At 44.6% G+C, this 288,358-nt stretch overlaps 5 protein-coding genes across 9 annotated transcripts in view; 2 read left to right on the forward strand and 3 right to left on the reverse strand.

Annotated features, from left to right (window-relative positions):
• Positions 1-28,817: 28,817 nt before the first annotated feature.
• Positions 28,818-148,852, forward strand: uxs1 (UDP-glucuronate decarboxylase 1). 2 transcript variants are annotated; one of them, XM_055877625.1, is made up of 15 exons: positions 28,820-29,580; positions 40,656-40,683; positions 43,194-43,242; positions 44,328-44,371; positions 52,140-52,200; positions 60,712-60,892; positions 90,519-90,623; positions 92,470-92,529; positions 96,517-96,638; positions 117,544-117,663; positions 120,309-120,352; positions 145,292-145,352; positions 145,847-145,904; positions 146,087-146,190; positions 147,991-148,852. In XM_055877625.1, the coding sequence occupies exons 1-15, from the start codon at positions 29,490-29,492 to the stop codon at positions 148,123-148,125; spliced, it is 1,263 nt and encodes a 420-aa protein (XP_055733600.1). In that variant the 5' UTR covers positions 28,820-29,489; the 3' UTR covers positions 148,126-148,852. The 2 variants fall into 2 exon arrangements, with proteins under 2 accessions (XP_055733601.1, XP_055733600.1); XM_055877626.1 differs by lacking the exon at positions 90,519-90,623 and having other exon boundaries at positions 28,818-29,580.
• A 96-nt stretch (positions 148,853-148,948) lies between these two features.
• Positions 148,949-159,710, reverse strand: ecrg4a (ECRG4 augurin precursor a). Its single transcript, XM_055877628.1, has 4 exons — positions 159,416-159,710; positions 157,028-157,075; positions 156,762-156,931; positions 148,949-154,505 (listed from the first exon to the last, which is right to left on the reverse strand). Exons 1-4 carry the CDS (start codon positions 159,483-159,485, stop codon positions 154,356-154,358), a joined length of 438 nt encoding a protein of 145 aa, XP_055733603.1. The 5' UTR covers positions 159,486-159,710; the 3' UTR covers positions 148,949-154,355.
• A 20,866-nt stretch (positions 159,711-180,576) lies between these two features.
• Positions 180,577-184,120, reverse strand: LOC129821510 (otospiralin-like). 2 transcript variants are annotated; one of them, XM_055879183.1, is made up of 4 exons: positions 183,533-184,120; positions 181,483-181,596; positions 181,234-181,272; positions 180,577-180,936 (listed from the first exon to the last, which is right to left on the reverse strand). In XM_055879183.1, the coding sequence occupies exons 1-4, from the start codon at positions 183,735-183,737 to the stop codon at positions 180,734-180,736; spliced, it is 561 nt and encodes a 186-aa protein (XP_055735158.1). In that variant the 5' UTR covers positions 183,738-184,120; the 3' UTR covers positions 180,577-180,733. The 2 variants fall into 2 exon arrangements, with proteins under 2 accessions (XP_055735158.1, XP_055735159.1); XM_055879184.1 differs by having other exon boundaries at positions 181,483-181,583; positions 183,533-183,619.
• Positions 184,121-193,105: 8,985 nt separating this feature from the next.
• Positions 193,106-250,114, reverse strand: nck2a (NCK adaptor protein 2a). 2 transcript variants are annotated; one of them, XM_055877629.1, is made up of 4 exons: positions 249,884-250,114; positions 213,459-213,703; positions 195,228-196,015; positions 193,106-194,766 (listed from the first exon to the last, which is right to left on the reverse strand). In XM_055877629.1, exons 2-4 carry the CDS (start codon positions 213,685-213,687, stop codon positions 194,548-194,550), a joined length of 1,236 nt encoding a protein of 411 aa, XP_055733604.1. In that variant the 5' UTR covers positions 213,688-213,703; positions 249,884-250,114; the 3' UTR covers positions 193,106-194,547. The 2 variants fall into 2 exon arrangements, with proteins under 2 accessions (XP_055733604.1, XP_055733605.1); XM_055877630.1 differs by lacking the exon at positions 249,884-250,114 and adding an exon at positions 218,808-219,048.
• Positions 250,115-282,136: 32,022 nt separating this feature from the next.
• fhl2a (four and a half LIM domains 2a) overlaps positions 282,137-288,358 on the forward strand; it is a 12,210-nt gene continuing 5,988 nt past the window's right edge. The window contains exon 1 of one of the 2 annotated variants that reach the window (XM_055877632.1): positions 282,137-282,237. The gene's annotated coding sequence lies outside the window, so the exon portion shown is untranslated. Of the gene's footprint in view, positions 282,238-286,740; positions 287,228-288,358 lie in introns of those variants that run through there. The other variant, XM_055877633.1, reaches the window with a different exon arrangement.

Genomic DNA, 288,358 nt, shown 5'->3' on the forward strand with positions numbered 1-288,358 from the left:
TTTCACAAACACAAGCATTTCGCTACACCCGCAATTACATCTGCTAAACGTGTATATGTGACAAATACAATTTGATTTGATTGGATTTAAACAGTCCACCTTGCCAGATTAGCACTTTTCAAATACAAAAATACTGTATATTTCATTTTCGTACTTTTCTTTTTCGCTGGTTGTCTTGCATACACAAATGTGTTTTCCTAATTTAACTTTTTAGGGATAGGGGGCAGTATTCGGAATTTCGGATGAATGACGTGCCCAAAGTAAACTGCCTGTTACTCAGGCCCAGAGGCTAGGATATGCCTATAATTGATAGTAGTGGATGGAAAACACTCTGAAGTTTCAAAACTGTTAAAATAATGTCTGTGAGTATAACAGAACTGATATGGCGGGCGAAAACACGAGGAGAATCCATCCGGAAATTAATTTTTTGAGGTCACAGCCCATTCAAATGCTTGTTTATGGGAGATTCAAAGGAATACCTCCCAGATTGCAGTTCATATGGCTTCCACTAGATGTCAACAGACTTTAGAAAGGGTTTCAGGCTTGTTTTTTGAAAAATGACTTAGTAATTGGAGTTTTTCGGGGTGGCTCTCATTTTGGACTGTAGTCTTGTGGCGCCCGTGGATGAAACTTTTTTGGGAAGGACTTTATCGAACAAAACAACCATTGTTGTGTAGCTGGGACCCTTGGGAATGCAAACAGAGGAAGATATTCAAAGGTAAGTTATTTATTTTATTGCCAACATACTTTTGTGATGCCTCTGCTGGTTTGGAAAATGTTTTTAATGCTTTTGTGTGTGGGGCGCTGTCCTCAGATAATCGCAAGGTATGCTTTCGCCATAAAGACTTTTTGAAATCTGACAACGTGGTTGGATTAACAAGAAGTTACGCTTTTAAACGATGTAAGACACTTGTATGTTCATGAATGTTTAATATTATGATTTTTGTATTTAGAATTTTGAGCTCTGCAATTTCATCGGATGTTGTCGATCCCAAATAAGTAATTTAAGTGAATCATCTTCTAAATAACCATTTGCATCTTATATTGTGTACTGTACATTTTGGTCTCTGTTGAGAGGTCTGGAGCTTTATAGCACAGGGGGTAGTGCGCTTGCCTTGTAATTGGACAGTGGTTGGTTCAAGGTCCAATGCCAGCTGTTTGATTTGATAATAATTGTAATTGTAAATCTGTGCATGCTGTACATTTTCAATTCTAACTGTAATCAGTGTTCGGATATGCTCCTGGCCATACATTGGATTCCTTTCAATTAATGAAACCCTCTCTGTTCCATTATTCCTTCATATTTTATTGTGTTACATTCCACATCAAGTTTTCCATGAACGTATTGAAATTCCGGAGAAAGATAGACTATTCTCAAAAACCAACTCATTTGAGTGGTCTTCGTTGACATTTTATGGCGTCGATTGTTTTGCTTTCTTGGCCATATTTGGATATGTTCTGAGGAAATACTTGGCTTGGAAGCCTTTAGGGCATCTTTCTGGTTTCACAGTTGTCAGTGTGAGCTCTCAGATGTGAGAGGATAGGGAGCTGGTCTTGCCAGAGGCTATGGTGCCAGTGTTGCTGTGAATTCCATCCCCAGCTGTAAGCCTTACAGAGAGAGAGAGAGAGAACAATGAGGAATGACACTCACCTCATCATCATCCTCCCGTTTGCATCTAAAAGTCAAGCACGTCAAAAGGGATTTCAAAGAAAAGAGAAACCCGCACACTACTCTTGCTCGTATTTGATTAAAGCTTACACATCAGCCTCTTGGAAGGTCTCTGAAGAAGGCCAAGAGGCCAACATGTAAGGTTGAATAAAATGAGTGATACAAGCAAGAGCAATGTGCAGATTTCTCTTTTCTCTGAAGTTATCACATTATTCCCATGTACCAGCAATGAGAACTCAGATGTGTGAGTCCTTTTTGAATGTTAAGGTCAAGAGGGATTGACATGAAGAACCAAATAAAGAGAACGAGGGGTGGGGAGTTTGAGATGAAGTGTGTGTCTGTGCCACGGGGAGAGAGTGAGAGACAGATTTTATTTTATTTATTTATTGAACCTTTATTTAACTAGGAAAGTCATAGAGAGAGAGATATGAGGGAGAGAGACAGGAAGTTGTACTTTATCTTTGGTCCAATGTCAAATCAACACTTTGCCCCCATGTGGCACCTCTGGATTCCCATTCCAGGATATGAGACACCTGGATAGGTATTGACTCATCTCTAGCTTTGTGGCAGGCTGAGTGGATTCTCCACCATGTTGCTTATCCCTATCTATCCTGTCAGGTCTTACCTGCATGAGGTAAGAGCAGAGAGGTATAGGCGTAGTGGCTCAGTTTGACATATTCCAGCCAGGTCACTAGAGATCCAAGGCGATATTCAACGTTTGGCCAGGTCCCCAGGATGTCAGGAGATGCCTTCAAAACCGGTCACTAGGGGCAATGGTGAGTGGTATTACCATCAAGTAGGCTTGCGGCTTGCTAGGGTGCTGTGGATGGGGATGACGGATGGGTGTAAGCCGCGAGCACTGAGTGTCACATGTTCAATCCCATTTCGGTCGCGTGTTCAATCCCAGTACTATGCACTTGTTGTTGTATTTACATTTATAACCCCTATCCCAAACCTTAACCCTTACTTTAACCATTCGGGATGAATGCCTAAACTGTCGAAATTTGACGTTTATCCCCCCCCCCCCCCCCCCCCGGTTAGTTGAGGTACCGGTTAGTTGAGGTAATATGTACATGTAGGTAGAGTTATTAAATTGACTATGCATAGATGATAACAACAGAGAGTAGCAGCGGCATAAAAGGGGCATTGCAAATAGTCTGGGTAGCCATTTCATTAGATGTTCAGGAGTCTTATGGTGTCGTGTCTTTGGCTATGCCAGATTAATTGCTATGACATGCTATTCTATAAAATAATTTCTCTGTAATTAATATCACCTGATTGAACTAATCATGTAAATATAATTAACTAGAGAGGGACAGCACAAAATAATATTTATAGAGCTGTTATCTTTCGAATAAACTCTTAAAGATTTAGTAATAATTTACATCCATAGCAGTCACATTAATCGTCATTTTATTCAGTCTCATCTGAAAGTTGTAAATCCTTGGTTATCTGCAAGAATCCTGGCTAACAAGTTGAATCAGCAATACAAAATTGGGTTTAATTATTTATTTACTAAATACCTAACTAATCACACAGAATCACACATACACAATTAAATCATAACTTGATTACAAATTGCCGTCATAAAGGAAAACGTCCCTAGCGGGCGGAATAGATATGACAGCTTGTTACACAAAGGGAAGGGGCTGAGTTTTAGTGAAAGCGCGGGAGACTGGGACAGAGGCGAAGCTGTACTATCGTAAATACAGTATCTTATGCATTCTAAATTACCGCCTATTTTGAAAAGGAAAATGCAATAAATATTTACTCTGAGCTGCGCTTCAGTAGGTTGGTGGTAGATGGAAGACCGTATCGCCAACCCGAGTCCTCTGTCCTTTGAAGAATGTCTCTGGTGGTCACTGGATATGTGGTAACGTCGTTGTGGAGTAGACGGGATACTCTGACTGTCCTTCCTAACCTGCGTTTGTAGCAGCTGTTGCTAACTCAACGGCTAGGAGGTAGCACTTCTGTAGTGAATACGAGTTCAAAGTTCATACCATTCACAACCAAAGTCCATGCTGATGTTGGCTTAGTTCTGTAGTTATTATCTGAACCATTCTGACATCGGATCGTCATCCTAATGTACCCGGAACAGGAAGTTATATTTTAGTCAATGGCTTATATAGTGGAGGGAGAGGGGTGTGTCTGAAAAGTTTATAACCCATGTTTTTTCACAGGGGCGGGCCCCTGGTTGAGCAAAAGCCCAAACTTATGAAAACCCAAATCTCTCATTTGGAAGCTAAAATTACATTTCATCTCTTCGCAAATAATTTCATATTCAAACATTTGAATTAAACAACAATTCCATGTGAATCCGATACCTCTGACGTTTAGACTTTCCACAGTAGAGTTTATGTCATTCTATCATTGATGAGAATGTGTCAGAGGGCAACCGAACTGACATAATATACCTTAAGTACCACCGCATATGTTCAGTTGGTCGGATTACCAGAATATAGTTAATTTCCCCCCAACTACTGATGTTTCCAGAATCTCTATGTTAACCAAGGGGTTTTCTTATGTCACATCAGTTATAGTAGGGAGAGGGAAAAAGGGGGAAAGAGGTATTTATGACTGTCATAAACCTACCCCCAGGCCAACGTCATGACAATGGCTTGGGGGCAGAAGCTGTTTAGAAGCCTCTTGGACCTAGACTTGGCACTTTGGTCCCGCTTGCCTTTGCGGTAGAAGAGAGAACAGTCTATGACTAGGGTGGCTAGAGTATTTGACAATTTTTAGGGCCTTCCTCTGACATCGCCTGATGTAGAGGTCCTGGATGGCAGGAAGCTTGGCCCCAGTGATGTACTGGGCCGTACGCACTACCCTCTGTAGTGCCTTGTGGTCAGAGGCCGAGCAGTTGCCATACCAGGCAGGGATGCAACCAGTCAGGATGCTCTCAATGGTGTAGCTGTAGAACCTTTTGAGGATCTGAGGACCCAGCCAAATCTTTTTAGTCTCCTGAGGGGGAATAGATTTTGTTGTGCCCTCTTCACAACTGTCTTGGTGTGCTTGGACCATGTTAGTTTGTTGGTGATGTGGACACCAAGGAACTTGAATCTCTCAACCTGCTCCACTACAGCCCCGTCGATGAGAATGGGGGCGTGCTCGGTCCTCTTTTTCCTGTAGTCCACAATCATCTCCTTTGTCTTGATCACATTGAGGGAGAGGTTGTTGTCCTGGCACCACACGGCCAGGTCTCTGACCTCTTCCTTATAGTGTGTCTCGTTGTTGTCGGTGATCAGGCCTACCACTGTTGTGTCGTCAGCAAACTTAATGATGGTGTTGGAGTCGTGCTTGGCCGTGCAGTCATGAGTGAACAGGGAGTACAGGAGGGGACTGAGCACGCACCCCTGAGGGGCCCTTGTGCTGGGGATCAGCGTGGCGGATGTGTTGTTATCTACTCTAACCACCTGGGGGCGGCACATCAGGAATTCTAGGATCAAGTTGCAGAGGGAGGTGTTTAGTCACAGGGTCCTTAGCTTATTGATGAGCTTTGAGCGCACTATTATGTTGAACGCTGAGCTGTGAATAGCACCTTCACATAGGTGTTCCTTTTGTCCAGTTGGGAAAGGGCAGTGTAGAGTGCAATAGAGATTGCATCATCTGTGGATCTGTTGGGGCGGTATGCAAATTCACATCCGATGAGCGTCAGAGCCGGTGTAGTAAGATTCAATCTTAGTCCTGTATTGATGCTTTGCCTGTTTGATGGTTCGTCGGAGGGCATAGCGGGATTTCTTATAAGCTTCCGGGTTAGTGTCCCGCTCCTTGAAAGCGGCAGCTCTAGAATTTATCTCAGTGCGGATGTTGCCTGTAATCCCTGGCTTCTGGTTGGGGTATGTACGTACGGTCACTGTGGGGACGACGTCATCGATGCACTTATTGATGAAGCCGAAGACTGATGTGGTGTACTCCTCAATGCCATCGGAGGAATCCGGAACATATTCCAGCCTGTGCCAGCAAAACAGTCCTGTAGCTTAGCATCTGCTTCATCTGACCACTTTTTTATTGATCGAGTCACTGGTGCTTCGTGCTGTAATTTTTGCTTGTAAGCAGGAATCAGGAGGATTGAATTATGGTCAGATTTGCCAAATGGAGGGCGAGCAAGAACTTTGTATGCGTCTCCGTGTGTAGAGTAAAGGTGGTCCAGAGTTTTTCCCCTCTGGTTGCACATTTAACATGCTGATAGAAATTTGGTAAGACATACGTGTTTAAGTTTCCCTGCATTAAAGTCCCCGGCTACTAGGAGCGCTGCCTCTGGGTGAGCGTTTTCCTGTTTGCTTATGGCGGAATACAGCTCATTCAGTGCAGTCTTAGTGCCAGCATCAGTCTGTGGTGGTATGTAGACGGCTATTAAAAATACAGATGAAAACTCTCTATGTAGATAGTGTGGTCTACAGCTTATCAAGAGGTGCTCTACCTCAGGTGAACAAAACCTAGAGACTTCCTTAGATATCGTGCACCAGCTGTTATTTACAAAAATACATAGACCGCCGCCCCTTGTCTTACCAGACGCCGCTGTTCTCTCCTGCCGATAAAGCGTATAACCAACCAGCTGTGTGTTGATAATGTCGTCTTTCAGCCACGACTCCGTGAAGCATAAGATATTACAGTTTTGAATGTCCCGTTGGTATTTTAATCTTCTGCGTAGGTCATCGATTTTATTTTCCAAAGATTGCACGTTTGCTAGCAGAATGGAAGGAAGTGGGGGTTTATACGATCACCTATGAATTCTCAAAAGACAGCCTGCCCTCTGGACCCCTTTTCTCCTCCTTCACCTCACACAAATGACGGGGATCTGGGCATTTTTCCCGGGAAAACAGTATATTATTCACGTCGGGCTCATCAGACTCGTTAAAAGAAAGAAAGGGTTCTGCCAGTCCATGGCGAGTAATGCATATTCTGATGTCCAGAAGTTATTTCCGGTCATAAGAGACGGTAGCAGTAACATTATGTACAAAATAAGTTTAAAAAATAAGTTACAAACAATGTAAAGAAATGAACAAAAAAACACAATTGGTCAGGAATACGTAAAACGTCAGCCTTGTTCTCCGGCGCCATCTTTTATGGACAGACCAGTCAAAAGTTTGGACACACCTACTCATTCAAGGCTTTTTACTTAATTTTGACTATTTTCTACTTTGTAGAATAATACTTAAGATATCAAAACTATGAAATAACACATATGGAGTCATTTAGTAACCAATAAACAAATACAAATATATTATACTTTTCAAAGTAGCCACCCTTTTGCCTTGATGACAGCTTTGCACACTCTGACTTTCTCTCAACCAGATTAACCTGGAATGCTTTCCCAACAGTCTTGAAGGATTTCCAACATATGCTGAGCACTTGTTGGCTTTTTCGGTCCAACTCATCACAACCATCTCAATTGGGTTGAGGTCGGGGGATTGTGGAGGCCAGGTCATCTGATGCAGCACTCCATCACTCTCCTTCTTGGTCAAATAGCCCTTACACAGCCTGGAAGTGTGTTTTGGGTCATTGTCCTGTTGAACAATGATAGTCCCACTAAGCGCAAACCAGATGGGTTGGCGTATCGCTGCAGAATGCTGTGGTAGCCATGCTGGTTAAGTGTGCCTTGAATTCTAAATAAATCACAAACAGGGTCACCATCAAAGCACCAACACACCTCCTCCTTCATGCTTCACGGTGGGAACCACACATGCGGAGATCATCAGTTCACCCACTCTGCGTCTCGAAAAGACACTGTGGTTGGAACCAAACATCTCAGATTTTGACTCATCAGACCAAAGGACAAATTTCCATCGGTCTAATGTCCATTACTCATGTTTCTTGGCCCAAGCAAGTCTCTTCTTATTATTGGTGTTCTTTAGTAGTGTTTTTTTTGCAGCAATTAGACCATGAAGGCCTGATGTACACAGTCTCCTCTGAACAGTTGATGTTGAGATGTGTCTGTTACTTTAACTGTGTGAAGCATTTATTTGGGCTTGAATTTCTGAGGCTGGAAACACTAAGGAACTTATCCTCTGCAGCAGAGGTCTTCTTTTCCTGTGGCGGTCTTCATGAGAGACAGTTTCATGATATCGCTTGATAATTTTTGCAACTGCACTTGAATAAAACGTAAAAGTTTACCAAATAAGGCTATCTTCTCTATACCACCCCTACCATGTCACAACACAACTGATTGGCTCAGATGCGGCACACCTGTTAATTGAAATGCATTCCAGGTGACTATCTCATGAAGCTGGTTGAGAGAATGCCAAGAGTGTGCAAAGCTGTCATCAAGGTAAAGGGTGGCTACTTTGAAGAATCTCAAATATAAAATATATTTTGATTTGATTAACACTTTTTTGGTTACTACATGATTCCATATGTGTTATGTCATAGTTTTGATGTCTTCACTATTATTCTACAATGTAGAAAATGGTAAAAATAAAGAAAAATCCTGGAATGAGTAGGTATGTCCAAACTTTTGACTGGTACTGTAAGTCTCAATCCAATAATTAATTATCTTTTTCATAAGAGCCTTAGAAGAAACAGATATAAGCGATCACTAAATTATACAAAATGCACATTAGAATATCTGTGAGTAATCTGTGAGTTTTCATTCCATTTTCCTCAAAGCTGAGCCGCCTGCTTGTTAGTGCTCATTAGACATGCTCGTTTAGAATTGATTAGTTGTACGTTGCATTACATTGCAGGGAGCCTAAGGGTTAAGAGTGTTGGGCCAGCGATGTGGAAAACTGACGTTCTGCCCAAGAGCAATGCAGTTAACCCCGAACAACAACTGCTCCCCGGGTGCCGTGGACATCGATTAAGGTAGGCTCCTGCACTCCTCTGAATCAGTTAAATGCGTAAGACACATTTCAGTTGAATGCCTTCAGCTGTGCAACTGACTAGGTATCCGCCTTCCCCCAATTACAGTGGGGAAATGGCACAGTGTGTGACATAAATCCCTACACCTCTCCACTATTAATTCTTGCTGTTGTGATTGAGATGAATGTGAGAGTGAATGTGTTTTATATTCCACGTGGGAGTTGAAATGTTACATTAGTAGACCAGTGTTTGCTGGCGAGTCATGCTCCTATTGTACGATATGAAACATGTCATAAAGTGGCCTTCATGTGCTCTTACAGTGACAGGACAGTGTCAACATCCATTAGATTAGATCCGTTTATGATACCCAGAGATATAGTACACCTTTATGAGCATCATAAACTGACCTCAATGTGTTCTAATCGTATGTATCTATGATATTAGCTGACTGAACATGTCATTCACATCAAATCACACTTGTTAATAAAGCCAATTTTATATCAGCAGATGTCACAAAGTGTTTATACAGAAATCTAGCGAAAAAATCCCAAACAGCAAGCAATGCAGATGTAGAAGCACGGTGGCGAAGAAAAACTCCCTAGAAAAGCAGGAATCTAGGAAGAAACATAGAGATGAACCAGGGTCTGAGGGGTGGTCAGTTCTCTTCTGCCTGTGCCGGGTGGAGATTATAAAAGTACACGGCCAAGATGTTCAAACGTTCATAGATTACCAACAGGTCAGCACGCCAGGAATAAATGTAACTTGGCTTTTCATAGCCTGCCATTCAGAGGTCGAGACAACAGGTGCTGTAGAGAGAGAGAGGGGAGGGAGAGAGAGAGGGTTGAAAACAGTAGGTTCAGGACAAGGTAGCACTTCCGGTGAAAAGGTCAGTGTTCCATAACTGCAGGCAGAACAGTTGAAACTGGATCAGCAGCACGACCAGGTGGACTGGGGACAGCCAGGGGTCATCAGGCCAGGTAGTCAAGAAACATGTTCCTAGGGCTCAGGTCCTCAGAGAGAGAGAGAGAGAGAGAGAGAGATGGGAGAATTCTTAAGATCACACAAGACACCAGATAAGACAGGAGAATTTAACCAGATAGGACAGACTAACCCTAGCCCCCCGGCACATAGACTATTGCAGCATAGACACTAGGGTCGGGGACACTGTGGCCCTGTCAGACAATATCCCCGGACAGGGCCAACCAGACAGGGCCAGCCAGGCAGGATATACCACCACCCACTTTGCCAAAGCACAGTCCCCACACCACTAGAGTGATATTAACAGACCACCAACTTACTACCCTGAGACAAGGCTGAGTATAGCCCACAAAGATCTCCTCAACCGCAAAAACCTAGGGGGAGCAAAACCGGACAGGAAGATCACGTCAGTGACTCAACCCACTCAAGTGATGCACCACTCCTAGGGATGGCATTGAAGAGCACTAGTAAGCCAGTGACTCAGCCCCAGTAATAGAGTCAGAGGCAGAGAATCCCAGTGGAGAGAGAGGAGCCGGCCAGGCAGAGGCAGCAAGTACGGTTCATCACTCCAATGCCTTGCCGGTCGCATTCGCACCCCTGGGCCAGACTACACTCAATCATAGGACCTACTGAAGAGATGAGTCTTCAGTAAAGACTTAAAGGTCGAGACCGAGTCTGCATCTCTCACATGGATGGGCAGACCATTCCATGAAAATTGAGATCTACAGGAGAAAGCCCTGCCTCCAGCTGTTTGTTTAGAAATTCTAGGGGCAATAAGGAGGCCTAAGTCTTGTGACCGTAGCGTAAGTGTAGGTATGTACAGCAGGATCAAATCAGAGCGATAGGTAGGAGCAAGTCCATGCAATGCTTTGTAGGTAAGCAGTAAAACCTTCAAATCAGCCCGAGCCTTAACAGGAAGACAGTGTAGAGAGACTAGCAATGGTGTAATACAGTGCATTCGGAAAGTATTCAGACCCCTTCACTTTTTCTACAATGTAGAAAAGAGTAAAAATAAAGAAAAAACCTGGAATGAGTAGGTGTGTCCAAACCTTTGAATGGTACTGTATATATACTGAAAATATATATAAATGTAACATGAAAAGTGTTGGTCACATGTTTCCTGTTTTGAAATAAAACATCCCACAAATGTCTTTCAAATATTGTGCTCAAATCTGTTTACATCCCTGTTAGTGAACAGTTCTCCTTCGCCAAGATAATCATTCCACCTAATAGGCGAAGCGTATCAAGAAGTTGATTAAACACAGATGCACCTTGTGCTGGGGACAATAAAATGCCACTCTAAAATGTGCAGTTTTGTCACACAACACAATGCAACAGATGGCTGAATTTCAGAAAGAAAATGTAGACCTCCACAAGTCTGGTTCATCCTTGGGAGCAATTTCCAAATGCCTGAAGGTACCACGTTCATCTGTACAAACAATAGTACACAAGTATAAACACCATGGGACCACGCAGCCATCATACCGCTCAGGAAGGAGATGCGTTCTGTCTCCTAGAGATGAACGTACTTTGGTGCGAAAAGTGCAAATCAATCGCAGAACAACAGTAAAGGACCTTGTGAAGATGCTGGAGGAAACAGGTACAAAAGTATCTATATCCACAGTAAAACGAGTACTATATCGACATAACCTGAAAGGCCGCTCAGCAAGGAAGAAGCCACTGCTCCAAAACCGCCATAAAAAAGCCAGACTACGGTTTGCAACTGCACATGGGGACAAAGATTGTACTTTTGGAGAAATGTCCTCTGATGAAACAAAAATAGACTGTTTGGCCATAATGACCATCGTTATGTTTGGAGGAAAAAAGGGGACGGTTGCAAGCCGAGGGACACCATCCCAACCGTGAAGCACGGGGGTGGCAGCATTATGTTGTGGGGGTGCTTTGCTGCAGGAGGGACTGGTGCACTTCACAAAATAGATGGCATCATGAGGAAGGAACATTATGTGGATATTTTGAAGCAACATCTCAAGACATCAGTCAGGAAGTTAAAGCTTGGTCGCAAATGGGACTTCCAAGTGGACAATGACCCCAAGCATACTTCCAAAGTTGTGGCAAAATGGCTTAAGGACAACAAAGTCAAGGTATTGGAATGGCCATCACAAAGCCCTGCCCTCAATCCTATAGAACATTTGTGGGCAGAACTGAAAAGTGTGTGCGAGCAAGGAGCCCTACAAACCTGACTGATTTACAGCATCTCTGTCAGGAGGAATGGGACAAAATTCACCCAACTTATTGTGGGAAGCTTGTGGAAGGCTACCCAAAACGTTTGACCCAAGTTAAACAAGTTTAAGGCAATGCTATCAAATACTAATTGAGTGTATGTAAACTTCTGAACCACTGGGAATGTGATGAAAGAAATAAAATAAATATATCATTCTCTCTGCTATTATTCTGACGTTTCACATTTTTTAAATTAAGTGGTGATCCTAACTGACCTAGGACAGGGAATTTGTACTAGGATTAAATGTCAGGAATTGTGAAGAACTGAGTTTAAATGTATTTAAACTGAATAGTCACTTAACTATACATTCATGTACATACTACCTCAATTGGCCCGACCAACCAATGCCCCCGCACATTGGCTAACCGAGCTATCGGCATTGTGTCCCACCCACCATCAGCCACCCCCTCTTTTACGCTACTGCTACTCTCTGTTCATCATATATGCATAGTCACTTTAACCATATCTACGTGTACATACTACCTCAATCAGCCCGACTAACCGGTGCCTGTATATAGCCTCGCTACTGTTATAGCCTCGCTACTGTTATAGCCTCGCTACTGTTATAGCCTCGCTACTGTTATTTTTCACTGTTTTTTTACTGATGTTTTTATTTCCTTACTTATCTATTGTCCACCTAATACCTTTGCACTGTTGGTTAGAGCCTGTAAGTAAGCATTTCACTGTAAGGTCTACACTTGTTGTATTCGGCGCGCGTGACAAATAAACTTTGATTTGATTTGGCTAAGGTGTATGTAAACTTCCGACTTCAACTGTATATACACACGGTACAAATATTGAGTCGATGTGTAGGGGTACGAGGTAAATATGTACATATTGTTTTATTTATTTAACTTGGCAAGTTAGTTGAGAACAAATTATTATTTACAATGACGGCCTACCCCTGCCAAACCCGGTCGATGCTGGGCCAATTGTGGGCCGCCCTATGGGACTCCCGATTACGGCCAGATGTGATGCAGCCTGGATTCCAATCAGGCACTGCAGTGACGCCTCTTGCACTGAGATGCAGTGTCTTAGACCACTGCACCACTCTGAAGCCCCATATAGGTAGGGATAAAGTGACTAGGCAACAGGATAAATAATAAACAGTAGCAGCAGCGTGTGTGGAGTCAAGAGTGCATAAAGGGTAAATGCAGATAGTCCGGGTAGCTATTTGGTAACTATTTAATAAACTATATAGCAGTCTTATGGCTTGGGGTCAGAAGCTGTTCAGGGTCATGTTGGTTCCAGACTTGGTGCATATGTACCACCTGCCGTGTGGTAGCAGAAAGAACAGTCTATATCTTGGGTTGCTGGAGTCTTTGACCATTTTTAGGGCCTTCCTCTGACACCGCCTGGTATAGAGGTCCTGGATGGCAGGGCCCGACCCCAGTGATGTACTGGGCCACACACACTACCCTCTGTGTATAACCTGTTGTTCAGTGAAATATCCATTTATATATTTACTACATCAGGACTGGTATTTATTTTCTCATTTTCACAAATGTGCATCATTGCAATACACACACAATGAGATTTAAGGGGAAGAGGGATTTGGTTTGGGGAATGTAGAGCATAGAAGCCTCACTGTTCATCCAACAGACAATAGGAGGCCATTGCACACATGTTCTGCACACACACACACACACACACACACACACACACACACACACACACACACACACACACACACACACACAGACACACACACACACAGACACACAGACACAGACACAGACACAGACACACACACACACACACACACACACACACACACACACACACACACACACACACACACACACACACACACACACACACACACACACACACACACACACACACACACAGACACACACACACACAGACACACAGACACAGACACAGACACAGACACAGACACAGACACGCACACGCACACGCACACACAAGAGAAGGATAAAGAAGGGAAAATCAACAGGGACACAATGTTGAGTGCCCACTGCCCCCCACAGCTACACTGAAATGGTAAACCATTTGTACTTGTATTTATTATGGATCCCCATTAGCATCATTATGGGTGCTAATGCAGCAGCTACTATTCCTGTGGTCCAGCAACATTAAGGCCGACAACGAACAGTAAAGGCAATGAGTCAGTTTCACAATAGTCACAGTAGTCTACTAGCAGACCAATTCAAATCAAATCAAATTGTATTGGTCACATACACATGGTTAGCAGATGTTATTGTGAGTGTAGCGAAATGCTTGTGCTTCTAGGTCTGACAGTGCAGCAGTATCTAACAGGTCATATCTAACCATACCACAACAAAACCTGGATCTCTTTGGAAAGCAACTCTTGCCCTAATTTTGTTGACTTTGTTAACTAGGGACTGGACATTAGCGAGTAATATACTCAGAAGCGGTGGGTGGTGTGCGCGTGCGTGTAACAGTATAGCTTCCGTCCCTCTTCTCGCCCCTACCTGGGCTGGAACCAGGGACCCTCTGCACACATCGACAACAGCCACCCTCGAAGCATCGTTACCCATCACTCTACAAAAGCCGCGGCCCTTGCAGAGCAAGGGGAACAACCACTTCAAGGTCTCAGAGCGAGTGACGTCACCGATTGAAACGTTATTAGCACGCACCCCGCTAACTAGCTAGCCATTTCACATCGGTTACACGCGCATCCGAAGCCTCACTAGAAGACGAGACGACCGCTCCGGCACCCTTTCCGGCACCCCCCGGCACCCTCTCCTCCAACGGCGTTGTTTTGGGGTCGGCCTCTGGAATCAGGTCGTGACCATGATGATGATAATGCGGACAGTGGTATTATAATTGGTGTTGATGAGGCAGTCAGCCACAGTCCGTGTTCCCGGGGTGTACTCTAAGAGTACTGCTGGGATGACGTATGCTACAGTAATTATGCTAGATAAGGTGACTAGCTTTTAGCTTGTCAAATATAGTTTGTTATGGAACAGTTGCTGTTATAGTTATGGATGGTATGATGTGTTATAGAACAGTTGCTGTTATAGTTATGGATGGTATGATGTGTTATAGAACAGTTGCTGTTATAGTTATGGATGATATGATGTGTTATAGAACAGTTGCTCTTCTAGTTGTGGATGATATGATGTGTTATAGAACAGTTGCTGTTCTAGTTATGGATGATATGATGTGTTATAGAACAGTTGCTGTTCTAGTTATGGATGGTATGATGTGTTATAGAACAGTTGCTGTTATAGTTATGGATGGTATGATGTGTTGTGGAACAGCCGTCCAGTGACATGAGCCTACCAGACGAGCTAAATTACTTCTATGCTCACTTCGAGGCAAGTAACACTGAAAAATACGAGAGCATCAGCTGTTCCTGACGACTGTGTGATAAATCTCTCCGTAGACGATGTGAGTAAGACCGTTAAACAGTTTAACATTCACAAGGTCGCAGGGACAGAAGGATTACCAGGATGCCTACTCAGATTATGCGCTGACATGCTGGCAAGTGTTTTCACTGACATTTTTTACCTCTCCCTATCCCAGTCTGCAATACTTACGTTTCAAGCAGACTACCATAGTCTCTGTGCCAAGGTAACCTGCCTGAATGACTACCGGCCCGTAGCAGTTAGTGAAGCTCCATTTTGGTGTTATCCTACCATTAGCAGCTGTCTACTGGTTCATTACTAACCACACAAATAGACAGATGGGCCATTACAGATTTAACAGATCTGATTAATAAGCCCTCTCTCCAGCACTAATGGTAACATACCAGAAAGACGAACTAGCCGGAGAGAGAGAGAGACTAATGTTTTTATTTCCTTCCTCGTCCTTGGAATGTGTGCTTCCCCCCCTCACTCTGACTTTCAGTTCATTCCTGTCCTGTGATCTACTGAGGGACTCTGTGTTGAGAAGGATGTAGACATAACCCTTTAATGACAAATCCTAGATGACATTTTTATGGAATGGTCTGCCTACCCATGTGAGAGACGCAGACTCGGTCTCAACCTTTAAGTCTTTACTGAAGAATCATCTGTTCAGTGGGTCATATGATTGAGTGTAGTCTGGCCCAGGAGTGTGAAGGTGAACGGAAAGGCTCTGGAGCAACGAACCGCCCTTGCTGTCTCTGCCTGGCCGGTTCCCCTCTCTCCACTGGGATTCTCTGCCTCTAACCCTATTACAGGGGCTGAGTCACTGGCTTACTGGTGCTTTTCCATGCCGTCCCTAGGAGGGGTGTGTCACTTGAGTGGGTTGAGTCACTGACGTGAGGGTTGGCGCCTCCCCTTGGGTTGTGCCGTGGTGGAGTTCTTTGTGGGCTATACTCGGCCTTGTCTCAGGATGGTAAGTTGGTGGTTGAAGATATCCCTCTAGTGGTGTGGGGGCTGTGCTTTGGCAAAGTGGGTGGGGTTATATCCTTCCTGTTTGACCCTGTCCGGGGGTATCATCGGATGGGGCCCCAGTGTCTCCTGACCCCTCCTGTCTCAGCCTCCAGTATGTATGCTGCAGTAGTTTATGTGTCGGGGGGCTGGGTCAGTTTGTTATATCTGGAGTACTTCTCCTGTCTTATCCAGTGTCCTGTGTGAATTTAAGTATGCTCTCTCTCCTTCTCTCTTTCTCTCTTTCTTTCTCTCTTTCTTTCTTTCTCTCTCTCGGAGGACCTGAGCCCTAGGACCATGCCTCAGGACTACCTGGCATGATGACTCCTTGCTGTCCCCAGTCCACCTGGCCGTGCTGCTGCTCCAGTTTCAACTGTTCTGCCTGCGGCTATGGAACCCTGACCTGTTCACCGGACGTGCTACCTGTCCCAGACCTGCTGTTTTCAACTCTCTAGAGACAGCAGGAGCGGTAGAGATACTCTTAATGATCGGCTATGAAAATCCAACTGACATTTACTCCTGAGGTGCTGACTTGCTGCACCCTCGACAACTACTGTGATTATTATTATTTGACCATGCTGGTCATTTATGAACATTTGAACATCTTGGCCATGTTCTGTTATAATCTCCACCCGGCACAGCCAGAAGAGGACTGGCCACCCCTCATAGCCTGGTTCCTCTCTAGGTTTCTTCCTAGGTTTTGGCCTTTCTAGGGAGTTCTTCCTAGCCACCGTGCTTCTACACCTGCATTGCTTGCTGTTTGGGGTTTTAGGCTGGGTTTCTGTACAGCACTTTGAGATATCAGCTGATATAAGAAGGGCTATATAAATACATTTGATTTGATTTGACATTGCCTGCCATTGTGCCTTTGAGCAAGGCACTTAACCCCCCACAACAACAGCTACCCGGGCGCCCAGCAGTGGTGGAAAAAGTACAGTACCTAAAAGTAAAGATACCTTCATAGAAAATGAGAAAAGTGAAAGTCACCCAGTAAAATACTACTTGAGTAAAAGTCTAAAAGTATTTGGTTTTAAATATACTTAAGTATCAAAAGTAAATGTAATTGCTAAAATATACTTAAGTATCAAAAGTCAAAATTAGAAATAATTTTAAATCCTTATATTAGGCAAAAACAAAGGCACCATTATCTTTTGTTCTTTTTATTTAAGGATAGCCAGGGGCACACTCAGACATAATTTACAAACTAAGCATGTGTGTTTGGTGAGTCGGCCAGCGGCAGGGTGAATGACCAGGAATGTTCTCTTGATAAGTGCGTGAAATGGACCATTTTCCTGTCCTGCTAAGCATTTAATGGGTGTCAGGGAAAAGTACATTATTTTCTTTAGGAATGTAAGTGAAGTAAAAGTAAAAGTAGTCAAAATATAAAAAGTAAAGTACAGATACACCAAAAAAACTACTTAAGTAGTACTTTAAAGTATTTTTATTTAGGTACTTTCTACCACTGGTGCCCAGTGTGGCAGCCCCCCGCACCTCTCCAAAACCTGGAAATGTATGTATGTGTATGTGTGTCTTTCGGGGGGGGTTGGGTAATAAGTGGAGGTAACATTTTGGTTGTACAATTGACCAATAACGTTATATTACAATATTTAAATACACTACTGGTAAAACGTTGTAGAACACCGACTCATTCAAGGGTTTTTCTTTGTTTTTACTATTTTCTACATTGCAGAATAATAGTGAAGGCATTAAAACTATGATGTAAAACATAATTTTTTATTTTATTTAACCTATATTTAACTTTTTTTGGTTCAACTAAACCTTTATTGAACTAGGCAAGTCAGTTAAGAACGCATTTGTATTTACAATGACGGCCTAGGAACAGTGGGTTAACTGCCTTGTTCAGGGGCAGAATGACAGATTTATTCTGTGTAACACCCCCTACCTTGTCACAACACAACTGATTGGCTCAAATGCATCAAGAAGGAAAAACAAATCCATAAATGAACTTTTTAGAAGGCACACCTGTTAATTGAAATGCATTCCAGGTGGCAACCTCATGAAGCTGGTTGAGAGAATGCCAACAGTGTACAAAGCTGTCATCAAGGCAAAGGGTGGCTATTTGAAGAATCTCAAAAATAAAATATATTTTGATTTGTTTAACAGTTTTTTGGTTACTACATGACTCCATATTTGTTATTTCATAGTTTGGATGTCTTCACTTTTATTCTACAATGTAGAAAATAGTAAAAATAAAGAAAGCCCTTGAATGAGTAGGTGTTCTAAAACATTTGAGCGGTAGTGTAAGTTCTCAGACCCTTTACTCAGTATTTTGTTGAAGCACCTTTGGCAGATATATCTTGGGTATGGCGCTACAAGCTTGGCACACCTGTATTTGGGGAGTTTCTCCCATTCTTCTCTGTAGATCCTCTCAAGCTCTATCATGTTGGATGGGGAGCTTTGCTGCACAGCTATTTTCCGGTCTCTCCAGAGATGTTCGATTGTGATCAGGGCCACTCGAGGACATTCAGAGACTTGTCCTGAAGCCACTCCTGCGTTGTCTTGGCTGTGTGCTTCAGGTCGTTGTCCTGCTGGAAGCTGAATCTTCACCCCAATCTGAGTTCCTGAGCGCTCTGGAGCAGGTTTTCATCAAGGATCTCTCTGTACTTTGCTCTGTTCATCTTTGCCTTAATCCCAACTAATCTCCCAGTCCCTACCGCTGAAAAACATCTGCCCAGCATTATACTGCCTCCACCATTCTTCACTGTAGGGATGGTGACAGGTTTCCTCCAAACGTGACGCTTGGTATTCAGGCCAAAGAGTTCAATCTTGGTTTCATCAGACCAGAGAATCTTGTTTCTCATGGTCTGAGAGTCTTTAGGTGCCTTTTGGCAAACACCAAGCGGGCTGTCATGTGAGTTTTACTGAGGAGTGGCTTCCATAGGACCACTCTACCATAAAGGCCTGATTGGTGGAGTGCTGCAGAGATGGTTGTCCTTCTGGAAGGTTCTCCCATTTCCACAGAGGACTCTAGAGCTCTGTCAGAATGACCATCAGGTTCTTGGTCACCTCCCTGACCAAGGCCTTTCTCCCCCAATTGCTCAGTTTGGCTGGGTGGCCAGCTCTAGCTCTAGGAAGAGTCTTGGTGGTTCCAAACTTCTTCCATTTAAGAATAAAGGAGGCCACTGTGTTCTTTGCGACCTTCAATGCTGCAGAAATGTTTTCGTACCCCTCCCCAGATCTGTGCCTAGACACAATCCTGTCTCGGAGCTCTACGGACAATTCCTTCGACCTTGTGGCTTGGTTTTTGCTCTGACATGAACTGTCAACTGTGGGACCTTATTGAGACAGGTGTGTGCCTTTCCAAATCATGTCCAATCAAGTGAATTTACCAACTCCAATCAATTTGTAGAAACATCTCAAGGATGATCAATGGAAACAGGATGCACCTGAGCTCAATTTCGAGTCTCATAGACAAGGGTTTGAATACTTTTGTAAATAAGGTATTTCTGTTCTTTTAATACATTTGTAAAAATTTCAAAAAACTGTTTTAGCTTCGTTATTATAGGGTATTGTGTTTAGATTGCTGAGGAAATTGTTTCATTTAATCAACTATTTAATGAATTTTAGAATAAGACTGTAACATAACAAAATGTGGAAAAAGTGAAGGGGTCTGAATACTTTCCGAGGGCACTGTATGACCTATCCTCAGTAGAAGACTACAGCCCCTAACACTTGTGACGGTACTGTAGGTTTGCTTTCTGAGCTGAGGCATTGTTGTTATCATCCATTTGGTTTTTAAGTATATATATTGTTAAGCTATTTTCAAAGCTCTAAATTTCAGCTTCCTCTGCACACATGGCAGCTGTTGTAAGTAGGAACAGGTGGCCTTCGGACCTTACAGATGCATCGGTGACCTTTGGGCAATTCACTTGGTTGAGGACCTCTTTAGTGAGTAATTGGTTGTTTTCCATGACTGGGGTTTTGTGTTTTTCTTGGTATATTCCCTGTGCTCCTATGCTGCTAAAATTAGCTTCAGTCAGACGCACATTTCAGCTCAGGCTTCATCCATGTTACGAAGGGAGATATCTTCATTGATACAATGCCCTTAACATCAATCCATGGGCGAGTCAGTGCCACACATTTTTTTGCCGGAATCAAAATGGAAGATAAGTTAACCTGCAAATTGATCAGGCTGTGGTGTGAATTGGGCTATTAGAAGTGGAGTCTTTCTGACTCATATTCTTTCTTTAGTGTGCTTTCGTGTGCTTATCGATGCAATAATTGTATTGTACCCTTTACTAACTTGTGTTGTGTGATATGTATTTGAATATTACTAGTTTTAAAACACAAGAACATTTGATTAATAAAATGTGAAGGGAGAATGAAGGGATGACAACACACTCTTCACTCTACTTCTTCATTCTGTGCTCATAACCAAGTGCTAAGGCGGTATACGACTGGGGAAAATCCACTCGACCACCCCTCTAATTGTCCATTTCTAGTGGGAAACTCGTCTATCATCCCTGAACTCAAATGCAACAACAAAACATTATTCATAAAAAGCGGTCTAATAATATAGTTTTTGAACTCTATAATTTGTTTACAGTAGATTCGTAGTACACCACTCTGAACAAGGATCAAGAGAGACAGCGAAGTAAACATGTGTGTATGATGCCAGTACTTGTGCTCCAAACTGCAACTTGATGCTGTAATCCAACAGACAGCGTAAGTCAAAGTGCTAAGATATTTGGTTTTGGAATTGATTTGCACATGGTTTGGTTAGTGGAATGAAGATAGAAGAGATGGGAATGGGGTCCGGGGGGAATGGATGGGGGAGGATGTTGCCTGCAGTAAATACAATAGCTGGATAAGGTCATTCAACTGCAGGAAATCCCTTGGTCACATCAAACACACAGGATCTGCTCTTTTACAGGAAAAATCTGCACTCATCAAATCAAATCAAATGTATTTATATAGCCCTTCGTACATCAGCTGATATCTCAAAGTGCTATACAGAAACCCAGCCTAAAACCCCAAACAGCAAGCAATGCAGGTGTAGAAACACTCATGTAGGCTTTATATTTCTTTCTCTCTCCGTCGCGCCTGACCTTTTATTCTTTCTTTCTCTCTTTTTCTCTCTCTTCCTCCTTCCATCTATCTCTGTCTCTGGCTTTTCAGGATACGGCATGGATGAAAGGATGATTTTGTTGGTGGCCCTAACCTTCCTCTCGCCTTCACATCACCTATTTCAAAGGCCCTTAAAAAAACATTTTCCCCTTTCTGAGAGGTGGAAGTGGTCAGAGGTCAGAGGTTAAAGATAGATAATGTTCTTACTGGGGTACAACAAAATGGCAGATTGAAAACCCTTTGATCACAGAGGCCTATGTTCTTACAGAGACATCTGCCTTTTGATGTGTACAGGAATTATTACACTATGTAGTGCCAGTCATGTACGACCCATAACACCATTAATGTTAGCTAACGTCTAAATAACAACAGGTTCTAAGGTTTTGAACATGGCCTATGAATGGTAATTTTAAAGTTTTATGAATTTTATTTAAAAAATATGTATATTTTGTACTGTACTTTAATGTATTTAATTTAAATATACATTTATTTCAGTGTAAACCCAGATTTTAGATCACGTACTCTTGTCTTTCTCTTGTAATTCTATGAAAAACAAGTGAAATGTATGAAGTTGGATTTAATTTGGATGAATTATGCACAATCACTGCACTGCATATAGGAGAACATAGCTAAGTCAGTCTGTGTACAGCGTGTACTGGACCAAATACCCATCTTAAATTACAAGCCAACAGTTTTGCATCCTTAAAAGGCTAGGCATTCCACTAGCGGGACAACTTTTGGTGAAACTGGAGGGCACGCAATTCAAATAAATAATCATAAAAAGTATGGATATTAAACATTTAGGTACATACAAGTGTCTTATATCAGTTAAAAGCTTAAATTCTTGTTAATCTAACTGCACTGTCCGATTTACAGTCGGCTTTACAGCGAAAGCATGCCATGCGATTGTTTGAGGACGGCGCCCCAAATCAAATTCACAAATAGTGATTAAATATTCACTTACTTTTTGAAAATCTTCCTCTGATTTGTCATCCAAAGGGTCCCAGCTATAACATGTAGTGTCGTTTTGTTAGATAAAATCCTTCTTTATATCCCAAAAAGTCAGTTTAGTTGGAGCCATCGAGTTGAGTCCACACATTCAACATGCCAAGATAGGAATCCAAAAATGTACACCTAAACTTTATTTCAACAAGTCAAAATACATTTCTATTTAATCCTCAGATACCCTAAAATGTAATTAAACTATAATATTTAATTTCGGAAAGAAGTATGTTCAATAGGAAAGCGATATTAGCAGGTGCACGTCCTCTTCATTGCGCGCATACATGAATTTCAAGTCTGTGTCCCTGTAGTAAAACTCATATTTCCTACTCATTTTGAATGAAACAAGCCTGAAACATTAAACAAAGACTACTGACACCCAGTGGAAGCCATAGGAATTGCGTACTGGGAGCTAGATTTGATTATTTCCCATATGTTCCATTGGAAGACCATGGGCTCTCAAAAAAAAAAGATTCTGGTTGGTTTTTATTTGGATTTTCTCCTACCATATCTATTCTGTTACAGTCTCTTACATTATTTTAACATTTCTACAAACGTCAGAGTGTTGTCTTTCTAATGGTACCAATTATATGCATATCCTGGCTTCAGGGCCTGAGCAACAGGCAGTTAACTTTGGGCACATAAGTCAGGTGGAAATTGAGAAAAATAGACCCTAGAATGAAGACGTTTTTAACAACATTCCCCTAATGCTCTGGAGGGCTAATTAAACAGAGTATAAGTCCTAACCATGATCAATGCACATTTAAAACTCCTCATCCTTGTATTCAGACTGAATTCCATGAAGATGTTAAGACAAATTGCTTCCGCGCTTCACAGAATATTGTTCAACGTTTGAAGGTCTCACTTTATATTTCATTATTTTCTTTATTTTAAAGATGCTTTTAAGATGATTTTAAGTCCTGTGGAAAGATTATTTCAAAAATGGGATTCAAGCTGCTTAGCAGGAGAAATAGATTTCCAGGGGAAATGGATGTTTGAAGCGTTTGCCATGACAGCAAGAGAAACAGTATTTCACAGGATGATGATGATGATTGTCAGTCTAATGGAGGTTGATTGATGGAGGCTGTTTGGTGAAGGATGTTTGACATGACGGTGATGATGATGAAGATCATGATGATGAATGTCAATGTAATGGAAACTGCCCTGGTTATCGTCACCAATAACGTCCTCATGAATGCTGACTCTGGGCCTGCGGGCATCCTCAAACTGCTTGTCCTCAGTGCAGCATTCGACATGGTCAGCCATGCCATTCTGTCCTAGACTGTTTCAACACACACACACACACAACCACATACAGACGCACACACACACTCAACCATTACCATACATCGTTCCTCTTGTGCTACCATTCAACAGGTGGACAGGCATAAAAACGAGGCTCCTCATTTCTCTGATTTGTTTTCTGCTCTGTGACAAACTGTTGTCTTATTACCAATCAGATGGAGGATTTCCCATCAGGAGCGAGCAGGCGATGTTCTGAATCCTTATCATTCTCTGCCGCTCTGCTCCGGCATCAGATGGTATTCCACTCCCATCGTTCCTGCAGTAAAGGTGTTTTTCTGTAAACAACAACCACGATTGAGTTTCAGATCACATCTTTTGTTGGTGAGTGTGTGTTTTGGTCTAGTTATGATAAACACTGGTAGCTTGAGTTTCAGATCAAGTCTACTGTGGGTGTATGTGTGTTTACGTTTCTGTGTGTGGGTGTTTGTGTCTATGTGTGTATGATGTCTCAGAAGGCTAATTCCCTCTCATTCATATTTCACTGCACATCACCTAAAGAGCTTCCTGCTGTGTCATAATAACGAGAAAGACAGTTCAGATACAGATATGACTTGTGAATGCATGGTGTGATTTTGTTTGCAATGCATTGTCACACTGTTTACTTGTTAAAAAATCGGTCTAAACCCTCCCTTCTCTTGGACATATTAAAAACAGAAACTTTTGAGATAAACCCCTCTGCAACTTTGGCCTGTAATATGGTCTTTGGCCTGTAATATGGTCTTTGGCCTGTAATATGGTCTTTGGCCTGTAATATGGTCTTTGGCCTGTAATATGGTCTTTGGCCTGTAATATGGCATTTTTTTAGCATTTCAGTGGACAGAAAATGTAGCTATCTCTAGCTAGGTTTCCATACAATTGGCCTACAATTCCACCATACAATTCCACCAACAGCTCGCAGACACACTTCGGGTATAGCCTACACAATGAGATTATTAAGGACAAAAAGAGCGAGATTATTTTTATTTGTCAAACGGCAGCCAAGCATCAACCATCATGTCACATGATTAAGACCCTCAATATTTATTGGAAAGGAGCATCAAGCTCATCACCGTGTGTTGTTCATTATAAGTTCATTATAAACGATTTAATCTGTTGCCTAATAAATTGCATGCTTTCCACACACAATATCAATGCGTGACTCCAAGTTTACTTCGATACAATGGTTATTATATCAATATTTGCGCATAAAGGCGTTTCCACTGCCATTTCTCACATAATTAATTTAGGGTACAATTGTCACGCCCTGACCTTAGAGCTTTTTATGTCTCTATTTTGGGTTTGGTCAGGGTGTGATTTGGGTGGGCATTCTATGTTAATTTTTCTATGTTTTTGCATTTCTTTGTTTTGGCCGGGTATGGTTCTCAATCAGGGACAGGTGTCTATTGTTGTCTCTGATTGGGAACCATACTTATGTAGCCCTTTTCCCTCCTTTCTGTGTGGGAAGATAACTTTGTTTGTGGCACATAGCCCTTAAGCTTCACGGTTGTTTTGTATTGTTTATTGTTTTTGTCGGCGTCATTTCTAATAAAAAGGAATATGTACGCTCACCACGCTGCGCTTTGGTCCTTTCAATGGCCGTGACCACAATAGGTCCCTGCAAATCAAATGGAATAATTCAGGTTTATTGGAGGGGTGTAAACATTTAAACAGAGACAGGGGAATCTTCGTGAAAACAAATTAAATCAAACACCTGCCTCGCAGCGGGAAGCCAAACAGAAGCCGAAAATGAATGGGAGTAAATAGGCGTGTGTGTTCTGTTTGAGATTACATATGCAACATATGCATTTCACATCAATGCAAGTCAGTGTAGGTGACGTGTATATGTGTGTTTTTGAGCACCACCAGTCCAGTGATAACCTTACCACGTAATCCATGACTTTGAAAAGAGACTGACATAATTTGCTTCCCCTCCTGACCCTGCCAAAATTGTTACAACAAATGTCTGCAAATATGAAGGGTGTGTGATTACGATGGGCTGCTTGATTCATATATAGAAAAAGCCAGCTACCTAACTGATAATGCACTACCTCTCAATAAAGCAAACTGGATCATAATTTAGTGAATAGATTTTTAATCTCAGTGGTTTAGGGCATGTTCTGTACAAAGGCTCAACGTGTGTGGTTAGTAAATTACACATCTGAGAGAAATGCGACAGCAGCAGGTTGCTTATTACACCTGGGTTGGTGCAGGAGCAGTGCTTGACGTACCCACGCCTGAGACTTCTTCTCTTACAGTGGAATTTTTTCTATGATGTTGCATTAGAACATTTTTACATTAGAAAATATCACACTAGGAAACGCAGTGGGTGTAAGGTTTTCTTCCAGCCCGGCACAAACACACCTGATACAACTAAGATTAGGATGAGTTGATATGTTGAAGCAGAGTCGATGTTCTACATTTGTTAAGGGATTAAACAATGAACACTCTATAGTGAACACTCTATACTCAACACCCATTCCTACTCTGTCTCTTAATCCCCAGAGGGTAAACCCAGGACAGAGAGAGGGGTAGGTTAATGAGGTAGCAGTCAGAGCAGGGCTGAGACGGTCCTGAAATGGACTTCCCACTGCTGCCATAGGCAGGCAAAATCATGCATGTATAAAACCGCACTCAATATATTGGTCTACATAAGGCTAATGTGATAAGGCATTGCAAATGATACTAATGGACAAAAACATTTTCAAACATAGTTTATTTGACCTTCATCCTATCAGAGTGGAGTACCATTAAGACCAAGGTATATTTTACAAGGGAGCCCTGCACAAATAATGTTCTTCAGCAATGGGTTAAATCAAATTAAAGTTGAATATTCACGTACACAGAATTGAAGATCGCAAGTGTAGCGAAATGCTCATGTTTCTAGCGCCAACAGTGCAGTATATCTAGCAAATACAATAACAATGCACACATAATCCAAAAATGAAAAAACCTCCCAAGAAATGAAGAAATATCAGAGCGAGCAAGATCAGAGCAATGTTAGAGTCAGTCAGGAATAAAAACAAATATATACAGTGCCCTCGGAAAGTATTCAGACCCCTTGACTTTTTCCACATTTTGTTACGTTACAGCCTTATTCTAAAATGTATTAAATAAATAAAACATTTCAGCAATCTACATAAAATACACCATAACATATTTTTTGATTTTTTTGCAAATGTATTAAATAAAAAAAACAGAAATACCTTATTTACATAAGTATTCAGACCCTTTGCTATGAGACTTGAAAATGAGCTCAGGTGCATCCTGTTTCCATTGATCATCCTTGAGATGTTTCTACAACTTGATTGGAGACCACCTGTGGCAAATTCAATTGTTTGGACATGATTTGGACAGACACACACCTGTCTATATAAGGTCCCACAGTTGACAGTGCATGTCAGAGCAAAATCCAAGCCATGAGGTCGAAGGAATTGTCTGTAGAGATCCGAGACAGGATTGTGTCGAGGTAGAGATCTGGGGAAGGGTACCAAAACATTTCTGCAGCATTGAAGGTCCCCAGAACACAGTGGCCGCCATAATTCTTAAATGGAAGAAGTTTGGAACCACTAAGACGTTTCCTAGAGCTGGCTGCCTGGCCAAACTGAGCAATCGGGGGAGAAGGGCCTTGGTCAGGGGGGTGACAGAGAACCCGATGGTCACTCTGACAGAATCAAGAGTTTCTCTGTGGAGATAGGAGAACCTTCCAGAAAGACAACCATCTCTGCAGCACTCCATCAATTAGGCCTTTGTGGTAGTGGCCAGATGGAAGCCACTACTCAGTAAAAGGCACATGACAGCCCACTTGGAGTTTGCCAAAAGGCATCTAAAGACTCTCAGACCATGAGAAACAAGATTCTCTGGTCTGATGAAACCAAGATTGAACTCTTTGACCTGAATGTCAAGCGCCACGTCTGGAGGAAACCTGTTACCATCCCTACGGTGAAGCACGGTCGTGGCAGCATCATGCTATTAGGATGTTTTTCAGACTAGTCAGGATCTATGGAAATCGTTGGAAAGATGAATGGAGCAAAGAACAGAGATCCTTGATGAAAAACTGCTCTCAGGACCTCAGACTGGGGCGACGGTTCGCCTTCCAACAGGACAACGCCTTCCAACAGGACAACAACCCTAAGCACACAGCACACAGCCAAGACAATGCAGGAGTGGCTTCGGGACAAGTGACTGAATGTCCTTAAGTTGCCCAGCCAGAGCCTGGATTTGAAACCGATCGAACATCTCTGGAGAGACCTGAAATAGCTGTTCAGCAACGCTCGCCGTCCAACCTGACAGAGCTTGAGAGGATCTGCAGAGAAGAATGGGAGAAACTCCCCAAATACAGGTGTGCTAAGCTTGCAGCATAATACCTAAGAAGACTCAAGGCTGTAATTGCTGCCAAAGGTGCTTCAACAAAGCACTAAGTAAAGGGTCTGAATACTTATGTAGATGTAATATTTCTGTAAAAAATATATATAATTATACATTTGCACAAATTTCTAAAAACCTATTTTTGCTTTGTCATTATGAGGTATTGTGTGTAGACTGATGGGGAAAAAATATAATCAATTTTAGAATAAGGCTGTAATGTAACAAAATTTGGAAAAAGTGAAGGGATCTGAATACTTTCCAAATGCACTGTAACTATAACTTTGGAATTGAAAATATCACTGTAGGAAATAAAATGGCTTTAGTCATAGTCATGGATAGGTTTAATTATTAATCTGTTGAAATAATCTAACCACCGATCATTCATCAAGTGTTATTCTGCAAATATAAATGTACTAGATATGAAGGTTATATAAACACATGACTTCTCTCTGTGTAGAAGTGATATTCAGAAAACACTTAATCTCATTCTGCTTTGCTGAAGATCTATTCAATGTTTTGACTTCATAGCTAGTTCCTTTTCTTTTTATGTTCATTGCAATAGACCCAGTGTTAAAGCTGAATCACTTTCCCCAGAGAACACACATCCACATCACCACCAGACAGTATTGGCTCCTTTTAAAAAGCAGCCACCATGAACTAACGCAGTTGGTCCCAACCAGGGGTACTAGGACCAGTGTAAGACCCTTACCGGTATAGACAGGGGAAAGAAAGTATATTTTATAATAACGCATGGAACAGAGAAGCGCCTTGAATGGGTGTGGACAATTACTCAACTGTGCATAGGTTTATGAATGAGCCACTGTGCATGCGGTGAATGATTCTGTGATCGACATTTTCTGCGTGATTAACACCTAAGGTTAAAGTTCATTATACACTATCGCGATTTGTTTTTTAAATATAGCAGTTGTAACTTTTGGGTGGGAATATTGTACATGTATAATATAATTCTAAGATATTTATGTACGCAAATAAATGCAAAAAATGACACGTCTTCACTTACAAAAATCAGATGTTGAATATGTGCTATCGCGGCAGGCTGCTCAATCAAGGTCAGGAATACTCGATCACCCTGGACAGCTATCGGCCAAGTAGGGGAATAAACTCTGAATTTCGTACAATTTTATCCGGATAAGTTAAACATTAAGAAGATATTATATTTCTTCCTAACTTGTTTTGATTATAAGGTTGTTACGTTTTAGAAAACTATGCGAAAGTAATGGTAATGAAAGATAGCAGGTCTCGCTCATCAAGAAATTGCTAATCTTACGTGTGACCAGGCAGATAGCTAGCTAGCTAATATTCAGTGGTTGTACAGCAATCTACTGTGTGTATTAAGTACATTCTGAATTGAAAGCTGGCGAGGGTTTTCTGCACTGATAATGAAAGTCGTACCACGACCCAGAGAGATGAATAGCCACAAGTGGCAGTGAGTTTAACGTAGCATGCTAAGCTAACTAGCTAACAATTAGCTGTGCTTTTACAGGACAGGAGGTAGCCACGTATGAACCTCTGTCCAGTCGTAGGTGCCTAATTCCTGCTTGTAACATACTAGCTACAAAGTATTCCTTTAGCAGGATATATATTAGATATTCAAAACAAGTCGTAATCTAGAAGGAGCGCGCGTTTTGGTCCATAGTTCTGAAATGTTATAAACCGGAGCCTCGCGTGCTTCCGGGTTCGATGTTGCGTTGAGCAGATGATGAAGCGGATCATCTGGGTGATCTCAGGACTAAACAGAAGGATGATGAAGCTACTGGTCGCCCTCGCTTTGATCGCCTACATTGCCTGTGAGTACAGTATGTCTGCAATACTATTGTATAGGCCTACTGTGTTACAGTAGCTTAGTTCAATCAATACCTCTTGTGTCTGGTTCTCAGTCTCTCGAATCCAACAACAGGCTTTAATGGCAAGACTAACTTTTGTTTACATTGCCAAAATGGCCTGAACAGTAGGTGGTAGTATCCCACTTATACAATAATCAGGATGGTATACAATAATGCTGGTGATGGAGAGTTTTGATGATGATGATGATGGTGGTGACTGTAGTTATGGTGGTAATGATGATGAAGACAATTCAGGTCTAAATGTCTGAATATTGTCTTCCTGAGTGTCTATGCAATGGAGTATGTGTACAGTGAGTAGGCTAATATGGGTCTCATCTCAAGTCTCTACTGCTGGAAGGTCAATGGGCAGGGTCAGAGCACCCTCACATGAATAACTATATAGGTCTAGTCAATGACTGGGAGGGTTGTTTGGGGGTGTGAGCAGAGTACACTAGTCCATTCAGTGATAGAACTGCCAGGGACCTAAAGATGCGATATTATCACTATACTTAGGTGCCCGATATGTATTGACATTCTCACAATTCTTTAAACAGGTTAACATCCACAGACATTCCACTCTACGTTTAAAATCACCATTGGCCTCATAGCGAAATTCCTGAGCGGTTTCCTTCATCTCCGGCAACTGAGTTGCAACGTGTAATTAATAACTTCACCATGCTGAAAGGGATATTCAACGTCTGCTTTTTATTTTTACCCACCTACCAATATGTGCCCTTCTTCGTGAGTCATTGGAAAACCTCCCGCTGTTGAATCTGTGTTTGAAATTCACTGCTCGACTGAGGGACCTTACAATTATCTGTATGTGTGGGGTACAGAGATGAGGTTGTCATTCAAAAATCAAGTTAAACACTTATTGAACACAGAGTGAGTCCATGGAACATGTGTGACTTGTTAAGCAAATGTTTACTTTTGAACTTAATTAGGCTTGCCATAACAAAGGGGTTGAAATCTTATTGACGCAAGATATTTCAGCTTTAAATATTTAATTTAATTTGTTACAATTTCAAAAAACATAATTCCCTTTTTTTGTATTGTGTATAAACCGGTGACAAAACAATCTTAATTTAATCCATTTAAAAATGTGTCTGTAACACAACAAAATGTGGATAAAGTCAAGGGGTGTGAATACTTTCTGAAGGCACTGTATATGTACAGTTGAAGTCGGAAGTTTACATACACCTTAGCCAAGTACATTTAAACTCAGTTTTTCACAATTCCTGACATTTAATCCTAGTAAAAATTCCCTGTTGTAGGTCAGTTAGGATCACCACTATATTTTAAGAATGTGAAATGTCAGAATAATAGTAGAGAGAGTGATTTATTTCAGCTTTTATTTCTTTCATCACATTCCCAGTGGGTCAGAAGTTTACATACAAATCAAATCAACGTTTATTTGTCTTGTGCTCTAAATACAACAGGTGTAGACCTTACAGTGAAATGCTTACTTACAGGCTCTAACCAATAGTGCAAAAAAGGTATTAGGTGAACAATGGGTAAGTAAAGAAATAAAACAACAGTAAAAAGACAGGCTATAAAAGTAGCGAGGCTACTTACAGATACCGGTTAGTCAGGCTGATTTGAGTTAGTATGTACATGTAGATATGGTTCAAGTGACTATGCATTTATGATGAACAGAGAGTAGGAGTAGTGTAAAAGAGGGGGTGTTGGGTGGCGGGACACAATGCAGATAGCCCGGTGAGCCAATGTGCGGGAGCACTGGTTGGTCGGCCCAATTGAGGTAGTATGTACATGAATGTATAGTTAAAGTGACTATGCATATATGATAGGGTTAGGGTTAGAGAGTAGCAGCAGTGTAAGGGTTAGGGTTAGAGAGTAGCAGGGAGTAGCAGCAGTGTAAAAAGAGGTGTTGAAGGGCACACAATGCATATAGTCCGGGTAGCCATTTGATTACCTGTTCAGAAGTCTTATTTCTTGGGGGTAAAAACTGTTGAGAAGCCTTTTTGTCCTAGACTTGGCACTCTGGTACCGCTTGCCATGCGGTAGCGGAGAGAACACGTCTCCTTCCTGAGCGGTATGACGGCTGCGTGGTCCCATGGCGTTTATACTTGCGTACTATTGTTTGTATAGATGGACGTGGTACCTTCAGGCGTTTGGAAATTGTTCCCAAGAATGAACAAGACTTGTGGCGGTCTACATTTTTTTTTCTGAGGTCTTGGCTGATTTCTTTTCCCATGATGTCAAGCAAAGAGGCACAGAGTTCGAAGGTAGGCCTTGAAATGCAGCAACAGTAGAGGTCGACCGATTAATCGGAATGGCCGATTAATCGGGGCCGATTTCAAGTTTTCATAACAATCGTAAATCGGTATTTTTGGGCACCGATTTGGCGGTTTATTTATTTAAAACACTTTTTTTTTTTTTTTTTTTACACTTTTATTTAATCTTTATTTAACTAGGCAAGTCAGTTAAGAACACATTCTTATTTTCAATGACGGCCTAGGAACGTTCTGCCTCAGAACGACAGAACGACAGATTTTTAACCTTGTCAGCTCGGGGGATCCAATCTTGCAACCTTACAGTTAACTAGTCCAATTCTCTAACACTGATTACATTGCACTCCAAGGAGCCTGCCTGTGCCGCGAATGCAGTAAGCTAAGGTAAATTGCTAGCTAGCATTAAACTTATCTTATAAAAAACTATCAATCAATGACTGTCATTGCTCCAATATGTACTTAACCATAAACATCAATGCCTTTCTTAAAATCAATACACAGGTATATATTTTTAACCTGCATATTTAGCTTAAAGATATCCAGGTTAGCATTCAATATTAACCAGGTGAAATTGTGTTATTTCTCTTGCGTTCATTGCACGCAGAGTCAGGGTATATGCAACAGTTTGGGCCGCCTGGCTCTTTGTGAACTAATTTGCCAGAATTTTACGTAATTATGACAACATTGAAGGTTGTGCAATGTAACAGGAATATTTAGACTCATGGATGCCACCCGTTAGATAAAATACGGAACGGAATAAACGTTTTGTTTTCGAGGTGATAGTTTCCGGATTAGTCAAAGGTATATGGTTTAGAGAGAAATAGTTGACGCGTTATAATTCCTGTAATAACTTGCGGCTGAACTTGACAGGGGTTCCTTTGTTATTTTACCGTTCATTTTTTCCATAGAGAATGTCTTGATCTACTTCAAATGAGGTCTGTGTTTCGTGCAGGCTTAAACCGCCTCGACGTTTTGATACCCGTGTAAATCTCACTAGGATAAGGTAACGTTTGTCAACATATTTTCATAAATCCACTCTACAAAAAAATGATCTTTGCTTATATTTAGCCAATATTGATCAGAGTTACCTTGTCCTATGGATATCTACACAGTTATAAAATTGGCAAGGTGGTGTAAGCCTACACGAAACACAGACCTTATTTTAAGTGAATCTAAAAATATCCTATGGAATAAATGAGGGAACCACTTTCAGATTTTGCTAGAAGGTGTCATGGGAATTATGACTCGCACTTTGGTCGTCAATTCTTACCATGCCCATTATTAAAATAGGATTTCCTGCATATAGAAATGACAGTTTTTGTTTTCAACATTCATCACAGGTAACTTAAACTCTATTTTTATTCAAACAGTTGAGAGTATTTGTCTCCGAAGCAGACTCTTCAGTATCATTGTCACTTCAGAGCTGTGTGTGTGTGTGCATTTATGTATTATATTAAGTTAAAATAAAAGTGTTCATTGTTCATTCAGTATTGTTGCAGTTGTCATTATTACAAAAATGTGTGTGTGTGATATATATAAAACAGTTTATTTTTATTTTTATAAATCGGCCGATTTAATCAGTATCGGCTTTTTTTGTCCTCCAATAATCGGTATCGCGTTGAAAAATTATAATCGGTCGACCTCTAATCCACAGGTACACCTCCAATTGACTCAAATGATGTCAATCAGCCTATCAGAAGCTTCTAAAGCCATGACATCATTTTCTGGAATTCTCCAAACTTAGTGCATGTAAACTACTGGAATTATGATATAGTGAGTTATAAGTGAAATAATCAGTGTGTTAACAAATGTTGGATTAATTACTTGTGTCATGCACAAAGCAGATGTCCTAACAGACTTGTCAAAACTATAGTTTGTGAACAAGAAATTTGTGGAGTGGTTGAATGGGGATGTAAAGCTAGTTATAGTTTTTCACATATTTTTTGAGATTTGTTTAGGAGTTGGCCTTGGAAGCGTAGGGATTCATATTTTGCCTAATATAAAAAGTGTGGCAGTATCTGGGTGTTAATTAGGCTTGTTGTTGTTACACTTGTTTTGTTTTTGCCTCTAGGCCTAATGCACTGCTTTGTTCTCCACAGCTCATGTAAAAAACAACACCTCTGAATTAACAGAACATTGGAACCCATCTCATTATAATCACATACCCTGGCATTTTAAATGGATAGAATTGAAAAAACACAGTCACATTCACAGAACAAGATTCATTCAATTATTTTCTTTGAGAATTTATTTTCCAATTAGCCACTGTGTGTGGCCTTTGGCAAGCTGCCAGGGTTTTGGAGGGAGAGTAAAGCCCCAGCTGCTTTTAGGACTAGGGCTGGGCAATCCCTTACAAAAAAATATTGCAGTTTTGAAACTGCAGTAAAGGTGCAGTAACGGCAGTTGAGTCGACTGGTATTTTGGATACAGTAATTTTGCAGAATAACTGCAGTTACACTGCAAAATTACTGCAGTAAAAAAACTGTGTTATTTTGGACGCAGTATTTGCCGCATACTGCAGTTACACTGCACTCTTACTGCAAACTATTTCCTAAGGGTCATTAGATTAATTTGGCGCAATGAACCAATTGCCTGTATCAAAAGAATCAGATGATACTCATAGGACTTCATGTTACACAATATATGTATGTTTTGTTCCATTAAGTTCATGTTTATATACAGAAATCTGAGTTTACATAGGCGCGTTACGTTCAGTAGTTCTAAAACATCCAGTGATTTTGCAGAGAGCCACATCAATGAAATACTCATAATAAACACTGATAAAAGATACAACTATTATGCATGGAATCATAGATCCACTTCTCCTTAATGCAACCGCTGTGTCAGATTTCAAAAAAGCTTTACCAAAAAAGGACGCCATGCAATAATCTGAGTACAGTGCTCAGACAACAAATCAAGCCATACAGATATCCAGCAAGTTGTGGAGTCAACAAAGTCAGAAATAGTATTATAAATATTCACTTACCTTTGATGATATTCATCAGAATGCACTCACATCCCAGTTCCACAATAAATGTTTGATTTGTTCGATAAAGTCCATCATTTATTTCCAAATACCTCCTTTTTGTTCGAGTTTAGCCCAGTAATCAAAATTCATGAGGCGTGATCACTAGGTGCAGACGAAAAGTCAAAAAGTTCCATTACAGTCCGCAGAAACATGTCAAACGATGTATAGAATCAATCTTTAGGATGTTTTTATCATAAATCTTCAATAATGTTCCAACCGGAGAATTATTTTGTCTTCAGAAATGCAATGGAACGCAAGCTAACTATCACGTGAACAGCTCATGGCACTCTGCCAGACCCCTGACTCAAAGAGCCCTCATTTCCCCCTCTTTCACAGCAGAAGCATCAAACAAGGTTCTAAAGAATGTTGACAGCTAGTGGAAGCATTAGGAAGTGCAATATGACCAATATCCCACTGTATATTCGATAGGCGATGAGTTGAAAAACTACAAACCTCAGATTTCCCACTTCCTGGTTTGATTTTTTTCTCAGGTTTTTGCCTGCCATATGAGTTCTGTTATACTCACAGACATCATTCAAACAGTTTTAGAAACTTCAAAGTGTTTTCTATCCAAATATACTGATAATATGCATATCCTAGCTTCTGGGACTGAGTAGCAGGCTGTTTACTCTGGGCACCTTATTCATCCGAGCTACTCAATACTGCCCCCGGCCATAAGAAGTTAAGACATTATTTTACTGTAGTAGAGGAGAAGTTAACTTGTCTAACAGTACCCTTTTTATGTCTCAACTCCTAAAATTTAGAACAGGGCTGATCCTACTAAAGCGGGAGTGTCAATAACCATGATTGTGGAAAATTAAGCCTCAGTTTCTGTCGCGCACGGTACCATGTACTAAAGGTCTGCACTACAATGTACTTACTGCTTGCAGCATTTTAGCCACAGACTTATGTGCTAGCTGTCTAGTCTGTGTTATATAAATGTGCAATGAGCATAAAAATACGCTTTCATATGAGGAATTAGCTACTCGTTTTTGTTCAGAGAATTAAGCAGCTTCTTATCCAGGTAGGTCACATGATTTCAACATCTATACAAAGTGAACAGGCCGTGTTGTTCAAACAGTTGAAGACGGACAGGAGGGTGTATTCATAACAGTTAGACTGTTCTACCTTGTTAGCAAGCAAATAGATCCCCAAAAAAGAAATGAAGAAATATCAGAATGAGCAATGTCAGAGATTGGAATATAAATATATATACATGTATATAAAAAACACTGACTGTACAAAACATTAGGAACACCTAATGTTGGTATGAGCATAATAACTCCATATCATAGTACCCCCCCCCCCCCTCCAAGAGCCCTCGCCTCCTCCCTGTAGGCTGTCTCATCGTTGTTGGTAATCAAGCCTACTACTGTTGTGTTGTCTGCAATCATGATGATTGAGTTGGAGTCGTGCATGCCACGCAGTCATGGGTGAACAGGGAGTACAGGAGGGGGCTGAGCATGCACCCTTGTGGGGCCCCAGTGTTGAGGATCAGCGAAGTGGAGATGTTGTTTCCTACCTTCACCACCTCAGGGCGGCCCGTCAGGAAGTCCAGGACCCAATTGCACAGGGCGGGTTGAGACCCAGGGCTTCAAGCTTAATGAAGAACTTGGAGGCTACTATGGTGTTGAATGCTGAGCTGTAGTCATTGAACAGCATTCTACATAGGTATTCCTCTTGTCCAGATGGGATAGGGCAGTGTGATGGCGATCGCATAGTATATTGGTGCTGATTGGTGCTCTATTGGGGCTGTAAGCAAATTGAAGTGGGTCTAGGGTGACAGGTAAGTTGGAGGTGATATGAACCTTGACTAGTCTCTCAAAGCACTTCATGATGACAGAAGTGAGTGCTACAGGGCAATAGTCATTTAGTTCAGTTAATTTAGTTCTTGGATACAGGAACAATGGTGGCCATCTTGAAGCATGTGGGGACAACAGACTAGGATAGGGAGAGATTGAATATGTTCGTAAACACACCAGCCAGCTGGTCTGCGCATGCTCTGAGGACCTGGCTAGGGATGCCGTCTGGGCTGGCAGCCTTGCGAGGGTTAACACGTTTAAATGTCTTACGTCGGCCACGAGAGAAGGAGAGCCCACAGTCCTTTGGTAGCGGGCCGCGTCGGTGGCACTGTATTATCCTCAAAGCGGGCAAAGAAGGTGTTTAGTTTGTCTGGAAGCAAGATGTCGGTGTCCGTGACGTGGCTGGTTTTCCTTTTGTAGTCCGTGATTGTCTGAAGGCCCTGCCACATACTTCTCGTGTCTGAGCCGTTGACTTGCGACTCCACTTTGTCTCTATACTCACGTTTTGCTTGTTTTATTGCCTTGCGGAGGTTTATATTGTTTGTATTCGGCCATATTGCCATTTGCCTTTCCATGGTTAAATGCGGTGGTACGCACTTTCAGTTTTGTGCATCTATCCACAGTTTCTGGTTAAGGTAGGTTTTAATAGTCAAAGTGGGTATAACATCTCCTATACACTTCCTTATAAACTCACTCACCGAATTAGCATATACGTCAATATTATTCTCTGAGGCTATCCGGAACATATCCCTGTCTGCGTGATCAAAACAATCTTGAAGTGTGGATTCCGATTCGTCAGACCAGCATTGAATAGTCCTTAGCTCGGGTACTTCCTATTTGAGTTTCTGCCTATAGGAGCGGAGGAGCTAAATAGAGTCGTGGTCAGATTTGCCAAAAGGAGGGCGGGGGAGGGCCTTGTATTCATCGCGGAAGTTAGAGTAACAGTGGTACAACGTTTTTCATGCGCGAGTGCTACAGACGATATGCTGATAGAATTTAGGTAGTCTTGTTGAAGTCCCCAGCTACAGTAAATGCAGCCTCAGCATATATGGTTTCCAGTTTGCATAGAGTCCAGTGAAGTTCCTTGAGGGCCGTCGTGGTATCGGCCTGAGGGGGGTTATACACGCCTGTGATAATAACGGAAGAGAATTCTCTTGGGAGATAATACGGTCGGCATTTGATTGTGAGGAATTCTAAGTCAGTTGAACAAAAGGACTTGAGTTCCTGTATGTTGTTACAATTACACCATGAGTCGTTTAATCATAAAACATACACCCCCGCTAGCACTTTCAGCATTACTCACTCCAACAGCCACCCACCCACCCAGTCAGTCAGTGTTCATGTGAGACAGCTTCTTACTGCCCTTGGGAGTCTCATTCAACAACCCATCGCAAAGGATTTAGCCTCTTTCAATTAAAGACATTGTATGCTTCAATCAATATTTGCTTGCACACGTACTGGTTGAATGGGTTGTGAATGTGTGACATCGATCACAATTGAGGGTGTTCCTAAGCCACTTTGATCCAGTTGGCACTACATTGGAAGTGCTTTGTCTTTTATTGTTTTGCATTCTCTCATGCACACACACACACACACACACACACACACACACACACACACACACACACACACACACACACACACACACACACACACACACACACACACACACACACACACACACACACACACACACACACACACACACACACACACACACACACACACCGCTAAGACTTAGGCTAGTCAACGCGTATGTTGTTTGTCACCAAGTCACAGGGTACAAAGTGTGGATTTCCCTTCCATATCATCTCTTGCTCTCTCACCTACCTCTCCATGTCTCTGCCTTTCCTTTTGAGGCTCTAGTCCATTCGCGTGGAGATCCTGAAGGCCAACTGCTGCTTGTACACTAAGTGGCTGGCTGCGACAACACATATAGCATAAGCTAGGTTAGCCGCTGGCCATGGTAGAGACTAGAGATGGAGTTAGATCAAGTTCAGGGCTAGCCACTCTACTCCAAGTAGGCCAGATAGATAAGCCCCAGTTGGATGGCAGGTAGGGGGAAGAGACACACTTGCCCTGGGTTGTTTATGACTGGAGAGAGAGATGGATAGATGGGTATGGCAGATACGTATAAGTGACAGTTATTGCTACAGTTTCCTTATTACAGTTTGGCTATTTGTAACAGTCTCTCATGTTCCCCTGTGCCCTGTTTCCCTCGCTCCGTCTCTCTCCTCTCTCCCTGCCTGCCTGCCTCAGGCATGCCCTGGCACCAAGACTGGACTAGACTGTGTCTCCTGGTTTTGTGAGGCAGAGAAGCACAAGAGAAGGCTAGAATCGGAAACAGGAGGAGAGTGAACTGCAGGCGAGCTGAATACAGAGTATCCCTGTTTATACGAACAAGGCTATCAAACTGTCACATGCCACTAGCAAGTCATACTGTTGTGTGTGTGTACCTATAAGATACACTCAGAAATACACAAACCAGAGAGAGATTTGGGGGAGATTTCTCCTTTTCCCTAGGCATATTGATTTATTTACAGAGGTTTGACACCCACCATCTCAGATTGTTATGAAGTTGTTTCTGTATTTAGAAACAGATTAGCATTTCTGAAACATTATTTTGATTAAATATATTTGATCTGAGATATTGAGCTAATTGATTGCACCCAAATTGGCAATTTTAATTAATTGGATTCATATAATCGCAAATAAATATACTACTTAACATCTGATTTGGACCATAATTATTCCTAATAATGAGTAAGACATGATGAGTCCAATTACAGTGGGTATCAGAAGTATTCACCCCCCTCTGATTTTTTACACATTTTGTTTTGCGTTACAAAGTGTGATGTAATTACGTTTTTTTCTATTTTTACAAAATAATACAAATTAAGTAACAAATATAGTCGTTGCATAAGTATTCACGCCCTTTGTTTAGACAAGCCTATTTTAGTTCTGGAGTAAGATTTGCCTAAACAAATCACATAAGTTCCATGGACTAATAATAGGGGTTAACGTGACTTTTTAATGACTGCCTCTTCCTCTTTCCCCCATATATACAACAGCTGTGTAATGTTCCTCAGTGAAGTAGTGGATTTCAAGCACAGATTTGACTACAAAGACCAGGGAGCTTTTCGAAAGCCTCATAAAGAAGGGGAGTGATTGGTAGATGGGTAACAATAACAAGTTAGACATTGAATATCTCTTTTAAGCATGGTCAAGTTAATAATGTTGCTGTGGAGGATGTATTAAACCACTCAGTTGTCCTTCTGAACTGAGCTCAGGACAGGAAGGAAATTGCTCAGAGATGTCCATGATGATGATTGGCGATTTTAAAACGGCTACAGAGTTCAGAGGCTGGGATGGGAGAAAACAGGATGGATTAACAACATTCTAGTGACTCCACAATAATCACACAAATATGCAAAATCCTTTATGCAACAAGGCACTAAAGTAATACTGCAGGGGGGGAAAAGCACGGCAAAGGAATACACTTTTTGCCCTAAATGCAAATTATTTTTTTTTTCTTTAACCTTTATTTAACTAGGTAAGTCAGGAAAGGACATGCAAACAAAGCCTTATTTTTGGGGCATGCTTGACATTGGCAAAGAACGGGGAGTTGTTCATGTTAAAAAGAAACGGGATGGAGCTAAGCACAGGCAAAATCCTAGAGGAAAACCTGCTTCAGTCTGCTTTACACCAGACACTGGGAGAGGAATTCACCTTTCAACAGGACAGTCATTTACAACATAAGGCCAAATCTACACTGGAGTTGCTTACCACCAAAGTTACAGTTTTGACTTATATCTGCTTTAAATATATATTGCAAGACTTGAAAACTGCTGTCTAGCCATGATCCCCAACAGTAGAGAGATAGAGAGAGAGAATGAATATTTTGAAAAGCACCTTTTAGTTAATGTTTTCTTCCCCTTCTCTCATCCTTCATTGTAGCTGTCTGGGGAACCTACACCAATATGAGGTACAGTATGCTTTAATGACTATTTCCTTTCTTCATAAAACAAATGCATGGATACCATGAAATTACTACACTGTCAGTCCCCTCTTTCATGCCGTTCCTGTTTTATATTTCATGCTATTTTCTATCCATTCTGTTGCAATCCATTTGACTTTTTTTTCTATCCACTTTACTCCCTTCACCCTTAATTACATTGAATAAACTCAAAACACACTCAACAACTCAGGACTGTTAGGGAGTTATACTCAGTCTCAACAATCTTAGTTACGTTAGAAGGAATGCACCAAAAGCACTTTCAATTATTTTTATCCTGGATGCTAGTGTTCATGTTTTGATTCTTATAGCTTGTAATTGGGGTTGGATTCAGACTGTAAACAGCACATGAGTTGGTTTAGCTAGCCAGTTAACCATGTTACATCACTGAGTTGGTTGTTGATGTGATCAACCAGGTGTGCTACTGTTTGATATATACATGGACAATGGAGAGAGAAGAGCAACCATGTAGGACCAGCAGTGCAGATTATATAACCAGGGGTGTAGAAAGCACATGTGTGCATGCACTCTGGATTTCCCTGTTTTTCTGTCTTCTTATGTTATCTTTCTCTCTATCTCTGTCTCACTGTGGGTCTCTCACTCTTTCTCTCAGTCTCTGTCTCCTTCTCCTGATCCATGTGCGTTCATAGCCTTTGTGTGTGTGTGTATTATGTGTGTCTGATTCTTAGGTGTGTCTGTGGGTCGGTCCGAAGTCAGGGATGGAAAGATGCACTGTTATGCTGAGGGGAGGGTGATGTGGGTCTTTCACTGTGATTTTATTGACATGGAGGGGGCTGTTGTGGTGATCATCTTACCGCCACCCTGGCAGTCAAGATTCGTGACCGCAGTACAATTCCACGTGACCGTTGAGTCACGGTAATCTCCTCTTATGCACTCTGGACATGCATTGGTAGCACCCAACTTGCTAACGACCGTCAGGTCGCTAATTGCCTGGTACTCAGGACTCTATTGTCCCTCTAACCACTCTGAAATCAATGGAAAATCACATCAAACACTTATCATCAAAAAAGTATAATTCTTTGAAAACCCTCACTGTGATGATCAATTTGAAGAGGTTGAAACATAGTTATTGTCGATGTTGTTTCAAAGCCTAACACAGCAAATAGACAGCTCTTTCAAAAGTGATGGCTAATTCAAACACCCATATGCATGTTAGAGCTTCTGCATAGGCTTATACGCTGTGTTTACAAAAGGAATTGTCTGAAGAGCTCCGTTCTCCAGATCTGTGCCTCGACACAATACTGTCTCGGAGTTCTACGGACAATTCCTTCGACCTCATGGCTTGGTTTTTCCTCTGACATGCACTGTCAACTGTAGGGCCTTATATAGACAGGTGTGTGTCTGTCCAAATCATGTCCAATCAATTGAATTTACCACAGGTGGACTCCAATCAAGTTGTAGTAACATCTCAAGGATGATCAATGGATACAAGATGCACCTGAGCTCAAGTTCGAGTCTCATGGCAAAGGGTCTGAATACTTACAGTGCCTTGCAAAAGTATTCACCCCTTGGCTTTTTCCCTATTTTTTTGCATTACAACCTGTAATTTAAGTGGATTTTAATTTGGATTTCATGTAATGGATATACACAAAATAGTCCAAACATTTAAATGTCTTGGAATGGCCTACTCAATCCAATTGAGAATCTGTGGTATGACTTAAAGATTGCTGTACACCAGCGGAACCCATCCAACGTGAAGGAGCTGGAGCAGTTCTGTCTTGATGAATAGGCAAAAATCCCAGTGTCTAGATGTGCCAGGCTTATAGAGACATACCCCAAGAGACTTGCAGCTGTAATTGCTGCAAAAGGTGTCTCTACAAAGCATTGGCTTTGGGGGTCAGTTGTTATGCACGCTCAAGTGTTCAGTTTTTTTTGTCTCATTTCTTGTTTGTTTCACAATAAAACATATTTTGCGTCTTCGAAGTGGTAGGCATGTTGTGTAAATGAAATGATACAAACCCCCCCCAAAAATCAATTTTAATTCCAGGTTGTAAGGCAACAAAATAGGAAAAATGCCAAGGGGGGTGGAATACTTTCGCAAGCCATTGTATGTAAATAAGGTATCTTTTTATTTTGAGAACATCGCTTTGTCATTATGGGGGTATAGTGTATAGATTGATGATTTTTTATTTCATCCATTTTAGAATGTGGCTGTAACGTAACAAAATGTGCAAGAAAGGAGAGGAAGGGAGAGAAAGAGGGAGATTGGAGGAGAGAGAGGGGGATTGGAGGGAGAGAGAGGGGGATTGGAGGGAGAGAGAGGGGGATTGGAGGGAGAGAAAGAGGTTGATTGGAGGGAGAGGAGACAGACGGGGGAGAGGAGGTGGAGGAGTGGGGGACAGATAGACATACGGAGGCAGCGTGGGTACCTAAAAGCGAGCTTTGTGTGGTAAGCTATTGACTCTGGGCTGAAGAGATTAGAGTTTCATTCGCGCCTCACTGTATGTCTATCTCTCTAGATCCATACAGGAACATGGAGAGATGAAGATTGAGGAAAGGATTGACGAGGTGAGTTCTCTCTTCCTCACTGTTTTTCCCATCATGCAATGTATGATCAATATGAATAATATAATGTCCCCAGCACAAAATCCTCCGTCCAACACACACACACACACAGTGTACACACACTGACATGTCGCTGTGTGTGAAGGCATTTTAATTCATACTCCCAGTCAGAGCCCTGACACCTGAGGTGTTCAAACATCTCGCCGCTTTTCTCGTTGTGCTGCGAAGTTCAGTTTTTATCCTCGTCATCTGTCTCTTTGTTATATTTATCCTGAAGGCCCAAACACCCGCTGAGGGAGAGCTGTAAATGATGCCGATATAGACAGACTGACAATGGGAGGCATTACTAATGATGATTTAGAGCAGGAATGGATGTCTAGAGCCTCCTCCTCCTGGCGGGCCGCACTGTGCTTCTGTTTCAGCTCAGCACTAAACACACCTGATTCTAGTTGTCCTGTATACTGGACATTGTGTCACCCTGGGATGTGTTTAGCATTGTGGACGGTTTGTTACTACAAGGTAGTGAATATGGATTGGCTATCACTGTGCGAGAGAGAGAGAATTATCAGTCTGTTACTGAATCAAAATGGCGTCTTTATCTCTGTCAATTTCCTCATTAGAATAGGGCTCTTTTGTATCTGGCTGACCTTACGGTTCAAAGTGGCTCTGAAGACTCATTTCTGGGTGTCTGCGCAGGCTTTTATCCAGGGTGACATTTCTCCCCAGACTGATCTCTGATTAGACGTCTCACACCAATGGGGGTGAAGGTGTTGTCTAGAAACAAGCACAACTGTGTGTGTGTGTGTGTGTGTACAATGCAAGCTTAAGGGAATACAACAAACAACATTATTTTTGTGTCACTTAGTCTTGTCATCGGGTGCGTTTGTAAACCCGGCAGGCAAAACAGTTCCACATGAAATCACACACTCCTCAGCAGATGAGCAGCCCAAACCAAACTGCTCTGAATGACTATTTAGCATTACCTTTACACTGTGTGTGTCCTTACAGCAGGATAATCCCATGGTAACACATTATCCCTGCAGGATCAGTCTAATCTGTCTTTATATTCTTCTCTCTCTTTCTCACAGGCAGTTGCTCCCCTCAGAGAGAAGATCCGGGATCTGGAGCTGAGGTATGTCTGCTTCATCACACACCTGCAAGCAAACACACACACGTACACACAAACGCACGTAAATACACACACGCACACACACGCACGCACGTACATACGTATGCACAAACACATTAAATCAAATGTTATTGGTCACATACACTTATTTAGCAGATGTTATTGCAGGTGTAGCGAAATGCTTGTGTTCCTAGCTCCAACAGTGCAATAATATCTAACAATTCACAACAATGCACAAATCTAAAGGTAAAAAAATGGGTTAAAGAAATATAGAAATATTAGAACGAGCAACGTCAGGACGGCATTGACTAGAATACAGAAGAATACAGTATATTCATGCACACACACACATGCAGTGGCATGTTTATTCATAACTGTGGTCTACTGTGCTGCAGATGCTCCATATCGTAAACGGGCAATCTGCAGGTCAAACAATAATAATGCGGGCCACCCCGCCTCAGTTTTGGTAAACAGCTATTATAATATTTCATATATAATAATACATAAATGCTATGGGTGTCTCTGAGAGGGACTGTGTCTCTGAGAGGGACTGTGTCTCTGAGAGGGACTGTGTGTGTGTGTGTGAGAGGGTGTGTGTGTGTCTGAGAGGGTGTGTCTGAGAAACTGGAGGTGGCAGAATGAAGTGGTTGAGGTGTAGGGTTTGAGCATAGCCTGAAGGTACTGAAGGTAGGGAGGGTCAGTTTCTCTTGCACCATGGTCTTGTTGTGGATGTGAGCTTGAACTGGTAGCCAGTGGAGTGTGCAGAGTGACATGGGGTTACTTTGGAAGGTTGAACACCAGGCAGGCTGTGGCGTTCTGGATAAGTTGCAGAGGTTTGATGGCACAAGGTAGCTCAGGGAGCCCAGCCAACAGAGAGCTGCAATAGTTTAGACGGGAGTTGACAAAAGCCTTGATTGTAATCTGCGCCGCTTCCTGAGTGAGGTAGGGTCATACTCTGCGGCTGTTGGAGATCATGAACCCGCAGGGGCAAGTCACAGCTTTGATGTTTGCAGAGAATGACTGGGTGTTGCATTTCGCTACACTCGCAATAACATCTGCAAACCATGTATGTGAACAATGAAATTTGATTTGTTGTCCAGAGCCCAATGTTCTGTTTCTCTAGAGAGAACTCGGATCATTCACGAGAGAACTCGGATCATTCAGGAGAGAACTCGGATCATTCACGAGAGAACTCGGATCATTCACGAGAGAACTCGGATCATTCAGGAGAGAACTCGGATCATTCACGAGAGAACTCGGATCATTCACGAGAGAACTCGGATCATTCAGGAGAGAACTCGGATCATTCAGGAGAGAACTCGGATCATTCAGGAGAGAACTCGGATCATTCAGGAGAGAACTCGGATCATTCAGGAGAGAACTCGGATCATTCAGGAGAGAACTCGGATCAAGAACTATGTAAGATGCTGGGCTGAAGAGAGTTGTAGTTTTCATTAAGCAAAATATTCAATCTAGCTCTTTGCAGAAACGTGGTAATTAACTACAATGACCATAATCCATTGCGCCTGTTCTTTCAGGCTCGGACAGAGATGGATACACTTTTACACCTGCAACGTTAGGTTAGATACACACAGACCGTATGAGAGAGGAACGTGCACAACACAACAACGAGAGGGAGGGATAGATAGAGTTTGTGAAAGTATGCCTTTTCTTCTTTGAAAAACGAATAAAATTAATTTGTCAGACAGCTCTGCAGCATACTTAGGCAGGCTAGCTAAATATGATGACTAAAGACAGTACAGTATGGGGAGCACGGAGGTAACCCTAGATGGATGGATGGCTGGTTGCTACTGCCTGAGCAGAGATGGGATAATGACTTTAAGGAATGAAAAATAATAAAGTAATCAAATAAAAACTATGTTCTGCCCCTGAACAAGGCAGTTAACCCACTGTTCCTAGGCCGTCATTGTAAATAAGATTGTTTTCTTAACTGACTTGCCTAGGTAAATAAAGGTAAAATAAAACATATATTTTTTTAAATTACAAAATTAAAAATTAAAGGGGAATTACAACAAAAAAACAACAACAAAAAATAAACCATTTGTTCGGTTATTTCCAGACCTAGAAAATATCAAATTTTTGTTGTTTCTTTATGAATAATTGGTATATTCAGAGCAAAAATCCAAAACCACGAAAATTACAACTAAGAAAACAGAATTTGAGAAAATACAAAATAAAAGTTATGGGGCCTGTCATGCCAAATACTGTTTATTAACCATTATATTACCAGGTATAATGACAGAAAACACATATATTGTACACCAAGGACCTGGGGAAGAGATGAACAGAAGAGAAGAATGAGTAGCTCGCATTTCTTTTTTAAGTAGCTAAAAAATGTTTGGAAACCCCTGTCCTAGATCTATCCGCAGATAGGGCTGGGCGTCTCTGCACATTCTTGCATTGCATCCTACCTGGCATGTCGCTCCATGGAGAAGATCTGTGTCTGCACCACATATTCTCACTACTGGTGTCCCCCAAGGCTCGGTTCTAGGCCCTCGCCTCTTCTCTCTATACACCAAGTAACTCGGCTCCATCATTGCTTTCCGGATAACACAAGTACTTTTCTCCTTCCCCACTACTGACGCCCAGGTGGTAGTGCTGAGCGATTAGTGTTTTTTGAGGTTGGTTCAGTTCGGGTTAAATGAATTATGAAATAATGACAGTAAAAATATTTTTAGGTGGAAATTACAAAACCCAAAATAGTGAACATTCAATTGCCCAAAACTTTGAAAATATTCCATTGTCTCTGATGTTACCTTGAAGCTTGAGTTTAGAACCTGTGTCAAACTCATTCCACAGAGGGCTGAGTGTCTGCGGTCTTCTCTCCTCCTTGTACTTTTTTTGATTAAATAAGGTCACTAATTATTACTTAACTCCCCTCACCTGGTTGTCTGTCTTAATTGAAAGGAAATACCAAAAATCCGCGGACACCAGGCCCTCCATGGAATGAGTTTGACACCCCTGTTTTAAAAGAAGCTATCCACTTAGATATCTAACTATCTACTAAATTAGCATACCAAATGCACAACTGCAGAGCATTCATCACATTTTAGACGGTTAACTTAACAGTTATAAGATATCTAGCTGGCAAACATTTTGTTGTGAACTCTATACTGTAACTAGATCACATGCCGAGTGCTGCACAACAGTGAGTGACTCACAAAGCTCTGGCCTCTCATTGTTGTGTGCTTGTAAACAAACACTATGTGACTGGAGACTACCGGTAAGCTTCATTATGAAAAATGATGTGACAGGTGACATGAAGAATGCAATCTCATAATGTGTTGCACAAGTTGACTGCAGGTATTTACTAAAAAGGTAGCTACAAATATTCACATTTCATAAAAAATGTAAAAAAAACTTCTAAGACAAGATACAGAACAAAAAGATAAATTCAACATGCAACAATTTCAAAGATTTTACTGAGTTACAGTTCATATAAGGAATAAATAAATTAGGCCCCAATCTATGGATTTCACATGACTGGGAATACAGATATGCATCTGTTGGTCACAGATACCTTAAAAAAAAGGTAGGGGCGTGGATCAGAAAACCAGTCAGTATCTGATGTGACCAACATTTGCCTCATGCAGCGCCACACATCTCCTTCACATAGAGTTCATCAGTCTGTTGATTGTGCCCTGTGGAATATTGTCCCACTTCTCTTCAATGGCTGTGTGCAGTAGCTGGATATTGGCGGGAACTGGAACACGCTTGTCGTGTAAGTCGATCCAGAGCATGCTCAATGGGTGACATGTCTGGTGAGTGTGCAGGTCATGGAAGAACTGGGACATTTTCAGCTTCCAGGAGTTGTGTTCAGATCCTTGCGACATGGGGCCGTGCATTATCATGCAGAAACATGAGGTGATGGTGGGGGATGACTGGCACAACAATGGGCCTCAGGATCTCGTCACGATAAAATGCAATTGTGTTCGTTGTTCGTAGCTTGTGCCTGCTCATACCATAACCCCACTGCCACCATGGAGCACTCTGTTCACGCGGCGCCATACACGTGAGGTGGGTTGGAGATACAGCCAAATTTTCTAAAATGATGGTAGAGAAATTAACATAAAACTCTCTGGCAACAGCTCTGGTAGACATTCCAGCAGTCAGCATGCCAATTGCACACACTCTCAATTTGAGACCTCTGTGGCATTGTGTTGTGTGACAAAACTGCACATTTTAAAGTGGCCTTTTGTTGTCCCCAGCACAAGGTGCACCTGTGTAAAACAGCATGATCATTAATCAGCTTCTTGATATGCCACATTTGTCAGTTGGATGGATTATCCTAAAGGAGAAATGCTCACTAACAAGGAAGTAAACACATTAGTGAAACATGGGACCAACACTACATGTTGTGTTTATATTTTGGTTCAGTGTAGTTTCAACAGTATTGACTATTTACAAATACCCTAGTATACGGTATACCGCCTAACTCTCTCTCTCTCTCACACACACACACACACACACCCACACACCACACACCACACACCACACACCACACACCACACACCACGCACCACGCACACACACACACGGTCATCAGAAGGTCCCCAGGCATGATTAATCATGGAACTAAATCCCATATCACTGCCTCTCTGAGCACCTGTCTGCCCCACTTTAAGTTCACCCAGCTTCCTGGGTACACCTCTTAAAGACTCTCACCATGCCGTCTCGACCAAACATGGCCAAATTGGATGGAAATCTAATTTCGCCCTAACGGCACATTTTTCAGAGATAAGTAGTGAGGGTGACAAATCAGTAGGGAGCGAGAAGGACTGAGAACAGTTTTTTTCCTGCCTTGTAGTGGTGTGCTGAATAGCAGGCGCTGCCCAGATTCGATCCTGCCTCTTTTTTCTGGAAAAACTATCAGTGCTGTGTTGAGGTGTGTGGACCTCACTGGCTACTGTAGGACCCAACAAAGACTGCTCACTCGCCCACACACATACATACATACATACATACATACATACATACATACATACATACATACATACATACATACATACATACCAATGCATACATACATACATACCAATGCATACATACATACATACATACATACATACCAATGCATACATACATGCATACAGTTGAAGTTTACATACACTTAGGTTGGAGTCATTAAAACTCGTTTTTCAACCACTCCACAAATTTCTTGTCAACAAACTATAGTTTTGGCAAGTTGGTTAGGACATCTACTTTGTGCATGACACAAGTCATTTTTCCAACAATTGTTTACAGACAGATTATTTCACTTATAAATCACTGTATTGCAATTCCAGTGGGTCAGAAGTTTACATACACTAAGTTGACTGTGCCTTTAAACAGCTTGGACAACTCCAGAAAATGATGTCATGGCTTTAGAAGCTTCTGATAGGCTAATTGACATAATTTTAGTCAATTGGAGGTGTACCTGTGGATGTATTTCAAGGCCTACCTTCAAACTCAGTGCCTCTTTGCTTGACATCATGGGAAAATCAAAAGAAATTAGCCAAGACCTCAGAAAAATAATGTAGACCTCCACAAGTCTGGTTCATCCTTGGGAGCAATTTCCAAACGCCTGAAGGTACCACATTCATCTGTACCAAAAATAGTATGCAAGTATAAACACCATTGGACCACGCAGCCGTCATACCGCTCAGGAAGGAGATGCGTTCTGTCTCCTAGAGATGAACGTACTTTGGTGTGAGAAGTGCAAATCAATCCCAGAACAACAGCAAAGGACTTTGTGAAGATGCTGGAGGAAACAGGTACAAAAGTATCTATATCCACAGTAAAACGAGTCCTATATCAACATAACCCGAAAGGCCGCTCAGCAAGGAAGAAGTCACTCCTCCAAAACCGCCATAAAAAAACAGACTGCGGTTTACAACTGCACATGGGGACAAAGATCGTACTTTTTGGAGAAATGATCTCTGGTCCGATGAAACAAAAATAGAACTGTTTGGGCATAATGACCATCATTATGTTTGGAGGAAAAAGGGGGAGGCTTGCTGCAGGAGGGACTGGTGCACTTCACAAATATATATTTGGATATATTGAAGCAACATCTCAAGACATCAGTCAGGAAGTTAAAGCTTGATCACAAACAGGTCTTCCAAATGGACAATGACCCCAAGCATACTTCCAAAGTTGTTGGCTTAAGGGCAACAACTTAATGGCTTACTTAATGGCAACAACTTCCAAACTTAATGGCTTAAGGGCAACAAAGTCAAGGTATTGCAGTGGCCATCACATTGCCCTGACCTCAATCAGTCCTTGGAGGGGGGAATGACTCCTGTTCTGTTAGGTAACATATCGGCCCCACAATGGCCTTGAATGGGCTGTGTGATTAGGGTGAAATAGTGAACATGTCTCCTTCTTTTCTGAAAGGTTTAGGGGTTAAATAGTTTGCAACTCCCCAAAGAAAAGAGTGTGTTGTCACGCTGGTTATGTGGTTTTTCCATCTCCCGGCCCAGTCTTCCCTGGGGCCCTGTCTTCCCTGGGGCCCAATCTTCCCTGGGGGGGATATGGAGGGCCACGATACACACTTCTCCCTGCCACGACACACACTTCTCCCTGCCACGACACACACTTCTCCCTGCCACGACACACACTTCTCCCTGCCACGACACACACTTCTCCCTGCCACGACACACACTTCTCCCTGCCACGACACACACTTCTCCCTGCCACGACACACACTTCTCCCTGCCACGACACACACTTCTCCCTGCCACGACACACACTGCTCCCTGCCACGACACACACTTCTCCCTGCCACGACACACACTTCTCCCTGCCACGACACACACTGCTCCCTGCCACGACCCACACGGCTCCATGCCACGACGCACACGGCTCCCTGCCACGACCCACACGGCTCCCCGCCACGACCCACACGGCTCCCCGCCACGACCCACACGGCACCCCGCCTAGACCCACACGGCTCCCCGCCTCGACCCACACGGCTCCCCGCCTCGACCCACACGGCTCCCCGCCACGACCCACACGGCTCCCCGCCACGACCCACACGGCTCCCCCGCCACGACCCACACGGCTCCCCCGCCACGACCCACACGGCTCCCCCGCCACGACCCACACGGCTCCCCCGCCACGACCCACACGGCTCCCCCGCCACGACCCACACGGCTCCCCCGCCTAGACCCACACGGCTCCCCGCCTCGACCCACACGGCTCCCCGCCACGACCCACACGGCTCCCCGCCACGACCCACACGGCTCCCCGCCACGACCCACACGGCTCCCCGCCACGACCCACACGGCTCCCCGCCACGACCCACACGGCTCCCCGCCACGACCCACACGGCTCCCCGCCACGACCCACACGGCTCCCCGCCACGACCCACACGGCTCCCCGCCACGACCCACACGGCTCCCCGCCACGACCCACACGGCTCCCCGCCACGACCCACACGGCTCCCCGCCACGACCCACACGGCTCCCCGCCACGATCCACACGGCTCCCTGCCACAACACACACTGCTCCCTGCCACAATCAGTATTAACCCACAGGCCAGTGGGGCCAAGCCTAATTATAAGCCCAGATGATGTCCCTAAAGAAGTCCTCTACTGTCTGTTCTGGGCTGTTACTCATCTCTCAGCATGATAGACCCAGTAGCCTTACATCTCTCATCAACATGATGCTCACACATGACTTACAGATGGATTTCATGGCTTTGATTTGTATTAATGTACTTTCCTCCTATCAAAGGTTTAATTTCTGGAATGTTTATCCTGATTTCCAGTTTCTCTCAGAAATACCCCCCTGTGAAGTTCCTCTCGGAGAAGGATCGGAAAAGGATTTTGGTGAGTGTTTCAAAATGCATGCACCCCACACAGAATCACACACGTTCCTCTCTTACCTCTGAGATCACAACCCTGGACTTAAAGCATTCATCTGTTCCACGGTGCCATCTCCACCTCTTCTACCCATCCTCCTTTCCTGCTGCCCTCAGTCAGTCAGCCCTCTTAGATGTCCAATTACTTTTCAATTAAATGTGTTCTCTCTGGTTGTCATTCTTCCCTGGCTTGACACTCTTTTTAAATGAAAAAATATATATATATCTGAGGTAGACATATATTGCGCTGTGGAGAATCATACTTTTTGATTAGATCTCTGCTCTGGACCATGTCAGGGAACGTGTGTGACGTGACGTGTGTGACGTGTGACGTGTGTGTGTGTGTGTGTGACGTGTGTGTGTGACGTGACGTGTGTGTGTGTGTGTGTGACGTGTGTGTGTGTGAGACGTGTGTGTAAGTTACTGTACGCCTGTGGCAGTAACTTCAGTGCCTGTAGTGCTGCTCTGAGGCTGAGAGCTCCAACAGGGTCATGATTTCCTGGGCTTGCGTAAGCCACCACTCACTGGACACTTGAGTCGACTCCCCACTGAGTTGTCTGGCTGGCAAACCCCATCCAGAGTTCCATACTAAACACATCCTCTCTTATACATCTGATCATTTCCCACTAGGGATTAAACTTTAGGACAGGTCTGTTGTGTCTGTCTAGCTGGCTGGCTGCTAGACCCTTATCCAAACATATTAAACTTGCTCTTTAATGGACAACCAACTGCAACTAGCTTGAAGGCACACTAGGGATTAGGCCTATGCTGCAGGGCAGGTCTGTCTGACTGAAATGGTGCTTACCCAATCTCAATATAAACAGCTTTCTATTAACCTCAGCCTATACTATTATTATCTTTCTCCCCCATGTTATGCTCCCCCAAGTTAGATGTCCCAAGTTGTCTCTTGTATCGGAAGTTAAGATTTTACCAGAATTCGGACACACTGAAAGTTTGCTCTCTCTCCCTTCTTCCCTCTGTCATGGTTATCCTGAATTAGATCCATGTTACTCTGTCATGGTTATGCTGAATTAGATCCATGTTACTCTGTCATGGTTATCTTGAACTAGATCCATGTTACTCTGTCATGGTTATCCTGAACTAGATCCATGTTACTCTGTCATGGTTATCCTGAATTAGATCCATGTTACTCTGTCATGGTTATCCTGAATTAGATCCATGTTACTCTGTCATGGTTATCCTGAAATAGATCCATGTTACTCTGTCATGGTTATCCTGAATTAGATCCATGCTACTCTGTCATGGTTATCCTGAACTAGATCCATGTTACTCTGTCATGGTTATCCTGAATTAGATCCATGTTACTCTGTCATGGTTATCTTGAACTAAATCCATGTTACTCTGTCATGGTTATCCTGAACTAGATCCATGTTACTCTGTCATGGTTATCCTGAATTAGATCCATGTTACTCTGTTATGGTTATCCTGAACTAGATCCATGTTACTCTGTTATGGTTATCCTGAACTAAATCCATGTTACTCTGTCATGGTTATCCTGAACTAGATCCATGTTACTCTGTCATGGTTATCCTGAACTAGATCCATGTTACTCTGTCATGGTTATCCTGAATTAGATCCATGTTACTCTGTCATGGTTATCCTGAATTAGATCCATGTTACTCTGTTATGGTTATCCTGAATTAGATCCATGTTACTCTGTTATGGTTATCCTGAATTAGATCCATGTTACTCTGTCATGGTTATCCTGAATTAGATCCATATTACTCTGTCATGGTTATCCTGAATTAGATCCATGTTACTCTGTCATGGTTATCTTGAACTAGATCCATGTTACTCTGTCATGGTAATCCTGAACTAGATCCATGTTACTCTGTCATGGTTATCCTGAATTAGATCCATGTTACTCTGTTATGGTTATCCTGAACTAGATCCATGTTACTCTGTTATGGTTAACCTGAACTAGATCCATGTTACTCTGTCATGGTTATCCTGAATTAGATCCATGTTACTCTGTTATGGTTATCCTGAACTAGATCCATGTTACTCTGTTTTGGTTATCCTGAACTAGATCCATGTTACTCTGTTATGGTTATCCTGAACTAGATCCATGTTACTCTGTCATGGTTATCCTGAACTAGATCCATGTTACTCTGTCATGGTTATCCTGAACTAGATCCATGTTACTCTGTCATGGTTATCCTGAATTAGATCCATGTTACTCTGTTATGGTTATCCTGAACTAGATCCATGTTACTCTGTTATGGTTATCCTGAACTAGATCCATGTTACTCTGTTATGGTTATCCTGAACTAGATCCATGTTACTCTGTCATGGTTATCCTGAATTAGATCCATGTTACTCTGTTATGGTTATCCTGAATTAGATCCATGTTACTCTGTCGTGGTTATCCTGAACTAGATCCATGTTTCTCTATTATGGTTATCCTGAATTAGATCCATGTTACTCTGTCATGGTTATCCTGAATTAGATCCATGTTACTCTGTCATGGTTATCCTGAACTAGATCCATGTTACTATGTCATGGTTATCCTGAATTAGATCCATGTTACTCTGTCATGGTTATCCTGAATTAGATCCATGTTACTCTGTCATGGTTATCCTGAATTAGATCCATGTTACTCTGTCATGGTTATCCTGAACTAGATCCATGTTACTCTGTCATGGTTATCCTGAACTAGATCCATGTTACTCTGTCATGGTTATCCTGAATTAGATCCATGTTACTCTGTCATGGTTATCCTGAATTAGATCCATGTTACTCTGTCATGGTTATCCTGAATTAGATTCATGTTACTCTGTCATGGTTATCCTGAACTAGATCCATGTTACTCTGTCATGGTTATCCTGAATTAGATCCATGTTACTCTGTCATGGTTATCCTGAATTAGATTCATGTTACTCTGTCATGGTTATCCTGAATTAGATCCATGTTACTCTGTCATGGTTATCCTGAATTAGATCCATGTTACTCTGTCATGGTTATCCTGAACTAGATCCATGTTACTCTGTCATGGTTATCCTGAACTAGATCCATGTTACTCTGTCATGGTTATCCTGAATTAGATCCATGTTACTCTGTTATGGTTATCCTGATTTAGATCCATGTTACTCTGTCATGGCTATCCTGAATTAGATCCATGTTACTCTGTCATGGTTATCCTGAATTAGATCCATGTTACTCTGTCATGGTTATCCTGAACTAGATCCATGTTACTCTGTCATGGTTATCCTGAATTAGATCCATGTTACTCTGTCATGGTTATCCTGAATTAGATCCATGTTACTCTGTCATGGTTATCCTGAATTAGATCCTTGTTACTCTGTCATGGTTATCCTGAACTAGATCCATGTTACTCTATTATGGTTATCCTGAAGTAGATCCATGTTACTCTGTCATGGTTATCCTGAAGTAGATCCATGTTACTCTTTCATGGTTATCCTGAAGTAGATCCATGTTACTCTGTCATGGTTATCCTGAAGTAGATCCATGTTACTCTGTCATGGTTATCCTGAATTAGATCCATGTTACTCTGTCATGGTTATCCTGAATTAGATCCATGTTACTCTGTCATGGTTATCCTGAATTAGATCCATGTTACTCTGTCATGGTTATCCTGAATTAGATCCATGTTACTCTGTCATGGTTATCCTGAATTAGATCCATGTTACTCTGTCATGGTTATCCTGAACTAGATCCATGTTACTCTGTCATGGTTATCCTGAACTAGATCCATGTTACTCTCATGGTTATCCTGAACTAGGTCCATGTTACTCTCATGGTTATCCTGAATTAGATCCATGTTACTCTGTCATGGTTATCCTGAACTAGATCCATGTTACTCTGTCATGGTTATCCTGAACTAGATCCATGTTACTCTGTCATGGTTATCCTGAACTAGATCCATGTTTACTCTGTCATGGTTATCCTGAATTAGATCCATGCTACTCTGTCATGGTTATCCTGAACTAGATCCATGTTACTCTGTCATGGTTATCCTGAATTAGATCCATGTTACTCTGTCATGGTTATCTTGAACTAAATCCATGTTACTCTGTCATGGTTATCCTGAACTAGATCCATGTTACTCTGTCATGGTTATCCTGAATTAGATCCATGTTACTCTGTCATGGTTATCCTGAACTAGATCCATGTTACTCTGTCATGGTTATCCTGAACTAGATCCATGTTACTCTGTCATGGTTATCCTGAATTAGATCCATGTTACTCTGTTATGGTTATCCTGAACTAGATCCATGTTACTCTGTCATGGTTATCCTGAACTAGATCCATGTTACTCTGTCATGGTTATCCTGAATTAGATCCATGTTACTCTGTCATGGTTATCCTGAATTAGATCCATGTTACTCTGTCATGGTTATCCTGAATTAGATCCATGTTACTCTGTTATGGTTATCCTGAACTAGATCCATGTTACTCTGTCATGGTTAACCTGAACTAGATCCATGTTACTCTGTCATGGTTATCCTGAATTAGATCCATGTTACTCTGTTATGGTTATCCTGAATTAGATCCATGTTACTCTGTTATGGTTATCCTGAACTAGATCCATGTTACTCTGTCATGGTTATCTTGAATTAGATCCATGTTACTCTGTCATGGTTATCCTGAACTAGATCCATGTTACTCTGTCATGGTTATCCTGAACTAGATCCATGTTACTCTGTCATGGTTATCCTGAATTAGATCCATGTTACTCTGTTATGGTTATCCTGAACTAGATCCATGTTACTCTGTCATGGTTATCCTGAACTAGATCCATGTTACTCTGTTATGGTTATCCTGAACTAGATCCATGTTACTCTGTCATGGTTATCCTGAACTAGATCCATGTTACTCTGTCATGGTTATCCTGAACTAGATCCATGTTACTCTGTCATGGTTATCTTGAATTAGATCCATGTTACTCTGTCATGGTTATCCTGAACTAGATCCATGTTACTCTGTCATGGTTATCTTGAATTAGATCCATGTTACTCTGTCATGGTTATCCTGAACTAGATCCATGTTACTCTGTCATGGTTATCCTGAACTAGATCCATGTTACTCTGTTATGGTTATCCTGAACTAGATCCATGTTACTCTGTTATGGTTATCCTGAACTAGATCCATGTTACTCTGTCATGGTTATCCTGAACTAGATCCATGTTACTCTGTCATGGTTATCCTGAACTAGATCCATGTTACTCTGTCATGGTTATCCTGAACTAGATCCATGTTACTCTGTCATGGTTATCCTGAATTAGATCCATGTTACTCTGTCATGGTTATCCTGAACTAGATCCATGTTACTCTGTCATGGTTATCCTGAACTAGATCCATGTTACTCTGTCATGGTTATCCTGAATTAGATCCATGTTACTCTGTCATGGTTATCCTGAATTAGATCCATGTTACTCTGTCATGGTTATCCTGAACTAGATCCATGTTACTCTGTCATGGTTATCCTGAATTAGATTCATGTTACTCTGTCATGGTTATCCTGAATTAGATCCATGTTACTCTGTCATGGTTATCCTGAACTAGATCCATCTTACTCTGTCATGGATATCCTGAACTAGATCCATGTTACTCTGTCATGGTTATCCTGAATTAGATCCATGTTACTCTGTTATGGTTATCCTGATTTAGATCCATGTTACTCTGTCATGGCTATCCTGAATTAGATCCATGTTACTCTGTCATGGTTATCCTGAATTAGATCCATGTTACTCTGTCATGGTTATCCTGAACTAGATCCATGTTACTCTGTCATGGTTATCCTGAATTAGATCCATGTTACTCTGTCATGGTTATCCTGAATTAGATCCATGTTACTCTGTCATGGTTATCCTGAATTAGATCCTTGTTACTCTGTCATGGTTATCCTGAACTAGATCCATGTTACTCTATTATGGTTATCCTGAAGTAGATCCATGTTACTCTGTCATGGTTATCCTGAACTAGATCCATGTTTCTCTATTATGGTTATCCTGAATTAGATCCATGTTACTCTGTCATGGTTATCCTGAATTAGATCCATGTTACTCTGTCATGGTTATCCTGAACTAGATCCATGTTACTATGTCATGGTTATCCTGAATTAGATCCATGTTACTCTGTCATGGTTATCCTGAATTAGATCCATGTTACTCTGTCATGGTTATCCTGAATTAGATCCATGTTACTCTGTCATGGTTATCCTGAACTAGATCCATGTTACTCTGTCATGGTTATCCTGAACTAGATCCATGTTACTCTGTCATGGTTATCCTGAATTAGATCCATGTTACTCTGTCATGGTTATCCTGAATTAGATCCATGTTACTCTGTCATGGTTATCCTGAACTAGATCCATGTTACTCTGTCATGGTTATCCTGAATTAGATCCATGTTACTCTGTCATGGTTATCCTGAATTAGATTCATGTTACTCTGTCATGGTTATCCTGAATTAGATCCATGTTACTCTGTCATGGTTATCCTGAACTAGATCCATGTTACTCTGTCATGGTTATCCTGAACTAGATCCATGTTACTCTGTCATGGTTATCCTGAATTTGATCCATGTTACTCTGTTATGGTTATCCTGATTTAGATCCATGTTACTCTGTCATGGCTATCCTGAATTAGATCCATGTTACTCTGTCATGGTTATCCTGAATTAGATCCATGTTACTCTGTCATGGTTATCCTGAACTAGATCCATGTTACTCTGTCATGGTTATCCTGAATTAGATCCATGTTACTCTGTCATGGTTATCCTGAATTAGATCCATGTTACTCTGTCATGGTTATCCTGAATTTGATCCTTGTTACTCTGTCATGGTTATCCTGAACTAGATCCATGTTACTCTATTATGGTTATCCTGAATTAGATCCATGTTACTCTGTCATGGTTATCCTGAATTAGATCCATGTTACTCTGTCATGGTTATCCTGAATTAGATCCATGTTACTCTGTCATGGTTATCCTGAACTAGATCCATGTTACTCTGTCATGGTTATCCTGAATTAGATCCATGTTACTCTGTTATGGTTATCCTGAACTAGATCCATGTTACTCTGTCATGGTTATCCTGAACTAGATCCATGTTACTCTGTTATGGTTATCCTGAACTAGATCCATGTTACTCTGTTATGGTTATCCTGAACTAGATCCATGTTACTCTGTCATGGTTATCCTGAACTAGATCCATGTTACTCTGTCATGGTTATCCTGAATTAGATCCATGTTACTCTGTCATGGTTATCCTGAATTAGATCCATGTTACTCTGTCATGGTTATCCTGAACTAGATCCATGTTACTCTGTTATGGTTATCCTGAACTAGATCCATGTTACTCTGTCATGGTTATCCTGAATTAGATCCATGTTACTCTGTTATGGTTATCCTGAATTAGATCCATGTTACTCTGTCATGGTTATCCTGAACTAGATCCATGTTTCTCTATTATGGTTATCCTGAATTATATCCATGTTACTCTGTCATGGTTATCCTGAATTAGATCCATGTTACTCTGTCATGGTTATCCTGAATTAGATCCATGTTACTCTGTCATGGCTATCCTGAATTAGATCCATGTTACTCTGTCATGGTTATCCTGAACTAGATCCATGTTACTCTGTCATGGTTATCCTGAATTAGATCCATGTTACTCTGTCATGGTTATCCTGAATTAGATCCATGTTACTCTGTCATGGTTATCCTGAATTAGATCCATGTTACTCTGTTATGGTTATCCTGAATTAGATCCATGTTACTCTGTCATGGTTATCCTGAACTAGATCCATGTTACTCTGTCATGGTTATCCTGAACTAGATCCATGTTACTCTGTCATGGTTATCCTGAATTAGATCCATGTTACTCTGTCATGGTTATCCTGAATTAGATCCATGTTACTCTGTCATGGTTATCCTGAATTAGATCCATGTTACTCTGTCATGGTTATCCTGAATTAGATCCATGTTACTCTGTCATGGTTATCCTGAATTAGATCCATGTTACTCTGCCATGGTTATCCTGAATTAGATCCATGTTACTCTGCCATGGTTATCCTGAATTAGATCCATGTTACTCTGTCATGGTTATCCTGAACTAGATCCATGTTACTCTGTCATGGTTATCCTGAATTTGATCCATGTTACTCTGTCATGGTTATCCTGAACTAGATCCATGTTACTCTGTCATGGTTATCCTGAACTAGATCCATGTTACTCTGTCATGGTTATCCTGAACTAGATCCATGTTACTCTGTCATGGTTATCCTGAACTAGATCCATGTTACTCTGCCATGGTTATCCTGAATTAGATCCATGTTACTCTGTCTAGATGGTTTTTGTGCCCTCTATCTCCCCCCTCCCCCTCTCGTGGTGTGGTCCTCTATCCCCTGGTCTAGATCATAGGCAGGGTGGTCTTCTTGGGGTCTCTTTCTGTCTTTCTCCCTACCCCCTCATGATGTAACCCTGTATCCCCTAGATAACGGGCGGCGCAGGCTTCGTGGGCTCCCATCTGACTGATAAGCTGATGATGGACGGCCATGAGGTGACGGTGGTGGACAACTTCTTCACGGGCCGCAAGAGGAACGTGGAGCACTGGATCGGCCACGAGAACTTTGAGCTCATCAACCACGACGTGGTGGAGCCGCTCTACATCGAGGGTGAGTGAAGACGCACACAGACACAGATACACACGCACAGAAACACACACACGTACAATCACATATAGTGCCACATATAATAGGGACACTGAATAGACACGGTATAGACACTGATTGCCACACAGTACTGTAATCTCCTGCTTCGCTTAACTTATGTTAGAAGACCAGGTGTGAGAATGTACCACTAGATAGACTGAAACCTCTCTCTCCTCCCCCCTGTAACATTTGATCAATATTTGATCAGTCAGTCTGTCCAACAGAATTCTGGGCTGTTCCACCAATTCGGTGACTTTCGAGATGTGTAACTTGGTGAAAAAATAAGTTTGATTTCATCTAGTTTTAACATTCTGTCATAAAGAGCAAATGTTCAAGGTTTTCCCATCAAGAGGTTCAATAAATGACTATAGTAACGGCTTATTCAGTGCCAAATTAATAGGGCCTCCTGAGTGGTGTAGAGGTCTAAGGCATCGCGGTGCTAGGGGTGTCACTACAGATCCGGGTTCAATCCCGGGCTGTGTCACAGGCGGCAGCGACCGGGAGACCCATGAGGCAGCGCACAATTGGCCCAGCGTTGTCCGGGTTAGGGAGGGTTTGGCCGGCTGGGATGTCCTTGTCCGATCGCACTCTAGCGACTCATTGTGGCGGCCGGGCGCATGCAAACTGACTTCGGTCATAAGTGGAACCACCAAGACTCTTCCTAGAGCTGGCCGCCAGGCCATACTGACCAATCGGGGGAGAAGGGCCTTAGTCAGGAAGGTGACAGAGAATCCGATGGTCACTCTGACAGTGCTCCAGAGTTTCTCTGTGAAGATGGGAGAACCTTCTAGAAGGAAAACTCCACAAATCAGACCTTTATGGTAGAGTGGCCAGACGGAAGCCACTCCTCAGTAAATGGCACATGACAGCCCGCTTGGAGTTTGCCAAAAGGCACTTAAAGCAGACTCAGACCATGAGAAACAAGATTTTCTGGTCTGATGAAACCAAGATTGAACATTTTGGCTTGAATGCCAAGCGTCACATCTGGAGGAAATTTGGCACCCTCCCTACGGTGAAGCATGGGGGTGGCAGCATCTTGCTGTGGGGATGTTTTTCAGTGGCAGGGACTGGGAGACTATTCAGAATCGAGGGAAAGATGAACAGAGCAAAGTATAGACATCCTTTATGGAAACCTGCTCCAGAGCGCTCAGGACCTCAGACTGGGGCGAAAGTTCACCTTCCAACAGGACAACGACCTTAAGCACACAGCCAAGACATCGCTCAAGTGGCTTCGGGACAAGTCTCAATGTCCTTGAGTGGCCCAGCCAGAGCCCGGAATTTAACCTGACCGAACATCTCTGGAGAGACCTGAAAATAGCTGTGCATCAATGCTCCCTTCCATCCTGACAGAGCTTGAGAGTATTTGCAGAGAAGAATGGGAAAAGCTACCCAAATACAGGTGTGCCAAGCTTGTAGCATCATACCCAAGAAGACAAGGCTGTAATCGCTGCCAAAGGTGCTTCAACAAAGTACTGAGTAAAGGGTCTGAATACTTATGTGTGCGCAATGATTGTTGACAGGACCGGTGGTTAGACCAGCGACGTCGAGCGCTGGTGAGGGGGAGTAGACATGACAGAAAGTATTGGAATCACTGCCTTTGAGGTGGTTGTACAATTGAACAGATATTTTCTGGATTTTAATAATTACCGTGTATCCCCCTAATTCTGCTCTGCGTGCATTATTTGGTGTTTTACATTGTACACAGGATATTTTTGCCAAATTCAGCATGCAGAGTCTCAATTTGTTGTTTGTACCATTTAGGGGAATTCTTGGTTGGTGAGCGGATCCCAGACCTCACAACCATGAAGGGCAAGGTGTTCTACAACTGATTCAAGTATTTTTTGTCATATCCTAATTGTTATGTTGAATTTTATGTTCCTTTTGATGGCGTAGGATGCCCCTCTTGTTTTGTCTCTCAGATCGTTCACAGCTTTGTGGAAGTTACCTGTGGTGCCGAGGTACAAGTCGGAAGTTTACATACACTTTAGCCAAATACATTTAAACTCAGTTTTTCACAATTCCTGACATTTAATCCTAGTAAAAATGCCCTGTCTTAGGTCATTTATGATCACCACTTTTTATTTTAAGAATGGGAAATGTTGGAATAATAGTAGAGTGATTTATTGCAGCTTTTATTTCTTTCATCACATTCCCAGTGGGTCAGAAGTTTACATACACTCAATTAGTATTTGGTAGCATTGCCATTAAATTGTTTAACTTGAGTCAAACGTTTCGGGTTGCCTTCCACAAGCTTCCCACAATATGTTGGGTGAATTGTGTCTCATTCCTCCTGACAGAGCTGGTGTAACGGAGCCTGCCCACAAATTTTCTATAGGATTGAGGTCAGGGCTTTGTGATGGTCACTCCAATACCTTAACTTTGTTGTCCTTAGGCCATTTTGCCACAACTTTGCAGGTATGCTTGGGGTCATTGTCCATTTGGAAGACCTATTTGCGACCAAGCTTTAACTTCCTGACTGATGTCTTGAGATGTTGCTTCAATATATCCACATCATTTTCCTACCTCATGATGCTATCTATTTTGTGAAGTGCACCAGTCCCTCCTGCAGCAAAGCACCCCCACAACATGATGCTGCCACCCCCGTGCTTCATGGTTGGGATGGTGTTCTTCGGCTTGCAAGCCTCCCCCTTTTTCCTCCAAACATAACGATGGCCATTATGGCCAAACAGTTCAATTTTTGTTTCATCAGACCAGAGGACATTTCTCCAAAAAGTACGATCTTTGTCCCCATGTGCAGTTGCAAACCGTAGTCTGGCTTTTTTTATGGCGGTTTTGGAGCAGTTGCTTCTTCCTTGCTGAGTGGACTTTCAAGTTATGTCGATATAGGACTTGTTTTACTGTGGATATAGATACTTTTGTACCTGTTTCGTCCAGCATCTTCACAAGGTCCTTTGCTGCTGTTCTGCGATTGATTTGCACTTTTCGCAACAAAGTAAGTTAATCTCTAGGAGACAGAACGAGTGTCCTTCCTGAGCGGTATGACGGCTGCGTGGTCCCATGGTGTTTATACGTGCGTACTATTGTTTGTACAGATGAACTTGGTACCTTCAGGCCTTTTGAAATTGCTCCCAAGGATGAACCAGACTTTTTGACGTCTACATTTTTGTAGGTCTTGGCTGATTTCTTTTGATTTTCCCATGATGTCAAGCAAAGAGGCATTGAGTTTGAAGGTAGGCCTTAAAATACATCCACAGGTACACCTCCAATTGACTCAAATGATGTTAATTAGACTATCAGTAGCTTCTAAAGCCATGACATCATTTGCTGGAGTTGTCCAGGCTGTTTAAAGGCACAGTCAACTTAGTGTATGTAAACTTCTGACCCACTGGAATTGTGATACAGTGAAATAGTCTGTCTGTAAACAACAACAAAATTGTCTTCATCTGGTTGTAGTCTGACCAGATAACAACCAAAATATGACATAATCCCCATAGCATCTTGATCCGGTCATGAAAAAGACATAAGGGGGCCACATTGTGCCCACTGACACAGAGCTTTCAGGTCACAGTGGTCTGCTGGGAAAAGCTGATTGTTAGATGACTTGTGTCCCTGAGATAATACGTTGAGGTGAATCTATTTTCCCCTGACAGAAGGCCTTAAAAGAAGCCTAAAACCTGATCCACTTCTCCACTCATTGACCTTGGTGAGCGGGATAGAAGGAGCGTTGATAACAGAGCCTACCCTGCTGTGTCTTCAAGTCTTATCAGGAACACGTCACTACACACCCATCTCCCCTACAGAGCCAGCCGCGCTCTACTCATAACCATCAAAGCACTACAATTACAACTTTAATGCTTCTTTTTACCTCCGTAGTTCCTTCTTTTTACCTCCGTAGTTCCTTCTCTCTTTATCCTCTCTCTCTCTCTCCCTCTCTCCAGGTCTCATTCTCTCACACTCTTTGCTTCACTCTCTCTCTTTCTCTCTCTCTCTATTTCCCCTCTCTTTCTCTCCCTCTCTATTACCCCTCTCTATCTCTCCCTCTCTATTTCCCCTCTCCCTCTCTCCCTCTACCTGGGGCAGCAGGTAGCCTAGTGGTTAGAGCCTCTGAACTCTGCCTCTGAACAAGGCAGTTAACCCACTGTTCCTAGGCAGTCATTGAAAATAAGAATTTGTTCTTAACTGACTTGCCTAGTTAAATAATGGTAAAATAAATAAAACATTTCCCCTCTCTTTCTCTAGAGGGCTGTTTAAAGAGAGGCAGAATGTGGAGTAAAACAGAGAGACCAAAAGACAGGGTAAATAGAAAGGGGATTGATACCGTTTTACTCTGTTAGGATCTATTCATTTATGCCTTTCGCTTTAGGCGTACACATTATGCACACAGCCACAGACAGCCAGACAGCCACAGACAGCCAGCCAGCCACAGACAGCCAGCCAGCCACAGACAGCCAGACAGCCACATTCAGCCAGCCAGCCACATTCAGCCAGCCAGCCACAGCCAGCCACAGACAGCCACAGACAGCCACAGACAGCCACAGACAGCCACAGACAGCCACAGACAGCCACAGGCAGCCACAGGCAGCCACAGGCAGCCACAGGCAGCCACAGGCAGCCACAGACAGCCACAGACAGCCACAGACAGCCACAGACAGCCACAGACAGCCACAGACAGCCACAGACAGCCACAGGCAGCCACAGGCAGCCACAGGCAGCCACAGGCAGCCACAGACAGCCACAGACAGCCACAGGCAGCCACAGGCAGCCACAGGCAGCCACAGGCAGCCACACGCAGCCAGACACAGCCAGACACAGACAGACAGACAGACAGACAGACAGACAGCCACAGACAGACAGACAGCCACAGACAGACAGCCACAGACAGACAGCCACAGACAGACAGCCACAGACAGACAGCCACAGACAGACAGCCACAGACAGACAGCCACAGACAGACAGCCACAGACAGACAGCCAGCCACAGACAGCCACAGACAGACAGCCAGCCACAGACAGCCACAGACAGCCAGCCACAGCCAGACACAGCCAGCCACAGACAGACACAGCCAGCCACAGACAGACACAGCCAGCCACAGACAGACACAGCCAGCCACAGACAGACACAGCCAGCCACAGACAGACACAGCCAGCCACAGACAGACAGACAGACAGCCACAGACAGACAGACAGACAGCCACAGACAGACAGCCACAGACAGACAGCCACAGACAGACAGACAGCCACAGACAGACACAGACAGACACAGCCAGCCACAGACAGACACAGCCAGCCACAGACAGACACAGCCAGCCACAGACAGACACAGCCAGCCACAGACAGACACAGCCAGCCACAGACAGACAGACAGCCAGCCACAGACAGACAGCCAGCCACAGACAGACAGACAGCCAGCCACAGACAGACAGCCAGCCACAGACAGACAGACAGCCAGCCAGCCACAGACAGACAGACAGCCAGCCACAGACAGACAGACAGCCAGCCACAGACAGCCAGCCAGCCACAGACAGACAGCCAGCCACAGACAGACAGCCAGCCACAGACAGACAGACAGCCAGCCACAGACAGACAGACAGCCAGCCACAGACAGACAGAAAGCCACAGACAGACAGACAGCCACAGACAGCCAGCCAGCCACAGACAGACAGACAGCCAGCCACAGACAGCCAGCCACAGACAGACAGACAGCCAGCCACAGACAGACAGCCACAGACAGACAGACAGCCACAGACAGACAGACAGACAGCCACAGACAGACAGATAGACAGCCAGCCACAGACAGATAGACAGCCAGCCACAGACAGACAGCCAGCCACAGACAGACAGCCAGCCACAGACAGACAGCCAGCCACAGACAGACAGCCAGCCACAGACAGACAGCCAGCCACAGACAGACAGACAGACAGCCAGCCACAGACAGACAGACAGCCAGCCACAGACAGACAGCCAGCCACAGACAGACAGACAGACAGCCACAGACAGACAGACAGACAGCCACAGACAGACAGACAGACAGCCACAGACAGACAGACAGACAGCCACAGACAGACAGACAGACAGCCACAGACAGACAGACAGACAGCCACAGACAGACAGACAGACAGCCACAGACAGACAGACAGACAGCCACAGACAGACAGACAGCCAGCCACAGACAGACAGACAGCCACAGACAGACAGACAGCCACAGACAGACAGACAGCCACAGACAGACAGACAGCCACAGACAGACAGCCAGCCACAGACAGACAGCCAGCCACAGACAGACAGCCAGCCACAGACAGCCAGCCACAGACAGCCAGCCACAGACAGCCAGCCACAGACAGCCAGCCACAGACAGACAGACAGCCAGCCACAGACACAGACAGACAGCCACAGACAGACAGATAGACAGCCAGCCACAGACAGATAGACAGCCAGCCACAGACAGATAGACAGCCAGCCACAGACAGATAGACAGCCAGCCACAGACAGACAGATAGACAGCCAGCCACAGACAGATAGACAGCCAGCCACAGACAGATAGACAGCCAGCCACAGACAGATAGACAGCCAGCCACAGACAGATAGACAGCCAGCCACAGACAGACAGACAGCCAGCCACAGACAGACAGACAGACAGCCACAGACCGACAGACAGACAGCCACAGACCGACAGACAGACAGCCACAGACAGACAGACAGACAGCCACAGACAGACAGACAGCCAGCCACAGACAGACAGACAGCCAGCCACAGACAGACAGACAGCCAGCCACAGACAGACAGACAGACAGCCACAGACAGACAGACAGACAGCCACAGACAGACAGACAGACAGCCACAGACAGACAGACAGCCAGCCACAGACAGACAGACAGCCAGCCACAGACAGACAGACAGCCAGCCACAGACAGACAGACAGCCAGCCACAGACAGACAGCCAGCCACAGACAGACAGCCAGCCACAGACAGACAGCCAGCCACAGACAGACAGCCAGCCACAGACAGACAGCCAGCCACAGACAGACAGCCAGCCACAGACAGACAGCCAGCCACAGACAGACAGCCAGCCACAGACAGACAGCCAGCCACAGACAGACAGCCAGCCACAGACAGACAGCCAGCCACAGACAGACAGCCACAGACAGACAGCCACAGACAGACAGCCACAGACAGACAGCCACAGACAGACAGCCAGCCACACAGACAGCCAGCCACACAGACAGCCAGCCACACAGACAGCCAGCCACACAGACAGCCAGCCACACAGACAGCCAGCCACACAGACAGCCAGCCACAGACAGACAGACAGCCACAGACAGACAGACAGCCACAGACAGACAGACAGCCACAGACAGACAGCCACAGACAGACAGCCACAGACAGACAGACACAGACAGACAGACACAGACAGACAGACAGACACAGACAGACAGACAGACACAGACAGACAGACAGACACAGACAGACAGACAGACACAGACAGCCACAGACACAGACAGACAGACAGCCACAGACACAGACAGACAGACAGCCACAGACAGACAGACAGCCACAGACAGACAGACAGCCACAGACAGACAGACAGCCACAGACAGACAGACAGCCACAGACAGACAGCCACAGACAGACAGCCACAGACACATACAGACAGCCACAGACAGACAGACAGCCAGCCACAGACAGACAGCCAGCCACAGACAGACAGACAGCCAGCCACAGACAGACAGACAGCCAGCCACAGACAGACAGACAGCCAGCCACAGACAGACAGACAGACAGCCACAGACAGACAGCCAGCCACAGACAGACAGCCAGCCACAGACAGACAGCCAGCCACAGACAGACAGACAGCCAGCCACAGACAGCCAGCCACAGACAGACAGCCACAGACAGACAGCCACAGACAGACAGCCACAGACAGACAGCCACAGACAGACAGCCACAGACAGACAGCCACAGACAGACAGCCAGCCACACAGACAGCCAGCCACACAGACAGCCAGCCACACAGACAGCCAGCCACACAGACAGCCAGCCACACAGACAGCCAGCCACACAGACAGCCAGCCACAGACAGACAGCCACAGACAGACAGACAGCCACAGACAGACAGACAGCCACAGACAGACAGCCACAGACAGACAGCCACAGACAGACAGCCACAGACAGACAGACACAGACAGACAGACAGACACAGACAGACAGACAGACACAGACAGACAGACAGACACAGACAGACAGACAGACACAGACAGACAGACAGACACAGACAGACAGACAGACACAGACAGACAGACAGACACAGACAGACAGACAGACACAGACAGACAGACAGACACAGACAGACAGACAGCCACAGACACAGACAGACAGACAGCCACAGACAGACAGACAGCCACAGACAGACAGACAGCCACAGACAGACAGACAGCCACAGACAGACAGACAGCCACAGACAGACAGCCACAGACAGACAGCCACAGACACATACAGACAGACAGCCACAGACAGACAGACAGCCAGCCACAGACAGACAGACAGCCAGCCACAGACAGACAGACAGACAGCCACAGACAGACAGACAGCCAGCCACAGACAGACAGACAGCCAGCCACAGACAGACAGACAGCCAGCCACAGACAGACAGACAGCCAGCCACAGACAGACAGACAGCCAGCCACAGACAGACAGACAGCCACAGACAGACAGACAGCCAGCCACAGACAGACAGACAGCCAGCCACAGACAGACAGACAGCCAGCCACAGACAGACAGACAGCCAGCCACAGACAGACAGCCAGCCACAGACAGACAGCCAGCCACAGACAGACAGACAGCCACAGACACAGACAGACAGACAGCCAGCCACAGACAGACAGCCAGCCACAGACAGACAGCCAGCCACAGACAGACAGCCAGCCACAGACAGACAGCCAGCCACAGACAGACAGCCAGCCACAGACAGACAGCCAGCCACAGACAGACAGCCAGCCAGCCACAGCCAGCCAGCCACAGACAGACAGTCACAGACAGTCACAGACAGACAGACAGCCAGCCACAGACAGACAGACAGCCAGCCACAGACAGACAGACAGACAGCCAGCGACAGACAGACAGCCAGCGACAGACAGACAGACAGCCAGCGACAGACAGACAGACAGCACAGACAGCCACAGACAGCCACAGACAGCCACAGACAGCCACAGACAGCCACAGACAGACAGCCAGCCACAGACAGACAGCCACAGACAGACAGCCAGCCACAGACAGACAGCCAGCCACAGACAGACAGCCAGCCACAGACAGACAGCCAGCCACAGACAGACAGCCAGCCACAGACAGACAGCCAGCCACAGACAGACAGCCAGCCACAGACAGACAGCCACAGACAGACAGCCACAGACAGACAGACACAGACAGACAGCCACAGACAGACAGCCACAGACAGACAGACAGACAGCCACAGACAGACAGACAGACAGACAGACAGCCACAGACAGACAGACAGACAGCCACAGACAGACAGACAGCCACAGACAGACAGCCAGCCACAGACAGACAGCCAGCCACAGACAGACAGACAGCCAGCCACAGACAGACAGACAGACAGCCAGCCACAGACAGACAGACAGCCAGCCACAGACAGACAGCCAGCCACAGACAGACAGACAGCCAGCCACAGCCAGCCACAGACAGACAGACAGACAGACAGCCACAGACAGACAGCCACAGACAGACAGCCACAGACAGACAGCCACAGACAGACAGCCACAGACAGACAGCCGCAGCCACAGACAGACAGCCACAGACAGACAGCCACAGACAGACAGCCACAGACAGACAGCCACAGACAGACAGCCACAGACAGACAGCGACAGACACAGACAGCCACAGACAGACAGCCACAGACAGACAGCCACAGACAGACAGCCACAGACAGACAGCCACAGACAGACAGCCACAGACAGCCACAGACAGACAGACAGCCACAGACAGACACAGACAGCCACAGACAGACAGCCACAGACAGCCACAGACAGCCACAGACAGACAGACAGCCACAGACAGACAGCCACAGACAGACAGCCACAGACAGACAGCCACAGACAGACAGCGACAGACAGACAGCCACAGACAGACAGCCACAGACAGACAGACAGACAGACAGACACAGACAGACAGACAGACACAGACAGACAGACAGACACAGACAGCCACAGACAGACACAGACAGACACAGACAGACACAGACAGACACAGACAGACACAGACAGACACAGACAGACACAGACAGACAGCCACAGACAGCCACAGACAGACAGCCAGCCACAGACAGACGGACGGCCAGCCACAGACAGACGGACGGCCAGCCACAGACAGACGGACGGCCAGCCACAGACAGACGGACGGCCAGCCACAGACAGACGGACAGCCAGCCACAGACAGACAGACAGCCAGCCACAGACAGACAGACAGCCAGCCACAGACAGACAGACAGACAGACAGCCACAGACAGACAGCCAGCCACAGACAGACAGACAGACAGCCAGCCACAGACAGACAGACAGACAGCCAGCCACAGACAGACAGACAGCCACAGACAGACAGCCAGCCACAGACAGACAGACAGCCAGCCACAGACAGACAGACAGCCAGCCACAGACAGACAGACAGCCAGCCACAGACAGACAGACAGCCAGCCACAGACAGACAGACAGCCAGCCACAGACAGACAGACAGCCAGCCACAGACAGACAGACAGCCAGCCACAGACAGACAGACAGCCAGCCACAGACAGACAGACAGCCAGCCACAGACAGCCACAGACAGACAGCCACAGACAGACAGCCACATACAGACAGCCAGCGACAGACAGCCAGCGACAGACAGCCAGACAGCCAGCCACAGACAGACAGACAGCCAGCCACAGACAGCCAGCCACAGACAGACAGACAGCCAGCCACAGACAGCCAGACAGCCACAGCCAGACAGCCACAGCCAGACAGCCACAGCCAGACAGCCACAGACAGACAGCCACAGACAGACAGCCACAGACAGACAGCCACAGACAGACAGCCACAGACAGACAGCCAGCCACAGACAGACAGCCAGCCACAGACAGACAGACAGCCAGCCACAGACAGACAGACAGCCAGCCACAGACAGCCAGCCACAGACAGCCAGCCACAGACAGACAGCCACAGACAGACAGCCACAGACAGACAGCCACAGACAGACAGCCACAGACAGACAGCCACAGACAGCCAGACAGCCACAGCCAGACAGCCACAGCCAGACAGCCACAGACAGACAGCCACAGACAGACAGCCACAGACAGACAGCCACAGACAGACAGCCACAGACAGCCAGCCACAGACAGACAGACAGCCAGCCACAGACAGACAGACAGCCAGCCACAGACAGACAGACAGCCAGCCACAGACAGACAGACAGCCAGCCACAGACAGACAGACAGACAGCCACAGACAGCCACAGACAGACAGACAGACAGCCACAGACAGACAGCCACAGACAGACAGCCACAGACAGACAGCCAGCGACAGACAGCCAGCGACAGACAGCCAGCGACAGACAGCCAGCGACAGACAGCCAGCCACAGACAGCCAGCGACAGACAGACAGCCACAGACAGACAGACAGACAGCCACAGACAGACAGACAGACAGCCACAGACAGACAGACAGCCACAGACAGACAGACAGCCACAGACAGACAGCCACAGACAGACAGCCACAGACAGACAGCCACAGACAGACAGCCACAGACAGACAGACAGCCACAGACAGACAGACAGCCACAGACAGACAGACAGCCACAGACAGACAGACAGCCACAGACAGACAGACAGCCACAGACAGACAGACAGACAGACAGACAGCCACAGGCAGGCAGGCAGACAGGCAGGCAGACAGACAGACAGACAGACAGGCAGACAGACAGGCAGACAGACTGCCACAGCCAGACAGCCACAGACAAGACAGACAAGACAGACACAGACAGCCAGCCAAATCAAATTTATTTATATAGCCCTTCGTACATCAGCTAATATCTCAAAGTGCTGTACAGAAACCCAGCCTAAAACCCCAAAAAGCAAGCAATGCAGGTGTAGAAGCACGGTGGCTAGGAAAAACTCCCTAGAAAGGCCAAAACCTAGGAAGAAACCTATAGAGGAACCAGACTATGAGGGGTGGCCAGTCTCTGGCTGAGATTATAACAGAACATGGCCAAGATGTTCAAATGTTCATAAATGACCAGCATGGTCAAATAATAATAATCACAGTAGTTATTGAGGGTGCAGCAAGTCAGCACCTCAGGAGTAAATGTCAGTTGGCTTTTCAAAGCCAATCATTAAAAGTATCTCTACCGCTCCTGCGGTCTCTAGAGAGTTGAAAACAGCAGGTCTGGGACAGGTAGCACGTCCGGTGAACAGTTCAGGGTTCCATAGCCGCAGGCAGAACAGTTGAAACTGGGGCAGCAGCACAGCCAGGTGGACTGGGGACTGCAAGGAGTCATCAGGGCAGGTAGTCCTGAGGCATGGTCCTAGGGCTCAGGTCCTCAGAGAGAGAGAGAGAGAGAATTAGAGAGAGCATACTTCGAGAGAGCCAGCCAGCCACAGCCAGCCAGCCACAGCCAGCCAGCCAGCCACAGACAGCCAGCCAGCCACAGACAGCCAGCCAGCCACAGACAGACAGACAGCCACAGACAGACAGCCACAGACAGACAGCCACAGACAGACAGCCAGACAGCCACAGACCGACAGCCAGCCAGCCAGCCACAGCCAGCCAGACACAGACAGCCAGCCAGCCAGCCACAGACAGCCAGCCAGCCAGACACAGACAGACAGACAGCCAGCCACAGCCAGCCAGCCACAGCCAGCCACAGACAGCCAGCCAGCCAGCCACAGACAGCCAGCCAGCCAGCCACATACAGACAGCCAGCCAGCCAGCCAGCCACAGCCAGCCAGCCAGCCATAGCCAGCCACAGACAGACAGACAGACAGCCAGCCACAGACAGACAGCCAGCCACAGACAGACAGCCAGCCACAGACAGACAGCCAGCCACATACAGACAGCCAGCCACATACAGACAGCCAGCCACAGACAGACAGCCAGCCAGCCACAGACAGACAGACAGCCACAGACAGACAGACAGACAGCCACAGACAGACAGACAGCCACAGACAGACAGACAGACAGCCACAGACAGACAGACAGACAGCCAGCCACAGACAGCCAGCCACAGACAGCCAGCCACAGACAGACAGCCAGCCAGACACAGACAGACAGCCACAGACAGCCACAGACAGCCACAGACAGCCACAGACAGACAGACAGACACAGACAGACAGACAGACAGCCACAGACAGACAGACAGCCACAGACAGACAGACAGACAGCCACAGACAGACAGACAGACAGCCACAGACAGACAGACAGCCACAGACAGACAGACAGCCAGCCACAGACAGACAGACAGCCAGCCACAGACAGACAGACAGCCAGCCACAGACAGACAGACAGACAGACAGCCACAGACAGCCAGCCAGCCACAGACAGACAGACAGCCAGCCACAGACAGACAGACAGCCAGCCACAGACAGACAGCCAGCCACAGACAGACAGCCAGCCACAGACAGACAGCCAGCCAGCCACAGCCAGCCAGCCAGCCACAGACAGCCAGCCAGCCACAGACAGCCAGCCAGCCACAGACAGACAGCCAGCCAGCCAGCCACAGACAGACAGCCAGCCACAGACAGACAGCCAGCCACAGACAGACAGCCAGCCAGCCACAGACAGTCAGCCAGCCACAGACAGCCAGCCAGCCCCAGCCAGCCACAGACAGCCAGCCAGCCCCAGCCAGCCACAGCCAGCCAGCCCCAGCCAGCCACAGCCAGCCAGCCAGCCCCAGCCAGCCACAGACAGCCAGCCAGCCAGCCACAGACAGCCAGCCAGCCACAGACAGCCAGCCAGCCACAGCCAGCCACAGACAGCCAGCCAGCCACAGACAGCCAGTCAGCCACAGACAGACAGCCAGCCAGCCACAGACAGCCAGCCAGCCACAGACAGCCAGCCAGCCACAGACAGCCAGCCAGCCACAGCCAGCCAGCCAGCCACAGACAGCCAGCCAGCCACAGCCAGCCACAGACAGACAGCCAGCCACAGACAGACAGCCAGCCACAGACAGACAGCCAGCCACAGACAGACAGCCAGCCACAGACAGACAGCCAGCCACAGACAGACAGACAGCCAGCCACAGACAGACAGCCAGCCACAGACAGCCAGCCAGCCACAGACAGACAGCCAGCCACAGACAGACAGCCAGCCACAGACAGACAGCCACAGCCAGCCAGACAGCCACAGACAGCCAGCCAGCCACAGACAGCCAGCCAGCCACAGACAGCCAGCCAGCCACAGACAGCCAGCCAGCCACAGACAGCCAGCCTGCCTGCCAGCCAGCCACAGACAGACAGCCAGCCACAGACAGACAGCCAGCCACAGACAGCCATCCAGCCACAGACAGACAGCCAGCCACAGACAGCCAGCCACAGACAGACAGACAGCCAGCCAGCCACAGACAGCCAGCCACATACAGACAGCCAGCCACAGACAGACAGCCACAGACAGCCAGACAGCCACAGCCAGCCAGCCACAGACAGCCAGCCAGCCACAGACAGACAGCCAGCCACAGACAGACAGCCAGCCAGCCACAGACAGCCAGCCAGCCACAGACAGCCAGCCAGCCACAGACAGCCAGCCTGCCAGCCAGCCACAGCCAGCCAGCCACAGCCAGCCAGCCACAGCCAGCCAGCCACAGCCAGCCAGCCAGCCAGCCACAGACACAGACAGCCAGCCACAGACACAGACAGCCAGCCACAGCCAGCCAGCCACAGCCACAGCCAGCCAGCCACAGACAGCCAGCCACAGACAGACAGACAGCCAGCCACAGACAGCCAGCCAGCCACAGACAGACAGACAGCCAGCCACAGATAGACAGACAGACAGCCAGCCACAGACAGACAGACAGACAGACAGACAGCCACAGACAGACAGACAGCCACAGACAGACAGACAGACAGCCACAGACAGACAGACAGACAGCCACAGACAGACAGACAGCCACAGACAGACAGACAGCCGCAGACAGACAGACAGCCGCAGACAGACAGCCGCAGACAGACAGACAGACAGCCACAGACAGACAGACAGCCACAGACAGACAGCCACAGACAGACAGCCACAGACAGACAGCCACAGACAGACAGCCAGCCACAGACAGACAGCCAGCCACAGACAGACAGCCAGCCACAGACAGCCAGCCAGCCACAGACAGACATCCAGCCAGCCAGCCACAGCCAGCCAGCCACAGCCAGCCAGCCACAGACAGCCAGCCACAGCCAGCCAGCCACAGACACAGCCACAGCCAGCCAGCCACAGACACAGCCACAGACAGACAGCCACAGACAGACAGCCACAGACAGACAGCCACAGACAGACAGCCACAGACAGACAGCCACAGACAGACAGACAGACAGCCACAGACAGACAGCCACAGACAGACAGACAGCCAGCCAGCCACAGCCAGCCACAGACAGACAGACAGCCAGCCACAGCCAGCCACAGACAGACATCCAGCCAGCCAGCCAGCCACAGCCAGCCAGCCACAGCCAGCCAGCCACAGACAGCCAGCCACAGCCAGCCAGCCAGCCAGCCACAGACACAGACAGCCAGCCAGCCACAGCCAGCCACAGCCAGCCAGCCACAGCCAGCCAGCCACAGACAGACATACAGCCAGCCAGCCACAGACAGCCAGCCAGCCACAGACAGCCAGCCAGCCACAGCCAGCCAGCCACAGACAGCCAGCCAGCCACAGACAGCCAGCCACAGACAGCCAGCCACAGACAGCCAGCCACAGACAGCCAGCCACAGACAGCCAGCCACAGACAGCCAGCCACAGACAGCCACAGACAGACAGACAGACAGCCAGCCACAGACAGACAGACAGCCAGCCACAGACAGACAGCCAGCCACAGACAGACAGCCAGCCACAGACAGACAGCCAGCCACAGACAGACAGCCAGCCACAGACAGACAGCCAGCCACAGACAGACAGCCAGCCACAGACAGACAGCCAGCCACAGACAGACAGCCAGCCACAGACAGACAGCCAGCCACAGACAGACAGCCAGCCACAGACAGACAGCCAGCCACAGACAGCCAGCCACAGACAGACAGCCACAGACAGACAGCCACAGACAGACAGCCACAGACAGACAGCCACAGACAGACAGCCAGCCACACAGACAGCCAGCCACACAGACAGCCAGCCACACAGACAGCCAGCCACACAGACAGCCAGCCACACAGACAGCCAGCCACAGACAGACAGCCAGCCACAGACAGACAGACAGCCACAGACAGACAGCCACAGACAGACAGCCACAGACAGACAGCCACAGACAGACAGACACAGACAGACAGACAGACACAGACAGACAGACAGACACAGACAGACAGACAGACACAGACAGACAGACACAGACAGACAGACAGACACAGACAGACAGACAGACACAGACAGACAGACAGCCACAGACACAGACAGACAGACAGCCACAGACACAGACAGACAGACAGCCACAGACAGACAGACAGCCACAGACAGACAGACAGCCACAGACAGACAGACAGCCACAGACAGACAGACAGCCACAGACAGACAGCCACAGACAGACAGCCACAGACACATACAGACAGACAGCCACAGACACATACAGACAGACAGCCACAGACAGACAGACAGCCAGCCACAGACAGACAGACAGACAGCCACAGACAGACAGCCAGCCACAGACAGACAGCCAGCCAGCCACAGACAGACAGCCAGCCACAGACAGACAGCCAGCCACAGACAGACAGCCAGCCACAGACAGACAGCCAGCCACAGACAGCCAGCCACAGACAGACAGCCACAGACAGACAGCCACAGACAGACAGCCACAGACAGACAGCCACAGACAGACAGCCACAGACAGACAGCCACAGACAGACAGCCAGCCACACAGACAGCCAGCCACACAGACAGCCAGCCACACAGACAGCCAGCCACACAGACAGCCAGCCACACAGACAGCCAGCCACACAGACAGCCAGCCACAGACAGACAGACAGCCACAGACAGACAGACAGCCACAGACAGACAGCCACAGACAGACAGCCACAGACAGACAGCCACAGACAGACAGCCACAGACAGACAGACACAGACAGACAGACAGACACAGACAGACAGACAGACACAGACAGACAGACAGACACAGACAGACAGACAGACACAGACAGACAGACAGCCACAGACACAGACAGACAGACAGCCACAGACACAGACAGACAGACAGCCACAGACAGACAGACAGCCACAGACAGACAGACAGCCACAGACAGACAGACAGCCACAGACAGACAGACAGCCACAGACGGACAGACAGCCACAGACAGACAGACAGCCACAGACAGACAGCCACAGACAGACAGCCACAGACACATACAGACAGACAGCCACAGACAGACAGACAGCCAGCCACAGACAGACAGACAGACAGCCACAGACAGACAGACAGACAGCCACAGACAGACAGACAGCCAGCCACAGACAGACAGCCAGCCACAGACAGACAGACAGCCAGCCACAGACAGACAGACAGCCAGCCACAGACAGACAGACAGCCAGCCACAGACAGACAGACAGCCACAGACAGACAGACAGCCAGCCACAGACAGACAGACAGCCAGCCACAGACAGACAGACAGCCAGCCACAGACAGACAGACAGCCAGCCACAGACAGACAGCCAGCCACAGACAGACAGCCAGCCACAGACAGACAGACAGCCACAGACACAGACAGACAGACAGCCAGCCACAGACAGACAGCCAGCCACAGACAGACAGCCAGCCACAGGCAGACAGCCAGCCACAGACAGACAGCCAGCCACAGACAGACAGCCAGCCACAGACAGACAGCCAGCCACAGACAGACAGCCAGCCACAGACAGACAGCCAGCCAGCCACAGCCAGCCAGCCACAGACAGACAGTCACAGACAGTCACAGACAGACAGACAGCCAGCCACAGACAGACAGACAGCCAGCCACAGACAGACAGACAGACAGCCAGCGACAGACAGACAGACAGACAGCCAGCGACAGACAGACAGACAGACAGCCAGACAGCCACAGACAGCACAGACAGCCACAGACAGCCACAGACAGCCACAGACAGCCACAGACAGCCACAGACAGCCACAGACAGACAGCCAGCCACAGACAGACAGCCAGCCACAGACAGACAGCCAGCCACAGACAGACAGCCAGCCACAGACAGACAGCCAGCCACAGACAGACAGCCAGCCACAGACAGACAGCCAGCCACAGACAGCCAGCCACAGACAGACAGCCACAGACAGACAGACACAGACAGACAGCCACAGACAGACAGCCACAGACAGACAGACAGACAGCCACAGACAGACAGACAGACAGACAGCCACAGACAGACAGACAGACAGCCACAGACAGACAGCCAGCCACAGACAGACAGCCAGCCACAGACAGACAGACAGCCAGCCACAGACAGACAGACAGACAGCCAGCCACAGACAGACAGACAGCCAGCCACAGACAGACAGCCAGCCACAGACAGACAGACAGCCAGCCACAGACAGACAGACAGCCAGCCAGCCACAGACAGACAGACAGACAGACAGCCACAGACAGACAGCCACAGACAGACAGCCACAGACAGACAGACAGCCACAGACAGACAGCCACAGACAGACAGCCACAGACAGACAGCCACAGACAGACAGCCACAGACAGACAGCCACAGACAGACAGCCACAGACACAGACAGCCACAGACAGACAGCCACAGACAGACAGCCACAGACAGACAGCCACAGACAGACAGCCACAGACAGACAGCCACAGACAGCCACAGACAGACAGACAGCCACAGACAGACACAGACAGCCACAGACAGACAGCCACAGACAGCCACAGACAGCCACAGACAGCCACAGACAGACAGACAGCCACAGACAGACAGCCACAGACAGACAGCCACAGACAGACAGCCACAGACAGACAGCGACAGACAGACAGCCACAGACAGACAGCCACAGACAGACAGACAGACAGACAGACACAGACAGACAGACAGACACAGACAGACAGACAGACACAGACAGCCACAGACAGACACAGACAGACACAGACAGACACAGACAGACACAGACAGACACAGACAGACACAGACAGACACAGACAGACAGCCACAGACAGCCACAGACAGACGGCCAGCCACAGACAGACGGACGGCCAGCCACAGACAGACGGACGGCCAGCCACAGACAGACGGACGGCCAGCCACAGACAGACGGACGGCCAGCCACAGACAGACGGACAGCCAGCCACAGACAGACAGACAGCCAGCCACAGACAGACAGACAGCCAGCCACAGACAGACAGACAGACAGACAGCCACAGACAGACAGCCAGCCACAGACAGACAGACAGACAGCCAGCCACAGACAGACAGACAGACAGCCAGCCACAGACAGACAGACAGCCACAGACAGACAGCCAGCCACAGACAGACAGACAGCCAGCCACAGACAGACAGACAGCCAGCCACAGACAGACAGACAGCCAGCCACAGACAGACAGACAGCCAGCCACAGACAGACAGACAGCCAGCCACAGACAGACAGACAGCCAGCCACAGACAGACAGACAGCCAGCCACAGACAGACAGACAGCCAGCCACAGACAGACAGACAGCCAGCCACAGACAGCCACAGACAGACAGCCACAGACAGACAGCCACATACAGACAGCCAGCGACAGACAGCCAGCGACAGACAGCCAGACAGCCAGCCACAGACAGACAGACAGCCAGCCACAGACAGCCAGACAGCCACAGCCAGACAGCCACAGCCAGACAGCCACAGACAGACAGCCACAGACAGACAGCCACAGACAGACAGCCACAGACAGACAGCCACAGACAGACAGCCAGCCACAGACAGACAGACAGCCAGCCACAGACAGACAGACAGCCAGCCACAGACAGACAGACAGCCAGCCACAGACAGCCAGCCACAGACAGCCAGCCACAGACAGACAGCCACAGACAGACAGCCACAGACAGACAGCCACAGACAGACAGCCACAGACAGACAGCCACAGACAGACAGCCACAGACAGCCAGACAGCCACAGCCAGACAGCCACAGCCAGACAGCCACAGACAGACAGCCACAGACAGACAGCCACAGACAGACAGCCACAGACAGACAGACAGCCAGCCACAGACAGACAGACAGCCAGCCACAGACAGACAGACAGCCAGCCACAGACAGACAGACAGCCAGCCACAGACAGACAGACAGCCAGCCACAGACAGACAGACAGACAGCCAGACAGCCACAGACAGACAGCCACAGACAGACAGCCACAGACAGACAGCCAGCGACAGACAGCCAGCGACAGACAGCCAGCGACAGACAGCCAGCCACAGACAGCCAGCGACAGACAGACAGCCACAGACAGACAGACAGACAGCCACAGACAGACAGACAGACAGCCACAGACAGACAGACAGCCACAGACAGACAGACAGCCACAGACAGACAGACAGCCACAGACAGACAGCCACAGACAGACAGCCACAGACAGACAGACAGCCACAGACAGACAGACAGCCACAGACAGACAGACAGCCACAGACAGACAGACAGCCACAGACAGACAGACAGCCACAGACAGACAGACAGACAGACAGACAGCCACAGGCAGGCAGGCAGACAGGCAGGCAGACAGACAGACAGACAGACAGGCAGACAGACAGGCAGACAGACTGCCACAGCCAGACAGCCACAGACAAGACAGACAAGACAGACACAGACAGCCAGCCAAATCAAATTTATTTATATAGCCCTTCGTACATCAGCTAATATCTCAAAGTGCTGTACAGAAACCCAGCCTAAAACCCCAAAAAGCAAGCAATGCAGGTGTAGAAGCACGGTGGCTAGGAAAAACTCCCTAGAAAGGCCAAAACCTAGGAAGAAACCTATAGAGGAACCAGACTATGAGGGGTGGCCAGTCTCTGGCTGAGATTATAACAGAACATGGCCAAGATGTTCAAATGTTCATAAATGACCAGCATGGTCAAATAATAATAATCACAGTAGTTATTGAGGGTGCAGCAAGTCAGCACCTCAGGAGTAAATGTCAGTTGGCTTTTCAAAGCCAATCATTAAAAGTATCTCTACCGCTCCTGCGGTCTCTAGAGAGTTGAAAACAGCAGGTCTGGGACAGGTAGCACGTCCGGTGAACAGTTCAGGGTTCCATAGCCGCAGGCAGAACAGTTGAAACTGGGGCAGCAGCACAGCCAGGTGGACTGGGGACTGCAAGGAGTCATCAGGGCAGGTAGTCCTGAGGCATGGTCCTAGGGCTCAGGTCCTCAGAGAGAGAGAGAGAGAGAATTAGAGAGAGCATACTTCGAGAGAGCCAGCCAGCCACAGCCAGCCAGCCACAGCCAGCCAGCCAGCCACAGCCAGCCAGCCAGCCACAGACAGCCAGCCAGCCACAGACAGCCAGCCAGCCACAGACAGCCAGCCAGCCACAGACAGACAGACAGCCACAGACAGACAGCCACAGACAGACAGCCACAGACAGACAGCCAGACAGCCACAGACCGACAGCCAGCCAGCCAGCCACAGCCAGCCAGACACAGACAGCCAGCCAGCCAGACACAGACAGCCAGCCAGCCAGACACAGACAGACAGACAGCCAGCCACAGCCAGCCAGCCACAGCCAGCCACAGACAGCCAGCCAGCCAGCCACAGACAGCCAGCCAGCCAGCCACATACAGACAGCCAGCCAGCCAGCCAGCCACAGCCAGCCAGCCAGCCATAGCCAGCCACAGACAGACAGACAGACAGCCAGCCACAGACAGACAGCCAGCCACAGACAGACAGCCAGCCACAGACAGACAGCCAGCCACATACAGACAGCCAGCCACATACAGACAGCCAGCCACAGACAGACAGCCAGCCACAGACAGACAGCCAGCCAGCCACAGACAGACAGACAGCCACAGACAGACAGACAGACAGCCACAGACAGACAGACAGACAGCCACAGACAGACAGACAGACAGCCACAGACAGACAGACAGACAGCCAGCCACAGACAGCCAGCCACAGACAGCCAGCCACAGACAGACAGCCAGCCAGACACAGACAGACAGCCACAGACAGCCACAGACAGCCACAGACAGCCACAGACAGACAGACAGACACAGACAGACAGACAGACAGCCACAGACAGACAGACAGCCACAGACAGACAGACAGACAGCCACAGACAGACAGACAGACAGCCACAGACAGACAGACAGACAGCCACAGACAGACAGACAGCCACAGACAGACAGACAGCCAGCCACAGACAGACAGACAGCCAGCCACAGACAGACAGACAGCCAGCCACAGACAGACAGACAGACAGACAGCCACAGACAGCCAGCCAGCCACAGACAGACAGACAGCCAGCCACAGACAGACAGACAGCCAGCCACAGACAGACAGCCAGCCACAGACAGACAGCCAGCCACAGACAGACAGCCAGCCACAGACAGACAGCCAGCCAGCCACAGACAGCCAGCCAGCCACAGACAGCCAGCCAGCCACAGACAGCCAGCCAGCCACAGACAGACAGCCAGCCAGCCAGCCACAGACAGACAGCCAGCCACAGACAGACAGCCAGCCACAGACAGACAGCCAGCCAGCCACAGACAGTCAGCCAGCCACAGACAGCCAGCCAGCCCCAGCCAGCCACAGACAGCCAGCCAGCCCCAGCCAGCCACAGCCAGCCAGCCCCAGCCAGCCACAGCCAGCCAGCCAGCCCCAGCCAGCCACAGACAGCCAGCCAGCCACAGACAGCCAGCCAGCCACAGACAGCCAGCCAGCCACAGCCAGCCACAGACAGCCAGCCAGCCACAGACAGCCAGTCAGCCACAGACAGACAGCCAGCCAGCCACAGACAGCCAGCCAGCCACAGACAGCCAGCCAGCCACAGACAGCCAGCCAGCCACAGCCAGCCAGCCAGCCACAGACAGCCAGCCAGCCACAGCCAGCCACAGACAGACAGCCAGCCACAGACAGACAGCCAGCCACAGACAGACAGCCAGCCACAGACAGACAGCCAGCCACAGACAGACAGCCAGCCACAGACAGACAGACAGCCAGCCACAGACAGACAGCCAGCCACAGACAGCCAGCCAGCCACAGACAGACAGCCAGCCACAGACAGACAGCCAGCCACAGACAGACAGCCACAGCCAGCCAGACAGCCACAGACAGACAGCCAGCCAGCCACAGACAGCCAGCCAGCCACAGACAGCCAGCCAGCCACAGACAGCCAGCCAGCCACAGACAGACAGCCAGCCACAGACAGCCAGCCACAGACAGACAGACAGCCAGCCACAGACAGACAGCCAGCCACAGACAGACAGCCAGCCAGCCACAGACAGACAGCCAGCCAGCCACAGACAGACAGCCAGCCACAGACAGACAGCCAGCCACAGACAGACAGACAGCCACAGACAGACAGCCAGCCACAGACAGACAGCCACAGACAGCCAGCCACAGACAGCCAGCCACAGACAGCCAGCCAGCCAGCCACAGACAGCCAGCCACAGACAGCCAGCCACGGACGGACAGCCAGCCACGGACGGACAGCCAGCCACGGACGGACAGCCAGCCGCGGACGGACAGACAGCCGCGGACGGGCAGACAGCCACAGACAGACAGCCACAGACAGACAGCCACAGACAGCCAGCCACAGACAGACAGCCAGCCACAGACAGCCAGCCACAGACAGCCAGCCACGGACGGACAGCCAGCCACGGACGGACAGCCAGCCACGGACGGACAGACAGCCGCGGACGGGCAGCCAGCCGCGGACGGGCGGACAGCCGCGGACGGGCGGACAGCCGCGGACGGGCGGACAGCCGCGGACGGGCGGACAGCCGCGGACGGGCGGACAGCCGCGGACGGGCGGACGGGCGGACAGCCGCGGACGGACGGACAGCCGCGGACGGACGGACAGCCGCGGACGGACGGACAGCCGCGGACGGACGGACAGCCGCGGACGGACGGACAGCCGCGGACGGACAGCCGCGGACGGACAGCCGCGGACGGGCGGACGGACAGCCGCGGACGGGCGGACGGACAGCCGCGGACGGGCGGACGGACAGCCGCGGACGGGCGGACGGACAGCCGCGGACGGGCGGACGGACGGACAGCCGCGGACGGGCGGACGGACAGCCGCGGACGGGCGGACGGACGGACAGCCGCGGACGGGCGGACGGACAGCCGCGGACGGGCGGACGGACAGCCGCGGACGGGCGGACGGACAGCCGCGGACGGACGGACGGACAGCCGCGGACGGACGGACGGACAGCCGCGGACGGACGGACGGCCGCGGACGGACGGACGGACGGCCGCGGACGGACGGACGGACGGCCGCGGACGGACGGACGGCCGCGGACGGACGGACGGACGGACAGCCGCGGACGGACGGACGGACGGACAGCCGCGGACGGACGGACGGACAGCCGCGGACGGACGGACGGACGGACGGACAGCCGCGGACGGACGGACGGACGGACGGACAGCCGCGGACGGACGGACGGACGGACGGACAGCCGCGGACGGACGGACGGACGGACAGCCGCGGACGGACAGCCGCGGACGGACGGACGGACAGCCGCGGACGGACGGACGGACAGCCGCGGACAGTTGAACAGACTGGTAACAGGGATTGCAACAATGGCGGCGGATAATTTTAGAAAGAGAGGGTCCAGATTGTCTAGCCCAGTTGATTTGTACGGGTCCAGATTTTGCTGCTCTTTCAGAATTTCTGCGATCTGCATTTGGGTAAAGGAGAAGCTGGGGAGGCTCAGGCAAGTAGCTACGAGGGGTGCAAAGCTGCTGGCCGGGGTTGGGGTAGCCAGGAGGAAAGCATGGCCAGCCGTAGAAAAATGCTTACTTAAATTTTTGATTATTATGGATTTATCGATGGTGACCGTGTCGCCTAGCCTCAGTGCAGTGGGCAGCTGGGAGGAGGTGCTCTTGTTCTCCATGGACTTTACAGTGTCCCAAAACGTTTTGGAGTTAGAGCTAAAGGATGCAAATGTCTGTTTGAAAAAGCTAGCCTTTGCTTTCCTGACTGACTGTGTGTATTGGTTCCTGACTTCCCTGAACAGTTTCATATCGCAGGGACTATTCGATGCTATTGCAGTCTGCCACATGATGTTTTTGTGCTGGTCAAGAGCAGTCAGGTCTGGAGTGAACCAAGGGCTATATCTGTTCTTAGTTCTATTTTTTTTTGAAAGGGGCATGCTTATTTAAGATGGTAAGGAAATGACTTTTAAAGAACGACCAGGCATCCTCGACTGACGGGATGAGGTCAATATCCTTCCAGGAAACCTGGGCCAGGTCGATTAGAAAGGCCTCCTCGCAGAAGTGTTTTAGGGAGCGTTTGACAGTAATGAGGGGTGGTCGTTTGACCGCGGATGCAGGCAATGAGGCAGTGATCGCTGAGATCCTGATTGAAAACAGCAGAGGTGTATTTGGAGGGAAAGTTGGTCAGGATAATATCTATGAGGGTGCCCATGTTTACGGATTTAGGGTTGTACCTGGTGGTTTCCTTGATCATTTGTTTGAGATTGAGGGCATCTAGCTTAGATTGTAGGACTGCTGGGGTGTTAAGCATATCCCAGTTTAGGTCACCTAACAGAACAAACTCTGAAGATGGATGGGGGGCAATCAATTCACATATGGTGCCAGGACACAGCTGGGAGCTGAGGGGGGTCTATAACAGGCGGCAACAGTGAGAGACTTATTTCTGGAGAGATTCATTTTTAAGAAGCTCATAGACCTGGAAAGTATGACAGAACGTTGCAAGCTATCTCTGTAGTAGATTGCAACTCCTCCCCCTTTGGCAGTTCTATCTTGACGGAAAATGTTGTAGTTGGGTATGGAAATCTCAGAATTTTGATTGGTGGCTTGGTGGCTTTCCTAAGTCAAGACACGGCAAGGACATCAGGGTTGGCGGAGTGTGCTAAAGCAGTGAGTAAAACAAACTTAGGGAGGAGGCTTCTGATATTAACATGCATGAAACCAATGCTTTTTCGATTACAGAAGTCAGGATGGCAGGAAGCTTGGCATTTGCCATACCAGGCAGTGATGCAACCAGTCAGGATGCTCTCGATGGTGCAGTTGTAGAACCTTTTGAGGATCTGAGGACCCATGACAAATCTTTTCAGAATCCTGAGGGGGAATAGGTTTTGTCGTGCCCTCTTCACTACTGTCTTGGTGTGCTTGGACCATGTTAGTTTGTTGGTAATGTGGACACCAAGGAACTTGAAGCTCTCAACCTGCTCCACTGCAGCCCCGTCGATGAGAATGGGGGCGTGCTTGGTCCTCTTTTTTTTCTGTAGTCCACAATCATCTCCTTTGTCTTGATCACATTGAGGGAGAGGTTGTTGTCCTGGCACCACATGGCCAGGTCTCTGACCTCCTCCCTATAGACTGTCTCGTCGTCAGTGATCAGGCCTACCACTGTTGTGTCATCTGCAAACTTGATGATGGTGTTGGAGTCGTGCCTGGCCGTGCAGTCATTAACAGGGAGTACAGGAGGGGACTGAGCACGCATACCTCAGGGGCCCCTGTGTTGAGGATCAGCGTGGGGGATGTGTTGTTACCTACCCTTACCACCCGGGGGCGGCCGTCAGGAAGATCCAGTTGCAGCGGGAGGTGTTTAGTCCCAGGGTCCTTAGCTTATTGATGAGCTTTGAGGACACTATGGTGTTGAATGCTGAGCTGTAGTCATTGAATAACATTCTCACATAGGTGTTCCTTTTGTCCAGGTTGGAAAGGGCACAGTGGAGTGCAATAGAGATTGCATCATCTGTGGATCTGTTAGGGCGGTATGCGATTTGGAGTGGGTCTAGGGTTTCTGGGATAATGGTGAGTCATGACCAGCCTTTCAAAGCACTTCATGGCTACAGACGTGAGTGCTACGGGTCGGTAGTCATTTAGACAGGTTACCTTAGTGTTATTGGGCACAGAGACTATGGTGTTCTGCTTAAAACATGTTGGTATTAGAGGCTCGGATTGGGAGAGGTTGAAAAAGTCAGTGAAGACATTTGCCAGTTGGTCCGCTCATGCTCTGAGTACGAATCCTGGTAACCCCTGCGGCCTTGTGAATGTTGACCTGTTTAAAGGTCTTACTCACATCGTCTGCGGAGAGCGTGATCACACAGTCTTCCGGAACCGCTGGTGCTCTCATGCATGTTTCAGTGTTAATAAAGCAGGAAGCACCAGTGACTCAATCAATAAAAAAGTGGTCAGATGAAGCAGATGCTAAGCTCACATCGGCTTAGCATCCTTCCAGTGCAGTAGCAGCTGATCATACCATCCTTCTGGTGCAGTAGCAGCTGATCATACCATCCTTCTGGTGCAGTAGCAGCTGATCATACCATCCTTCTGGTGCAGTAGCAGCTGATCATAACATCCTTCTAGTGCAGTAGCAGCTGATCATACCATCCTTCTGGTGCAGTAGCAGCTGATCATACCATCCTTCTGGTGCAGTAGCAGCTGATCATAACATCCTTCTGGTGCAGTAGCAGCTGATCATAACATCCTTCTAGTGCAGTAGCAGCTGATCATAACATCCTTCTAGTGCAGTAGCAGCTGATCATAACATCCTTCTAATGCAGTAGCAGCTGATCTTACCATCCTTCTAGTGCAGTAGCAGCTGATCACAACATCCTTCTAGTGCAGTAGCAGCTGATCACAACATCCTTCTAGTGCAGTAGCAGCTGATCACAACATCCTTCTAGTGCAGTAGCAGCTGATCACAACATCCTTCTAGTGCAGTAGCAGCTGATCATAACATCCTTCTAGTGCAGTAGCAGCTGATCACAACATCCTTCTAGTGCAGTAGCAGCTGATCACAACATCCTTCTAGTGCAGTAGCAGCTGATCACAACATCCTTCTAGTGCAGTAGCAGCTGATCACAACATCCTTCTAGTGCAGTAGCAGCTGATCACAACATCCTTCTAGTGCAGTAGCAGCTGATCACAACATCCTTCTAGTGCAGTAGCAGCTGATCACAACATCCTTCTAGTGCAGTAGCAGCTGATCATAACATCCTTCTAGTGCAGTAGCAGCTGATCATACCATCCTTCTAGTGCAGTAGCAGCTGATCATACCATCCTTCTAATGCAGTAGCAGCTGATCATACCATCCTTCTAATGCAGTAGCAGCTGATCATAACATCCTTCTAGTGCAGTACCAGCTGATCACAACATCCTTCTAGTGCAGTAGCAGCTGATCACAACATCCTTCTAGTGCAGTAGCAGCTGATCACAACATCCTTCTAGTGCAGTAGCAGCTGATCACAACATCCTTCTAGTGCAGTAGCAGCTGATCACAACATCCTTCTAGTGCAGTAGCAGCTGATCACAACATCCTTCTAGTGCAGTAGCAGCTGATCATACCATCCTTCTGGTGCAGTAGCAGCTGATCACAACATCCTTCTGGTGCAGTAGCAGCTGATCATACCATCCTTCTGGTGCAGTAGCAGCCGATCATAACATCCTTCTAGTGCAGTAGCAGCCGATCATACCATCCTTCTAGTGCAGTAGCAGCCGATCTTACCATCATTCTAGTGCAGTAGCAGCTGATCATACCATCCTTCTAGTGCAGTAGCAGCTGATCATACCATCCTTCTGGTGCAGTAGCAGCTGATCATACCATCCTTCTAGTGCAGTAGCAGCCGATCATAACATCCTTCTAGTGCAGTAGCAGCCGATCATACCATCCTTCTAGTGCAGTAGCAGCTGATCTTACCATCCTTCTAGTGCAGTAGCAGCTGATCTTACCATCCTTCTAGTGCAGTAGCAGCTGATCATACCATCCTTCTAGTGCAGTAGCAGCTGATCATAACATCCTTCTGGTGCAGTAGCAGCTGATCATACCATCCTTCTAGTGCAGTAGCAGCTGATCTTACCATCCTTCTAGTGCAGTAGCAGCTGATCTTACCATCCTTCTAGTGCAGTAGCAGCTGATCATACCATCCTTCTAGTGCAGTAGCAGCCGATCATACCATCCTTCTAGTGCAGTAGCAGCTGATCTTACCATCCTTCTAGTGCAGTAGCAGCTGATCTTACCATCCTTCTAGTGCAGTAGCAGCTGATCATAACATCCTTCTGGTGCAGTAGCAGCTGATCATAACATCCTTCAGTATGGTATTCTACCAGACACCAACCACTGTTATTCATTGTGCCTTTACAGTACCATGTCATTAACTTATTCTTTCTGCAGGTGTGCAAATAATTACATTCATCTCTCTCCCCCCTATTTTCTCTTTCCACCCTTCCTCTCTCTCTCTCGCTCTTTCTCTCTCTCTCGTGCACTTTCTCTCTCTCTCTCTCTCGCTCGCTTTCTCTCTCTCTCTCACACTTTCTCCTCCCCCCTATAGTGGACCAGATCTATCACCTGGCCTCTCCTGCTTCTCCTCCCAACTACATGTACAATCCCATCAAGACCCTGAAGACTAACACTATAGGAACCCTCAACATGCTGGGTGAGTCAAGAATTACACAGACTGGGTTAACAGCAGTGCAGTCCTCTATTTTAGTCTAGTTTGGATGGATCAGTAAGGACTTTTCTTTGCATAGTTTTTGTTTTGTGGTTTTGTAATTTCTACAGATTGAATGGTAGAATCTGAACTATCTCCAAAACGATGGTGACAACCATCTTCATGGAAACTCCCTTGCCACTGTTTGACAGGCAGATATGATAGGCTGATGATTATAATTAATGGACTGGTGACGAGGCAGGTTTCTCTGACAGTCAGTCGTCAAGGGGTAAGGAACACGAGGGAGGAAAATTAACAAATAACACGGAAGACTGGTCCCTCTAATTACCTTCTCTCTCCCTCCACCTACCTTTCCATTCACCTCTCTCCCTCCACCTCTGCCAATAATCTCTACACCTTTCCCTCCCTCTCTCCATCCCTCTCCCCCCTCCCTCTCCGTTCCTCTCTCTTCTTGGCCCCCTCCTCCCCAGATTGCAGCTGATCCTCCTCCTCTGTCTAGTGTGTGATAGTGGTTGTATTAAGCTCACATCCCTCCATCACATAGCAGAGTAAATGCATGAGATCAGCTCAAGGCCACCAGTTAGCTTACAGTCCACATACCTTCCACAGTGAAGACTGAGCAGGCTTGTAGATCTCTTACTCTCTCCGCCATGACACATATAGACGCGCACACTGACTCATGAGAAGAGCATGTTTAGCTGCATTCTGGTGTGTGTGTGTGAGTTACCGCCATATATTGACCAATCGCTTTTCACCTAATCTGCTTCAAGAACAAGATGATATGTTTTGGATCTGTTAGTGCTGGTATGGAACAAAACCCTGCAGACCCTACAGTACCATTGCTGACAGACAGACCGGACGCGCATACACACATCTTTATGATCCACACTGGTAATAAAGAGACTGCAAGAGCCATCTCTTCGTGAGAGTGTGTAGTAATTTCACATGCGATTGCCATGTTGAGAGTGAAGAGGCATTCGATGTGTTGTCTGCACTGTGTGGCACCTTCATGTGCATTTACAGGTGTCATTCATCCTTGGACAATTACTGACCACAACTGTCTGGTAATTATCTTAGTAGAAACATTTATGGCACAGAAAACTATGAAATGCATTGCGTGTGAGAGGTTGGAGGCGCCGGGATGTATTTGTCATCAGCATGGCATTTTTATCACATGCATTTTCACTTTGAACATCTCATGCCATCGCCCCTACACCAATTTACTGTACATTCAGGGTTTTAGAGTGGCAGCGGAGGTTGTTGGGTAATTGGGGTGTGATATACAGCAGGTTAGTAGGACATACGAGGGGCCTAGATTCCTCTCTCCACAGACTTGGAAGTCTTCCTTGCCAAGTGAAAGCCTGGTCCCAGATCTGGGCTGGGAAGTGTTTTGCCAACATGTATAGTCAGAGGAGTTGGCTTAAACACATACAGATCTGGGACCAGGCTGGCGAAGTTGAACTCTTTGATTAGATACACTATGCTGGATTGTCCTTTTCCCGCTTGTCTGTAAGTGTATCTGGTTCCAGTCCCGCTGCTTTGGTTGGATTACCCCTCCCAGATTCTCCTTCTATACTCATCCTGCTCTGATCTCTCTGCTCTGTCCCGCTGCTGGATCCACTCTGAGTTGGATTGATCTTGTCTGCCTCTCCACAGGTGTGACGCCTGGCTTTATTACTCTTGCCTGACTCTCTCCCCAGGCTCCACTCTGGCTTTGATTGATCTAGTCTGTGGCTCTCCCCAGGACAGGCTCTGGATTTGATTGATCTGGTCTGCCTCTCCAAGGTTTTTTGGCTCTGGGTCTTATTGCTCTTGTCTTGTATGTCTCCAGGGTTGGCGAAGCGTGTTGGAGCTCGTCTGCTGCTGGCGTCTACGTCTGAGGTGTACGGAGGTAACACACACACACACACACACACACACACACACACACACACACACACACACACACACACACACACACACACACACACACACACACACACACACACACACACACACACACACACCGTTTACCCAGCGTGGACATTTTATTATGACATCATCTTTCTCTCCCTGACTGACAACTGGTGTTCTGTGTACAGACAACTGGTGAGACAGTGTCTACTGTTGTTGTGGCTAATTGAGGTTCAGCCACAGGTCAGCGGGATGTCTCTGGGGGAGGGAGGATAAAGCGTCTGGTCTGGGCTGCTGTCCACTCCTAGCCGGAGCGAGGTCCTCAGGGTCTCCAAGCTACCGGCTATCTCCATAAACACCCTGAATTCATACGCATGTACGCACCAATGAGCATACAGTACACACACACACACAAAAACAATGATCGATTTAGTCAATCTTCCGATGCACTCTCTTTCTCACTCTATTTCCTTCTCCCTCTGTCTACCACCCGAAGTCGACTACGCGAGTGGCTGACATGAGCCCATTGCCTAGAGAGTTCACCGCTAATTGCCAGAGCCTTCCGCCGGCCCCCTTTATTGATCTCTAGGCTTAGGTACGCTGCCCGACCCCTTTATTAACTTCTTGACGCACGGATCCCTTTATTTTCATCAACAACCGCTAAATTGAAAAGCGCCAAATAAATAAAAAAATGCAAAAAATAATTATATTCATGAAATCACAAGTGCAATATAGCAAAACACAGATTAGCTTGTTGTTAATCCACCTGTCATGTCAGATTTTGAAAATATGCTTTACAGCAAAAGCATTTGTGTGAGTTTATTGATCACTAGGCAAAACATTAAGAACACCTAGCAGCATTGTAGATTGGTCACGAAAGCCAGAAAAGCAATAAAATGAATCGCTTACCTTTGATGATCTTCGGATATTTGCACTCACGAGACTCCCAGTTACACAATAAATGTTCCTTTTGTTCGATAAAGATTATTTTTATATTCAAAAACCTCCATTTGTTTGGCGCGTTATGTTCAGTATTCCACAGCCTTCGACAGGTCATCAAGGCTTGACGAAAATTCCAAAGAGTATCCGTAAAGTTCTTAGAAACATGTCAAACGTTTTTAATAATCAAACCTCAGGTTGTTTTTAACATCAATAAAAGATAATATCTCAACCGGACTGTAAACTATTCAATACTGGAGAGAAAGAAAATATTGAGCAAACAGTGTCGAGCGCATCAACTAATGGAGGGACATCCGTGTATCCACTGATGCGTTTTTGATAAATCTCGCTCATTTTTCAAAATAAAAGCTTGAAACTATGTCTAAAGACTGTTCACACGCTGAGGAAGCCACAGGAAAATCTGGTTGATATCCCTTTAAATGGAGGATAGGCAGGCAATGGAACAGGGATTTTTCAAAATAGAAGTCACTTCCGGGTTGGATTTTCTCAGGTTTTCGCCTGCAAAATCAGTTCTGTTATACTCACAGACAATATTTTGACAGTTTTGGAAACTTTAGAGTGTTTTCTATCCTACTCTGTCAATTATATGCATATTCTAGCATCTGGACCTGAGAAATAGGCAGCTTACAATGGGAACATTATTTTTCCAAACATAAAAATTCTGCCCCCTACCTTCAAGAGGTTAATGATTTATGTGAAGCTAGCGATGTAGGCTACGCTACGAGACAAACATTTATCGCACCACCACTACAGTAGCCTCCTCCACTGGTGCCAACTGTTGACAGAAAGCGCTAACATTAACAGCAATGCTCGGCCTGGAGGACTGGGTGTTTCATAGAGTTATGACTGTGAAACCCCTCAAACCTTAGTTAAAGCTTGCCAATATGTCTCTTTCTTATGCAAATTAACATTGTATTGTTTTCCTAGAGTTCAGTAACTTTAGCCACAGCAGTAAACGGAAAGAAGAAGCTGTTGCGGCTGTTATTGTTTGTTAGCGCGGTATTCCTTTGTAACTGTCCTCAACTCCGCTCACCACGTCTCTGGATAAAGACAACAGTGCTCTGAGGAACCAATAACCGCATTGCACGCGTGCATGCGTTCGTGTGAGCCTTCCCTGGGGTACCAGAGTTATAATATGGAATTGTGATATCTAGCTGGCAAACATTAGGTTGTGAACTCTTTACTGTAACTAGATCACATGCCAACTGTTGCACAACAGTGAGTGACTAGCAAGGCTCCGGTCTCTCGTTGTTGTGTTCCTTGTAAACAAATACTATGTGACTGGAGACTACCGGCAAGCTTCATTATGAACATTTACGTGACAGGTGAAATGAAAAACGCAATCTTCTTTGTCTCCTAACATATTGCACAGTTGACTGCAGGTATTTACTTGAAAGGTGGCTACAAATATTCACATCTCTAAAATAGTTCCAATGGTATTGATGGTATTGAAAAACCTTCCCGTGGCTATTTCCAGATACCCCAGTATATGGTAAAAATGGTGTGTTGGGTTTTGTTGTAGTGAGAAAGGTCAGCTGTGTACAGCACATGCTCCCCACAGTGTTGAACTAATGAACCGGCCTGCTGTTGCGCTGCTGTCAAAGCCAGAGAACACAACACACTCGACTACACCCACTTAACTTTGTGTATGTACAGTTGAAGTCGGAAGTTTACATACACTTAGGTTGGAGTCATTAAAACTAGTTTTTCAACCACTCCACAAATGTCTTGTTAACAAACTATAGTTTTGGCAAGTCGGTTAGGACATCTACTTTGTATATGACACAAGTCATTTTTCCAATAATTGTTTACAGACAGATTTATTTCACTTATAATTCACTGTATCACAATTCCAGTGGGTCAGAAATGTACATACACTAAGTTGACTGTGCATTTAAACAGCTTGGAAAATTCAAAAAAAAATATGTCATGGCTTTAGAAGCTTCTGATAGGCTAATTGACATAATTTGAGTCAATTGGAGGTGTACCTGTGGATGTATTTCAAGGCCTACCTTCAAACTCTGTGCCTCCATCCCAACCATGAAGCACGGGGGTGGCAGCATCATGTTTTGGCGGTGCTTTGCTGCACGAGGGACTGGTGCACTTCACAAAATAGATGGCATCATGAGGCAGGGAAATTATGTGGATATATTGAAGCAACATCTCAAGACATCAGTCAGGAAGTTAAAGCTTGGTCGCAAATGGGTCTTCCAAATGGACAACGATCCCAAGTATATTTCCAAAGTTGTGGCAAAATGGCTTAAGGACAACAAAGTCAAGGTATTGGAGTGGCCATCACAAGCCAAGACCTCAAATCTATAGAAAATATGTGGGCAGAACTGAAAAAGCCTGTGCGTGCAAGGAGGCCTACAAACCTGACTCAGTTACACCAGCTCTGTCAGGAGGAATGGGCCAAAATTCACCCAACTTATTGTGGGAAGCTTGTGGAAGGCTACCCGAAACGTTTGACCGAATTTAAACAATTTTAAACAAGTTATACAAAGGCAATGCTACCAAATACTAATTGAGTGTATGTATACTTCTGCCCCACTGGGAATGTGATGAAAGAAATAAAAGCTGAAAGATATTGTTCTCTCTACTATTATTCTGACATTTCACATTCTTAAAATAAAGTGGTGATCCTAACTGACCTAAGACAGGGAATTTTCATCAGGGTTAAATGTCAGGAATTGTGAAACTGATTTTAAATGTATTTGGCTAAGGTGTATGTAAACTTCCGACTTCAACTGTATGCATGCTTGCGTACGTGTGAGTGTGTGTAACTTCTCACAAAATTACTTTTCCCTAAGCGTGTCCTTCAATCATATAGATCTTGTTTACTGTTTATGCGGGATACATTTCAGCTTGTTGCAAGAATTATTTTTTTATTTTTCATCCTGAACAATGACTACTAATGGGAGGATTGTGTTTCAGTGGATTTGACACCATACATAAGAGGTGACTGTATTCCTGGTGACTTACACCTGTATTTCTGTCTGCCCCCCCCCCCCCCCCCCCCCCTCAGACCCAGAAGTGCACCCCCAGAATGAGGAGTACTGGGGTCATGTGAACCCTATCGGCCCCCGGGCCTGCTACGACGAGGGCAAACGCGTCGCTGAGACAATGTGCTACGCCTACATGAAGCAGGTATGGGAGACACTCCCACTTCTGAGTATGATCTGTGTGCTATAAGAAATATATGTAGTGCAGAACTACGAGAAGGTAGACTGGCACTGGTAGCTAAGTATAATAGGTTGTGTGTGTAATAGAAGACTAGATCTATGAAAATAGCCTTGTGTAATATTCCATCACTTTGCTGCGAGTGATGAATTGAACTGATATACTTTTCATAACAGTTCCATAACAGTTACTCTCTTTTCCTCGCTCTCTTTTTTTTCTCTGGAAATTGTATCCCTGTTCTAATTGATGTGTTATCCTACGGCTGGTATGACTGTAGTGTTCTAATTGATGTTATCCTACGGCTGGTATGACTGTAGTGTTCTAATTGATGTTATCCTACGGCTGGTATGACTGTAGTGTTCTAATTGATGTGTTATCCTACGGCTGGTATGACTGTAGTGTTCTAATTGATGTTATCCTACGGCTGGTATGACTGTAGTGTTCTAATTGATGTGATATCCTACGTCTGGTATGACTGTAGTGTTCTAATTGATGTGTTATCCTACGGCTGGTATGACTGTAGTGTTCTAATTGATTTGTTATCCTACGACTGGTATGACTGTAGTGTTCTAATTGATGTGTTATCCTACGGCTGGTATGACTGTAGTGTTCTAATTGATGTTATCCTACGTCTGGTATGACTGTAGTGTTCTAATTGATGTGTTATCCTACGGCTGGTATGACTGTAGTGTTCTAATTGATGTGTTATCCTACGGCTGGTATGACTGTAGTGTTCTAATTGATGTGTTATCCTACGGCTGGTATTACTGTAGTGTTCTAATTGATGTGTTATCCTACGGCTGGTATGACTGTAGTGTTCTAATTGATGTGTTATCCTACGGCTGGTATGACTGTAGTGTTCTAATTGATGTTATCCTACGGCTGGTATGACTGTAGTGTTCTAATTGATGTGTTGTCCTACGGCTGGTATGACTGTAGTGTTCTAATTGATGTGTTATCCTACGGCTGGTATGACTGTAGTGTTCTAATTGATGTGTTATCCTACGGCTGGTATGACTGTAGTGTTCTAATTGATGTTATCCTACGGCTGGTATGACTGTAGTGTTCTAATTGATGTTATCCTACGGCTGGTATGACTGTAGTGTTCTAATTGATGTGTTATCCTACGGCTGGTATGACTGTAGTGTTCTAATTGATGTTATCCTACGGCTGGTATGACTGTAGTGTTCTAATTGATGTGATATCCTACGTCTGGTATGACTGTAGTGTTCTAATTGATGTGTTATCCTACGGCTGGTATGACTGTAGTGTTCTAATTGATTTGTTATCCTACGACTGGTATGACTGTAGTGTTCTAATTGATGTGTTATCCTACGGCTGGTATGACTGTAGTGTTCTAATTGATGTTATCCTACGTCTGGTATGACTGTAGTGTTCTAATTGATGTGTTATCCTACGGCTGGTATGACTGTAGTGTTCTAATTGATGTGTTATCCTACGGCTGGTATGACTGTAGTGTTCTAATTGATGTGTTATCCTACGGCTGGTATTACTGTAGTGTTCTAATTGATGTGTTATCCTACGGCTGGTATGACTGTAGTGTTCTAATTGATGTGTTATCCTACGGCTGGTATGACTGTAGTGTTCTAATTGATGTTATCCTACGGCTGGTATGACTGTAGTGTTCTAATTGATGTGTTGTCCTACGGCTGGTATGACTGTAGTGTTCTAATTGATGTGTTATCCTACGGCTGGTATGACTGTAGTGTTCTAATTGATGTGTTATCCTACGGCTGGTATGACTGTAGTGTTCTAATTGATGTGTTATCCTACGGCTGGTATGACTGTAGTGTTCTAATTGATGTGTTATCCTACGGCTGGTATGACTGTAGTGTTCTAATTGATGTGTTATCCTACGGCTGGTATGACTGTAGTGTTCTAATTGATGTGTTATCCTACGGCTGGTATGACTGTAGTGTTCTAATTGATGTGTTATCCTACGGCTGGTATGACTGTAGTGTTCTAATTGATGTGTTATCCTACGGCTGGTATGACTGTAGTGTTCTAATTGATGTGTTATCCTACGGCTGGTATGACTGTAGTGTTCTAATTGATGTGTTATCCTACGGCTGGTATGACTGTAGTGTTCTAATTGATGTGTTATCCTACGGCTGGTATGACTGTAGTGTTCTAATTGATGTGTTATCCTACGGCTGGTATGACTGTAGTGTTCTAATTGATGTGTTATCCTACGGCTGGTATGACTGTAGTGTTCTAATTGATGTGTTATCCTACCGCTGGTATGACTGTAGTGTTCTAATTGATGTGTTATCCTACGGCTGGTATGACTGTAGTGTTCTAATTGATGTGTTATCCTACGGCTGGTATGACTGTAGTGTTCTAATTGATGTGTTATCCTACGGCTGGTATGACTGTAGTGTTCTAATTGATGTGTTATCCTACGGCTGGTATGACTGTAGTGTTCTAATTGATGTGTTATCCTACGGCTGGTATGACTGTAGTGTTCTAATTGATGTGTTATTCTACGGCTGGTATGACTGTAGTGTTCTAATTGATGTTATCCTACGGCTGGTATTACTGTAGTGTTCTAATTGATGTGTTATCCTACGGCTGGTATGACTGTAGTGTTCTAATTGATGTGTTATCCTACGGCTGGTATGACTGTAGTGTTCTAATTGATGTGTTATCCTACGGCTGGTATGACTGTAGTGTTCTAATTGATGTGTTATCCTACGGCTGGTATGACTGTAGAGTTCTAATTGATGTGTTATCCTACGGCTGGTATTACTGTAGTGTTCTAATTGATGTGTTATCCTACGGCCGGTATGACTGTAGTGTTCTAATTGATGTGTTATCCTACGGCCGGTATGACTGTAGTGTTCTAATTGATGTGTTATCCTACGGCCGGTATGACTGTAGTGTTCTAATTGATGTGTTACCTACGGCCGGTATGACTGTAGTGTTCTAATTGATGTGTTATCCTACGGCTGGTATGACTGTAGTGTTCTAATTGATGTGTTATCCTACGGCTGGTATGACTGTAGTGGTCTAATTGATGTGTTATCCTACGGCTGGTATGACTGTAGTGTTCTAATTGATGTTATCCTACGGCTGGTATGACTGTAGTGTTCTAATTGATGTGTTATCCTACGGCTGGTATGACTGTAGTGTTCTAATTGATGTGTTATCCTACGGCTGGTATGACTGTAGTGTTCTAATTGATGTGTTATCCTACGGCTGGTATGACTGTAGTGTTCTAATTGATGTGTTATCCTACGGCTGGTATGACTGTAGTGTTCTAATTGATGTGTTATCCTACGGCTGGTATGACTGTAGTGTTCTAATTGATGTGTTATCCTACGGCTGGTATGACTGTAGTGTTCTAATTGATGTGTTATCCTACGGCTGGTATGACTGTAGTGTTCTAATTGATGTGTTATCCTACGGCTGGTATGACTGTAGTGTTCTAATTGATGTTATCCTACGGCTGGTATGACTGTAGTGTTCTAATTGATGTGTTATCCTACGGCTGGTATGACTGTAGTGTTCTAATTGATGTGTTATCCTACGGCTGGTATGACTGTAGTGTTCTAATTGATGTGTTATCCTACGGCTGGTATGACTGTAGTGTTCTAATTGATGTGTTATCCTACGGCTGGTATGACTGTAGTGTTCTAATTGATGTGTTATCCTACGGCTGGTATGACTGTAGTGTTCTAATTGATGTGTTATCCTACGGCTGGTATGACTGTAGTGTTCTAATTGATGTGTTATCCTACGGCTGGTATGACTGTAGTGTTCTAATTGATGTGTTATCCTACGGCTGGTATGACTGTAGTGTTCTAATTGATGTGTTATTCTACGGCTGGTATGACTGTAGTGTTCTAATTGATGTGTTATCCTACGGCTGGTATGACTGTAGTGTTCTAATTGATGTGTTATCCTACGGCTGGTATGACTGTAGTGTTCTAATTGATGTGTTATCCTACGGCTGGTATTACTGCACAGAGGAGAATATATCAAACCTGTAACACCTCTGTCATTGTGCCTGGGTATGACCCCCCCCACACAAACACGCACGCACATACACATACGTACATATACAAACACACATACTTACATACACACACATGTTCACATGCACGCATGTGGACACACACAAACCTACACTGAACAACTGCTGTCCAGACTTCTACTGTGGTTTCTCATGACATAGAGTGGGCAGTAAACCCAGGTACGTCTAGAGAAGATAACATCCACCCAGGCTATGAAATTGGTATTTCTATGTTTATTACCCAAACTGAAATGTCTGGATATTTGTATGTGCATTTTAATGACCCTTCCGAGCACTCGGCTATGATTGAATTGTGATTGGAGTGTATTATTGTACTGTACATTGAGCTGACAAACTGGCAGAAGGCAATCCTTTTCTGTTATTTCCTTTTCCCCCCAGACAAAGTTCTGTCTTTGTATGACCATTACATTTCTGATTTATATGAGTAGTTTGCTTCACAGGGTATGATTTGATTTGGATGTCCCTGCAGAGCTCAAGTGTGGCATAGAGCACTGTATCTGAAGAGCTGGACAAATCAAATAAGGAGAAAAATATTTATAAAGCCAATCAAATTGATTTATAAAGCCCTTTTTACATCAGCAGATGTCACAAAGTGCTATACAGAAACCCAGCCTGAAACCCCAAACAGAGGGCAATGCAGATGTAGAAGCTGTATTGTTGTAGAAACACTGTAGGAACTATACTGTAGGATGAGAAGGCTGTAATGCCATCGTCGTCCTCTACACTCCTCTGAATGCTTCTGCTCTCTTCCATTTCCTAGTCCTCCCCCTCTTCCTCCTCCCCCTCTTCCTCCTCCCTCTCTGATTGTCAGATCTGTGATTGACAGATCTCTTGGTCTCATCTCTCTGTCTCAACTTTTTGGACCCGTGAGCATCTCAAGCCTGAATCAAAGATAAATCAGAAATGTCTCAAATGTTGCAATAAACAGTAAGGGAATGGAATGATTACACATACTGCTGAAGTATAATATGGGATATGGATTTATCAAAAATCATTTTTAACTTGCAAAAATGTTCAATGTGGAAACAAAGCACTCTCAACTGGCGAGGGAGCGTACGCGTGGAGAGACGTGCCAGTACGTCTTCGCCACAGTGTGGGATTGTGTGAGATGTATGCTGACTGTGGTCAGTTGCTCAGTTCTGTCTTGGTGACTTGACACAAACGCAGTGTTTCCCCTATATGCATTTAGCAGCGGCTCAAACATTTTCAATGTAAACTTACACGACTTAAACCAGATATAAAGTATGTAGAAAAGATAATGGAGTATTTCAAATAGCATATAAGATCACCTTTAAGAAATAACAATCACCAAAATAAAAACTAGACAGTCAAGGAGAATCAAACATTTCCAAAAATGTCATGTTTGATTCTAGACAGATAGATGGATTATTGTCACGCCGAGCTCAATGTTACATTTAAATCTCCCTACCATCATATCTAAGCCAATACATTCGGAAAGTATTCAGACCCCTTGACTTTTTCCATATTTCGTTACATTTACAGCCTTATTCTAAAATGGATTAAATAAAACATTTTCGGCCTCCTGAGTGGCGCAGTGGTCTAACGCACTGCATTGCAGTGCTAGCTGTGCCGCTAGAGATTCTGGGTTCGAGTCCAGGCTCTGTCGCAGTGGTCTAACGCACTGCATTGCAGTGCTAGCTGTGCCACTAGAGATTCTGGGTTCGAGTCCAGACTGCCAATTGTGCAAGTTCTCCCACTTTAAAAAGATGAGAGAGGCCTGTAATTTTCATCATAGGTACACTTCAACTATGACAGACAAAATGAGGGGGAAAAAATCCAGAAAATCACATTGTAGGATTTTTAATGAATTTATTTGCAAATTATGGTGGAAAATAAGTATTTGGTCAATAACAAAAGTGTATCTCAATACTTTGTTATATACCCTTTGTTTGCAATGACAGAGGTCAAACGTTTTCTGTAAGTCTTCACAAGGTTTTCACACACTGTTGCTGGTATTTTGGCCCATTCCTCCATGCAGATCTCCTCTAGAGCAGTGATGTTTTGGGGCTGTTGCTGGGCAACACAGACTTTCAACTCCCTCCAAAGATTTTCTATGGGGTTGAGATCTGGAGCCTGGCTAGGCCACTCCAGTGCATCAACGATGTCTTCCCCACGGTTAACCGTATGTAGATATTTGTTTCAGGATGACTGTGTGATCATGCACTCTGTAGCTCATGTGAGTAAGACCGCTAAATAGTTTAACATTCACAAGGCCACAGGGCCAGACAGATTACCAGGACGTGTACTCAGAGCATACGCTGACCAGCTGGCAAGTGTTTTCTAGACCTCTTTACGAATCATGTGACGAATACAATTGTATTTGATGGCTGAGTTATACGGCCTTCAAAAGTAAATTGCTTAAAGCAATTTTCTTTTACTTTGCTTTCAATGGGAATTTCAAACTCTATGCGTACACACAGTTTCTAGTGGTTTAAGTATTGCATTGCAACCAGGCAAGTAGTCTAGTATTTTGTGCAGATGGGGGTTAAGATGAACACGTTTGTTCATAACAAATAACAGGTTAATAACGAAATGCAATAATTTGCCATAGTGAGAAGAGAGAACATCAGTTTATTTTCTTTGGATTCTAAAATAATTAGAAATGGGCATCTATTTCCTAGGCTATGTTATTTAAGTTCCATCATTGCAGAATCATTTTTCACATGAGGCAACCTATAGGCCTTCAACAAGTTAAGATACCATTCTTCCCATCTGTCGTTTAATTGTACCCACTTCACAGTAGTAAATAGTTACGTTTTTCAAGCATTTTGCTCTAGGCCATCCGATCTGGAGCGCAGTTTATTAACGATAGAACAGATGATTGTAGACTGTTTCTTTCTGTATGTCAGAATACTGTAATTTCACATTTTTCGAGTAGACAATATTTCATTTGTAGACATAATACATATTTTCATAACCTTTGCAGAATAAATTCCTAATATTTTCTGGCATATTCCCAATGTATACTACAACAAATTACCAGACACATGTATCATTTAATTGGGCCTATTAGATTAAAGTATTTATTTCAAGTATTTTTCTCTATAAATAAGATAGGTAGCGTGGTTTATAACAGAGTTGAATTTTACAGGTGAACAGACAGTTGATATTTTGCATTGAAGTGTGCAGGCTACCACTGTAAGTAGACAATGTTTCAGAATTCGTGGGCAGTGTGCAGCATATATGTTTGAGAAAAAGTAAATGTGAAACATTATGCCCTTACAAACGATCAAACCGTCTGTTCACAGGTCCACAGCAATTGTTTTTGTTTTCCAGATGGTTTTTGGTCTGTCAGATAACATAGGCCAACCGCAAATGTCACTGCAAAAGTTTAACATTCTGCCATCAAACCTCCAAAGACATTTGATCAAGTTCGCCATTGCTATTTCTTTTAGAAACTGCCTCGGCCTATTTCCAATGCTTTCAAAGTATATAGCAAATAAGGGTGTGATTGTCATGATAAATGGGGAATGATGTGGAGTTATAATGATTGTTCACACATGCACAGTTTCAGGGCGGATCTGATTTTTAATTGGAAACATGCGTATGTATGGCATGCGACAAGTTTTTATAAATCTCAGTATTTTTGCGCAGTGTTTTTCAGAAATGCGCGCGCAGATATTTATTGGGAAATTTACACAACAGTTATAAATGGGGCCCCAGACCTTTTGACAGAGGCCGAAGTAAAGGTTACAATAGCACTGCCAATGACAGACTTTTGGATGCTAAAACAAAGTCAGCCTACGCATGTGGAGATGTTGTATAATGCACCTTTCAACAGAAAATCACAGTCCGGTGTAAAAACCATGGACATTTAAAATTAAAATAAACACAGTTTTAAGTGAGAAGAGGGCATTGGTCTGAAGCCAAAAAACAATGTGTATGCAGGTTGCTTAGGATTCAAACTTTCTTAAACATAGCATAGACCAGCGTTTCCCAAACTCAGTCCTCAGGACACCAAGGGGTGCACCTATTTTTTTTTTTGCCCTAGCACTACCCAGCTGATTCAAATTTCCAAAGCTTGATGATTAGTTAATTATCTGAATCATTTGTGTAATACAAAACCAAAAACGTTCACCCCTTTGGGACCCCAGGACCGAGTTTGGGAAACGCCTGACATAGACCAACAAAGCTACTGTAAGTCAAAGCAGTGTGCTAAAAACAAACCTTGAAAGAGCATGGATGGAGTAGGCATTGTGGTGCTCGTGAATTTCCTTTCTTTTTTGGCTTCAGACCAATGCCTACTTCTCACTTAAAGTTTTTAGTTTTTGGTAGATAGATGGACGGATGTATTGATAGATGGATAGATGGACCCTCACTCTTCCTCTGCTATTAGCACACCATCCTTTGGACATATTTATGAATATTTCCCCTCTCTCTTTCCCTCCTGATTGACACCAGCCTTTGACAATCTTATTCCATTGATGCTGCTGGCCTTTCGTGTGGGCCAGGTGATATTTCTTTATCTCGTCCCTGCATCCCTCTCCTCATCCCTCTCCTCATCCCTGGCCTCCCATTATGTTGTCTTCCTTCTCGGAGGCAGGTGGAATTTGAATATGCCAAATTACATCTGTCAGCCGGCCCCCTTTTAATTGAAACGCGTTGACATTTTAGACGAGATGAGTATAGGTTGGGAAGAGGCAGGGAGGCATGTTTCTCTACCTCCGTGGACAGAAGGTTATCAGTGATAATATATACCCGTTTAGCAGATGCTTTTATCCAAAGCGACTTACCGCGTGCTTACCCAGGATCCTTGGCGTTGCAAGCGCCATGTTCTACCAACTGAGTGGTAGTGGTAGAGGATGATTGGACAGACGTGTCGCCGAGTGGTCTCTTTTTGGTTATATGGTAGATGGTGGTTAGTTAGACTCTGACCAGACCAGACATTGACCAGGGGTGTGGACTTTTATTGGTTGGACCCCCAGGGTTTCAAAACCTCACTTCTCAGTCACCTCTGTAATTGGCTCTAATAGATAGCATAAGATGAAAGCATTAGTGTCAGGTTGGTGTAATGTAAATATTATGTAATGTGTGATATTACAGGGGAGTATGCGTTAGGCTTGGGCGATATACCGTATACTGATGAAGTATTTTGACCGGTATGATTTTCAATCCCGAAAAAAAATATATACAATGTTGTAGGTGCGTGTTACGCCACTGCTTATACAGTGCCTTCGGAAAGTATTCAGAACCTTGATGTTTTCCACATTTTGTTATGTAACAGCCTTATTCTAAAATGGATTAAATAAAAATATCCTCATGAATCTTTACACAATACACCATAATCACAAAGTGAAAAAAGCTTTTTATAATTTTTTGCAAATGTATTAAAAATAAAAAACTGAAATACCGTATTTATGTAAGTATTCAGACCCTTTGCTATGAGACTCGAAATTGAGCTCAGTGCATCCTGTTGGCATTGATCATCCTTGAGATGTTTCTACAACTTGATTGGAGTCCAATTGATTGGATATGATTTGGAAAGGCACACACCTAAAGGACCTAAAGGACTCTCAGACCATGAGAAAAAAGATTCTCTGATCTGAGGAAACCAAGATTGAACTCTTTGGTCTGAATGCCAAGCGGCACGTCTGGAGGAAACCTGGCACCATCCCTACGGTGAAGCATGGTGGTGGCAGCATCATGCTGTGGGAATGTTTTTCAGCGGCAGGGACTGGGAGACCAGTCAGGATCGAGGGAAAGATGAGCCAATGACAGAGATCCTAGATGAAAACCTGCTCCAGAGCGCTCAGGACCTCAGACTGGGGCAGAGGTTCACCTTCCAACAGGACAACAACCCTAAGCACACAGCCTAAACAATGTAGGAATCGCTTCGGGACTTCTCTGAATGTTCTTGAGTAGTCTGGCCAGAGCCCGTACTTGAAGACAATCGAACATCTTTGGAGAGACCTGAAAATAGCTGTGCAGCAACGCTTCCCATCCAACCTGACAGAGCTTGAGAGGATTTGCAGAGAAGAGTGGGAGAAACTCCCTAAATACAGAAGACTCGAGGCTGAAATCGCTGTTACAGGTGCTTCAACAAAGGGCTGAATAAAGGGTCTGAATACTTATGTAAATGTCATATTTCTGTTATTATGATTTTTTTTTTACAATTTCAAAAATGCTGTTTTTCATTATGGGGTGTTGTGTGTAGATTGATGAGGGGAAAAACGATTTAATCAATTTTAGAATAAGGCTGTATGTGAAAAAGTCATGGTGTCTGAATACTTTACATATAAAATGTGTAAAACAGTATGTAAGCGTTATTAAAGTGACCAGTGTTCAATGACTCTATGTACATTGGGCAAAGCAATTGCTAATGTGCATGGTAGATCACCAGGTGGTAGCCGGCTAGTAACAGTGATTAAGGTTCAGGGCAGGGAACTGGGTGGAGGCTGGCTAGCGGTGACTGTTTCACAGTCTAATGCCCTGGAGGTAGAAGCTGTTTATTAGTCTCTCGGTCCCAGCTTTGATGTACCTGTACTGTCACCTCCTCCTACTTGTCTTCTCCTCCTGTCTCCACTGTCCATCAGACCTTCCAGAATTCCTGGATGGTCTAGCCTCTTCGGTGAGACGCCTGGGAGTCCTACCGGAGAGTTTACCTTCCAAGATTTCTCAGGGATTATCGCCACTGCTGTGTACATCACTCCCCAAGCTGAAACCAAAAATGCTCTCAAACATCTTCATTGGACCCTGAACAAACTAGAGACTACGTACCCGGAGGCAGCGTTAATTGTCTCTGGGGACTTTAACAAAAGTAATTTGAGGACTGTGCTCCTCAATTACTATCAATATATTGACTATCCAACTTGCGGACACTCCACGCTTGACCTCTGCTACATGTCTTTTCTACACAGGTATAAGGCCCTCTTCCGTCCTCCTTTCGACAAACCGGACCACAACTCCATTTTGCTCCTTCCCGGCTACAAACAAATACTCAAGGGATGTTCTGGCGTCTGTACACCGCTGGTCTGACCAATCAGAATCCATGCTTCAATACTGTTATCATCATGTGGACTGGACCGTGTTCCGGGTCGCTCCTGGGGATAACATCAATGAATACGCCGACTCGGTCATCGGATTCATTTAAAAAAAGCATTGTTATGATACCAATGGTGTCTTTCAAAACTTACCCAAATCAAAAACCGTGGATTGATGGCAGCCTTGTCGGGAAGCTGTAGGAGAGAGATGCTGCTTATAAACACAACTTGTCAACTTGCCGTATGTTTAAACAGCACCAATACGACCTACGCATATCGATCAAGGGTGGCGAGACACAAGTATAGCTAGAACAGTTCAATTCAGCAGGTCAGACACAAGGCGTATGTGGTAGAGACTTCCAGCGATCACGGATTACAAAAAGAAAGCCAGTCACGTCACGGACACCAATAACGGCCTACCGGATGAGCTAAACACCTTTTTTCTCACGCTTCAAACATAACGACTCTGAGCTACCGAGGAGAGACTTTGAGGACCACGTGAGCTATGTGCTTACCGGCTCCACAGAGGACATAGGTATCCCCATTATCTTTCCTTACTTATGTAAGTCATTCAAACGTGCCAACCCTCGCAATGCTGCCAGCCAAGACGGTATCCTCAGAGCAGACCACCTAGCTGTTGTGTTTTCTGACACTTTCCATCTCTCTCTAGCTCAAGCCGTTATCAAGATATTTGCTATCATCCCCGTACCCAAGAAAGGGAAAAGAACTGAACTGAATGACTACCAATCTGTATCACTCACTTCCGTCATCATGAAGTGCTTTGAGAGACTAGTCAAAGACCACAACACCACCTCCCTCCCCGACATACTCCACCTTCCAATTTGCCTACTGCCCCAACAGATCCATGGATGACGTAATCACCATTGCGCTGCACACTGCCCTCACCCTCCTGGACAACAGGAATGTAAGGACAGAGAGGTTATTTATTTACCTGGCACCACTCCACCAGAGCCCTCACCTCCTCCCTGTATACTGTCTCGTCAGCAGCTCTACCACTGTTGTGTCGTCAGCAAACTTGATGATTGATTTGGAGACGTGTGTTGCCACGCAGTCATAGGTGAACAGGGAGTATAGGAGTTGGCTGGGCACGCACTCCTGCGGAGCCCCAGTGTTGAGGATCAGCGTGGCGGGGGTGTTGTTGCCTACCCTCACCACTTAGGGTCAGCTTGTCAGGAAGTCCAGGACCTAGTTGCACAGTGAGGGGTTCAGACCCAGGCCCCTGAGCCTAGTGATGAGCTTGGAGGCCACTATGATGTTGAAGGCTGAGCTGAAGTTGATGAACAGCATTCTTACATAGGTATTTCTCTTGTCCAGGTGGGATAGGGCAGTGTTCAGTTCAATGGCTATTACACTGCACACTGGATCTAGGTTGTCAGGTAAGGTAGAGTTGATATGATCCTTAACTAGCCTCTCAAAGCACTTCATGAGGAAGTGAGTTCTACGGGGTGATAGTCATTTAGTTCAGTTACGCTTTCTTGCGTATAGAAACAATGGTGAACATCTTGAAGCAAGTGGTGACAACAGACTGGGATATGGAGAGATTTAATATGTCCAGCTGGTCTGCACATGCTCTGAAGACGTTGCTTGGGATGCCGTCTGGGCCGGCAGCCTTGTGAGGGTTAACACGCTTAAATGACTTACTCATGTCGGCCATGGAGAACGAGAGTGCATAATCCTCGTGAGTGGAGGGGGCCTTGGTCGGCGGCTCAATGTTTTCCTCAAAGCGGGCGACTTAGCTTTTGCGTGGTGGTTAATGACAGATTGTACTCTTATTGTTCTCTTATCGTTGTTCTATTAATGTTCCCTCAGTGTCGTCCCCTTCAGTTCCATTCCTCAGGTGTAAGTGCCGGTACTTTAGGATTGGTGTGTGTTTTGGAGGATGGTATTAAAACACTGCAGTTACCTCAGACCTTATTGCTGTTATTACGGTGACAGGGTTTTGCCAGTGTGTGTACACTGCACCACATCAGAGTGCAGGGTCTAAAAGCTGGGCGGAACAAAACTTGAGCAGAAGTGAAAAGAAAGTATGTTTTGCAATGTCCTGACTCTATTCTCTGTCTCTCTGAGAGAATGAGATTTTCTCTCCTCCCCGCAGAGAAACAGCTTATCTCTCCCTGCGTTGTGATAGGAAACCCAGTGCAGAGTTGCAATGCCAGACAGGTATGATATTCAGAGATACTGGGGAAGGCAGGCTTTTAGGTCTTAGGCCACAGCATGACAGGCACCTACCTCATTATCAGTTTGGTTCTACAAGACAATATTTCCATTTGTTTGGGTACTCTGTGTTCTTTCTTGCCTTTAAATGATCAGTTGCTAGCCCTTTTCCTCTCTAGATGAGTCAAAGGTGATTGTGCGGCACCTTTTAGCTGGATTTGTACACTGTAATTACCCAGAGTAGAGAGAGCAGCTAGCAATCACACATCACAATGGTACAGAGGGGTACACATGGGTAGAGTGGAAGTAGAAGAGTGTCTAAAAATCCAATACAGGAGCAATACAACAAAAAGACAGCAGGAGCAACTACAATTGAAAGTGAATAGTGTCGATTTTATTAGCACATAAAACCCAACTCTACCCAACAATTTTACAAATGCAGGAGGGGGGAAACACTCTATATAACGTGGAATGTATAGCAACGCCCCACCACTGTTGTGCTAAGAAGCTGAGGGATGGAGATATAGAAATGTAACCACTCTAAAATGAATAGACTGCACTATTTATGCCAGCGCTGACTGTCCAAGATATCAAAATTATAGTTTTAACCATGTTTTGTGGCTATACGGTGTTGATTAAAATGTTCTTTGTTTACAGAGTAAAACAAGCTTATATTTTGTGTGACAGTTAAACTAAAACTTAGGCATTTATAAGTTATTTTCTTCAAGAATCAGTGCATACAGTACATAATTAATTTAGAAGTCCAAAAGTTCCTGTAGCAACTGCCAATTGCCCAGCTTTGTAGATTCTTAGCAGTTAGCTCAGGTGAGAGGGAGACTTTTTTTCCACCATGGTGTCTTGACCATCTCCGACTGCCTGAGCACTTTTCCTTTGTATCCGGCTTGAAGAATTGCTGTCTAGCAGTGATCAGCTGCCAACTTGACAGAGCTTGAAGAATCCCCCCCCCCCCCCAAAAAGGAATGTGTGTAAAGCTGAAACTTACACAGAAAGACTCAGAGCTGTAATCGCTGCCAAAGGTGATTCTAACATGTATTGACTCATGTTTTCACTTTGTCATTATGGGGCATTGTGTATAGATGGGTGAAACAATCATGTATTAATCCATTTTGAATTCAGGCTGTAACACAACAAAATGTGGAATGAGTCAACGGTATAACTACTTTCTGAAGGCACTGTATGTACCACAGAAAATAAAGTTTATTTCAATGTCATGCAATAACTTGTTGATGAATTTCCCTATTCCCTTTCCCTCCCAAACTAATGTTTGTAAGTATTGAATTACAATGGTACAAACCGCAACACCCAGATTCTTGGTGGGTTATGGGTTGGCAATCCCCTTCAACAGTATATTCTCATAAACCTCACTACAGGGCTCCAGATATACAAAAGCTTGTCAGGTTTCCCCTGAAGGACGTAAGTCAGTGTTTCCAGAGGAAAGATCCACAACAGGTTTCTGAGCCACCAGGATGTATTTGGTTTCGTTTCATCTATTCATGATTTTAACCATTTATCTACCAGCAAATCACATTCAAGCTACCATTTTTTTTTAAATGACATTTCAGTGCAGAGTTAGCTGAGAGTAGACCCAGAACACAATGGAGAGGCTGTAAACCAACTGTAGAGCCCAAAATATTTGAAATGTCCCCTTCCATCTCTTTCCAGAAGTCTTTATCAATTGGACAGTACCAGATGAGATGTGCAGAAGTATCTTATGCTGCTTACATTTTGGACATTCCCCCGAACAGGCGGGGTCAAAATGACTTCCTACAACAGGTGTAGTTTGTAACTGATGTATAATGTTAAACGGTAGCTCGTACTTCAAGGCCTCATTTTTTTACCCAACTTATTGTATTGTTTTCTTCTCCAGGAAGTCTGCTCAATCGTACTCCTTATTTTGTCTTTGTTTACCATATATATTACCAGCCTTTTAGCATGCCCTACATTTTCAATGTAGCCTGTTATATAAGGTCTTCATGTTTTTATTCATGTTTTGACGCTAAAAATAGAACTCGTAGGTGTCGTAGCTTTGGAGATGAAGAGGGGTGACTATCCTTGTTATAAAGGTGGTGTAACGAGATAGGCTACAGATCATCAATTATATGTGGGTTTTTTGTTGTGTGTGTGTTGTCTGCTTGTATTTGAATGGTTTATATAAAGTGTGTGTGTGTGTGGTGGTGATGACAGTGTGTGTGGATCTCTGGTTTTCTCTATAGATCCCTCTCTTGAATGAGGAGTTATCTCCTTTCCATATAGAATACGTTAAGTGCACAGCTTTAGTTCCTTCTATTCTTCCCATCTAGTCTGTACTATCCAGAAGATATTTTCATACAAGCTTTTGAGGCCAAACACCTGGTTAAGGTCATCAATTCGCTGGAGGCCAAACACCTAGGTAGCCCTTTCCACTCACAGCCCGTCTTTCCGTATACGGGTTGAAAATGGTAGATTTTGTCTTTGATAAGTGCCTTAATTATTGGAACACAGTGACTGTGCAGTAACATGCTGTACAGTACATGACGTCAGAGATCAAGCTCTGTATGTTTTTGTATTTATTTTTTATTTAACCTTTATATAACTAGGCAAGTCAGTTAAGAACAAATTATTATTTACAATCACGGCCTACCCCTGCCAAACCCGGACAACACTGGGCCAACTGTGTACCGCTCTATGGGACTCCCAATGACGGCCTACCCCTGCCAAACCCGGACAACACTGGGCCAACTGTGTACCGCCCTATGGGACTCCCAACCACGGCCGGATGGGATACAGCCTGGTTTTGACTGACAGCTGTTCTGAACTTTAGAACCGCATGTAACAAGAAGTTGCCCACATCCCTCCCGCTAATTGGGCAACTTTTACACATTTTTTGTTGCCTGAGTGAGGGAAATGTTGTAAATTAATGTATGGGCAAATTGTGCACCGCCCTATGGGACTCCCGGTCACAGCCGGTTGTGACACAGCCTGGGATCGAACCCCCGGGCTGTCTGGAAGCCGCAACACTGCGATGCAGTGCCTTAGACCGCTGTGCCACTCGGGAGGCTTTATTATTTAACTAGTCATGTTGGCAATAAAACAAGCTTTCGAATTATGCCCACATGACCCAGATTGCGATTTATAATGCATCGTTTGTGGCTTGCGCAAACAATATCAGTAATTGTGTGATGACGGTAATGCAGGGCTGTGTTCCAAACAAAACGACAGCAGGTGTGCTTGCTCTACTTCCTCAACGACACAGCTAGGAGAGAGAAAAAAAAAAGTACATTTTATAGTTGAAGACTCTTTGAATCATAAATGTGCATTCAGATTACTTAGCACTTTGGAGAGGGGTGTGGCCACTTGGAGAAACCAGTTAAACCTATCTCTGACGACTGAATCTAAACATGACATTTTATGTGCATTTTACATTTACTGTACTTTTCACTACATTTGATGATGACTAAATCTGAAAATACTCCGGATATATGATAAGAACATGATACGAACATGATAAGAATATTATTGGAAAATGTTTTGTTGTCTTTTTTGTCTTTTGTTGCACCTAACCCGAATTTTCCTAGAATATTCTTATGTTCGTATCATGTTCGTATCATGTATCCGGAGTATTTTCAGATTTAGTCATCAAGTGTAGTGAAAAGTACAGTAAATGTAATGTTTGGGTCCAGTCTTGTCAGGTGAACTGTTGTGTCCTCACCTTTAGTCTAGAAAATGTTCCATAATCTCCAAACTGTTCCCTTTTCATTTCTACCATGGTTATGAATATGCCCTCCATATTTCTTCTGTAAGAAACTTTTCAATATATCCCTATCCCTACAGGCCAATTCCCACGAGTGTAAAAGGTTCAATGTATTCATCTTTTTTTAAATTTTATTTTACACAATACAGTTTTCCCATCAAGAGAATAAATGTTCTGTAGCCTTATTATGTATTTAAGTGTTTGTATTATAAACTTAGCAAAATAAGAAACGTCCTCTCACTGTCAACTGCATTTATTTCAGCAAACTTAAAATCTGTAAATGTTTGTATGAACATGAACAAGATTCAACAATTGAGACATAAACTGAACAAGTTCCACAGACATGTGACTAACAGAACTTGAATAATGTGTTCCTGAACAAGGGGGGGGGGGGTCAATTATCAGAAGTAACAGTCAGTATCTGGTGTGGCCACCAGCTGCATTAACTACTGCAGTGCATCTCCTCTGCACCAGATTTGCCAGTTCTTGCACCAAGGCACCTGCAAGTTCCCAGACATTTTTGGGGGAGATGGCCCTAGCCCCCACCCTCTGATCCAACAGGTCCCAGACGTGCTCAATGGAATTGAGATCCGGGCTCTTCGCTGGCCATGGCAGAACACTGACATTCCTGTCTTGAATGAAATCCCTCACAGAACGAGCAGTATGGCTGGTGGCATTGTCATGCTGGAGGGTCATGTCAGGATGAGCCTGTAGGAAAGGTACCACATGAGGGAGGAGGATGTCTTCCCTGTAACACATGATGCTGTGACACAGCGCCCCAGACCATGACGGACCCTCCACCTCCAAATTGATCCCGCTCCAGAGTACAGGCCTCGGTGTAACGCTCATTCCTTCGATGATAAACGCGAATCCGACCATCACCCCTGGTGAGACAAAACCGCGACTCGTCAGTGAAGAGCACTTTTTGCCAGTCCTGTCTGGTCCAGCGACGGTGTTGCCGGTGATGTCTTGTGAAGACCTGTCTTACAACAGGCCTACAAGCCCTCAGTCCAGCCTCTCTCAGCCTATTGGGCACAGTCTGAGCACTGATGGAGGGATTGTGTGTTCCTGGTGTAACTCGGGCAGTTGTTGTTGCCATTCTGTACCTGTCCTGCAGGTGTGATGTTTGGATGTACTGATCCTGTGCAGGTGTTGTTACACGTGATCTGCCACTGTGCGGATGATCAGCTGTCCGTCCTGTCTCCCTGTAGCGCTGTCTTAGGCGTCTCACAGTACGAACATTGCAATTTATTACCCTGGCCACATCTGCAGTCCTCATGCCTCCTTGCAGCATGCCTAAAGCACGTTCACGCAGGGACCATGGGCATCTTTCTTTTAGTGTGTTTCAGAGTCAGTAGAAAGGCCTCTTTAGTGTCCTAAGTTTTCATAACTGTGACCTTAATTACCTATCGTCTGTAAGCTGTTAGTGTCTTAACGACCGTTCCACAGGTGCATGTTCGTTAATTGTTTATGGTTCATTGAACAGGCATGGGAAACAGTGTTTAAATTAAGCCCTTTGCAATGAAGATCTGTGAAGTTATTTGGATTTTTACGAATTATCTTTGAAGGACAGGGTCCTGAAAAAGGGCAGAGTTTGTTTTCCAATAGTGTTATCTATTCTAAGTGTTTTCTCGTGCTATTTTGTATGCCATGTTTGATTGTGTGAATTATGTAAATGTCTTTAGTTTGTGTAAACTGTGAGGAAGAAATAATAAAGCCAAAGTCAGTCGCTCTTTTTCACTATTTATAAAATATGAACATGACCTAAAAATAAAATGACAAAATCCTTCGTAATTGAAAAACGAAATATTGATTGTAGCCTAATGGCAGCCATGAAATAAGCTACAAGTAGACCTAAAAATATTATAAAATGTAATAATTGAACATGAAGTAGCCTAGTCTAGGCCTAGGCTACAAGTTAATTGACGTTGCCATAGACCTAATGTGTTTACCTTTAGGTTATTGGTTGAGCTACAGTGAAATGTGTGAGCTGTTAGATAATAGTAGCCTACTGGTCTAATCAATATATTGAAGCGGCTCCAGTGTAACCTAATAGCTTAAAACTAGATGGGTCTATCGATTGCACATACATGAAAGTGATGTCAATATGTAGCCTAATCTAGCTGTCATATAATTTGGTTACCTCGGTTTTATTTGTTTATAACATTGTAAACTATTTAGGCTATTGATATTCAACTATGACTTTTTCGGCAGTCACAGAGAGACAGATAAACATCTTCATTCTATGTTTAGCGATGAACTTAGACTTAAGATGCTTTTGAGAAACTGGCCCTGATTTAATGTCATGGATACGCTAGAGGCCAAACACCTGGCTAATGTCATGGATACGCTAGAGGCCAAACACCTGGCTAATGTCATGGATACGCTAGAGGCCAAACACCTGGCTAATGTCATGGATACGCTAGAGGCCAAACACCTGGCTAATGTAATGGATACGCTAGAGGCCAAACACCTGGCTAATGTCATGGATACGCTAGAGGCCAAACACCTGGCTAATGTCATGGATACGCTAGAGGCCAAACACCTGGCTAATGTCATGGATACGCTAGAGGCTGAACACCTGGCTAATGTCATGGATACGCTAGAGGCTGAACACCTGGTAAATGTCATGGATTTGCTGGAGTTAAAACACCTGGTTAATGAGAACAGAGGACCTCAGTTGATATCCCACATAGGGCGCTGGTCAGAAGTAATGCGCCTTATATAAGGAATAGGGTTCCATTTCAACCATGCTTAGGATGGGCCAAAAGAGGCCAAACAGAGTTTTTAAAAGCTATCAGATCAATATGTACTCACTCTGAGTGTGACCTGGGTTGTGGGATTGATTGGTTATCACTTAGGTGCAACTGTCTATCCATCAGGTTAGGTCAGGATTTTCCATGCAGGGATAGTATGAGATTGTGGGCCGGGAGTGGCCAGTGCCGGTCCTGAAGAGCTACTGAGTTTTGTTCCTCCCCAACACTAGTGTGTTGGGCTGGAGCAAAGGCACGTACTTCCAGTAGGCCAAACTTTCCAAACCTGTCTGAGAAATCATCCAGCACACAGAACTAACAATTCTTGTGTGTATTTTTGTTTGTGTGAGATTTTTGTAATCGTTTTGTTTGTTTGTCACCTGGTGGACCAAGGAGCTGTGTATGTGTACCAGCGATAAAGCTTGCCCAGTCGATGGGGCTTTGTGTGTAAATGTTGCTAATCCCTCCACACACAGCACCTCCTCAGAATATAATGTGCTCTGCTTCTGCTTACATACATTCATCTGGTGTACAGATCGCAACAAAACATTTTGCGTTATACAGACCGACCCGAGAGGAGAAGAGATCCCGCGAAAACATTATTATTTTCTATTGACTTTAAAAACTGCCAAATGACGCAAGCGTGTTAGAATCAGCTTTTCGAGTAGAATTTAGCATAACTAGCGCAACAGATGGATTGTTGTTTTCTTAATGTAATGATCGGGTTGTGTTTATCCATCTTTGATGTTCTGCGTACAGGTTTAAAAAGGGTACCAATGTTGTGCATGGTGATTTTAAGCCCCCAAAGATATGGATTTGCCCGTGAAACATTTGTCATTTTACTAGTCTGAAGCCTGTAAATCATAGAGCCAGGAGCAACTCAAATCTGACTTTTTTGGTTATGTTGGTTTACTTTATGGTTCCCTCTTCACCTTGTATTAGAAATAACACTAAATGGTAATTACATGCTAATAACTCATGAATTACATAATGTCCTCGACCTATGAGGTTGTTTCATCATTGCGTTAGGGTAGGTCTTTGACACAAACCATAACCCCCTTCTTTTGTCCTGTGCCACGTTAGGATTTGTGTACTTTTCTACTCACCCCTCTATTTCCTCTTCCTGTGTCCACAGGAAGGAGTGGAGGTGAGGGTGGCACGCATCTTTAACACCTTTGGGTCCCGGATGCACATGAACGACGGTCGTGTGGTCAGCAACTTCATACTGCAGGCTCTACAGGGAGAGCCTCTCACCGTACGTCCACTATAATTACCACTCTTACTACAGTTACTACTGTTACTACTACCACTGTTACTACTTCCACTGTTACCACTGTTATTACTACCGCTGTTACTGCTGTAGCCACTGTTACTGCTAACAATGTTACTATTACTATTACCAATGTTACTACTACTTTTGCTACTACAACTGTTACCGCTGTTACTACTGCCACTGTTACTACTACAACTGTTACTACTACCACTGTTACTACTGTTACTACTGTCACTGTTACTACTACCACTGTTACTACTGCCACTGTTACTACTGTTACTACTACCACTGTTACTACTGCCACTGTTACTACTGTTACTACTACCACTGTTACTACTGCCACTGTTACTACTACCACTGTTACTACTACCACTGTTACTACTGCCACTGTTACCACTGTTACTACTACTACCACTGTTACTCTGTTGCCATATGTTACTGTTACCACTCTTACAACTATTAATGCTGCCACTGTTACTACTGTTTCTAATACCACTGTTACTACTGTCATTACTACCACTGTTTCTTCTGCCGCTGTTACTACTTTTACCGCTGTTACAACTGTTACTACTACCACTTACTACTCCTGCTGTTTCTACTCCCACTGTTACTACTGCCACTGTTACTACTGTTACCGGTGTTACTACTGTTACTACTGCCACTGTTACCACTGTTACCGCTGTTACTACTACAACTGTTACTACTACCACTTACTACTCCTGCTGTTTCTACTCCCACTGTTACAACTGTTACCGCTGTTACTACTGCCACTGTTACTACTACCACGGTTACTACTACCACTGTTACTACTGTTACTACTACCACTTACTACTGCCACTGTTACTACTACAACTGTTACTACTGTTACTACTACCACTGTTACTACTGCCACTGTTACTACTACAACTGTTACTACTGTTACTACTACCACTGTTACTACTGCCACTGTTACTACTACCACTGTTACTACTGTTACTACTACCACTGTTACTACTGCCACTGTTACTACTACAACTGTTACTACTGTTACTACTACCACTGTTACTACTGCCACTGTTACTACTACCACTGTTACTACTGTTACTACTACCACTGTTACTAATACCACTGTTACTACTACCACTGTTACTACTACCACTGTTACTACTACCACTGTTACTACTGCCACTGTTACCACTCTTACAACTAATGCAGCCACTGTTACTACTGTTTCTAATACCACTGTTACTACTGTCATTACTACCACTGTTTCTACTCCCACTATTAGTACTGTTACCGCTGTTACAACTGTTACTACTACCACTTACTACTCCTGCTGTTACTACTCCCACTGTTACTACTGCCACTGTTACTACTGTTACCGGTGTTACTACTGTTACTACTGCCACTGTTGCCATCTGTTACTACACTGTTACTTTGTTGCCATCTGTTACTGTTACCACTCTACCACTCACTACAACTATTAATGCTGCCACTGTTACTACTGTTTTTAATACCACTGTTACTACTGTCATTACTACCACTGTTTCTACTACCACTGTTACTTCTGCTGCTGTTACTACTGTTACCGCTGTTACTACTACTGCTGTTACTACTACCGCTGTTACTACTACCGCTGTTAGTACTGCCACAGTTACTACTACCACTGTTACTGCTACCACTGTTACTGCTACCACTGTTACTACTACCGATGTTACTAATACCACTGTTACTACTACCGATGTTACTACTACCGATGTTACAACTACCACTGTTACTGTTACCGCTGTTACTATTGTTACCGCTGTTACAACTGTTACTACTGTTACTACTGTTACTACTACCGCTGTTACTACTACTGCTGTTACTACTACCACTGTTACTACTACCACTGTTACTACTACCACTGTTACTACTACCACTGTTACTACTACCACTGTTACTACTACCACTGTTACCACTGTTACTTCTACCCCTGTTAATACTACCGCTGTTACTACTGCCACTGTTACTACTGTTACTGCTCCTTCCACTCCTACCACTGTTACTACGCCTACCACTGTTAAACTTTTGCCATATGTTACTGCTACCACTGTTACTACTGTTAATACTGCTACTGTTACTACTACCACTGTTACTACTGCCGCTGTTATCACTGTTACTACTACTACACTGTTACTACTGTTACTACTACCACTGTTACTACTGTTACTTCTACTACACTGTTACTACTCCTGCACTGTTACCACTGTTACTACTGGTACTACTACCACTGTTACCACTGTTACTGCTGCCACTTACTACGGTTACTGCTGCCACTGTTACTTCTGTTACCAGTGTTATGACTTATTACTGCCACTGTTACTACTTTCTCTGTCACTCTCACTCTAAATCACCATTTCTCTCTGTCACTCTCACTCCATCACTCTCTACCACTCTCACTGTCTCCTCACCCATACGTTTGCTCTCAATCTCACACACTCTACCAGTTGTAGTATTACCATCACTCATTCACTCAGTCAGACAGATGGACAGACAGACAGACTTGTCTCTCTGATCCGTCATGTAGCACCTACCTGTCTTTCTCTGAATATGTCAAGAATCTGATTCTGATTGTTTCATATCACCTTGTTTGTATGTTTGTATAGGTGTATGGTAGTGGATCCCAGACGAGGGCCTTCCAGTATGTGAGGTAAGCCTGACCAAACACATCTAACCCACTGTTCACAGAAGCTTACATTTTTATCTTGCTCTCCATTTGTTGATGTCTGTGTATCTCTGCATGCTGTTTCTGTAAATGTGTCCGACAGATTGGATTAGAATTGTGTGTTCTGTATTCTGTGGATACGGGCAGAAGACCGACAGCCCGCTGGGTAGCTTAAATGTCGCTCTCTCTTGAAGACACGATGTCGCTCATGGAAAGGGGAAGAAAAAATACATGACCGAGCAATATGGTTATCATCACTTTGTGTGTCTATGAGTGTGTGCGCAGATATGGGTGTGTGTGCATGCAGGTGTCTGTCTCTAAGCAGAACATTGTGGTGGTATGTGGTAGCGTTAATATTCTATGGGCTCTGAAGGCCCAGACCCTTAAGCATGTATGTTCTCTCTTCTAAGGGAGGGATGGATAACCAGGGAGGGAATCTTCCCAAAGATCACTAATTCTTTCTAGTAATTGAATTCAAGGAACAGTATTTCAAAGGTGGAAATGGCTTTGTTCATTTGAAAGGCGGCAGTGTTTGCTTTTCACACAGACTGATAGTTGGGCTCGGTTGGAGGGGCGTAGGGGTCTGCATATATCAACTTTGTAACACTCGCAGGAATCTGGAGGCAATGGACAGGCGGCTGGCTGGACATGGGAACTCCGGCCACAAGTTTTTTTAGGGGAGAGAAAGGTAATATTTGCTTTAGATTACAAAGGTGGTGGGATAAAATATTAACACCCCTCTCTCTCTTTTCATCGCGTACACACACACTCCGCCTCATCCACATCCTCAGATTTCAAAGGTTTTGGAGATTGCTGTGTGTCTGTGTGTGTGTGTGCGCATGTCTGTGTGTGTGTTTGAATGATCTTTGGAGAATAATTTAATCAGCCCTGCTTTCATCGACTGCAGTCTGATCTCGCAACACAACACACACACACACACACACACACACACACACACACACACACACACACACACACACTGCAATTTAGAAGGAGCGAGATCAGAGGAGGGTGGGTATTTGAAGCTCTCCTATCATCCTTTGAGCAGCCATTTACCTGGAACGTGAATGTCTTTAATTAGGCTTGTATACACAGTGGGAGAGCTTGATGCAACCCCTCTACCAAGTTTTCTCCTCTCTCAACCAGGTCCTATGACAGCCTGACTTTGCTTAAGGACTTCCATAGTCTGTGAATCAGTGGATTTGGTGGACTTACTTAATTTCCCTACCCACGGCGTTACATTGCCAAGCCAAGACTCTGGGCGACATTTTATTCTTCTGAAAGAACACGGGCAGAGCACTAAGTAGCTGTGAAATGTTAAAAAGAGCATCGCTGCAATTATACAAAAATACCTCTTCAATGAAATGTTACCCTCAAAGTAAAAGTCATGTTCAAACTTTTGATAACGTCTAAGACCAGCATAGCATGCTATTGTAACCCACCATTATTACACATATGACTGTCGGCCCTCAGTCTTACCTCACAGACCTCCCTCACAGACCTACCTCACAGACTTATTGTGCCTCGTAGACTTGCCTCTGTCTAGCACGAATTCAAGACGGCAAACCTTTCGTCACTTCCCACGATGCATTTCACCTACGCGGCTGAGGCCTCGGAGAGCAAGAGGGAGACCATGTTGACTCTGATACTTTAGCACCTGACAACGCTGATTTGGGCGCGGTGTCACTTGGAATTGTGGGAGATATTTGGACCTTTTTATATGATGGTGGCAGGTGGAATAAGAACTGTTTTTATCACAGCACTTTTGAATTAGTTTGTTAGCGCTGTCTTTGTCTCTCCTTTCTCTGGTCTGCTACTAGATGTGAGTACTGTCTTGTTGCTTTAAGACCATTATTTATTTTAGGTGGTGCCGTAAACTAAAGCATTAGTTTATAATCCATGAATGTTGTCTTGCCCTGTAGCCCTGCAAACTAAATCTACAGAGGAGTTTTTTCATCTATACAGATCCTTACAGCATTGTCTCTGTATTTCATCAATGAACCCGGAGGTATTTATCTGTTGTAGCAGTTTCTGGTTTCATCCCACCAACGTAGATTTGTTATTGTGTTATTATTTATAGGGGCTTAGTCTTTCTGAGTTCATTAGAACTGGTGCTCAGAAAACACTTTGCATAATATCACAGGAGCGTTTTGTGAATGATTTTTACGTCATTAGTTGTTTTATTTAAAAAATATTTTCTTTAGTCAATTTAACATGAATAAAACATGTAGAGGAAAAGGAGGTCTATATTGATGGATGGCTGATGAGCAGGTAGCCAGTTTGAGCCTGTTCCCAGTAGGAGCATAGTGTTGTTAATGTAATCAGACCAGTTTGAGCCTGTTCCCAGTGGGAGCATAGTGTTGTTAATGTAATCAGACCAGTTTGAGCCTGTTCCCAGTAGGAGCATAGTGTTGTTAATGTAATCAGACCAGTTTGAGCCTGTTCCCAGTGGGAGCATAGTGTTGTTAATGTAATCAGACCAGTTTGAGCCTGTTCCCAGTAGGAGCATAGTGTTGTTAATGTAATCAGACCAGTTTGAGCCTGTTCCCAGTAGGAGCATAGTGTTGTTAATGTAATCAGACCAGTTTGAGCCTGTTCCCAGTAGGAGCATAGTGTTGTTAATGTAATCAGACCAGTTTGAGCCTGTTCCCAGTGGGAGCATAGTGTTGTTAATGTAATCAGACCAGTTTGAGCCTGTTCCCAGTAGGAGCATAGTGTTGTTAATGTAATCAGACCAGTTTGAGCCTGTTCCCAGTGGGAGCATAGTGTTGTTAATGTAATCAGACCAGTTTGAGCCTGTTCCCAGTAGGAGCATAGTGTTGTTAATGTAATCAGACCAGTTTGAGCCTGTTCCCAGTGGGAGCATAGTGTTGTTAATGTAATCAGACCAGTTTGAGCCTGTTCCCAGTAGGAGCATAGTGTTGTTAATGTAATCAGACCAGTTTGAGCCTGTTCCCAGTAGGAGCATAGTGTTGTTAATGTAATCAGACCAGTTTGAGCCTGTTCCCAGTAGGAGCATAGTGTTGTTAATGTAATCAGACCAGTTTGAGCCTGTTCCCAGTAGGAGCATAGTGTTGTTAATGTAATCAGACCAGTTTGAGCCTGTTTCCAGTAGGAGCATAGTGGTTGTTAGTGTTATCAGACCAGTTTGAGCCTGTTCCCAGTAGGAGCATAGTGGTTGTTAATGTGATCAGACCAGTTTGAGCCTGTTCCCAGTGGGAGCATAGTGGTCGTTAATGTGATCAGACCAGTTTGAGCCTGTTCCCAGTAGGAGCATAGTGGTTGTTAGTGTTATCAGACCAGTTTGAGCCTGTTCCCAGTAGGAGCATAGTGGTTGTTAATGTGATCAGACCAGTTTGAGCCTGTTCCCAGTGGGAGCATAGTGTTGTTAATGTGATCAGACCAGTTTGAGCCTGTTCCCAGTGGGAGCATAGTGTTGTTAATGTAATCAGACCAGTTTGAGCCTGTTCCCAGTAGGAGCATAGTGTTGTTAATGTGATCAAACATACAGCCTGGTAAACTTCAGTGGCTTTTTAAAGGCCACTACATTCCTTTCCATGCAGCAAGCCACGGGGACCTACCGCCGCTAATTATGCTACAGTGGCTGAGACACACATACAGTACCAGTCAAAAGTTTGGACACACCTACTCATTCCAGGATTTGTCTTTATATTTACTATTTTCTACGTTGTAGAATAATAGTGAAAACATCAAAACTATGAAATAACACATATGGAATCATGTAGTAACCAAAAAAGTGTTAAACAAATCTAAATATATTTTAGATTTTAGATTCTTCAAAGTAGCCATCCTTCTGCAGAGTTCAAGTAACAGACCTATCTCAACATCAACTTTTCAGAGGAGACTGCGTGTATTAGGCCTTCATGGTCGAATTTCTGCATAGAAACCACTACTAAAGGACACCAATAAGAAGAAGAGACTTGCTTGGGCCACAAGCAATAGACATTAGACCGGTGGAAATCTGTCCTTTGGTCTGATGAATCCAAATTTGAGATTTTCGGTTCCAACCGCCGTGTCTTTGTGAGACGCAGAGTAGGTGAACGGATGATCTCCGCATGCGTTTCCCCCCGTGAAGCATGGAGGAAGAGGTGTGATGGTGTGGGGGTGCTTTGCTGGTGACACTGTCCGTGATTTATTTAGAATTCAAGGCACTCTTAACCAGCATAACTACAACAGCATTCTGCAGCGATACACCATCCCATCTGGTTTGCGCTTAGTGGGACTATCATTTGTTTTTCAACAGGATAATGACTCAACACACCTCCAGGCTGTGTAAAGGCTATTTGACCAAGAATGAGTGTGATTGGGTGCTGCATCAGATGATCTGGCCTCCACAATCACCCGACCTCAAGCCAGTTGAGATAGTTTGAGATAAATTGAACCGCAGAGTGAAGGAAAAGTAGCCAACAAGTGCTCAGCATATGTGGGAACTCCTTCAAGACGGTTGGAAAAGCTTTCCAGGTGCTGGTTGAGAGAATGTCAAGAGTGTGCAAAGCTGTCATCAAGGCAAAGACTGGCCACTTTGAAGTAATATATTTTGTTCTGTTTTACACTTTTTTTGTTACTGTTATTTTGTAGTGTTGATGTCTTGACTATTATTCTACAATGTAGAAAATAGTAAAAATAAATAAAACCCCTTGATTGAGTAGATGTGTCCAAACGTTTGATTGGAACTGTATGTGTTGAGCAGACACGCACGCGTGCACAGGCGCACCCACACACTCACTCACAGGCACATGCACATACTGTACAGTGGTTCTTCCTTTAAAAGTTGCGTCATACTGCAGCGCAGCTTGCAGGGTGCTGCGGTATGGGATGGCACAAAGTCATAGTATTTTTCTGTCAGCCATTGTTGCCGTTTAATACTAGTTTGACCACCAGAGGGCATCTTTGAGAAGTTAAGTTATTGAAATAACATGGAGCTGTAGACCTAAGAGTCCTGTTTACTGTAGCTGTTTTAGTGTAACTTACTTATTGTCATAAAGGCCTACATCAATATACAGTATATCAATCAACCATTCATTAATTTGTGCATGTCATCACACAGCATTCAAGTCATCCATGTCTTTAAATACAGTCAAGCATTTTAGTTATAAAACAAAATAACAAATGGAGCCTTGAATAATTAAACATTGAATAAGCCGCAACATGTCGGCTAAAGCGATTGAATTTATGAATGCATTTGACTGTTTTTAATATTGGCTGTAATAGAGACTTTAAGACTTTTTTTGTAAGAACAGACTATATGGGATTGATTATAATTAGTTTGTAAATGATTATTGTATTTGTTGTGCTGGTTATACGATTAGAAATATAGCTTCATTAAATTGAATAATATTATGGTGTTTCTATTCCAAGAAAAACTAAATTTTTACAGTAGCCTATGTAGGCCTCAGCGTTTCCCTTGGGAAAGAATGGCGCTGCACAACGAGACCGGTCGGGAGTAGGCCTAGGCTACTAAGCAACTCCGAGTGAAGCGCAAAATAAACCAAACATTTCCACACCCTAATTGTAGGCTAACCTATACCCAAATGGAGGTTCAGTGACAATAAAAATCTGATTTGATTTATCAAGACCACTCCCCATGCTGGTCTCAGAGCAGCGCGAAACGGTGCTGAAATAGTTGACCACACGTGGGTAGGCTATTGCTTCAAATCCTGTTAGAACAATTGGATGACTTTTGGGTTTTTCAGTAAGAAACCATTTGTTGTCTTCAATTGCATTAGCCTACTTTACTCCAGTATTTCTGTAATTCCGTGATATTTTTTCCCATAGTAATTTATTATGGATCCATTCAGATAGGGTTAGAAAACATGTGGTGCATGTGGTGGGCTATGCAAAGAGATGGGTGAAGTGACATGCCTCGCAAACATCCATTAATACACTTAAAGTCCCTAAACACGGCAAGTCTTATGTCTTGCTGATAGCCCATCAAGTGTGAATGGCTTCTTTTGTATTCCAGTGTGTTGGTAAGGCTGCTAAACCACTTCCACCAGGCCCAAGGCATTGTTGTGTCCTTACAGTGCACTTTCACTCTACTCTCTACCAATGCCACCAGATTATTCTTTCTATTGTTGTTATCTATTCGGTAACATTCCACAAGTAAATGTAATAAATAAAACACCTACATTAAATAGCTCAGGTCTGGAATATTGGTCCAAGTTGGTCCAGGTGGCTTAGCAGTTCAGACGTCTTTTCCGTATTGTCTTGTCGTGTCCTGTATATATATATATATTTACACCTTTTCTTCACATATCTTTTATTTATTTTATTATCCAAGAACTCAACTACAAAAGCTTTCCTGCAAAAGCTTTCCTGCAACCCGCTTCACCAATTACATTAAGTATTATTTACCTCAATCTGAAAATCCATCGTGGAAGATAGCCAGGGGCTAATTCAGAAGCTAGCCTGATAGCTAACCAGAAGCTACTCCGATAGCTAGCCAAAAGCTAATCTGTAGCTGCCCCGAAATTAGCCGGTTTGCTAGCTAGCGTTGGTGTTTCAGCTGCCCACGTTTTGCGGTCATCAGCTATTCCTTTAGCTCGATAATCTACCGGCACTTTTGTGCAACGCGACTCGGACCGGAGCATTCCGGGACTTTTTTTCTCTCAGTTTCCCCGAATTCCAACCGCAGGCTCTGGACACTTGCACCTTGATTTCGCAGCTAGCTAGCTGCATACCGTGTGACTATTGGCTTACGTCGACCCCGGAGCAAACTCAAATCATGCTGGAGCTAGCCAGCTGAGGAGTTCCATCACCATCCGGACCCGTTTCTTTTGTTGCTGCTGCAGATACGGAACCCCACCGGGCCTTCACGACTGACTGCCGACGTTATCTGCCCGAGGGATTTATCCAACCGGCAAATCCGTCCCGACGTTACCTGAACGCTCACCTGAGGCCCGCTAATCGTTAGCTGTCCTGTTTTGCGGTCATCAGCTATTCCTTTAGCTCGATAATCTACCGGCACTTTTGTGCAACGCGACTCGGACCGGAGCATTCCGGGACTTTTTTTCTCTCAGTTTCCCCGAATTCCAACCGCAGGCTCTGGACACTTGCACCTTGATTTCGCAGCTAGCTAGCTGCATACCGTGTGACTATTGGCTTACGTCGACCCCGGAGCAAACTCAAATCATGCTGGAGCTAGCCAGCTGAGGAGTTCCATCACCATCCGGACCCGTTTCTTTTGTTGCTGCTGCAGATACGGAACCCCACCGGGCCTTCACGACTGACTGCCGACGTTATCTGCCCGAGGGATTTCTCCAACCGGCAAATCCGTCCCGACGTTACCTGAACGCTCACCTGAGGCCCGCTAATCGTTAGCTGTCCTATCGGCTGCTATCTGAACAAAACCCCACTACACGGAACCTACCGACGGAAACGCACGAGGTATCTACAAACAGACCTCCATCCTATGCTGCTACCGATAGCCATATACCCGGCCAGCTGTCTGGATCGCCACGACCCCAACCAACCTCTACTCACTGGACCCTTACTGATCACTCGATTAAGCATGCCTCTCCTTAATGTAAATATGCCTTGTCCATTGCTGTTCTGGTTAGTGTTTATTGGCTTATTTCACTGTAGAGATTCTAGCCCTGCTCTCTATACCATATCCAACCTATCAGTTCCACCACCCACATATGCGATGACATCACCTGGTTTCAATGATGTTTCTAGAGACAAGATCTCTCTCATCATCACTCAATACCTAGGTTTACCTCCACTGTATTCACATCCTACCATACCTTTGTCTGTACATTATTCCTTTAAACTATTTTATCGCCCCCAGAAACTTCCTTTTACTCTCTGCTCTAGTAGCTCTAGGCGACCAATTCTCATAGCTTTTAGCCGTACCATTATCCTACTTCTCCTCTGTTCCTCTGGTGATGTAGAGGTGAATCCAGGCCCTGCAGTACCTGGCTCCACTCCTATTCCCCAGGCGCTCTCTTTTGATGACTTCTGTAACCGTAATAGCCTTGGCTTCATGCATGTTAACATTAGAAGCCTCCTCCCTAAGTTTGTTTTGTTCACTGCTTTAGCACACTCTACCAACCCGGATGTTTTAGCCGTGTCTGAATCCTGGCTTAGAAAGACCACCAAAAATTCAGACATTTTTATCCCCAATTACAATATTTTCAGACAAGATAGAACGGCCAAAGGGGGCGGTGTTGCAATCTACTGCAAAGACTGCCTGCAGAGTTCTGTTATACTATCCAGGTCTGTTCCCAAACAATTTGAACTCCTACTTTTAAAAATCCACCTCTCTAAAAACAAGTCTCTCACCGTTGCCGCCTGCTATAGACCACCCTCTGCCCCCAGCTGTGCTCTGGACACTATATGTGAACTGATTGCCCCCCATCTATCTTCAGAGCTCGTGCTGCTAGGCGACCTAAATTTGAACATGCTCAGCACCCCAGCCACCCTACAATCTAAGCTTGATGCCCTCAATCTCACACAAATTATCAATGAACCTACCAGGTACCACCCCAATTCCGTAAACACGGGTACCCTCATAGATATCATCCTAACAAACTTGCCCTCCAAATACACCTCTGCTGTTTTCAACCAAGATCTCAGCGATCACTGCCTCATTGCCTGCATCCGTAATGGGTCAGCGGTCAAACGACCTCCACTCATCACTGTCAAACGCTCCCTGAAACACTTCAGCGAGCAGGCCTTCCTAATCGACCTGGCCGGGATATCCTGGAAGGATATTGATCTCATCCCGTCAGTAGAGGATGCCTGGTCATTTTTTTAAAATGCCTTCCTCACCATCTTGAATAAGCATGCCCCATTCAAGAAATTTAGAACCAGGAACAGATATAGCCCTTGGTTCTCTCCTGACCTGACTGCCCTTAACCATCAGAAAAACATCCTATGGCGTTCTGCATTAGCATCGAACAGCCCCCGTGATATGCAACTTTTCAGGGAAGCCAGAAACCAATATACACAGGCAGTTAGAACAGCCAAGGCTAGCTTTTTCAAGCAGAAATTTGCTTCCTGCAACACAAATTCAAAAAAGTTCTGGGACACCGTAAAGTCCATGGAGAATAAGAACACCTCCTCCCAGCTTCCAACCGCTCTGAAGATAGGAAACACTGTCACCACCGACAAATCCACTATAATTGAGAATTTCAATAAGCATTTTTCTACGGCTGGCCATGCTTTCCACCTGGCTACCCCTACCCCGGACAACAGCACTGCCCTCCCCTCTGCTACTCGCCCAAGCCTTCCCCATTTCTCTTTCTCCCAAATACAGTCAGCTGATGTTCTTAATGAGCTGCAAAATCTGGACCCTTACAAATCAGCCGGGCTAGATAATCTGGACCCTTTCTTTCTAAAACTATCTGCTGAAATTGTTGCCACCCCTATTACTAGCCTCTTCAACCTCTTTCGTGTCGTCTGAGATCCCCAAAGATTGGAAAGCAGCTGCGGTTATCCCCCTCTTCAAAGGGGGGGACACCCTTGACCCTAACTGCTACAGACCTATATCTATCCTACCCTGCCTTTCTAAGGTCTTCGAAAGCCAAGTCAACAAACAGATTACCGACCATTTCGAATCACACCACACCTTCTCCGCTATGCAATCTGGTTTCAGAGCTGGTCATGGGTGCACCTCAGGCACGCTCAAGGTCATAAACGATATCGTAACCGCCATCGATAGGAAACAATACTGTGCAGCCGTATTCATTGACCTGGCCAAGGCTTTTGACTCTGTCAATCACCACATCCTCATTGGCAGACTCGACAGCCTTGGTTTCTCTAATGATTGCCTCGCCTGGTTCACCAACTACTTCTCTGATAGAGTTCAGTGTGTCAAATCGGAGGGTCTGTTGTCCGGGCCTCTGGCAGTCTCTATGGGGGTGCCACAGGGTTCAATTCTTGGACCGACTCTCTTCTCTGTTTACATCAATGATGTCGCTCTTGCTGCTGGTGATTCTCTGATCCACCTCTACGCAGACGACACTATTCTGTATACTTCTGGCCCTTCTTTTGACACTGTGTTAACAACCCTCCAGGCGAGCTTCAATGCCATACAACTCTCCTTCCGTGGCCTCCAACTGCTCTTAAATACAAGTAAAACCAAATGCATGCTCTTCAACCGATCGCTGCCTGCTCCTGCCCGCCTGTCCAACATCACTACTTTGGACGGCTCTGACTTAGAATATGTGGACAACTACAAATACCTAGGTGTCTGGTTAGACTGTAAACTCTCCTTCCAGACCCACATCAAACATCTCCAATCCAAAGTCAAATCTAGAATTGGCTTCCTATTCCGCAACAAAGCATCCTTTACTCATGCTGCCAAACATACCCTTGTAAAACTGACCATCCTACCAATCCTCGACTTCGGTGATGTCATTTACAAAATAGCCTCCAAAACCCTACTCAATAAATTGGATGCAGTCTATCACAGTGCCATCCGTTTTGTCACCAAAGCCCCATATACTACCCACCACTGCGACCTGTACACTCTCGTTGGCTGGCCCTCGCTTCATACTCGTCGCCAAACCCACTGGTTCCAGGTCATCTACAAGACCCTGCTAGGTAAAGTCCCCCCTTATCTCAGCTCGCTGGTCACCATAGCAGCACCTACCTGTAGCACGCGCTCCAGCAGGTATATCTCTCTAGTCACCCCCAAAACCAATTCTTCCTTTGGACGCCTCTCCTTCCAGTTCTCTGCTGCCAATGACTGGAACGAACTACAAAAATCTCTGAAACTGGAAACACCTATCTCCCTCGCTAGCTTTAAGCACCAGCTGTCAGAGCAGCTCATAGATTACTGCACCTGTACATAACCCATCTACAATTTAGCCCAAACAACTACCTCTTTACCTACTGTATTTATTTATTAATTTATTTTGCTCCTTTGCACCCCATTATTTCTGTCTCTACTTTGCACTTTCTTCCAATGCAAACCAACCATTCCAGTGTTTTTTAGTTTTTATTTTACTTGCTGTGTTGTACTCACTTCGCCTCCATGGCCTTTTTATATTTTATTTATTTATACATATATCTGTTTGCCTTCACCTCCCTTATCTCACCTCACTTGCTCACATTGTATATAGACTTATTTTTTTTCACTGTATTATTGACTATATGTTTGTTTTTACTCCATGTGTAACTATGTGTTGTTGTATGTGTCGAACTGCTTTGCTTTATCTTGGCCAGGTCGCAATTGTAAATGAGAACGTGTTCTCAATTTGCCTACCTGGTTAAATAAAGGTTAAATAAAAAAATAAAAATATATGTGAAACCTTTATTATTATTTTTTTAATCTGTGCTTAGAATCAAATCAAGGTATATTTTTTCACGTGCGCCAAATACAACAGGTGTAGACCTTACAGTGAAACGCTTACTTACAGGCCCTAATCAACAGTGCAATTTTTAAGTGAAAAATAGGTATTAGGTGAACAATAGATAAGTAAAGAAATAAAAACAACAGTAAAAAGACAGTGAAAATAACAGAAGCGAGTGTCACGTTCCTGACCTATTTATGTTAGTTGTTATGTGTGTTAGTTGGTCAGGACGTGAGGTTGGGTGGGCATTCTATGTTTTCTGTTTCTGTGTTGGTTTTGGGTTACCTGGTATGGCTCTTAATTAGAGGCAGGTGTTTGGCGTTCCTCTAATTAAGAGTCATATTTAGGTAGGCGTTGTCACAGTGTTCGTTGTGGGTGATTGTCTCCTGTGTCCGTATGTATGTTGTACCACATGGGACTGTAGCGTTTGTTTGTTTCGTTTCGTTTCGATGTCGTCTGTTTCCTGTACGTAAGTTTATGTTTAGTTATATAAGTTTATGTTCAGGTTTCGTCAACGTCGTTTTCTTGTTTTGTAGTTTTTGAAATTGTTTTGTTTCGTTTCGTGTTGCCATCGTGTTTATAATAAAGATGGCTTATTTCCCACAAGCTGCGTTTTGGTCTGAAGATCCTTCTCTCCTCACCTCATCCGAGGATGAGGAGAGCGACAGCCGTTACAGCGAGGCTATATACAAGCACCAGTTAGTCGGGCTAATTTGAGGTAATATGTACATGAATGTATAGTTAAGTGACTATGCATAGATGATGAAAAGAGAGTAGCAGCAGCGTAAAAGAGGGGTGGCGGGATACAATGCAAATAGTCCGGGTAGCCATTTGATTACCTGTTCAGGAGTCTTATGGCTTGGGGGTAAAAGCTGTTGAAGCCTTTTGGTCCTAGACTTGGCGCTCTGGTACCGCTTGCCTTGCAGTAGCAGAGAGAACAGTCTATGACTGGTGTGGCTGAGGTCTTTGACAATTTTTAGGGCCTCCCTCTGACAGTGATGTACTGTGCCAAACGCATTACCCTGTAGTGCCTTCCGTACCAGGCAGGGATGCAACCAGTCAGGATGCTCTCGATGTTGCAGCTGTAGAACCTTTTGAGGATCTCAGGACCCATGCCATATCTTTTTAGTTTCCTGAGGGGGAATTGTCTTTGTCGTGCCCTCTTCACGTCTTGGTGTGTTTGGACCATTCTAGTTTGTTGTTGATGTGGACATCAAGGAACTTGAAGTTCTCAACCTGCTCCACTACAGCCCTGTCGATGAGAATGGGGATGTTCTCGGTCCTCCTTTTCCTGTAGTCCACAATCATCTCCTTTGTCTTGATTACGTTGAGGGATAGGTCTTTATTCTGGCACCACACGGCCAAGTCTCTGACCTCCTCCCTATAGGCTGTCTCGTCATTGTTGGTGATCAGGCCTACCACTGTTGTGACATCTGCAAATGTAATGATGGTGTTGGAGTCGTGCCTGGCCACGCAGTCGTGGGTGAACAGGGAGTACAGGAGGGGACTGAGCACGCACCCCTGAGGGGCTCCAGTGTTGAGGATCAGCATGGCGGATGTGTTGCTACCTACCCTCACCACCTGGGGGCGGCCCGTCAGGAAGTCCACAATCCAGTTGCAGAGGGAGGTGTTTAGTCCCAGAATCCTTAGCTTAGTGATGAGCTTTGAGGGCGCTAGGGTGTTGAACGCTGAGCTGTAGTCAATTAATAGTATTCTCACGTAGGTGTTCCTTTTGTCCAGGTGGGAAAGGGTAGTGTGGAGTGCAATATAGATTGCATCATCTGTGGATCTGTTGGGTCGGTATGCAAATTGGAGTGGGTCTAGGTAGCTGAGGCTTTATGGCTTTGCCATCAACTTGTTAATTTAGCAGACATCACTTGTGTACACATTTTAAGAATATAATGGAATATACAGACCATTTTCGTTTGTCTTAGAATAAAAACCTTACAGTGTAACAACAGTTTTAGTAAGTAATAAGCTACGGTCCAGTTACAGCGTCTTCTGACAAAGTAGAAACGCGGGACCGAGGAAGAACAATTCTTACACTATTGTTCTAAATTCAATCACTCTCTTCTTCATCCTCAGCATTCAGTTCATTCAAATTCAATTGTAATACATTTTATCCTATTCAACAACTCCTAATCACTGTCGTATGTGCTCCAAAGGGATAACTTGATATAAGTTCATTAAATAATCAAATGGAAATGTTTCATTATTCATTAGCCTAGTGGATGTATTTTAGGCATATATCATGTGAATTAGGCCTCATGTAAAATCATTGTCAAAAGCGCAAGAGATACTGTTACATAACAAACTGTTAAATGATATTGTAATCTATCTGCCAGTTTGGAACAGTGTAAACAATACTAAATACAGTACAAGTAATACCAGAGAGTCTGTTCTAATGAAAAACATTGTAAAGCCTTAAATACAGCATAGCAAAGTTTAAAACCAGCTGGATTTGTGAAATGGTTTTATCCACCATTTTACTGTTGCATGAGGCTTGGTGATCACAGAATCCACAGGATGTGAAACAAACACTCAGATAGGCTGCCGAGGCAGGGACAGCATAGGGCTGAGTGACTCACTCATTCCTGGCTTTCATTCAAAATAAGTTACATTATAATGCAGGGTTAAAGACAACTTCTTTGTGATTATCTTTAGCATGCAGTCTCTCGCTACAGCTAATTTTGTTTGAATTATTATGTGGATTATAATAAATTAATATATTTGTAGGGGTTGATGCATTTTTCATTAGGGAAAATATATATGGAATGTGATATTGAGATAGAAATGTGAAACTTTAGAGGTCTTAAGCATCGAATACATTGAAAGTTTTCCCTTTCTTGTCCATTAGGCAACACTTTACAATAGGACTCAACTCTGACTGACCACAGCATCTATCGGTAGTTAAAACTGCAGCTCAAAACTGCAGATAACATAAAGCCAGCTATTGTGAAAGAAAGCTTGTGGATCTTGTTGATTTCCTCTACTGGTTCAAGACGCCTACTGTCCACCTGGTAACTGTGTGATTCTAAAGGACAAGGCGTCCCCTACAGATGGATGTGTGGTTTAACTGTGATTCTAAAGGACAAGGCGTCCCCTACAGATGGATGTGTGGTTTAACTGTGATTCTAAAGGACAAGGCGTCCCCTACAGATGGATGTGTGGTTTAACTGTGATTCTAAAGGACAAGGCGTCCCCTACAGATGGATGTGGGGTTTAACTCTGATTCTAAAGGACAAGGCGTCCCCTACAGATGGATGTGTGGTTTAACTGTGATTCTAAAGGACAAGGCGTCCCCTACAGATGGATGTGGGGTTTAACTGTGATTCTAAAGGACAAGGCGTCCCCTACAGATGGATGTGTGGTTTAACTGTGATTCTAAAGGACAAGGCGTCCCCTACAGATGGATGTGGGGTTTAACTGTGATTCTAAAGGACAAGGCGTCCCCTACAGATGGATGTGTGGTTTAACTGTGATTCTAAAGGACAAGGCGTCCCCTACAGATGGATGTGGGGTTTAACTGTGATTCTAAAGGACAAGGCGTCCCCTACAGATGGATGTGTGGTTTCAGAGAAACGCCAGGATTTATTTATTTTGCATTCATTGTAACCATAATGTCACAAATAATTGAACACACACAGCATAAGCAGGTTAACTTGTTCAAAACATTCCTTTATTAAAGCCTATCAGAAAGAATGTTGGTACATACTCATTTGTGGCTTTGGATCAAAATAAATACAGTGAGTCACTCAACTTTATGCTTACAAATACTGTATAGCTTAATGCTGCAAAATAGCCTACTAAATAGGCCAAGCCTAAACACGCACACATACACACACTAAAGAAGACAAACACACACGCTATCATCGGAGGTTAGCTGTCTGGGTCTGGAGAGGCAGAGAGATAGAGACACAATCATCAGTGTCAATATGCCGAAACAGCATCACAGCTCCCCTAGGCTGCCGCTGTCAACTGTGTCACACTATGACAAACTGCACCTGAAGCAGGAGAGGAAGTCACCTAATGAATAAAGGAGTGATGGAGGGGAAGTGAGGGGTCACCATCATCTGCTCTATCCATATGCAAACCAGTGTCCTTAACGAGCTGCGCCTAATGCGTTCATCAGTCTTAATTACTCTGAGACGTGTGTTAAACTTGCGTTGGTTTCCACTTCTATCTCCCCGATGTGTCAGTTACTTCGTCATCACCAGTCTGTTCAGGATAATCGTCACACACACACGCGAACACACACACAACGTGATGGAATGGAAAGCAGTTATTCTGAGTCTCCATGGTTGTAGTAATCAATATGTGTGATCCACGGAAAGAGGCGGGGCTGTCCAGGCCCCAGGGAAAGAGGCGGAGCTGTCCAGGCCCCAGGGAAAGAGGCGGAGCTGTCCAGGCCCCAGGGAAAGAGGCGGGGCTGTCCAGGCCCCAGGGAAAGAGGCGGAGCTGTCCAGGCCCCAGGGAAAGAGGCGGGGCTGTCCAGGCCCCAGGGAAAGAGGCGGGGCTGTCCAGGCCCCAGGGAAAGAGGCGGAGCTGTCCAGGCCCCAGGGAAAGAGGCGGGGCTGTCCAGGCCCCAGGGAAAGAGGCAGGGCTATGATGAACTCTCTGTTCATCATATATGCAGAGTCACTTTAACCATATCTACATGTACATACTACCTCAATCAGCCTGACTAACCGGTGTCTGTATGTAGCCTCGCTACTTTTATGGCCTCACTACTGTATATAGCCTGTCTTTTTACTGTTGTTTTATTTCTTTACTTACCTATTTTTCACCTAATACCTTTTTTGCACTATTGGTTAGAGCCTGTAAGTAATCATTTCACTGTAAGGTCTACACCTGTTGTATTCGGCGCACGGGACAAATAAACTTTGATTTGATTTGATCCCCAAGGTGTTATAGCAAATTGTCTGTTGTTGGTTTTTCCTCCAGCTCCAAGGTGTTATGGTATATTGTCTGGTGTTGGTTTTTCCTCCTGCTCCAAGGTGTTATGGTATATTGTCTGGTGTTGGTTCTTCGTCCTGCTCCAAGGTGTTATGGTATATTGTCTGGTGTTGGTTCTTCCTCCAGCTCCAAGGTGTTATGGTATATTGTCTGGTGTTGGTTCTTCGTCCTGCTCCAAGGTGTTATGGTATATTGTCTGGTGTTGGTTCTTCCTCCAGCTCCAAGGTGTTATGGTATATTGTCTGGTGTTGGTTCTTCCTCCAGCTCCAAGGTGTTATGGTATATTGTCTGGTGTTGGTTCTTCGTCCTGCTCCAAGGTGTTATGGTATATTGTCTGGTGTTGGTTCTTCGTCCAGCTCCAAGGTGTTATGGTATATTGTCTGGTGTTGGTTCTTCGTCCAGCTCCAAGGTGTTATGGTATATTGTCTGGTGTTGGTTCTTCCTCCAGCTCCAAGGTGTTATGGTATATTGTCTGTTGTTGGTTCTTCCTCCTGCTCCAAGGTGTTATGGTATATTGTCTGGTGTTGGTTCTTCGTCCAGCTCCAAGGTGTTATGGTATATTGTCTGGTGTTGGTTCTTCCTCCAGCTCCAAGGTGTTATGGTATATTGTCTGGTGTTGGTTCTTCGTCCTGCTCCAAGGTGTTATGGTATATTGTCTGGTGTTGGTTCTTCCTCCAGCTCCAAGGTGTTATGGTATATTGTCTGGTGTTGGTTCTTCCCACAGCTCCAAGGTGTTATGGTATATTGTCTGGTGTTGGTTCTTCCTCCAGCTCCAAGGTGTTATGGTATATTGTCTGGTGTTGGTTCTTCCTCCAGCTCCAAGGTGTTATGGTATATTGTCTGGTGTTGGTTCTTCCTCCAGCTGCAAGGTGTTATGGTATATTGTCTGGTGTTGGTTCTTCCTCCAGCTGCAAGGTGTTATGGTATATTGTCTGGTGTTGGTTCTTCCTCCAGCTCCAAGGTGTTATGGTATATTGTCTGGTGTTGGTTCTTCCTCCAGCTCCAAGGTGTTGTAGCATATTGTGAGCTTTGTCTCCAGACAGTACTTTTCTTGCCCTGGGATCAAGAAGCAGACAAAAGGTAAATGTTGTCTAGATTGTGTGTTGCCGGGTGTGTTTTCATCTCCCGTCGACAGTGTGTGTTCCCTGAGTTCTAATTCCACCCAAAGCCTCTTGGTGCTTTAGGGTCTGTCTGCCACCTGGGTGTTCTATCTCACTGACACAACACCATGTGTTTGGCCACGTGTGATAACTGAAGCAGGCCTTGGGCTCTTATATAAACACACACACAATCACACACACAAACAGTGACATCACACTCAATCACATCAAACACATTCTCACACATAAACACAACCACGCACACAAGCATTTATAGATCCACACACACTTCTCATCTCCATGGTCCTTTGGTACTTTTGGCTGTGTGTGTTTGTGTTGGATCTCTGTGATGGATGTGTTTGTGTTGGATCTCTGTGATGAACGTGTCTGTTTATTATCTCTGTATTTTGTTAACTTCTCTGGTCCATCCTGTTTTATATCTCTCAGTAGATTTTAATAAATCAGACTAATAAATCTGGCTTTAGTGATAGACATTTGTATTCAAAACTGTCCCCTCAGAGGATTCCACATTTTTCCCCATCTGTTGGAATCGAGGCTTTGATTGTGTGGGTGTTTGATTGTGTGGGTGTTTGATTGTGTGGGTGTTTGATTGTGTGGGTGTTTGATTGTGTGTGTGTTTGATTGTGTGTGTGTTTGATTTGTATTTGATTTGTGTTTTTATTTGTGTTTTGTGTGTGTGTGTGTGTGTGTGTGTGTGTGTGTGTGTGTGTGTGTGTGTGTGTGTGTGTGTGTGTGTGTGTGTGTGTGTGTGTGTGTGTGTGTGTGTGTGTGTGTGTGTGTGTGTGTGTGTGCAAGTTTTATTAATTTATCACATGCACAAGTACAGTGAAATGCTTAACTTGCGTGCCCTCTGATTATGACTGTGATATGTGGTTGTCCCACCTAGCTATCTATTGATGAATACACTAACTGTAAGTCTCTGGATAAGAGCGTCTGCTAAATGACTAACGTGTGTGTGCATTGTGAACTTGTGTGTTAGCACATGCTTGCACTTGTGTGGGTCACTGTGTCTGTGTGTGTTCTAGAATGGTGTAAGTGTTTACTAAATTAAGAGAGTGTGTTATAGAGTGCAGTAATAAGCCTGAGTTGCTTCCCCCTGATGCACTCAGCTCATCTCATGACTCTTCTGGCATAACAGCCAGTGGACTGCTATGTTGTTGGACCACTGAAGTCCCAGATACCAGACCCAGATACCTGAGCCAGACCTAGACAGGCTCTCTGACCCGTGAGAGCTGAGAGGAGGAGAAGACGGAAGCAGCTTAGTTTAAAGAGAATCACATGACTCCTGTGGACGGACACACACACACACACACACACACACACTAAAAAACACACTATCATTGGAGGTTAGCTGTCTGGGTCTGGAGAGGCAGAGAGATAATCATCAGTGTCAATATGCCGAAACAGCATCACAGCTCCCCTAGGCCGCCTCTGTCACCGCTGTCAACGGTGTCACACTATGACAAACTGCACCTGGAGCAGGAGAGGAAGTCACCTAATGAATAAAGGAGTGATGGAGGGGAAGTGAGGGGTCACCATCATCTGCTCTATCCATATGCAAACCAGTGTCCTTAACGAGCTGTGCCTAATGCGTTCATCAATCTTAATTACTCTGAGACGTGTGTTAAACTCGCGTTGGTTTCCACTTCCGTCTCCTCGACATGTCAGTTACCTCGTCATCACCAGTCTGCTCAGGATAATCGTACACACACACGCGATGGAATGGAAAGCAGTTATTCTGAATCGCCATGGTTGTAGTAATCAATATGTGTGGTCCACGCAAAGAGGGAGGACTATCCAGGCCTCAGGGAAAGAGGCTGGGCTGTCCAGGCCTCAGGGAAAGAGGCGGGGCTGTCCAGGCCTCAGGGAAAGAGGCGGGGCTGTCCAGGCCTCAGGGAAAGAGGCGGGGCTGTCCAGGCCTCAGGGAAAGAGGCGGGGCTGTCCAGGCCTCAGGGAAAGAGGCTGGGCTGTCCAGGCCTCAGGGAAAGAGGCGGGGCTGTCCAGGCCTCAGGGAAAGAGGCGGGGCTGTCCAGGCCTCAGGGAAAGAGGCGGGGCTGTCCAGGCCTCAGGGAAAGAGGCGGGGCTGTCCAGGCCTCAGGGAAAGAGGCGGGGCTGTCCAGGCCTCAGGGAAAGAGGCTGGGCTGTCCAGGCCTCAGGGAAAGAGGCGGGGCTGTCCAGGCCTCAGGGAAAGAGGCGGGGCTGTCCAGGCCTCAGGGAAAGAGTTAAAGGGATAATCCACCCCAAACCACAAATTCCTATGATTGACAGGAGTCCGCCTGTGGTAAATTGAATTGATTGGACATGATTTGGAAAGGCACACACCTGTCCGAGCAAACACCAAGCCATGAGGTCGAAGGAATTGTCCGTAGAGCTCCGCGACAGGATTGTGTCGAGGCACAGATCTGGAGAAGGATACCAAAAAATGTATGCAACATTGAAGGTAAGAACACAGTGGCCTCCATCATTCTTAAATGGAAGATGTTTGGAACCACCAAGACTGTTCCTAGGGCTGGCAGCCTGGCCAAACTGAGCAATCGGGGGAGAAGAGCCTTGGTCAGGGAGGTGATCAGATGGTCACTCTGAAAGAGCTCTAGAGTTCCTCTGTGGAGATGGGAGAACCTTCCAGAAGGACAACCATTTCTGCACCACTCCACCAATCAGGCCTTTACGGTAGTGGCCAGGCGGAAGCCACTCCTCAGTAAAAACTCAGGGCAATATGCATTGGGGCATGTAGCGTTCTCCTAGCATTCACCAAACCCACCTTTGTCCGTCGGACTGCCACATGGTGAAGCGTGATTCATCACTCCAGAGAATGCGTTTCCACTTCTCCAGAGTCCAATGCCGGCGAGATTTACACCACTCCCGCCGACGCTTGGCATTGTACATGGTGATCTTAGGCTTATGTGCGGCTGCTTGGCCATGGAAACCCATTTCATAAATCCCGACGTTGCTTCCAGAGGCAGTTTGGAAGTGAGTGTTGCAACCGAGGACAGACGATTTTTACATTGTACGAGCTTCAGCACTTGGCGGTCCCATTCCGTGAGCTTGTGTGGCCTATCACTTCGTGGCTGAGCCGTTGTTGCTCTTAGATGTTTCCATGTCACAATAACAGCACTTACAGTTGACCTGGGCAGCTCTTGCAGGGCAGAAATCTGACCAACTGACTTGTTGGAAAGGTGGCATCCTATGACGGTGCCACGTTGAAAGTTACGGAGCTTTTCGGTAAGGCCATTCTACTGCCAGTGTTTGTCTATGGAGATCGCATGGCTGTGTGCTCGATTGTATATGCCTGTCGGCAACAAGTTTAGCTGAAATAGCCAAATCCACTAATTTGAAGGGATGTCCACATACTTTTGTATATATTGTGTATCTTTGGCACCAACGTGAAAATCATTGTGGAAATCTGTTGCAGCTCAAGTCGACTGCAAAACTCACAATGCAATGCTTTCTCTCTGGGCTGGCTGGTCTAGCTAGTTACACACAATAATACCAAGGTCAATATCAGCATCTAAAGTAGCTAGTTAGTGCAATTTGTTCAGGCGGTTTTACAGCTATCAATTTAGGAGTCTATCTCACAGAGTTCAGCTTGCAGGTCCTCTCTGCCCAGAGCCAGTGCAGACTATATTGCTATGGCAACAATGGCCCTTTTCCACACTTGGCGCATTGCAAGATGGTACCTGTAGGAGAAACTGAATTGAATAATTCGGTAACACTGTTGAGATTGAGCACATCTGAACAAAATATATACTTTGTCACAATGATATAAACTGATTTGATGTGTTCTGGACAAGTATGCCCATACCATCTATTGGCTGATTTGGCAATATGGAGTGCAGGTAATTGTTTTAAAAGCGTTATGAAATGTGATAGGGGATAATACACGATCTCCAGTAATGAAAACAATGTAGCTATGACGCATTCCTACACAATTTCCTGATTTCACAGATGGACCACTTAGAAGTTAAATCATGGGGAAACATTTTATTTTACCCACTGATAGAACATGGGCTTTCACAAAATTGACAGGAGTTTCTGATTTTAGAGGGTGGATTATCCCTTTAAGGGTAAGGAGCAGCTCAGGGTGAAAATGGAACCAGACTAATGACTGGCATAAATCAATACAGTGTGTCTTGTCTCTTGGCTCCTCCTGACATACTGTACCACTGCACTGTCCTTGACAACACACACACTCTTTCTCACAGTCTATTTCCTGTCTGTCTTTCTTTGTGCTTTTCTGCTATTCTCTCATCTCTACTGTGGACAAAGCACAGAGATGGAGTGTGAGGATTTTCTATAGCATCTTCCTTTGTCCTTCACCGGCACAGGAAGAGGGAGGTGCAAGGGGTGAGGTGAGAGAACGGAGAGGGGTGAGGGGCTATTCTTCAGACTGGACAATGTAGTAAGACGCAAAAATGTCTAAAAACATGTTTGCACTTTGTCATTATGGGGTATTTTTTTGTAGATAGTACATTCTGAACTCAGGCTGTAACACAACAACACGTGGAATAAGTCAAGGGGTGTGAATATTTCTGAAGGCACTGTGTATCATTAGGACCTCATTGAAAGCACAGTCCAGTCAAAATTGTTTTGTATCATTTTGTACAACAGATGATGAAACTAACACTGTAAAAGTGTAAAAAATGTTGATCCGTGTTAATTCCTGATAGTTGCTGGTTGAAAATACAATCTACACAGAACCTTCTAATCAGCAGGTTTGTATGGGCGGGAGTTTCGGCTTTTTATGGTGACATCATGGGGGTTAATAGACCAATAACAAAGAGAGTTCCAAACCTCTGCCAATAACCGCTAGTTTTCAGTTTTCCCCTCCCCACTCAGACCACTCCCAGATAGTCCAAAAGTCTTGCTTGAGAAAGTATTTTATTTTTACCCATTTGAATGGAAATGTATTACAGCGAGGTACTTAATTGTTACCCAAAAATGGTTTAATATTGATGTAAAAAATGACAGGCATTTTAATGTAGTGTTTTGATATGAATGGTTGAATGTACTGTGTGCTATCTACATACCTGCTAATGTCTGAATGTACTGTGTGCTATCTACATACCTGCTAATGTCTGAATGTACTGTGTGCTATCTACATACCTGCTAATGTCTGAATGTACTGTGTGCTATCTACATACCTGCTAATGTCTGAATGTACTGTGTGCTATCTACATACCTGCTAATGGCTGAATGTACTGTGTGCTATCTACATACCTGCTAATGTCTGAATGTACTGTGTGCTATCTACATACCTGCTAATGGCTGAATGTACTGTGTGCTATCTACATACCTGCTAATGGCTGAATGTACTGTGTGCTATCTACATACCTGCTAATGGCTGAATGTACTGTGTGCTATCTACATACCTGCTAATGTCTGAATGTACTGTGTGCTATCTACATACCTGCTAATGGCTGAATGTACTGTGTGCTATCTACATACCTGCTAATGGCTGAATGTACTGTGTGCTATCTACATACCTGCTAATGTCTGAATGTACTGTGTGCTATCTACATACCTGCTAATGTCTGAATGTACTGTGTGCTATCTACATACCTGCTAATGGCTGAATGTACTGTGTGCTATCTACATACCTGCTAATGGCTGAATGTACTGTGTGCTATCTACATACCTGCTAATGGCTGAATGTACTGTGTGCTATCTACATACCTGCTAATGTCTGAATGTACTGTGTGCTATCTACATACCTGCTAATGGCTGAATGTACTGTGTGCTATCTACATACCTGCTAATGGCTGAATGTACTGTGTGCTATCTACATACCTGCTAATGTCTGAATGTACTGTGTGCTATCTACATACCTGCTAATGGCTGAATGTACTGTGTGCTATCTACATACCTGCTAATGGCTGAATGTACTGTGTGCTATCTACATACCTGCTAATGTCTGAATGTACTGTGTGCTATCTACATACCTGCTAATGTCTGAATGTACTGTGTGCTATCTACATACCTGCTAATGTCTGAATGTACTGTGTGCTATCTACATACCTGCTAATGGCTGAATGTACTGTGTGCTATCTACATACCTGCTAATGGCTGAATGTACTGTGTGCTATCTACATACCTGCTAATGGCTGAATGTACTGTGTGCTATCTACATACCTGCTAATGGCTGAATGTACTGTGTGCTATCTACATACCTGCTAATGGCGGAATGTTTTATCTGGAGATAATAACAAGCTTTTACCGGCCTTGACAGATTCTTTCTGGTCAAAGCGAAGCCAATGCCGTTTAGGAGCGTTGAAACAGTGAATGGGTATTCATCTTAGCACCATGGCAGTTGATGTAACAGTGTACTGAGTGTGATCTCTGTTTTCAAACCACAGCCTATTCATCTTTCTGTCACACCTCTCACTTCTCGCTCTCTCTCTCTCAATTCAATTTAACGTGCTTTATTGGCATGGGAAACTTATGCTTACATTGCCAAAGACAGTGAAATAGATAAACATTAAAACATTTACAGTAAACATTACACTTACAAAAGAATAAAGACATTTGAAAATGTCATTATACAGTGTTGTAATGATGTGTAAATGGTTAAAGTGCAAAAGGGAAAATAAGTAAACATAAATATGGGTTGAATTTACATTGGCGTTTGTTCTTCACTGGTTGCCCTTTTCTTGTGGCAACAGGTCACAAATGTTGCTGCTCTAATTCGACACTGTGGTATTTCCCCCAATAGATATGGGAGTTTATCCAAATTGAATTTGTTTCGAATTCTGTGTGTGGCCTGTGTAATTTGAGGGAAATATGTGTCTCTAATATGGTCATACATTGGGCAGGAGGTTAGGAAGTGCAGCTCAGTTTCCACCTCATTTTGTGGGCAGTGTGCACATAGCCTGTCTTCTCTTGAGAGCCATGTCTGCCTACGGCGGCCTTTCTCAATAGCAAGGCTATGCTCACTGAGTCTGTACATAGTCAAATATTTCCTTAATATTGGGTCAGTCACTGTGGTCAGGTATTCTGCCACTGTGTACTCTCTGTTTAGGGCCAAATAGCATTCTAGTTTGCTCTGTATATTTGGTAATTCTTTCCAATGTGTCAAGTAATTCTCTTTTTGTTTTCTCATGATTTGGTTGGGTCTAATTTTGTTGCTGTCTTGGGGCTCTGTGGGGTCTGTTTGTGAACAGAGCCCCAGAACCAGCTTGCATAGGGACTCTTCTCCAGGTCCTTTTAGGTGGTTGTAGAATTGAATGGCTCTTTTTTTCTGGATTTTGATCATTAGCGGGTATCGGCCTAATTCTTCTCTGCATGCATTATTTGGTGTTTTATGTTTTACACAGAGGATGTTTTGGAGAAATCGGCATGCAGAGTCTCACTTTGGTGTTTGTCCCATTTTTTGAATTCTTGGTTGGTGAGTGGACCCCAGACCTCACAACCATAAAGGGCAATGGGTTCTATAACTGATTATTTCTCTCTCTCGCCTCCCCCCCCTCTCTCGCTCTCTCCCCCGCTCCCTCTCCTCCCCCCCTCTCTCGCTCTCTCCCCCCTCTCTCTAGTGATCTAGTGAATGGTCTGGTGTCGTTGATGAACAGTAACATCAGCAGCCCAGTCAACCTGGTAAATCCAACCTACCGGTTTCCTCTATGTCATTACATGTATTTTAAATTGTCAAAAAGTACTGATACATGTCGGATGATTGGCTAAAAAAAACAATACCATATTAGAGTCCTACTTTTATCCATTTTTTGATATTGACTACATTTATATGGTAACCTAAGACCTCTCCACACACAGAACTAGCTAGGCCAGAGTAGAATAGTTGATGTTTTTCAGTCATGCTGTAGCAGTACAACCAAGCAGTTTTCTGTATTACCTGTCTGGAAATGGAATGGATGGAGATGTCAGAGTAGTAGGAGAGGTCTTGTAGAGAGGCTGACTGACGTACATTACTGATACACACTGTGGCTCTGATCCACCTAATTGTCCTGCTTTCACACACGTTTTTTGTTTTTTGCAACACTCAGCTAAATTGCTTCTGAAAGTGTGTGTGTGTACTTTCGTCTTCCTGTGTGTGTTGATCTTCTGTGTTGGTTCATGTAATCTGCCTGTAGGGGAACCCGGAAGAACACACCATATTGGAGTTTGCTGAGCTCATCAGGAGTCTGGTCGGTGAGTGTCAGATCAACAGACCACTCATCCACTTCTTCCTTTGCTTTCTTACTCTTTCTTTCACTCTTTCTTCCCCTTTCTCTTCAAATATACCAGATCGCTGCTGTTCTCTGTCTGGATTGTACCTAACTGTACCCTTTTCTACCTCCCTTCTTCCTCCCGCCACACACACACACACTTAGTGAGCCGCAGTCAGATCCAGTTCCTTCCAGAGGCGCAGGACGACCCTCGGAGACGCCGCCCCGACATTCGCAAAGCCAAGATGATGCTGGGCTGGGAACCTGTGGTCAGTACAAACACACACACACTGGATGCACACACTAGACACAAACGTGCGTACATACACAACTTCATATATACAGTTGAAGTCGGAAGTTTACATACACTTAGGTTGGAGTCATTAAAACTCGTTTTTCAACCACTCCACAAATTTCTTGTTAACAAACTATAGTTTTGGCAAATCGGTTAGGACATCTACTTTGTGCATGACACAAGTAATTTTTCTAACAATTGTTTACAGATTATTTCACTTATAATTCACTGTATCACAATTCCAGTGGGTCAGAAGTTTACATACACTAAGTTGACTGTGCCTTTAAACAGCTTGGAAAATTATGTCATGGCTTTAGGAGCTTCTGATAGGCTAATTGACATCATTTGAGTCAATTGGAGGTGTACCTGTGGATGTATTTCAAGGCCTACCTTCAAACTCAGTGCCTCTTTGCTTGACATCATGGGAAGATCAAAGGAAATCGGCCAAGACTTCAGAAAACAATTGTAGACCTCCACTAGTCTGGTTCATCCTTAGGAGCAATTTTCAAATGCCTGAAGGTATCACGTTCATCTGTACAAACAATAGTACGCAAGTATAAACACCATGGGACCACGCAGCCGTCATACCGCTCAGGAAGGAGAAGCATTCTGTTTCCTAGAGATGAACGTACTTTGGTGCGAAAAGTACAAATCAATCCCAGAACAACAGCAAAGGACCTTGTGAAGATGCTGGAGGAAACAGGTACAAACGTATCTATATCCACAGTAAAACGAGTCCTACATCAACATAATCTGAAAGGCCGCTCAGCAAGGACGTCTACAGCTCCAAAACCGCCATAAAAAGGCAGACTACAGTTTGCAACTGCACATGGGGACAAAGATCGTACTTTTTGGAGAAATGTCCTCTGGTTTGATGAAACAAAAATAGAACTGTTTGGCCATAATGATCATCGTTATGTTTGGAGGAAAAAGAGGGAGGCTTGCATGCCGAAGAACACCATCCCAACCGTGAAGAACGGGAGTGGCAGCATCATGTTATGGGGGTGCTTTGCTGCAGGAGGGATTGGTGCACTTCACAAAATAGATGGCATCATGTGGAAGGGAAATTATGTTGATATATTGAAGCAACATCAAGACATCAGTCAGGAAGTTAAAGCTTGGTCGCAAATGGGTCTTCCAAATGGACAATGATCCGAAGCATACTTCCAAAGTTGTGACAAAATGGCCTAAGGACAACAAAGTCAAGGTATTGGAGTGGCCATCACAAAGCCCTGACCTCAATCCCATAGAACATTTGTGGGCAGAACTGAAAAAGCATGTGCGAGCAAGGAGGCCTACAAACCTGACTCAGTTACACCAGCTCTGTCAGGAGGAATGGGTCAAAATTCACCCAACTTTCTGTGGGAAGCTTTTCGAAGGCTACCCGAAACGTTTGACCCAATTTAAAGGCAATGCTACCAAATTTAGTGTATGCAAACTTCTGACCCACTGGGAATGTGATGAAAGGAATAATTCACTCTACTATTATTCTGACATTTCACATTCTTAAAATAAAGTGGTGATCCTAACTGACCTAAGACAGGGAATTTTTGCTAGGATTAAATGTCAGGAATTGTGAAACTGAGTTTAAATGTATTTGGCTAAGGCGTATGTAAACTTCTGACTTCAAATATATATATGTATGAAGTTTACATGCGCCTTAGCCAAATACACACATGCGGCGAGACAGACACACACTCTCAATGCATTTAATCATACATCTACTATACATACGATGATGTTCTGTAAGACGTGTGTGTTGTTGTGTTGCCAGGTGCCGTTAGAGGAGGGCCTGAACAAGACCATCCAGTACTTCAGCCGGGAGCTGGAGCACCAGGCTAACAACCAGTACATCCCCAAACCCAAGGCAGCCCGCCAGAAGAAAGGACGACCAAGACAACACAATTGAGCTCAAGGGGTCAAGGGTCACGCCATCCCCAAAGGCTGCTGGGACACCGGAGGACCCGGGACCCTCAGAGAACTCTCTTGAGTTTGACGCGAAGAAGAAATGTTCCTGTGTCTGCTGTGGTTTTTACACTCCCGCGGGGCGATGCTTTTCAGTCAAACGTGCCTGAAAGCAAGAGTAGAATCACAAACAGATAATAAAAAAAACTGACAACGATCAGAACCCAGTCTTGCACTCTGGTTTGTTTTTGTCAATACAGGCTGTTATTTAAGATCAGGCTTGAGAGAAGTGTTTTGTTGCGTTGTTTACACTGTGCAGTTTGTGTCGTTTGTTTTGTTCGGTTGCCGTGATCTATTTTATTACCTGCATTGATTCCTGGCTCTTACGTAAGACTGCTTTGTATTCCAACCATTGCAACATTGGCGGAGAGGAGAAGCGAGGAGAGGTGAAGGAGAGTGAGTTCGTTTGTTCAAAGCCTCAGGTGGGTGTGCTAGGCCCCGCCCCCTTCTAAACTTGCTCTGGTGCTGTGCAGTGAGCTGTAAGCCTGGACACACACACGCCACTCAAGAGTGTGTTTCTGTGTCACTGTGTGAGTGTGTGTCTTGTGGTTCTGAGTAACTTTTGGGATAACCTTTGTGAAAGCTCTACTGTCAAATCGGAAATCCAGAAATCTTATATAATCAATTTTAGGTGAAAATGCTATTTTAATAAAATATTTCCAATAAATGTCTCCCGTGTGTGTGTCTCACTTCTAAAACCTTGATGTTACTATTCTGGTAGTTCCAATCTGGAGGTGGGAAGGTTAGTCAATAATGTGAGGCTGAGCAATGAGTCAGTCTTTATTTATACTGATCCTCTAGAGATCCTAGACAAACAAACAATACAAACAGAACTCAACAGCTGGTGTAAAGAGATAGGAAGAGAAAAGCCAGATCTGGAGCAGGAGCCGGGGGCCATTAGATTAGGCTGGGGAGAAGTGTGAGAGAGGAGACAGTTTAGTTGAATTTATTTGAACCAAATAAACAAGTGATAGAGAACAATACAAAAAGTATAAACGGTGTGCAGGTGTTGGAAGCCCAAGGGTTTATTTGAAAACCACACCCCCCACATTTTGTTTTACAATACATAAGTACAAAAATAAAAATGGTTAAAACAAAACCTACTAATTATAAATGATTTGTGCAGTAATCACACACAAAAAAGTGTGTTGTTTAAATTTGTGTGAGTTAGCCTATATGGAGATTACTGTGTAGTTTGGTTCATCAGGCTGACCCCCAGTCTTCACTTGAAGTTATTGAGAGATGGTAATGTAAAAATAAAAGTTTCAGAGTATGGTACCTCTGTATCTGACAGAGAATTGACTATGTGAGGTGGGGCAGTGGAGGGGGTAAAGGTTATCGCAGTTTCTTGTGTTATATACAGTCAGGTCCATAAATATTTGGACATTGACCAAGTTATTATTTTAGCTGTCTACCATAAACATATTGGAGTTGAAATTAAATAATGAATATGAGCTGAAAGTGCAGACTTTCAGCTTTAATTTGAGGGTGAACAGTGTAGGAATTACAGCACTGCACATATGTGCCCCCCTTTTAAAGGGACCAAAAGTAATTGGACAATTGTCTGCTCAGCTGTTCCATGGCCGGGTGTGTGTTATTCCCTCGTTAGTTAATTTACAGGTAAGCAGACAAAAGGTCTGGAGTTGATTTCAGGTGTGCATTTGGAATCTGTTGCTGTTAACCCTCGATATGAAGTACAAAGAGCTGTCACTGCCAGTGAAACAAGCCATCATTAGGCTGAAAAATCAAAACAAACCCAACAGAGAGATAGCAAAAACATTAGGTGTGGCCGAATCAACTATTTGGTACATTCTGAAACAGAAAGAACACACTGGTGAGCTCCAGAACACCAAAAGGCCCGGAAGACCACAGAAAACAACTGTGGTGGATGACAGAAGAATTCTTTCCCTGGTGAAGAAAAACCCCTTCACAACAGTTGACCAGATGAAGAACACCCTCCAGGAGGTAGGTGTCTCTGTGTCAAAGTCAACAATCAAGAGAAGACTTCACCAGAGTAAATACAGAGAGTTTCCCACAAGATGTAAACCATTGGTAAGCCTCAAAAACAGCAAGACCAGATTAGAGTTTGCCAAAAAACATCTAAAACACCTGTACAGTTCTGGAACAACATCCTATGGACAGACGAGACAAAGATCAACTTGTACCAGAATGATGGGAAGAGAAGAGTGTGGAGAAGGGAGGGAACTGCTCATGATCCAAAGCATACCACCTCATCTGTGAAGCATGGTGGAGGTAGTGTTATTGCATTGGCATGTATGGCTGCCAATGGAACTTGTTCCCTTGTATTTATTGATGATGTGACTGCTGACAAAAGCAGCAGGATGAATTCTGAATTGTTAAGGGCTATATTATCTGCTCAGATTCAGCCAAATGCTTCAAAACTCATTGGACGGTGCTTCACAGTCCAGATGGACAATGACCCGAAGCGTACTGCGAAAGCAACCCAATACTTTTTTAAGGCAAAGAAGTGGAATGTTCTGCAAGTCAATCACCTGACCTGGATCCAATTGAGCATTCATTTCACTTGCTGAAGGCAAAACGCCCCAAGAACAAGCAGGAAGTGAAGACAGCTGTAGTAAAGGCCTGGCAGAGCATCACCAGGGAAGAAACCCAGCATCTGGTGATGTCTGTGGGTTCCAGACTTCAGGCAGTCATTGACTGCAAAGGATTTGGAACCAAGTATTAAAACTCACAATTTATTTGATGATTATGTTAATATGTTCAATTACTGTTGAGCCCATAAAATTGGGGGCTATGTATGAAAAAAATGTAATTCCTACACAGTTCATACAATCATTTTGACAAAACCCTTAAATTACAGATGAAAGTCTACACTTAAAGCACATATTGACTGTTTCCTTTCAAATCCATTGTGGTGGTGTACACAGCCAAAATGATGCAAATACTTATGGACCTGACTATAGATGGATTTCAGTAATTAACCTGGAAGAATCCATTGAAGGGTTTAGATAAACTGTCCGAGCGGTATTCCTTCCAAAAATGTTAGAAAAAGCTGTTGCGCAGCAACTCACTGCCTTCCTGAAGGTACAATGTATACAAAATGCTTCAGTTTGGTTTTAGACCCCATCATTGCACTGAGACTACACTCGTGAAGGTGCAGGTGCGGTAGTAGTTGTGGAATTGTTAGGTTAGATTACTCGTTGGTTATTACTGCATTGTCAGAACTAGAAGCACAAGCATTTCGCTACTCGCATTAACATCTGCTAACCATGTGTATGTGACACATAACATTTGATTTGATTAAATTTAAATTACCTTTTAATGGCGTCAGACCAAGGCTCTACATCTGTCCTCGTGCTCCTAGACCTTAGTGCTACTTTTGACACCATCGATCATGAAATTCTTTTGGAGAGATTGGAAACCCAAATTGCTCTACATGGACAAGTTCTGTCCTGGTTTAGATCTTAACTGTCGGAAAGATATCAGTTTGTCTCTGTGGATGGTTTGTCCTCTGACAAATCAACTGTAAGTTCTGGTGTTCCTCAAGGTTCCGATTTAGGACCACTGTTCTTTTCACATTATATTTTACCTCTTGGTGATGTCATTCGGAAACATAATGTTAACTTTTTCTGCTATGCGGACGATACACAGCTGTGCATTTCGATGAAACATGGTGAAGCCCCAAAATTGCCCTCCCTGGAAGCCAGTGTTTCAGATATAAGGAAGTGGATGGCGACAAAACAGAGATGCTTGTTCTAGGTCCCAAGAAACTAAGAGATCTTACGGTTGGATCTGACAATTAATCTTGATGGTTGTAAAGTCGTCTCAAATAAAACCGTGAAGGACCTCGGCGTTACTCTAGACCCTGATCTCTCTTTTGACGAACGTATCAAGACTATATCAAGGACAGTTTTTTTCCATCTTCGTAACATTGCAAAAATCAGAAACTTTGTCAAAAAATGATGCAGAAAGTTCATCCATGCTTTTGTCACTTCTAGATTAGACTACTGCAATGCTCTACTTTCTGGATACACGGATAAAGCACAAAATAAACTTCAGTTAGTGCTAAACACGGCTGCTAGAATCATGACTAGAACCAAAAAAAGGTATCATATTACTCCAGTGCTAGCCTGAGTGTAGTCTGGCACAGGGGTGTGAAGGTGAACGGAAAGCACTGGAGCAACGAACTGCCCTTGCTGTCTCTGCCTGGCCGGTGCCCTAATCTCCACCAGGATTCTCTGCCTCTAACCCTATTACGGGGGTTAAGTCCCTGGCTTACTGGTGCTCTTCCATCCCGTCCCTAGGAGGGGTGTGTCTCTTGAGTGGGTTGAGTCACTGACGTGATCTTCCTGTCCGGGTTTGGCGCCCTCCTTGGGTTTGTGCCGTGGGAGAGATCTTTGTGGGCTATACTCAGCCTTGTCTCAGGGTAGTGAGTTGGTGGTTTGAAGATATCCCTCTAGTGTTGTGGGGGCTGTGCTTTGGCAAAGTGGGTGGGGTTATATCCTGCCTGGTTGGCCCTGTCCGGGGGTATCATCGGACGGGGCCACAGTGTTTCCCAACCCCTCCTGAACCACCCTCCAGTATTTATGGTGCAATAGTTTGTGTCAGGGGGCTAGGATCAGTCTGTTATGTCTGGAGTATTTCTTATCCGGTGTCTTGTGTGAATTTAAGTATGCTCCCCATAATTCTCTCTCTCTCCCTCTACCTCCCGTCCCGGAGGACCTGAGCCCTAGGACCATGCCTCAGGACTACCTGGCCTGATGACTCCTTGCTGACCCAGTCCACCTGGTCGTGCTGCTGCTCCAGTTTCAACTGTTCTGCCTGCAGCTATGGAACCCTGACCTGTTCACTGGACGTGTTACCTGTCCCAGACCTGCTGTTTTAAACTCTCTAGAGACAGCAGGTGCGGTAGAAATACTCTGAATGATCGGCTATGAAAAGCCAACTGACATTTACTCCTGAGATGCTGACCTGTTGCACCCTCTACAACCACTGTGATTATTATTATTATTTGACCCTGCTGGTCATCTATGAACATTTGAACATCTTGACCATGTTCTGTTATAATCTCCACCCGGCACAGCTAGAAGAGGACTGGCCACCCCTCAGAGCCTGGTTCCTCTCTAGGTTTCTTCCTAGGTTCCTGCCTTTCTAAGGAGTTTTTCCTAGCCACTGTGCTTCTACATCTGAATTGCTTGCTATTTGGGGTTTTAGGCTGAGTTTCTGTATAGCACTTTGTGACATCGGCTGATATAAAAAGGGCTTTATAAATACATTTGATTGAATTTGATTTAGAATTTGTAGATGAAAGTGCATGTTTTGCGTACGTTAATGTTGTAAATAGACAGGTTCTTGAGTTTCTTAAACAAAGGTGCAGATGGAGCCAGGTAATTAGAGGAGGCTAGTCTTGCAAATGTATTTTGTATGATGAGTAATTTGTGTGGATAGGAGGCATATGTGCTGGCCCAGACAATATTACAGTAAATGAGATATGGTAAATTAAGCTACAGTATAGAGTTAGGAAGTAAGCCTGATGAACCAAACCACTAATCTTTCTGATGATACCAACAGATTTCATCAACTGAATATGATCTTTCCAGGACAACTGTTCATCAATTAAAACTACAAGGATCTAGTGGATGTGACTTTTTCCATTTCATTCCCACCAATTGAGATTCTGGCTCTTTTTTTTAACCATATTTCTTATTTTTACTAGTGAACAAAATAAAGTTAGATTTTTTTACATTTAAAGATCATTTGTTTATCTGGAACCATTCAGAAAATCTGTCCATGCCTGAGTTGGCTTCGTTAATTAGTGAATAAAAATTATTGTGTGATAAAATCTAATTGGTATCCTCAGCAAAGAGAATGGGAGGTACGGTAGAAGACACAGCAGCAAGGTCATTGATAAAGATTAGGAATAACAAAGGTCCCGTTATCCAACCCTGTGCCACGCCACAGGATGTCTTGGCCCTAAGGGATGGGTTAGAAACGAGTGAAAAGCATGAGCTGATGCACACCCAAAAATGTTTGTCGAGGTGTTGATTAACGGAAAGTAAACTGTATACAAAGAAAGAAAGGAAGTTGCACACTATATGAGGGGGAAATAGAGAGGGGGCTGGGGTTAGAAGTAGTGAAGGAAGAGAGAGGTTAATCTACGCTATGAGAGAGAGAGTGAGACAGCATGTGGAGTTAGTAGTAGTCGTAGTTGACGTCGGCTCCGTGACGGTGTGCTCCTCTGTCTCTGGGTCCAATGGGAGAGTTCTCGTCATAATGGTGCTGGCGACCCTGATCGTTGGACCGCGCGTGGTCCATCCAGTAGGACAGGTCTGTCTCCAGTCTCTGGGGAGGGGAAAAATACGACCACAACCCCAACTCAAAAGATCTGAAATGTTGGAAATGTGCAAGAAATATTGTAACATTTCCACTCCGCTCATTAGAGAGCAGGGTTATGCAATCAACTTGTTGCTCATACCCATCAGATCCTATCAGATCTACTGGATTGCTTAGCGGGTAAAGGAGAGGAGCTAGGGGGTAAGGGGGTAGGAGCTAGGGGGTAAGGGAGTAGGAGCTAGGGGTTAAGGGAGTAGGAGCTAGGGAGTAAGGGGGTAGGAGCTAGGGGGTAAGGGACTAGGAGCTAGGGGGTAAGGAGTTAGGGATAAGGGTTTAGGAGCTAGGGGGTAAGGAGATAAGGGGTAAGGGGCTATGGGGTTGATTTGCTAGTCAGCAGATGTTTTGGAGATGATTTGAACAGGACAGCTGGTATGCATAGAGTATAGACCAACATGGTTTAAAATGCAGAGGCTGTCGGATCCAACAGCAAGAGAGGCAGGTTCAGGCAACAGGAAATGACACATACCCAGGAAGTCATTAAAGCAATCCTACTGATTGACCTACAGGAGCTGTCAGCTGTCTACAGGAGCTGTCAGCTGTCTACAAAACTGAGGAGCAAACAACTTTCTCCTTCCTTTACTTTATTCATAACCTCTACTTCTCAATACTTCTCTCTCTCGGTCTGTCTCTCAGTTTCGTCTCCCCCACTCTCTGTCATTCTTTCTGATTTGTTTTTGCCAAAGATTTTCTCCCTGGTCCTGGTGTTTCTAAAGATCTCCATTGGAATCATTGATCTGGAAGAAACATAACTAGAGAGGAAAAAAAGCTTGAAAGTGTGTGTGTGTATTCAAGGTGTGTCAGGCACAGTGATGTCCATAGTGGTGGAGAATAATTCTCTTCTTTGAATAGAGTCTCTAGGTCCTGCTGTGGCAGAAACATCCATCTGCTTTTATCTAGTCTGATAACGACAACAAATTAGCCTGGGCATTATCCCTCCTACCCTTTTTATGTTTTGTATAGCGTGTCACGTCTGCTCCCGCTCTTCCCTCCCCCTGGCGCTTGGTTGCCCTGCATCGCGCACTCCTGCCATCCATCACGCACACCTGCCATTCCTCGTCACGCGCATCAGCGTTATTGGACTCACCTGGACTCACTTATCACCTGTTCATTTCCTCCCCTATATTTGTCAGTTCCCCAGCTCTGTTCCCCGCTGCTGCATTGTATCGTTTTTGTCTTTAGTATTAGTTTACTGACGCTGCTCCTGTCTCGTTCCACGTCCGTCTTTATTAAATGTTTTACTCCCGTACCTGCTTCGCCTCTCCAGCGTCATCTCATGTTAGTTGCCTAGTTGTTGAAAGTGTTCCATTGCACAGGTCGGTCATCGTATGGATGCATACGTAGTGTATGCTCTAGCGCCTATGACTGGCCAGTATGGCTTTACTGCACAGACCTGTACCTTAGAGACAATTTGCACCTTAGAGACTACCTAGACCTTACAAATGATTTGCACTGACTAACCACACATCCAACCCTCTTGCTCACTCTCTCTCACACACACACACACACACACACACACACACACACACACACACACACACACACACACACACACACACACACACACACACACACACACACACACACACACACACAGAGATCAATATAATACAATTGAACAGCACTGTTGACTGTGTGTGTAAGTACAGTCCATTACTACTATGCTACCTCTTCTACTACTTATTATTGATTAATATACTGCATTCTTGAGGGAGCTAGCATATAGGCATTTCACTGGAACTGTATATGAGATGAATAGATTTGATTTGACTTTGTACACTGGCATTTTGCCATAATATTCATTTTTCTCACATAGGTGCTTTAGATCTTAGTGCTTTGTATAATGGCTGTTCTCCCCCATGTAGCTGTGGATTGTTTCTCGTAGGCCTATACTTCTACGGATCGTAGTACTGTTTACCCTATCCCATATCTGGGGCCAGGAGTTTTTACAACCTTGTGACCTAATCATATAACATATGCAATACTATGATAATGGCCCATAGTAGGGTTAGGTCACAGTGTCAGATTAAACTCAAGACCCTACCCCATTCCGTGACCCCTCTCTTCACTGTTTCAGGGGGAGTTGGAAAATGCACAAAAAAACACATTCCCATTTCACACAATTACACACATGTACATGTGTGAAATACGGCAAATATAAGCACCTGACAAATTATGATTATTATTCAACCCTCTTGGCCCACTCACCGTCTCATCGAAGCCCATGTACATGAACTGCATGATCCACTGCTGCACATCTGGCCTGCTGCGGTCCCAGATGTTCCTCTTGGGCCGCCGTAGCTTGGCCAGGAACTCTTTGGCCTTGGCGGGAGCAACAGCCACCCTGTACTTAGAGGAAGCGCTACCGTCACCCACCACTGGGGGGAGGCAGAGAGGAGACTTGTAATGGCAGGATTATGTAAAGTAAGTGCAGTGTTTAATGTGTGTATGTAAAAGCCATCTGTCAATATTACCATCTCTTTTCTTCAGGATCTTGTGAAGGCTGCTCTCACTGGAAACATCTGATAAAGAGAGTCAATAGGACACTTAGTGGGGTTAATGTGGGTTAATGTATAGCCTAGAATCCCTTTAGCAAGGGAGAGGAGACTACTGTAGTGTAAATCCATTGTGATTATAAAGTTAGATTGTGGTGTGATAAATCCCAGCTCATTCAGTAGAGGCTTAGCACACACACGCACACACACACAAACAGCCAGAAGTGGAGCACATGAATGAGGTTATAGGAAATGGTTTGCAGGAGTCTAAGTTGCAAATTATCAATTTCCCCGCTAAACTTTTTTTTTTCCGCCTACAGTAGCAGTCTGTCTAGAGAGGAGGAGGGGTGTTTGCTATTTGCTGCCTCACATTTACATGAATGATGAATGAGACTTTCCACTGAGAGATCTGCCTGGTCTGCTTTCTGTCCCTACCTCGCTCTCCCTCTTTCTCTCTTCTTCCCTGTCTAGGCAACCCTTCTCGCTCATCAAAATTGTGGTAAAGAGACAGCTAGAAAAGCCTTTTGAGGTGAAAGGGATTAATGGAATTTCCATGGCCAGCTAGTTTTCAGTGACACATTAAGTCCATTGTGGCTTGTCTCCTGTTTTAGAATATACAGTGTCTTCAGAAAGTATTCACACACTAACTTTTTCCATATTTTGTTGTGTTACAGCCTGAATTTAAAATTGATGAAATTTAGATTTTGTTCCATTGATCTACACATAATGCCCCACAATGCCAAAGTGGAATTGAGTTTTTAGACATTTTTAGAAATGAATACAAAATGTAAAGCTGAACTGTCTTGAGTCAATAAGTATTCAACTCCTTTATAATGGCGAGCCTTAATACAGTCAGGAGTAAAAATGTGCTTAACCAGTCACATAAGTTGCATGGACTTGCTCTGTGTGCAATAATTGTGGTTAACATGATTTTTAAATGACTATCCCATCTCAGTACCCCATACATGTGTAAGGTCCCTCAGTCGAGCTGTGAATGAAGACCAGGGAGGTTTTCAATACCTCGCAAAGAAGGGCACCTATTGGTAGATAACAAAAAAAGCAGACACTGAATATCCCTTCGAGCATGGTGAAGTTATTATTACGCTTTGGATGGTGTATCAATACACCCAGTCACTACAAAGATACAGACGTCCATCCTAATTCAGTTCCGGGAGAGGAAGGAAACTGCTCAGGGATTTCACCATGAGGCCAATGTTGATTTTAAAACAGTTACAGAGTTTGATGGCTGTGATGGGAGAAAACTGAGGATGGATCAACATTATAGTTACTCCACGATACTAACTTAAATGACAGAGTGAAAAGAAGGAAGTCTATACAGAATAAAAATATTCAAAAACATGCATCCTGTTTGCAACAAGACACTGAAGTAATACTGCAAAGAATTTAACTTTTTATCCTGAATACAAAGCATTATGTTTTGGGCAAATCCAACACAGCACATTACTGAGTACCACTCTTCATATTTTCAAGCATGGCGGTGGCTGCATCATGTTATGGATATGCTCCTCATCGGCAAGGACAAGTTAGTTTGTTTAAGATAAAAAATATATGGAATAGAGCCAAGCACAGGCAAAATCCTAGAGGAAGACCTGGTTCAGTCTGCTTTCCAACAGACACTGGGAGACAAATTCACCTTTCAGCGGGAAAGTTTATTCCCCACTGGGTCAAACAGCTGCAAAGACAGAGAAATGTTTACACAAGCACCTATATTTATACCCTCCTACTAAGAGGAGTCAACTCCTTGCACATCTAGACAGCCAATCCATCTCTGCTGCTAAGTCAGGAAATTAATTGGTTCCTCTCAGTGGTGTAGTCATGGCCCTGCCTCCTATATGTGTGTCATAGGACTGTTCCTTCTAACTTCATCTGACCTGATCTGACCCCCCCCCCCCCTCCCCCCAGGAGCCATGAGATTTAACAATACCATGTATTAACATGTAAACTAGTTCTAGTATAGTAACATGAATAAGTATTTATTTAAAGCTAGATTCCACAACCACACAAGAGAAAGAAATGTGTTACGCATTCATGCATTATGCAAAAATAACTCAGCACTCACCTTAGATAATTCAAATACCCGATAAAACTTCATAAAACATACCATCAATCTTCAAACTTGAAGTTCTTACATAACTATATGAATTAACACTTCAGTGTATCAGATGTTGCTTCAGAAGCTTTGTTAATCTAAGTTTGGTTCCATATGGGTGAAATCAAATTATCTAGCATAGTAGGAGGTTTGGGGGGACAGAATGATAGATGGGAGGAGATGGAGACAGAAAGATCGTTGAAAGAAAGGAGCTAGAGAGAGAGGTAGACAGGAAGAGAAAGCGAGAGTTACCTCACCTGCGAGGGCCAACAATGTGAGCAGAGCGGTGAGCCCTACCAACCTCAGATAAAGCCGTTGAGAAGCCATGGTGTCCCCTTCGCTCTCGCGTTCTGACTCGTCTAATGGCAACACACACCACAAACACACAGATACAGGGGGCGCCGTTGGGGCCGCGAGCCAAACGTTCGGATCGGAAACTGGCCCGTAGTGGCTTAATGTCGTTTATCCCAAAATCCAACCCACAGAAACAGGCCTGACTGAAGTAGTGTTTTTTCTTCTAATGGAATGTTCATGTGTGCCTGGGGTTCTTTTCCATCCAGTAAGTACAGCAGCAGCAGTGAGAGAGGAAGAGAGAGGAGTTTTAACCGTATAGCTGCTGTTCTCCCTATACAGTGCATACCAAAGTTGAACTTGCAAACTTCAGCCAACGATAAACCTCTGAATTATTACCACCCAATTAAGTCGACTGAATTAACGTTGCTGAGAAAGTGTCAAAATGGAGGCTGTAGTGGTGGAATGAGTAAGGGAACCCAGTGTGGAAAGAGAGAGAGAGAGAGAAAGAGAGAAAGAGAGAAAGAGAGAAAGAGAGAGAGAAAGAGAGAGAGAAAGAGAGAGAGAAAGAGAGAGAGAGAGAGAATAACAGCACAAAGAACTAGCTATGCAAAATGGAGATCTATGGATAAACCACTTCTCCAACCTTTTTGGACAAGAGCAAAAGCATATACATGATAGATTGTGCAAAGCTGTTATCAAGGCAAATGGTGGCTATTTGAAGAATCTCAAATATAAAATATATTTTGATTTGTTTAACACTTTTTTGGTTACTACATGATTCTGTATGTGTTATTTCATAGTTTTGATGTCTTCACTATTATTCTACAATCTAGAAAATAGTCAAAATAAAGAAAAACCCTTGAATGAGTAGGTGTTTTAAAACATTTGAACGGTAGTGTACATGATCAATAACACATCTTAGAATCAGCTATTAAAGACTACCAGAAACCATTGGATTCTCCAATTACATTGACTGAACGACAGGACAAAATACAAACTGTCCAACCCAAAAAGCCCTGTGGTGTTGATGGTATCCTACATGAAATGAAAAAAATGTACAGACCACAATTTCAACTTGGATATACCCAAACTCTTGAATATTATCCTCAGCTCTGGCATCTTGCTCAATATTTGGATCACCCCAATCCAGAAAAGTCGAGACAAATTTGACCCCAATAATTACCGCAGGATCTGTGTCAAATGTAACCTCGGCAAAATCCCCTACAGTATCAAAAATTAAAAATGTTGATCATATTACTCCAGTGCTAGCCTCCCTACACTGGCTTCCTGTTAAGGCAAGGGCTGATTTCAAGGTTTTACTGTTAACCTACAAAGCGTTACATGGGCTTGCTCCTACCTCTCTTTCCGATTTGGTCCTGCAGTACATACCTACACGTACGCTACGGTCACAAGACGCAGGCCTCCTAATTGTCCCTAGATTTTCTAAGCAAACAGCTGGAGGCAGGGCTTTCTCCTATAGAGCTCCATTTTTATGGAATGGTCTGCCTACCCATGTGAGAGACGCAGACTCGTTATCAACCTTTAAGTCTTTACTGAAGACTCGTCTGTTCAGTGGGTCATATGATTGAGTGTAGTCTGGCCCAGGAGTGTGAAGGTGAACGGAAAGGCTCTGGAGCAACGAACCGCTCTTGCTGTCTCTGCCTGGCCGGTTCCCCTCTCTCCACTGGGATTCTCTGCCTCTAACCCTATTACAGGGGCTGAGTCACTGGCTTACTGGTGCTCTTTCATGCCGTCCCTAGGAGGGGTGCGACACTTGAGTGGGTTGAGTCACTGACGTGATCTTCCTGTCTGGGTTGGCGCCCCCCTCTTGGGTTGTGCCGTGGCGGAGATCTGTGTGGGCTATACTCGGCCTTGTCTCAGGATGGTAAGTTGGTGGTTGAAGATATCCCTCTAGTGGTGTGGGGGCTGTGCATTGGCAAAGTGGGTGGGGTTATATCCTTCCTGTTTGGCCCTGTCCGGGGGTATCATCAGGTGGGGCCACAGTGTCTCCCGACCCCTCCTGTCTCAGCCTCCAGTATTTATGCTGCAGTAGTTTATGTGTCGGGGGGCTAGTGTCAGTTTGTTATATCTGGAGTACTTCTCCTGTCTTATCCGGTGTCCTGTGTGAATTTAAGTATGCTCTCTCTAATTCTCTCTTTCTCTCTTTCTTTCTTTCGGAGGACCTGAGCCCTAGGACCTGAGCCCTAGGACCATGCCTCAGGACTACCTGGCATGATGACTCCTTGCTGTCCCCAGTCCACCTGGCCGTGCTGCAGCTCCCGTTTCAACTGTTCTGCCTGCGGCTATGGAACCCTGACCTGTTCACCGGACGTGCTACCTGTCCCAGACCTGCTGTTTTCAACTCTCTAGAGACAGCAGGAGCGGTAGAGATACTCTGAATGATCGGCTATGAAAAGCCAACTGACATTTACTCCTGAGATGCTGACTTGCTGCACCATCGATAACTACTGTGATAATTATTATTTGACCATGCTGGTCATTTATGAACATTTGAACATCTTGGCCATGTTCTGTTATAATCTCACCCGGCACAGCCAGAAGAGGACTGGCCACCCCTCATAGCCTGGTTCCTCTCTAGGTTTCTTCCTAGGTTTTGGCCTTTCTAGGGAGTTTTTCCTAGCCACCGTGCTTCTACACCTGCATTGCTTGCTGTTTGGGGTTTTAGGCTGGGTTTCTGTACAGCACTTTGAGATATCAGCTGATTTAAGGGCTATATAAATACATTTGATTTGATTTGATATCATCAACAGCAGACTCCAACATTTCCTCAGTGAAAACAATGTCCTGAGCAAATGTCAAATTGTCTTCTTACTAAAATACCGTACAACAGACCACGTATTCACCTTGCAGACTCTAACTGACAAACCAAAACCAAAGCAAAGTCTTCTCATGCTTTATTGATTTCAAAAAGGTATTTGACTCAATTTTGCAGAGGGCCTGCTGCATAAACTGATGGAAAGCGGTGTTGGGGAGAAAACCTACGATATTATGAAATCTAAACAAACAATACATGTGCAATCAGAATTGGCAATAAACACACAGATTTCTTCCCAAAGAGATGTGGGGTTCTACAGGAGTGCATCTTGAACCCCACCCTATTCAACATTTATATCAATGATTTGGCGAGAGCACTAGAACATTCTCCAGCACCCGGCCTCACCCTGCTAGCCTGAAATCAAATATCTACTGTTTGCAGATGATCTGGTGCTTCTGTCACCAACCAAGGAGGGCCTACAGCAGCACCCAGATCTTCTTCACAGATTCTATCAGACCTGGGCTCTGACAGTAAATCTCAGTCAAACAATATAATGGTGTTCCAAAAAAGTTCCAGTTGCCAGGACAACAAATACAAATTCTCTCTAGACACCGATGCCCTAGAGCACACAAATAATTATACCTACCTTGGCCTAAACATCAACACCACAGTCACGTCTACTCCCGCTCCCTGGCGCTCGACGTCACCGGTCTACTAAGCACCAGTCCTGGCAACCCATCTTTACGGACACCTGCGTCTCATCATCAGTCACACCTGGACTTCATTAATTCCTGATTACTTACCCTTTATATAGCACTATTTTGTTATCAGTTATCAGGTACAGTTGAAGTGGTAAGTTTACTTACATCTTAGCCAAATACATTTAAACTCAGTTTTTCACAATTCCTGACATTTAATCCAAGTAAAAATTCCTTGTCTTAGGTCAGTTAGGATCACCACTTTATTTTAAGAATGTAAAATGTCAGAATAATAGTAGAGAGAATGATTTATTTCAGCTTTTATTTATTTCATCACATTCCCAGTGGGTCAGAAGTTTACATACACTCAATTAGTATTTGGTAGTATTGCCTTAAAATTGTTTAAAAAGATGAGAGAGGCCTGTAATTTTCATCATAGGTACACTTCAACTATGACAGACAAAATGAGAAAAAAAATCCAGAAAATCACATTGTAGGATTTTTAATGAATTTATTTGCAAATTATGGTGGAAAATAAGTATTTGGTCACCTACAAACAAGCAAGATTTCTGGCTCTCACTGACCTGTAACTTCTTCTTTAAGAGGCTCCTCTGTCCTCCACTCGTTACCTGTATTAATGGCACCTGTTTGAACTTGTTATCAGTATGAAAGACACCTGTCCACAACCTCAAACAGTCACACTCCAAACTCCACTATGGCCAAGACCAAAGAGCTGTCAAAGGACACCAGAAACAAAATTATAGACCTGCACCAGGCTGGGAAGACTGAATCTGCAATAGGTAAGCAGCTTGGTTTGAATAAATCAACTGTGGGAGCAATTATTAGGAAATGGAAGACATACAAGACCACTGATAATCTCCCTCGATCTGGGGCTCCACGCAAGATCTCACCCCGTGGGGTCAAAATGATCACAAGAACGGTGAGCAAAAATCCCAGAACCACACGGGGGGACCTAGTGAATGACCTGCAGAGAGCTGGGACCAAAGTAACAAAGCCTACCATCAGTAACACACTACGCCGCCAGGGACTCAAATCCTGCAGTGCCAGACGTGTCCCCCTGCTTAAGCCAGTACATGTCCAGGCCCGTCTGAAGTTTGCTAGAGAGCATTTGGATGATCCAGAAGAAGATTGGGAGAATGTCATATGGTCAGATGAAACCAAAATAGAACTTTTTGGTAAAAACTCAACTCGTCGTGTTTGGAGGACAAAGAATGCTGAGTTGCATCCAAAGAACACCATACCTACTGTGAAGCATGGGGGTGGAAACGTCATGCTTTGGGGCTGTTTTTCTGCAAAGGGACCAGGACGACTGATCCGTGTAAAGGAAAGAATGAATGGGGCCATGTATCGTGAGATTTTGAGTGAAAACCTCTTTCCATCAGCAAGGGCATTGAAGATGAAACGTGGCTGGGTCTTTCAGCATGACTATGATCCCAAACACACCACCCGGGCAACGAAGGAGTGGCTTCATAAGAAGCATTGCAAGGTCCTGGAGTGGCCTAGTCAGTCTCCAGATCTCAACCCCATAGAAAATCTTTGAAGGGAGTTGAAAGTCTGTGTTGCCCAGCAACAGCCCCAAAACATCACTGCTCTAGAGGAGATCTGCATGGAGGAATGGGCCAAAATACCAGCAACAGTGTGTGAACCTTGTGAAGACTTACAGAAAACGTTTGACCTCTGTCATTGCAAACAAAGGGTATATAACAAAGTATTGAGAAACTTTTGTTATTGACCAAATACTTATTTTCCACCATAATTTGCAAATAAATTCATTAAAAATCCTACAATGTGATTTTTCTGGATTTTTTCCCCTCATTTTGTCTGTCATAGGTGAAGTGTACCTATGATGAAAATTACAGGCCTCTCATCTTTTTAAGTGGGAGAACTTGCACAATTGGTGGCTGACTAAATACTTTTTTGCCCCACTGTATACTCAAAGTACAATGCAAAATCACAAATAACTCATGCAGAGCAGAATTAGGACTATACCCAGTAATTATAAAATCCAGAAAAGAGCCTTTAAACTCTACAACCACCATAAGGAGAGCGATGCCGAAACCTTCCATCACAAAGCCTTAACCTGCAAATAGATTAACCGAGTCAAGAGTCCCCTCAGCCAGCTGGTTCTGGGGCTCTGTTTACAAATACACCTGACCACTCTGACTGACCCACAACTAAGAAAAGCCTGGACTATGTACAGACTCGGTGAGCATAGCCGTGTTATTGAGAGAAGTCGCCATAGGCAGACCTGGCTCTCAAGAGATAACAGGATACGTGGCTACTGGCTACAAAATTAGGTGGAAACCGAGCTTCGCTTTCTAACCTCCTGCCAAATGTACGACTATATAAGAGACACACATTTCCCTCAAATTACACAAACCCACAGAATTCAAACACACATCTAATTTTGACAAACTCCCATGTCTGTTAGGTGAAATACCGCAGTGTATTTGTATTTATTAGGGATCCCCATTAGCCCGTCATTGTAAATAAGAATTTGTTCTTAACAGACTTGCCTAGTTAACTAAAGGTTTGGGCTCCAAACATATTAAAGTACTTACATCAGATTTAAAACAAAAGATAAAACAGTACATCATATAACATTATGACACCACTACATATCTACAAAACTAAAAATGTAATACCACCATACAGCAATATCACAATGTATGCATGTGTTTGTACCTTTGTGTGTCTCTTCACGGTCTCCGTTGTTCCATAAGGTGTATTTTTACCTGTTTTTTAAATCTGATTCTACTGTTTGCATCTGTTACCTGATGTGGAATAGAGTTCCATGTAGTCATGGCTCTATGTAGTACTGTGCCACTCCAATAGTTTGTTCTGGACTTGGGGAGAGTGAAGAGACCTCTGGTGGCATATCTTGTGGGGTATGCATATGGGTGTCTGAGCTGTGTGCTAGTATTTTAAACAGACAGCTCGGTACATTCAGCTTGTCAACACTTCTTACAAAAACAAGTAGTGATGAAGTCAATCTCACTTCCACTTTGAGCCATGAGAGATTGACATGCATGTCATTAATATTAGCTCTCCATGTAGTGTTAAGGGCCAGCCGTGCTGCCCTGTTCTGAGCCAACTGCAATTTTCCTAAGTCCCTATTTGTGGCACCTGACCACTACTGAACAGTAGTCTAGGTGCGACAAAACTAGGGCCTGTAGGACCTGCCTCGTTGATAGTATTGTTAAGAAGGCAGAGTAGTGCTTTATTATGGACAGACTTCTCCCCATCTTAGCTACTGTGGCATCAACATGTTTTGACCATGACAGTTTATAATCCAGGGATACTCCAAGCAGTTTAGTCACCTCAACTTGCTCAATTTCAACATTATTCATTAAGATATGTAGTTGAGGTTTAGGGTTTAGTGAATGATTTGTCCCAAATACAATGCTTTTAGTTTTGGAAATATTTAGGACTAACTTATTCCTTGCTACCCATTCCGAAACTATCTGCAGCTCTTTGTTAAGTGTTTCAGTCATTTCAGTTGCTGTAGTAGCTGACGTGTATAGTGTTGAGTCATCCACATACATAGACACACTTTACTCAAAGCTTTACTCAAAGCCAGTGGCATGTCATTGGTAAAGATTTAAAAAAGTAAGGGGCCTAAGCAGCTACCCTGGGGTATTCCTGACTCTACCTGGATTATGTTGGAGAGGCTTCCATTAAAGAACACCCTCTGTGTTCTATTAGACAAGTAACTCTTTATCCACATTATAGCAGGGGGTGTAAAGCCACGACACATACATTTTTCCAGCAGCAGACTATGATCAATAATGTCAAAAGCTGCACTAGTCTAACAAGACTACCCCCACAATAATTGTATCATCAATTTCTCTCAGCCAATCATCAGTCATTTGTTTAAGTGCTGTGCTTGTTATGTGTCCTTCCTTATAAGCGTGCTGAAAGTCTGTTGTCAATTTGTTTAGTGTGAAATAGCATTGAATCTGGTCATACACTATTTTTTCCAGAAGTTTACCAAGGGTTGGTTACAGGCTGATTGGTCGGGTGTTTGAGCCAGTGAAGGGGGCTTTACAGTTCTTGGGTAGAGGAATTACATTAGCTTGAGGGCACACACTTTCTAGTGGGCTTAAATTGAAGATGTGGCAAATAGGCGTGGACATATCGTCCGCTATTATCCTCAGTAATTTTCCATCCAGATTGTTGGACCTTGGTGGCTTGTCATTGTTGATAGACAACAATATTTTTTTCACCTCTGACTTTACGGAATTCAAAAGTACAATTCTTGTCTTTCATATTTTGGTCAGATATACTTGGATGTGTAAAGTTGCATTTGTTGCATATCATACCTAAATTTGCTTATCTTGCCAATGAAAAAGTAATTAAAATAGTTGCCAATATCAGTGGGTATTGTAATGAATGAGCCATCTGATCCCCTTGCCTTTTTTCCCAAAATGTAATTTAAGGTGCTCCAAAGCTTTTTACTATCATTCTTTATATAATTAATTTTTGTTTCATAGTGTAGTTTATTTTTATTTAGTCTAGTCACATTCTTTGCAGTACGTTTTCCAATCAGTTGGGCTTCTCAACCATACAATTCCTCATCAATCCAAGGGGATTTAACAGTATTTACAGTCATTTTGTTAATGGATGCATACTTATTAGTAACCGGAATAAGCAATTTCATAAATGTGTCAAGTGCAGCGTCTTGTTACTCCTCATTACACACCACAGACCAGAAAATATTCTTTATATCATCAACATATGAATCAGTACAAAACTTCTTGTATGACCTCTTATACACTATACAGTCGTGGCCAAAAGTTTTGAGAATGACACAAATATTAATTTCCACAAAGTTTGCTGCTTCAGTGTCTTTTTATATTTTTGTCAGATGTTACTATGGAATACTGAAGTTTAATTACAAGCATTTCATAAGTGTCAAGGCTTTTATTGACAATTACATGAAGTTGATGCAAAGAGTCAATATTTGCAGTGTTGACCCTTCTTTTTCAAGACCTCTGCTGGGCTCCCTGGCATGCTGTCAATTAACTTCTGGGCCACATCCTGTCTGATGGCAGCCCATTCTTGCATAATCAATGCTTGGAGTTTGTCAGAATTTGTGGGTTTTTGTTTGTCCACCCGCTTCTTGAGGATTGACCACAAGTTCTCAATGGGATTAAGGTCTGGAGTTTCCTGGCCATGGACCCAAAATATCAATGTTTTGTTCCCCGAGCCACTTAGTTATCACTTTTGCCTTATGGCAAGGTGCTCCATCACGCTGGAAAAGGCATTGTTCGTCACCAAACTGTTCCTGGATGGTTGGGAGAAGTTGCTCTCCGAGGATGTGTTGGTACCATTCTTTATTCATGGCTGCGTTCTTAGGCAAAATTGTGAGTGAACCCACTCCCTTGGCTGAGAAGCAACCCCACACATGAATGGTCTCAGTATGCTTTACTGTTGGCATGACACAGAACTGATGGTAGCGCTCACCTAGTCTTCGTCGGACAAGATTTTCCTGGATGCCCCAAACAATCGGAAAGGGGATTCATCAGAGAAAATGACTTTACCCCAGTCCTCAGCAGTCCAATCCCTGTACCTTTTGCAGAATATCAGCCTGTCCCTGATGTTTTTCCTGGAGAGAAGTGGCTTCTTTGCTGCCCTTCTTGACACCAGGCCATCCTCCAAAAGTCTTCGCCTCACTGTGCGTGCAGATGCACTCACACCTTACCTGCCTGCTGCCATTCTTGAGCAAGCTCTGTACTGGTGGTGCCCCGATCCCGCAGCTGAATCAACTTTAGAAGACGGAAGTGGAAGAGGCAAGTAGAAGGGGAAAAAAGTAAGGAACTTGTATGTCGGCCCTGTATTAAAGAACAAAAATGGTTAAAGAAAAGTGTGATAAATAAAAACATATACCAATTTCATTTAAGGACCAAAAAACTAACAGCTGTGCCATACAAATTGCAAAATAGTTGGGAAGAGATTTTCGATGTACCCATTCCATGGCACATGGTTTATGAATTGATACGCAAAACAACGCCGGATTCAAAACTTCGAATTTTTCAATATAAATTACTGTACAAAATTCTTGCAACTAATAGAATGTTATATATATGGGGTATACAATCTTCCCAGCTCTGCAGATTCTGTTGTGAGGAGGCAGAGTCATTAGATCATTTATTTTGGTATTGTCCATATGTAGCTCGTTTTTGGTCACAGGTCCAGGAATGGCTGAAGAATTGCAACATTTGCCTAAAACTAACGCTACAGATAGCAATACTGGGGGATTTGAAAAGCCATAGTCAATCAATCAATAATATAATAATTATTTTGGCAAAGATGTTTATTTTTAATTTACAATCTGTAGAAGCTATGAGAATAGGAAGGTTCAGGTCTTTTGTGAAGCATCACAGCACAGTTGAGAAATGTATGGCAAATAGAAATCCGAAATGGATGATGTTGGAAGATAGATGGGAGGGGTTGGGTGGAGCTGAAGGGTGGGACTAATAACAAGATAAACAATATAGGGCATACGGGATCTGTGAAATGTGTATAGGTGCGGAGCTTTTGTGAAATAGCACAGTTACAAGTGGAAATAAAATTGGATGGACAACAGAAATAGAGGAAGGACTAAGAACAAATAAGAGAGAACTATTGTAAAGTGGACTGTGTCTGTAAGATAGGTATAAGATGTAGAAATTGAAGGTAAAAGCAGAAGTGTTTAAGTTTACTCCAATTGGGGGATTGGTGGTAGGGTCGCGGGGAATAATAATAAAGGCATATTCTTTAAAAAAGTATGTATGTCTATATAGGTATGTGTATGTATATATGTGTATATGTATGCATACGTGTATGGATATATATATTTACCCAAAAAAATATGGGGGAATGGAAATGATGCAGACAATTACATTGGAAGCAACATTCTTTCCGCAATACTAAGCTGATCCTCCCCTAAAAAAAAAAAAAAATAAAATAACTTTAGAAGACGGTCCTGGCGCTTGCTGGACTTTCTTGGGCACCGTGGAGACTTCTTCACAACAATTGAACCGCTCTCCTTGAAGTTCTTGATGATCCGATAAATGGTTGATTTAGGTGCAATCTTACTGGCAGCAATATCCTTGCCTGTGAAGCCCTTTTTGTGCAAAGCAATGATGACAGTACATGTTTCCTTACAGGTAACCATGTTTGACCGAGGAAGAACAATGATTCCAAGCACCACCCTCCTTTTGAAGCTTCCAGTCTGTTATTCGAACTCAATCAGCATGACAGAGTGATCTCCAGCCTTGTCCACGTCAACACTCACACCTGTGTTAATGAGAGAATCCCTGACATGATGTCAGCTGGTCCTTTTGTGGCAGGGCTGAAATGCAGTGGAAACGCTTTTTTGGGATTCAGCTCATTTGCATGGCAAAGAGGGACTTTGCAATTAATTGCAATTAATCTGATCACTCTTCATGACATTCTGGAGTATATGCAAATTGCCATCATGTCACGTTCTGACCTTAGTTCCTTTTTTATGTCTCTATTTTAGGTTGGTCAGGGCGTGAGTTGGGGTGGGCAGTCTATGTTCTTTTTCTAGGTTGTTGTATTTCTGTGTGTTTGGCCTGGTATGGTTCTCAATCAGAGGCAGCTGTCTATCGTTGTCTCTGATTGAGAATCATACTTAGGTAGCCTGTTTTCCCCATTTTGGTTGTGGGTGTTTATTTTCTGTTTTAGTGTCTGTTCACCTTGCAGAACTGTTTCGTTTTCTCCTCGTTGTTATTTTGTGTTGTCTTCAGTTTTTCAATTAAATTATGACGAACACTTACCACGCTGCATTATGGTCCTCTTCTCCTTCACCAGACGAGAATCGTTACAGAAACACCCACCAAATAAGGACCAAGCAGCGTGGTAACCAGGAGCAGAGGGGTCTGGACTCCTGGACTTGGGAGGACATTCTAGACGGCAAGGGATCCTACACATGGGAGGAGATCCTGGCTGGAAGGGATCGCCTCCCATGGGAACAGGTGGAGGCAACCAGGAGAGCGGAGGCAGCAGAAGAAGGGAACCGGCGTTACGAGGGAACACGGCTGGCAAGGAAGCCCGAGAGGCAGCCCCCCAAAAAATGTTTGGGGGGGCACACGGGGAGTGTGGCAGAGTCAGGTAGGAGACCTAAGCCAACTCCCCGTGCTTACCGTGGCGAGAGAGTGACTGGGCAGACATCGTGTTATATGGGGAAGCGCAAGGTGTCCCCAGTGCGCACACATAGCCCAGTGTGCTACATCGCAGCTCCTCGAATCGTCCGGGCTAGAGTGGGCATCGAGCCAGTAGGGATGATGCCGGCTCAGCGCATCTGGTCTCCAGTGCGTCTCCTCGGCCCAGGGTATACTGCACCAGCCCTGCACACGGTGTCTCCAGTTCGCCAGCACAGCCCAGTGCGGCCTGTTCCAACTCCCCGCACTAATATTAATAACCTATATTTATCTGCCTATTTTATTCGTACATTCTACTATTTGCACAATGTCACAACACTTATGAAACATTAAACATTATGAAACATCCACTAAAACAGAAAACATCCATAATAATGTAAATGTAAATTTTTGTTATCTGTGTAATGTTTATTGTTATTGTCTGGTTGTTTTTGTCTTTGTTTTTATTTTATTTGCTTTGTTGTTTTTTGTTTTTGTTCTTTCACTTGCTTTGGCAATGTAAACACATTTCCCATGCCAATAAAGCCATTGAATTGAATGAACCCTTACGTGTAAAAAATGACTCGCAACTCTGTTTAACAGCAGAGAAAACCCCTAAATTATATTTTTTCAACTGGAAATTGTATTACTTTTTCTAGTGTGACCCCAACATTAGAAAAAGTGAAACATCACCTTTGTTCATATTTCCATGAAAGCTGTACAACACCGGGGTACAAAGATTGTCTTAGGGTCATTTTTGACCCGGCAGTTATAAAATCATTTGCACACCACAAAAACCACAAAGACACACACACACCCAATGAGAAATTGAGATTGTGTGCTACTGATTGAACTCAGCCAGCGGCTCCTGAAGAGGAAGATCACCATGGTTGTCACAGTTCTAAAGAACAAGCCTGATCTCCCCCCTGCACTCCTCACAACAAAGGGGAGAGAGGCCTTCTCATCAAAGTTTGCCTTCACCCCCACCACCACTCTAGTTTCTTACATCCCAAAGAGGAACAAGAATGTGGTCCTCCTGAGCACACTGCACAAAACAGCTGAGATCAGTGATTGTGAGGACAGGATGCCAGCCATCATCCTGGACTACAACATAGTAGGTGTGGACAACCTGTGTCCTCATACAATGCCTTCGTGATATGGAACAAGATCAACCCTACCTGGATGCCTGAGAAGCGGAACAAGAGGAGGGTGTTCCTGGAGCAGCTGGGAAAGGCAATTGTAACCCCACACATTCAAAGAAGGGAGCCCCTCCCCCCCACAGCAGCCTCTGCTTCGCTTGTGAAAGCTGTTCAGGGGGCTGAATCTTGTCCTGATCCACCTGAGGCTGCAGCTGGGGCAGGCAAGAGGAGGAGATGCCAATTCTGTCCCCCAAAGGAGGACTGTAAAACAAATACTATGCGCTGCACACGAGAAATACATCGGCAAAGTCCATGCACACACACTTGCAAACTATCCTACATGTGCTCAGAGTTGATTCAATAAAATGCATTCAAAACTACTTTCTGCACAGTTCTGCTACTTTCTTAGACTATACAAGCGCTATCTCTTGCAAAAAAATATGTTTACACCTATGCAGTACCTTTAGTAATAATAATAATAATAAACCTCTACTTTAGTAAAGAAAACAATTATGACAGGTGTGTTGTAATAAAAACAAGTGGTGTCCAATGATTAAATCCAGTCTTTCTGCATTGTGAAGAGGGAAAACCCAGATATTCACAAAGTTTGTGATGAATGACAGGTTGTTTCTTCATGCAAACAGATTTGGGGTTTAAAATTCAATTAAGCTGCTTTATTTTAGGGGTTTAGTGAAGCCGGGTCATTTTTGACCCTCCGGACAAGGGGACTATACAGAATGTTAAGACTACACAAGGGTTAAGAGAGAGACCAAACAGTTATGTCAGACCCATGAACAATAGTGTAGCGGACGGTAAATGCACTTAAATGCCATTTACCCACCTTTTTATTTTGCGCTAGCGTTTACCCACCTTTTGCATTGAATTTATAGGGACCATTAGGTTATTCAGCACAGACTGAGATCAGCATTTACCTTGACATCACTGCCCATGAGACAGGCTGCAAGTAACTGAACAGAGACAGAAAGAGGGAGCGATATTGAATAAGTCAATGGAAAACGCAGTTGCATTAAGAAAGCACTTTGCTGCTTTAGTTCCTAAACCGATGCAATCTTATTGCCCTCTCCTTCTCTCTCCTCTGATAAATATTTTTCCATCCCCGTCTCTGTTCTTCTCATTAGACATGCTCGCACGCACACACACACACACACCTTCACAAAAACATTTTCCACCAGAATAGAGGACTCCAATGTGAAGACCCGTGCATATCGTACTCATCTCTCCTATGAAATAACTTATTTCATTCATACATCTTTCCCAACTTTTCAAGGTGTAAACAGTACAGGGCAAGATCACAGCCACTGACTGCTAATTAAACCATGTGTCCCAGTCAACCAAGGTAACTGATACTGTTTCACTCAGTCATAGACACCAAGCACAGCAGATGCAAACACACACTAGACTGTCTGCTACCACTGTCTAGCTGAAGGGTTAATGTTAATGACCTGTTTAGAAGTGAGATTCAGAAGCCACGTTTATACCTGGTGCTAACATACGTCCTTTGTCCTGATTGTGTCCACATCCTGATTGTGTTAAGGCTGTCGCTCTCCTCATCCTCAGACGAGGTGAGGAGAGAAGGATCTTCAGACCAAAACGCAGCTTGTGGGAAATAAGCCATCTTTTTATTTATAAACGACAAAACTGATGATGATGGCAACACGAAAACAAACACTTTACCAAACTTTACAAAAACAAGAAAACAACGTAGAACGAAACCTGAACATAAACTTACATAACTGAAACGTAAACTCACGAACAGGAAACAGACGACATCGAAACGAAACGACCAGCCAAACAGTCCCGTATGTGAATATACATCGACAACACGAGAGACATCACAGGAGACAATCACCCACAAACAAACAGTGAGAACGCCCTACCTAAATATGACTCTTAATTAGAGGAAAACGCAAACCACCTGCCTCTAATCAAGAGCCATACCAGGTAACCCAAAACCAACATAGAAACAGATAACATAGACTGCCCACCCAAAACACATGCCCTGACCATAAACACATAAAAAACAACATAAAACAGGTCAGGACTGTTACAGAACCCCCCCCTCAAGGTGCGAACGCCGGGCGCACCAGCACAAAGTCCAGGGGAGGGTCTGGGTGGGCAGTTGACCACGGTGGTGGCTCCGGCTCAGGACGCTCTCCCCACACCACCATAGTCACTCCCCTCTTCTGTCTACCCCTTCCACTGACCACCCTAAAACTACCTTCCCCTAAATAAACGGCCAGCACCGGGACAAGGGGCAGCACCGGGACAAGGGGCAGCACCGGAACAAGGGGCAGCACCAGGATAAGGACCAGCACCGGAATAAGGGGCAGCACCGGGACAAGGGGCAGCACCGGGACAAGGGGCAGCACCGGGACAAGGGGCAGCACCGGGACAAGGGGCAGCACCGGGAAAAGGGGCAGCACCGGGACAAGGGGCAGCACCGGGACAAGGGGCAGCACCGGGACAAGGGGCAGCACCGGGACAAGGGGCAGCACCGGGACAAGGGGCAGATCCCGGCTGAAGGACTCTGGCAGGTCCTGTTTGGACGGCTCTGGCAGGTCCTGGCTGGACGGCTCTGGCAGGTCCATGCAGGCTGACGGCTCTCGACGCTCATGGCAGACTGACGGCTCTCTACGCTCATGGCAGGCTGACGGCTCTCTACGCTCATGGCAGGCTGACGGCTCTCGACGCTCATGGCAGGCTGACGGCTCTCGACGCTCATGGCTCTCTGACGGCTCTCGACGCTCATGGCTCTCTGACGGCTCTGGCTGCTCATGGCTCTCTGACGGCTCTGGCTGCTCATGGCTCTCTGACGGCTCTGGCTGCTCATGGCTCTCTGACGGCTCTGGCTGCTCATGGCTCTCTGACGGCTCTGGCTGCTCATGGCTCGCTGGCGGCTCTGGCAGATCCTGTCTGGTTGGCGGCTCTGGCAGATCCTGTCTGGTTGGCGGCTCTGGCAGATCCTGTCTGGTTGGCGGCTCTGGCAGATCCTGTCTGGCGGGCGGCTCTAGCGGCTCCTGTCTGGCTGACGGCTCTAGCGGCTCCTGTCTGGCGGATGGCTCTGTAGGCTCATGGCAGACGGGCGGCTTTGCAGGCTCATGGCAGACGGGCGGCTTTGCAGGCTCCTGGCAGACGGATGACTCAGATGGCGCTGGGGAGACGGATGGCTCAGATGGCGCTGGGGAGACGGATGGCTCAGATGGCGCTGGTGAGACGGATGGCTCTGGCCGGATACGGCGCACTGTAGACCTGGTGCGTGGTGCCGGAACTGGAGGCACCGTGCTAATGATAAGCACCCTCCTACTAGTGCGGGAAGCAGGAACAGGGCACACTGTACTCTCAAAGCCTACTCTATCCCTGATGCGAGGTACCGGCACTGGTGACACCGGGCTGAGGACAAGCACATCAGGATTAGTAGGGGGAGAAGATACAGTGTGTTCAGGGCTCTGGATACGCACAGGTGGCTTAGTGCGTGGTGCCGGAACTGGAGGCACCGGGCTAGATACACGCACTACAGGGAGAGTGCGTGGAGGAGGAACAGGGCTCAGGATACGCACTGGTAGCCTAGTACGTAGTGTAGACACTGTAGGTACTAGGCTGGGGCGGGGAGGTGGTGCCGGAAATACCGGACCGTGGAGGCGTACTGGCTCTCTTGAGCATTGAGCCTGCCCGACCTTACCTGGTTGAATGCTCCCGGTTGCCCGACCAGTGCGGGGAGGTGGAATAACCCGCACCGGCCTATGTAGGCGAACCGGGGAAACCATGCGTAAGGCCGGTGCCATGTATGCCGGCCCGAGGAGACGCACTGGAGACCAGACGCGTTGAGCCGGCCTCATGACACCTGGCTCAATACCCAATCTAGCCCTACCAGTGCGGGGAGGTGGAATAACCCGCACTGGGCTATGCACTCGTACAGGAGACACCGTGCGCTCTACTGCGTAACACGGCGCCTGCCCGTACTCCCGCTCTCCACGGTAAGCCTGGGAAGTGGGCGCAGGTCTCCTACCTGCCCTTGGCCCACCACCTCCTAGCCCCCCCCCAAGAAATTTTTGGGAATTACTTACGGGCTTTTTTGGCTTCCGTGCCAGACGCGTTCCCTCATAGCTCCGGTTCCTCTCTCCGGTAGCCTCTGCTCTCCTCAGTGCCTCCAGCTGTTCCCATGGGAGGCGATCTCTACCAGCCAGGATCTCCTCCCATGTGTAGACACCTTTTCCATCCAATAAATCGTCCCATGTCCATTGCTCCTTCTTCTCCTGTCCCTTACTCCGTTTATTTCTCCCTTGCCGCTTGGTCTTAGCGTGGTGGGTGATTCTGTTAAGGCTGTCGCTCTCCTCATCCTCAGACGAGGTGAGGAGAGAAGGATCTTCAGACCAAAACGCAGCTTGTGGGAAATAAGCCATCTTTTTATTTATAAACGACAAAACTGATGATGATGGCAACACGAAAACAAACACTTTACCAAACTTTACAAAAACAAGAAAACGACGTAGAACGAAACCTGAACATAAACTTACATAACTGAAACGTAAACTCACGAACAGGAAACAGACGACATCGAAACGAAACGACCGGCCAAACAGTCCCGTATGTGAATATACATCGACAACACGAGAGACATCACAGGAGACAATCACCCACAAACAAACAGTGAGAACGCCCTACCTAAATATGACTCTTAATTAGAGGAAAACGCAAACCACCTGCCTCTAATCAAGAGCCATACCAGGTAACCCAAAACCAACATAGAAACAGATAACATAGACTGCCCACCCAAAACACATGCCCTGACCATAAACACATAAAAAACAACATAAAACAGGTCAGGACTGTTACAGATTGTGTCCACATTTGTAGATCAGTGGTCACCAACCGGTCGATCGTGATTGACTGGTTAATCTCCAAGGCATTTCTAGTTGATCACCAAACATTTCTGTAAAAAACCCAACCATAAAGCCTTGTGTTCCTATTTTTTTTACTCATCTTGCGCAGTTGTCTGTAGGTGCACCCGATTTAGCTGCCCTTCGCGCCAGGTAGGCGAAGTGTTCCAATTTCAAACCATTTCATGTTTCTGAAGGTACAAATTCTGCCTTCCCTGCAAGCCTGGAGAGCAAAGCAAGTGCACTATTGGCCTACTGCTGGCCAATCGGATGGCTCAGATTACCTTGTCGGCAGTAAAGTATCAGGCATAAAAGGAAGCTACAGCAAAGTTGAGATTTCTAAACTTTTAAAACCATGACTAGAGAGAGACTGTCAACGATTACAGCAAAGAGTGACTATTTTTATGAGTTTAAGTTCTTAACCAGCATTGTCATATTTAAATGTGCGTTCTTTGTACTTCCACTCGCGCTACAACCAGCACTGCAGCTGTAATGAATGAGTAGGAACGTGTATCGATTGGGCTTGTATTGTTATTATTAGCAGCTTGGGTCCTTTTTAATATTGAGGAATATTTATTTCACTTTCTGTTCATAAAAAATAACAACATGAACTTGTGCATGAGGCAGAAATGTGTGACTGGAGTTTCACCAGCTGGAAGGCGGTGTCCCTTTTTGGTCAGTGTCAGTGGAGGAACGGTAGAGTAGAGGGAGGTGTCAGTGGAGGAACGGTAGAGTAGAGGGAGGTGTCAGTGGAGGAACGGTAGAGTAGAGGGAGGTGTCAGTGGAGGAACGGTAGAGTAGAGGGAGGTGTCAGTGGAGGAACGGTAGAGTAGGGGGAGGTGTCAGTGGAGGAACGGTAGAGTAGAGGGAGGTGTCAGTGGAGGAACGGTAGAGTAGAGGGAGGTGTCAGTGGAGGAACGGTAGAGTAGAGGGAGGTGTCAGTGGAGGAACGGTAGAGTAGAGGGAGGTGTCAGTGGAGGAACAGTAGAGTAGAGGGAGGTGTCAGTGGAGGAACGGTAGAGTAGAGGGAGGTGTCAGTGGAGGAACGGTAGAGTAGAGGGACGTTGAGAGGTGGACCCTCAGTCTGCTGCTCTCTCTCTCCTCTGAGACTGACCATCAGCCCAGTAAAATAAAAACATATTATTTAAATGTATTCTCCACTCAGCTGGGCCTCACAAGTAATACAAAAACAACTGATCTATTACCGGTGTGATTATATAACCCAAATGTAATTGGTCCAAACAACAACGCATTGAGTTTCCATGCAAAGCCAATAAGCGGTGATAATAGTATTGGGCCTATAGTTTATTGCACAAACTTCTTTGCCAGTATGGTTCTTAATAATAGCTTAAATGTTGCATAGGATGATTACATTTTTTAAGTCATGTTAAATCTGAACGGTAGATCCCGGCTTGCATTTTGACTCAGAAAGTGATCCTCACTCAGAAAAGGTTGGTGACCACTGATGTACATGATCAAAAAACGCATTGTGATTGGATTGTGATCAGATTTTCCTGCCCACCTCCGGACATAGTCAGGCACGCATTGTGTCTGGATATCTCACAAGTGTAAACGGATCTGGACAGTGAAACCATTCATAATTATCCCGCATTCTAATATCATTGACAGTTGGTAACATTGATTTATGACATCAATATATGGCATAAAATTAAATAAATACATTTTATTTTGAAAGAATATTCGTCAAATAATTTACATACAGGGAGGGCCCAGGAAATCTGGTCACAATGTGGACACAGTGGACATGAGTGCTTGTCAACGTGTGTGTGTTTTGGAGAAGCAAACAGCAGCTCCTTGTCTTGCCCAAGCTGGACAGGGACACAGAAAACTGGCTCAGGGCTAAAGCAGAAAAGTGCTAGAGTATGAAGGAGGGAGAAGGTGGGGGAGGAGACAGAGAGACGAGAGACAAAGCAAGAGGGACAGATAGGGAGAGAGAAAATATAGGGACTCAGAGAAAGCAAGAAAAAGAGACTGTAAGCAAGAGAGGGAATAGACAGAGGGCAGAGAGGGAGGAAGACATGTCAGAGAGGAGAAATGGATGACCCATGAGACTTCAGACTCATGTTACAGTCTTTGTCGTTTCGTCTTCAGTAGCAGCTTAAGTGCCACCGCCTCTCTTTACAACACTGAGCCAGACATAAACCCATCACACACTCTGCCTGACTGAAGCCTACAGTAGCTGCATTCCTTCACCAGGCACTCCTTGTTCCCCCACACACACAAACTCACAGCAATCAGTCCACAAAAGAAGGATGTACAATCAGAGGTTTTAGACCATTCCCCCTGCTGTTCTGTTTCTTTCTGCTGGCTTACCGACCTCCTTCGTAGCAGCCCCCTTACCATGCAGATCAACCTGGTCTCATAGAATAGATGTAACATAGTAAATGTAAATCAGGCACACTCAAATTAGCGTGATATGTTACGTCTGGTATGATTACATAAGACAGATGGTTACTTAAGGCAAAAACAAAAGTAGGGTGATTGGTTGGGGTGGATGGGTTGGCGTATAACGTGAATGTCTAGCAACCAAAAAGTTTAACCCTGACACCTAACCCTTAGCCTAGCTAACGTTGCCACCTAGCTAGTATTCATAACATACCATAAGTTTAGCAAATTTGTAACATATCATACGAAATGGGTGATGGACATCCACAAATGAATACATACTATACAAAACGTGGCATATAATACTAAATGGAGTGTCTCGGATTTACGTACAGAATATTACGAAATGATCTGAGACCAGGTTGTGCAGATAGAAGGCTCCAGGAGGTTTTCTACAGCTCCAGTAGAACAGCAAAGCGTGGGGGATTTCTGGACACAGCAGCTTACGCTCCAGGAGAAGGAACATTCGGCTCCGTAAGTACACTGCACCATGAAATGAGATTCAGTGTTGTGGCAGATGAGCAAAGAGCAGAGAGGATTCTTGCTGTGGTACCGTATCACAAAAGTGTTGAGAACTAATCTTCTGATGAGGAGCTCTGTTGTATATTATGAACGGAGGTCGAATAGGGCCCATTCCAATAACACTCACTGAGCACTTCACTTCTTTACTTGAACTACTGATCTATCTAATGGAGCCCTGGTCAAAGGTAGGATAAAGGTGGCAGATTTCCAACAAGTTTTATTTCAGTTTTCCGTTCCTCTCAGAAGCTACAGATGTCTCGTAGAGCGACGACAGCACCTGCCCCCCCCCCCCCCCCTTCTGTCCACCACCATTGCTCTCTGTCCAACTCAATCAACACTGTGCTGTGTCTTCATCAAAATTGTTGATCAAAGTCACGCAAGATCAGTTTTTACATCAAAAAGTCAGGTTTCTGATGCAAGAATCTGAATGTAAGAGAATCAAACTGTTCAAAGATAATAACTTTGCAAGCTTTCCTGCTTTGACTAGATGACAAAGAAAAGCGCAATAAGCCATCAATTTGTTTAAAGGAGATTTATAGCATCAACTGTGTGTGCATGCATGCCTGTCTGCTACTAAATATGTTCAGGGTATAGTTTGATCAATGCAACAGTCAGACAATAGTTAAAAGGCAGTGATTTTAAAACTTCTCCAAAGATTTCATTTGACCCCAACTTCATTCCGGTACCCCCTTAGATTCTTCTGTGTCTTGGTCGGGGCTGTCGTAACCTAGGTAACTGGCAATAGGGAAGTGGGCCCAGTAGGTTCTGGCCAGGTCCTGGATCCGATCGTAACCAGCCTGGGCAGTCAGCTCCTGCAACCAGCCTGTGAAGTCTGACGACCACAGGGCCCAGTTGGGCATTTCACGTTTTTCCCTGCCTAGGGACAAAATCAATCAAATGATCATTTCTTTTTAACCTTTATTTAATTAGGCAAGTCAGTTAAGAACAAATTCCTATTTTCAATGACGGCCTAAGAACAGTGGGTTATAACTGCCTTGTTCAGGGGCAGAACGACAGATTTTTACCTTGTTAGCTCAGGGATTCGATCTTGCAACCTTTCGGTTACTAGTCCAAAGCTCTAACCACTAGGCTACCCTGCCGCCCCAGGGTAGCCTAGTGGTTACCCTGCCGCCCTATAATAAAACATATTCATCCATCCTTCTTTCTGGCTCACCTTTGCCTTCCTTTGTGGCAGTCTCCGTCTCTTCTGCTCCTGGATAAGACACAGTGAAGGGAAATGGAAAGAGTCAGACCAAAGTCAAAGTTTAGTACTTTAGGACAGTATGGGTGCATTTACACAGCCAGCCCAATTCTGGTCTTTTGACCGATCAGATCCTTTGTCAATAACTGGGCAAAAGATCAGAACTGGGTTGCCTGTGAAAAACACAGCCTATGAGTGATATACTCAAAGGTGTTCACCTACCTGTGAAACTGAGGAATCCCAGGAGTATGAAGAAGACCAACATTGAGACACGCAGACGATGCATGCTGTCAGACAAGGCTATCCAGAGATGGACAGAGGGACTAGGCAGAGAGGCTAGGAGACACAGAAACACTATTCAGTCACAGGAGACACAGAAAAAACACATGCAGGCAGATACAGTAGCAAGAAAAAATGCTCAGTGTACCTTGAACTATATAGGACTAATTTCCTCAAACCACTCAGAGAAAATAGAAACTGGAAGAAAGGTAAAGGCAGAAATAAATACAAAGGGAAAATATCTGTCTATTGTGCTTCCAATGTTGTTACCAAGTCAACAAGTGCTCGAGGGCTGGATTCAGTCTGTAGCCAGAAGATCCACGTTGTGGCGCAATTTAAATGGAAAGGTAGTTTCCCATTGAGTCGACATATGCAGCGTTTCCCGTGAATGCGGTCCCTCGAACGCGGGAACATTGCCTTCAGGAATGGCCTTTTCCTCTTTATTCAGATTACAACCTCTCGCTTTTGGTTATTTGAAAATTAAATCTCCAAAATATCGCTATTTTTAAAACAAGCCATAGAAAATTGGTTGCGATTTCAGTTTACTCCACCAGAAAAGAAAGAACAAATATTACAACAAATATTATGGTTAAACTCAAATATACTAATTGATTTTTTTAAAACTATTTTTTTTGGAGAGAAAAACAAACAAATTATATTTTCTTTGTAAATGATATCATAAATAAGACTGGTGGAGTTATATCACACATGCAGCTAACAAAGATATATGGAAGTGTCTGCTCTACCCAGAATTACAACCAACTAATTGCAGCATTACCACAAAAATAGAAGAAGCAATTGGAAGGCTGAGAAAGTAAAGAACTTGCCTGTCGGCCATGCATTAAAGGCCAAAATTGGTTAAAGAAAATTGTGATAAATAAAAAAGTAGACCAGTTCCATTTAAGGACCAACAAATTGACAGCTGTGACATACAGGTTGCAAAATAGTTGGGAAGAGATTTTCGACGTACCAAATCCATGGCACATGGTTTATGAACTGATACACAAAATGACGCCTGCTTCAAAACTTTGTTTTCTATTTAAATTATTATACAAAATTCTTTCAACCAATAGGATGTCATATATATGGGGGACACAACCATCCCAGCTCTGCAGATTTTGCTGCGAAGAGACTCATTAGATCATTTGTTTTGGTACTGTCCATATGTAGCTGTTTTTGGTCACAGGTTCAGGAATGGCTGAAGAATTGCAACATTTACCTGGAGTTAACTCTGCAAATAGCACTACTGGGTGATCGGAAAGTCAGAGTCAATCGATCAATAATATAAAAGTACTCGTAGTAAAAATGCTCATCTTTAATTTAGAATTTGTAGAAACTATGAGAATAGAAAGGTTCAGAACTTTTGTGAAACATCACAGCACAGTTGAAAAATATATGGATGGTCTTTAGAGATAGATGGGAGGGGTTAAGGGTAGCAGAAGGATGGGACTGGATAGTCTTTAGCGATAGATGGGAGGGGTTAAGGGTAGCAGAAGGATGGGACTAAAAACAAACAAAAAACTCATGTAATATGCACTGTGTCTGTAAAATGTAAAATGTATATAGTGTGAATAAGCTGGAAGTAAAAGCCTAAGTGTTGTTGTTCATTAGTTCACTCCAATTAGGGGAGGGGACAATAATAAAGGAAAATATATTTCAAAACAATATATATATTTAAAATAACATATATATTTATAAAATATATATATGGGGGATTATAAAAGATGCAGACAATCACATTCATAGAAGCCACAATCTATTTGCAATATTAAAGCTGAACCACCCCCTAAAAAAATATATTTTAAAAATGATACAAACATGCAGTATCCGCAAATGCAGGAACATTGCCTTTAAATCTAAATTGAGCTACAGTGTAGATCTTCCACGCTACGGATTGACTCTAAACCCTAGTCTAGAGTACACTACCTAACCAACCAATGTAGAGAAGATAAAATGATACTAGAAATATTCAATATCAGGTAGAAAACCTTACCTGATTGAGATGACTGAGCCAAGGACCACAGTAAACTACAGCTACCTTCTCCTCTTTGATTGTACTGTAGTCTGTACCCGTTGAACGGTCCCTGTCCTGTGCTCTGGGGTTTTTGTCCATCTTCAGGTGAGGAGGAGACAGAAGAAGGGCAGACATATTTGTTTTTCACACTTCCTCTCTGTATGTCTGACCTCCACCACAACATACTTCACTGGATCTCTCTCACACACCTTACACACCCGCACACACAGTGATCTATGATACAAACTCTTTACTACCTGACTCTAGGCATAATGCTGACAACACTGAATTTGTAACGTTAGTTAGGTAGACTACAGCATCAACCATGCATTACTATAAATGCTGTCCAAGCTGCGGTTTAGCGTCAAGGAAATCTATCGTGAAGAATAAACATTTGGCACTGAGCATCAAATACAGTGTACCACCTCAGGGTTAAACATATCTGTTTCGAAAGAACAGGAAGGGAGATGAAGAGAGGGAGAAAAATGGGATCAAAATATAGACAGGCGGAAAAGGCAGCCAGGGGGGAAATAGAGACATACATGATAGTGAGAGAGACAGAGAGAGACAGAGAGAGAGCTGTGAGAGATCGGTACACAGCCAGTCCAGAACTCTTCACACTTTGTATCCAGACAGCAGCCGGCTGCAGTATTTTAATATTTAACAGATTTATTGTGGGAAAAGAGAAAGAGCCCACAGAGTGGATGAGACACAGAGACCAGACAGACAAACAGAGACTGGCACGGGTCATGAGAGAGCATCCTGTAATTTCTCTCTTCCATCTGTTATTCTCTTTGGGGGAGGCTAGCACCAGGATGTGAGACTGAGACTGAGCTACTGTTCTGATGTTTAGACCAAGGTTGGGTAAACTTCCCCTGCCAGGGCTGGTGGGTTGCTGCCTTTTACTCCAGCCAAGCAGTACTAATCAATCAGTACTAATCAATCAGTACTAATCAAGTCTTCATTCAAGGCTTTGAGTGCTTGGCTGGTGTTTAAATTGGTGTTTAATAACCATTCAATGTTTAATTGAATTGTTTTTCCAGGCTTTGGGACACATCATAAGAGGTGTGTGTGTTTGTGAGAAAGTAGATAGAGAGAAAAAGAGAGCGAGAGTGTGTACTGTATGTGTGTAAAAGAGAGAGAGTGTGTACTGTATGTGTGTGTAAAAGAGAGAGTGTGTACTGTACGTATGTGTAAAAGAGATGGGGAGTGTGTACTGTGTGTGTGTGTGTGTGTGTGTGTGTGTTAGTGTAAAATGCTTTTTCATCATTGAGAGGGGAGTGGAATTATGTACAGAGACGGAGAAAGCCTTCTATATGAACAGTGTCCTCTCACTGACACCTTCACAAACACAATGAGATGAAACAGCCTGGTCTCATAGACTAGACATAATTAGATGTACCTAGGCAAATTAGAGTGATATGTTATGTTTGGTTACATAAGACAGATGGTTACTTAATGCAAAAACAAAAGTAGAGTGGTTTTTCGGGGTGGATGGATGTGCATTTAACGCGAATGTCTAGCAACCCAAAGGTTGTGTCTTCAAATCAGATCACGGACAACTATAGCATTTTAGCTAATTAGCAACTACTTAGCATGTTAGCTAACCCTTCCCCTAACCTTAACCCCCTAGCCAAGCTAACGTTAGCCAGCTAGCTCATTTTAGCCACCTAGCTAGAAATCGTAACATATCATACTACATGTAGCAAATTCAAAACATATAGTACGTTTTTCAAATCCATAACATATTGTACGCTTTGAAATTCGTAACATATAATACAAATTGTAAATCGTAGCATATGATACGAGATGGGTGATGGACATCCACAAATGAATACATACAAAACGTAATATATCATGCTAATGGCTACAGGACTGTTTTGCTAGCACAGACTGGAATATGTTCCGGGATTCCTCCGATGGCATTGAGGAGTACACCACATCAGTCATTGGCTTCATCAATCAGTGCATCAATGACGTCGTCCCCAGAGTGACCATACGTACATACCCCAACCAGAAAACATGGATTACAGGCAGCATCCGCACTGAGATAAAGGCTAGAGCTGCCGCTTTCAACAAATGGGACTAACCCGGAAGCTTATCAAAAATCCCACTATGCCCTCCGACGAACAATCAAATAGGCAAAGCTTCAATACAGGACTAAGATCGAATCGAACTACACCGGCTCTGACGCTCGTCGGATGTGGCAGGGCTTGCAAACCATTACAGACTACAAAGGGAAGCAGAGCCAAGAGCTGCCCAGTGACACAAGCCTACCAGACGAGCTAAACTACTTTGATGCTCGCTTCGAAGCAAATAACACTGCAACCTGCATGAGAGCACCAGCTGTCCCGGAAGACTGTGTGATCACGCTCTCCTTAGCCAATGTGAGTAAGACCTTTAAACGGGTCAACATTCACAAGGCCGCAGGGCCAGACGGATTACCAGGACGCATACTGCGGGCATGTGCTGACCAACTGGCAAGTGTCTTCACTGACATTTTCAACCTTTCCCTGTCCAAGTCTGTAATACCAACATGTTTTAAGCAGACCACCATAGTGGCTGTGCCCAAGAACACTAAGGTAACCTGCCTAAATGACTACTGACCCGTAGCACTCACGTCTGTAGCCATGAAGTGCTTTTAAAGGCTGGTCATGGCTCACATCAACACCATCCTCCCAGAAACCCTAGACCCACTCCAATTTGCATACCACCCCAACAGATCCACAGATGATGTAATCTCTAGTGAAGAGGGCACGACAACACCTATTTGGCATGGGTCCTCAGATCCTCAAAAGGTTCTACAACTGCAACATCGAGAGCATCCTGACTGGTTGCATCACTGCCTGGTATGGCAACTGCTCGGCCTCCGACCGCAAGGCACTAGAGGGTAGTGCGAATGGCCCAGTACATCACTGGGGCCAGGCTTCCTGCCATCCAGGACCTCTATTCCAGACGGTGTCAGAGGAAGGCCCTAAAAATTGTCCAAGACTCCAGCCACCCTAGTCATAGACCGCACAGCAAGCAGTACCGGAGCGCCAAGTCTAGGTCCAAGAGGCTTCTCAACAGCTTCTACCCCCAAGCCATAAGACCCCTTAACATCTAGTCAAATGGCTTCCCAGACTATATACATCTTTACACCACTGCGACTCTGTTGTCATCTATGCATAGTCACTTTAATAACTCTACCTACATGTCATACTACCTCAACTAACCGGTGCCCCCTCACATTGACTCTGTATCGGTACCCCTCTGTATATAGTCTCACTATTGTTATTTTACTGCTGCTCTTTAATTACTTGTTACTTTTAGTTCTTATTCTTATCCATATATTTTTTTAAACTGCATTGTTGGTTAGGGGCTCGTAAGTAAGCATTTCACTGTAAGGTCTACACCTGTTGTATTCGGCGCATGTGACTAATAACATTTGACCTGTTCTGGGATCTAAGTACAGAACAATACAAAATGCTCTGAGAGCAGGTTGCAGCGATGAAGCAGCAGAATGACAAGATGGAGGAGGAGAGAAGAGTTGTGAGTTCAGATAGCAGTGGATCAGACCAGCGATCAATCAGCAATTTGAGGGAGTTTATTCAATCAACCACTGCAATATGTACAGTACACACCAGAGGAGGCTGCTGAGAGGACGGCGGCTCTTAATGATGGCTGGAACGGAACGAATGGAATGGCATCAAACACATGGAAACGACGTCACTCATTCTACTCTAGCCATTACCTGTCAGGGCCTGTATTGGTTGTGTGTCCCACTCCTCCTCATCTAATCTAACGTAGCAAGTGTAAAAAGACGCCTGAGTGGAGCTTCCACATCCGGTTTTCAGCGTAAAAGGAAGCTAGGTTGAAGATAGCTGTATCCTTGAAAACCAAATGAATCCGGTTGTTGGCATCTCTGCTAAGGGTGCTCCTCACCAGACAGGCACGGTGTGATGTTTTGCCACTGGTCAATCAAAAGGCTGAAGGATTTACTCAATGTAATGTGAACAGCGTGTCTGGCCAAGCCATTCCCTGAGATAAAGGTGGAAGGACTAACACCCTCCCTTACTCAGCAGAGACCCTGCTCCACACTGCAGCAAAAACACTAGACTGCCCATTCCTCTCTGCATCATAGTCACACACATCTCCACTTCTCACAGTAAACCACGTCTGTCATTACCTCCATTAGACTCCTCTGTATACATCAATGATGTCGCTCTTGCTGCTGGTGAGTCTCTGATCCACCTCTACGCAGACGACACCATTCTGTATAATTCTGGCCCTTCTTTGGACACTGTGTTAACAACCCTCCAGGCGAACTTCAATGCCATACAACTCTCCTTCCGTGGCCTCCAACTGCTCTTAAATGCAAGTAAAACTAAATGCATGCTCTTCAACAGATCGCTGCCTGCACCTGCCCGCCTGTCCAACATCACTACTCTGGACGGCTCTGACTTAGAATATGTGGACAACTACAAATACCTAGCTGTCTGGTTTGACTGTAAACTCTCCTTCCAGACTCACATCAAACATCTCCAAACCAAAGTTAAATCTAGAATTGGCTTCCTATTCCGCAACAAAGCATCCTTCACTCATGCTGCCAAACATACCCTTGTAAAACTGACCATCCTACCAATCCTCGACTTCGGTGATGTCATTTACAAAATAGCCTCCAATACCCTACTCAATAAATTGGATGCAGTCTATCACAGTGCCATCCGTTTTGTCACCAAAGCCCCATATACTACCCACCACTGCAACCTGTACACTCTCGTTGGCTGGCCCTCGCTTCATAGTCGTCGCCAAACCCACTGGCTCCAGGTCATCTACAAGACCCTGCTAGGTAAAGTCCCCCCTTATCTCAGCTCGCTGGTCACCATAGCAGCACCTACCTGTAGCACGCGCTCCAGCAGGTATATCTCTCTGGTCACCCCCAAAACCAATTCCTCCTTTGGCCGCCTCTCCTTCCAGTTTTCTGCTGCCAATGACTGGAACGAACTACAAAAATCTCTGAAACTGGAAACACTTATCTCCCTCACTAGCTTTAAGCACCAGCTGTCAGAGCAACTCATAGATTACTGCACCTGTACATAGCCCATCTATAATTTAGCCCAAACAACTACCTCTTTCCCTACTGTATTTATTTATTTTGCTCCTTTGCACCCCATTATTTCTAACTCTACTTTGCACATTCTTGCACTGCAAATCTACCATTCCAGTGTTTTACTTGCTATATTGTATTTACTTCGCCACCATGGCCTTTTTTTTTTGTTGCCTTCACTTCCCTTATCTCACCTCACTTGCTCACATTGTATATAGACTAATTTTTCTACTGTATTATTGACTGTATGTTTGTTTTACTCCACGTGTAACTCTGTGTTGTTGTATGTGTCGAACTGCTTTGCTTTATCTTGGCCAGGTCGCAATTGTAAATGAGAACGTGTTCTCAACTTGCCTACCTGGTTAAATAAAGGTGAAATAAAATTAATAAAAATAAAAAAAGACAGGTCCTTACCAACAGATCACACATTCATCAGGGTTATCAAAGCCTGGCTGTCTCTCAGAGACTAGAGTATAGGACTTTCTGTCATTAATGTCCTTCACCCTTCACCACCACCATGTTATCTAATGTATTGGTCATGTTTCTACACCAGCAGACATTAAGGTAGTAAAGTAAGATAATAGGGAAGTTTAGACATGTTATATAGGCAGGCATTCACAGTGTATCTCTTTGAGCTAGAGGACCAGTGCCCTCTAAAGGAGATTCGGGGGTAGGGGACAATATATCCTATTTTCCGCTCATATTTCCTGCCTTCTACCATCTTCTCATTCAGACTCTTCTCTCTTCCCCTCTTTGTTCATCCTTCCTGCCATCCTCCACTCCTCTTCTCTCATCCCCTTCCATCTCACTCATCCTCTACTTCCCTGTCCCCTAACAGCTCTCCTTCTACCATTCTCTCATCCTCTCCTCCCCTAGCTCACATCTCCTCATTCCATCATCCTCTCCCCCACTTTCTCTTAACAGGGGGATTTACCTGCTGTAGTGATACAGTTGTTACCAGAAATATTTTGAAAGAAAGCTACAATTTCACACCATGTTATTGACTACTAACACACCCTTAGGCCAAGATTCAATCAGATAAAGTGTTAACAGGCAGGATTAGGCCGCCGCCTATGGTTGCAGATTGACGAGGGTGGCATTTACTGAGCTAAACTGACCAAGATGCACACCCAACAACACATAAAACATCACATAATTCTGCTCAAAAACAATGACAATTTCTCTCAACCAGTGGCATATGGGCTTTTTAGGTGAGAGCTGATACAGCCCTGTGATAAGCAGTGCCGACCTTGTCAAAGGCAGGGGAGCAAAACATTTTGCTTGTCATTTCCCAGCGCGCCTCTCTGTCGGAGGCATCACTGTGGCGCTCCACCAACGTTCCATCCCAAAAATGATCTAACATGAACCATGTAGCAGATAAAGCCAGGGTAAAACATTCACAATCATTAAAACTAGGCTGTATGTGGAAGGGTCAACAGACCATCGTGGATTACAAAGGGAAAACCAGCCACGTCACAGACACCGACGTCTTGCTCCCGGACAAGCTAAACACCTTCATTTGCCCGCTTTGAGGATAACACAGTGCCACCGATGCGGTCCGCTCCCAAGGACCGTGGGCTCTCGTTTTCAGTGGCTGACCTGAGTAAGACATTCAAGCGTGTTAACCCTCGCAAGGCTGCCGGTCCAGACTATATCCTTAGCTGCGTCCTCAGAGCATGCACAGACCAGCTGGCTGGAGTGTTTTTACGGACATATTCAATCTTTCCCTATCCCAGTCTGCTGTCCCCACTTGCTTCAAGATGTCCACCAAGGTAACTGATCTAAATGACTATCGCCCCGTAGCACTCACTTCTGTCATCATGAAGTGCTTTGAGAGTCTAGTTAAGGATCATATCACCTCCCCCTTACCTGACACCCTAGACCCACTTCAATTTGCTTACTGCCCCAATAGGTCCACAGACGATGCAATCGCCATCACACTGCACACTGACCTATCCCATCTGGACAAGAGGAATACCTTAATTCAAGAATGCTGTTCATTGACTATAGCTCATCCTTCAACACCATAGTACCCTCCAAGCTTATCATTAAGGTCGGAGCCCTGGATTTGAACCCCGCCCTGTGCAACTGGGTCATGGACTTCCTGACGGGCCTCCCCCAGGTGGAGAAGGTAGGAAGGGGCCCCAGACAGGGGCCCCAGAAGGGTGCGTGCTCAGTCGCCTCCTGTACTCCCTGTTCACCCATGACTGTGTGGCCATGCACGCCTCCAACTGAATCATTAAGTTTGCAGAGGACACAACAGTACTATGCCTGATTACCAACAATGATGAGACAGCATACAGGGAGGTGAGGGCCCTGGCAGTGGTGCCAGGAAAATAACCTCTCCCTCAACATCAACAAAACGAAGGAGCTGATCTTGGACTTGAGGAGACAACGGAGAGAGCACGCCCCTATTCACATCGACGGGACCGCAGTGGAGGTGAAATAGTTCCTCGGTGTACACATCACTGACAAAACACGTCTCCAGTGAAAGTTACACCCCTGGTAACAGATTTCTCTTTCCTTTCACCACTGTCTGGAGGCTGGAAAGGTTTACCGCATAGATTGGCACTCATAAAATTCAATTTGAGGCAACACCTCAGTAAGCACGGAACGATGCCGACGCCTTTTGTACGGTTTTTTTAATCGGACTTTGCCTTGATTTCCACGGACGTTGGTTTTTAGTCCATCCCGGCCTTGATTTGGTCCAAAACATAGACGTCTATTTTACTTTCAATCAGAACCAAAAATGTACCGGATTTCAACATAGAGGAAATAAGTATTTTCAACATCTTTAAAATAGGTATTTTCAGCTTTCATTCTGAACCGAAAATGAACCTTATTTCAATGTCCGGAAAATAAATATTTTCAGATTTTATTCAGAACCTAAAATGAACATAACTTCAACGTCGTCAAAAAATACACATTTTATTTTCAACGTCCTTTTCTTACTGGGACTATTCTAGTTTTGTCGGGGGCAGCAATTTATTTTATCTGTCCTAAGGCGGTAGAACAGCCACTTCCCTGCCCACATAGCGGATGTTTTGGCGGCGTGGGAGGTTTAACTGTAGCAGTGATCAGCTGCTCTTGCGATCATTTTCAAGAAGCCATACCCACCCCATTCGTGTTAGAAGTTCAGAATGAGAATGTGTAGGCTTTATAGAATAATTACGCTTAAATTAAAAAATCATTAAAATCTAAAATAATGAGAATTTATATCATTCTAATGGAGGTGTAGATTACATCTCACGTTCCAGTGTTCGAACTTGTAGTGCGACTCGTGCAGTCAGCTTTACGTATGACAGGAGCCACTAGTGGATTTGACAGCTCTAACGTAGTTCCACCTCCAACACCATCAAAACAACCTCTATGCAGATGTTGGCTAAAGCGGATCTGATTGAATCGAGCCCTTAATCAATGTCTGACAAGGTTGTCATTGTGGGTGTCAGCGTAGGACAAATCAGAAGTCTGTTTACGCGTTTACAATCATCTGCATCATTTGTACAGACTGTCTGTGAGGGAGCTATTAATGATATACTCTGATCAGATTGAGACAAGCCAGTCGATCCGGTTCAATCAATCTGTCAAACTCTGCGTGTTGACAGCTAGGTGTCATCAGACCTGTGGCAGATGGTGTTAACCAATGATGCAACGAGACGCCGACGAAATGAAGGAAAAGTTGGTGAAGCAACAGCTGTGCTGGAATGGGAACGCAATAGGTGTCAGTTCTGATGGTATGGAGCTGCAGAATGAGGGTCAAGGACGGGAATGGTCAGTACTAGAAAGACATAGTAAGAGAGATCGTGATACAGAAAGCAGTGGAGCATCTTGTAAAGAAAGCATAAAGAGGGCCAAGGTATGAATCAAGAGTAATGTGTTGGAGTGGAAATAGTGATAGTGTTTGAGAACACAGGGAGATACCCTATCTGACTAACTAATGCCGTAGAGAAAGAGGTAGGGGTAGTGAAATTAGCTCAGTTCATTGGAAATGGTAGATTGTTCATGTTTTGTGGTAGCCAGGTTCAGCAAGAGAAGATTCTGAAAATGGAAAAGCTTACACAGGGAGAAGATTAAAGGCCATGTACGTGGGACATGCTGAACAATCCCAAGGGTGGAGTGTTTCAGCATGATATAGATACCGTTTAACGGGGTTGGGGGAGGGTTTGGTAGAAGTTAGTAGTGATTTAATTGGTTTTCATTTTATTTTAATGGTAGTACAGAATTCGCCAGCTCATGATTGATCATACATTCCCGCACAGTACTTAAAACGATTGTTTGCGGACCGCCATGATTTCAAAGACGACGACGCTGTCACTCAGCAGCCAGACTGCATTTCAACAGCCAGACAGTTCTGACTATGATTAACTATGGTGTAGAATAATAACATCCACTCCCAGACAGACACCAGCAGCAATTACCACTTTTCTCACAATACAGCATCAGAGACAGAAAGGGCAGACGGCTTATGATTTGAGTTATTCTGCAAAAACTTTTATTGAACATACGCATTTCAATTCTCATCACGTGATCAGCGGTACAGTACCATAGGTTGGATCAAAACGATTCATATATGCACATCTTCTGAATATATACATACAGTGGGAACAAGAATTAAATAACAATGCTCAATGACATTCAGATATATTATATCTAATAAAAGCTGAGAACCCCATGATCGAAACGTAGCAAGAAGTAAATAAAAACAAAAAACATATTACTCTTGAATTAGTGTCATCCATCAGCACCATTTACATATTGAGAGTAGAACGCCTGAAGACCTGATTTCATTGGAAAACAGCACTATGGCCAATGAAGAGCAGTACAGTAAGGGCTCAATTCATATAGTGAAAGTTCAGCTTTAAAACGTGATTTAAATTGAAAGAATATGTTCTCGCGTTAGCGGAGACTGCATTCACGGTAAAACGCTGCATCGGTCAGCTCAATCAGAAATTACCTTCACATCTCTAGCGTTCAATCTGTAACGCTTCAGCCATCCAGATTGAAACGAGAACTAAGTGTAGTGTAGAGCTGGCGCAAATAGAACAGTGCAGTTAGTGTACAGCAGGAGCCAATCAAATAGCAGTAGTGTAGAGCTGCGGCCAATAGAAAAACAGAACAATAAGTGTAGTGCCAATAGAAAAGCAATACAGTAAGCAGGTGGCACATTGACAGTATCTCTCTCAAATTGAGTCCCGAGGAGGATGAAGGTGGAGGAAGAGAAGGATAGATGAGGATGAAGGTGGAGGAAGAGAAGGATAGATGAGGATGAAGGTGGAGAAAGAGAAGGATAGATGAGGATGAAGGTGGAGAAAGAGAAGGATAGATGAGGATGAAGCTGGGGAAAGAGAAGGATAGATGAGGATGAAGCTGGAGAAAGAGAAGGATAGATGAGGATGAAGCTGGAGAAAGAGAAGGATAGATGAGGATGAAGCTGGAGAAAGAGAAGGATAGATGAGGATGAAGCTGGAAGAAGAGAAGGATAGATGAGGATGAAGCTGGAGGAAGAGAAGGATAGATGAGGATGAAGGTGGAGGAAGAGATGGATAGATGAGGATGAAGGTGGAGGAAGAGAAGGATAGATGAGGATGAAGGTGGAGGAAGAGAAGGATAGATGAGGATGAAGGTGGAGGAAGAGAAGGATAGATGAGGATGAAGGTGGAGGAAGAGAAGGATAGATGAGGATGAAGATGGAGGAAGAGAAGGATAGATGAGGATGAAGATGGAGGAAGAAGGAAACATCTAAAGAGTGTTTACAGTGGTCCCATAGTGAACTTATTATTTCCTTTAGAAATCATCAGAACCTCTGGAGGGTTTACATTTTGATTTTTTTTAACTAACAAAGGAAACAGGACCAATACGAACTATGTGACTGGGCTAAAACAAACAGTAAGGTCTCTCCTCAAGTTCAGCATGTTGAGGATAGCTGGGGTGCGGGCAGCGGTTTGACCAGGTAGAGCTTGTCTCCTTGGTCGCTGGTGAAGATGGGGGCTTTCTTGTAGTGTTCCACCAGTTCATCTATGGAGCTAAACTTGCGCTGGCCAATACAGTAGACCTCCTCTGAACACTGCACCTTGAAGTGCTTGTTCTTCCCAGGCGCCTTCAGAGACACAGAGAAATCACTGGGCTAGAGGGAGAAGTATGGAGAGAGCAAGAGTCAGTTCACTTTACACACAACATAGATGAAACATCTCCAACACCCTACTAACACTACTCACTATCCACCAGCAGAGGCCACTATGACTTCATTTAGAAATCCCAGGCCAATAGCTGTTCATGTGTGCAGATACTGTATATCTCCTATCCTCCAACTTAGTATTTTATCCTTGGGAAGATCTCAATTGCATACTCCTCGCGTCCTGTCACCTCCTCAAAACCCATTGGAGGAGGTGGTCAGAGAGGGGCATGAGCAGTATGCAAATGAGATCTTCCCCTTCCCACCATCCTTCTATCCTCCATCTCCCCCTTAACTGTACCATCTATCCCCGGGGGGGCAATGTTTGGGAAACCCTGGTCTATCTCTTCTCACACACTCCTACCTCCTTCCCTAATCCCTCCCCTTCCTTCATCCTCTCCTCCCCCACTCACCGATGACTCGCTGTCACGTATGAGGAAGTCCCCCTCCTCTCCTCTCTCATTGAGGACCAGCTCTGCTTGGTGTCTGGTCACCCCTCCGTAGTACCAGTCCCTGCCTGCAAACTTGCCCTCGCACGCCGGGGCCACATGGCCGATCTGTGGGGAGCCGGGGGGCGACAGTGGAAGGGCGGGGAGCCCGGGAGGCCCGTTGGTGTCATTCAGCACCAGCACGTAGTTTTTGGGCACCAGGCCCACCAGACCGCGGGTGTTCCGGCAGCGCCACCACTCTGGGTCGTTCTCAGGTTTCTCAACAACCTCCATCACCTCTCCTTTCTCAAAGTTCAGCTCCTCCTCCGTCACTGAGCTGAACGGGTAGAGAGTCTGGACCAGCTGGAGCGCACCACTGCCCTCGCCACCCCGGCTGCCACCACCTCCCGCCCGCCCGTTGGTCATCGTGGCCTCCCTGCCCCTCCCTGGGGAGTCCCTTCCTCCTCTACCCCCTTCACCCTCTGCGGGGTCCTCCAGGACATAGTTAGAGGGGAACCAGCCCACACGGCCCCCCTGGCTGCCCCGCCACCAACCGTCACTGCACTTCTCCATCACCGTGACCCGGGACCCCTTGGCTAGGGTCAGCTCGTCCTCGCGCTCCGCCACGTACGAGAACTTGACCACAGCCAGGATGTTGAGGTCGTAGACCCGCTCAGCCCCTCCGCCACTCCCATTGGAGGGGTACTCCGCATCTGTGCTGGGCGTGGGGAAGGCGTCACTGGCACTCTGCTTCCTTCTGCCCTTACCCAGTCCTGAGACAGAGACACAAAGACAGAAATCACTACATCAGTATGTTAAGCTAACCTACCATGACATTTTATTTTCGACAGCCAGTCAAAGACAACATGTCTGGTGTTGCCAGTGGATTGAATAAAAAGTACTGTGGATTTCTTCCAGTTGGCAGCATTGGCAGGGACTGGTACACTTGTATAACCAGATACTAAGGAGTAATCAACAAGGGGTTATGCGTCTTATGGAAAATAATAAACAGCTAGAAGTTGCATTATTTGCCAGAGAACATAGCTGATTATCTCTTTTATACCATGGCTATAATTGAACACAGTTGCCTCTAGAAATGTGTTCAACATCCACTGAAGTAGCTAGCAAGTTAACTAGAAAGCTACAGTAGTTGCCTTGGTAACCAAACACAGACTTGCTAGTTTAGCAAACCAAACCACAATGCCAATGTTTTCAATTTGACTTGCTTTCAAAAGCCGCTCAAACATGGAAGAATGAACTACAGACAGTTAATCCTACAACGGGTGGATCTAATCTTGGATGCTGATTGGTTAAAACCGCATTCCAGCCTGTGTCTATTCCACCTGTTGTGAAATCGTTAGATTACTTGTTAGATATTACTGCACAGTCAGAACTAGAAGCACAAGCATTTCACTACACTCGCATTAACATCTGCTAACCATGTGTATGTGACCAATACAATTTGAAGTGACAACCGGCTAAAGCTATGCCTATTTACTCTGATCCATCTCACTGTGCAATCCACTGTCTCATCAGCCCAGCCATACAATTTATAAACTTGCTCTCTACTGTAAAAACCATCTAGAGATTCTCCCATTTCTTTTAGACTAGCAATTGGTTTTCAATAGCGATTTGCATAAACCTTGCTGTCGGTCTCTCTGACATTTCCAACATTGAATTTCAATATTGAAACAATCTCCAGCTGTCCAATAGTAATGAACATGTAGGGGTCGGGAGTCGGGACAGACAGTTTTTCCCAGCCAGTCGAAATCAGGAATAGGCATCATTTTAGGACATATACGAAAGACATTTCAATGGAAAACAGATCAACCGAAACTAAATGCAGCTAGTTTGCAGTCTTTCCAGCTTCAGTTTGAAGTGATTGTGACAAGGCAGGGGTTGGGGACAACACTGGGAGACAAGGCAGGGGTTGGGGACAACACTGGGAGACAAGGCAGGGGTTGGGGACAACACTGGGAGACAAGGCAGGGGTTGGGGGGGGAGGGGGACAACACTGGGAGACAAGGCAGGGGTTGGGGGGGGGGTGGGGACAACACTGGGAGACAAGGCAGGGGTTGGGGGGGGTGGGGACCACACTGGGAGACAAGGCAGGGGGGGCCACACTGGGAGACAAGGCAGGGGGGGCCACACTGGGAGACAAGGCAGGGGTTGGGGGGGGACCACACTGGTAGACAAGGCAGGGGTTGGGACCACACTGGGAGACAAGGCAGGGGTTGGGGGGGGGGGACCACACTGGGAGACAAGGCAGGGGTTGGGGAGGGGGGGCACACTGGGAGACAAGGCAGGGGTTGGGGGGGACCACACTGGGAGACAAGGCAGGGGTTGGGGGGGACCACACTGGGAGACAAGGCAGGGGTTGGGGGGGGACCACACTGGGAGACAAGGCAGGGGTTGGGGGGGGACCACACTGGGAGACAAGGCAGGGGTTGGGGGGGACCACACTGGGAGACAAGGCAGTGGTTGGGGGGGGACCACACTGGGAGACAAGGCAGTGGTTGGGGGGGGACCACACTGGGAGACAAGGCAGTGGTTGGGGGGGGACCACACTGGGAGACAAGGCAGTGGTTGGGGGGGGACCACACTGGGAGACAAGGCAGTGGTTGGGGGGGGACCACACTGGGAGACAAGGCAGGGGTTGGGGGGGGGACCACACTGGGAGACAAGGCAGGGGTTGGGGGGGGGACCACACTGGGAGACAAGGCAGGGGGTGGGGGGGGGGACCACACTGGGAGACAAGGCAGGGGTTGGGGGGGGGACCACACTGGGAGACAAGGCAGTGGTTGGGGGGGGGACCACACTGGGAGACAAGGCAGTGGTTGGGGGGGGACCACACTGGGAGACAAGGCAGGGGTTGGGGGGGACCACACTGGGAGACAAGGCAGGGGTTGGGAGGGGAACACACTGGGAGACAAGGCAGGGGTTGGGAGGGGAACACACTGGGAGACAAGGCAGGGGTTGGGAGGGGAACACACTGGGAGACAAGGCAGGGGTTGGGGGGGACACTGGGAGACAAGGCAGGGGTTGGGGGGGGGGGGGGGCACTAAATTGAGGCTTCAGGCTGCACTCTGGGCCCAGCTGGGGAGTAAACACGTAAGATAGAGGACAAAACAAACACATACAGGTAACTGCCAGAATAAAGGAAACACCAACAGTCTTAATAGGGCACCACGAGCCAGAACAGCTTCAAACTAATGTTCACAATCACATGCATGTGCATACAAGATTGCACACACATGCACAGACACTACATACACAGTAATTCTCTCAAACCCACATATAGTAAACACACCGAAGTGACACACACACACACTCCCTCCATCACAACTGCTAGTGTGTTTGTCACAACTCCCATCTCCTCATTAAACCAGGCATTGAGCACCACCGACATGCTCTAGCTCAGCTAACCGAGTCCCCTCAAAAAGCTGAAAATAGTACATTCGAGCTGGGGAGGAAAGTGGAGCAGACAGCCTGGTGCGTGGCTCTGCTGTGGTACTGACAGGCAGGCAGTGGATCAAAGGTGCCTCTACACCTACCCATCTCCTTTCCCTGCCTCCATCTCCTGCACAACGAAGACAGCAAGCTCTCTCCTGTCTCCTCCATGTTGATTATTTACCTGTTGTAACCCATGTTGAGCGCTAGCTAGGGCCAACTAAGAGTTGTTCTGATGCTTTCAGTTGTCACACCTAGGGAGATGGGTGACTGACATACAGATGACTAATGGCTCCGGTGGTTGGATGCTGTGCAGACAGACCCCATCAGGGCAGCTCTTACTGTACAAACCAATTACATCTTAAATAAAAGTCACCAAACATACTTTAGTTGTTCTGTTAGTTATGCAGTAAGTACAATTACATTCCACTGCAAACACATTCCCAATGTTGTAATTTGTTTAGTCACAACACAGGGAAAAGTGACAACTGTGTGTCAGTGTTTGAGTTGCAGTGTAGAGCCAGGTCACAGCTCTGTAGATGACAGATAACTCAGAAAGTTATTGGGTTCACACAGAGTGGCACTAAACTTTCCTCCTGCTTTGTTGTGTGAGAGAGAAATGGGTGAGGAGAGGTGGAGGGAGGAGGCTCCCTTGGCAGCTGTTACTAACACACAGAAGACCAGACATCACAGGACAGAACTCACAGAAAAGAGGGGGAGAGAGTGAGAAAGAGCGCGAGAGAAAAAAAGCGAAACAGAAAAAGAGGGCAAAAAAGAGGGCGTGATCGAGGAAAAAAAGAACGAGAGAAAGACAGAGAAGGGGATGAAAAATGCAAACAAGACAGGAATATTGAACAGACCATAATGTTTAAAAGAAGAGTCAAGGTCCATGTACAACAAGCCACTGAGGAGTGGCTTCCGTCTGGCCACTCTACCATAAAGGACTGATTGGTGAAGTGCTGCAGAGATGGTTGTCCTTCTGAAGGTTCTCCAATGTCAAGAGGAAATCTGTGACCAAGGCCCTTCTAGCCTGATTGGTCAATTTGGCTGGGTGGCCAGCTGTAATTATTTTTTATTTAACTAGGCAAGCCAGTTAAGACCAAATTCTTATTTACAATGACGGCCTACCCTGGACAAACCCGGACGACGCTGGGCCAATTGTGCGCCGCCCTATGGGACTCCCAATCACGGCCAGATGTGATGCAGCCTGGATTCGAACCAGGTACTGCAGTGACGCCTCTTGCACTGGGATGCAGTGTCTTATACCACTGCACCACTCGAGCTCAAGAGAGTCTTGGTGGTTCAAAACTTCAATTTAACTTGTTTGGGATAGGGGGCAGCATTTTCACATTTGGATGAAAAGCGTGCCCAGAGTAAACTGCCTGCTACTCAGTCCCAGTTGCTAATATATCCATATTATCAGTATATTTGGATAGAAAACACTCTGAAGTTTCTAAAACGGTTTGAATGATGTCTGTGAGTATAGCAGAACTCATATGGCAGGCGAAAACCTGATAAATCCAACCAGGAAGTGGGAAATCTGAGGTTTGTAGTTTTTCAACTCTTGGCCTATCGAATACACAGTGTCTATGGGGTCATATTGCACTTCCTAAGGCTTACACTACATGGCAACAGTCTTTGAACCTTGTTTGATGCTTCTACTGTGAAGTGGGGGTGAATGAGAGGGGATTGAGTAAGGTCTCTCCCAGAGAGCCACGAGCTGACCATGCGCGTTCATGTGAGAGTTAGCTTGAGTTCCATTGCATTTCTGAAGACAAAGGAATTCTCAGAATTCTCTTGGAACATTATTGAAGATTTATGTTAAAAACATCCTAAAGATTGATTCTATACTTCATTTGACATGTTTCTACGGACTGTAGCGGAACTTTGACTGTCTGCTCCTAGTGATCGCACGTCATGAATTTGGAATACTGGGCAAAACGCACTAACAAAAAGGAGGTGTTTGGACAAATCATTAACTTTATCAAACATTTATTGTGGAACTGGGATTCCTGGGAGTGCATTCTGATGAAGATCAAAGGTAAGTGAATATTTACAATGCTATTCTGACTTCTGTTGACTCCAAAACATGGCGGATATCTTTGTGGCTTATTTGGGCTCTGAGCGCTGTACTCAGATTATAGCATGATGTGCTTTTTCCGTAAAGTTTTTTTAAAATCTAACACAGCGGTTGCATTATGGAGAAGTATATCTTTAATTCTGTGAATAACACTTGTATCTTTTATCAATGTTTATTATGAGTATTTCTGTAAATTGATGTGGCTCTGTGCCAATTCACAGGACGTTTTGGAGGCAAAGCCAAATGAAAACTGAGGTTTTCGGATATAAATATGAACTTGATCGAACAAAACATACATGTATTGTGTAACATGTTGTCCCGGGAGTGTCATCTGATGAAGAATATCAAAGGTTAGTAATTAATTCTCTCTCTATTTCTGCTTTTTGTGACTCCTCTCTTTGGTTGGAAAATCGCTGTATGCTTTGTGACTCTTTGCTGACCTAACATAATGATATGTTCTGTTTTTGCCGAAAAGCCTTTTTGAAATTGGACACTGTGGTTGGATTAACGAGAATTTTATCTTTAAAATGGAGTCTAATACTTGTATGTTTGAGAAATTTTAATTATGAGATTTCTGTTGATTGAATTTGGCGCCCTGCAATTTCATTGGCTGTTAGCGGAACCCCCAGTCCTGGACAGGTTAAGAATGATGGAGGACACTGTTCTTGGGGACTTTCAATGCTACAGAAATGTTTTGGTACCCTTCCCCAGATCTGTACCCTCACACAATCATGGACAATTCCATCGACCACATGGCTTGGTTTTTGCTCTGACATGCACTGTCAACTGTGGGACCTTATATAGACAGGTCCCACAGTTGACAGATCATGTCCAATCAATTGAATTTACCCCAGGTGGACTTCAATCAAGTTGTAGAAACATCTCAAGGATGATCAATGGAAACAGGATGCACCAGATCTCAATTTCGAGTCTCATAGCAAAGGGTCTGAATACTTATGTAATTAAGGTATTTCTGTATTATATTTTTTCGCTTTGTCATTACGGGTATTGTGTGTAGATTGCTGAGGATTTGTTTTTTGTTTGTTTTTTTAAACCATTTTAGAAATAGGCTGTAACGTAATACAAATTTGAAAAAGTAAAGGGGTCTGAATACTTTCCAAGGGCACTGTATGCTAATCTGAAAACATATCCTTTGGTTGTGTTTATGAAGAGCTTGGGTAACACTAGAATACGCAAAAATATCTCTCAGAGGAACACAACAGCATTTTCATTATTTATGTTACAGTACGCAATGTTATTTATGTTACTCTTCAATTTGAGAGTTATAAGTGGTTTGGAAACATCCGAACCTGCTCTGTGATACTATATAGAACACGTATATACCAAAACGTCTTACCTGCACTCTGGAGCAGTATTTAAAAAAGTCATTTATTGGCGCTCCAGGAAAATGTTCTCTTAACTGCCTATAAACACGAATTATGTTTGTGATATCAAAATGGTAAATGTTAACACGTGTGTTAAATACTTATTTAGGAGAAGTCAAGAACGGAGGGGGGGGGGGGGGCATGACTAACAATTGCAGAGATATTTCTCTTCTAGATTCATATGCATTCAAAGTGTAAATTAACTTTGAAAAATGTATATATTTTTTAAAGTTACACTTCTCAAAAGGCACTGAATGGGTGGAACAAGTCATTAGTGTGTGTTGCCCCACTTGTTGTGACAACATGAAACCTCTCCTCCTGGGCCTACTTCAAGCCATCCCGTGGAGAGACTGAGCTGTCGACTGCCTCAGGGTAGAGAGCAGAGATATGCCGAGGGCAGCAGACACAAAGTCCCCCGAGACCCACACAGCCCAGCTCAGCTGAAACACACACACTCTCCATCTCCCTCATTTCCACTTCAAGGCTCTGGTCTGCTGGTTGGCAGCGGAACAGTCTCTATTCCCTCCTCCCACACTCCATCTTTCTCTCCCCCCATCCTTATTCATTCAGCACTGGAGCCTGACCCATGACAACCCTACCTCAGCATGTCTTAATAACAACCCAGAGCGACGCAGAGGTTGGCATATCAACAGGGTGGGTAGGATTAGGGCTGTGGCAGTCACAAAATTTAGTCAGCCGGTGATTTTCAAGCAAATAACGGTCAGTCTCACGATAATTGATCGTTAATCAACAAACACATTTAGCATCTACTGGCTTCCACTAATCACCTACCAGCCACTGATGCAGAACTTTGGAACATCTACATTTAAAAATGTCTAATAAATCCATTAAATATAGCCTACAACTTTGCAATAAATCCATTATTTATTAGGGACAGGTCTAAAGAAGCATGACATGAAGAAAATGTAGTCTATTTCAGAAGAACAGAACAGAATACTCTGAGTTGTCCTTATGTTAGGTTCTGATCTGGTTATGCCAAATGGCTGTGGGCTACACTAGTTCATTTAGTAGACAAGATTTGCTTAGAAATCCGTGGCATTATTTTATAGTATGAAGAATACAATTGAACAATGCTGAATAAAATAAAGGACATTTTCTCCAAACGATTTGAGAGAGTGCGACCATGCGGCTATTCTTTGTTGAGAGGTTAACAAAGAAATAGGTACTCCTATATGCTTAATTTAGAGTTATTAATGTAACTTTAGTTGTTCTGCAAATGTTGGGCTATGTTTTGTTTTTAATACATTGTAAGGCGGCATGACGCGACTAACGATTTGAAAAAAAGTTGCTTGAAAGGCATGAGCTCTGCTTTGGTTTTTTTTGCGGAGGATGTACACACTTCATTAGTCTCTCATTCACAATTTGACAAGCACTTGATAATGCCGCGGATTTCACGGCGGCATCCCCTTTGTATGGACGTAATGCACCCTAAGCACGAATGTTCCATTAGCGAAAAACACCATTATCAAGTGACCGCAAATGCGATTGTGCATGTAATGCATTAATTCTAAAAGGTGAATTTTTATGGTGAAAATGATCTTCCCCAAACTTGAAACTCACGTGCTGCTTATGTATGCCAGTTAGGCTATATTGTCACCAATCAGACAATTCTTGATTTAAGCTTGTCTTTACATATACTAAATAATGTGTGCAATTTGTTTTGATTTAGAACAGATCATTATCATGCACCTGTCTCCAAACAGGGGCAGAGATAAAAATACAGGTCATCTATGCACTTAAATAGCGAATGGAGGAGCTTTTCCTGTGGTTCATTTTAATGCCAGCCTGGTAGGCTATATTCCTGTTGTAAAGAGAAGCAATGTGCTTAATATTAAGAAAGTTGAGAAATAAATATAGTAGGCCTAGTCTATAGACAGCTGATGGGATCCTCTTTTCAACAGAGGCCATCACTCTGTTTTCTCACGCAATTGCATAGCCTATAGAAATGTTGCGCAACATGAGCTCATGAAGTGTTTGATTAGATTTGCATTGCTGTCAGTGATTAGAGGGACAATAGAGTGCTGAGATCAGGCAGTTAAGGAAGTTTGGTAGGCTACTAATGACCATCAGCAGCATCAGAGCTTGGAGAAGCCTAATTACCGTGACTAAACGGTCACGTGGAATTTGACTGCCTTATGACTCATGACTGTCGGTGTGGCGGTAATACGGTCATCACAACAGCCCTAGGTAAGAGACTTAAACTGTAATACGTTACAGTTACTAATTACCTGTCAATTGAAAATCAGTAGGGCTGACTCCAATTAGTCGACTGGTCCATTGTTTAGGCGATAGGCTGTTGGTCGACCGAGATTTGCGTAACAAATATAGAGTACCAGTCAGAAGTTTGGACACACCTACTCATTCAAGGGTTTTTCTGTATTTTTACTATTTTCTACATTGTAGAATAATAGTGAACATCAAAGGTAGGTAAATATATTTTTTTATGGCACAGGAGACATGTCTGATTGGCGCCCATCTCAGGACACTAATCCATTGCGGTGGCTAAAACGCACAACGCACGTCTCTCTCCTGCCAATTTGTGAACAGTCAACTTCATTGTGTGAATTATTTGTATTTGATTGTTAGTGTCTGTCAATTCCCCATTACATATATCACTAGTAGTACATTTACCATTAATTCCTATAATTTGTAATCTATAATGTTTGTTAGATTACAGTCATTTCTGTTAATGCATTCAATATATAATTATTCCAGTCTAAAGTTCCCGTTGTTGGAGTGGACATGCTGTTTGCAGAGCACACAACATATGCTTGAGAGAAACAAGTTGATTCATTTCATTCCTTTTAGGAGTTTCCAATTTATGTATGGTCTTTTGTTTGGAGCGCTTCTGTCAATGTTGAGTAAGGACACGCACCGGATTATACGTAGAAGTAGGCCGATAGGCTACCTGTCCTGCATGCAAATGTAGGCATATAAATGTGCCCATTTGGGGATCAGATAGTGTTTCTGATTGGCTTAACGCAGCACTACTAATGAGCAGTGGAGCATCTCAAAGTAACCTCAGAATGGTAAGCAAACAAAGTCTGTTTTTACATCCATTGAGAATGACAACAGTTCCTCAATGTATTTGAAACATCTTTCCAGCTCTCTCCCTTTCAGTAACCTCTCAGCATGAAAGAGAAACATGTCATGTTCTGATCCAGTGGAAACTTCAGAAAACAGGCCTACCTGTTGACCTCTTATCCCTTGCGCAAATAGCCTACAGCTGTGTCTGTCCAGAGCTCACTAGCTCAGGAAACTCTGAGGGCCCAGAATATTTTATACAATGTTTCAAATTCATTGCGGACAGGCCATGCATAACCAATATGATATTTATTTTTATCAGGGTATTTTCTACCTGTAGGCCCGCAATGTTTTAATTTGTTGGCTTTATGTAGGCTGTTTTTACATAGCTGGCAATGTCAATAGAAGTGAAGTTACTTTTTAGGTTTGTATCCTTATCATTTAGATAGATTTTTGATTAACCACATGACAATGATTGAGATAGGAAGACAAATTAAATGAAACTCTTCCACAGAAATGTGCTAATGAAAACCATAAATGCCACGCAGGGCGGTAGAAATGGTAAGATAAACCAGCATTCCAGGTGAGAAAGGTTGCTGACTCCTCATGCAGCCTATAACCGGCAACTACAGGAGAGTGAAGGCAGAATCTGTGAAAGCCAGTAGGAGCAGGTTTGTTTTTGCTGCTGTGAAGGCACACTGGTATTTTCACCCAATAGATATTGGAATTTAACAAATTTGTTTTCAAATTATTCTTTGTGGGTCTCTCGCTCTCACTGTTCAACTATTGTCTTTCCGAGTTAACTACTAACCACACTTTATGCACTGCAGTGCTTGCTAGCTGTAGCTTTTCTTTCAGTACTAGATTCATTCTCTGATCCTTTGATTGAGTGGACAACATGTCAGTTCATGTTGCAAGAGCTCTGATAGGTTGGAGGACGTCCTCCGGAGGTTGGAGGACGTCCTCCGGAAGTTGGAGGACGTCCTCCGGAAGTTGGAGGACGTCCTCCGGAAGTTGGAGGACGTCCTCCGGAAGTTGGAGGACGTCCTCCGGAAGTTGGAGGACGTCCTCCGGAAGTTGGAGGACGTCCTCCGGAAGTTGGAGGACGTCCTCCGGAAGTTGGAGGACGTCCTCCGGAAGTTGGAGGACGTCCTCCGGAAGTTGGAGGACGTCCTCCGGAAGTTGGAGGACGTCCTCCGGAAGTTGTCATAATTACTGTGTAAGTCTATGGAAGGGGGTGAGAACCATGAGCCTCTTAGGTTTTGTATTGAAGTCAATGTACCCAGAGAAGGACGGAAGCTTGCTGTCTTCCGACCACACCATGGTGCTCCCCTACAGAGTGCTGCTGAGGCTACTGTAGACCATTGCAAAAAAAAAAAAACTTTTAATCAATAATTTGGTGACGTGAATATATTTAGTATAGTTATCTAAAAATTATAACTTTGTTTCACAATTTATATGAAATTCACTGAGGATGGCCCTCTTCCTCCTGAGGAGCCTCCACTGCCATGCAGTATCGCCTGTAGGCTAAACCACTGCTGTCGTCTTTACTGCCAAGCGTTTATTCAAGTTGTATGTATGATCTTTGGATGCCGACAGCAGTCACACCATTGGAAGACATAGCTTGAACTGTAGCCTACAAATAAATAAATAAATATATATACATATTCATTCCTGTGATCTATTATTGATCAAACGCATTACTGTGTCATCATGTAGTGGTCTCTGACTTGTGGTCAGACTCGCTCAGGCAGAACAAACTTAGAAACTTGCTCCTTTTTCAATGCTGATTGATTTGAATGTCATTGAGAAAAGAGAAAGGTGTCCAAGTTTATTGTAAACATCCTTTATGAATATTAAAGTAATCCTAGAAGTAATCTGTTTTTCCCGAATGAATTGTAATCTGATAATATTTTTGCTGGTTTTTGTAACCGATTACTCCCCAACCCTGCCAATGCACAGGGCAACCGGAAGGAGTCATGGGGAGCCAGTAGTTTTTATACTAAATACACAAGTGTGTTGAGAGGTAATGGATGTGTTCCCTTTCATAATCATAGTTTCCATATTGTTAAGAGGTTTAAATTGAAAAAGTTCTTATATATATATATATATATATATATATATATATATACACACACACGTTGAAGTCAGAAGTTAACATACACCTTAGCCAAATACATTTAAACTCAGTTTGTCACAATTCCTGACATTTAATCCTGGTAAAAAAGTCCTTGTTTTAGATCAGTTAGGATCACCACAATTTTAAGAACGTGAAATGTCAAAATAATAGTAGAAAGAATAATTTATTTCAGCTTTTATTTCTTTCATCACATTCCCAGTGGGTCAGAAGTTTACATACACTCAATTAGTATTTGGTAGCATTGCCTTTAAATTGTTTAACTTGGGTCAAAGGTTTCGGGTAGCCTTCCACAATAAGTTGGGTGAATTTTGGCCCATTCCTCCTGACAGAGCTGGTGGAACCGAGTCAGGTTTGTAGGCCTCCTTGCTCGCACATGCTTTTTCAATTCTGCCCACAAATTTTCTATAGGGTTGAGGTCAGGGCTTTGTAATGGCCACTTCAATACCTTGACTTTGTTGCCATTTTGCCATAACTTTGGAAGTATGCTTTGGGGCTTTGTCCATTTGGAAGACCCATTTGCAACCAAGCTTTAACTTCCTGACTGATGTCTTGAGATGTTGCTTCAATATATCCACATAATTTTCCTTTCTCATGATACCATCTATTTCGTGAAGCGCACTAGTCCCTCCTGCAGCAAAGCACCCCCACAACATGATGCTGCCACCCCCGTGCTTCACGGTTGGATTGGTGTTCTTCGGCTTGCAAGATCCCCCTTCCTCCAAACATAACGATGGTCATTATGGCCAAACAGTTCTGTTTTTGTTTCATCAGACCAGAGGACATTTCTCCAAAAAGTACGATCTTTGTCCCCATGTGCAGTTGCAAACCGTAGTCTGGCTTTTTTTTAAATGGTGGTTTTGGAGCAGTGGCTTCTTCTTTGCTAAGCGGCCTTTCAGGTATGTCGATATAGGACTCGTTTTACTGCGGATATAGATACTTTTGTACCCGTTTCCTCCAGCATCTTCACAAGGTCCTTTGCTGTTGTTCTGGGATTGATTTGCACCTTTCGCACCAAAGTACGCTCATCTCTAGGAGACAGAGCGCATCTTCTTCCTGAGCGGTATGACGGCTATGTGGTCCCATGGTGTTTATACTTGCGTCCTATTGTTTGTACAGATGGACGTGGTACCTTAGAGTTTGGAAATTGCTCCCAAGGATGAACCAGACTTGTGGATGTCTACATTTTTTTATGAGGTCATGGCTAATTTATTTTTATTTTCCCATGATGCCAAGCAAAGAGGCACTGAGTTTGAAGGTAGACCTTGAAATACATCCACAGGTACACCTCCAATTGACTCAATGATATCAATTAGCCTATCAGAAGCTTCTAAAGCCATGACATCATTTTCTGGAATTTTCCAAGCTGTTTAAAGGCACAGTCAACTTAATGTATGTAAACTTCTGACCCACTGGAATTGTGATACAGTGAATTGTAAGTGAAATAATCTGTCTGTAAACAATTGTTGGAAAAATTGCTTGTGTCATGCACAAAGTAGATGTCCTAACCGACTTGCCAAAACTATAGTTTGTTAAAAAGAAATTTGTGGAGTGGTTGAAAAACGAGTTAATGGGGCCTCCCGGGTGGCGCAGTGGTCTAGGGCACTGCATCGCAGTGCTAACTGCGCCACCAGAGTCTCTGGGTTCGCCCCCAGGCTCTGTCGCAGCCGGCCGCGACCGGGAGGTCCGTGGGGCGACGCACAATTGGGCTAGCGTCGTCCGGGTTAGGGAGGGTTTGGCCGGTAGGGATTTCCTTGTCTCATCGCGCTCCAGCGACTCCTGTGGCGGGCTGGGCGCAGTGCGCGCTAACCAAGGGGGCCAGGTGCACGGTGTTTCCTCCGACACATTGGTGCGGCTGGCTTCCGGGTTGGAAGCGCGCTGTGTTAAAGAAGGAGTGCGGCTTGGTTGGGTTGTGCCTCGGAGGACGCATGGCTTTCGACCTTCGTCTCTCCCGAGCCCGTACGGGAGTTGTAGCGATGAGACAAGATAGTAATTACTAGCGATTGGATACCACGAAAATTGGGGAGAAAAGGGGATAAAATTTAAAAAAGAAAAACGAGTTAATGACTCCAACATAAGTGTATGTAAACTTCTGACTTCAATTGTGTGTGTGTGTGTGTGTGTGTATGTGTATGTGTATGTGTATGTGTATGTGTATGTGTATGTGTATGTGTATGTATATATATATATATATATATATATATATATATATATATATATATAATGTTTCCCTTCCCCATTGTAAGGTTGTGGCCTGTCATATTGCAAACATTGCTACAGTAAAAGCATAGTGCTATTAACACACAGTGCTACTGTATGCGCTCAGTACAAACATCCAGCGAGTTATGTTTTCACAAACATTATGGGCAGACATGCACGACGACAGTGTGTACTGTACACCCTAAATCTGTCAGAGTGAAGCCAATTGGAGAAGAATGGGTAAAAAAAAAAAAAGACAAGAAAAAAAAGAGGGAGCCATTTTGGCTCAGCGTCGAGACATTTGCCCTTTATTGGCCTGCAGTAGCTGTCAATGGATGAGTGAGCATTGCCATTTTTGGGTCAGTGGGGAGATGGTTGCCCCCTGCACAGCCATTTTGTGTCAATGCTACTGGGCTTCTCCCTTCAGGAAGAGCAACCCAGGACACAGCGAAACATGCAGTCCTGACTGGAAAAAGAGGAACCATAACTTAGTGCTGACTTTACTAGGCGGGCCAGGATGCATGTGCACACACACAAAATAAGACACATTAGAAGTTACTGCCGAACCCTCACCGTCCAAACATTGATTTATGATGAAATACAAAATATTGAAATGCTAGGGGTTGAAGTAGAACCTGGCCATAATGTAAAATTCAATAACAGACGCGGATAGTTAGTCGTTTCTTGGTTTCACCACAGGCTGCAACACCATCAGGCTAGCGCGTCAAGCCCTGATGGTTGGTGGGTGGGGAAGTGCATTGCTTTGTTAGAGACCTCACTCTGAAGCTGGTTTACTGGCCTGCAGACAGGACTTCAATGACTCAGCCACATCTCTTTAATGGGCATATAGAGACATCCCTTTAATTATGGATACACTCACATTGGTGTCAGAATAACAGTGTGTAGGGGATAGCAGAGAAGGTGAGAATGATTGTTGATGAGTGTTGGTTCAGTGCCTCTAGAATTCGTTTTCTTACTGCTATAAATATTTTGAGATTCATGGCAAGAGAAAGAAGCAAGATCTGTGCACATCGTGAGCACTCCCCACGCACACACAGTCCTGACTCAGTGCTGGCGAGTACAAGTGACAGGCTGTGCAGTGTTGGCCCACAGTCTGATGGAGCCGTCCCTCGGGGCAGAGTGGAATATGTGTGTCTGAAACAGACTACCCATCCCCTCGCATAGCCTCCTCCGCCCTCCCTCTCGCCACTATTTCTCCCTCTCTCTCCCCTTCTCTGTATGTCTGTGTGCGTCTCTCTCCATCTAAACTTCTCTCTCGCTCTCCCACCAGCAGAGAAGACGTACACTATATATGCACAAAATTATGTAAACACCCCTTCAAAATGAGTGGATTCGTCTATTTCAGTCACACCCATTGGTGACCGGTATGAAATCGAGCACACAGCCATGCAATCTCCATAGACAAACATTGGCAGTAGAATGGCCTTACTGAAGAGCTCAGTGACTTTCAATGTGGCACCGTCATAGGATGACAACTTTCAAACAAGTCAGTTCGTCAAATTTCTGCCCTGCTAGAGCTGCCCCGGTCAACTGTAAGTGCTGTTATTGTGACGTGGAAACATCTAGGAGCAACAACGGGTCAGCCACTAAGTGGTAGGCCACACAAGCTCATAGAACGAGTGTTGAAGAGCGTAGCACGTAAAAATCGTCTGTCCTTGGATGCAACACTCACTACTGAGTTCCAAACTGCCTCTGGAAGCAACGTCAGCACAAGAACTATTCATCTGGAGCTTCATGAAATGGGTTTCCAAGGCCGAGCAGCTGCACACAAGCCTAAGATCACCATGTGCAATGCCAAGCGTCAGCTGGAGTAGTGTAACGATCACCGCCATTGGACTCTGATGCAGTGGAAACGCATTCTCTGGAGTGATGATTTGGTTGATGTCTGGAGAACACCTCCTGCCCCAATGCATAGTGCCAACTGTAAAGGGCTAGGCCCCTTAGTTCCAGTGATGGGAAATCTTAACGCTACAGTGCCATTCTGGACGATTCTGTGCTTCCAACTTTGTGGCAAATGTTTGGAGAAGGCCCTTTCCGGTTTCAGCATGACAATTCCCCAGCACACAAAGCAAGCTCCATACAGAAATGGTTTGTTGAGATCTGTGTAGAAGAACTTGACCGACCTGCACAGAGCCCTGACCTCAACTCCATCAAACACCTTTGGGAAGAATTGGAACGCCGACTGCGATCCAGGGTTAATCGCACAACATCGGTGCCCGACCTCACTAATGCTCGTGGCTGAATGGCAGCAAGTCCCTCAGCAATGTTCCAACATCTAGTGAAAGCCTCCCGAGAAGCGTGGAGGCTAATACAGCAACAAAGGGGGGGGGGGGGGACACGAACTCCATACTAATGCCCCTGTGTGCTCAACTCCCTATGTCTCTCTCTCTGGTGCACGCAAGAGTTCACAGTTCAGCAAAATGTATATGAGTATATGAGAAAGTATAAAAAAGGGAGAAAGGAGATGGCGAGAGACAGAACATGCCAGCGTCTCTTCAGTCTCCACCAGCCCAGAGACAGGCTCATGTTTGATCATCCATGGATGTTTAGTAAACATCTTAGATAAGATTTAATCTTCCATTATCCTGTAGTGTGCGGAGCAGTTTTCATGACGTTACACGCATTATCCTGAACCCTTAACTCTAAACTAGGAATCTTTCTAACCGGAAACCTGTGAAGAGGAATGCTGACAAACCTGGGACAGGTGCTCGACCTTTACACTCACAGGTCACACGTGACTGAGTGCTTGTATAATTAATGTGAGGATAAACAGACTTCAAGCTGTGTCAACTCAGAGATGGCCATCTGAACACGGACATACAGACACCAAGCTGTGGCGACTCAGCGATGGCCAGCTGAACACTGTCCCTGAGATGCTGGTGGATAGCTGCTCTGTAAAGTAAGACAGAGGCTCACATCCAGCCCCAGTACCAGAGTGGGACACACATAGGAAGGATACAATTCAGGAGAAGGGTTAATAATGAGCTCATCCATTTCTAGCGCATGTGTAGAGGGGATTGACAAAATAGGAGGAGGAAGTCGAGGGAATGCTCCTCTTTTTTACTGCTGATAAACTACCACGCCTGCCACCGCCAACATACCGATAACCCTGCCGCCGCCACCGAAACTGACGCCGCCGCCGCCGCCACCGAAACTGACGCCGCCGCCGCCACCGAAACTGACGCCGCCGCCACCGAAACTGACGCCGCCGCCACCGAAACTGACGCCGCCGCCGCCGCCACCGATAACCCCGCCGCCGCCACCGATAACCCCGCCGCCGCCACCGATAACCCCGCCGCCGCCACCGATAACCCCGCCGCCGCCACCGATAACCCCGCCCCCGCCGCCGATAACCCTTCAGCTACCACCACCACCAACACACTGACAAACTACCACCACCAACACACTGACAAACTACCACCACCAACACACTGACAAACTACCACCACCAACACACTGACAAACTACCACCAACAACACACTGACAAACAACCACCAACAACACACTGACAAACTACCACCAACAACACACTGACAAACTACCACCAACAACACACTGACAAACTACCACCAACAACACACTGACAAACTACCACCAACACCACACTGACAAACTACCACCAACAACACACTGACAAACTACCACCAACAACACACTGACAAACTACCACCAACAACACACTGACAAACTACCACCAACAACACACTGACAAACTACCACCAACAACACAATGACAAACTACCACCAACAACACAATGACAAACTACCACCAACAACACAATGACAAACTACCACCAACAACACAATGACAAACTACCACCAACAACACAATGACAAACTACCACCACTGTCACCAACAGTTATCGGTGGCTGATAAACCCAGCCCCAACCCTCTTACCCAGTGTGTCTTTGAGGTTCTTGACCAGAGAGGCCTTCTTCACGAGGCTGTTCTTGCGCTCTACGTAGTTGGAGGGGACATAGCCGGTCTGGTTTGAGGTGTTCCTCACCCTCCACCACGTCTTGCTGTCGTCCAGCAGAGTAAGCCGATCATTCTTCCGGATGTCAAGTTCCTGGTCTTGCTGGGCCGTATAGTCCCACTTGGCTACAACTGTCACCTCCTCCGTCATCTTTCATGGAGTCCCCCTGGAAAGAGAGAGAAGAGAGTAAGTTACACATCAACCTCAAATTAGACCTAAGACGAAGAGAGATTGTCTGCATGGTAGCCCCACCCCCCAAAAATATATGATTTAACAATTACGAAAATGAGGTAAATGTGTGAGAGGGGGGAAAAAAGCAGGAAAGCATCCTAATACATATAATCACACTTATGCAACCCTGCCTCCATTTTACACACCGTAATTATGCCATCAGATATCACTACTACACCATCCAACTATAAAATAAGATCGACTGTGCAACAGTGATGAAGTAAAAAGCACATAAACAGCAGTCATAAGAGAACTCCTTATTAAAACCAACCCAGTGTCATTAAACTGTGGTTGACCTCTAACAGGAAGCACCTGATCATCTGGATCCTGAACCACCCGTCAGCCAGATCTGAGATCAGATGGCAGAAACATGGCAAATGTATGTGAAGCCAGTTAAACACCAATGGGGCCAGGAGTTTTTCACATAAAAAGGAAAAAATGTACTCCCTTCAGAGAGAAAGAGGGCAGAGATCTAACTCAGAGGCTGAGATTGGAGCTCACAGATACTGACTTACGGGATAATGCTTTTTATAAACTCGGTGGTTTGAGCCCTGAATGCTGATTGGCTGACAGCTGGATATACCACAGGTATGACAAAACATTTATTTTTACTGCTCTAATTACATTGGTAACCAGTTTATAATAGCAATAAGGCACTTCGGGGGTTTGTGGGATATGGCCAATATACCAAGGGCTGTGTCCAGGCACTCCGTGTTGCATCGTGCAATGAACAGTCCTTGGCCATTGTATTTTGTCCATATACCACACCCCCTCGGGCCGTATTGGTTAATTAAACAGCTGACTGTCACTGAAGGAAACTCCTGAAGTCAAGCAGTGAAACATCGAAGGTGTTGCACCTTCAGTTTGGCCGTGCAACCCTGACAGTCTTTCTGACAGACTAGATGGTTTTAACAAGAGAGTGCTGGCTATACACACACAGCCCAGCACATTAGTGTGAGACAGAGTTGGGGAGTGTTTCTGTGTGTGTGACTGCCTGCCTGCGTGTTGGGGAGCGTTTCTGTGTGTGTGAATGCCTGCCTGCGTGCTGGGGAGTGTTTCTGTGTGTGTGACTGCCTGCCTGCGTGCTGGGGAGTGTTTCTGTGTGTGTGACAGCCTGCCTGCGTGCTGGGGAGTGTTTCTGTGTGTGTGTGACTGCCTGTCTGCGTGTTGGGGAGTGTTTCTGTGTGTGTGACAGCCTGCCTGCGTGTTGGGGAGTGTTTCTGTGTGTGTGACAGCCTGCCTGCGTGTTGGGGAGTGTTTCTGTGTGTGTGTGACTGCCTGTCTGCGTGTTGGGGAGTGTTTCTGTGTGTGTGACAGCCTGCCTGCGTGTTGGGGAGTGTTTCTGTGTGTGTGACAGCCTGCCTGCGTGCTGGGGAGTGTTTCTGTGTGTGTGTGACTGCCTGTCTGCGTGTTGGGGAGTGTTTCTGTGTGTGTGACAGCCTGCCTGCGTGTTGGGGAGTGTTTCTGTGTGTGTGACAGCCTGCCTGCGTGTTGGGGAGTGTTTCTGTGTGTGTGACAGCCTGCCTACGTGTTGGGGAGCGTTTCTGTGTGTGTGACTGCCTGCCTGCGTGCTGGGGAGCGTATCTGTGTGTGTGACTGCCTGCCTGCGTGCTGGGGAGCGTATCTGTGTGTGTGACTGCTTGCCTGCGTGTTGGGGAGTGTTTCTGTGTGTGTGACTGCCTGCCTGCGTGTTGGGGAGTGTTTCTGTGTGTGTGCCTGCCTGCCTGCGTGCTGGGGAGTGTTTCTGTGTGTGACTGAGTGCATGAGGTGAACACCATATTAAATGTCTATATTTATGAACTGAACACCATATTAAATGTCTATATTTATGAACTGAACACCATATTAAATGTCTATATTTATGAACTGAACACCATATTAAATGTCTATATTTATGAACTGAACACCATATTAAATGTCTATATTTATGAACTGAACACCATATTAAATGTCTATATTTATGAACTGAACACCATATTAAATGTCTATATTTATGAACTGAACACCATATTAAATGTCTATATTTATGAACTGAACACCATATTAAATGTCTATATTTATGAACTGAACACCATATTAAATGTCTATATTTATGAACTGAACACCATATTAAATGTCTATATTTATGAACTGAACACCATATTAAATGTCTATATTTATGAACTGAACACTATATTAAATGTCTATATTTATGAACTGAACACCATATTAAATGTCTATATTTATGAACTGAACACCATATTAAATGTCTATATTTATGAACTGAACACCATATTAAATGTCTATATTTATGAACTGAACACCATATTAAATGCCTATATTTATGAACTGAACACCATATTAAATGTCTATATTTATGAACTGAACACCATATTAAAATGACTATATTTATGAGAGCCGGTCAGGTGTGCTCAGTCTATCAGTGTTGTTCCATCAAGCCTTCCCATAACAGCCTAATGAAATTCTCTGGTCCCACATGCCAGTGGAATGAAACATCCCAATTCAGCGTCTATGTTTAGAACGTTCCGCCGGAGCTCAACCACTGCTGCTGGGAAACAACCGTCAAATCAATAACGGAAACATTGTAAACATGATACGGAGATGATCGCGAAGAAGAAGAGAAGTAATTCACACAATAACACTAATGTTCTACAATAGTCAACCTCGTCTCCAAATGTTATCATTTTTTTAAGTGAAATACTAAAACAGTCTACTTTTGATGCATTACAACTTGTAGACCTGGGCTCTCTCAACACCTCTTTGAATCCAAACCTGGAGGAGCATTAAACAAGTGCCTGACTCAATCAATCACAGTCCCCCTTCTGTTGAAGTCCTGACCTGCAGGTAAATAGTATAGTAACACTATTCTACTGTGAGGAGGCAGTCGTTGTTTAAAAATGCACGTTGCATAGTAATGGCCTGATTACATATTCATGGTGAAAGAGTGCGAGAGCGACAGAGAGCGAGACAGACAACTGCTAAACCCTTGCTGTGTGAAACTTAGCTAACGGCCGGTGGTTAAACATAGGGCTGGCTGGCAGTCAGTCAGTCAAAACACTGGAGTGTTCTAAAGACAGACATCTCAATAAATGGTAAAATACCCCGGCCCACAGGGGGAAAGACACTTGGGATCACACATTTCCTTTCTCATATCGTCTTCGATATTATTCTTTAATGAGAGGGCAATTCACTGATGAAGCTCTGCCACACAGGACCGTATAACTCACGAGAAGCGGAGCCACACGATTACACCACATAAAAAGATCCCATTAACGCTGGAAAGATTTAGATCTCAGATATAGCCCACTGTATTTCATAAATGCTGTTTTTTTAAAAAAAGACAAGATATTAAACTATCCACCACAGGCTCATTTCTTAATGCACCGTTGAGTATATGGATGTTTTAACACAGTGCCACTCATTTCTAGTACATCAGACGCTTTACTGTCCCATTAGTCTCTTCTCACAGTCACTGGAGAGACAAGACAGACTACTGCCACACAAGCATCTGTGTAGCATCAGAACCATTGTAATATAATGAATGTGCCCCTGCTTGCATGCACTAAAGCTGCCTAACAAGATTCTCCAACAAGCCTGGACACGGTTAGACTTGAAAGGGAGGGGGTAGAGCGGGTAGGAGGAGGTAGAGCGGGTAGGAGAGGAGCAGGCCAAATCTTGCCTGTGAGCCTGTCCTTGCCTTGGGAACAATGCAGAAGATTGAGTGAGAGGGGTGAGGTGTTACCAACGTGGCTTACAGAACATCTGTATACACAGTTACACACACATCTAACCTCGTCCACAGGCTATCATTGGGCAGTAGTGTCTGCTATCGAAATGACACACACAACCAATCCCAAATCAACCCCACACACAAGGATGAGACCGGTAAGAAGAGTATGATAATAACCACCTGTCTCACCTCTGTCTCATCCACCCTCCCTCCCTTCTCTTGTAGTCTGTCTCATCCACCCTCCCTCCCCAGTTCATCAGCGTTCTGATAGATGACTCTCGTTCTCCCTCAGAGTGCGATGGCCCCGCTACCTCTGTATCCATGGTGATTATTCAGTCTCCCCCGACGACCGTGCTCATTAGGGAGAGGTTGCCACTAATAATAAGATTAACCCTCCTCTCTGGGCGTTCACACACACGCCGACAGTCTCACTAAACACACACGCCAACAGTCTCACTAAACACACACGCCAACAGTCTCACTAAACACACACCAAGTCAGCATACACGCCAACAGTCTCACTAAACATGCACCAACAGACAGTACACGCACCAACAGTCTCACTAAACACCAACAGTCTCACTAAACACACGCCAACAGTCTCACTAAACACACGCCAACAGTCTCACTAAATACACGCCAAGTCAGCATTCACGCCAACAGTCTCACTAAACACACGCCAAGTGTGTAAACACACGTGCCAACAGTCTCACTAAACGCCAACAGTCTCACTAAACACCCGTCAACAGACAGCACACGCGCCAACAGACAGCACACACACCCCAACATTCTCACCCCACACACACACCTACAGTCACCCCACACAGCCCAAAAGTCACCCCACCAGTCACCCCACACACCCCAAAAGTCTCACTAAACACACGCTACACATTAAAACATACCAGCACTCTCACTTGAGGCTGGGAATTGCCAGGGACCTCACGACACGATATCACTTTGGGGCCGATACGATATGTATCACGATTCTCACAATTCTATATGTATTGCAATTTGATACTGTGATTTTAATGCAATTCGATGTTCCAAACATATTGCTCACCATGTCTGCTGCAGAGACGAGAGAATAATGAGACAAGTTTTGATCAGTCAAGGAAAACATTTTTTACTCAATATTTAAAAAGATAAAATGGAGAACAAGCTATGAAGGAAAAATACTAGCATTCTGGTGCAGGTACAGCCAACTAGCACAAAGATAATATTGCGATGGTCAAAATGCTATATTGTCAAAAACTGTACAGATCCCCCCCCTTACTACACATACTGCTGTGCCCCACACCTATCAGCTTACCTCAGTTCTGTGCTAGATGCGTTAAAGCTCCGACGCACCTCAGTTCTGGCCTAGGATGTGTTACAGCTGACGTCCGCCCTCCAGGCAAAGCTTTAGTATATAACTACATTTATTTCATTACTCTTTCCCTACAGCCTTCAAGTTCTAGCTGCATTATCATATATGCCTGCCTGCTATTGTCAGATTGCCTTTAAAGGATAAAATTGGGAAGAAACAGGGAAGACACATGGTTAAAAATAAGGGAGATTAGGAGAAAGAGGGAGACTGCTCCCCCCTGACCCTCCATCCCTCTATTGAGAATTGAAAGACGAAGAGAAGTGACAGAGTGCTGAATTGAACTACTCCAGCACTTCAGTTCTTCACTGACGGGGAGAGAAAAAAAAACTCCCAGGCCTTTTCATCACAACAAAGCGATAGTAAAAGAGGATTAAAAAAAAAGAGACAAGACTGGCACAGCTCTCCGCATTTGGCATTCAGGTCAAAAACACAGCCAGAGGAAGAGCCAGGGGAACAACAAACTATTCTGCCCTTTTCCCAACACTTTGATTTGTTTGGTGGTGTTTTCGTTGGGTCATTTCTAAAACTGAGGTAGAGGAAACTGGTTGATCTCCAGCATCCTGAATGAATACACCGTAGGATAAGGAACCAGCTCCTGGTACTCCTAGACCCATCGGTTCACTGTGATCTGGAGGGGCCTACTAGCAGCACCCACAACAGACTGCTTTGGCAATGGGTGCTGAAAGCAGGTCAAAGCCCTCGTCATCGTGGCCAAATTCATTGGAACACTGTCAATGTTAATGATGTGTTTTATAGTGAGCCCACTGCCAGTCATGCCCTACCACTCTGTTCACGCCTGGCCTGAAACACTAAACGGGACACGTGTGTGTGTTTGCACACATCAGGGGTGTGGTATGCAATGCAGTTGGCTAGACCCATCTCTCTCTCTGATGTTGGTGCGTGCTCCTCTTCATTTTGAGCGGCAGAAAATTACTACCATGTTTGATGTCAAAGAGGACAGGCTAAAAACTGTCAACAGACCCAAGACTTTGATGGCTCAGGGAGGTCCCGAAAGGAAGACATCATACCGTCCTTTCAAGTGCCTGCTCAAAATAGACCCTGAGGAGTTAGCTTGAGCTACTGACAGAATTCTCAGACCACAGAACGAGGCCCAGGCCTGCAGTCATTCAGCCGGCTACTTCATGGGGATAAAATACAGCAGGAACAGGGACTTATCGAATTAAGCTATTGTAAGTCCTGATCAAAGCTACTGTGATTAAACTATATCGCTGACAAAAGCCTGTACAGCAAAATGGACAGAGTATAAGTAAGCGCTAAGACTGAAATAACCATACTCTATGCCAGGTGTTTCTTAATCGTGGTCCTGGGGACAAACATCTGATATCACTAATTAAAGGTTTGATGAGTTGATTCATGGATTCAGGTGGGTAGTGCTATGGAAAAACCGTGCGCCCGTTAGGTCCCCAGGACCAGGATTAAGAACACCTGCTTTACATGTCCTTCTCTTCAGCTCCAGAAAATGATATATACACCAAAGCTAAACGACTACATTTTAATGTACTGTGTAAAACGTGTCTAAAGTATATATAGTTGACTTTGTGACAGACCTCCACCTCAATGCTTCAGAAAGCAGGGAGGTCATTATTTTCAGACAGTATCGCTGTCCTCTCTATCATCTTCTCCACTCAGAGAGAAGATTAGGCAGCGTCTTGGGTCCACCCAGTCCCAGTCAGCCGCCTTGGACAGCGCTTTCACACGTATGTCCATCTTCACTAAACAAACTGTGAATTCCTCTTTCTCCATCCACCCAGTCTTTACTCCATTCACTCCCAAATTTTCAAGCATTTTCTCACTTCTCTGGTTCTTGTCATTTCTTTCCCTTCCCCCCCGAGTGTCAGAGACATTGTTTAGCGAGTTTCCATGGTTACGGTTGGCGTGGTGGTCACACACACCCCTACTCACCGGTCAGACTGCAACAAAGCGAGAAAAATGTGTAGTAGAATAAAATGCCTGGACACTCACATAGTACTCAAGATGGAGTTGGCTTGAAATCTGTCTAGATTTAAAATGGTGTCAAGCAATAGGTACAGGCATTGCAGTAAGTGTCCTATTTTATTTTAATGTAGTCCGTCCCACGACCATCTTCCCCCTCCCTCTTCTTGGGCTAACTTACTCAAATCAAATGTATTTATATAGCCCTTCTTACATCAGCTGATATTTCAAAGTGCTGTACAGAAACCCAGCCTAAAAACCCCAAACAGCAAGCAATGCAGGTGTAGAAGCACGGTGGCTAGGAAAAACTCCCTAAAGGCCAAAACCTGGGAAGAAACCTAGAGAGGAACCAGGCTATGAGGGGTGGACAGTCCTCTTCTGGCTGTGCTGGCTAGAGATTATAACAGAACATGACCAAGATGTTCAAATGTTCATAAATTACCAGCATGGTCAAATAATAATCACAGTAGTTGTCGAGGGTGCAGCAAGTCAGCACCTCAGGAGTAAAAGTAAGTTGGCTTTTCATAGCCGATCATTGAGAGTATCTCTACCGCTCCTGCGGTCTCTAGATGGGACCTTTGACTCGCTCAGGTTCCTACTGTACTACCATTGTTTTGCGACTGGCATGTTTTTTCTTCCCTTTGTTTATTTCTCAACGCTTCAATGGAAGTGCACCCGACTACAGTGTTAATCATGTATCCTCTATTTTTACCCCAGGAGAGATGACAGCATGGTCCCTTCCTCCATGTTCCTGGGCACACAATACAAAGCATAGAAAACAAGAGCTTTGATGTACAGCTCAGTTTGTTTAGCACCGTCTGGAGGAGTGAGGGTAATGCTGAGGTGAACACGTACGTGTGTGTGTGTGTCACAGTGCCAATGTAAATCAGCCATACGGTCAACCAAAGGGTAAAATACAACACACATGGCTGTGGGCTAAAACAGTGTACTGAACATCATCATTGATTATTATACTACACTCTCTCCCCCAGGCAACTCCAAGACCATCCTCATTCACAATGACTGTACTTCTGCAAACTGTCCTTTATGTTGGTGTCACTTACAGTTCTGGAGAGGGTTCTGTGGCACAACCACCTGGGGCTAACATGGCTCCTGGAGCATCCGCATTGCCTAGCCGGCTGCTAACATGTTTCCTTTGGCGGGCCGGGTTCATGCACGCTGACACGGTTGCCAGTTGTACGACGTTTCCACCGACACATTAGTGAGGCAGGCTTCCGGGTTGTGTCAAGAAGCAGTGCGGCTTGGCAGGGTTGCTTGAGGACGCATGGCTCGACCGCTGCCTCTCCCAAGTCTGTATGGGAGTTGCAGCGATGGGACCATTTGGATATCACAAAAAAAAAGTGTAAAATATTTTGGGGTTCTCCCAACTCAAATACGTCTGCCATTGTGTCACACGAGATGCCCATTTCCTTAGGTTGCTTATTAAGGTCATGTGTTTGTGTGTAACTTGAAGTAATGGACATCTGAAGTGTAGCAATGGCACACAGACATAAACACACCAACAATCATAGTGCCTCCCACAAGCAGGGATGATAACTAGTGACGGTCCAAAAAGGTAATACAGTTGCATTTAACAAGTACATAATACATATTTGAACAATCTCAATACTCAGGAAACATGTTTATGGTATGCTGACATTGCTTCATTCAATACATGGGTCAAATTTAAATCCACGGAAGTGTAGTGTGGCAGGATTTTCCATGTCTGAAGAGGACCTATTTGTTTGGCAAGACAGCTGGTCATGGCTGCATCTCACTGTAGTAGGCTGTGTTTTCATTATTTGGATCTCCATTCAACGTTTGTTTACTGTTAATGTCACTGGCCTAAATATAGATTGTGTCATGCCTTTATCCATCTGATATTTTGTCTACTAGGTACCACTGTTTTGTTCTGATGCATTCATTTGTTTGCGTTCGCAGTCGTGTCAGTATTCTAAGCCAAACTGCTATTCAGTGTTTTTGTTTGCATGCATAAATAACTAGGCTACTACTTTTTAATTTTGCATTATTTTGGTAAGACAGCTGCATTCACGTAAAAAGGGTAATTCACCTTTACAAACAGCCTGTCTTATAGCCTATAATCATGACCAAAACGGCCTTGATTTGGTGTGTAGGGCACTGTCCATTCTGCTGATACAGCGCAGCAGAGATTCACTTCAAAAGCACTCAATGGTCTCAGTGTCGGCATTTGCATTTTGTGTTATAACATAAGCAAAATTCAATATATTTCCAATGCAAGAACTCCCCAAAAATGTGCCCCCTCGCCGATTTCAACTGCCCCCTTGGAAACTTTATCCTGGCGCTGGGTCTGGAGAGAAGTGGCTGAGCAGACTAATGGCTGGTTAGGGGATGCGGCTGGCTGCTCACAGCTGTCACACGATATTATTGGAAGCACTGATATGACATCACACTCCCAACTCTGAGATTCTATTTTTAGGATGCGTAGGACGGTCATTAATTTCGATATGAGAAACATACACCATTATTCATTGGCGGGAGGTGATGTTAGCTTGCCAGCTTAGATGCTAACGTAGCTAGCTAACATTAATAATTTGCGCTATTGAAACAAATGCAACTATAATTTGTTTCTGATCAACTATAACGTATAATTATTTCAAAAACAGGTTGCATTCCAAATTTCCCAGTCAAGAACAGTTTGTTGCGTGGAGTGCGTGATGACACAGGATGCCACCTGTTAGATAAAATACGGAACGGTTCCGTATTTCACTGAAAGAATAAATGTTTTGTTTGAGATGATAATTTCCGGATTCGACCACATTAAAGACCTAAGGCTCGTATATGTGTGTTATGTTATAATTAAGTCTATGATTTGATAGAGCAGTCTGACTGAGCGATGGTGGGCACCAGCAGGCTCGTAAGCATTCATTCAAACAGCGATTTTGTGCGTTTTGCCAGCAGCTCTGCTGTTTATGAATTCAAGCCTATCAACTCCCGAGATTAGGCTGGTGTAACCAATGTGAAATGGCTAGCTAGTTAGCGGGGTGCGTGCTAATAGTGTTTCAAACGTCACTCGCTCTGAGACTTGGAGTAGTTGTCCCCCTTGCTCTGCATGGGTAATGCTGCTTCGAGGGTGGCTGTTGTCGATGTGTTCCTGGTTCGAGCCCAGGTAGCAGCGAGGAGAGGGATGGAAGCTATACTGTTACACTGGCATTACTAAAGTGCCTATAAGAACATCCATAGTCAAAGGTATATGAAATACAAATCGTAGAGAGAAATAGTCCTATAATTCCTATAATAACTACAACTAAAACTTCTTACCTGGGAATATTGAAGACTAATGCTAAAAAGAACCACCAGTTTTCATATGTTCTCATGTTCTGAGCAAGGAACTTAAACGTTAGCTTTCTTACATGGCGCATATTGCACTTTTACTTTCTTCTCCAACACTTTGTTTTTGCATTATTTAAACCAAATTGAACATGTTTCATTATTTATTTGAGGCTAAATTGATTTTATTGATGTATTATATTAATTTTTTTTTTAAAGTGTTCATTCAGTATTGTTGTAATTGTCATTATTACAAAAAATATATATTTTTAATTATATTTAAAATAAAAAATAAAAAAATAATAATAAAAAATAATAATAAAAAAATAAAAATCGGCCGATTAATCGGTAGCGGCTTTTTTGGTCCCTCAATAACCGGTATTGGCGTTGAAAAATCATAATCGGTCGACCTCTAGTACACAATCAGCACACAGAGGAAATGTGATACCACTGGTCTGCTGTTACCTGCAGGTTCCCCTCAGCTAACGTTTAACCTCCCATTCACTACAGGTCAGGATGTGTCCTTTTCACAGTGACTGGCTGCTAAAACACCTGTCAAAACAAACACTGATGCATGGATCTCTGGTTTAGCAGTAGAGCTCCTAACTATGTCACTCAACACAAATGACACCCACAATGCCAGGTGAATTGAACACACACTTGTGTATAGAAGGGGGGAAACCATAGTCTGAACCCCAGAATCAATGTGGATTTAAATTTAGCTTCAGATGCAACAAACAAACTCTTGTTCGCTCATCACACAAGCAAACAGAAACTCACAAACCTCCAGGATACTCGTTATTGAACTTCTCCTGTTTCTCTCATTAGTCCCAGTGCTGTGCACACCTGGGAGATCAGTTGCAGCAATGTGTGTGTGGTGATTTTAAGAGGTGGGGGCGGATAGATGGGAGGGTTGAAGAGGTCTCTAGGGCTGGTACTATGATAGGCGAGGGTTGGTATTTGATTAGCATCCCCATTAGCTGTTGCAAAAGCAACAGCTACTCTTTCCTGGGGTCCACACAAAACATGACATAATACAGAACAGTAAGACAAGAACAGAAGTTAATTTGACAAGAACAGCTCAAGGACAGAACTACATCAATTTAAAAAAGGCACACGTAGCCTACATATCAACATATACACACAAACTATCTAGGTCAAATAGAGGGGCGTTGTGCCTCGAGTTGTTGCTTTATCTGTTTTTTTAAACCAGGTTTGCTGTTCATTTGAGCAATATGAGATGGAAGGGAGTCCCATACAATAACGGCTCTATATAGTACTGTACGCTTTCTTGAATTTGTTCTGGATGTGAGGACTATGAAAAGATTAATGTTTCTTATAAAAACAAGTGATGCAGCCCTCTCCAACTCTTAGCCAAGAGAGACTGGCATGCATAGTATCGAAATTATCCCTTTGATTACAATGAAGAGCAAGACGTGCCACTGTGTTCTGGGCCGCCTGTAGTTTAACTAGGTCTTTCTTTGCAGCACTCAACTGGACAATAATCAAGATATGACAAAACTAGAGCCTGTCGGACTTGCTTTTGAGTGTGGTGTCAAAAAAGCACAGCCTCACTACTACGGACAGACTTCTCATCTTTACAACCAATGAATCTATATGTTTTGACCATGACAATTTACAATCTAAGGTAACACCAAGTAATTTAGTTTCAACTTGTTCTGCCACACCATTCATTACCAGATTCAGCTGAGGTCTAGAACTTATGGAACGATTTGTTCCAAATACAATGCTCTTAGTTTTAGAGATCAGTTTATTATTGGGGACCAGTTTATTATTATTCCAGGACCAGTTTATTATTGTTGATGCATTCCAAAACAGACTGCAACTATTTGTTAAGGGTTTCAGTGACTTCATTAGCTGTGGTTACTGATGGGTATATGGTTGAATCATCAGCGTACATGGACACATGCTTTGTTAAATGCCAGTTGCAAGTCATTGGTAAAAAGAGAAAAGAGGGCAGAGAGAGCTGCCCTGTGGTACACCACATACTTTATGTTTGACATTAGAGAAGCTTCTATTAAAGAAAACCCTCAGTTCTATTAGATAGATCTCTCCCATATTGTTGATTCAGAGCTGTTGAAAACAGAGAACACAAGTTCTCTCAACATGTTATGGTCAATTATATCAGAGGCTGCACTGAAATCTAACAGTATAGCTCCCACAATCTTTCAACCAATCATCAGTAATTTGTGTCAGTGCAGTACATGTTGAGTGCCCCTCTCTGTAAGCATGCTGAAAGTCTTAAAAACACAATTTTTTTCAGAGACAGCATTGTATTTGGTCCCCCCCTAAAAATCCAAAAGTTTGCGAGCTGATAGGTCTGCTGTTAGAACCAGTAAAGGCCACTTCCCCACTCTTTTGTAGTGGAATGACTTTGGCTTCCTCCATGCCTGAGGACCAAGACTTTCTGCTAGGCTCAGATTAAAGATATGACTAATTGGTAGCTGACTATATAGCTACTCTTTTCTCAGTAGCTTTCCATTTAAGTTGTCAACGCCAGGAGGTTTGTCATAATATAACGCAAATCATTTTTCCACCTCTCCCACACTAACTTTACAAAATTCTAACTTACAATGCTTATCTTTAATTTTTTACACACGAATACAATGGCTCACTGTTAATTTCCCCAAATAAGTAATCATTAAAATGTTTGTGATGAATAAGCCACCTGATTCAATGAAAGATGGAGTTGAATTTGTCTTTCTACCGATAACTTCATTAAAAGTATTCCAAAGTTGCTTTCCATCACTCTTTATATTATTGATCTTCGCTTCAAAACAGTTTATTCTTTTTGAGTTGTCATAATTTCTCAATTTACAGTAAGATGTGCAGTCAGACTTAATAGCCACTCCTTAACCCCCCCCCCCACCTCTTTCAACCATACTGTTTTTCAATTCTCATCAACCCATGGGGAATTAAAAGTTCTAAATCAAAAAAAATAAAAATAATAATAATAAGTCAAACACACATTATTGCTGGTGTAGCGAAATGGAATAAGAAACAAATATTAGGACGAGCAACATCAGAGTGGCATTGACTAAAATACGGTAGATACATATGAGATGAGTAAAGCAGTATGTATGTAAACATTATTAAAGTGACTCATGTTGAATTATTAAAGTGGCTAGTGAATGGGTCAGTGACATGAATGGGGCCATGTATCGTGAGATTGAGTGAAAACCTCCTTCCATCAGCAAGGGCATTGAAGATGAAACGTGGCTGGGTCTTTCAGCACGACAATGATCCCAAACACACCGCCCCAGGCAACGAAGGAGTGACTTCGTAAGAAGCATTTCAAGGTCCTGGAGTGGCCTAGCCAGTCTCCAGATCTCAACCCCATAGAAAATCTTTGGAGGGAGTTGAAAGTCTGTGTTGCCCAGCAACAGCCCCAAAACATCACTGCTCTAGAGGAGATCTGCATGGAGGAATGGGCCAAAATACCAGCAACAGTGTGTGAAAACTTACAGAAAACGTTTGACCTCTGTTATATACCCTTTGTTGGCAATTACAAAGTATTGAGATAAACTTTTGTTATTGACCAAATACTTATTTTCCACCATAATTTGCAAATAAATTCATTAAAAATCCTACAATGTGATTTTCTGGATTTTTTTTCTCATTGTGTCTGTCATAGTTGAAGTGTAACTATGATGAAAATTACAGGCCTCTCTCATCTTTTTAAGTGGAGAACTTGCACAATTGGTGGCTGACTAAATACTTTATTGCCCCACTGTACATACAGTTGAAGTTGGAAGTTTACATACACCTTCACCAAATACATTTAAACTCAGTGTCACAATTCCTGAAATATAATCCTGGTAAAAATGCCCTGTTTTAAGGTCAGTTAGGATCACCACTTTATTTTAAGTATGTAAAATGTCAGAACAATAGTAGAGAGAATGATTTATTTCAGCTTTTATTTCTTTCATCACATTCCCAGTGGGTCAGAAGTTTACATACACTCAATTCGAATTTGGTAGCATTGCTTTTAAATTGTTTAACTTGGGTCAAACATGTCAGGTAGCCTTCCACAAGATTCCACAATAAGTCGGGTGAATTTTGGCCCATTCCTCCTGACAGAGCTGGTGTAACTGAGTCAGGTTGTTAGGCCTCCTTGCTCGCACACGCTTTTTCAGTTCTGCCCACAAATTTTCTATAGGATTGAGATCAGGGCATTGTGATGGCCATTACAATACCTTGACTTTGTTGTCCTTAAGCCATTTTGCCATAACTTTGGAAGTATGCTTGCGGTCATTGTCCATTTGGAAGACCCGTTTGCAACCAAGCTTTAACTTCCTGACTGATGTCTTGAGATGTTGCTTCAATATATCCACATAATTTTCCTTTCTCATGATGCCATCTATTTTGTGAAGTGCACTAGTCCCTCCTGCAGCAAAGCACCCCCACAACATGATGCTGCCACCCCCGTGCTTCACAGTTGGGATGGTGTCTTCGGCTTGCAAGCCTCCGCCTTTTTCCTCCAAACATAACGATGGCCATTATGGCAAAACAGTTCAATTTTTGTTTCATCAGACCAGAGGAAATTTCTCCAAAAAGTACGATCTTTGTCCCCATGTGCAGTTGCAAACCGTAGTCTGTCTTTTTTTAATGGTGGTTTTAGAGCAGTGACTTCTTTGCTCAGATGGCCTTTCAGGTTATGTTGATATAGGACTCGTTTTACTGTGGATATAGATACTTCTGTACCTGTTTCCTCCAGCATCTTCACAAGGTCCTTTGCTGTTGTTCTGGGATTGATTTGCACTTTTCGCACCAAAATACTTCATCTCTAGGAGACAGAACGCATCTCCTTCCTGAGCGGTATGACGAATACCTGGTCCCATGGTGTTTATACTTACGTACTATTGTTTGTACAGATGAACGTGGTACCTTCAGGCATTTGGAAATTGCTCCCAAGGATGAACCAGACTTGTGGAGGTCTACAATCTTTTTTCTGAGATTTTCCATGATGCCAAGCAAAGAGGCACTGAGTTTGATGGTAGGCCTTGAAATACATCCACAGGTACAGCTCCAATTGACTCAAATGATGTAAATTAGCCTATCAGAAGCTTCTAAAGCAATGACATAATTTTCTGGAATTTTCTAAGCTTTTTAAAGCCACAGTCAACTTAGCGTATGTTAACATCTGACCCACTGGAATTGTGATACAGTGAATTATAAGTGAAATAATCTGTCTGTAAACAATTGTTGGAAAAATTACTTGCGTCATGCACAAAGTAGATGTCCTAACAGTCTTGCCAAAACCTTAGTTTGTTAACCTCACTAGGGTGTGGTAGCGTCCCACCTCGTCAACAGCCAGTGAAACTGCAGGGTGCCAAATTCAAAACAACATAAATCCCATAATTTAAATTCATCAAACATAAAATTATTTTACACCATTTTAAAGATACACTTGTTGTAAATCCAACCAAAGTGTACGATTTCAAAAAGAGTTTACGACGAAAGCACACCAAACGGTTATGTTAGGTTAGAGCCAAGTCACAGAAAAAGACAGCCATTTTTCCAGCCAAAGAGAGGAGTAACAAAAAGCAGAAATAGAGATAAAATGAATCACTAACCTTTGATGATCTTCATCAGATGACACTCATAGGACTTCATGTTACACAATACATGTATGTTTCGTTCGGTAAAGTTCATATTTATATCCAAAAATCTGAGTTTAGGCGGGACGCTACTGTCTCACTTGGCGAAAAATGCAGAGCGCCAAATTCAAATTAATTACTATAAAAATCTAACTTTTATTAAATCACACATGAAAGATACCAAATTAAAGCTACACTGGTTGTGAATCCAGATAACATGTCAGAATTCAAAATTCAAATAGGCTTTTCGGCAAAAGCAAACGATGCTATTATCTGAGGATAGCACCATTGTAAACAAAGAGAGAGAAGCATATTTCAACCCTGCAGGCGCGACACAAAATGCAGAAATAAAAATATAATTCATGCCTTACCTTTGACGAGCTTCTGTTGTTGGCACTCCAATATGTCCCATAAACATCACATATGGTCCTTTTGTTCGATTAATTACGTCAATATATATCCAAAATGTCCATTTATTTAGCACGTTTGATCCAGAAAAACACTGGTTCCAAATTGTGAAACGTGACTGCAAAATATCTCAAAGGTTACCTGTAAACTTAGTCAAAATTTCAAACTACTTTTGTAATACAACTTTAGGTATTTTTTTACGTAAATAATCAAATTAACGACGGGATGATCTGTGTTCAATACAGGATTAAAACCAACTGTAGCTAGCTTTCTGGTCATGCGCTTCTAACAAACAGGACACTTCGAGTGACCCTCCTTTAAGATGGCCATACTTCATCATTACACAAAGGAATAACCTCAACCAATTTCTAAAGACTGTTGACATCCAGTGGAAGCGGTAGGAACTGCAAGAAGGTCCTTTAGAAATCTGGTTTCCTAATGAAAAATCATTTAAAAGAGAGTGACCTCAAAAGAAAAGAATCTGAATGGTTTGTCCTCGGGGTTTCGCCTGCTAAATAAGATCTGTTATACTCACAGTATTGATTCAAACAGTTTTAGAAACTTCGGAGTGTTTTCTATGCAAATCTAATTATACTAATAATATGCATATCTTATCTTCTGGGGATGAGTAGCTGGCAGTTTAATTTGGGCATGCTTTTCATCCAAAATTCCAAATGCTGCCCACTACCCAAGAGAAGTTAAAACCTTTTCTCAATAGGGGGTGCTGTTTCCACTTTGTAAAAATGTCATTCCCAAATTAAACTGTCTCGTACTCAATTCTTGCTCGTACAATATGCATATTATTATTACTATTGGATAGAAAACACTCTAGTTTCTAAAACCGTTTGAATTATATCTGTGAGTAAAACAGAACAAGTTGGAGCAAACTTCCTGTCAGCAAGTGAGAAATCTGAAATCAGGCAGGCTGTTCTAGGGTCAGTTTATTAATTTGCATGTCTTCTATTGGTCGACATGCACTGCATACGCCTTCCCCTAGATGTCAGCAAATAGTGAGAATTGGAATGGAGTTGCTAGGCAGATTGAGGCCATATAAAGGGTCTTGGAACGTGGGGTGCACTCTTTTCAACATTCGACATGACGCAAGACAGACCTCAGGATGGCGTTCTGGAAAGCTCCCGTTATAGGTCTTAGATATATCCGGCTCTGATTTTATTCGATATAGGTGTTAAAGACATCATAATGTTGTTATTTTAAACCGAGTTATATCAGTTTATATCAGTATATTGCGATTTTTGGATATTTATTTGTGCTGCGTTATAGAGAGTTGGGCACGTCTTCGCCACGTGGCTAATGTTTACTGCTAATTCCAAAGTTGAAGGCGACAATCTACAACCGAGCAACGATTCTTCTGGACAAAGGACAACTTGCCCAAGATTCTGATGGAAGCTCATCAAAAAGTAAGAAGTATTTATGATGTTAATTCGTTGTTCTGTTGAAAAATGAGAAACTACTATTCCGCCATTAATTATTTCGGTGCGGTCTCGCTTTAACGCACGCTGTATGTCGTAGTAACGTTAATTTAAAAAAAGTTTATGATTAGTTATTGATTAGATTAGGTGCCTCTCCCAAGATTTCTCCCGACATATTGTTGGCAGCTTGGCTACTATTCTCATTGTATAACCACGATTTGTGCCGCTAAATATGCACATTTTCGAACAAACTCTATATGTATTGTGTAATATGATGTTATAGGACTGTCATCTGAAGAAGTTTAAGAAGGTTAGTGAAAAACTTCATATTTTTTGCTGGTTTATTCGTTATCGCTATTGTTGGCTTGAATCAATGCTGTTGTGTGGTTGGCTATTGTAGTAAGCTAATATAATGCTATATTGTGTTTTCGCTGTAAAACACTTAAAACATCTGAGATATTGGCTGGATTCACAAGATCTTTGTCTTTCAATTGCTGTACGCTGTGTATTTTTCATAAATGTTTTATGATGAGTATTTAGGTAATTCACATTGGTCTCTGTAGTTATTCTAGTTGCTTTGGTGAGAGTTGTGATGGTGGCTGCAATGTAAAACTATGATTTATACCTGAAATATGCACATTTTTCTAACAAAACATATGCTATACAATAAATGTTATCAGACTGTCATCTGATGAAGTTGTTTCTTGGTTAGTGACTATTTATATCTTTATTTGGTCGAAATTGTGATAGCTACCTATGCAGGAAAAAAATGGTGGGGAAAAAAAGTTGTGTCTTTTGCTATCGTGGTTAGCTAATAGAAATACATATTGTGTCTTCCCTGTAAAACATTTAAAAAATCAGAAATGATGGCTGGATTCACAAGATGTGTATCTTTCATCTGGTGTCTTGGACTTGTGAGTTAATGATATTTAGATGCTAGTATTTACTTGTGGCGCTATGCTAGGCTATGCTAGTCAGCTTTTTTACTGATGAGGTTGCTCCCGGATCCGGGATTGTGACCAAGTAGAAGTTAACAAGAAACGTGTGGAGTGGTTGAAAAACGAGTTAATGACTCCAGCCTAAGTGTACGTAAACTTCCGACTTCAACTGTAGGTATTCAGACCTTTTACTCAGAACTTTTCACCTTTGGCAGCGATTACAGCATAACATTTTCTTGGTATGACGGTATGGAGCTTGGCACACCTGTATTTGGGGAGTTTCCTCCCATTCTTCTCTGCAGATCCTCTCAAGCTCTGTCAGGTTGGATGGGGAGCACAGACATTTTCAGGTCTTTCCAGAGTTGTTTGATCGTGTTCAAGTCCGGGATCTGGCTGGGACACTCAAGGACATAGATGCTTGTCCAGAAGCCACTCCTGCATTGTCTTGGCTGTTTGTTTAGGGTCGTTGTAATTTTGGAAGGTGAATCTTACCCTCAGTCTGAGGTCCTGAGTGCTCCGGAGCAGGTATTCATCAAAATATCTGTACTTTGCTCTGTTCATCTTTGCCTCAATCCTGACTAGTCTCCCATTGGGTGCTGTAGGTGTCCTGGAGGGCAGGCAGTGTGCCCCCGTTGATGCGTTGGTCTGCACCACCCTCTGGAGAGCCCTGCGGTTGCGGGCGTTGCAGTACCAGACAGTAGTGCAGTTGCTGTAGCAGGTGGTGATAGAGCCCGACAAGATGCTCTCAATTGTGCATCTCTAAAAGTTTGTGAGGGTCTTGCGGGCCAAGCCAAATTTCTTCAGCTTCCTGAGGTTGAAGACCACACTGTCTGCGTGGGTGGACCATTTCAGATCGTCAGTGATGTGTTCGCCAAGGAACTTGAAGCTTCCCAACTTCTCCACGGTGGTCCCGTAAATGTGGATAGGGGGGTGCCCCCTCTGCTGTTTCCTGAAGTCTACAATCAGCTCCTACGTTTTATTGACGATGAGAGAGGGGTTACTTTCCTGGGACCACTCCGCCAGTGCCCTCACCTCCTCCCTGTAGGCTGTCTCGCCTGCTACTCATCTGTTAACTGCAAACTTGATGATTGAGTTGGAGGCGTGCATGGCCACGCAGTTATGGGTGAACAGGGAGTATAGGAGGGCTGAGCACACACCCTTGTGGAGCCCCTGTGTTGAGGACCAGCGAAGAGTAGTTGTTTCCTACCTCCACCACATGGGGGTGGCCCATCAGGAAGTCCAGGACCCAGTTGCACAGGGCAGGGTTTAGACCCAGGGCCCCAGCTTAATGAGGAGCTTGGAGGGTACTATGGTGTTGAAGGCTGAGCTATAGTCAATGAACAGAATTCTTACATAGGTATTCCTCTTGTCCAGATGGGATAGGGCAGTGTGATGGCATCGTCTGTGGATCTATTGTGGCGGTAAGCAAATTGAAGTGGGTCTAGGGCGGTCGGTAAGGTAGAGGTGATACGATCCTTTATCTAGTCTCTCAAAGCACTTCATGCTGACAGAAGTGGGTGCTATGGGGCGACAGTCAGTTGAACAGTGTCAGGAGTTTGTCCTGACCAAGAAAATGTCAGGCTTAGTCAGTTGAACAAGTACATGTTTATCAATAATTGGAAGAAGCAATTTCATAGCATCTGTATGCTCCTTATTAATCACATCAGACCAACAAATGTTTTTATCATGCACATAGGAGTCACAGCAAAATCTTTTGTATGAACTCTTATACACTATTTTAGGCCCGGCTTTCGGAACTTTGGCTTTCCTGGATGTAGCCACTATAGTGATCACAGCATTCAATGGGTACAGATACAGCTTTAGAACCAAGTTCTATAGTATTAGTAAAAATGTGTATACATGTGGATGATCTTATTCCTGTAGTGTTTGTAAACACGCTGGTAAATTGATTAATAACCTGATCCAGATTAAAGGCACTGGTTCCAGTGAGAAGCTTTCTTTTGAGTGCACAGCTTGATGAAAACCAGTCAATATTCAGGTCCCCAAGAAAGTAGACCTCTGTTTACATCACATACACTGTCAAGCATTTCGTACATTATTTAGATACTGACGGTTAGCACTTGGTGGCCAATAGCAACACCCAAAAAGAAAAGGCTTTAGATGTACCAAGTGAACCTGCAACCACAACACTTCAATAACACTCGAAATAAGATATTCTCTAAGCATTACAGGGATATGGCTCTGAATAGATACAGCAACAACTCCCCTATAAGCATTCCTGTCTCTTCTATAGATGTTATGTCCTTGTATTGATACTTCTGTAACATCAAATTAATTATTTAAGTGGGTCTCTGGGGCTGGTACTATGACAGGAGAGGGTTGAAGACGTCTCTGGGACTGGTACCATGACAGGAGAGGGTTGAAGACGTCTCTGGGACTGGTACTATGACAGGAGAGTGTGAAGACGTCTCTGGGACTGGTACTATGACAGGAGAGGGTTGAAGACGTCTCTGGGGCTGGTACTATGACCGGTGAGAGTTGAAGACGTCTCTGGGGCTGGTACTATGACCGGAGAGGGTTGAAGACATCTCTGGGGCTGGTACTATGACCGGTGAGAGTTGAAGACGTCTCTGGGGCTGGTACTATGATGGGTTCAAACATTGGACAACGTTGCCCATGTACATTAATGTAATTCTGTTAATGTAGATGTGTAATTATACATGCATGACCATATGTGTGTAATCCCTCCAAGGCAATGGAAGGCAGGCATGGTATTTTCTTAATGAGCTACCCTGGAAAGAAGCATGCCTATTCTCTACTACATAAACTATATTGTGAGTGAGAGTGAGGAGAGAGGAGAGCTTTGCCTACACAGACATGGTGTTGTGCAGTCATCGTGGGCATCATTAGGTGTGGAGTCAAGAACCAGAGCATAACATGTGGATGAGATTCTCTTGGCTGTGTCTCCGGCTGGCTTCAGGGAATTCAGATTAGCATGTGTAACGAAGCCGATCTCTGTACGTCTGACAAGCCAAGGCATTCATGAGTCCTGGCACCTGTACTTCAAGGTCTCAGGAAGTAGACATCACTGCTCAATGCTAAATTAACCAAAATAACTACATATGCAAATAACTACATATGCAAATAAGAGACTACATAATGTTAAGTAAAAATTGTCTCTTGTTCTCTCTTACTCTGCCCCTTTTCTTTCTCCAGTAATGTAAAGTGCTGTTGACTCTTTCAGCATGTGCTTAACCTTCTCTTTGTACCTCCTGCTCTTCTCTCCTCCACAGCTGCTCTGAATAGCTGAATTATTCTCTTTGATGAAGAGCAACCCAATGGCACCAAAGTGACAGTACAGGGAGAAAGAGAGAATGTGAAGAGAGAACTATTTGGAGTGAAGAAAGTGGGTTTACGTCATTACACTACCATACCCACCTGCTGGTCTTTGGCATGCCACAAGACAGCGTATTATTTTTCTCTCTCTCTCTCTCCCCCCCTACACACACACACAGAGAGATAGTCAGTGTGGCTGCCATGGCCTTTGGCCTGGTGTGCTGCAGGTATATGCTGGGGGTGAGTCACTTCTCTCCTGCTTGCCTTGCCCAAGCGTGCATGTTATATAAGCCCTGCTCTGACGTCGTGACAATGCTCCCAGCCCCAGGAAGTAAGGTTGACGCACAATCAGAGGAGAGAAACGGAAGCAGCCTGTGTGAAGAGGATCATCTCTGGCCCAAGACTAACAATCACACTGTCACGACTGGCTGACACAGCATTAACCAGTGTGTGCTGTGCGTGTGTGTGAGCCTGACATTTTCTTGGTCAAGACAAAACTCCTGACACTACCAACTATGACACAGTCACACACCAACACCAAATATAATAGATGTTCTTTTAGAAAATGGAAGCCAAAACAACCCATTGCTACGCAACAGAAGTGTTTCTATTTTCCCAAACAGGCAGAATTCTGATGTCACTCCTTCCACACAAAACACCAACATTCAACGGGCATCTGCTTGTGCGTGGCCATGTATTTGCTTGGCCCTGGTAAACTCGTTAGGATCCCAGTCACTCTTAAGCCATCTATCTCATAAATAAATAAAACAGTTTCTTAGTGCACCCCCAGTGTGTGTGTGTGTGTGTGTGTGTGTGTGTGTGTGTGTGTGTGTGTGTGTGTGTGTGTGAGAATTAACACTGCGGCACACTGCAGCTTGTCAGGCTATTGGTGCGTACTAATAGAGGGGAGAAGGGGTGAAAAGGGGTTCTTTGACACTAACCCATTGAGGCCAATCCAGAGGAAATGTGATACGTGATAAATCAGTAACTGCTTTAATCAATGGCACACTATAAACTCGGATGATGAACAATTACACACAGAAGGCATATTATATTAATTGATTGACAGGTGATGTTAAATAGCACATCACAGCTCGAGGTTTCCTCTAGCTAGAGCGGTGCCGAGATGGGTGATTGGGTAGTTCAGTCAGAACTTCTCAGTGGCCTGAGAGACACATTCTAATCTGTTAAAAGCACTGTCCTAACTGGTGGAAATCTCTAGGGGCTCTATTGATATTATAAAGTACTATTTTAAAACTGTAACCTAGTGCTATAGGGTAGTTGTACCAGTCTTACCAGCGAAAAGATCAGGGATAGGTTACGATATAGCAGCAACCTCCGACCCTGAGAGCTGTGTCACCATCAGGGCTATGGGAGCCATGCATGGACAGGGGGACAGAGGATCACATCTTACACAGTAATGGGGAAGTAGTTGATTCTCTCTCTCCATACCGGCAAAAAATGTTGTCATCCCCCTTTGAAGAGGGGGATGACCGCGGCAACTTTCCAATCTTTAGGGATCTCAGACGATACGAAAGGTTGAACAGGCTAGTAATAGGGGTTGCAACAATTGAGGCGGATCATTTTAGAAAGAGAGGGTCCAGATTGTCTAGCCCGGCTGATTTGTAGGGGTCCAGATTTTGCAGCTCTTTCAGAACATTGGCTATATGGATTTGGGTGAAGGAGAAATGGGGGAGGCTTGGGCAAGTTGCTGTGGGGGGTGCAGCACTGTTGACCGGGGTAGGGGTAGCCAGGTGGAAAGCATGGCCAGCCGTAGAAAAATGCTTATTGAAATGGTCAATTATTATTGTGGATGTATCGGTGGTGAAAGTGTTTCCTAGCCTCAGTGCAGTGGGCAGCTGAAAGAGGTGCTCTTATTCTCCATGGACTTTACAGTGTCCCAGTACTTTTTGGAGTTTGTGCTACGGGGTGCAAATTTCTGTTTGAAAAAGCAAGCCTTTGCTTTTCTAACTGCCTGTGTACGCCATCTGAAGTACGCCATCTGAAGTACGCCATAGGTTTTTGTGCTTTGCAAGTGTGCATTTGATTTGCTAATTAAGTAGCTAGTTAGCCATCTAGCTATGTGGTTAACTTCTTCCAAAATCAATCTTCTCTTGGTAACATCAGAGAAGACCCTCCTGGATCAAGAGTCTTGCTGTCTAATATTTGTTTAGTGTGTACAGCAAACTGAGTAGCATTTTCTTTACTTGTATAACTTTATGAGTTGGTATGTCTGTCCTGCAAATAGTTTAGGTCAGAAACTGTATAAAATGTTCACAATGCACTCATTAGCATTCTATATGTGATTTACATGTGCTTGTTAGCATTGCTAACTTTCGGATTACATAGAGTCACTGGGGTTTGAAGATAATCCCCCCTTGTATTCAGAGCCGGTATTACCGTATATCCCGGTATGACAATCTAGATACCGCCCAAACCTACTTCTCTCTCCCATCCCCCTCTCTCCACAATGGCAGTCCAGCGCCATGAGGGTTTAACCTCTCCTCAGAACACCCTGGCGATCTGGGTTGTTATCTGAACATGACTGAAGCCAGGAGGCAGAGAGGGAATCACGGCTTCATGCTACTGCTGGCAACACGCCTGCTCTCTGTGACTGGCTGCTTTAATCTTGCACTAACATATGACTGCTGCGCCTGCCGCCTCCTGGGGCGTTACACTGGTACCCCAAGTTGACAGGAACTTTGACAACTTTCACAAAACGGAAGTGTCAATGAGTTGTCAGCGAGAGTGCACAAGTAGTAGGGAATTAAATGATGCCTTTGGATTTAATTTTCAACTCACATACAGGCTACACCTAGGGCAGCAGGCAAACACACACACAGAGAATCCCACCACCCACTATTTCCAGTGACCAGATAGCAAGCTAAGGGAATCCAAACCTTGATGCAGTGACATTACCGAACTGCTTCTGTCAGATGTGTGTTTTTGTTTCAGACGAGGTCATGAACTGAGGTCTGTACCGCTCTCGTTCTCTCACTCAGGGGGGTGTTGGGTTTCACCCCTCGCCCCAAAGTGCCAATTTTCACCAGGGTAATTTGAAGCCAGCCATGCAGACTGGGAGATGGCGTGGGAGTGCCATCCACCCTTAATTACTCTTTAACGAGCACTTCTGAGGGTTCTTTTGTCTGTCTGGGGGAAGAGGGTGAGGTGAGGAAGGGGAGAAAGAGTGGCAGTGGTGTGAACTCATAGTCCCAACAGAAATCCTACCCCCTGGTCCCAGCCCCCCTTGGTCCCAGTCCCCCTTGGTCCCAGCCCTGTGGAGTGTCTCTAAAGCTATACACTGGAGCTGTATTTTATGTTTTCATTGATGAACCGAGTTAACTGATTGGATGGGAGTCACTGAAACACACTCCCTTCTCTTTCCCACGTCCTCCATCTCCCCCAGCATCCAGGGGAAAGCTGGGTATTTTAAAGGGCCTGTTTTAAGGGCTTTACGGAACCATATGGGATTGGGGTCAGGGCTTGTGGACAGGGAGTGGATGGGCCATGAAAGAGACATACTAGTGTCATCTCCCCCTCCCCTCTATCTGTCCCCCTCTCTGTCCGTATCTGCAGCCCAGAACAGGATTAGGCTGGTTGCCCAGTGGTGACACAAGTCCATTGGAGCTGAGCTGACAGACTGTTGGTTCAGTTGTTGGATGCAAGCGGAGTGAGGACCTGAGAGAGAGGGAAGGGAGGATCGGAGTGGGAGCGTTGAGACAGAAGTGAGATAAACAGCTTAAAATGAGTGAGAAGGAGAAAAGAGAGTGAGTGAAGAAAAGTGGGAGAGCTGGTACACTGTGTAATGAAATGGAGAAAGAAAAGGCTGTAAAACAATCACTGATGAGAGAGGGCAGAAATAGAAGGTTCAGTCAGAGGACAAAGTCTCCTTGGACTGTCCATGTCGGATAACTCTTAACTTAGAGCGCCAAGCTGGAAAGGACGTTTCTGATGATCATGTACTGTGTGCCTATAATGACATACATCTCTTCAACATTTGCTCTCACTTTGTTATAAGTAGGATTGCAATGTGTATGCAGATATATATGGCATACAGAAAGAAACGCTCATGTCTATTCTCATCGATACGATTTCCTACGGAGCATTGACAGTATCATTTAAAACAGATTCACATTCAAGTCAACATTCTCTGATGTGTGAACCTCCAACCATCTTTGTGGTACCATTTTAAATGTCAGTTTTATTCCCATTTTAGCACTTACCAGCCAAAACATGACACCCACCCTGTATTCAAGAGAAAGTTGTCTCAACCAATGGCGGTCACACCTCAGATGATGTAAAATAGTGTCTACGGTACAACATATGCATTGACGTTTGGTCCCGTGTGGCTCAGTTGGTAGAGCATGGCGCTTGCAACGCCAGGGTTGTGGGTTCATTCCCCACGGGGGGACCAGGATGAATATGTATGAACTTTTCAATTTGTAAGTCGCTCTGGATAAGAGCGTCTGCTAAATGACTTAAATGTAAAAATGTAAATGTTTAAGATAAAACAATTTGTTTCTTTTTTTTCTATTAACTTTTATTTTTTATTGTTTGACAACCCTGTTTGTACGCTTTTAAAATTATATCAATCTCAACTGTTTATAATTTCCAGTGATGAAGACATGAAAGTCTCATGGTATGGTGCGTTATGCTAAATAGGTCCCCTTTGAGCACCTTTATCTATTGAATGTTTTGGTATTCAGGTCCAAAAAAAGTCACTTTCTGAGCACTTCTACAACAGGCAAATACGTATGGAAGGTTTTGTTCAAATCGAAAAGGGGTGCCGTCAAAAAGTGATTGAATTCAAATGGATTTACCCTGTAACTGCTGCCACGATTAACGGCTGCCCTGTTCCCAATTACAACATGATTAGAGGGAGAATAACAATGAGCTAAACTTTGGACCTCCCATCCCTCATTACATAATACATCTCCAACCATCTGGGTCTGTGTCCATCTAGTCCTCTATTGGGCAGATGAACATTTTGCAGTAGGAAAAAGATCACAGAGAGTTTAGGACGAGCTACTGTGCTACCAAACCAGTGGTGTTGTGGTTTAGGACCAGCTACTGTGCTACCAAACCAGTGGTGTTGTGGTTTAGGACCAGCTACTGTGCTACCAAACCAGTGGTGTTGTGGTTTAGGACCAGCTACTGTGCTACCAAACCAGTGGTGTTGTGGTTTAGGACCAGCTACTGTGCTACCAAACCAGTGGTGTTGTGGTTTAGGACCAGCTACTGTGCTACCAAACCAGTGGTGTTGTGGTTTAGGACCAGCTACTGTGCTACCAAACCAGTGGTGTTGTGGTTTAGGACGAGCTACTGTGCTATCAAACCAGTGGTGTTGTGGTTTAGGACCAGCTACTGTGCTACCAAACCAGTGGTGCTGTGGTTTAGGACCAGCTACTGTGCTACCAAACCAGTGGTGTTGTGGTTTAGGACGAGCTACTGTGCTACCAAACCAGTGGTGTTGTGGTTTAGGACCAGCTACTGTGCTACCAAACCAGTGGTGTTGTGGTTTAGGACCAGCTACTGTGCTACCAAACCAGTGGTGTTGTAGTTTAGGACCAGCTACTGTGCTACCAAACCAGTGGTGTTGTGGTTTAGGACCAGCTACTGTGCTACCAAACCAGTGGTGTTGTGGTTTAGGACCAGCTACTGTGCTACCAAACCAGTGGTGTTGTGGTTTAGGACCAGCTACTGTGCTACCAAACCAGTGGTGTTGTGGTTTAGGACCAGCTACTGTGCTACCAAACCAGTGGTGTTGTGGTTTAGGACCAGCTACTGTGCTACCAAACCAGTGGTGCTGTGGTTTAGGACCAGCTACTGTGCTACCAAACCAGTGGTGTTGTGAATGGGTGGTTTTACAACATGGCTTCTTTTCTCTAACAAGCAAAACAGATGAGGAATGATGACGTCTTGGTGATTCTGGGTCAGCTTTACACGTCACAGTGGAAGTCACAATTTATTGTGTAGCCTAGCTATAAATGTGGATGATTACACATGTTCTATTTCCTATTTCTACAGATGGCCAGTCAGAAAATTGTCAAACGTATAACATATGATAAAACAATATGTTTGAGTGGAATGAGAAACCACTAAATATCAAGGGATGGGCTATGGGCTTGCAAGGCTCCACCAAGTCTTGAACACTATAATTATAGTCTTTTTAGAGAGACATTCAAGTCTATTTAGGTCAGTGTTCCAAAGAGACAGAGAGAACAAGAAACTGTTATAGATATACAGATCTGAAACAGATGGAGAAAGAGAGAAACATATATAAAGATCTGAAACACTGATATGGAGAGAGAAACTGTTAGATATATCTGAAACACCGATATGGAGAGAGAGAGAAATATATAGAAATCTGAAAGATGGATATGGAGAGAGAGAGAAATATATAGAGATCTGAAACATGGATATGGAGAGAGAGAGAAATATATAGAGATCTGAAACATAGATATGGAGAGAGAGAGAAATATATAGAGATCTGAAACATGGATATGGAGAGAGAGAGAAATATATAGAGATCTGAAACACTGAGATCAAGACAGAGAAACTTATGTAGAGATATATGAAACACGGATATGAAGAGAGAGGAACTGTTAGATTTATATCTGAAATACTGAGAAGAGATCAAACACGGAACCTGGAGAAGTATTCATGCTTGAGAAAACGTATGCTACCAACTGAACAGCACAGACGGAAAATTACGAGTTTCCTCACCATTGCATGTTGCCTACATTTAGAAGTACCTACCAACAAGTCCCCAAATTGACTAAATGTTTTTTTTTAAATACAGTTGTTAAAAATGCAAGATTCCAGTAGTTGAAACCCCTTGCACTAGAGGTTTGGGGACGTGTAGGCGCCTGAAAGAGTCTGCGTCTTCAACGGACAAATAGTTGATTGTCTCACACGGTGGTTAATACACCCGGTCTACAAACAAACAGCAAATGGATTTACCCTGGAGCTTCATACAGCTCTTTTGTTTAAAATCAGAGACTGGTAATGAAGGAGATTGGTACTGAAGTGTGTACACAACTAATTCTATCTTAGGGAAGAGTAGGATGGTGGTAGCCTATGTCACAGACATAGCCAGAGCATTTAGTTCTACAGCTATTTAAGACAGAACACCGTCCCATAGTTGGTGTGATATTACAAAGCAGGTTTAAAATCAAATCAAATTGTATTAGGTCACATGCACCTTACAGTGAAATGCTTACTTACGCTCCCCTAACCAACAGTGCAGTTTCAAAAAATATGGATAAGAATAAGAGATAACAGTAGCAAGTAACAATATATACAGGGGGGTTCAGTACAGTCTCATTGTGCGGGTGCACCGGTTATTTGAGGTAGTATGTACATTAGAGGTCAACCGATTAATTGACATGGCCGATTAATTATGGCCGATTTCAAGTTCTCATAAAAAAAATCGGTAATCGGCCTTTTTGGACGCCGATTATGGCCAATTACATTGCAATCCACGAGAAGACTGCGTGGCAGGCTGACCACCTGTTACGCGAGTGCAGCATCAAAGGGACCTGCGGCTGCAAGGAGCCACGGTAAGTTGCTACCTAGCATTAAACTTATCTTATAAAAAAAACTATCTTAACATAATCACTAGTTAACCTAGTAATATCGTCAACCATGTGTAGTTAACTAGCTTGTCCTGCGTTGCATATATTCAATGCGGTGCATGTTAATTTATCATCGAATCACAGCCTACTTCAACTTCGCCAAACGGGTGATGATTTAACAAAAGCACATTCGCGAAAAAAGCAGAATCGTTGCACAAATGTACCTAACCATAAACATCAATGCCTTTCTTAAAATCAATACACGGAAATATATATTTTTAAACCTACATACTTAGTTAAAAGAAATGTATGTTAGCAGTCAATATTAACTAGAGAAATTGTCAATTCTCTTGCGTTCAGGGCAAGCAGAGTCAGGGTATATGCAGCAATTTGGGCCGCCTGGCTCGTTGCGAACTGTGTGATGACCATTTCTTCCTAACACAGACTAATTCATTTGCCAGAACTTTACATAATTATGACATAACATTGAAAGTTGTGCAATGTAACATCAATATTTAGACTTAGGGTTGCCACCCGTTCTATAAAATACGTAACGGTTCCTTATTTCACTGAAGGAATAAACGTTTTGTTTTCAAAAATATAGTTTCCAGATTTTACCATTATAAATGACCAAAGGCTCGTATTTCTGTGTGTTTATTATTTTACAATTAAGTCTATGATTTGATAGAGCAGACTGACTGAGTGGTGGTAGGCAGCAGCAGGATCGTAAGCATTAATTCAAACAGCACTTTACTGCGTTTGCCAGCAATGCTTGAGACACAGCGCTGTTTATGAGTTCAAGCCTATCAACTCCCGAGATTAGGCTGGCAATACCAAAGTGCCTATAAAAACATCCAAGTCAAAAGGTATATGAAATACAAATGGTATAGAGAGAAATAGTCGACACGTCATAATGCCTATAGCGACAACCTAAAACTTCTTAACTGGGAATATTGAAGACTCATGTTAAAAGGAAGCACCAGCTTTCATATGTTTTCATGTTCTGAGCAAGGAACTTAAACGTCATATTTTTTACATGGCACAATACTGCACTTTTATTTCTTCTCAAACACTGTTTATGCATTATTGCACATGCATTATTGCACATGTTTCATAATTTATTTGAGACTAAATTGATTTTATTTATGTATTAAGTTAAAATAAGTGTTCATTGTTCCTTCAGTATTGTTGTAATTGTCATTATTACACACATACCTATTTTTTTTTATGTATATATATATATATATATATATATATATATATATATATATATATATATATATATTTCTTTTTTTTTTTTTTTTTTTTTTTATAATAAAAATGTATTATTATTATTTTAAATCGGCATCGGCTTTTTTTGGTCCTCCAATAATCGGCATTGAAAAATCATAAATCGATCGAACTCTAATGTACATTTAGGTAGAGTGAAAGTGGCTATGCATAGATGACATGTCTTTAGTTTCCAAGTGACTGGACAGACTTTAAATCAGACCTGATGTGATTGAGTTTAAGACCGTTGCATCAACCTTTCTTGGACGGTTGAGTCAGCCATAGAAAAACCATTCTGGGATAGGCTACATTTTCACTCTAGCTAACAGACTACGGATTTCTACTATCAGCACTAAATAGTGCTGAACGATTAGTGCTTTTTGAGGTCAGTTCTGTTGTTTCGGTCCGATTATTTAAAAAATATATATATTTGTTTACATTAAATGCACTATGCATTGTTTGGGTTGAATGCTGTAACACTGAATAAAAGTCATATGATGATAGTGACTATTATCGCTTATGACTAATTAACCATCCGTTATTCACATTGCTGATATCTTTATTTCATTCCAAGTCATCGCCTCATCTCTACAGAGTCATCGCCTCATCGCCTCATCTCTACAGAGTCATCGCCTCATCTCTACAGAGTCATCGCCTCATCTCTACAGAGTCATCGCCTCATCTCTACAGAGTCATCGCCTCATCTCTACAGAGTCATCGCCTCATCTCTACAGAGTCATCGCCTCATCTCTACAGAGTCATCGCCTCATCTCTACAGAGTCATCGCCTCATCTCTACAGAGTCATCGCCTCATCTCTACAGAGTCATCGCCTCATCTCTACAGAGTCATCGCCTCATCTCTACAGAGTCATCGCCTCATCTCTACAGAGTTGCTGCCTATGCTGTCTGACAAAACCACTATTTTTGTATCTCAAAATAAGGCATACTTCTGTGACTGCTTAATAACAAATATAAATCACTTAGATCATTTATTATCAGGCTTGCGAAGCAACTGCTTCCTATTCCTCTCGATCATGTGTTTTCTTCTCTAGTGTCTGCACCGCACAGACCAGACAATCCCTGGTTTTCAGATAACTTGGCAGAATGAATTAGAAAGAAATATCTCTTGGGCTCAAGTTAGACATACAAATGCTCCTGTTGACTGGGCCTCCTTCAGAGTGCTAAGAAACAAATGCACAGGATTGATCAGGAAGTTCAAATCAGATGACTATTTAAATGCAGTCATAGAACCTAAACAACCCTACCAAGTTCTGGAAGCTAATCCAATCAGTGTCAGGTTCTAATGTATCCTCTGGCCTTCCTGACCATTTAATGATGGATTCTAATGAAGTGAAGGATAAAGACCATATTGTAGGGGTTTTAAACAAGCACTTCATACCTGCTGGTTCAGTTTTTGATAATGGCGGGGCCCAGGACTCTAATGCAAGCTCTGTTAGTTGACTATGATATAGTCCCTCATGTGAACCATTTTAACCTTGAGCCTGTTTCTTATACTGAGGTCTATAAAGCACTAAAAGGCAATAGACATTCAAAAGTCTACAGGTCCAGACAACCTGGACCCCCTACCTCTTAAAGATAGCAGCTGGTATTATTACTGAACCTGTGGCTCACATTTTCAACATGAATCTCGACCAATTCCATACCCAGCATTTGGAAATCAGCTTATGTCCTCCCACTGCTAAAGGGTGGAGATCCCTTGGATGCTAATTACTATTGTCCTATCTCCAAACTCCCTATCCTGGCCAAAGTCTATGAATCTGTAGTGAACTCCCTATCCTGGCCAAAGTCTATGAATCCCTAGTGAACTCACAGTTAAAAAAGTTAATTGAAAAGAACACACTGAGCGGGGTTCAGTCTGGCTTTAGATCGAGGCACAGCACCACAACTGCAGCTACGGCATTGGCAAATTACATCATTAATGCACTTGATAAAAAGCACCATTGTGCTGCTCTGTTTGTGGATTTATCAAAGGTCTTTGATTCAGTTGACCATTAATTGTTGCTAGCTAGACTCAGAAACATTGGTCTCAGTGAAGGGGCAGTAAATTGGTTTAGAAACCATCTTTCTGACAGAACACAATGTGTATATACTGACAATCACAAGTCTAGCTTTCTAGAGATTAATAGAGGTGTGCCCCAGGTTTCCATTTTAGCTCCTGTGTTCACAATTTGTATTAATGATTTGGGAAATGGGATGCAACCAGCAAAGTTCCATCTATATGCAGATGATACAGTCATATATTAATGTGCTCCTTCTCTGGTTCAGGCTGTTGAAGAGCTCCAGGCTGCTTTTCAGTCACTGCAGGCCTCGCTTTATGGTCTAAATGCATGACCTTTACCAGAGCTACAACTCTGCCAGAGAACGTTAGCATTGTCACATATGGTGGCTTATCCATTGAAAAAGTGTTATCCTACAAATACCTAGGTATTTGGTTGGATGACAAGTTGTCCTTTAAAGTTCATGTGGATAATCTTGAGACAAAGCTTAAATTGAAATTGGATTTTTATTTTCGTAATAAGGCTTGCTTCCCGCTTATGGCTAGAAATAAGTTTGTTCAGGCCACTTTTCTCTCTGTAATTGATTATGGTGACTTGTTGTATATGCATGCAACCTCCTCCGTCTTACAGAGACTGGACTCTGTTTATCATGCATCCTTGCACTTTATTACAAATGCCAAGTCACTCACCCAGCATTGCACCTTGTACCGAATGGTTGGTTGGACCTCACTTTATATGCGCAGAAAGATACATTTGTATGTGTTCATCTACAAGGCCCTTTGGGTAAACTCCCTCTCTACCTCTGTAGTCTGGTCTCCTTCACCACCAGCAGTTACCATACCCGGTCTGCTAGGTGGTTGCTACTTAAAGTCCCCAGGACATTCACAGTATTAGGCAAGACTACCTTCTCTTCTTGTGCATCAGAGGCATGGAATAGTCTACAATCTATGCTTCATCTAGATATGTTAGTGCCACTGAATGAATTACAAATATTGATAGACTTACAGAGGAGTGTAAATGCTTTTTTAGTCTGGATCATGTTGTGTTGTATGTTTTAATGATGTAATGTATTGATTGTTTCTGCCTTCTTGGCCAGGTCTCCCTTGAAAGAGAGACTCTGGGTCTCAGTGGGCTTTTCCAGGTTAAATAAAGGTTAAATAAAAGGTTAAATAAAGGTTAAATAATTGGGAGGCTGGACACTGATCATGAGTCAGATTTAGTCTATTTGAGCAGACATTTGAAGATCATGTAAGGATAACTATTGAAATCAGTTAAAAATGTTATATATGGATCCATGAATGATCAGATAATGACTACAGATATTATACATTTCTGAAAGTGGATTCGTTCATGCCTAAGTATAAAGGCTTAGATATGTCAGCATGTTGACACATACCCTTTTGCGATATCAAAATATTCTACCAATATGTAAGTGGGTGCACACGCATCAGGGGCATGTCTTGAAGAGAGCTCATCCCAGATATCTCCCGGACTCATAACGTAGCAGGGAAATTTCTAAGGTCCGGATTGGATGCATGTAGAAACTGTCCCATTACGGAGAATATCCAAGGTCCATATGAAATGAAGGACATGCGTATCCGGATAAATATAGCTATCACCTAATATTGACCGTTTTCTCCCAGTGCATTTTATTTGAAATCAATGACAGTAAGGTACATAATTGTTACCCAGAAATTATTTGATATTGAGGTAAAAACAGCTGCATTGGACCTTTAACAAGCCTACAGAGAATGCCAGAACCTGCATTTACATACCTGTCATTGCAACAACCGCAGCCAACCATGTCCCGTAAAAACGGGGTTGCCATGGTGACCTACCTCTCAAAGGGGTGTATGTGCTAGGTGCGGCCCAAAACTACACCTGTCCCGCTGACTGTCCCAGATACAGAACCTTCATCTGCGTCACATAAAACTGATCTGATAAGGACAAGAAAACTGATAAGCTAAATGTCCTTATGAGTCTGTTAATCAGTGGAACGTTTTTCATATTACTGTCCACAGCATGGAGATAAATGTGTTAGTTCTGGCATTTATGTGACATTTGCAGCACCGGTAAAAAATGGGATTAATGCCTGAGTGTAAAGTACAGTATCTCTCGATGGAACCACTTCACACCTCTGAAAGCCTGATGGAATAACATACGGGTGCTGTGGGGTGGTGGTGTGAGTGCGCACATTTGCATAGATGTCAGCCTTGGGCTAAATGATGGTCTCTAAACAGTAGCCTAGTAGACAAAAGAGTGGTGGATTATAAATTATACTTCTTTAGTTGTTTCTGTCATTGCTCTTTTGTCTGGACTGTGTTTGAAAGAAGTTCATTAACCATTCTTCCAGACTGCAAAACAGGTTACTACTGTATGGAATCCCTGTCGGCTCTCGTAGCCTACAATGTGAAGTTCCTTTTTTTCTGGCAACAAAATATAATTTTCCTCAGTGTGTGATAAAGGTTTGCTACGAAGATTGTTTAATTGTCTAAGCGAAGCTGTTGAAGCAAAATGTTCATACCAACGAATATGAGATGTGTGCGGGAATCTAGGTTTTGATTGGATTGTAAACCAATTGTGGGAAAAGGTTATTGGCTACGGGATAGCATTTAGCAGTTCTCCAATTGATGAAACCTGAAAACCACAAATAGACAAAACTGAAAGTAAGAGGAACTCTTAAAAGAAAACCTCCTACAGTACAAACCAGACAATAATTGGTTTCAAACAGTTGAAATACAAGAGATACAAATGAATGAGTCGAATGTTAATTTACACGATATACTCTACTAGCATATTCTAGCCTACTTCTAAGAATAAGTGCATTATTTCATGTAAAAAGACAAAAAAAAGCATTCCCGTTAACCATATTTAAATAATCCTGTAAAAACGCACATATAGCCTAACAACTGTACCGCCAGTGTGTGGACACGACGACACAGTGACCGAAAGAAAGAATCAGAAAGTGACGTTTAGTTTAGTGTTCTGACAAAATGGTTCATGAATAGTGTCCACGTCTAGGCCTTGCACCAAACGCTAAATAGGCTTCTGTGTATAATGTTTATAACCACTGACTTGTCATGGTTCGCAATGCTACATTTGTGAAAAGAAAATACGGCGACTATAGGCTATAGTTCTCTCCACAAACATCACCCGGGGCGACCACACCAACTTTACGCTCAGTTAATTTTTTCCTTACCTTTGTGTTCACTCCAACGAGAACGGGCACCGGGGACTGACGAAGCACACACACTCGAACAAGAACAAAAATAAACCGTTTCCACAAACCAGTCGAGTCGTAAGCAAAAGCGCAACAAAATTAATTCACGTACTTTCTTTGGTTTCTCAAAACAATTCCTTTCACGTAGCTGCCTCCACCTCAATTCACTCGACCTAGTGACGTCACCGCTGCCAAGGCAGGCTTGCGGGGGGTGTTGCGTTCATGGCTAGATGGGATACTTAAAACTTGTGTCTTTAAATATATAAAATACATTTTATATGTATTTATATACAGTACCAGTCAACATTTTGGACACAACTACTCATTCCAGGGTTTTCTGTATTTTTATTATTTTCTTAATTGTAGAATAATAGTAAAGACATCAAAACTATGAAATAACACATATGGGACCATGTAGTAACCAAAAAAGTGTTAAACAAACCAAATATATTTTATTTATTTCAAATAGCCACCCTTTGCCTTGATGACAGCTTTGTACACTCTTGGCATTCTCTCAACCATCTTCATGAGGTAGTCACCTGGAATGCATTTAAATTAACAGGAATGCATTTCAATTAACAGGTGTTAACTTCTCTTGGGCACGTGAGACGGTTGCGTCCCACCACTTCAACAGCCAGTGAAACTGCTGGGCGCCAAATTCAAATACAGAAATACTCATTATAAAAATTCAGAAAACAAAACATATTTTACATAGGTTTAAAGATTAACTTCTTGTGAATCCAACCACGATGTCAGATTTTAAAAATGCTTTACGGCGAAAGCATACATTACAATTATGAGAACATAGCCCACAAGACAAATCATTACAAACAGTAGCCAGCCAGATAGAACAGTTACACAATTTATAAATAGAGATAAAATTAATCCCTTACCTTTGATGATATTCATATGGTTGCACTCAGAAGACATTCATTTACTCAATGAATGTTCCTCTTGTTCGATAAAGTCTCTTTATACCCAAAAACCTCTGTTTTGTTTGCGAGTTTTCTTCAGTAATCCACAGGCTCAAACGCAGTCAAAACAGGAAGACAAAAAAATCCAAATTGTATCCGTAAAGTTCATAGAAACATGTCAAACGATGTTTATATTCAAACCTCAGGTTGTTTTTAGCCTAAATAATCGATACTATTTCAACCGGACAATAACGTCGTCAATATAAAATGTAAACAAGAAACGCACTCTCTCGGTCTTGCGCGGGAAAAAGCTCCGTGAAACTTTAGGGTCCACTCATTCAGACTGCTCTTACTTCCTAATTTTTTGGAATACAAGACTGAAACACATTCTAAAGACTGTTGACATCTAGTGGAAGAATAGAAATAGAAACTTGCATAGAAACTGCAAGTTGAGTCCTAAGTCAAGGGATACTGTAATGGCATACTGTAATGGAAAACTACAAACCAAAAAAAAAACTACTTCCTGAATGGATTTTTCTCAGGTTTTCGCCTCCCAAATCAGGTATTTTAAACTCACAGACACTATTTTAACAGTTTTGGAAACTTTAGAGGGTTTTCTATCCAAATCTACCAGTTATATGCATATCATATCTTCTGGGCCCAAGAAACAGGTCGTTTAATTTGGGCATGCATTTCATACAAAATTCTGAATGCTGCCCCCTACCCTAGAGAAGTTAACTGGCGCCGACAGAGAGGGCTGCTGTGCTTCTAGCTCTTAGGAAACTTGGCACAATTTCTTTTTTTTTTATGTGTTATTTCTTACATTATTAGCCCAGATTTTTTTGTGTGTTATTACATACAGCCGAGATGAACTATTGGATATCAGAGCGACAGTAACTCACCAGCACTACGAGCATTACGACCAGGAATACGACTTTCCTGAATTGGATGCTTTGTTGGTAGGAGGTGCGCAAACCACCCACTGCTTCTGAGTATATCACTTGCTAATGTCCAGTCTCTGGAAAATAAAGTTTACGAGCTCAGGGCAAGGATTTCTTTCCAGAGAGACATCAGGGATTGTAATATACTCTGTTTCACAGAAACATGAGTCTCTCGGGATATACTGTCTGAAGAAGTCCAGCCAGCTGGGTTCTCAGTTCATCGCGCAGGCAGGAATAAATATCTCTCCGGGAAGAAGAAGGGCGGGGGTGTATGTTTCATGATTAACGACTCATGGTGTGATAGTGCTAACATACAGGAACTCAAGTCCTTTTTTTAACCCGATCTAGAATACCTCACAATCGAATGCCAACCGTATAACCTCCCAAGATAATTATCTTCGGAAATAGTTACAGCCGTATATATCCCCCCTCAAGCCGATACCACGACAGCCCTCAAAGAATTTCACTGGACTTTATGCAAACCACATATCCTGAGGCCGCATTTACTGTAGCTGGGGATTTTAACAAAGTAAATTAGAGGAAACGAATGTCTAAATTCTATCAACATATTGACTGTAGTACTCGCGCTGCTGAAACACTCGACCACTGCTACTCCAACTTCCGGGATGCCTACAAGGCCCTCCCCTGCCCCCCTTTCGGCAAATCTGATCACGACTCCATTTTGCTCCTCCCTTCCTATAGTCAGAAACTCAAACAGGAAGTACCCGTGCTAAGGACTTTTCAACGCTGGTCTGACCAATCGGAATCCACACTTCAAGATTGTTTTGATCATGCAGACTGGGATATGTTCTGGTTAGCCTCCGAGAATAATATCGAAGTATATACTGATACGGTGACTGAGTTTATCAGGAAGTGTATAGGAGATGTTGTACCCACTGTGACTATTAAAACCTACCCTAATCAGAAACTGTGGATCAATGGCAGCATGCGTGCAAAACTGAAAGTGCAAACCATCGCATTTAACCATGGCAAGGTGACTGGGAATATGGCCGAATACAAGCAGTGTAGTTATTCCCTCCATAAGACAATCAAACAGGCAAAGCATCAGTATAGAGACAAAGTGGAATCGCAATTTAACGGCTCAGACACGAGACGTACAGTATGTGGCAGGGTCTACAGACAATCACGGACTACAAAGGGAAAACCAGCCAAGTCACGGACACCGATGTCTTGCTTCCGAACAAGCTAAACACCTTCTTCGCCCGCTTTGAGGATACACAGTGCACCTTCTTCGCCCGCTTAGAGAATAACACAGTGCACCTTCTTTGCCCGCTTAGAGAATAACACAGTGCCACCAATGCGGCCCGCTATGAAGGACTGTGGGCTCTCGTTCTCCTTGGTCAACGTGAGTAAGACGTTTAAACATGTTAACCCTCGCAGACGACATCCCTAGCCACGTCCTCAGAGCATGTGCACACCAGCTGGCTGGAGTGTTTACGGATATATTCAATCTCTCCCTATCCCAGTCTGCTGTCCCCACATGCTTCAAGATGTCCACCATTGTTCCTGTACCCAAGAAAGAAAAGGTAACTGAACTAAATAACTTTTGCCCTGTAGCACTCACTTCTGTCATCATGAATTGCTTTGAGAGACTAGTTAAGGATGATATCACCTCTACCTTACCTGACACCCTAGACCCACTTCAATTTGCTTACCGGCCCAATAGATCCACAGACGATGCAATCACCACGGCACTGCACACTGCCCTATCCCATCTGGACAAGAGGAATACCTATGTAAGAATGATGTTCATTGACTATAGCTCAGCATTCAACACCATAGTACCCTTCAAGCTCATCATTAAGCTTGAGGTCCTGGGTCTGAACCCCGACATGTGCAACTGGGTCCTGGACTTCCTGACGGGCCGCCCCCAGGTGGTGAAGGTAGGAAAAAACACCTCCACCGCTGATAATCAACACTGGGGCGCCACAAACTGAAATGGTCCACTCACACATATAGTGTGGTGAAGAAAGCGCAACAGTGCAAACTTCTACAGATGCACAATTGTGAGCATCCTGTCGGACTGTGTCACCACCTGGTACGGCAACTGCAACGCCCACAACCGCAGGGCTCTCCAGAGGGTGGTGCGGTCTACCCAACGCAAACTACCTGCCCTCCAAGGCACCTACAGCACCCGATGTCACAGGAAGGCCAAAAAGATCATCTAGGACAACAACAACCAGAGCCACTGCCTTTTTTACCTCATTATCATCCAGAAGGCAAGGTCAGTACAGGTGCATCAAAGCTAGGATAAGAGACTGAAAAACCCCTTCTATCTCAAGACCATCAGACTGTTCAATTCTGTTAAATAGACATCACTAGTACATTATATATAGACTTGGAATCACTGGCCACTTTAATAATGGAACACTAGACACTTAAATATTGTTTACATATTTTGCATTACTCATCTCATATGTATATACTGTATTCTATCCTATTCTACTGTATCTAAGTCTATGCCGCTCTGACATTGCTCACCCAATATTTATATATTCTTATTTCCATTCCTTTACTTTAGAATTGTGTGTTTTGTTGTGAAATTGTTAGATATTACTGTTAGATATTACTGCACTGTTAGAGCTAGAAACACAAGCGTTTCCCTACACATGCAATAACATCTGCTAAACATGTGTATGTGACAAATAAAATGAAACGTAATTTGATTTGTTAAAAGTTCATTTGTGGAATTAATGTGTTTAAGCCAATCATTTGTGTTATGACAAGGTAGGGGTGTTATGCAGAAGATACCCTTATTTGGTAAAAGACCAAGTCCATATTATGGCAAGAACAGCTCAAATAAGCAAAGAGAAACGACAGCCCATCATTACTTTAAGGCATGAAGGTCAGTCAATCCGGAAAATGTCAAGAACTTTGAAAGTTTCTTCAAGTGCAGTTGCAAAAACCATCAAGAGCAATGATGAAACTGGCGCTCATGAGGACCGCCACAGGAAAGGAAGACCCAGAGTTACTTCTGCAGCAGAGGATAAGTTCATTAGACTTAAGAGGACTAAAAGAGGACTAAAAGAGATCCAAATCAAATCAAACCAGCCTCAGAAATTGCAGCCCAAATAAATGTAGACAAAATACATACAGAAAAGTAACAGACACATCTCAACATCAGCTGTTCAGAGGAGACTGCGCGAATCAGGAAAAGCAGCCAACAAGTGCTCAGCATATGTGGGAACTCCTTCAAGACTGTTGGAAAACCATTCCAGGTGAAGCTGGTTGAGAGAATGCCAAGAGTGTGCAAAGCTGTCATCAAGGCAAAGAGTGGCTACTTTGAAGAATCTCAAATATAAAATATATTTTGATTTGTTTAACACTTTCTTGCTTACTACATGACTCCATATGTGTTATTTCATAGTTTTGATGTCTTCCTTATTATTCTACAATGTAGAAAATAGTAAAAACAAAGAAAAACCCTTGAATGAGTAGGTGTGTACAAACTTTTGACTGCTACTGCACATATATATATTTTTTTTCATTTTATGTAACCATAACTCTTTTACTAGCCTTAACATAATTCTCCTAACCTGCTACGTTAATTTTCCCATCCTGTTGCCTACTTTCTAGCCCGGCTGATGCGACCCACATTACTCAGCACAAGGAGAGCTGTGACCACACTGGTCTGGAAAGGAGGCCGTTTGTTATAGCAATATTCACTCAGAAATTGTGAGATGGGGTTGATTGGTTCTCTTAAATGTTTTCTTCTCCCTCAGAGGTTGAGACCTCTCATTGTTTGCATTTCAAAATCCAACCGTTGTAATGGGCCTGGGTAGCGCTCGGGGGCTCTGCGTGTTTGAGTGAGAAAGCCAACCGTTGTAATGGACCTGGGTAGCGCTCGGGGGCTCTGCGTGTGTGTGGGTGTTTGAGTGAGAAAGCCAACCGTTGTAATGGAACTGGGCAGCGCTCGGGGGCTCTGCGTGTGTGTGGGTGTTTGAGTGAGAAAGCCAACCGTTGTAATGGAACTGGGTAGCGCTCGGGGGCTCTGCGTGTGTGTGGGTGTTTGAGTGAGAAAGCCAACCGTTGTAATGGAACTGGGTAACGCTCGGGGGCTCTGCGTGTGTGTGGGTGTTTGAGTGAGAAAGCCAACCGTTGTAATGGAACTGGGTAACGCTCGGGGGCTCTGCGTGTTTGAGTGAGAAAGCCAACCGTTGTAATGGACCTGGGTAGCGCTCGGGGGCTCTGCGTGTGTGTGGGTGTTTGAGTGAGAAAGCCAACCGTTGTAATGGAACTGGGTAACGCTCGGGGGCTCTGGGTGTTTGAGTGAGAAAGCCAACCGTTGTAATGGACCTGGGTAGCGCTCGGAGGCTCTGCGTGTTTGAGTGAGAAAGCCAACCGTTGTAATGGACCTGGGTAGCGCTCGGGGGCTCTGCGTGTTTGAGTGAGAAAGCCAACCGTTGTAATGGACCTGGGTAGCGCTCGGAGGCTCTGCGTGTTTGAGTGAGAAAGCCAACCGTTGTAATGGACCTGGGTAGCGCTCGGGGGCTCTGCGTGTGTGTGGGTGTTTGAGTGAGAAAGCCAACCATTGTAATGGAACTGGGTAGCGCTCGGGGGCTCTGTGTGTTTGAGTGAGAAAGCCAACCGTTGTAATGAACCTGGGTAGCGCTCGGGGGCTCTGCGTGTTTGAGTGAGAAAGCCAACTGTTGTAATGGACCTGGGCAGCGCTCGGGGGCTCTGCGTGTGTGTGGGTGTTTGAGTGAGAAAGCCAACCAGCAAGAGCACAGCCCCCTTCATTATGGACAATTGTGCCTATAACGTCAAAGAGCCATTTCAGACTCTGAGTTAGGTGTTAGCCAGAAAGCTCTCCTACCCTGCTACGAAAGTAAATTCTAACATTTAGTTAAAACTGGGTGTTGCCGGCTTGGGTTGGCTGTGATGGAGAGTCAAGGGACAATGGGTGGTGTGACACTTCTATTACTCATATACCTTGTTGACTAGTGACTGGTTCTTTTTCATTCAGAAGTTGCCTGAGTCAAAGAGCCAACTCAAACAGCCGAGATTTAAATGTATTATCTGGAATGGAATCAATTTACACAGTGATATAACAACTTGCTTTATGCATGACATGTTGTTGAGCTTCCAGGTTGCTGTGTAAAGGACACGTTGCTGCCTTTGACTGGAAGCCAGGACAAACACTCCAATCTGACCTTTGTTCAATGTTTATTCTGCAGTTCTGTTTCCTTATGAAACCTTTATCAGTCGTTATTTTGAGGAAGTTTGATTTTAATAAACCAACTAAAGGGAGCTTGTTCTCACTGAATGCAACCCACAGTGATCTTCAGTACTAGGGTACCTGAGCAAATTGATTTGCAATGTTGAACAAAAACAACAAGTTCAGGTGTTGTATCTCCCTGTTTCAAAATGTTTTACTTTTCTCGCCGCTGAATGTGACCCAGGTCTCAGGAAGGTAAAGCGACATCACCATAGAGGGACAAAGTAGCTGCCTGTGACCAGCTTACTTCCAGTAAGTCAACTTTTCTCTGTGTAAATACAAAACAACAAACTACTCTATCTCTCTGTTGCACTTCCATTTCTCTCTCTGGTTTGACTTTGACATTACCAAGGTAGCTTAGCAGTTCAGACGTATTTTTCCGTGTTGTCGTGTCGTGTCCTGTATATATACATATTTACACCTTTTCTTCACATATCTTTTATTTATTTTATTATCCAAGAACTCAACTACAAAAGCTTTCCTGCAAAAGCTTTCCTGCAACCCGCTTCACCAATTACAATAAGTACTATTCACCTCAATCTGAAAATCCATCGTGGAAGATAGCCAGGGGCTAATTCAGAAGCTAGCCTGAAAGCTAATCCAGAAGCTACTCCGATAGCTAGCCAGAAGCTAATCTGTAGCTGCCCCGAAATTAGCCGGTTTGCTGGCTAGCGTTGGTGTTTCAGCTGCCCACGTTTTGCGGTCATCAGCTATTCCTCTAGCTCGATAATCTACCGGCACTTTAGTGCAACGCGACTCGGACCGGAGCATTCCGGGACTTTTTTTCTCTCAGTTTCCCCGGATTCCAACCGCAGCCTCAGCCTCTATTTTGCACCTTGATTTCGCAGCTAGCTAGCTGCATACCGTGTTACTATTGGCTTACGTCGACCCCGGAGCTAACTCAAATCATGCTGGAGCTAGCCAGCTGAGGAGTTCCATCACCATCCGGACCCGCTTCTTTGTTGCTGCTGCAGATACGGAACCCCACCGGGCCTTCACGACTGACTGCCGACGTTATCTGCCCGAGGGATTTATCCAACCGGCACCTCCGTCCCGGCGTTACCTGAACGCTCATCTGAGGCCCGCTAATCGTTAGCTGTCTTATCGGCTGCTATCTGAACAAAACCCCACTACACGGAACCTACCGACGGAAACGCACGAGGTATCTACAAACAGACCTCCATCCTATGCTGCTACCGATAGCCATATACCCGGCCAGCTGTCTGGATCGCCACGACCCCAACCAACCTCTACTCACTGGACCCTTATTTATCACTCGATTAAGCTTGCCTCTCCTTAATGTAAATATGCCTTGTCCATTGCTGTTCTGGTTAGTGTTTATTGGCTTATTTCACTGTAGAGATTCTAGCCCTGCTCTCTATACCATATCCAACCCTGCAGTTCCACCACCCACATATGCGATGACATCACCTGGTTTCAATGATGTTTCTAGAGACAAGATCTCTCTCATCATCACTCAATACCTAGGTTTACCTCCACTGTATTCACATCCTACCATACCTTTGTCTGTACATTATTCCTTTAAACTATTTTATCGCCCCCAGAAACTTCCTTTTACTCTCTGCTCTGGTAGTTCTAGGCGACCAATTCTCATAGCTTTTAGCCGTACTATTATCCTACTTCTCCTCTGTTCCTCTGGTGATGTAGAGGTGAATCCAGGCCCTGCAGTACCTGGCTCCACTCCTATTCCCCAGGCGCTCTCTTTTGATGACTTCTGTAACCGTAATAGCCTTGGCTTCATGCATGTTAACATTAGGAGCCTCCTCCCTAAGTTTGTTTTGTTCACTGCTTTAGCACACTCTACCAACCCGGATGTATTAGCCGTGTCTGAATCCTGGCTTAGAAAGACCACCAAAAATTCAGACATTTTTATCCCCAATTACAATATTTTCAGACAAGATAGAACGGCCAAAGGGGGCGGTGTTGCAATCTACTGCAAAGACTGCCTGCAGAGTTCTGTTATACTATCCAGGTCTGTTCCCAAACAATTTGAACTTCTACTTTTAAAAATCCACCTCTCTAAAAACAAGTCTCTCACCGTTGCCGCCTGCTATAGACCACCCTCTGCCCCCAGCTGTGCTCTGGACACTATATGTGAACTGATTGCCCCCCATCTATCTTCAGAGCTCGTGCTGCTAGGCGACCTAAATTTGAACATGCTCAACACCCCAGCCACCCTACAATCTAAGCTTGATGCCCTCAATCTCACACAAATTATTAATGAACCTACCAGGTACCACCCCAATTCCGTAAACACGGGTACCCTCATAGATATCATCCTAACAAACTTGCCCTCCAAATACACCTCTGCTGTTTTTAACCAAGATCTCAGCGATCACTGCCTCATTGCCTGCATCCGTAATGGGTCAGCGGTCAAACGACCTCCACTCATCACTGTCAAACGCTCCCTGAAACACTTCAGCGAGCAGGCCTTCCTAATTGACCTGGCCGGGGTATCCTGGAAGGATATTGATCTCATCCCGTCAGTAGAGGATGCCTGGTCATTTTTTTAAAATGCCTTCCTCACCATCTTGAATAAGCATGCCCCATTCAAGAAATTTAGAACCAGGAACAGATATAGCCCTTGGTTCTCTCCTGACCTGACTGCCCTTAACCAACAGAAAAACATCCTATGGCGTTCTGCATTAGCATCGAACAGCCCCCGTGATATGCAACTTTTCAGGGAAGCCAGAAACCAATATACACAGGCAGTTAGAACAGCCAAGGCTAGCTTTTTCAAGCAGAAATTTGCTTCCTGCAACACAAATTCAAAAAAGTTCTGGGACACCGTAAAGTCCATGGAGAATAAGAACACCTCCTCCCAGCTTCCAACCGCCCTGAAGATAGGAAACACTGTCACCACCGACAAATCCACTATAATTGAGAATTTCAATAAGCATTTTTCTACGGCTGGCCATGCTTTCCACCTGGCTACCCCTACCCGGGACAACAGCACTGCCCTCCCCTCTGCTACTCGCCCAAGCCTTCCCCATTTCTCTTTCTCCCAAATACAGTCAGCTGATGTTCTTAATGAGCTGCAAAATCTGGACCCTTACAAATCAGCCGGGCTAGATAATCTGGACCCTTTCTTTCTAAAACTATCTGCTGAAATTGTTGCCACCCCTATTACTAGCCTCTTCAACCTCTCTTTCGTGTCGTCTGAGATACCCAAAGATTGGAAAGCAGCTGCGGTTATCCCCCTCTTCAAAGGGGGGGACACCCTTGACCCTAACTGCTACAGACCTATATCTATCCTACCCTGCCTTTCTAAGGTCTTCGAAAGCCAAGTCAACAAACAGATTACCGACCATTTCGAATCACACCACACCTTCTCCGCTATGCAATCTGGTTTCAGAGCTGGTCATGGGTGCACCTCAGCCACGCTCAAGGTCATAAACGATATCGTAACCGCCATCGATAGGAAACAATACTGTGCAGCCGTATTCATTGACCTGGCCAAGGCTTTTGACTCTGTCAATCACCACATCCTCATTGGCAGACTCGACAGCCTTGGTTTCTCTAATGATTGCCTCGCCTGGTTCACCAACTACTTCTCTGATAGAGTTCAGTGTGTCAAATCGGAGGGTCTGTTGTCCGGGCCTCTGGCAGTCTCTATGGGGGTGCCACAGGGTTCAATTCTTGGACCGACTCTCTTCTCTGTTTACATCAATGATGTCGCTCTTGCTGCTGGTGATTCTCTGATCCACCTCTACGCAGACGACACTATTCTGTATACTTCTGGCCCTTCTTTTGACACTGTGTTAACAACCCTCCAGGCGAGCTTCAATGCCATACAACTCTCCTTCCGTGGCCTCCAACTGCTCTTAAACACAAGTAAAACCAAATGCATGCTCTTCAACCGATCGCTGCCTGCTCCGGCCCGCCTGTCCAACATCACTACTTTGGACGGCTCTGACTTAGAATATGTGGACAACTACAAATACCTAGGTGTCTGGTTAGACTGTAAACTCTCCTTCCAGACCCACATCAAACATCTCCAATCCAAAGTCAAATCTAGAATTGGCTTCCTATTCCGCAACAAAGCATCCTTTACTCATGCTGCCAAACATACCCTTGTAAAACTGACCATCCTACCAATCCTCGACTTCGGTGATGTCATTTACAAAATAGCCTCCAAAACCCTACTCAATAAATTGGATGCAGTCTATCACAGTGCCATCCGTTTTGTCACCAAAGCCCCATATACTACCCACCACTGCGACCTGTACACTCTCGTTGGCTGGCCCTCGCTTCATACTCGTCGCCAAACCCATTGGTTCCAGGTCATCTACAAGACCCTGCTAGGTAAAGTCCCCCCTTATCTCAGCTCGCTGGTCACCATAGCAGCACCTACCCGTAGCACGCGCTCCAGCAGGTATATCTCTCTAGTCACCCCCAAAACCAATTCTTCCTTTGGACGCCTCTCCTTCCAGTTCTCTGCTGCCAATGACTGGAACGAACTACAAAAATCTCTGAAACTGGAAACACCTATCTCCCTCACTAGCTTTAAGCACCAGCTGTCAGAGCAGCTCATAGATTACTGCACCTGTACATAACCCATCTACAATTTAGCCCAAACAACTACCTCTTTACCTACTGTATTTATTTATTAATTTATTTTGCTCCTTTGCACCCCATTATTTCTGTCTCTACTTTGCACTTTCTTCCAATGCAAACCAACCATTCCAGTGTTTTTTTTAGTTTTTATTTTACTTGCTGTGTTGTACTCACTTCGCCTCCATGGCCTTTTTATATTTTTATTTATTTATACATATATCTGTTTGCCTTCACCTCCCTTATCTCACCTCACTTGCTCACATTGTATATAGACTTATTTTTTTTAATCTTTTTCACTGTATTATTGACTATATGTTTGTTTTTACTCCATGTGTAACTATGTGTTGTTGTATGTGTCGAACTGCTTTGCTTTATCTTGGCCAGGTCGCAATTGTAAATGAGAACGTGTTCTCAATTTGCCTACCTGGTTAAATAAAGGTTAAATAAATAAATAAAAAAATAAAAAAACTTTGGTACTTTAGAAGTAAGTAATTGCATTACTTGCTCCTTTTAACCTCATTGCTTAAACAGACATGACAATGATGCAATGCAAAAGGAAGGAAACAAGTGAATTCCTCTAAGGAAGACAATGTGGATGCAGCCATTCCAAAATGGGAGAACAATTCATTAGGTTCAATTAGACTGAACCAGTTCTCTCCTTAATGAATGATCCCTATTGTGGCAATATAGGGCCAACAGATAATAAGTGCTTTGAATAATTAATTGAGGAGACTATTAGATTTGAAGAGTGCTTCAGATCTCTCTTTACTACCGCTACTTTCCAGACAGAATAACGATCTGTACTGGTAACTGATCAACTGGTCTCTTTACTACCGCTACTTTCCAGACAGAATAGCCATCTATACTGGTAACTGATCAACTGGTCTCTTTAAGAGATACTTCTGGATTTTAACGATGAGGCCATTTATCTAATTCCCTGGAGTCGGATGAACTTGTGGATACCATTTGTATGTCTCAGTGTCCAGTATGAAGGAAGTTAGAGGTAGTTTTGCGAACCAATGCTAACTAGTGTTAGCACAATGCCTAGCATGCTAACAGATACCCATAGACTTCCAGTCATTGCGCTAATGCTAGTTAGCATTTGCTCATGAAACTATCTCTAACTTATTTCCTTCATACTGGAGAAGTAGATAAAGGTGCATCATTGCCAAATTCCCGAAGTATCCCTTTAAGGCATAATTTAATACAAAGGAATTTGCTGGATTAAAACATCTGCTATGACAATGTAATGTATTCTATGACCGTCATGCGCTGAATCTCAACCGTCTGAGAAAAACAAGTAGCTGTTTCCCTTGTTACTTGGATGAACAGATCTGACCTTCTGTTTTCTTTTTCAGCTGACATCTTCAGTTCATATTAGAAGTTTTCTCGATAATAGCACTGAGCATTTGTCAGAACCCTGCATTTTTAGCTTGTTTTCAGTAGTGGTAGTACAGTGTGTAGAAACTTGCCCTCGTCAAGAAAAATCCTATAGGATTTTGTGTCACCTCTATCAGAATCCTATTGGACTATGTTTTGTCCTACTGGAAATCAAAAGTAATCCTATTGGATCCTGTAGGTTTTTGATCAATCTTGAAGGATTTTTCCACCACAATTTAATCCATTAAATTATAGTTTGTTGTCATTTGTTCCAGTACAATACAGCAACATTAATTAGAACCTTTACATTGATCGGAAACAACAGTTATTTTTGGTTTTAATTCCACCAAAATATTCAAGGCTGCAAGTTCATTTGCAGTACGACCACCAATACAGTACATATTTTTTCAACAAAACACTCACTTGAGTTATTTGATCTGATTCTTATTCATGAAACTTCCTGTCATTTAAATAGACATTATAATATGACACACAATATTATATACAACGTTACATTTAACACAGTATTTTTTGGAGGGGTGGGGGGCTTTCCCCTTAGAATTCACAGCATCCTATAAGATGCTATCCTATAAGATGCTATCCTATATGATTATATCCTATATGATTCTATCCTATATGATTATATCCTATATGATTCTATCCTATATGATTCTATCCTATATGATGCTATCCTATATGGTCCTATCCTATAAGATGCTATCCTATAAGATGCTATCCTATATGATTATATCCTATATGATTCTATCCTATATGATGCTATCCTATATGGTCCTATCCTATATGATTCTATCCTATATGATGCTATCCTATATGGTCCTATCCTATATGGTCCTATCCTATATGGTCCTATCCTATATGATTCTATCCTATATGATGCTATCCTATATGGTCCTATCCTATATGATTCTATCCTATATGATGCTATCCTATATGGTCCTATCCTATATGATTCTATCCTATAGAATACAATCCTAAAGGATAGGCTCCAAAATCTGATCAGATTTTTGGGGGGATTCTAATTAGATTTTTTAGTTGATCCTAAGGGATTTTTTGACTAGGGTGACATGACACTTTAGTTGTTCTGAGGAGTTATTCTGATTACAGCATTATCACCAAATATAATACAATAACACTGCAGTAGCCTACATTGAAAAAGAGGTGACTTTTCAACCCTGGCTCCTCACCTACCGATATGTTTCTTGTCCAAAAGCGCCCACATGTGTTTGTAATAAATACTCACACTCGTTCCCCCTTCCCCCCTCCCTGCAGTGATGCTCGGTGTCTTCTTTTTCGAGTCCCTTGCCTCTGCTTTAAAAAAAACCTTGCCGTTTTCGCTGGTCATGTCATGTGATCAGGAAAAACTCAGGACACTACTTGTAATACATCTTTACACCAGCGATGGCTGGAGATATACCAGAACCTGCTATATTCACACAATCAAATGATTCGAAAAAATCACAACACTTTTTCTGTTTCTATTGAACCTCAATGCAATTAACTCAGCACCTTTGAAACATACTGATGCCTTTTTACATTATTCAGTCTCTGCAGAATACACTAATAATACATACACTCGAAAGAGCATTTACAATATTTGGTATAATTTAAACCAATGGCTTCAGAGTGCGCTGTACTCTTAATTGTAAACAGAGATTATACTTGTTCAGGGTGGGGTAAGAAAAAGAAAAGAGAAAGAGTAAACGTAATTAAAGCATAACAAACAAAAGAAAGTTTGGACCAGCTCACTCTGCACACGATACATCACTGACAGGTATACCAGAATCACTGACAGGGAAGGCTAGGATGATTAGATCTTGTTGTTATCATTGGGCTGTTTCTATGTCCTTTTATTTCCATGTCCTGTTGCATATTTTCTAGAGGTAATGAGGCATAATTACAAAACCTTTTACTACAATAGTTTCATAGAGCGACAACTAAAGCAAATAATTGGTTGATTTATCAAACTAATACTGATGTGGCTGTATAGCCGTGGGAAGTAGGGGTGCAGAGGTTGCTACAGCACCCCCTGAAAAATTAAACAAATCTAAATGGATATTTTTTTCACAAAAGTAGTGCACTGGCCCTTTAATAGTCCTGTATTAGTAGACCGATATAACTGTCTGCAGTGCAGGCGAAACTATTTTTCCACTTGTTCTCCCCCCAGACTAAAAACATCGCAGCACCTCCACCCCCAAACTACTACCCTCGACTCTGTGTGTTGGTGTGTGTGCTTACATGATGACTAGACCGGGCACGCGGGTGCGCCATGTCACACCTGTTGATTCTGTCCATCCACACCAGACAAGATCAGGACACAGGTTGAAATGTCCAAACAAGCTCTGAACCAACTATGTTCATTTTGGGACGAAACACATGAAACATTCATGAACATAAATAAATATTGATGTAGTTGGTGTGTGTGTGAGTCATAAAGGTGGCCCCTCTCACCCCCCTCAGCCCTCTATCTTGAGGAACCTTTCAGGGATCAACCAATTAATCATAGTTAAACAACTAATTTGGCCCATGTCAACACCTGCTTTCCCATGACTGTATTCTAGTAGGATGTCTTCCATTTCAGACCAACGATCCATCACTCAGTCAGCAGCTTTTCCAAATCACCTCACTGACTTCTGGGAGTCCAGCGGCTAACTACAGCTAGACATATTGCTTTGGCAGGCTGGGCCCCTGTTTTGGCACCAAGGCACCCATATGTCTTTGGGTGGTGACACCCTGTCCCAATGGGAACAACTGACTGAATATGATAGGATTTACTGTACTGGAGGAGGATCCTTCTCCAGTTCCCAGTAATGACAAACGGCACATGGCAGAATATTTGATGTAAAGCATACATTTGAGCTATGGACTGACAAAGGTCACAAAGTGTCCAGTAAGAAGTGAAAATACAGAAAAAAAGTTTGATTTCACTTCATTTTAACATCCTGTCACAAAGAGCACATGTTCAACTTCATATAAAAAACGAGTTTTCCCATCTCAATGGGTTATAATTCAATTGAAAATTAAAGGAGTATTGGGATATCTTTTTAGACCAGAGGAAAGAGTGCCTCCTACTGGCCCTCCAACATCCCTTCCAGCAGCATCTGGTCTTCCATCCAGAACCAATCCTGGTTAGCTTCTGAGGCAAGACAGCAGTGGGATGCAGGGTGGTGTGCTGCTGCCTTCAACAAAACTAGGGCTTTACAATGATGGTGAAAACTTGGGTTAAGTGGGATAAAATGTTCCTAAAAGTCACAGCGGGTGCAACTAGGGACATGTATTTTAGCAAGTCTTTATTCATATTTAACATGTATTTAATTCTCCATGTGGTTAATACTAATTGACACTTCATTTAATATAACAGGCTTTTATAATGCAGTATTGGTGTACAATTTCCACTTAAAACGTTTCCTGCAGTGGGGTAAATCGGGGTCTCACAGGGTGTTTCTTGGTAGTCTTAAACAAATCTACTTTGAAACAAAAGTATACACCTCACACACATGGCTATGGGTTTAACAAAAAGAAGAAACCTGTACCACGTCAGATATAGAGTTGAAATGTATTACATTTTGAGTTTGCATCCCAATATTACACTTTATTTACATCACAGAAAACTGAAATATAACAAAACTGTTTGACATAGAAACACCAGATTTTGGCCATTTATTTGTAAAAAATAGTTTATTAATTATGAAATAATTAATTATGAATAACGTTACACCCATGAGGCCACTAGAGGGCGATTTGGTCCTTTGACTGCAGGAAAGGACTACAACATCGAAGTGATGCAAAAGGCAGGCATTTCCTGGAACAACCCTTCTCACAATTACTTGGTACTGCAGTTCCCTGAATTATTTGTTTGGGAAGGACTGGGTGAAATTAAATTTAGCTCAAGATTTAATTTGGTAATTGAATAGTGTTCCAACTAAAGAATGTCTTGTGGCAGGTCACCAAGTGAATGCTCCTGGATAAGGTATCATACAACATCTATAGACTCGGCCAAAATACATACAGTACAAACAACTCAGGAAACAAAACCACCATAGGACTGATATCTGATGGGTACCTCCAATTGATGAAAGGGGGTACTTCTAATCCCTCAACAACAACAAAAACATCAGTGAGCGAAGTTTAGACTAGTAACATATTGTACTTGATTGCTCTGATTCAGAGATTTAGAACCGTTCCTGTCTTTGTTTTAAACGTTTATCAGTAAAGTTGACTCGTGATCAATGCAACGTCTCGGGACTGTCCGGATTTGTGATAGTGTGCACTAAATTGGAGCGTGACACTATTAGGAGCAGATAAAGTTCATGTAATTAAAATGGAACTGAAAAACTGCACTAAAACAGAGTTTTCCTACATACAGTCAAAAGTTTGTAACTATAAGAGTGTTTCATTCTGTCATGAGATAGTGAGGATCATTAGTGTGGCCCTATGTGACAGCCTGGACTTTGACTAACATATCCACTATGAGCTACACATCAAAATAGACCAGAATATTCTGTAACTCCATACCTACCCTCATACCTGTCGTCACTCCACTTATCTGTACAGCGAGATGGAGAATGGGGATGAATATGGAGGAGAATAAAATGGTGTGAAATACCTCCTTGAGTTAAACATCAACCCCTCTCCCCCATCTCAGACTCCTCTTCTCTATCTTACAATACCACCATAGCAAGGGATTTCTGAGGTCAATGGGTCTACCCCAGTCCCATTCTTGTTCTGAGGTCTATGGGTCTACCCCTGTCAAATTCCGGTTCTGAGGTCTATGGGTCTACCCCAGTCTTATTCTTGTTCTGAGGTCTATGGGTCTACCCCAGTCTTATTCTTGTTCTGAGGTCTATGGGTCTACCCCAGTCTTATTCTTGTTCTGAGGTCTATGGGTCTACCCCAGTCTTATTCTTGTTCTGAGGTCTATGGGTCTACCCCAGTCTTACTCCTGTTCTGAGGTCTATGGGTCTACCCCAGTCTTATTCCTGTTCTGAGGTCTATGGGTCTACCCCTGTCCTATTCCTGTTCTGAGGTCTATGGGTCTACCCCAGTCTTATTCCTGTTCTGAGGTATAGGGGTTTACCCAGTCTTATTCCTTTTCTGAGGTTTTTGGGTCTACCCCAATCTTATTCCTGTTCTGAAGTATGTGGGTCTAACCCAGTCTTATTCCTGCTCTGGGGAACTCTTAATAAGATCTCCTTAGAAATGTACTCCAATATGAAACCCCAACCCTCCAAATCCCATCCATCAGTACCCCACTCACCCCATTCCTTAACCCTCATCTCCAGGGATGGCCTCAAATGATCACCTCCTGTCTCCGCCCCTCTGTGGGTTTGCAGGAGGGGATCCCATGGCTGTCCTTGCGCAGATGGAAAATATTAGTTCATTTTGAGCTCTAGTGTCAGTGAGCTCCTCTGGTTGCAGAGGCTATATGCCAATATGGTGTGGCTGTGTACACATATGAAACAATCAATAGGATCATGTGAATGTCCGTTTCAGGACGTCATTGTAAATAAGAATTTGTTCTTAATTGACTCGCCTGGATAAATAAAATGTAAATAAAAGTATGTAGGAATTTGGAGTCTAGAGTGCACGGTAAAAGGCTCTGTTCAAATACTAGTTGCTCACACAAAACACTCATTCATGGAAGTCTTTATGTAAAATTGGTCCTTGAGGTTGGATAATATTGCATATCTGATTACACCAAGTCCAATATTATCAACTACGGTGATTTAAATATTTCCGCAAAGAACAAGTTATTCATTCACTAAATCGAGAAAGGACTGATTGGAGTCAATCAATGGAAAAGAAGGGAAGTTGATATACTTCACTGGCTGTGCATGTGTCTGTGTTGCTTCTGGTCCATTTACATAACGTGGTTGTCTTTTCTATGTCCAAACCGTGTCTGTGTAACAGTAAAACTTTAAACCGTCCCCTCGCCCCGACACGGGCGCGAACCAGGGACCCTCTGCACACATCAACAACAGTCACCCACGAAGCGTAGTTACTCATCGCTCCACAAAAGCCGCGGCCCTTGCAGAGCAAGGGGAAACCCTACTTCAGGTCTCAGAGCAAGTGACGTAACCGAGTGAAATGCTATTAGCGCGTACCCGCTAACGAGCTAGCCATTTCACATCCGTTACATCTGTCCATCACACATGCCTAGTTAAACAAAATACAAATAAATATTATGGCAAGAACAGGTCAAATAAGCAAAGAGAAACGACAGTACATCATTACTTTAACACATGGAGGTCAGTCAAGAACTTTGAAAGTTTCTTCAAGTGCAATCGCAAAAATCAAGCACTATATTTTGATTTGTTTAACACTTTTTTGGTTACTACATGACTCCATATGTGTTATGTCATAGTTTTGATGTCTTCCCTATTATTATACAATGTAGAAAATAATATAAAGAAAGAAAAACCCTTGAATGAGTAGGTGTGTCCAAAAGTTTAACTGGTACTGTATATGAGAAGCACATGAGACCTGTAATATAATTATCAAGACCAGGCCTTTCTTGAAGACTCTGAAAAGCATGAAATCAAAATGAGTGGAACTCAGTAGGAAAGTTACTTAGTTAGGAAAAGCAGTGTCAGTCAACTGTAGAACTATAAGACAGCCGTTGTTATGTTCCTGGGGGCTGATTCGGACTTTCTTGGAAATCATTCATCAACATCAATGGGAAACTAAAGGAAATTGGAGTCAGAATACTGCCCCTAGTCAGTGAGTGAGTGCTTCCCATCAAAACAAGTAAACAAACAACTAGATCATCAAACAAAGAGACCATCATCTAAATAGGCCACCAATAGGGCGTTGAACGAACTAGGCATCACGCAAGCACAGACACATGACTTTAGAACATAAATTGTCACACGCTTGTGGCCACCTTTTCTTCAAAAGTGATAAGACATTGGTAAAATGTGACAGTGTTTTAGCTCCAAGAAAACAAGACTAAGTAGCTGATGAGAGTTAGGGGTAGGGTTATTTTTCAGCAAACCTGTCTAGACCTTTAATTAGTTTGGGCCCCTGAAGGAACTGGATTCAGGTGCACTTGCACAGTAAATGTGGCATTCTGAGGAGAACAATAGTAACATTCTACTGGGCACAGACGTCAGTTCAACGTCTAGTTTTGATTTACATTTGGTTGATTTTTCAAATATTGTGAATTCAACAAAAAATGTCACCATGTCATTGGTTAAAAGTTGGGTGAAAAAAAGGTACTATCACAGATTATTTAGGGTTGAAATGACCAGTTTGTGGTCAGGGGGATAGTCAGCAGGTTCAGTCTGAAATGTTTTCTCCTGAACGTGCTCAAATGTATTTTCTTGGAACAAAAAAAGTTCTAGAAGCCAAGGATTGACCATACAAGTTCCACAACTACTGTCATGACACTATGTATTGGAATACTTAGTTACAACTCTTCAATCATGTTGGACCAGTAACAACCAGGAGGGGAGCAAGAAAAATGACTTCTGAAAGTACTGAAACATGGCTGAAGACTGTCGATGGTCCATACATGAATACACCACAACAGACCCTACATTGGATCAATCAGTCATGCACAAAGACGTTGCATCCACACAATGCTTTGAAGCGTGGTGTCTGTTTAGTGAGAGGGGGATGGGGATAGGGTAAGGGCTTGAGGAAAAGGGAAATGCTATGCTACTGTATGTGACCTTTCCATTTGAGCTCTCCCCCATGACTGACCAATAATTAGGGTGGTGATCCTAATCAATGGTGACCTTTATGGTGGTGTTTTTACCTCCAATGGAGAGGCAGACTTAATGTGATCAGCAGCAGACCTCCCGGACCACAGTATCTCATCTGTCATTGATTTTCTGTTGGGTAAGACTCTCAAGCCACAACAATACATTGTTTCAGTCTCCAATGACGTGCTGATATCACACCACAAGAACACAAAGAAACATTATAATAATGAGGGGTGGTCTGAGGCCAAAACTATCCCCCCAGACCATCCTCCACACCCTCCACTAAAATAGCAGGGGAGTTAAGAGGGGTAGTCGTTCGATGACAGGCACAAGAAATGGCACCCCTCACCCCCTGTCCAGTTCCCTGCCCCTCTCTCTCATCCACCCCTCCTCCCCCTTCTCTAATCACTGCCATAGCTTTGGGGGATCCATATCCTCTGTGTTGGACTCCATTCCCCACGTGTCACCGCACCAGCTGTCCTCGCCCTCCAGCAGACAGAATTAGTTAGATAAACTCAGGCCGAAGCGAAGGGGCCTGGTTACCCTCTGGACCAGACAGATGGGTCAGATGGGACGGCAGTGCTGTAGTGCTGCTGGCCCAGACAGAGGGTTGGGACAGGGGAAAGACAGAGGGACTGGGGCAAGGGTGAGAGAGAGAAAGCTGGGGTCTGGGACAGGGGAGCGAAATGGGCTGGGGAAGGGGAGAGAGAGGAGGACTGTGGAAGGGGAGAGAGAGAAGGACTGGGGAAGGGGAGAGAGACAATGACTGGGGAAGGGGAGAGAGACAAGGACTGGGGAGGGGGAGAGAGAAGGACTGGGGAAGGGGAGAGAGACAATGACTGGGGAAGGGGAGAGAGAAGGACTGGGGAAGGGGAGAGAGACAAGGACTGGGGAAGGGGAGAGAGACAAGGACTGGAGAAGGGGAGAGAGACAAGGACTGGGGAAGGGAGAGAGACAAGGACTGGGGAAGGGGAGAGAGACAATGACTGGGGAAGGGGAGAGAGAAGGACTGGGGAAGGGGAGAGAGACAAGGACTGGGGAAGGGGAGAGAGACAAGGACTGGGGAAGGGGAGAGAGACAAGGACTGGGGAAGGGAGAGAGACAAGGACTGGGGAAGGGGAGAGAGACAATGACTGGGGAAGGGGAGAGAGACAAGGACTGGGGAAGGGGAGAGAGACAAGGACTGGGGAAGGGGAGAGAGACAATGACTGGGGAAGGGGAGAGAGACAAGGACTGGGGAAGGGGAGAGAGACAAGGACTGGGGAAGGGGAGAGAGACAAGGACTGGGGAAGGGGAGAGAGACAATGACTGGGGAAGGGGAGAGAGACAAGGACTGGGGAAGGGGAGAGAGACAAGGACTGGGGAAGGGGTGAGAGACAAGGACTGGGGAAGGGAGAGAGACAAGGACTGGGGAAGGGGAGAGAGACAAGGACTGGGGAAGGGGAGAGAGACAAGGACTGGGGAAGGGGAGAGAGACAAGGACTGGGGAAGGGGAGAGAAACAAGGACTGTGGAAGGGGAGAGAGGAGAGAGAGAAGGACTGGGGAAGGGGAGAGAGAGAAAGCTAGGGTCTGGGACAGGGAGGAGAAATGGGCTGGGGAAGGGGAGAGAGAGAGAAGGACTGGGGAAGGGGAGAGAGAGAAGGACTGGGGAAGGGGAGAGAGACAAGGACTGGGGAAGGGGAGAGAGAGAAGGACTGGGGAAGGGGAGAGAAATGGGCTGGGGAAGGGGAGAGAGAGAAGGACTGGGGAAGGGGAGAGAGAGAAAGCTGGGGTCTGGGACAGGGGAGAGAAATGGACTGGGGAAGGGAGAGAGAAGGACTGGGGAAGGGGAGAGAGACAAGGACTGGGGAAGGGGAGAGAGACAAGGACTGGGGAAGGGGAGAGAGACAAGGACTGGGGAAGGGGAGAGAAAGAAGGACTTAGGGAGGGGAAAGAGGAGAGAGAGAAGGACTGGGGAAGGGGAGAGAGAGAAAGCTGGGGTCTGGGACAGGGGAGAGAAATGGGCTGGGGAAGGGGAGAGAGAGAAGGACTGGGGAATGGGAGAGAGACAAGGACTGGGGAAGGGAAGAGAGCGAAGGACTGGGGAAGGGGAGAGAGAGAAGGACTGGGGAAGAGGAGAGAGAGGAGGACTGGGGCAGTGGAAATTAAGCGAGAAAGGGAAGAGGAGAAATGAGAGGAGAGACGATACAGGGAGATAGACAGAGGAGAGAGAGATGTCCTAATACATGTGGACCTCTTTCTTGAGTCTGACAAAGGGAACAAACCTACAGTAATTGTCAGCCCTGTGGTTTCCAAATAAAGCACCCAAACCAACGATAGAAGGCTGGGGGAACCATTCCACCAACCTGTCCAGGGATTTAAGTCAGGAAACAGAACACTGGGTTAAATGACCAGGGCTTTGCTGCCTCATAGACCTACATCACTAGCTTTAAGCACCAGCTGTCAGAGCAGCTCATAGATCACTGCACCTGTACATAGCCCATCTATAATTTAGCCCAAACAACTACCTCTTTACCTACTGTATTTATTTATTTTGCTCCTTTGCACCCCATTATTTCTATCTCTACTTTGCACCTTCTTCCACTGCAAACCAACCATTCCAGTGTTTTTTTTACTTGCTATATTGTATTTACTTCGCCACCATGGCCTTTTTTATATTTTTATTTATTAATATATTTTATTTGCCTTCACCTCCCTTATCTCACCTCACTTGCTCACATTGTATATAGACTTATTTTTCACTGTATTATTGACTGTATGTTTGTTATACTCCATGTGTAACTATGTGTTGTTGTATGTATCGAACTGCTTTGCTTTATCTTGGCCAGGTCGCAATTGTAAATGAGAACGTGTTCTCAATTTGCCTACCTGGTTAAATAAAGGTGAAATATATATATATATATTTTTAAATCACTTTACTGCATCGTCACAACAACAGGATTGACTAGAAAACAGATATGGAGATGTGTGTATATGATATATGAGTATCCTCTTGGGTATACCCATTTCAACCCTGAAAGCACAGTTTATTTACAGCATACATACATTCAATGATAAGGATATCATTCAAATCTATTGTTAGAGAATTTCTATTCGGGACATTTAGAGGGAGTTCCATAATGAATGAACTAATTGTCACATTAGTTTGTGTTGTGTTTGTAAGATGATTAGGAGTTATCCTTGGAAACAAGGTCATTCAATTGTTTATATATGGCACACATTCTTACAGATACAACTAAATCAAGTTACATTCAATGAAGGCAGTCATATGAGGTGCCCATATTGGCTGCTTCCATCGTGACAAAAACATAAACGCAACATTCAACAATTTCAATGATTTTACAGAGTTACAGTTCCTATAAGGAAATCAGTCAATTGAAATAAATTCATGAGGCCCTAATGTTTAAATCTCACATGACTGGGAGTACAGATAATGCATCTGTTAGTCACAGATACCTTAAAAAAAAAATAGGGGCGTGGATCAGAAAACCAGTCTGTAGCTGGTGTGACGACCATTTGCCTCATTCAGCGTGACCTCTCCTTTGCATAGAGTTGCTCAGGCTGTTGGTTGTGGCCTGTGGAATGTTGTCCCACTCCTCTTCAATGGAAGTGTGAAGTTTCTGGATATTTGGCGGGAACTAGAACACGCTGTCGTACATGTCGATCCAGAGCATCCCAAACATGCTTAATAGGTGACATGCCTGGTGAGTATGCAGGCCATGGAAGAACTGTGAGATTTTCAGCTTCCAGGAATTGTGTACAGATCCTTGCGACATGGGGCAGTGCATTATCATGCTGAAACATGAGGTGATGGCGGCGGATGAATGGCACAACAATGGGCCTCAAGATCTCGTCATGGTATCTCTGCATTTAAATTGCCATCAATAAAATGCAATTGTGTTCATTGTCCGTAGCTTATGCCTGCCCATACCATAACCCCACCACCACCATAGGGCATTCTGTTGAAAACGGTGACATCAGCAAACCGCTCGCCCACACGATGCCATAAACAATATCTGCCTGGTACAGTTGTAACGGGGATTCATCCGTGAAGAGCACACTTCTCCAGTGTGCCAATGGCCACAAGGTGAGCATTTGCCCACTGAAGTTGGTTACAATGGCAAACTGCAGTCAGTTCAAGACCCTGGTGAAGATGACGAGCACGCAGATGAGCTTCCCCGAGACGGTTTCTGACAGTTTGTGCAGAAATTCTTCAGTTGTGCACACCCACAGTTTCAACAGCTGTCCGGGTGGCATGTCTCAGACGATCCAGCAGGTGAAGAAGCCGGATGTGGAAGCCCTGGGCTGACGTGGTTACACGTGGTCTGCAGTTGTAAGGCCGGTGGGACGTACTGCCAAATTCTCTAATACGATATTGGAGGTGGCTTATGGTAGAGAAATCAACATTCAATTCTCTGGCAACAGCTCTGGTGGACATTCCTGCAGTCAGCATGCCAATTGCACGCTCCCTCTAAACTTAAGAGACACAGAGAACAACAGCTATGGCATGAAGCGAGAGGTGGATAACATGCTCAGTATGCATTAACACCAGAGGAAGCCGGTGGGAGGAGATGTATGTATATGATATACGAGTATCCTCTTGGGTATACCCATTTCAGTATTGATGTCCTCTCTGTTGTGGTCAACCCTGGAGAGGAGATGTAGAAAATGTAGAAAATAGTACAAATAAAGAAAAACCTTGAATGAGTAGGTGTGTCCAACCTTTTGACTAATACTGTGCGTATGTTAATGCTTGGCTAGAACAAAAGCCTGCATCTATAACAGCTCTCTTAATGTTCTCCAAAATGTCTCCCTCAATTTCCGTTACCTCTGATTGCTCATTTGGGTCCCTCCTCCTGGCGACCTTGTGTCACGGCCGGTCCATCAAAGCAATCTCTATCAAGGGATCCATGTCAGTGTGCTGGAGCTCTGGCCGGTTCAAAGGTTCCCCTTCCAGGGGATCAGCTGGGCTCTGGTGTAACCCAGGGAGGGTCTGGCTCCATGGGCCTGTTGGGGGGAAATGATTAACAGTGGTCTGGTGATGACGGGGGCTGGGCGACCTGACCTTTCCGTACTGCCTGTATTTGCGGCATCGATAAGCACCAGGCTTTAACAGCACCATGGACCCTGGTAGTGCCCAGACAGCTGCAGCGTTATCCCCCCCCGCCCGCTGGCTGGGCTTATCGACTGGGCAGGTAGCCCAGGGATGAGGATACATGGGGGCCAGGGATGGGATGGGGGGGTTGAGGGGGGTTTGAGTAGCATGGGGGAAAGGGGATGGTGTGGGGAGGGAATTAGGGCTGGAACGAGGACGCATTGTGCTGGGCGAAGAGATGGGGTGGGGATGGGGAATTGAGGGTTGGGAAGGGGGTCAAGGGCTGGGGCCGGGAATGGGGCTGGAGCCAAGCGCTGGGGCCAGAGCCGGAGCTGGGGCTGGAGCTTGGGGCTGGGGCTAGGAGTGACAGCGAGATGAATTGTGTCAATATAATATAATGTCAACATAAGCATCCTGGCATTGGCAGCAATGAAACATGACAGAACATATATTAGTGAGTGTGGTAGTCGGGTTGACTTTAATTTCACAAAGTGACTTTAATTCCACACAGACACCACGTTACCTCACCGACACGCTCCATCACACACCACGTTACCTCACCGATACGCTCCATCACACACCACGTTACCTCATTGATACGCTCCATCATACACCACGTTACCTCACCATCACACACCACGTTACCACACCGATACGCTCCATCATACACCACGTTACCTCACCATCACACACCACGTTACCTCACCGATACGCTCCATCACACACCACGTTACCTCATCGATACGCTCCATCATACACCACGTTACCTCACTGATACGCACCATCACACACCACGTTACCTCACCGATACGCACCATCACACACCACGTTACCTCACCGATACGCACCATCACACACCACGTTACCGCACCGATATGCTCCATCACACACCACGTTACCTCACCATCACACACCACGTTACCACACCGATACGCTCCATCACACACCACGTTACCGCACCGATACGCTCCATCACACACCACGTTACCTCACCGATACGCTCCATCACACACCACGTTACCGCACCGATACGTTCCATCACACACCACGTTACCGCACCGATACGCTCCATCACACACCACGTTACCTCACTGATACGCTCCATCACACACCACGTTACCTCACTGATACGCTCCATCATACACCACGTTACGTCACCGATACGCTCCATCACACACCACGTTACCTCACCGATACGCTCCATCACACACCACGTTACCTCACCGATACGCTCCATCACACACCACGTTACCGCACCGATACGCTCCATCACACACCACGTTACCTCACTGATACGCTCCATCACACACCACGTTACCTCACTGATACGCTCCATCATACACCACGTTACGTCACCGATACGCTCCATCACACACCACGTTACCTCACCGATACGCTCCATCACACACCACGTTACCTCACCGATACGCTCCATCACACACCACGTTACCACACCGATACGTTCCATCACACACCACGTTACCACACCGATACGCTCCATCACACACCACATTACCACACTGATACGTTCCATCACACACCACGTTACCTCACCGATACGCTCCATCACACACCACGTTACCACACCGATACGTTCCATCACACACCACGTTACCACACCGATACGCTCCATCACACACCACATTACCACACTGATACGCTCCATCACACACCACGTTACCGCACTGATACGCTCCATCACACACCACGTTACCTCACCGATACGCTCCATCACACACCACGTTACCGCACTGATACGCTCCATCACACACCACGTTACCTCACCGATACGCTCCATCACACACCACGTTACCACACCGATACGCTCCATCACACACCACGTTACCACACTGATACGCTCCATCACACACAACGTTACCTCACCGATACGCTCCATGACACACCACGTTACCGCACTGATACGCTCCATCACACACACACACACACCAAGTTAGCGCTCTAATACACTCCCATAACACACACACACCACGTTACCTCTCCGATACACTCCATCAAACACACACCACGTTACCTCTCCGATACGCTCCCACAGCACACACACACCAAGTTATCTCTCCGATACACTCCCATCACACACACACCACGTTACCTCTCCGATACGCTCCATCACACACACCACGTTACCTCACTGATACACTCCATCACACACACCACGTTACCTCACTGATATGCTCCTATCTCATGATAAGCTGTAAACCACACTATTTACCAAGAGAGTTTATCTACACTGCTCAAAAAAATTAAGGGAACACTTAAACAACACAATGTAACTCCAAGTCAATCACACTTCTGTGAAATCAAACTGTCCACCTAGGAAGCAACACTGATTGACAATAAATTTCACATGCTGTTGTGCAAATGGAATAGACAAAAGGTGGAAATTATAGGCAATTAGCAAGACACCCCCAAAAAAGGAGTGATTCTGCAAGTGGTGACCAAAGACCACTTATCAGTTCCTATGCTTCCTGGCTGATGTTTTGGTCACTTTTGAATGCTGGCGGTGCTCTCACTCTAGTGGTAGCATGAGACGGAGTCTACAACCCACACAAGTGGCTCAGGTAGTGCAGTTCATCCAGGATGGCACATCAATGTGAGCTGTGGCAAAAAGGTTTGCTGTGTCTGTCAGCGTAGTGTCCAGAGCATGGAGGCGCTACCAGGAGACAGGCCAGTACATCAGGAGACGTGGAGGAGGCCGTAGGAGGGCAACAACCCAGCATCAGGACCGCTACCTCCGCCTTTGTGCAAGGAGGTGCACTGCCAGAGCCCTGCAAAATGACCTCCAGCAGGCCACAAATGTGCATGTGTCTGCTCAAACGGTCAGAAACAGACTCCATGAGGGTGGTATGAGGGCCCGACGTCCACAGGTGGGGGTTGTGCTTTTTTGTCAAGGGCTTCAGTGATATCATTTAAAACCTTCATGGCTGCTGTAATTGTGCTATGCTTCTTCCTGAAGCCCGATTGGTACATTGATAAAATAGAGTTAGTAAATAAAAACTCTTTTAGCTGTTCACTTACAAGGGTTTCAAGTATTTTCACCAGGGGTGACAGCTTTGAGATTGGCCTATAATTATTTAAAAGAGTTGGATCTCCCCCTTTTAAAAGTAGGACAAATGCTGATTTCCAGATCTTTGGAATTTCATTACATTCCAGGGTTAGATTGAACAGATATGTAAGTGGTTCAGCTATGGAATCAGCTGCCAGATTTAAAAAGCAGGGATCCAAAAGATCAGGACCTGCAGACTTTCTCTGATCTAAGGATTTCAGGGCTGTATGTACCACCTGCACCGAGAATGGCAAAAAGCTAAAAGTTTGCCTTGCTCTCACTGGTTCATCCACACAGGGTTGTACAGAGACAGAGGACACTGGTTCATCCACACAGGGTTGTACAGAGACAGAGGACACTGGTTCATCCACACAGGGTTGTACAGAGACAGAGGACACTGGTTCATCCACACAGGGTTGTACAGAGACAGAGGATACTGGTTCATCCACACAGGGTTGTACAGAGACAGAGGACACTGGTTCATCCACACAGGGTTGTACAGAGACAGAGGACACTGGTTCATCCACACAGGGTTGTACAGAGACAGAGGATACTGGTTCATCCACACAGGGTTGTACAGAGACAGAGGACACTGGTTCATCCACACAGGGTTGTACAGAGACAGAGGACACTGGTTCATCCACACAGGGTTGTACAGAGACAGAGGACACTGGTTCATCCACACAGGGTTGTACAGAGACAGAGGACACTGGTTCATCCACACAGGGTTGTACAGAGACAGAGGACACTGGTTCATCCACACAGGGTTGTACAGAGACAGAGGACACTGGTTCATCCACACAGGGTTGTACAGAGACAGAGGACACTGGTTCATCCACACAGGGTTGTACAGAGACAGAGGATACTGGTTCATCCACACAGGGTTGTACAGAGACAGAGGACACTGGTTCATCCACACAGGGTTGTACAGAGACAGAGGATACTGGTTCATCCACACAGGGTTGTACAGAGACAGAGGATACTGGTTCATCCACACAGGGTTGTACAGAGACAGAGGATACTGGTTCATCCACACAGGGTTGTACAGAGACAGAGGAGCAAGATTTCCTTGCTTTAGCCCAGGCTAGATTACGGTCGTGAATAATACAAGACAGCTCAGAAGAAAACCATGGATTATCCCACCCTTTAACCCTGAACCTGCGGAATGGGGCATGTTTGTTTACTATTTGGAAAAAACCATCATGAAAGAATATCCAGGCAGTTTCCACATCAGGGATAAGCTCAATCTTGCTCCAGTCAAAATAAAACAAATCATGAAAGAAAGCCTGCTCATTTGAACACTTCAAATTTCTCTTAAGAATAAAACGTGGGTTTGTTTTTGGAACCTTAGTATTTCTATGTGGACATTACCTCCCTGATACGCTCCCACGGTCCATCAGTGATACTGTTGGCCATAATCAACACACACACACCTCCTGTTGATTAACATCTATAAGCACCACAAGTAGTTTACAAATATAGCACTTGAGTCACACAAGGGGATCCCATTCCTTCCCTTCTGGACAGTGACCAGGAAAACCTGCTATCATCATACATATATATCTATATATCTATATATATAAATGAGAGAGAGAGAGAGAGAGAGAGAGAGAGAGAGAGAGAGAGAGAGAGAGAGAGAGAGAGAGAGAGAGAGAGAGATTCTCTGAAAGCTATCTCAGACGAGGACAGTGTTGGTGGTATATTATACAACATTAGAAGCAAGACTAAACTGTTTAAGTGAAAAATGGGATACAGAGTTAGTGGAGGGATGAAAGGATGTTGGGATTAGATTGAGGCAGGGAAAAGGGATGGATTGAGGGAGGGATGGAGAGGGTTACTGGATCAGAATATTAAAAAAGGGAGGGAATAAGTAGGGCTGGATCTGATAGATCTGATATATACAGTGAGAGAGAGAGAGAAAGAAAGAGAGAGGGAGAGGAGGATGCAGGGATAGAGGGAGAGAGAGAGGGGGATACAGGGATCGAGGGAGAGAGAGGAGGATGCAGGAATAGAGGGAGAGAGAGAGGGGGATACAGGGATCGAGAGAGAGGGAGAGGAGGATGCAGGGATAGAGGGAGAGAGAGGAGGATGCAGGAATAGAGGGAGAGAGAGAGTCGGGATAAAGGGATCGAGAGAGAGGGAGAGGAGGATAAAGGGATCGAGAGAGAGGGAGAGGAGGATGCAGGGATAGAGGGAGAGAGAGAGGAGGATGCAGGAATAGAGGGAAAGAGAGAGAGAATGATACAGGGATAGAGGCAGAGAGAGAGGGATACAGGGATAGAGGCAGAGAGAGAGGGATACAGGGATAGAGGAAGAGAGAGAGAGGGGGGCTACAGGGAGAGTGAGGGGGCTACAGGGAGAGAGAGGGCCTACAGGGAGAGAAAGGGGGCTACAGGGAGAGTGAGGGGTCTACAGGGAGAGAGAGGGCCTACAGGGAGAGAGAGTGGGCTACAGGGAGAGAGAGGGGCTACAGGGAGAGATAGGGGCTACAGGGAGAGAAAGGGGGCTACAGGGAGAGAGAGGGGGCTACAGGGAGAGAGAGGGGGCTACAGGGAGAGAGAGGGGGCTACAGGGAGAGAGAGGGGTTACAGGGAGAGAGAGGGGGCTACAGGGAGAGTGAGGGGGCTACAGGGAGAGAGAGGGCCTACAGGGAGAGAGAGGGGGCTACAGGGAGAGAGAGGGGGCTACAGGGAGAGCGAGGGGGATACAGTGAGGGGGTTATAGGGAGAGAAAGAGGACTACAGGGAAAGAGAGGGGGCTACAGGGAGAGCGAGGGGGATACAGTGAGGGGGTTATAGGGAGAGAAAGAGGACTACAGGGAAAGAGAGGGGGCTACAGGGAGAGCGAGGGGGCTACAGGGAGAGCGAGAGGGCTGCAGGGAGAGCGAGAGGGCTACAGGGAGAGCGAGAGGGCTGCAGGGAGAGCGAGGGGGCTACAGGGAAAGAGAGGGGGCTACAGGGAGAGAGGGGGCGAGAGGGAGAGAGAGGGGGTGAGAGGGGACAAGAGGGAGAGAGAGGAAACTATAGACACTGAAATTCATTAGTAGTTGATCTCCTCATCCGCGTAGTTAGTAGTTGTGTGTGGTTAGTGAACTACAATGCAATGCCTTATAAGGCCACAGGGCAGTTGGTGTGGCAGAGTAACTGTGTGTGTGTGTGTGTATGTCTGAGAGAGAGAGAGAGAGAGAGTGAGTGGGTTTTATCTCTGTAGGGCCATTGTATTTATAGCTTCTTTTAAACCCCCCCCTCCTCACCCCCCAACCCCCTCCTCACCCGCTCCACAATTAGTTGTCTATGGGTGGGGTAATCCAATCAGGAGTGACTACAACTCGCCCTCTGTTCACCGGTCTCAGTCTGAGCAGACTCCTCACAGACACACACCCTCCACAGACAGAAAGGTAGGACTCAGAACTGTCCACTCCTCTACCCATCCATCCCTTCTTCACTCCTCTACCCATCCATCCCATCCCATCCATCCCTTCTTTCTCCTTTTCTGGGACATAAACATTTCATTCCACTCATCCTCTCACACTCCCATTCCCTCTCTCCACCTGAGCTCTAACCTCTACTTAATCATGTTCTCTTTCTTTCCATCTTTCCACCATTCATCCATCTGATTACCTCTTCTTCTCTACCACCTGAAACAATCACCCTCCACTCAGCTCAAACAATAACTCTCACCCTCCTCCTAAATCTTCACAACTCTCTTTGATTACGGTTATTCAGGCCTTGAACACTATGACTGAACTTCGGCTTTGATGACATTTGACCTAATTTCTCCACTGACTAACTCAACTGTAGCTTGATAGACTTTTTTTGTTAAAGAAATGTGCCACTGTCACTTTGAATTAGAGGTAATCAGTTGAGCTTCAGTCAGTATCAACTACTTCTCTATGATACAGATGCATGATCAAAGTAGTTATCTTAAAGATGGGTTTCTGTGTCCTCGAAAAGCCTGACTCTACTGTCCTGCATTCACTGTGCCTTGGAGAGGAAATTATTTTGGATGTAGAGGACTTTGTTTAAAATGCTATTATTTAGCAAGGCATGGTAAGGTAATAATTTCAGCAGGTATTGTTACAATGCAGATACAAGATCCATCAGTCAATGTATGCATGTGTGTGTGTCTGTGTGTGTGTGTGTGTGTGTCTGTGTGTCTGTGTGTGTGTGTGTGTGTGTGTGTGTGTGTGTGTGTGTGTGTGTGTGTGTGTGTGTGTGTGTGTGTGTGTGTGTGTGTGTGTGTGTGTGTGTGTGTGTGTGTGTGTGTGTGTGTGTGTGGCTGAGCCTGTCTACGCTATGCTGTAATATCTAATGCAAGACGATAAGTGTAGGTGCCTGGATAATGTGCTGACAGACAGGGCAGAAAGACAGGGCAGACAGACAGGGCTGACAGACAGGGCAGACAGACAGGGTATAATATGCTCTGTGCCTATCTGACAATTATCTATACCCTATAGTTATGGTTAGGAGTGGGTAGTGGTATGGGTGAAGGGGGGTACATTTGGGGGAACAAATGTCCACCCCTTTAGACTGAGAGATAGCGTTCAGTGCTGTCCTGGCTGGATGGATCCAATGGAATAGTCCCAAAAGTGCAATCCTTGCTCACTCAGCTCATTGGGTATGCTAAATGTGAGTAGGCCTGTATGTTTGAGGGATGGTGCATTTCTGTAGTAGTTTGTCGTTGAAACATTGAGCTATTTTGAGCACCTGTCTAGCCCCTCTATCGTGGCTCTTAAAAGCATTCCAGTTTCCTCTGAGGGTACTGGCTATCATTAAAGACTCGTGTCACTGTGGGACACTCCCGCCATTGTGGCTCAAGCCTCCAACTGAGTGAGATGGATGCCCTGCTGAGAGAGAGAGCAGGGGTCAGGTGTGGGTACTCCAGGGGTAAATTGGGAGGTGGCCAATTTGTAGTGGAAAAGAAGGGAGGAGAGAGGATTGATAGATGAGGAGGGAGGGTTGTGGTGTTGAGGGGACGGGAAGGGAGGAGAGAGGATGGGTGAGGAGGGTGAGGAGGGAGGGTGGTGGAGTTGAGGGGAGGAGAGAGAATGAATGGGTGAGGAGGGAGGGTGGTGGAGTTGAGGGGAGGAGAGAGGATGGATGGGTGAGTAGGGAGGGTTGTGGTGTTGAGGGGAGGAGAGAGGATGGATTGGTGAGGAGGGAGGGTTATAGTGTTGAGGGGAGGAGAGAGGATGGATGGGTGAGGAGGGTGAGGAGGGAGGGTGGTGGAGTTGAGGGGAGGAGAGAGGATGGATGGGTGAGTAGGGAGGGTTGTGGTGTTGAGGGGAGGAGAGAGGATGGATGGGTGAGGAGGGAGGGTTATAGTGTTGAGGGGAGGAGAGAGGATGGATGGGTGAGGAGGGAGGGTTATAGTGTTGAGGGGAGGAGAGAGGATGGATGGGTGAGGAGGGAGGGTTATAGTGTTGAGGGGAGGAGAGAGGATGGATGGGTGAGGAGGGAGGGTTGTGGTGTTGAGGGGAGGAGAGAGGATGGATGGGTGAGGAGGGAGGGTTATAGTGTTGAGGGGAGGAGAGAGGATGGATGGGTGAGGGAGGGAGGGTTGTGGGGTTGAGGGGAGGAGAGAGGATGGATGGGTGAGGAGGGAGGGTTATAGTGTTGAGGGGAGGAGAGAGGATGGATGGGTGAGGAGGGAGGGTTATAGTGTTGAGGGGAGGAGAGAGGATGGATGGGTGAGGAGGGAGGGTTATAGTGTTGAGGGGAGGAAAGAGGATGGATGGGTGAGGAGGGAGGGTTATAGTGTTGAGGGGAGGAAAGAGGATGGATGGGTGAGGAGGGTGAGGAGGGAGGGTGGTGGAGTTGAGGGGAGGAGAGAGGATGAATGGGTGAGGAGGGAGGGTTATAGTGTTGAGGGGAGGAGAGAGGATGGATGGGTGAGGAGGGAGGGTTGTGGTGTTGAGGGGAGGAGAGAGGATGGATGGGTGAGGAGGGAGGGTTATAGTGTTGAGGGGAGGAGAGAGGATGGATGGGTGAGGAGGGAGGGTTGTGGTGTTGAGGGGAGGAGAGAGGATGGATGGGTGAGGAGGGAGGGTGGTGGAGTTGAGGGGAGGAGAGAGGATGAATGGGTGAGGAGGGAGGGTTATAGTGTTGAGGGGAGGAGAGAGGATGGATGGGTGAGGAGGGAGGGTTGTGGTGTTGAGGGGAGGAGAGAGGATGGATGGGTGAGGAGGGAGGGTTATAGTGTTGAGGGGAGGAGAGAGGATGAATGGGTGAGGAGGGAGGGTTATAGTGTTGAGGGGAGGAGAGAGGATGGATGGGTGAGGAGGGAGGGTTATAGTGTTGAGGGGAGGAGAGAGGATGAATGGGTGAGGAGGGAGGGTTATAGTGTTGAGGGGAGGAGAGAGGATGAATGGGTGAGGAGGGAGGGTTATAGTGTTGAGGGGAGGAGGGAGGATGGATGGGTGAGGAGGGAGGGTTGTGGTGTTGAGGGGAGGAGAGAGGATGGATGGGTGAGGAGGGAGGGTTATAGTGTTGAGGGGAGGAAAGAGGATGGATGGGTGAGGAGGGAGGGTTATAGTGTTGAGGGGAGGAGAGAGGATGGATGGGTGAGGAGGGAGGGTTATAGTGTTGAGGGGAGGAGAGGAGGGAGGATGGATGGGTGAGGAGGGAGGGTTATAGTGTTGAGGGGAGGAGAGGAGGGAGGATGGATGGGTGAGGAGGGAGGGTTATAGTGTTGAGGGGAGGAGTGAGGATAGATGTAGGATCTTTGTCTTGCTCTGTAGATATATTAAACGTATCTCAAGTCAATCTAATTACAGGTATAATTATGATAGTGAAAAACAAAAGACATTTGAACTTTTAAAGTAAGGTGATAGCGCAATGAGAGTTTAACTGCTCGGGTTTGTGAAAGTCCTAATTTATTGTGTGTGAGATTCAGATGGGTTCTCCAGCATTGCATAACACAATTAGGGCAAAACCACACATGTGACAACAGCACAGACAGCACTCAATCCCATCACAAACATATGATCCAATCATTGACAGAAAAATACTTGATTCAGTCATCCACTCAGAAAATCATTGCCTCACTAGATAAAACCTGCATTTCATCATACCTCGGAGCCAAGGGTCGAACCATGACACATCATGTACTTTCCAGGAGTTCAGCACACTTGTACATACATTGTATGACACTTGTATTACAAGTAGAAGCAAAGTACTGTACATGTCTGACAAAAGTTAAGAAATACCCTCTATTCCTCCACAGTGAGGTGTTCATTCTGTGCACGCGTGCATACATGTGTGTGTGTGTGTGTGTGTATTAGTCAGGTGGTTGGTGTCTGTCGTTAGCTTCGCTGGTATGGGTGACATCAAAGAGAACACAGAGCCCCGTCTCCAACAGCTGTCCGCCGTTTAAATAGCTGGATATTTTATTAGGGCTCAGTTTCTCTTTTATTTTAGGACCAAGATGAGCCCTGATTTAAGTGAGTTAAAGAGAGAGAGACAGCCAGACAGTGAGAGAGAACGAGAGAGAACGAGAGAGAGCGAGAAATGAGAGAGCGAGAGAGAGCGAGAGAACGAGAGAGGATGGATGGATGGATGGGGGGGAAGTAGAGGAGAGGAAGAGCAACAGCGATGGAGAGACTGGGAAAAGCGATTAGAGGGAGAGTCACTTTAAACTTGAAGACAGAGAACAGAAAATTCCTCTGACTTCCTGTTTCAATCTCATTTGGACCAGTACCAAGACACTTCTCTAGCCCTTTAACATATGCAGTCTTAGTTTGGATTCTTGTTTGGACCCCTATTCTTGAGTAAGAAGTGGTATATCTGAGGATCTCATACACAAAGGCTGTAATACATGAAGAACATACCATGATATCACAGGGGATTTAGTCCAGAGAAAGGGGGACCGAACGAGGTAATGAGGAAATGCAAACAGAAAAATAGACAGTATCGGGTTGGGAAAACAAGGGAAAGCAAATACAGAGGAAAAGAGAGAGAGGGGTTGGGGATAGGGAGAGAGGGAAGAAGAGAGATCTAGCGAGAGATGAGAGGGTGAATAAGAATAAGAGGGGAAGAGAGAAGGAATTTAAGAAAGTGAGGGGGGACATTCTCAAGTTCTCCTGTTTTTCCTTTGCCTACTTATATGGTCAAACCATGACGGTGGAATCAGTGGGCAAGAGGGGAGTAGGTCAGAACTCAGAAAGAAAGAGAGAGGGAAGAATGAGAGCGAGAGGAAAGTGGTGAGAAGTGTAGAGGAGAGAGGTATGCAGTGTCGTGTGCTTGGGACATTGGGGACTTCCGGCCACACACGCGAACAAACAAACACACACACACACACACACCACTGGTCAGCAGAGTGACAGGCCAAGCACAGAGAGGGATATCTCAAGGGTTTATCAGGGGCTGGACTGCTAACAGCTGCAAAACGTGAGTAGACATTTTTCCAGTGTGCCGTGTCACACACACACTGTGGGAATCTGAACTGTGTTGTGGGGCATTGTGATGCTGACAGCTGGAGGTGAGGTGATGGATGACTGACTGCATGGTGACATAGTGAGTGTTGGTATGCGCAGGGGCGAAGGTCCCCTGTCCCTCTCTAAGTACGATTGATAGATAGAGCTATTAATAATGTTCCTCTCATCTGTCACCCTGCAGCTGTCACACCAACAGACAAAAGACTGGCTGCTGACACACAGAGGTCAAAGACTAAACCCTCTAGAGAGACATACTGTACACAAAAGTACAACTTGATACTACAACTGTCGGCAATATAACACTGGCTCAAAAGATGACAGGCAGATGTGTATTGTGATTTTCTCAATGTCTTGTCAGAGATCTCTATTGTGCTATATTGCATTGCCTCCACTTTGCTTGAATTGGAAATGCACTTTGTGGATATTATATTCATTGCAGTGACAGGCAAGTGAATTGAGATCCAGTTCTCATTTACTATAACAGACTGATTGTGAGAAGGATGTATCCTCTCTGTTCATACTCAGTGTCAGGAAGCGGATACCTCTGTATAAACACTGACACAGAGAAGGACAACAGACACACTTGACTTTTACAAGCTGGCTTCTGTTTATCTAGTTAGACTCTTAAAAACCTACTTACAAAAGTACGCAGGTCATGGATCAAGGTTCTTGACCATAACTTGAATGAGCCATTTATCCCCCTAGAGTCGATGCCCGCGGAAATTCAATTAGCATAATAAAAATATCCCTGCCAACTTCTGTCTGTAGCGTCCGAACAGTTTGGGCTACACGAATATAGAACACATGCAGTACCAGTCAAAAGTTTGGACAGTATTTTCTACATTATAGAATAATAGTGAAGACATCACTACTATGAAATATTACATATGGAATCACGTAGTAACCAAAAAAGTGTTAAACAAATGAAAATATATTTGAGATTTGAGATTCTTCAAAGTAACCACCCTTTGCCTTTATGACAGTTTGGCACACTCTTGGCATTCTCTCAAACAGCTTCACGAGGAATACTTTTCCAACAGTCTTGAAGGAGCTCCCACATATTCTGAGCACTTGTTGGCTGATT

The sequence above is a fragment of the Salvelinus fontinalis genome, chromosome 23, assembly GCF_029448725.1.
Source record: "Salvelinus fontinalis isolate EN_2023a chromosome 23, ASM2944872v1, whole genome shotgun sequence".
Lineage (NCBI taxonomy): Eukaryota > Metazoa > Chordata > Actinopteri > Salmoniformes > Salmonidae > Salvelinus > Salvelinus fontinalis.

Bases quoted from the DNA above. Each gene is read 5' to 3' on its own strand.
- uxs1 (XM_055877625.1), top strand. From the start codon at position 29,490: ATGATGAAGCGGATCATCTGGGTGATCTCAGGACTAAACAGAAGGATG. The intron at 44,372-52,139 runs GTATGTCTGCTT...CCTGATTTCCAG, and splicing joins ATCCGGGATCTGGAGCTGAG to TTTCTCTCAGAAATACCCCC. The intron at 92,530-96,516 runs GTAACACACACA...CCCCCCCCTCAG, and splicing joins TACGTCTGAGGTGTACGGAG to ACCCAGAAGTGCACCCCCAG.
- ecrg4a (XM_055877628.1), bottom strand. From the start codon at position 159,485: ATGGCTTCTCAACGGCTTTATCTGAGGTTGGTAGGGCTCACCGCTCTG. The intron at 157,076-159,415 runs GTGAGGTAACTC...TCTCTTTATCAG, and splicing joins CACATTGTTGGCCCTCGCAG to ATGTTTCCAGTGAGAGCAGC. The intron at 154,506-156,761 runs GTGAGTGGGCCA...TCCCCTCCCCAG, and splicing joins ACATGGGCTTCGATGAGACG to AGACTGGAGACAGACCTGTC.
- LOC129821510 (XM_055879183.1), bottom strand. From the start codon at position 183,737: ATGTTGTGGTGGAGGTCAGACATACAGAGAGGAAGTGTGAAAAACAAA. The intron at 181,597-183,532 runs GTAAGGTTTTCT...TGTGTCTCCTAG, and splicing joins GGCTCAGTCATCTCAATCAG to CCTCTCTGCCTAGTCCCTCT. The intron at 181,273-181,482 runs GTAGGTGAACAC...TGTCTTATCCAG, and splicing joins GGGATTCCTCAGTTTCACAG to GAGCAGAAGAGACGGAGACT.
- nck2a (XM_055877629.1), bottom strand. From the start codon at position 213,687: ATGACGGAGGAGGTGACAGTTGTAGCCAAGTGGGACTATACGGCCCAG. The intron at 196,016-213,458 runs GTAAGAGGGTTG...TCTCTGTCTCAG, and splicing joins GAACCTCAAAGACACACTGG to GACTGGGTAAGGGCAGAAGG. The intron at 194,767-195,227 runs GTGAGTGGGGGA...TTCTCCCTCTAG, and splicing joins TACGTGACAGCGAGTCATCG to CCCAGTGATTTCTCTGTGTC.